At 54.2% G+C, this 250,625-nt stretch overlaps 29 protein-coding genes across 52 annotated transcripts; 12 read left to right on the top strand and 17 right to left on the bottom strand.

Annotated features, from left to right (window-relative positions):
- Positions 1-8,631: 8,631 nt before the first annotated feature.
- On the bottom strand, positions 8,632-11,994 carry SLC35G6 (solute carrier family 35 member G6). The gene is made up of 6 exons (XM_070357310.1): positions 11,943-11,994; positions 11,642-11,851; positions 11,315-11,528; positions 10,932-11,226; positions 10,131-10,313; positions 8,632-9,645 (listed from the first exon to the last, which is right to left on the bottom strand). Exons 1-6 carry the CDS (start codon positions 11,992-11,994, stop codon positions 8,632-8,634), a joined length of 1,968 nt encoding a protein of 655 aa, XP_070213411.1.
- Positions 11,163-26,742, top strand: ZBTB4 (zinc finger and BTB domain containing 4). Its single transcript, XM_070389396.1, is given in 5 exon segments — positions 11,163-11,342; positions 19,933-20,002; positions 20,427-21,508; positions 22,183-23,123; positions 23,126-26,742. Coding segments are annotated over 3 exon segments (3,027 nt in total). The 5' UTR covers positions 11,163-11,342; positions 19,933-20,002; positions 20,427-20,435; the 3' UTR covers positions 24,139-26,742.
- A 136-nt stretch (positions 26,743-26,878) lies between these two features.
- On the bottom strand, positions 26,879-36,606 carry CHRNB1 (cholinergic receptor nicotinic beta 1 subunit). Its single transcript, XM_005889936.3, has 11 exons — positions 36,499-36,606; positions 36,274-36,413; positions 35,654-35,698; positions 35,067-35,176; positions 34,855-34,963; positions 34,356-34,503; positions 33,693-33,902; positions 30,413-30,636; positions 29,742-29,923; positions 29,244-29,391; positions 26,879-28,493 (listed from the first exon to the last, which is right to left on the bottom strand). The coding sequence occupies exons 1-11, from the start codon at positions 36,557-36,559 to the stop codon at positions 28,353-28,355; spliced, it is 1,518 nt and encodes a 505-aa protein (XP_005889998.1). The 5' UTR covers positions 36,560-36,606; the 3' UTR covers positions 26,879-28,352.
- Positions 36,607-36,757: 151 nt separating this feature from the next.
- On the bottom strand, positions 36,758-43,135 carry FGF11 (fibroblast growth factor 11). 2 transcript variants are annotated; one of them, XM_005889938.3, is made up of 5 exons: positions 41,860-43,135; positions 40,087-40,197; positions 39,784-39,887; positions 38,960-39,158; positions 36,758-38,686 (listed from the first exon to the last, which is right to left on the bottom strand). In XM_005889938.3, exons 1-5 carry the CDS (start codon positions 42,050-42,052, stop codon positions 38,616-38,618), a joined length of 678 nt encoding a protein of 225 aa, XP_005890000.1. In that variant the 5' UTR covers positions 42,053-43,135; the 3' UTR covers positions 36,758-38,615. The 2 variants fall into 2 exon arrangements, with proteins under 2 accessions (XP_005890000.1, XP_070245496.1); XM_070389395.1 differs by having other exon boundaries at positions 38,960-39,074.
- A 997-nt stretch (positions 43,136-44,132) lies between these two features.
- Positions 44,133-46,269, bottom strand: TMEM102 (transmembrane protein 102). Of its 2 annotated transcripts, XM_005889939.2 has the most exons (3): positions 46,132-46,257; positions 45,583-45,816; positions 44,133-45,495 (listed from the first exon to the last, which is right to left on the bottom strand). In XM_005889939.2, exons 2-3 carry the CDS (start codon positions 45,794-45,796, stop codon positions 44,171-44,173), a joined length of 1,539 nt encoding a protein of 512 aa, XP_005890001.1. In that variant the 5' UTR covers positions 45,797-45,816; positions 46,132-46,257; the 3' UTR covers positions 44,133-44,170. The 2 variants fall into 2 exon arrangements, with proteins under 2 accessions (XP_005890001.1, XP_070245495.1); XM_070389394.1 differs by having other exon boundaries at positions 44,134-45,495; positions 45,583-46,269.
- Positions 46,270-46,980: 711 nt separating this feature from the next.
- Positions 46,981-52,693, bottom strand: SPEM3 (SPEM family member 3). The gene is made up of 7 exons (XM_070357309.1): positions 52,556-52,693; positions 52,350-52,407; positions 51,551-52,231; positions 51,327-51,373; positions 50,276-51,278; positions 48,454-49,807; positions 46,981-47,026 (listed from the first exon to the last, which is right to left on the bottom strand). The coding sequence occupies exons 1-7, from the start codon at positions 52,691-52,693 to the stop codon at positions 46,981-46,983; spliced, it is 3,327 nt and encodes a 1,108-aa protein (XP_070213410.1).
- A 737-nt stretch (positions 52,694-53,430) lies between these two features.
- SPEM2 (SPEM family member 2) lies at positions 53,431-55,225 on the bottom strand. Its single transcript, XM_005889940.1, has 3 exons — positions 55,088-55,225; positions 54,866-54,923; positions 53,431-54,728 (listed from the first exon to the last, which is right to left on the bottom strand). The coding sequence occupies exons 1-3, from the start codon at positions 55,223-55,225 to the stop codon at positions 53,431-53,433; spliced, it is 1,494 nt and encodes a 497-aa protein (XP_005890002.1).
- A 2,626-nt stretch (positions 55,226-57,851) lies between these two features.
- On the bottom strand, positions 57,852-59,505 carry SPEM1 (spermatid maturation 1). The gene is made up of 3 exons (XM_005889941.2): positions 58,970-59,505; positions 58,813-58,870; positions 57,852-58,614 (listed from the first exon to the last, which is right to left on the bottom strand). The coding sequence occupies exons 1-3, from the start codon at positions 59,111-59,113 to the stop codon at positions 57,875-57,877; spliced, it is 942 nt and encodes a 313-aa protein (XP_005890003.1). The 5' UTR covers positions 59,114-59,505; the 3' UTR covers positions 57,852-57,874.
- A 131-nt stretch (positions 59,506-59,636) lies between these two features.
- On the bottom strand, positions 59,637-74,849 carry NLGN2 (neuroligin 2). Of its 3 annotated transcripts, none has more exons than XM_070389391.1 (8): positions 73,994-74,845; positions 70,863-71,563; positions 67,145-67,195; positions 64,941-65,090; positions 64,582-64,767; positions 64,271-64,463; positions 63,320-63,916; positions 59,637-62,556 (listed from the first exon to the last, which is right to left on the bottom strand). In XM_070389391.1, exons 2-8 carry the CDS (start codon positions 71,317-71,319, stop codon positions 61,683-61,685), a joined length of 2,508 nt encoding a protein of 835 aa, XP_070245492.1. In that variant the 5' UTR covers positions 71,320-71,563; positions 73,994-74,845; the 3' UTR covers positions 59,637-61,682. The 3 variants fall into 3 exon arrangements, with proteins under 3 accessions (XP_070245492.1, XP_070245494.1, XP_070245493.1); XM_070389393.1 differs by having other exon boundaries at positions 70,863-70,995; positions 73,994-74,838; XM_070389392.1 differs by lacking the exon at positions 67,145-67,195 and having other exon boundaries at positions 73,994-74,849.
- A 627-nt stretch (positions 74,850-75,476) lies between these two features.
- Positions 75,477-76,631, top strand: TMEM256 (transmembrane protein 256). The gene is made up of 4 exons (XM_005889942.2): positions 75,477-75,617; positions 75,926-75,957; positions 76,211-76,291; positions 76,395-76,631. Exons 1-4 carry the CDS (start codon positions 75,533-75,535, stop codon positions 76,536-76,538), a joined length of 342 nt encoding a protein of 113 aa, XP_005890004.1. The 5' UTR covers positions 75,477-75,532; the 3' UTR covers positions 76,539-76,631.
- A 2,723-nt stretch (positions 76,632-79,354) lies between these two features.
- On the top strand, positions 79,355-85,023 carry PLSCR3 (phospholipid scramblase 3). 2 transcript variants are annotated; one of them, XM_014476435.2, is made up of 8 exons: positions 79,355-80,546; positions 80,759-80,935; positions 81,199-81,458; positions 81,565-81,607; positions 81,709-81,929; positions 82,204-82,365; positions 83,987-84,148; positions 84,343-85,023. In XM_014476435.2, exons 2-8 carry the CDS (start codon positions 80,929-80,931, stop codon positions 84,397-84,399), a joined length of 912 nt encoding a protein of 303 aa, XP_014331921.1. In that variant the 5' UTR covers positions 79,355-80,546; positions 80,759-80,928; the 3' UTR covers positions 84,400-85,023. The 2 variants fall into 2 exon arrangements, with proteins under 2 accessions (XP_014331921.1, XP_070245491.1); XM_070389390.1 differs by having other exon boundaries at positions 80,755-80,935.
- A 558-nt stretch (positions 85,024-85,581) lies between these two features.
- TNK1 (tyrosine kinase non receptor 1) lies at positions 85,582-93,284 on the bottom strand. Of its 3 annotated transcripts, XM_070389389.1 has the most exons (14): positions 93,190-93,253; positions 91,811-91,866; positions 90,733-90,897; positions 90,496-90,566; positions 90,177-90,368; positions 89,891-90,046; positions 89,491-89,774; positions 88,987-89,260; positions 87,507-87,601; positions 87,031-87,186; positions 86,613-86,692; positions 85,982-86,271; positions 85,804-85,899; positions 85,582-85,720 (listed from the first exon to the last, which is right to left on the bottom strand). In XM_070389389.1, the coding sequence occupies exons 3-14, from the start codon at positions 90,893-90,895 to the stop codon at positions 85,607-85,609; spliced, it is 1,971 nt and encodes a 656-aa protein (XP_070245490.1). In that variant the 5' UTR covers positions 90,896-90,897; positions 91,811-91,866; positions 93,190-93,253; the 3' UTR covers positions 85,582-85,606. The 3 variants fall into 3 exon arrangements, with proteins under 3 accessions (XP_070245490.1, XP_070245489.1, XP_005890007.1); XM_070389388.1 differs by lacking the exon at positions 91,811-91,866 and having other exon boundaries at positions 93,190-93,284; XM_005889945.3 differs by lacking the exons at positions 91,811-91,866; positions 93,190-93,253 and adding an exon at positions 92,416-92,527.
- An 8,181-nt stretch (positions 93,285-101,465) lies between these two features.
- TMEM95 (transmembrane protein 95) lies at positions 101,466-103,090 on the bottom strand. The gene is made up of 6 exons (XM_070389387.1): positions 102,642-103,090; positions 102,270-102,350; positions 102,148-102,168; positions 101,935-102,015; positions 101,732-101,819; positions 101,466-101,604 (listed from the first exon to the last, which is right to left on the bottom strand). Exons 1-6 carry the CDS (start codon positions 103,051-103,053, stop codon positions 101,577-101,579), a joined length of 711 nt encoding a protein of 236 aa, XP_070245488.1. The 5' UTR covers positions 103,054-103,090; the 3' UTR covers positions 101,466-101,576.
- Positions 103,091-103,295: 205 nt separating this feature from the next.
- Positions 103,296-106,487, bottom strand: KCTD11 (potassium channel tetramerization domain containing 11). The gene has a single exon (XM_005889946.3). It carries the CDS (start codon positions 105,294-105,296, stop codon positions 104,598-104,600), a length of 699 nt encoding a protein of 232 aa, XP_005890008.1. The 5' UTR covers positions 105,297-106,487; the 3' UTR covers positions 103,296-104,597.
- A 257-nt stretch (positions 106,488-106,744) lies between these two features.
- ACAP1 (ArfGAP with coiled-coil, ankyrin repeat and PH domains 1) lies at positions 106,745-118,994 on the bottom strand. The gene is made up of 22 exons (XM_005889947.3): positions 118,161-118,994; positions 117,569-117,626; positions 114,007-114,126; positions 113,789-113,842; positions 113,648-113,706; positions 113,231-113,414; positions 113,057-113,101; positions 112,858-112,953; positions 112,682-112,756; positions 112,480-112,589; positions 111,268-111,319; positions 111,082-111,182; positions 110,672-110,795; positions 110,370-110,581; positions 109,717-109,786; positions 109,499-109,593; positions 109,227-109,399; positions 108,479-108,651; positions 107,836-107,945; positions 107,643-107,753; positions 107,244-107,293; positions 106,745-106,933 (listed from the first exon to the last, which is right to left on the bottom strand). Exons 1-22 carry the CDS (start codon positions 118,211-118,213, stop codon positions 106,833-106,835), a joined length of 2,226 nt encoding a protein of 741 aa, XP_005890009.1. The 5' UTR covers positions 118,214-118,994; the 3' UTR covers positions 106,745-106,832.
- On the bottom strand, positions 118,219-122,192 carry LOC106700579 (uncharacterized). Its single transcript, XM_070357308.1, has 8 exons — positions 121,628-122,192; positions 121,228-121,335; positions 121,050-121,121; positions 120,735-120,820; positions 120,388-120,639; positions 119,825-120,025; positions 119,343-119,733; positions 118,219-118,339 (listed from the first exon to the last, which is right to left on the bottom strand). Exons 1-8 carry the CDS (start codon positions 122,119-122,121, stop codon positions 118,219-118,221), a joined length of 1,725 nt encoding a protein of 574 aa, XP_070213409.1. The 5' UTR covers positions 122,122-122,192.
- A 966-nt stretch (positions 122,193-123,158) lies between these two features.
- NEURL4 (neuralized E3 ubiquitin protein ligase 4) lies at positions 123,159-135,125 on the top strand. Of its 7 annotated transcripts, none has more exons than XM_070389379.1 (29): positions 123,159-123,539; positions 124,452-124,896; positions 125,092-125,157; positions 125,306-125,604; positions 125,777-125,888; positions 125,977-126,065; positions 126,814-126,886; positions 127,036-127,300; positions 127,519-127,700; positions 127,990-128,075; positions 128,182-128,356; positions 128,447-128,645; positions 128,736-128,812; positions 128,953-129,031; positions 129,343-129,518; positions 129,609-129,737; positions 130,168-130,313; positions 130,417-130,641; positions 130,739-130,837; positions 130,919-131,080; positions 131,276-131,440; positions 131,993-132,151; positions 132,502-132,681; positions 132,821-132,908; positions 133,001-133,108; positions 133,218-133,362; positions 133,513-133,625; positions 133,708-133,873; positions 134,433-135,125. In XM_070389379.1, the coding sequence occupies exons 1-29, from the start codon at positions 123,258-123,260 to the stop codon at positions 134,635-134,637; spliced, it is 4,695 nt and encodes a 1,564-aa protein (XP_070245480.1). In that variant the 5' UTR covers positions 123,159-123,257; the 3' UTR covers positions 134,638-135,125. The 7 variants fall into 7 exon arrangements, with proteins under 7 accessions (XP_070245480.1, XP_070245481.1, XP_070245479.1 ...); XM_070389380.1 differs by having other exon boundaries at positions 123,161-123,539; positions 129,343-129,512; positions 129,606-129,737; XM_070389378.1 differs by having other exon boundaries at positions 123,161-123,539; positions 129,606-129,737.
- Positions 135,126-135,265: 140 nt separating this feature from the next.
- On the top strand, positions 135,266-138,009 carry GPS2 (G protein pathway suppressor 2). 2 transcript variants are annotated; one of them, XM_070389384.1, is made up of 11 exons: positions 135,266-135,411; positions 135,603-135,765; positions 136,085-136,194; positions 136,266-136,378; positions 136,530-136,609; positions 136,689-136,771; positions 136,964-137,117; positions 137,210-137,299; positions 137,398-137,477; positions 137,562-137,657; positions 137,831-138,009. In XM_070389384.1, the coding sequence occupies exons 2-11, from the start codon at positions 135,672-135,674 to the stop codon at positions 137,912-137,914; spliced, it is 984 nt and encodes a 327-aa protein (XP_070245485.1). In that variant the 5' UTR covers positions 135,266-135,411; positions 135,603-135,671; the 3' UTR covers positions 137,915-138,009. The 2 variants fall into 2 exon arrangements, with proteins under 2 accessions (XP_070245485.1, XP_070245486.1); XM_070389385.1 differs by having other exon boundaries at positions 135,293-135,407.
- Positions 138,010-138,194: 185 nt separating this feature from the next.
- On the bottom strand, positions 138,195-143,006 carry EIF5A (eukaryotic translation initiation factor 5A). Its single transcript, XM_070389386.1, has 6 exons — positions 142,823-143,006; positions 140,778-140,963; positions 139,501-139,605; positions 139,146-139,277; positions 138,977-139,050; positions 138,195-138,819 (listed from the first exon to the last, which is right to left on the bottom strand). Exons 2-5 carry the CDS (start codon positions 140,940-140,942, stop codon positions 138,988-138,990), a joined length of 465 nt encoding a protein of 154 aa, XP_070245487.1. The 5' UTR covers positions 140,943-140,963; positions 142,823-143,006; the 3' UTR covers positions 138,195-138,819; positions 138,977-138,987.
- Positions 143,007-161,753: 18,747 nt separating this feature from the next.
- Positions 161,754-167,663, top strand: YBX2 (Y-box binding protein 2). Its single transcript, XM_070389377.1, is given in 10 exon segments — positions 161,754-162,015; positions 162,018-162,050; positions 162,707-162,770; positions 164,194-164,227; positions 165,068-165,157; positions 165,736-166,020; positions 166,191-166,294; positions 166,558-166,735; positions 167,158-167,242; positions 167,339-167,663. Coding segments are annotated over 9 exon segments (1,080 nt in total). The 5' UTR covers positions 161,754-161,774; the 3' UTR covers positions 167,209-167,242; positions 167,339-167,663.
- A 76-nt stretch (positions 167,664-167,739) lies between these two features.
- Positions 167,740-173,963, bottom strand: SLC2A4 (solute carrier family 2 member 4). The gene is made up of 11 exons (XM_005889951.3): positions 173,719-173,963; positions 172,328-172,444; positions 172,046-172,218; positions 171,833-171,957; positions 171,594-171,709; positions 171,336-171,498; positions 171,062-171,249; positions 170,770-170,874; positions 170,518-170,619; positions 169,844-170,047; positions 167,740-169,297 (listed from the first exon to the last, which is right to left on the bottom strand). The coding sequence occupies exons 1-11, from the start codon at positions 173,749-173,751 to the stop codon at positions 169,094-169,096; spliced, it is 1,530 nt and encodes a 509-aa protein (XP_005890013.1). The 5' UTR covers positions 173,752-173,963; the 3' UTR covers positions 167,740-169,093.
- Positions 173,964-185,628: 11,665 nt separating this feature from the next.
- Positions 185,629-187,886, top strand: CLDN7 (claudin 7). Its single transcript, XM_005889952.3, has 4 exons — positions 185,629-186,315; positions 187,127-187,291; positions 187,412-187,496; positions 187,583-187,886. The coding sequence occupies exons 1-4, from the start codon at positions 186,093-186,095 to the stop codon at positions 187,743-187,745; spliced, it is 636 nt and encodes a 211-aa protein (XP_005890014.2). The 5' UTR covers positions 185,629-186,092; the 3' UTR covers positions 187,746-187,886.
- A 207-nt stretch (positions 187,887-188,093) lies between these two features.
- ELP5 (elongator acetyltransferase complex subunit 5) lies at positions 188,094-193,824 on the bottom strand. 2 transcript variants are annotated; one of them, XM_070389374.1, is made up of 8 exons: positions 193,727-193,814; positions 193,510-193,570; positions 193,345-193,425; positions 191,138-191,358; positions 189,857-190,038; positions 189,354-189,449; positions 189,102-189,209; positions 188,094-188,467 (listed from the first exon to the last, which is right to left on the bottom strand). In XM_070389374.1, the coding sequence occupies exons 1-8, from the start codon at positions 193,770-193,772 to the stop codon at positions 188,360-188,362; spliced, it is 903 nt and encodes a 300-aa protein (XP_070245475.1). In that variant the 5' UTR covers positions 193,773-193,814; the 3' UTR covers positions 188,094-188,359. The 2 variants fall into 2 exon arrangements, with proteins under 2 accessions (XP_070245475.1, XP_070245474.1); XM_070389373.1 differs by lacking the exon at positions 189,102-189,209 and having other exon boundaries at positions 188,095-188,474; positions 193,727-193,824.
- A 485-nt stretch (positions 193,825-194,309) lies between these two features.
- CTDNEP1 (CTD nuclear envelope phosphatase 1) lies at positions 194,310-200,832 on the top strand. The gene is made up of 8 exons (XM_005889953.3): positions 194,310-195,117; positions 197,949-198,015; positions 198,110-198,228; positions 198,439-198,510; positions 198,948-199,064; positions 199,288-199,399; positions 199,811-199,895; positions 200,186-200,832. Exons 1-8 carry the CDS (start codon positions 195,016-195,018, stop codon positions 200,244-200,246), a joined length of 735 nt encoding a protein of 244 aa, XP_005890015.1. The 5' UTR covers positions 194,310-195,015; the 3' UTR covers positions 200,247-200,832.
- A 1,000-nt stretch (positions 200,833-201,832) lies between these two features.
- Positions 201,833-203,842, top strand: GABARAP (GABA type A receptor-associated protein). The gene is made up of 4 exons (XM_005889954.3): positions 201,833-202,043; positions 202,578-202,656; positions 202,795-202,913; positions 203,352-203,842. Exons 1-4 carry the CDS (start codon positions 201,954-201,956, stop codon positions 203,415-203,417), a joined length of 354 nt encoding a protein of 117 aa, XP_005890016.1. The 5' UTR covers positions 201,833-201,953; the 3' UTR covers positions 203,418-203,842.
- An 892-nt stretch (positions 203,843-204,734) lies between these two features.
- Positions 204,735-209,104, top strand: PHF23 (PHD finger protein 23). 2 transcript variants are annotated; one of them, XM_005889955.3, is made up of 5 exons: positions 204,735-204,963; positions 206,542-206,573; positions 206,756-206,848; positions 207,388-208,222; positions 208,323-209,104. In XM_005889955.3, the coding sequence occupies exons 1-5, from the start codon at positions 204,930-204,932 to the stop codon at positions 208,535-208,537; spliced, it is 1,209 nt and encodes a 402-aa protein (XP_005890017.2). In that variant the 5' UTR covers positions 204,735-204,929; the 3' UTR covers positions 208,538-209,104. The 2 variants fall into 2 exon arrangements, with proteins under 2 accessions (XP_005890017.2, XP_070245473.1); XM_070389372.1 differs by lacking the exon at positions 204,735-204,963 and adding an exon at positions 205,940-205,977.
- A 492-nt stretch (positions 209,105-209,596) lies between these two features.
- Positions 209,597-218,190, top strand: DVL2 (dishevelled segment polarity protein 2). Of its 4 annotated transcripts, none has more exons than XM_070389367.1 (15): positions 209,597-210,053; positions 212,515-212,584; positions 213,038-213,183; positions 213,314-213,423; positions 213,551-213,686; positions 213,771-213,864; positions 214,012-214,081; positions 214,171-214,310; positions 214,396-214,472; positions 215,084-215,151; positions 215,341-215,469; positions 215,580-215,711; positions 215,828-216,007; positions 216,425-216,643; positions 216,788-218,190. In XM_070389367.1, the coding sequence occupies exons 1-15, from the start codon at positions 209,860-209,862 to the stop codon at positions 217,234-217,236; spliced, it is 2,214 nt and encodes a 737-aa protein (XP_070245468.1). In that variant the 5' UTR covers positions 209,597-209,859; the 3' UTR covers positions 217,237-218,190. The 4 variants fall into 4 exon arrangements, with proteins under 4 accessions (XP_070245468.1, XP_070245470.1, XP_070245469.1 ...); XM_070389369.1 differs by having other exon boundaries at positions 209,598-210,053; positions 213,314-213,411; positions 213,774-213,864; XM_070389368.1 differs by having other exon boundaries at positions 209,598-210,053; positions 213,314-213,411.
- Positions 217,883-223,174, bottom strand: ACADVL (acyl-CoA dehydrogenase very long chain). Its single transcript, XM_070389371.1, has 20 exons — positions 223,014-223,174; positions 222,864-222,939; positions 222,558-222,623; positions 222,396-222,468; positions 222,228-222,292; positions 221,988-222,122; positions 221,455-221,599; positions 221,069-221,198; positions 220,850-220,975; positions 220,322-220,520; positions 219,962-220,066; positions 219,449-219,535; positions 219,304-219,366; positions 219,113-219,214; positions 218,939-219,036; positions 218,788-218,860; positions 218,618-218,690; positions 218,451-218,523; positions 218,275-218,350; positions 217,883-218,191 (listed from the first exon to the last, which is right to left on the bottom strand). Exons 1-20 carry the CDS (start codon positions 223,073-223,075, stop codon positions 218,051-218,053), a joined length of 1,968 nt encoding a protein of 655 aa, XP_070245472.1. The 5' UTR covers positions 223,076-223,174; the 3' UTR covers positions 217,883-218,050.
- A 2,370-nt stretch (positions 223,175-225,544) lies between these two features.
- DLG4 (discs large MAGUK scaffold protein 4) lies at positions 225,545-248,610 on the top strand. Of its 5 annotated transcripts, none has more exons than XM_070389365.1 (20): positions 225,545-225,985; positions 233,573-233,737; positions 237,058-237,112; positions 237,240-237,298; positions 237,502-237,626; positions 237,723-237,892; positions 237,981-238,117; positions 238,270-238,414; positions 242,110-242,405; positions 242,519-242,621; positions 242,948-243,062; positions 244,366-244,542; positions 244,811-244,847; positions 244,957-244,984; positions 245,116-245,163; positions 245,270-245,371; positions 245,690-245,862; positions 246,750-246,859; positions 247,527-247,618; positions 247,810-248,610. In XM_070389365.1, the coding sequence occupies exons 1-20, from the start codon at positions 225,956-225,958 to the stop codon at positions 247,914-247,916; spliced, it is 2,274 nt and encodes a 757-aa protein (XP_070245466.1). In that variant the 5' UTR covers positions 225,545-225,955; the 3' UTR covers positions 247,917-248,610. The 5 variants fall into 5 exon arrangements, 4 of the variants coding, with proteins under 4 accessions (XP_070245466.1, XP_005906093.1, XP_070245467.1 ...); XM_005906031.2 differs by having other exon boundaries at positions 225,547-225,985; positions 233,573-233,638; positions 237,058-237,111; positions 237,248-237,298; positions 247,810-248,608; XM_070389366.1 differs by having other exon boundaries at positions 225,547-225,985; positions 233,573-233,638; positions 247,810-248,608.
- The last annotated feature ends 2,015 nt before the right edge of the window (positions 248,611-250,625 follow it).

Genomic DNA, 250,625 nt, shown 5'->3' with positions numbered 1-250,625 from the left:
AATCAATGTCTTGTTTGTTTCCCAAAGCTGAAACCAAGGCCAGAATTGGGGTCCCTGGCAGGAACTTCCCCGTATGGCCACCACACCTTGACAGCTCAGGTGTGCTGCCCCAAGACATGCCTTGTCAACTCTAACCTCACCTCCTAAAGTTAGGCACTCTTTGCCTATATCCTTGTCACCTCCTCTTTCTCAAGGGCTTGGGCCAGCCTGAATCCCTTCTATGTTCAGACATTTTAGGATAAGACAGAAGGAGGGAGCACTAGAGCAAAGGGTTGGTGAAAATTGTCTGGAGCACAGAAAATTTTCAGGGTGAACCCTGGAGCCTCAGGAGATGGCTTGAGGGTTTTGGCCTTTGGTGAGAATCCTGGGGAAGGTACAGCCAGGACTCAATGGGATCAATTCAGTGGAGGAAGGGGAGAGAAGGCAGAGCTCAGAAACAGGTACAACCTCAAGAAGAGACTTTTGCTCTGAGCTGTTCAAGGAAACCCATGGCAACTTTTCACACACTGAACACCAGAAACTTTAAAATTAGTTAAGCTTTGGTCCACTAAACTTCCACAGAGAAGAACTCAAAAGAATTTAATAAAAGCTTCTAGTTTGAGTGTCAATTTCATGCCAGGCACTAAACATACCTAATGTACCTTGTTTGTCTAACCCTAACCACTAACCTGATGTAAGTGAATTCCTATCTCTTTGACATGAGAAACCTGAGGCTATATAGTGACTGCCCAAGGCCTCAATCTTAAGGAGCCAGCAGAAGTCAAATCCAGCTCTCTCTGATTCCAAACATATGCTCATCATCCTACGGTACTGCAGCGGAAACAATTAAACTCAAGGTCACCCGGAGCATGATTCACCACAGCCAAGACAACCTAAATGCTCATCATTCATTTAGATGAATGGCTAAAGATGATGTGATACATATATATAATGGAATATTACTAAGTTATGAAAAATGAAATAATGCCATTTGCAATAACCTGAATGGACCTAAAGATAATCATATCAAGTGAAGTCAAACACTGAAAAACAAATACCATATGATATCACGTATATGTGGAATCTAAAATATGATACAGGGACTTCCCTGGTACTCCAGTGGTTAAGAATTCACCTTCCAGTGCAGGGATCACGGGTTCAATCCCTGGTTGGGAGACTAAGATCCCACATGCTGCCGGGCAACTAAGCCCATGCACGCCAACAAAGACCAAAAAGTAATAATTAAAAAAATAAAAGACTCAGCTCAGGCACTACTTCTTCCAGAAAGCCTTTACACAGCCTCCCCAGGCAGACTGGTGCCCCTGCCATGCTTCCACACCCCTCCATCACTGCACATCTCATAACACAATGAAGTTATCTACTGGGGCTTGTCTTCCTCATAGATTCTAAGCATCTCTTGGGCAGGTAGCATTCCTCTATTATCCTGATCATGTGAAACTGATCTAAACTGCTTAGGACCCTCCACTGCAGGGAAGTGCCCTCAAAGAACTTGAAAAGAGAAAGGTTGTTCCCTTATAGTCAAACCAATGATCCTCTCATAATGAAATCTGATTAGCCACTGCTGGGTTGTGGTCTACAGATACAGGGCTAAGAGGTTCTGAACATCCACAATGCTCATCCAGATGACCTGATGAAATCTCAAGGAGATAGGTCCTGTGCTGACTAAATTCACGAAGCCAGACCCCATCAGCTGCATCGTGTCTCGTGAGAAACACAACAGAAGGGTTTGCTTGCCTTGAATCAAACACAACGAAGCAGGAGCAGGCCTGAATCTGGCTTCCAGAGGTCACTAGAGACAGGCCCAAAGGAAATCACACTCAAGGCTTTTCACGCCCCTCTGCTCCAAGTCCATGCTCACCAAGCCAGCCACCTTCTAAAGACTCCCTCTGCCTCCAGGCATTGAGAGTGGGCCAGGGGCTGTCCTGGAATGTTCTGGACTAACCCCTCTACCTAAGTTATATTTTGGATTACACACAAAATACTTCAGCCCCCAATCCTTCATCCATCGGTTCGCACTGCCCATATGGTAAAGGTTTGACTTCCAAGGGCTCAACACTTCTGCTCCAACTACAATAGAGTTCTCAAAGTTCCTTTTCTTCACATGCTCTCCTTCCAGCAAACTTATTCTCAAGGCCCAGTTCAAATGTCACCTCTTTAGAGAGCATTCTCAACTCTTCCTAGCCTTATCTACACCCCAGCAAAGTTCTCAGCCCAACGTTAATTACTTGTTTACACATCTGTCTCTCCCACTGGACTGTAATCCTTGAGGGCAAGGATCACGTTTCATTTGTTTGGTAAAGTAACCAGCACAGGGTAGGGGCTCAGTGAACACCTGCTGCATGTATAGGAAACCCCTCACTGAGTTATAAATAATCTGAGGACCAGGATAACCTTCTGATTCACCCTTGTAGCCCACACTCCACCTAAAAGAGTCTATTACTGTTTTAAATTCTTCCTGGAATAAGTTGGAGTATCAACAAATTGACTTATACTTTCCATGGTGGACAACTGCTTTTAATGAATGGGGACAACGCCTTCAAATGTAATCAGGAGCCCACTTCCCTGGACTCTGTACAAGCTTTGCATAAAGCCTCAGCAGCAACCCTCCTTGCTTCCTTCCCCTCACTTGGCAACAGCCAAGTGTCCCTCTGACCCCATGGCAACAGCCAAAACCTTCCTCAAACAGCAAAAGACTGAGTGTGCCATTTCTTCTCCAGGGCAGTCAGGCCTAATTGAGCCCTGTCTATTTCAACACATACACTACTGTCAAGATGTCTCAAACAGCAAAAAATAGTCAACCCAAGAGCCCTCTCTATTTCAACAAATACACTACTGTCAAGACGTCCCAAGAGGCTTTAATATTGTCTCCAGGCAGGCCTAGGTGGAACTTTGTTATTCCCTCTAAGACGAAGTATGATATAAATGGTAAGCCGGTAAGCCTTGCAAAACAAAATCAGTCTTGGAAAAGCCTACACACCAGAGATGATGCCTCGTGTGAAATTTTGTGAACAGCCTTCCATGCTTTTCAAAAAATACAAATATATTCCCATTCTTCCATAAACGGAGCTTCATTCTACATACTGTTGAGGAACCTTTTTCTTTTTCCAGATTCCTAAACTTTAGCAGTTCACAATGCCCTTACTGCCTCACTACCTCTCACAGCCAAAAGAGATCCACTTGTTAAATACCCAGATCCAAACAACCTAGTAATGATTTACATGAGACCAACTTAACAGCCCTTTGAAAAAACAACACACAAAAACTGAGACAAATTTTAATGTATTAAAATAAAAATAACATTTTTACTTATAAAATGACATTTTTACTTATCCCAGAATAATCACAATTACTTATGACACCTGTTGCACACCATGCTTCTAAAATCTTAGAATCAGACACCACTCTTTTCTCTGGTTCCACACTGATTCTTGCCCAGTATTTAGCCACTGCTAAAACCCCAGCTTCACAAAGATATGACGTCATCGAAAGGGATCTGGCGCCATCTAATGCTGAAAAGAAAGCTGCCCAATCCAGTGGTTCCCAAGGCATCAGGCAGATGAGCTCTGCTTCTCCTAAAATTTAAAAATCTCTCACTGGATCCCTGTGGGTGCTGCGGTGCCTCAGGAGTTTGCCAATAGGGAGTTAGGGGACTTAACCTATTAAAAAGTCTTATTCTAATAAAGCCTGTATTATTAAATAGAATTCCTTTTAGTAAATACGTGACTTATAATTTCAAACAGTATTGTTTAGAAACAATGTTGCAGTAAAAATCCTTCTATGTGTATTTTTATGTACCTGTCCAACTATTCGTTCACCCATTTATTCGAGTAACTTTTACTACATGCCTATTATGTGCCAGGCACTATTTGAGGCTGGAGGAAAGCCAGGAATAACAAAGTTCCAAAAGGCTGGCAAAGGAAGAGAAATTAAAAGGCTTACTCCTTGAATAACAAAGTCATATTCAAAAGCAGAGACAATTTGGCAACATTCTATTCAGGCTATGGTTTTTCCAGTGGTCATGTATGGATGTGAGAACTGTGAAGAAACAAAAAACTAATGAGAAGACTTTCAAGTCCCTTGGACTGAGCAGCAGTCCATTCTGAAGGAGATAGCCCCGGGATTTCTTTAAATGATCTGAAAAGACTTTGGGTTAGAGTTGAATGCAAAAAGATGCTACTTAAATAGGGAGAAGGGGACAGCAGAGGATGAGATCTGGTGGCATCACTGGATATGACATCCGAGTAGAACACATACTGACATAAAGGAACAGACCTAACTCACTGAAAGGTCTGGAAGTAAGAAACAAAAAATGTTCTTCTACTGACCAGCTATGAAGTAGAATAAACAAGTTGAATAATGCAAAAAATGCCTTAAATGTGGCAAGAATGAGCGACATCTAGTTCTGGATCAACCAGCAGGTCAGCAATGTTCTTCTAAGAGCAAAAAGTGAATTTAAAATGAGATGGAGTTCTGGTCACCAGGGGTCAGAAGTTAAAGAGCACAGGAGATTTGGAACAGAACAGAGTCAGCAGGGGAGTCTGGAGTCTGGATCCTTTGAAGAGAATTCCATGCAGGGGAGAGATACGATTAAAAGATCTCTCTAGCTGCTTTGCAAACTCTAACAGAAATAACTAGGGTCTGGGACTACCGTGGCACCCCGTGGGAAAGACGATGGTGGGGTGAACCATGGTGGCTGAGCCAGTCATGAATGATTGGATTCCACCACATTTTGAAAGGCAGAACAAACAGACTGGCAGACAGACTGAGCAGAGGCTGGGAGAAAGGGAAGAGTCAAAAAGATGGCTTTTGGGTTTAGGGCGGGAACCACTGGAGGCACTGTGGAGCCCTCCCTGCTTGCTGACCCAGGCAAGACTGGGGCAGGGGCATACTTGAGGAGAGACATTAATAGTCTTTTATTTAAGGATAAATGTTTAGAAGTGCAGCACTGGGCCAAATAATATGCATATTAAACAATCCATACTGTCAAGACTGTCCTCCAAGAAGGTTATACACCAATCTATCCCTACCAAAAATTGTGTAAGCATGCCTATTTCCCAGTGCTTTTGTCAACAGGGGAAAATCAGGTAAGAAAAAAAAGTTTGTGTTTAATTTGCATATTTCTATTAGTAAGTTGAATATTTCTATTGGCCATTTGTAGTACTTCTACGCACTGCCTATTCCTATCCCTGATCCTCTTATCTAGATTTGTGCCTTCCTGAGTTCTAAGTGTTCCTTATACATTAAGGAACCTAACCTTGTCCCTCACGTTGCAAATACGGTTTCCCAATCTGTTTTTCAGCTGTTCATGGTGTCGCTGACAAACAGAAGTGGCTCTTATTTTTAAGTTTGCCTTGCTCTTCTTTGTAGATAAAATGCTTAGCTGGGTGCCTATCACATAAGAGGCACTCAATAAAATTTACCCATAATTCACTCATTCCTTCTAAGGGTTTTTCCCTGGTATCATTCTCCAAAAGCTGTCTATACTTTTTGAGTGCTTTATAGTTTGGTTTTTAGACGTCAACCTCACTCCATCTGGAATTTATTCTGTGTGGTCTGAGTTCAGGACATTTTAATTCCTGACACAACTTTAGTATAGCTGGGCCCCTGCTTCTAGCAAAATTGTCTCCATCACAGAGCTATTCAATTCCTTTCTTTCCAGCTCTCTGGCTTCCTCCAGTTCATTCCACAAAGGAGTCGGATTCGCCCATAGCCCTCCCTCCTCCCTGGTCCCTCCTGCTTCCACTCTTAGTCCTCCCCAGTCAGTTCTTCATACAACAATCAAACTAGTCATTGTTTTTTAAATGTAAATTTGATATCCCTCTCCTACAAATTCTTCAATAGCTTCCCATTGAAAACAAAATGAAATCTGGATTCCTTACCATGATTTACAATATCCCACCTGGCCTGCCCCACCTCATGTGTCTTCAGTAATGGTTTAAAAATACTCTCTTTCTCACCATTAAACCCCAGCCACCCTGGTCACTTTTCAGCTTCCAGGGTACACCCTCCCTCAGGCCCTTTGCACTTATTCTTTCTTCTGCCTGAAAAGCTCTTGTCCGAGAACCTATGGCCTAGGAGACTGGCTGCTTCTCATTATTCGGGTAATGTCATCTCAGGCCTTTCCAGACCCTGACACCACCCCATCTAAAGAAGCCTCACCTCATTCATTATCCATCGCATAACACCATTTCACTTTATTCAAGGCACTTGCCCTTAACAGAATTATCTTGTTCGTTTATTCGTGTTTATTGTCTGTCTTCCCTGCCCCTTCTCAAAGAAAGTGCTCTAGATTCTAGAAGATAGGGTCCTCATCTTTTCAGTTCTGTATCCCCAGCGTCTGTTCTGCCTATTGCGTAGCAGGTACTCAGTTAATACTTGTAGCAGGGGGAGGGAAAAAATTGGGGGCCTGACTTCTCATCCAAACTTGTAAAGACCTCTTAGCATTCGTGTCATCTCATTTAACGTTGGTGACTGGGGTGTGGAGCCAATCACCCCCCTTCTCTCCCTCCTGCTCACCCTCCAGCCCCTCCTGTTGCCAGGCCCCCAGCTCGGACACAGCACTAAACTTGCTGACCCCCTAGGAAAATTTAACTCTGGCTAGCCGAGGCTGGACCCAGCACTGCCTTGGCGCCACTAACCCATCCGGTCCCCTTGGAAAGAAGTGCCAAGTTTCCACGGCTATCGTCAAGCCCCGCCCGCGACGCAGGAGGGAGGAGCAGTGGGAGGGCAGAGCCGCTTACCAGTTCATCCGGACTGAGGACTCCGAACTGCACTCTCTTGATGGTGCGCAGCGGGCATGCGCTGTCCCCGGAGGGGGGGCCACCCCCGTGCATCGCGGAGGCAGGCGCGCTGCGCAGGCGCAAACCTCAGTACAAAAAGCCTGCGCCGCCTCCACCTAGGCGCTCAGACCCCGTCCGGGCGGCCGCCGGGAAGGACCTCCCCGAGTTGGGAGGAAAAAGCCGGAGGAGGGAAAGGTGGGGGAGGGAAGGAGGCGGGGAAACGAAAAGGGGTGAAAGGAGCTCTCCTTCGCCTTTCCGGAGATTTTTTCCGTCTCCCAAAAAGAAAAAAAAGAGGAAGGGAAAGGAAAAGGTTTCGGGGGAAGAAGAAGAAAAAGGGAAACGAATAAATAAGTAACCGGGCTCCTGAACGGCAGAGGTTACGGCAGTTTGTCTCTCCCCCTTCCGGGAGCCGCCTTCTTCTCCAACCGTCCCGGCCGCGCTCTCGGCGCTTCTGAGGAGAGAACTGGCTGAATGACGCCTTTTATAGATTCGCCCCAGCTTCCCCCGCCCCTTCCTTTCCCGCCCTCCTTTGCGCTACGGGGCCGCCTGCGCCGGCGTGCACGGGGCGCGCGCTCGAGTCGTTTTAGTCGCTTCTCAGCTCCCTGGCTGGGTGACTTTTTGAAATGACGATGGGGAAGGGAACTTTATTACCCCACCGCCTCCCTTCGTTACTCCCTCCAGCACCGAGGTTTAAGGTTTACAGATTCGCGGATAAATATAGGCCAGTTTTATTCTAGTTTGGCTTGTGGTTTCATCTTTAGCTAAAGTTTCTTATTAATATAACCCCCCACGCTGGAAAATGGTCTGTTCTGAGAATCGGTAATGAAGGAGGCGGGGCCCGTCGGATCCTCCCAAGTGGCTTCCCGGAGTGGGGGAGTGCGGGGGCCATTCTTGGTCATGAATATGCAGTACACTCTGAATATGCAAGAACAGATCAAGATGGCGAGGCCTATTGCTGGTCCGGAAGTAGCCGATAGCTGTCGAGCGGCCTCCTGGGACGGGTGGGCATCTCCTGGCCTCTAGTGGGGCGCTGTATGGAGTTCTGGTTCTGGATCCCCGACCTGAGCCGCTCAGAGGCCTCAGCTCAGGGGCTTGCTCCGGAAGGACGTTGGCCACCGCCGTCCGGGAGAGATCACGGGACCGCGACAATCCAAGAAAAGCAGATTAACCACTGGGCGGGACACAGAAGTCCTGAGGGACTAGGGGTCAAGGCATCTGAACATTAGGAAATCCTCCCCCTTCTAGAACATTTCAAAAATAAGATGGGGCGGAGGGTGCGGGGATCCCAGGGGATTCTCCAAGCCGGGGAAAAGGGGGGAGTAGGACTTCCACTGTCCTTCCAAAGCAGAGATGACACCAACTGCACAGCCACATTCAGAGTGATCCTTGTTTGATGTCAGTATCACGTCACCACCCCAAGGTGGGGAGGCATAACCACGAGGAAGGGAAACCATCGCTCAGGGAAAGAAAAGCACACTCCCTTCCCCCAGCGCAGCTGCTTGCTCCGTTTGCCTGAAAGCCCCAAGCACTCCAGCCCCAAAGCTCTTCTCTCTGCTGCCCAGAGAAAAATCCTCTCCGTGGTTCATGGCCTGCCTGCCTCAGCCCCTTCCTTGGACCTGCTCCTCAGATCTCCCTTCAAGCCCCAGCCTAGACTACAAATATGTTGGTCTCCAGGCTTATTCCAAGACTTCTCAGCAGTCCCTCTTCACCAAGTCCCCAAGTCATCCTTGACTCGAAGGGATATCCCTCTCCCACACCAGTTCTTTCCCAGTCACTTGTTCTCCCATGTTTGTATTCCAGTTTTTCCTTCTATTTACCCAGCCCCCCCACCCCCAGGCTCTCAAGTTGGATCTCACTCCTCCACCTGCCCTTCCCTCTCACAGCTGAGGTTCTGGGCAGTGATAATGGCAATGCTGCCCAGAACGACCCCTGCCCCCATGATGTCAGAAGGTGCCACGGTCTCATAGAGCACATAGTACTGCAGCATCAAGGCCACCACCACCTCAGAGTGCAGGACGGCACACACCAGGGCGGGGTGGGCCTTAGTGACCGCATAACTCACACACACAAAGGAGACCAGGGCAAGGATCCCCACTGCCCCCACACAGCTCCAACTCAGAGGATCCTTGGGCAGCACGGGGGTCTGCAGCATAAAGAGGCCTGGCACAGAGCCCACCAGCCCCACCAAACCAAACAGGAAGGCCACTGTTGGTAGGCAGGAGGGAAAGTCCAGGGAGCGATATACCAGGAGCCCCAGTGACAGTGCCAGGCCACCTAGGAAAGCAAGCACATAGCCTAGGGCAGTGTAGAGGCCCGTGGTCCCCTCCTGCAGGGTCCCTAGTCCAGGTCCCACAATGATGATGAGTCCCAGAGTGCTGCCCAACAAGCCACACCAGTCATAGCCGCTGAGACGCTGGCTCTCGAGGCAGAGGGCGAGGAGAGCAGAGCAGACAGTGGAAGAACCTTTGCGGACGGTGGCAGCGTTGCCCGCAGGCACCACCTGAACTGCACTGTAGGCACATCCGATGCTGAGGACGTTGAGCAGGGCGTGAAGGCAGGCCCGGCCCCGGACATCGGGAGGTCCTAAGAGGGGGTCACCACGAAGTTTAAGTAGCAGGGCAATGGGGAGGTGGAAGAGGCATCGACAGATGAGCAGCTCCAGCGAGGGAAAGTGGGAAGCCTGGTAAGCCATACGGGAGAAGGGGCCCACGAAGCCAGCAGGTAGGCCCCCACCCAGCAGGGCCACGAGCAGGCCCTTGGTGGCATCGGAGGGCCGGCAGCGCTGGTGCGATGAGAGACTGGGCGGAGTGGAGGGCGGTGATGGCTGCGTGAAGTCAGGCAGGTTGAAGTAGGGGTGACTGCCAGCCTGTTAGGGAGAAAGGAGCTCGGGCATTAGGGCAGCCATAACCCAGGGGACATGGGGCAGGGCACATGCCAGGCTGAGCTCTGGGACCCTGTGGGACAGTAGAGGGGTAGGCTGTCTTGCTGAGGAACTCTTGGGAACTAGTCGGGGCCTAAAAGATGGATGAGGTGGTACAGTGTGGGCCTTGAGTCACTAAAGCAGGAAGCGGGGAGTGAGCAGTCCTGGAGCATCGTGTTTCTCGGGGTAAGTTGTTCCTGGTTGGAGAAAAAGAGGACCCAGGGATGCTCTGTCGGTTTGAGGAAGGGGAGGCAGCCTCAGGTGCTGTGTGTCTGTGTGATGTCACGGGTTCCAGGGACATCCAGGAACACCGTGATGAATTTCACTTGTGGGCATCTAGGAAAGCTGTGCAGTCTCAGAGAAAGAGGGGAAAGGAAGCAGCCAGGAGCTACAGGGAAGGGGGGCTCTGTTCCCCTGCCCCCAACACTCACCATCTTTCCTTGGACTTCCTCCTCTCCTCCTGACTCAGGGACCCTGGGCCCTTCAGAGCTCCAGCCATTGTGACCTGGTTGGAGGGGTTCTTCCCTAGAACCTTCCTGAGGTGGGGGTGGAGGTTCTTCCCTGGAACCTCCGTCAGGTGGGAGTGGGCCAATTTTCTTGTTTCCAATTCTGCTTTATTTCTCTGTGACTCTAAAGTCTGTCTGGTTCCTTTTTTCCTCTTTTCAACCATGTCTGTGATGAGACGTCTTTGGTTTTTAGTTAATTTGTCTTGCCCTGTTTCAGAAAGCTTTTATGGACAGCACCTCTGAGGGTCAGCTCCTGTCTCCTGAGTTTGGAATTTTTGAACAGCAGGGAGGAGTCTTCGGGACTGTCCCTCTGGAGTTTCAGGAATGTGTTTCTTCTCTGTGTGCTTCCACCTGGGGTTGTTGGTGCTGTCCTCGGGAGGTCCACACCAAGGCCCCTGCATTTACAGAGTACATGGATGTGGTGTTTCAGTCTCTGGGAACAAAATAGCAAGCGGGTGTGTTTGTCTGCACTGGTAGTCATTTAGGTGTACCTGTTCTGTAGGTCTGGCGGGGGTCCCTGGGCATTTCTGGAGAGGGAGCGGGTGTGGGTGTTTTTCCAGGGCTGTCCCTGTGAGTATGTTGAGCTGGGTCTGCGGGTCCCACTGGGCCTGATTGTGAGCCTGCCACGTTGTGTGCCTGCGGAGAGGGTGTGCATGTTCTAGGCTGTGTGCACCACTGAGTGAAGCGCCGCAGGGGGGCGGGAGGGGAGGGTAAGCCCCTTCCCACAGTATAGTCAGTCCCGCAGCCCGGTTTGGTGCCCACTAGTCCGGCGGCCTTGCGTGGCCCCGGTCCCTTCCCAGGATCGACCGGGCGCAGGCCGTCGGGCGTGCTGGCGCCCCAAGCCCGAGCCAGGAGCCTGGTGTCTGTGCCGGCTGCGCTGCGCCGGCCTCCTCTCAGCAGCAGCGGCGGCGGCGCTGGGGGGGTACTGTTTCCGGGGGTGGGGGTGGGGGTAGGACCGGGGCGGGGGGAGCCGATGATGTCAGCGGCGGCGGCGGCGGCGGGGACGGGCCGGGGCCGGGCGCTGGGGGGGGCCGGGGCCGGAGCCGGAGCCGGAGCTGGAGGCGGGCGAAACCGGAGCGGCCGGGGGCGGCCACGGTGATGAGCCGGGCCTGGCGGACACGGCGCCATCGCAGTCAGGTGGGCCCCAGGGCGAACCGGGCAGGGCCAGGGCGGACCGGAGCCAACAGCCGGGCCCCCTCCCCGCTGCCCGGTGCCGCGGGGGCCCGGGCCGCGCCCCGAGCCGCGACCGCTCCCCTTTGGGGTTGACCTGGGGGCTCAGGGGTCGGGGGCTGAGTCTGGCCCCGCCTCCAGGCGCGCAGGGCGCTGGGGGGCGACTAAGGGGGCCCGGGTACGGCGTCCGACTCGGCGGCGGTCGGGGTGGGAGGCTGGGGGTGCGATCGCCTGGGGCCGTGGAAAGGGCCGCGCTCACTCCTCACTTGAAGGGTTAATTCTGCAGCCCGGTGTCCCCCTCCCCCCGTGGGGCAGGTTGGGGGTGGGGTGGGGCTGGTGTGAGCCCGGGCCGGCGCTGCAAGCTGCTGGGAGGGCGATGGCGTAGAAGCCAGGCAGAAGGGGGGAGGGGTGGGCCGCCGAGCGCCCCAGAGTTGGGGTGTGCGGGGTGCGCAGGGCGAACAGGGGCCCGGGAGCCGCTGCGCCGTCGGGGCAGGGTTGTGGCTGCGAGTCCTGGAGCTTGTGTGTCTCCTGCTGTGTTGTGGGGCAAGGTAAACCTCTCCTGATCACCACTGTTTGCTGGTCTGGTAGCCAGGGGTCCAGCAGGGCCCTCCCAGGCCATGGGGACACAAAGCCAGATGGAAGGGTATCCAGTGTTGGGAGGCAGAATGACAAGATGTGGCCCTGTGGCTCTGGGTGACAGGTCCGCATTTGAAGCTGCGCACAATACCTGCGGAGTTTGTTAGGTGTGGGGTTTTAGGTATGTTTCATATCGGGGTGTGTTTTCTTGCACATATGTGTCTGGTCCTGCACACATGAACTATTTGTGAACTGTTGTTTTCTGCAGAGCTGGTGACGGGTAAGTGCTGTGGAGGGCACCCAAGTGCTGGGTGTGTGTGCTCAGTTGGAGGGGGCAGTTGTGTACCCTTGAGTCAGAAGGTGTTGGGTCCGGTCCGGTTTCTGCGGCCCTGCTGAGGTGTGGTCCAGTCTTGGCGAAGATGGCCTACTGGATGGGTTTGTGGGTCCGTGTGACGATCGGGTGGCATGGAAGGGGGGGGTGCATATCTAGAACTCGGGTCCTGCAGGCCCCATGGGAAATGAGAACCCCCAGGGTGTGTCTCAGGTACCCGTGGGGCAGCTGGTACTGGTGTCTGGGGTTCTGGGTGGAATGTGCAGGTTGTGTTTATGGGATCATGGGCAGCCGAGCGAGGGGAAGGTTGTGTGTTTGCAACATTCCCTACGGGATTCTTTTGTGACGTTGTTTGTGGGAGCCTTTCGTGCTGTTGGGCCGGGAGGCAAGCTGGTCAGAAAACAGTTGTGGGGAGGGAGGTGGCGTGACAAGGGCAATGTGGGCCTCAGACTCTGGAGATCAACCGCGAGCTGTGTGTGCGTGCCTGCTCCTGCGTGTTGAAGTGGCTGTGTGGGGCCGCTCTGGGTATGTGTTATGAAGAAGGCGGGGAGATAAATATGGGGCAGAGCAAGGGCAGCAGGCGGGAGGCCTGGGTGTTGTCGGGTGGCCCGGCTAGTCCGTGCAGGGTCTGCGTGCTTGCCCCTTGCCGGCCCGCCCAGCGTGTCAGGGTCACCAGGAGGAGAGGCCTGGCGGCTGCAAGGAAACTCAGTTTGGACAGAGTGGCTCCTTGGCCATGTTTACGTAAAGGCCGGGTGTGACTCTTGTCACTGAAATGGAAAAAAGAAACACGAAGTTTTCAGTCTCCTCCTCCTGCTTCACCCTCTCTCTGTCCCCCTTGCTGGTATCTCTGCTTTTCCATCTCTTCTGTGACGCACATTAGGCCACTCCTGCGACTGTGGAAGGGTCTGGAAACAGAATTTGCTCGCTAGGCAGATTCCTCAGAACAGGTTTTCCTCACCTTTGGGGCCCTGGCCCTTCTGTAGGGGCGTGTGTATGTGTGTCTGTTTGTTCCAAGTGTGCACACCCTGTGGTCTGGCCTGGCCTGGCTTGGAGGGGGCATGTGTGTAGGGGCTGGGTGGACGCTATGGCTAGGCCCCCTGCCCGGGGGCGTGCTGGCTGCTGTGTCAGGCCTGCACAACAGGTGCACCATGGCCTGGTGGAGAGGAAGGAGGCCTAGATGAGAACAGAGGAGTTCAGGCCCTACCACTTCCTCGCCAGCACTTTCCCTAAGTGACCCTCAGTTCCTCATCTGTAAAATGGGGCTAATCACCTTCCCTGTCTGTCTTCCAACAGGGCTGTAGGTACGTAGCACATTGGGAAGCATACCTGGAAAGTAGCTACACTTTGGGGACTATGCCCATGCCAGCCACTGTCAGCCCTCTGCCAGCACTGAGCCCCTTCTTGGGGCTTGGTTAATAATAACAGCAGGAAACACCTATTGAACACTTACTGTGTACTAGGCACTGTTCTTAATGCTTTTACATATGATCACTCATGTAGTTTTTCCAATGCTGGATGAAAGTGGGAGTTCTAATTACTTCCCTTTCTCAGATGAGACAGCCGAGGTCCAGAGAAGTCATATGCGCAAAGCCATTTAGCTAGTAAGAGGTAAAGCTGGATTTGAACCCAGGCAATCTGACTCCAGATCCTGGGCTCTTATATGCTGTCCCCTGCTGCTTGTGGTGGGCTTCTCCATGCATCCCCCTCCACATACATACACACACTTCTGCCCAATTTCTGCAGAACTTAACACCTGCAATAATTCATTTCAGAAGACTGGTATGTTTCAACAGTGATTCAGGGAGTCCCTGCCTGGGAGGGAGAACTTAGCATCTGCTGCTGGGTACTGGCCACACGGGCACAAAATGTTGATGAAGTGGGTGAAGGAGAGATTGTCCTTGTTCTGAGAGTCAGGGAGGACCAAGACAGAGGTGGCATTTGAGGTCAATTTCAACATTTTGGAGGTATTTGGAGAAGAGGCTGGGCAAAGTTTTTATTTCTGGCAGGAGAACCAGCATAGGCAGAAGCCTGGAGGTGTGGGAGTGCTGAGGCTGGAGAGCACACCAGAAACTGGAGGGGAGATTCACTCCAGGCAAGAGGAGAGAGGAAGATGGGGACTGGACACTTGAATGCCCAGCTGCTGAATTTGAGCTTTATTATGGAGTGGAGGCTAGAGAGGGGTTCAGAGCCCAGAAGTGACAATGCCTGAGCTGCTTCGGGGCTGTTGATTCTCAGTGAGAGGAAGCCTGGATGGTAGATGCTAAGACCGGAAGCAGGGGACTAGCTGCAAGCCCTGGCCTTGAACCATGAGACTGTTAACAAGGCCTTGAGCTAGTTTGGGGGCCAGAGGTAGGGTAGAGGGAAAGCTTCCAGAGCCATTCCCAAGCTAGGCCGCAGATCTGACCAGACTCAGTGACGGCTGGACATGGGGAGCAAGGGCAAGGGAGGAGTCAGACTTGACACAGTTAGCCTTTAGCACATGAGCTCCTGTGTGTGTGTGTGTGTGTGTGTGTGTGATGGTTCTGGCAGCCTGCTAGCTGGCCCTAGCCCCCTTAAGGCAGGACATGGTAGTGTGGCAGAGGGGAGGACCCAGCATCTGGGTTCACATGGGCCTGGATGTGAATTCTGACCCTGCTGTTCACAAGCTGTGTGACCTTGAGCAAGGTAAATCCCTCTATGAGCCTCAGTTTCCTCACATGTAAAACTGGGATAATGTAAATGCCAACTTGGAGTGGCTGAGGAAACCATTAAATGAGGCAATGCATGTAAAGCCCTGGGAGTAAAAAACATAGATAAATCAAAAATAAAGCCCTGGAGGTGTATTAGGCAGAACACGAGTGCCCCCGAAGCGGTCAAGTTACACTCGCCACCCCAGCTCCTGGCCAACTCAGTCCTGGCCTGAGGATGGTGTCCTTCCTAAAGGTGGGCACAGTCCAGGCAGGCTTTAAGAAAGCAGGTTCATTCATTTACCCTAAATGTTTTGAATCCTCCTACCATGTATCAGGCAATGTTCTAAGTACTGGACGGAGCAGCGGACAAAGCAGACAAAAATCCATCCATCCCCTGGAGCTTGCCTTCTAGAGATGAAAGAGCAGTAGTCTTAGTAAATGCCAAGAAGGAAAATAAAGTAGGGAAGGGGGATAGGAAGCTTGGGGAGGTACAGGGCAGCCAGGGAGGGCCTTGGGGGTGACTTTTGAGTCAAAGCTGAAAGGAGGTGGGATAGCAAGGCGTGAGGCTGCCTGAGGAGAGAATGTTCCAGGCACAGGTAACAGCTGGAGGTGGAAGGTATCTGGTGGTGGTGCTCACATCCCCACCTCAGTCACACCTCTAAGATCACACAACCAGTTAAGAGTAGAGAAACGGTAAAAACAAATAAAAAAACTAAAACCACAGAGCCATCAGACCTACCATGAAGCCTGATTTCTGCCCCTTTTCTTCACCACTTCCCCCCACCATTTTCCGGGACTGAGTTCCAAGATGATAATAAGAGCTAGCACTTCCTGAGCATCTGCTGCGTGCCCAGCACTCTTCTAGGTACAGCCGGTCATCAGCTTGTTTATTCTCTACAGCTCTACGTAATGGGCTTACTTCATTATCCCCAGCTTATAGACAAGGAAACCGACATACCGAGAGGTGAAATAATTTGCCCAGGGTCCCATAACCAGTGTCGTCTGTTCTACCTCGTATAACCCCGGCAGGGCAGCGGCCAGTGGTGGGGCAGTTGAACTCAGGAGAGCCAGATCCAGACCCCGTTTGGTTAGTAGAGAGTCCAGGGACAAGTCACCCCACCACTACATTCTCTCTGCCTGCAAGTGTGGCATCTAGAGTATTTAAAGCCTCCGTTTCCTCATATGTACAATGGGGTTGATACTAGCCCCTGCCTCCCTGTGGTCCTTTTGAGTGCTGAAATGAGATGATGCAGATAAAATGCTTAGTGCCAGATTTGACACAATGTTTATCTCAACGGCAGCTCCAAGTATCATGACGTTGATGGTTCTAGGTGATCTCCAAGGGCCAGGACAGCCTTGGACCGCTGTGGTTCTGAAAAAGCCTGGATAGGCCTTGTCCATATATCTTGGCAGTCAGCACACAGCCACGCCTGGGTAGAAACCAAGCCCATATGGTTGTGCAAGTGGCCAGGCCTGGCCAAAGGGTGAGTAGGAGCTGGAATCAAACCTTTTCTTTGCTCACCTGTGCAGAGCTGCTACCTGGAAGAGGCCTTTCCTCTATTTTTTCCCCTTCCTCTAATTTTTGCAAAGATCCTAGATGGGCTGGTGGGGAGTCCTAGTGGGTTCTGTTTCAAGAAAAACAGAACTGTTATCCCATACACTCTACTCACAACACTTCTGACACCAAACGTGTGGAGTTTCTTCCCCCACACTGGCCAATTCTCTGACACTAGCTGTGTGTCCTAAAATTCAATTCAATTCTGATATTATCTGCCTGGAGATAGCATCAGATTCCACAGGTTAAGGGCTCAGTCCCACAAGACTGCCCCCACTTCAGATAGCAGTTTGTAAGCCCAGACCTCCTGTACTTTTTTTTTTTTTTACAGCTTTTTAAAATTTTTATTAACTTTTTTTTGGCCACACCACGCTGTGTGTGGGATCTTAGTTTCCAGACCAGGGATTGAACCCATGTCCGCTGCAGTGGAAGCTCAGAGTCCTAACCACTGGACCACCAGGGAATTCCCCAAACCTCCTGTACTTCTGACTGACCAGCAAGAATCAGACTTTCTCACAGCCTGCCTCCTCAGCTTTGATAATTTGCTAGGATGGCTTATAGAACTGAGGGAAATACTTGTGTTTATTGGTTTATCATATAATAAAGGATATGATAATAGCCAGATGAAGAGGTCTGGATGAGTCCTGAGTGCAGGAGCTTCTGTCTCCACAAAGCTAGGCTGTGCCACCCTCTCACCATGGAGATGTGTTTAGGAACTGGAAGCTTTCTGAACCCCATAGTTGAGGGGTTTTTATGAAGGCCTCATCACATAGGCACGATCAGTCTCCAGGCCCTCTCCTCTCCCCAGAGGCAATGGGAGCTGGGGCTGAAAGTTCCAAACTTCTCATCATGGCTTGGCCTTTCCGGTGACCAGCCCCCATCCAGGACTCCATGGAGAGTCACCTCTTTAGAACAAGAGACACTCCTGTCACCCAGGAAATTCCAAGGGGTTTAGTTTAGGAGCTTGATGTTAGGAACTGAGGTCAAATGTTAGAATAAGATGCCCCTAGCACCCCCATCTGGAGAAGGAAATGGCAGTCTAGTATCCTTGCCTGGAAAATCCCATGAACAGAGGAGCCTGGCGGGCTACAGTTCATGGGGTCACAAAGAGATACAACTGAGCAACTAAACAACAATGCTCCTATCACTTGGGAAATTACACGAGTTTTAGGAGCTCTGTGTCAAGAATGGGAACAGAGGGGACTTCCTGGCGGTCCAGTGACTAAGATTTCACACTCTCAGTGCAGGGGACCCAGGTTTGATCCCTGGTCAGGGAACTAGATCCCACAAGCTGCACCTAAAAGATTCCAAATGCCGCAACTAAGACCCAGCAAAGCCAAATATATATATATTTTTTAATAAAAAGAATGGAGACCAGGACCAAATATATTATACCTGACCCTTAAACAATGTAGGGGTTAGGGGCACGGACACTCTACCCAGTGGAAAATCTAAGTATAGCCTTACAGTCAGCCTTCCATATCCAAGGTTCTTGTGCGTGCTCAGATTCAACCAATCTCAGATCTTGTAGTACTGTAGTATTTACTATTGAAAAAAAAATCCACATAGAAGTGGACCTACGCCGTTCAAACCCGTGTTGTTCGAGGGTCAACTTAATTTCTTTTTTTTTTTTTTTTTTTTTTTTTTTTTTAATTTTTTTAAAATTTCTTATTATATCACAGAATCACAGCCGTAAACATCTCTTTCATCCTGATGTGGTATAATCAAGAATGAAGGCTTTGGAGCCAAACAGATCCCAGCCCTGCGACTAACTGATCTCATATATCTCTAGTTGCGGCAAGCGGGGGCTACTTTTCCTTACGGTGCACGGGCTTCTCATTGCGGTGGCTTCTCTTGTAGAGCACAGGCTCTAGGGTGTTTGGGCTTAATTGCTCCTTGGCATGTGAGGTCTTCCCAAACCAGAGATTGAACGTGTGTCCCCTGTGTTGGCAGGCGGATTCCCATCCACTGCCCCACCAGGGAAATCCCTGCCTGTCACTTAAAGTGAAGCTAACTGCTACATTTTAGGGTGGTGATGAGGAGCAAATGAGGTAATACCAGTGAAGCACTGACTCTTGGGGGTCCCTGTTGGCTGGTGGTTGTCACAAAAGGGAGGAAGAGACCTTGTTCTCTTTCCCCATTTTGCAAACAGATGTGAACACCAGCCCAGGAATCCTTCCCCTGGATTCCTGACCCACCTGCAGTCCATCAACTGATGGGGTAGCACTCGACTTAGGTGTGTGCCTAGCACTCGGGGCTATTAGAAACTTTGATTCTCATCCCTGTTTACCTCCTCCTCCAGGAGAGGACTGAGGGCCGCCTTTTGGCTGAAGAGAGAAGGCGTCTTAGTCCAGACAGTATGAGTAATAAATAGGAAGAGAGCATTTTTGGGGGGTGGGGTGGGAATTGCATGAGAAACTCCTGACGCAGGACACCTTGGAGGTCATGTGTGACCCCGGGCGTGTGGAAGGGGAGGCCCCCCAGGCTTTGTGGAGGGTGGACAAGAGGGGCTGAGAGCTCTGCCCTCAGATCAGCAGGCCTGGCTCTGTGAACAGGCCCCACCTGTCATGACCAGCTCTGTGTGTCTTTGGCTAAGTTACTCTATGGCTCTGGAACTGAGATCTTCAACTGAAAATTGAGCCCCCAAAGCTGAGTCTGTGAGTTGCCTTGTGGGCAGTGACTGCCATGGCTCACATTTGGGTTACCTGCTATTCCTTTTGGATGAGACTCCCAGCAAAAGGTGAGGTAGGGGTTGTGTTCCCCGCTCCACCCCCACTTTTTTTTAAGCCAAAGGCCCAAAGCCGCCACCTCTCAGAGTAAGGAGGGGGACCCAAGCTTCCTCACTTCCAGTCTGGTGGCCTTTCCAGAGATTGGAGCAAGCTGGCGCGTGTGCTCGAGACGGTGGTCTTCAGTGGTCCCCTGGCACCTAGAAACCCTCTCTAAGATTTATGTGACGAAGTCCTCTGCTAATTTGAATATCTAGCAGCTTGGTCCAATGAAAAAGGTCAAACAAATCTATTTTGATATGTAAATAAGACTGTTATAATAAAGGACAACATGCAAATCTTTGATTTCCTTTTGAGTCCCAAAGATTAGGCTCAAGGGACTTGAGACTGATCAGCAGGCTTCCCTGGACCTACAGGATTGAACTGATGTTGCTGGATTGTTTTGAGGCAAATTGGGAATATGAAAATTATCTTATTCCTGTACTTCTGGGGGCCAGCAGAACAGGCTTTGCAATAATCTGTGACATCCTAGGTCCGATTAGAGGCCACTGAGCAAGTAACCTGATTGGTTCCCAGGAGGGTCAGGGTCTCTAGAGCTGCCCAGGCCTCTCTGACCCTGCATGCGGCACCACTCCCCATCTCCTGGGTCAGCCTCCCGCCCAGTTCCCTTCCCAAGGACACAGTTTCTGTTTCTCCACAGAGGGAAGAAGCACGGCAGAAGGGACTTGCTGAGCCACTTCCGCTCCACTCCATGTTGGCTGTGCTCTCAGGTGAGACGGGTGAGAGGTCTGCTGGGAGGGAGACTGGGCCTGAGGCTGCAGGCGAGCAAAGCAGCCATATCCTCCAGGCTGAGGAGGCCTGGGAAATGGCCATCAGCTGTGGGGGCTCCCACCCCCTCCCAGTGGGAGAGAGGTGTCCATTCCTCCCCCCGTTACTCTGTGACTTGGAAGTCTTGACCCCTGACCTTCATCAAGACCTGAGGAATCCCTGGCCTCTTTCAGCCCCAGATGTCTGACACTGGCCGGACGTGGGGTGGCTAAGGTTAACCCCTAACTTCCATGATCAGAAGTCAGTCAGCCTTCCACCAGCCTCTGGCCAACAGCCTCCAACCCCTGCCCAGCTCGCCTCTGACTTGAAAGCCCCCTGCCCTCCGCCCAGCCTCTGAGATCCTCCCCTGGCCTCTTCTTCATCTAGGCTGGCGCCATGCCACCCCCAGCAGAGGTGACAGACCCATCCCATGCGCCCGCCGTTCTGCGCCAGCTCAATGAACAGCGGCTTCGCGGCCTCTTCTGTGACGTCACCCTCATAGCCGGAGATACCAAGTTCCCTGCTCACCGCAGCGTTCTGGCTGCTTCTAGTCCCTTCTTCAGAGAGGCACTGCTGGCTTCAGCTCCACTGCCCCTCCCACCCATCACTGGGGGCTCAGCCCCCAACCCCACCACCACCACAGCGGCCTCCTCCTCCTCCTCTTCCTCCTCTTCCTCTTCCTCCTCCTCCTCCTCCTCTTCCTCCTCCTCTCCCTCTCCAGCCTCACCTTCAGCTTCATCCCCACCTCGGGTCCTGGAGCTGCCTGGGGTCCCAGCAGCTGCCTTCTCTGATGTCCTCAATTTCATCTACAGTGCCCGGCTGGCATTGCCTGGTGGTGGAGGGGACGGGGCAGCTGTGGCAGAGATCGGTGCTCTGGGACGGCGTCTGGGCATCTCCCGCCTGCAGGGCCTGGGGGAGGGGGGTGATGCCTGGGTCCCTCCTGCTCCAGTTCCCATGGCCACCTCACAGCCTGAGGAGGACAGCTTTGGGCCTGGGCCTAGGCCAGCTGGGGAGTGGGAGGGGGACAGGGCTGAGGCCCAGGGCCCTGACTCACAGCCTGCCTTGTCCCGGCGGCCCCTCCCCTGCCCCCGATGTGGGAAAAGCTTCATCCATCCCAAGCGGCTACAGACCCATGAGGCCCAGTGCCGGAGGGAGGCCAGCGCTCGGGGGTCCGCAGGGCTGGGAGCCAGGGGTTCTGTCCCCAGTGGCCCTGCAGGAGTGGACGCCTCAGCCCTGCCCCCAGCGGTAGGCTTCCGAGGTGGTCCTGAGCACGTGGTGAAGGTGGTGGGTGGCCACGTGCTCTATGTGTGCGCGGCCTGTGAGCGTTCCTACGTGACCCTGTCCAGCCTAAAGCGGCACAGCAACGTACACTCATGGCGGAGGAAGTACCCCTGCCGCTACTGCGAGAAGGTGTTCGCACTGGCTGAGTACCGAACCAAACACGAGGTGTGGCACACCGGGGAGCGCAGGTGAGTGCTCTGGACGGCCGGGGACTGGGGGTGGATGGGGGTGGAGAGGTCACATGGGACCTAGTCCACTTAGGGACCACATGGACAAGGGAGGGAATGGGCAGAGCATGGGGCCCAGAAAGCCATTCTCAGATGTCTGCTCACCCACTGGCCCCTGCTCATCTGTTTTCTGTCACTCACCCTTCTGCCTCCCTCCAGCCCCGTTTCCTCCCACTGATGTTTATTTCTTAGCACCGCCAGGTGTCACGTCCTGGCTTGGTGATGTGGAAAAGGCCAAGGAGGAAACAGAAAGTTGCCTCATGGGGCAGGACAATAGGAAGCACAGGCATGTCCATCTACAGTTCTAATGTACCCTTGTTGATAAGATACTTCCCCATCTGTCAGGTGAGCTTCAGAAGGCGGCTTTGGGAGTTAGGCAAGGTATGTGATTATTCCCAATTCACAGATGGAACAGCTGAGGCCTGGCATTGCACAGCCAGTGGGGGACACTGAATTAGGACTGGTGTCCCTTCTGAAGCTGGTGGGGTGAGACAAGCAACATGAGAGAAGGGTGAGCAGATGGCTGGGGCAGTTCAAGGTCTGAGCGGAGACAGGAGAGAAAATGGGAAGCTAAGGCCCTAGCCTCAGGGCCCCTGACTCAACTGGCTCTGTCCCTGCCCTGTTCCCTGGCCCAGGTACCAGTGCATCTTCTGCTGGGAGACCTTTGTCACTTACTATAACCTGAAGACCCACCAGCGAGCCTTCCACGGCATTAGCCCAAGCCTCCTGGCCAGCGAGAAGACGCCCAATGGAGGCTATAAGCCCAAGCTCAATACCCTCAAGCTGTACCGCCTGCTCCCCATGCGGGCGGCCAAGCGGCCCTACAAGACCTACAGCCAGGGAGCCCCCGAGGCCCCCCTCTCTCCAAGCCTCAACACAGCGGCCCCTGTGGCAATGCCAGCCAGCTCGCCACCCGGACCCGCACCTGCCCCAGAGCCTGGCCCCCCACCATCTGTCATCACTTTTGCCCACCCGGCTCCCTCAGTCATTGTGCATGGGGGCAGCAGCAGTGGTGGAGCAGGGAGTGGGCCGGCCAGCACAGGGGGGGCCCAAGCCGCCTCAGTCATCACTTACACTGCTCCCCCACGGCCCCCCAAGAAACGTGAGTACCCACCTCCTCCCCCCGAACCTGCAGCCGCACCAACCAGCCCAGCCACAGCAGGCAGCCCAGCCACAGCCGCAGGGCCCGCCACAGCCATGGAGGAGGCCAAGGGCCGGAACCCACGGGCCACGAGGACTCTGACCTACACGGCCAAGCCAGCTGGCGGGATTGGCGGGGGCGCGGGTCCCCCTGCAGGGCCTGGCCGGGGCCCCTCTCAGCTCCAGGCTCCACCGCCACTGTGTCAGATCACTGTGCGAATCGGTGAGGAGGCGATTGTCAAGCGCCGCATCTCAGAAACAGACCTGCGTCCCGGGGAGCTAAGCGGCGAGGAGATGGAGGAGAGCGAGGAGGAGGAGGAGGATGAGGAAGAGGAAGAGGAGGAGGAGGAGGAGGGGCAGGGGGAGTCCAAGGCTGGCGGGGAGGACCAGCTCTGGAGGCCTTACTACTCCTACAAGCCCAAGCGCAAGGCTGGAGCCGTGGCCCTGCTAGCAGCGGGGGCAGCGGGATGCCCAGAAGCCGCCGGCCACCTCGCTGGAGACAGAAGCTGGAACGGAGGAGCTGGGAGGAGACCCCAGCAGCCGACGGCCCCACGGGGCGTGCCCGTGGCGAGAGGAGACACCGCTGTGAGGACTGTGCCCAGACATTCGCCAGCCTGAGGAAGCTGCGCAAGCACCAGGAATCCCACAGCGGGGGCCCCCACAGCTCCCGGTCTGGACGGAAGCCCTCCACCCGCCTCACCTGCCCTCACTGCGCCAAGGTGTGCAAGACGGCCGCTGCCCTGAGCCGCCATGGGCAGAGGCACGCCGCCGAGCGACCCGGGGGCACCCCCACGCCTGTCATTGCCTACTCAAAGGGCAGCACTGGTGCCAGAGCTGGGGAGATTAAGGAGGAGGCCCCCCAAGAGATGCAGGTCTCTTCCTCCAGCGGGGAGGCAGGTGGTGGAGGCGGGAGTGCTCCTGCTGAGGAAGCTTCTGAGCCTGCCTCGCTCCAGGACCCTGTCATCTCAGGAGGGGAGGAGCCCTCTGTGGGGGCAGGAGGGGCCACCTATGCATACCCACCTGTGCAGGAATTTCCACTGGCTCTGATTGGGAGCGGCCGGGAATCAGGCAGTGGCAGGGGAAAAGGTGGGAGTGAGGGGCCAGGTGGGGCTGGCGGGGGAGACCGGATGGAGGCGATGGGGGCTGCCAAAGTCACCTTCTACCCTGAGCCCTACCCACTTGTCTATGGTCCCCAGCTCCTCGCCGCCTACCCTTACAACTTCAGCAACCTGGCCGCTCTCCCGGTCGCTCTTAACATGGTCCTACCTGATGAGAAGGGTGGGGGGGCCCTTCCCTTCCTACCAGGGGTCTTTGGCTACGCAGTCAATCCTCAAGCAGCAGCCCCTACCCCCCCAACCCCACCACCCCCAACTCTTCCTCCACCGGTTGCCCCCAAGGGAGAAGGGGAGAGGGCAGGGGTTGAAAGAACCCAGAAGGGAGATGTGGGGTGAGCTCTGGACCCGGATCCCCCCTTTCACCAGATGCCACCCTCCCTGAACCCCCGCCACTACCAGCTCCCCGGCCTCCCTGCCCCTTGGGAGCCCCTCCACACTCCTGTGCAGGGACCTGGGGGCCTCTGGAGCTCAGGGGTCAGGCTGCTTTGTGTGAGATTGTAGTTTTCCCACCACCTGGGAAGGGGTCTTCGGTGGTTCCCCTCTCAGTTCTCCTCCAGGGAATGGCCTCCGTGAGGGGCAGGGCCAGCTCATCCCTCCTCAAGCCCTTGGGGCAACTGAGCAATATACTTCCATGAATCTCTACTCACGGCCCCCACCAGCTCTGAATGTCTAACCCGCCCCCTGATTCCTAAACTTAGGGGGAAACCATCTTTCTCCCCGAATGTTCCCCACCCTGCATCTTGAAGCTTTCTCTAAGCCCTTGCCCAGATGCTTCCTAGCACATTCCATCCTTTTGTGGCCCAGGGCCTGGACCAGACCATTGTGATACCCAACACTTACCCACCTGGGAGTGGGCTTCAGATGCCATTCTTCCCAAGGGTGGGTTTCTGTGTCCCTGTTCCCTTCACGTTAAGACGCCATGCCTTCCTTGGCTTCTACGCCTTTGGATCTTCCATATTCCTCCTCCTACTCCAAGACTGTGGAGATGGCTCTCCCATCCTGGTCAAAGAGCGGGGTGGGAGGGAGGGCTACCTATCTGTTCCTTGGCTGAGTTCTTTCCCAGCCCAGGCAGCACCAATCTCAGCCCTGCTTTGACCCTCAAATCTAGTAAGCCCCAGACTCTTCACGGCGAAAGAGGTGAGCGGATTGCACCTCTTCCTGCCTCTGCATATGGCCTCATCTGGGCTAAGCCAGATTTGGGGGCCAGGAAGGAGAAGCTCTATATAGGATGGGGGAGGGGTCCTACTTCCTCCTTGTTTTTTTTCCCAATGGTTTCTCCCAGACTAGACCAAATAGCCAGAAAAATGATGGGGGTTGGATGGGTAGGTAAGCCCGAGATTTGCACACGACCTCCCATCCTTACCTTAGCCCTCTTTCCCCCCAGTATCACTTCCCTCACCAATTACTCCAGATGGTTTTTGGGGAACCATCCTACTCCCCTGGTGGGCTTTGGGGTATCCCCACCAACTTTCCCTCCAAAATAGCACCTTACACCCCATCTTTGACTCAGTTTCCCACACCCAAAGATCCCAACCTAGGGATGGGGTACAGGGACCTTGTAAGTCCCTAATCCCTAATTTGCACTAGTTAACCCTGGTCAGGGGTCCCTATGTTTCCTTCCAGTGGTGGAGTTGAATAAATGTTCACTCCTAATTCTGATAACTGGGCCTCCCCACTCTGTGATTGAATGAACACTTCCCATCCACCCACCTCCCCCACCACCCCCCCCACACACACACAAAAAGCTCACAAGGGGAGAGCCAGTTTGGGGGAGCAAATTTGATAAATGGGAATTAGAGGAGTGCAGTTTAAAAAGGGGAAAAGTTGCCATCATCAAAATGGCAGTCCTTTTCCCAGCTACTGTTTTTTGGGGCCGAGATGGCTGCCCTCTCAACTGATGCTGAAAGGGCAAGATCATGGCTTTTGGAGGGAGGTGGTTTGGCGGGAGGGACAGGAGCAGCCTCCTGCCTCCTCACACCCTCCCAGCAAACGGAAAGGGAGGTTTTCGACAGGCTCCCTGAATGTTAACCATGGAGGAGTGTCGCTCCTTCACTCCTCCTCCGTCTCTTTGCACTTTTCTTGGTCTTGGCCGCAGTCCGAGTGAAGAGTTTCCTACTGAATGTACTGAGTTCCAATTTTTAAGGGGGAGAAAAGTTTAAAACAGGGAAAAATGAAAAAAAAAAAAAATCACTAAAAAATTCCCACAAATCTTGTTTCTGGCACTTTAGAAAAACTGCGAAAAAAAAAAAGTACATAATAAAGAATACATATATATATATCTACACACAAATTATATATATAAAAATATATATATATACACAGCGGAACCACAAGAGAGACTGAGGAAGGCCTTGGAGGCAGGGGGCGGGTGCAACGGCAGTGCCCCTATAACCTTAACCTGCACTCCTCTGAGGCAGAACGGCACAGGAGATGGAAGGGGTTGAGGATGGACCAGGGAATTGAATTTCACAACAGGTCAAAATTCTAAAACCATGGACATTTTGGGAGAACTGAGACTGTAGACATTTTGTTTTTTTGTTTTTTTAATCTGATTTAGGAAAATAGTTTCCAGAATTTGGTGGTTCTGGGCAACAAAGGAGATTGTGGCGAAATGGAGATTAAAATACATGTATCTGAGCTGGGGAACTTGAACCTTGTGAATTTCAGATGTTGGAAATTTGGGATTTTGCAATTTCGTCTTTTGAAAATTATCAAGTCTTGTCAGTTTGTGCCCTCTTTCCCCATGTTCCCTGGGAAGAAGGGTGACGGTGGAGTGGGAAGGCCACTGGTTCTGTGCCACAGCACGCAAGATTTAGAATTCTACAGACTCTAGCTCTATATGTAGTGAGGACCCAGATTTAGAGAAACTGACCAATATTTATCTCCGCATTTGTGTGTGTGTCCAACTCTCTAGGCCAATAAACCAACAAGACAAACGAATCGTGCTCTGCAGTGGGATGCCAGGTGCAATTATTGGCGTGGCTGGTGGGTCTGGCTGGACAGGGACATGCTAACCTCATCTCACAGGGATCCCTACGAGGTTAGCCCTGTTTTCCCTCTTTAGGACAAGAACTTGCAGCAACTGAGTAGGTGTGAGTGCCTGTTGACCCTAGGTCCTTCACTGTAATTGCTGCAGCCACTGGGCTCAAACTGACTTTGCTCTGACCTCCAGGCAGAAACATTAACACAGTCCAGTTCACACAGCCTGCTGGGCACATGATCTTCATGTCCCAGAAGGGCCATGCCTCCAACCAGGTACAGCCTTTTCTCCAAACTGAAAGGAAACTGAGGCACAAAATGTGTGACGGCCATAAGCGACACTTTTCTTGTTCCACTCCTGGCCTTCCACGAGCTTCAACTCCTCATCCCCTGTCCTTCCGCTGTATTTTGTCTAGCGTTACTCAGGAATGAGCAAGGTAAAAGAATGGTTAGGTGGGTGGGGGCTTTGAGGAATTCTGATACAAATACCTTGACTGGAGTGGGCGGCCACAAATCGGCTCTAGCAGGTTGCTGCCAACAGGGGAATCAGATCTGGTGTTACTGTAGACCTTAAAAAATTTTCAAGAGAAGCCAGAAATCCAAATTTCTCTGTGAAATATCCACATTTTAATTTATTTATAATTTTTTTACAGCTCAGAGTTTTATTCGGTCAACAAAGGATAGTACACCCTTGAGGTGTGAAGGCAGGACGACCCCAAAGGAGAGTCTTTTTTTGTTTGTTTGTTTTACATTTTAAAAGTAGCAAACCAGATTTAAAATTTTGGCCAACAACATGAGCCAAACAAAACATATCAGTGTGTAACTCTGATGTATAATGTTTTTGTTTTCTTATATGATGCTCAGTCTAGGGGCCAGATTCTAAATACTGTTAATATTAGCTTCATTTTACAGATGGGGAAACTGAGGCATAGAGCAGTTTAGTAGCTTGTCCAAAGTTTGAGCACCAAAGCTGGAACTTGAAGTTTTAAAAGTGTGCTTTTTATCCTCTTTACAAATGCATCTTTTTAGAAATAACCTTTTCTTTTTTAATCCTAAAGATATTACATATTACAAAATATGATAAACTGCAGAAAGGCAAAAACAAAAAATGATCACTAGTACCAACATGCAAACTTCAGCACTACTACTTAGTGTATTTCCTCACAGAAAAAAAAAAAAATCCCTATTAATTCAACCAGAGGTAACTGCTATATAGGTTAGGATCTGTGCTAGGTGCCCGGGATATTACAGTGAACAAGACAGAGTTTCTGCCCTTAGAAGGCATACAGTCTAGTTCTTGTCGTTTGTTCCATTCATTGCCAGCATAGGTGTTAACATCCAACGGAGCTTCCTCAAGAAGCCAAAGAATAATAAACTGTCAGTGCATTTCAGGTGGGCCCAAGTCCCCCAAATGCCTAGTCCCATTTAGGCTCCCTCCTTAGAAATGAAATGATGAGAGAACTGGACTCCTAGTGATGGAGTTAAGATGCAGAAAGGTACAGGGCTTAAGAGCCCTGCCAAACTCTCAATTCACCTGGCCAAGGATCTGGATCTCCACCTTCGTCCCAGCCTCAAGGAAAAGGGTCGGCGGGGGGCAAGTGGTACGTGGCATCCAGAAAGATGACGAGGGTCCCAACGCTCGTGAAGATGATGAAGGTCCATAGGAAGAGGCGGTCCACTACCATGGCCACAAATTGCCAGTCCTCCTTCAGCTGGGGTTAGGCAGAGGAAACTGTTCCTGAGTCCGGACCCCCAGGAACGGCTGCCCCAGGGCCCTGTACCCCATCCAGGTCCTCCCACCACAGCTTTGAGACAAGGGCCGGCCTCAGTATAGCAGAGAGCCACCACAGGCGATGGATGTGAATCAAGAACAAGAAGGAAAGTAAAGACAGGACCCATTGAGGCAAACTTCCACTCAGAAATAAACCCAAGGGACTTCCCTGGTGGTCCAGTGGCTAGGACACCACGCTCCCAATGCAAGGGGCCCGGGTTCAAACCCTGGTCAGGGAACTAAATCCCACATGCCACAACCAAAGATCCCATATGCCACAACTGCTGCTAAGTCGCTTCAGTTGTGTCCGACTCTGTGCGAGTCCATAGACGGCAGCCCACCAGGCTCCCCCGTCCCTAGGATTCTCCAGGCAAGAACACTGGGGTGGGTTGCCATTTCCTTCTCCAATGCGGGAAAGTGAAAAGTGAAAGTGAAGTCACTCAGTCGTGTCCGACTCTTAGCAACCCCATGGACTGCAGCCTGCCAGGCTCCTCCGTCCATGCGATTTTCCAGGCAAGAGTACTGGAGTGGGTTGCCATTGCCTTCTCCGATATGCCACAACTAAGACCCGACGTAGCCAAATAAATAATTAAAAACATAAAAATAACACCGAGTGCTGGGGGAGGAGCCTGTTTGCGGGTGGAGCCAAGGCCCCCCAGGCCTTGCCCTGGTCCACCCTTGGTGGACATACCGCGTCATGGTCTTCCTGTTCCTGCAGCTGTCGAGCGATGTAGCTGATCGAAGAAACGACCTCCCGTAGCTCAGGAGGGAGACCCACAGCCCGGTTTGGACCATCGATAAATCGCCGCAGGTCTGGAGCAGACAGTTCAGGCTGGAACCTGGAAGAGGCGGGACTGTTTGGCCACGCCCAAGGCGCAAAGACAGCCTGGGCTGGTGCTCTAGCCCCTGCCCCAATTCCCTCCTCCAACGCAATTCCGTGTTTCAAAACCTGAGAGGGCCCCTCCGGTTCTCGCCGATGGCGGCGACCTCTCTAACCTTCTGCAATTTTTCCTAACCTCTTAAGCTTTTTAGTTCCCACCTCTCCACAAAGTGGGCAACAGATGGCATACTACAACTCCCATGATGCTCAACCACAACCTCCGGGAGCTTAGGCCGCCTGCACCGCACAGTCTTCTGGGAATTGTAGTTCTCCCTCCCTTTTATGTGGGCGATGGAGAGTAGGTATTACCTGTTGGGTTTGGGGAAGAGAAAATCATTTGGTGGCTTGCGGATGAAATATTCATCTGTTCCCCGACCCCAGCCACTTCCTGGAGAATCCCTGGGAGCTATGGAAGGTGGCTCCTGCATCTGGTCTCTCTCAGGTTTGGGCCTCTTCAGACCCAGGTACAGAGGGAGTTTGTGGATAAAGATCTGCAGAGTAGATGAACAGGCATGTTGGAGGGGGTTCTCAGGCCTTGAGACCAGAAGAGAAGCCACAACCCACCCCCCTGGTACGTGCCCACTCCTGCCAAGCGTGCCTGAGTCTCATAGGGCCCAGAGTTCTTAAGTGGGTTAGGAGACATCCTGACTGGAAAGAAAAGTTCTAAGGGCTCCCACCCTGATAGTAAGTACCTAGCCCTTGGAATGCTTCCATGGGACCCACCCCACAAAGGGCAGTATTGATGAAAAGAGTCTGGAATCCACACAGAGTTAATAATGTGAGGATAAAATTAATTGTGCAACATTTCAACACCCAAAGACCCTGGCACTCGGACACTCTACCAGGAGTTGAAGTTGTAGTCTCCCTTGGGTCTGTGAAAGGGAAGGTTGAAGCTGATGGGAGAGAGGAGCGAAGCCTGGACAAAAATCCAAATACTAGGATTGAGAGTTAACACAGGTTGAAGGAGGAGGTCTTCTTACCTGACGAACCCAAAGGGGCATTTGGTGGGTGTGGGGTGAGCGATGGTGCAAGTTGAGGACCACAACACTAAGGATGACTGAGAAGGTGACGAGGACCATGGTGAACATGAGGTACTTGATAATGATGGGGACAGACAGGGAGGTCTCAGGTACTTTGTCTGCCAGCAGCAGCAGGAACACAGTGAGGGTCAACAGGGCAAAGATGGAGAGCCCCATCTTCTCTCCTTGGGGGACAGAGGGGAAGATGGAAGAGTTAGGCTTTGTCAGAAGAAGATCTCCCTGGCATAATCAGTGACCATGTTTCCAGCCCACTCAGACAGGGTTTTGGAAGGGCCAACTGCAAGCAAATGACTCCTGCATTTAAACCTCCAACCTGGACTTATTCCCCTAAATTCCACGCTTGCCTTCCTAACTCCTCCATTTGGGTGTCCAACCAACATCTCAGACTTAACATGTCCAATACTTAATTCCCTCACTGCCGACTCTCCCCACAGTCTTCCACATTTCATAAATGACAACTCCATCTTTCCTGTGGCTCAAGCCAAATCCTTTGAGTCATTTTCTGCTCTTGTCCCTCTCATCCCATATCCAACCCATACCAAACCTTATTGGTACAAGCCACCATTACCTCAGGTCTGAGTTATTATAAAGGCCTCCTCTTTGCTTCATCCTTTGCCCCCTGCTGACTGTTCTCAACAGAGCATCCAGACGGATCCCTTAAAGATGTAAATCAGATCATAACACTCCAGTAGCTTCCCATCTCCTTTAGCATAAAAGCCAAAGTCTACTTTGCAGCAAGGTCTTCCCATGAACTCTCTGACTTCATCTGACTTCATCTCCTACTGTCTTCTCTCTTGCTAACTTGATTCAGTTACACTGGCTATTTCTTGAATATGCAAGGCATACTCCCACCTCAGAGTCTTCACATTCACTGTTAACTCCTCCTGGTAATTTCTTCCCTCAGATATCTACCGTGGTCATTCTCTCACTTCCTTCAAGTTTTTGTTCTAATATTGATCAGATATTCCCTTTTTAGTGAGACATTCACTGACCAGCCTATTTTTAAATTGCAACCCCTGTGATAAGCCATAATGAAAAGAATATGAAAAAGAATATACATATGTATAACTGAGTCACTTTGCTATACAACAGAAATTAAACACAACATTGTAAATCAACTATACTTCAATACAATTTTTTAAATAAATAACTTGCATCCCCTACTCCCATCCTCATCCTCCCCAAACCCTTCTCCTACTTCATTTTCCTTCTTAGGACTTGACCTCTTCTTCTTTCTTTTTTTTTAATATTTATTAATTTGGCTGCACTGGGTTTTAGTTGCAGCATGAAGGATCTTTGATCTTTGCTGCAGCATGTGGAAATTTTTAGTTGCACCATGAGGGATCTTTAGTTGTGGAATATGAACTCTTATTTGCAGCATGTGGGATCTAGTTCCCCAACCAAGTATCAAACCTGGGCCCCTACACTGGGACGTCAGAGTCTTAGCTTCTGGACCACCAGAGAAGTCCTTTGATCTCTTCCACTATACTGTTCAATGGATTTATTTATTATGCTTAGACTGTCTCTTCCACTAGAATGTAAACTCCATGAGAGTAGGGATTTTTGTCTGTTTTATTCACTGATGTATTCCCAGTGTCTTGCACATTATAGATGCTCCACAAATATTGTTGCATGAATTAATAAACCAACCCCTGTAGCACAAACTATATAGCAAATTGAAGGATCTAAAAATGAAACAAAGTATATAAAAATATGCCAGGTGGCTGGTTATTCTTGTGACATACAACAGGTACTGCGAACTTCAGGGAAGGTATTGAAATAAATAACATTTATGGTCTGTTCTAGTTTAGTTCTATAATATTGGTTTCCAAGATTTGCCTTGCTCCAAGAAGAAGAAGTTATATGTGAAAGTGTTTCTAGAGCTTCATCATTCTCCTTCCCTTAGACAGAGAGGACTTGATTCCAGAGAGAAGGAAAGCATGTGTTTTTTGTTTGTTTTGTTTTGGGGGCCACAGCAGTGAAAGCCCAGAATCTTAACCACTAGGCCACCAGGGAACTCCCGGGAAAAGCATGTTTTGAATACCAGAGTTTAGGACATCAGTCTCTGAATCAAACTGGTACTAACCAGGGTTGGAATAGCGATACCACCTCTCTCTCTATAAGGTCAGCTGAATGACAAACGCTCCTAGCCTCTTTATCCTCCTCTGTGAAACAGGAAGACAATTCAGCATCTACCTCACAGAGTTGCGAAGATTAGAATTGAGTTAGTATATGCATTCTGTGGATGGAGGAGCCTGGTGGGCTACAGTCCATAGGGTCGTAAAGAGTCAGACACAACTGAGGTGACTTCACATGCACGCACATATATAAAACATATTATTTGTATTATCTTATAGCAAGTGCTCAAAATTAGCAAATTACATACACTTACACAAAGTTTACAGAGTACCCTGCATAGTTCTCTCAACTCAGTTAATCCTCAAAATAGTCCTACATGACAGGGACAGTGGGTGTCCTAGTTCCAGATCAGGACACTAAGAGATTAAGGAATTTGCCCAAGGTTACTCTGTTAGCACTTTGTGCTGTATTACAGAGAACTGTTGGATATTATTTTCTAGGGAGATGGGAGGTTTAGGGACTAGTACTCTTGCCTGGAAAATCCCATGGATGGAGGAGCCTGGTGGGCTACAGTCCATGGGGTCGCTAAGGTCTGACACGACTGAGCGACTTCACTTTCACTTTTCACTTTCATGCATTGGAGAAGGAAATGGCAACCCATTCCAGTGTTCTTGCCTGGAGAATCCCAGGGACGGGGGAGCCTGGTGGGCTGCCGTCTATGGGGTCACAGAGAGTTGGACATGACTGAAGTGACTTAGCAGCAGCAGCAGGCATCTGACAAGTGAGGGGACAGAGGATGCCAAGAATGGGAAAAAGGAAAGGAACAGTTATCTAAGCCTGGGAGCTTGCAGGTCAGAGGAGTGGCAGTTCCAGGGATGAGATCCTAGGATTCTGAAGGGAAGAGTTCGGAAGTTACTAGATGCAGAGAAATGAGCAGCAGAGGGGAGATAGCACTTGAGGTTGGAGGGGAAACCTGAATGCAGATGCAAAGGCTCTTCTTGAAGGGAAAACCTAGGTAGGATTGCTGAAGCAAAACTCCTGATGGCCTGAGTTGGCAGGAAAAACTTCCCTGTATTATGGGTGAAGAGGAAGAAGCTGAGCTATTGCTAAGTAAGATAGCTGGGGCTCCTCCCCCCCTTACCTGCATCCGGTGGCAGGTAGAAGACAAAGATGGCCAGGAGAGTGATGAGGATGCATGGGGCAATGACGTTGACCAGGTAAAAGAGAGGCTTCCGGCGAATGATGAGGTAGAAGGTGACTTCTTCACGTCGTCCTTCCCCGCCTCCCCTAGGATCCACTGAAGGCTGAATTAGCCGAGAAGGCTTGTGGATAATCTCCCATTGGCCATTCTCTTGGTGGGGTGAGGGGGGAGAAGAGAAGGTGACAGATATGAGACATGTCTTTGTTGGTGCCAGATATGGCTTTTTTTTTTCTTTCTTTTTCTTTTGGCTGCTCCATGCTGCTTGTCATAGTTCCCCAGCCAGGGATTGAACCCAGGCCCTCAGCAGTGAAATAACAGAGTCCTAACTACTAGATTGCCAGGAAATTCCCAGATATGGCTTTCTCCACCACATCCTAGAGCAGAGGAGACCTATGTAATAAGGGGCAATAAGGGGCTAGCTATAGACCCTGGGCTGGACAGCCCATCTCTATTTGAACGAGTCTCAATTTCCATACCCACAAAATATAGATAGTTATATCTATCTTGCTGACCTCACAGGGACTTGTTGATGGACTATGTTTATCAGCCTGTTAGAAACTGGAAATCATAAAGCCCATGGATGTGGAAGTCATGCCCACTCACCAATAAAGGTCCCTTCATGAATATACACTTCCTGCCGCTCCTGCCCCTCAGGACTCAAGCCAGTTTGCAGGCTGACCTCTGAGCTATCATAGCTATAGGAACTGAACACCATGGTGCAGTTCTGCCAGTCAAAGGGGAAGTAGGTGACCTGGATGGAATGGAGAGTCACTAGAGCTGCCAGAGAGCTGGTTGGGGCTGGGGGAGTTGGGGAGGTCACAGGGCAGACAGGGGTCAGAGGATACAGCCCCTCAGGAGCTAGAGACCACCAAGGGAGATCACCTAGAAGTGGAGTCATAGAGAAATCAGAAGGTTGTTTGGGGAGGCCATGGACATTGGAAGAAAGGTCACTAAGGAAGACTGGAAGTCAATGAAAGTGGACAGAGAAGAGGAAACTCAACAGAGCGTAAGAGGGATGTGAAGGTCATGGGGATAATGGAGGAGTAGGTCTGAGGGAGGGTTTCTACGAGCGCCTTGAGCTTCCCAGGTGGAGCCCGGAGACCTGGATGCTGCAGCTGCTGCGATAGATGCCCGGGGGCTGCCAGCGCATGGAGCCGTCGGAGGACACCACGACGTTGATGTCCAGAGCAACATCAAAATTTCCATCGTTACTGTAGGAAAAGAATCAAATCAACTTGGATCAGGCCCAGTCCTCCGGAGGCCGCTCCCCTCCGGAGGCCCTGCCCCGTCTCCCAAACTTTGGGAACATCCTACTTGTTTAGGAGCACCACGTCGGGTAGCCACACGGATTCCGCTGAGATGCGGAGTGAATCGATGCCCTCGTGCTCCTCAGGGTCCCAGCTGAGCCTGTAGTCAGTCCATTCCTAGGGAGGCAGAGGCTGAGGGGCCGTCTGGGGTTGGAGGCTGGGAGGAGCCTTGGGATGTGCGCAGGAAGCCCGGGCAGGGAATGCAAGGGAGAGCCGCGCAGGCATGGAGTGTGGTTCTGGAGGCCTGGGCTCTGATTCCGGTTCCATGTGCACTCTTTGGGACCCCATTAACTAATTTTCCTTCCCTCGCATCGGGCCCCAGTTTTTCCATTTTGTAAAAACGAGGGGGTTGACGAGCTAGTCTCTAAAACAATGATTTTCAAACCGCAATTAGCGACTCTTTTAATGGGTCAGGAATCACATGAGTGGCCCCAAAGCAGGGTCTAAATTCTTTTCTGAAGCTTCTGTTTCAGTTACAAATGTGTTTTCTAAGGTCATGATGAAAAAAAAAATTCTTATTGGACGGGACATTCGAGGAAATTGTAAAGGCAGCAAGGTCGCCCGCCCTTTCCCACCCTGCGGGGGTCTCCGTACCAGGTCTAAGTAGACTTTTGTGCTCATCTCCTCATCCTTCTCGTTCTAGAAGGGAAAAGTTTTAAGGGTAGATATGATGTAAGTGTAGAGAAATAAGGGGCTCGGTAGGTCAAACTCCCCTTGGAAACTCCCTTCTTTTTCCGAGTCGCACTCTCTTGGGTTCAAGCCCCATCTCCTATAAGCTGCGTGGATTTAAACCCTATCTCGCAAATTTCCTGCGGTCCTTATGGCCAGCCAATTCATTTATCAGTCCCGACAGGGACCGGACTGAATCTCCATCTGCTGTTTATTAACTCTGTCCGGCACCAAGCTCCGCCCCAGCCTGTGACCCCGCCTCAAGACCCGCCCTCTGGCCAGTCCAGCGGCCTCCAGCTTCACTTCAAGATCCGCCTACAGGCCTGATCATCGTTTTACCCGGCTCTACCCGGGTCGGTCCAGCAGCCACGCCCACAGCTTGTCCATTGGTCCGATTTCGACCCAACCTGCTCTAATATCCCGTCAGTCTCCTAGTCTGGCTTCGCCCCGGACCCCTCCCCCAGTGGTCCCTGGGTCCCGCCCTGCCTAAAGCCACGCCCCTAGTCGCCTAGTGGCCGGACGCAACTCCCCGCGTGCGCCCTCACCAGGCTGATGAGTTGCGCCAGGGTGAGACCAATGCTGACCCAGACACGGTCTCCCACCTCCCGCGCCGGCCGCACCGTGCTATCATAGCCTGAGAAAAGTTTCTCGCGGAGTCGGCCCTCCGCCTCCGAGCCGCGGGCGCCTGGAGGAGGAAAGAACTGAGTGAAGCCTTGGTGCCCGGCCACGACCTCTGGCCCTGTCACTGCCCCTTTGAGGCCCACACTTACCCGGGGCGAGATGCGCCCCCAGCACCCCCAGCAGGAGCAGAAGCAGCGCCCCTGGGGTCATAGCCCGCCCGCGTCGCTCAGTGAGTCCGCTGGGTGAGTCGCCAGGACAGCCAGCGCAGGGGAAGTGACGAGGCGCCCAGGAATGTGCACCTGTTATTGGGGGGCAGCTGCCAGCCCACCCGCCCCGCCCCTGGGACTTGATCCCGCCCCGAGCAACTGCCAAAGCCTGCCACCCACAGATGACAGACAACACTTCAGTTGTATAAATCGTCTTTAATTGAGAAAGCGTGGAGTAGAGACCCGGTCCCCTGGGAGCAGATCCAGGAGATGGGTGGAGCCTGAGCGGGGTCTGTGTGGGTGAGGGGAGCATCCACCCCTCTTAGGACAAGCCAGAAGTAAAAAGAGCCTGAGGAAAGGCAACCTGCCTCTGAGCCCTAGCCCCTCCCTTTAGTGCCTCCTCAGTCTACTCTGCCCAAGTCTGCCTTTAATGCCTCTTCAGTCTACTCTTACCAAGTCTGCCACCACCCAGAGTATCCCTCCCAGTTCACTGATGGGCTTCTGATCTTTTTCAGGCCTGCCCTGAGCTCTCTGCATGTTTTCAGAAAAATCTAGTCAGGCCCTTTTTGGGTACTTAAAACCCAGCTGAAGTTATAAGCTCTTAGGTAAAGCAAATTTTATTCAGTTAGAAGCTTGTGGGGGTGTATGAGGTTTAGAACCCAAGAGGCCCTCACCCTCCTTAGCCTGATCTGTAGGTGAGAAGGGTGGGGCTTATTGCTGAACTGGGGTCTCTTCATTGTGGGTGGGTGGGAGTCACATTTGTCTTTTTTATTCCAGACCTATTACCCTAAAGACCTCAGCTTTAAAGGGGACCTGGAAGGAATTCCTGCTGAGGTAGCTACGTATTCATGTCCCTTCAACCCAGGCACAGGTCCAGTCACTCCATGGTTCTGGTCCCTTCCCCATCCTAGCTGCCCTACTATGAGCCAGGGATTCCTTCCGAAACTCCTTTGCCCTTCCTCAGACTGTTTCCCGACAGGACCCCAACTGAGCTGTAGGAACTAGAAACTGCATGTAAAAATAAGGTTAGCATTCTACAGGCAGACTAAGAGTTTTAGAAAATTATCTAGGAAAAACAAGAAGTGGTTCTTGATCCATCTAGAACTTAGTTTTTTGTGAATCATAGCTGGGTCCTTTCTAGAGCTCATGCTTAACAGGTATCACTAGAGAAGGTGGGAACGTGGGTCTAGAACTTACTCTAGAGCAATAATATGGCTACATAGCACCCCCGTTCCATCCTGAAGGAAAGGGCTGAGAGCCCTGGTCTATGTCATAGAGCTAAGATTCAGAAGGAAGTATGGCTCCATATGTGTCTAGAACACCATGCTCTAGAATTGGGTGTCTCTGGGATAAGAAAGTTCAAACTGTGGTGATCTGAGACAGGTCCCAGTTCAGGCCAAGGCCAAAAGCTGGACAGGGCTCAAATCCAGCCTCTCTCTATTTTGAAGTCAGGGGTCCATCTGGGTCAAGGACAGAAGCCTGATGGATCCAGAACAGAGCCTGGCAGCATGCCTGTGTTCCAGCACAGAGCCTGAGTGCAGAAGTAGCCCTGGCTGGGGTGCCTTGTGTTCTGGAACCTGTCTGGAACAAGGCAGAAGGTGGAGTAGAGAAAGAAGGAATGATCCTGAGCGCCAGTGGACCTACAGATCTATGGCTCAGTGGCAATGAAAAGGGAAAAGGGTTCCAGGAACTGGCTGAGACCAGGATGGGGAGGATTTATGCCCTGGTTCTATCAGTTTTGGAAGCCCCAGCATCATCTCAGAAAAAGGCTTTGGAGGGGTGAGCATGGAAGAAAAGAAGTGATCAGCCAGGACCATTTCCAGACATCTTCCTCTCTGACCCCCAACCCTGGGCCTAAGAGTCTGAGGGTCTCAGCAGGCCCAGAAGTCACAGTGGCCCCTAGGCTCCCTCAGGGCAGAGCACCTGGTGGGACCTGGCTGCACAGGGTATGAGTGTGGCAGCGGTGGTGAGAGCAGGGCCGGGAGCAGGGCTGGGAGACAGGCTGTGGTGGTGGCTGGCTCTGTGCGAGTGCAGGGAGCCTCCAGTCCGGGGATGACATTTCAGGGGGCAGGGGGACTGGAAGGGGAGGTCTCAGGGACACTGTGGAGAGAAGGCTCCCGGTACATGGCCACTGTGAAGTGGGGAGAGAGGAGCAGGAAGGAGAGTTAGGCACCCAGAGGGCTCTGAATAGGCTCCCTTCCCCTCCATGCAGCCTCTGGGAACCCCAACCCACAAAAGGAGATCTCCCCAAATCCCTCAAGGCCAAAGTCTTTCTGGCTTGGCCTGTCATAACAGGTATCTTCTTAAAACACTTATAACCCCTGAGCTGTATGTCATTAAATATCCATGTCAAGGTCAATACCCTCCCATGTGGCCTGTCTCTTCCCAGAGGGTCCATACTCACCCTCCAGGAGCTTGGGTACAAAGTGGGCAGCTGCCTTGGTCTTCTTGACTCGATTTCCCTTCATGACTCGGCCCTCCTTGTCCAGGCCCAGGTACCAGGCCCGTCCAGAACGGCGCTGGCGATAGAGAGCAGAGGCGTACAGGACATAGTAATTCTCAAAGACGCACTCCTTAAAGCGACACTCAGCTGTGAAATGCGGCTGAGGAGACAAAGACCCAGAAAGGCACACACAGACAGAGAGACAAAAAGACACATCACTGGACTAGAAGGGAGCCCTGGGAAGAACAAGGCAGGATGCAATCCATATATCTGAGGTGAGGAGAACCAACTTCTGAGTCCATGCAGGAACTGGGACAAAAGGAGGATGAAAAAGAGTCTGGTGGCCCCCAAAGGCCAGGAACTAGACTTCTGGGGGCCTGGAATAAGAAGATACATTCTCTCTAATCTACTCCATTCCCAACCTCTCACCATCCAGGGGACCTGGAGGGAATTCCTGCTTGGAGGAATTCCAGAATCCTTTCCCAATATCCCAAATGACTCTGGGATAGTGAGTAATAATGAAGTTTCGAGGAGGTAGGAGGAGACACAGGGATCCTAAAAGCCTGAAGGAGTTGGACATTCAAAAGCCTGGGGGTACACCGGGGGCTGTTCAAGGAGGAGAGATTAAAGGGAATCTAGAGTAGGTGCTCCTGAGTGGGCAGTGAGGACAGGGTGTTGGCAAGAGCTGGAGGGATAGGGAGCTCTGAGCTGCAAAATACTTGTAGTTGGGAAGTCTGTCCTAGAGGAGTCCCCAGACCCCAGGCCACTCCACCCCCTTGTCTCACCGAGCTGTAGAGCAGCCCCTCAGCGTTCATGGCCATGTAGTGACCCAGCTTGGCACTCTGGATGGTGACTACTCGCAGCCCCACAGGGATCAGGTTGAAGTGGGCTGGGGGTAGAGAGAGGGAGCCTCAGTACCCCAGACCTCCAACTCCTATCTGAGCACACACACACACACACACACACATTCCAGTTCCAGCTCTTCCCTTGGGAGTCAAAGAGCCAATGGATCCTGAAGCGGGAATAGTATTGTCATGGCCTGTGCCCACTCTCCCCCCTCCCACCAGGCAGCTGGCTTCCCCTCTCACTGAAAGAGCTGGTGTCCTCTGGGGTGCCCTGGATGCTCCCGTCGGGATTTGCCTGGAGGTAGAAACCCTGGCGGCAGAACAGTTTGGTGACGATGCCTTTGAGCTGAGGTTCTGGAGAGAGAGACATTCATCTTGGAACATCACATCTCTGTTCCCAGAAACATTCCTACACTTGGCGGGATCAGAGGAGAGAAAGAAAAAGAGAATGGAGGGAAGGAAGAGGGTCGGTCCCAGGGCCCTCCCAGCAAGCTCTTTCCCACCTCTCTCAGACGCCAGAGGAAGCTGGGGTGTGGGTCCCTTCTGCTGCCTCTAACCAGTTTTCAGTTTAATTTATTGAAATTTATTTAAACGCTTAATTCCTACCCTACAGCTCAACCATAAGGGGGGGAGGGGAGAAGAGGGAAGAGGAGGGCAGAGATGTATGGAAAGGTAGAGGACAGAGAGAGACTGGCAGGCCTGCTGAAAGGGCAGTGTGTGTGCGACTGTAGGGGCAGTAAGGTGACCACTGGGTAGGGGCGCCTCCTCAGGGATGGGGGTGGGACTGGGTCTGATGCTGACTCAGCACCTGCTGCTGCGGTTGCCGCTTGCTTGGCGCGGGCCTCTCCTTGGCCCAGCGCCGGCCTGTCTGACACTGACCCATCTGTCTGTCTGTCTGTCTGTCTGTCAGTCTACTGGCTCGCGGGGGCCCAGCCCTCCCTGAGCCTCAGCCTCTCCCCTTCAGCCAGGTAACCCGCCTGGGATGGGGGACATTCGGTACCACACCAAGGAAATGGGGGAGGGGGCCGGGGAGCTGGCGAGGCAGGCTGAATCACGTGGGGACCGGGTCCCACTCAAAGGGTGGGCTGCGGACCGTACCACTACGGAGGGCCGACGGCGGAGGGGGGAGAAGGACCGCGGAGGGGGGCAGTCTCTCCCTAGGGGAGCTGGGAGCGGGGGAAAGAGAGGCCAAAGGGATTCCCTGACTGTCGCACCTGGACGGGGACCACACGCCAACCCTCACAACTCTCGTCCCCCGAGGCTTGCTCCCGGCCGACTTCCCGGTACCCCCTCGTAGGTGGTACGACCCTCAGTCTCCGTGCGGGTCTCCCAGTGTACTGTGTCTGAGTCCCTCATAGCAGAGGGTCCCCTGAGCCCGTGAAGCCCGATTTTGGAGTCGCGTAGGGGGGGTCGCCGGGGGGGAGTTGCCCAGCTCCTTTCTTGGAGCGCAGGTCACGGGAGGAGGGCGCACAGAGGGGCGGGCTGGAGAGGTAGCTGCAAGGACACCCGGGGGAGAGCTGGGGAGATTGGCGCCGAGCCAGGCAAGCTCGGCCAGGAGGAACGGAGCCACAGCTCGGAGGAGCGGGAGCACCAGGGCGGGGGCGGGGCTGCCAGAGCCGCAGAAACCCTCGGGGTGACCCAGGCGTCCGGAACCCCCAGGCCCCTCCACTCGGGATTGAAAGAATCGCGAGAGCCGGCACGTAGGCGGAGGATGGTGGGGGTGGGGACTCGTGTTGGGTACGGGGGAGGCGGCGAGAAGGAGCTGCCAAGCTTCGGGGCACCCAGCTTAGCCCCTCGTGCCTTCCCCTTGCCCTCGAAAGCAAGGAGACTCGGGGTTACGGGCGAAAGAAAAGGGAAACTGAGGTATCGTCTGGCTGAGAGTTGGTGGCCCAGGCCCACCCCTTCATTTTCGGGGAGCTCCCCCACTTCGGTCAGGCCCCGCTCTTCGGGAGTTCCTGGCCTCAACCTCCCAGGCAGAGAGACCCCAGGCCTGGAGACCCCGCCCCAGCCACTCACCCGGGCCGCGGTCCGTCCGCGCGGGACGCCCCCCGCACAGTCGCACCTTGGACAGCAGGATGAGCAGCTGCTTCTGGCAAAGGGACTTGGTGCCGCGGGGACACACGCGCCGCTGCGCCGACACGGGCCGGCTGCCCCCGGGCTCGCGGACCTCCCGCTTCTGCCGAATCAGGCTACTGGCCAGTGCCGCCATGGCGCCCCGGGAGGAGACACCCCCAAACCGGCAGGCGCCCGGAGCGCGCTGGGCACCCCCTCCCCCAGAGAAGCCCGCTCGCTCACCAGGACATGCTCTGGACGCTCCGGTCCCGACTCACCGCCCTACCCGCAGGACCTGAGGATAAACCCTAGAGGACCCCCAGCCCAGGCGCCAGCCCCCACCCTTGGGCCTCCTACTAGCTTCGTGGGACCCAGCAGCCTATTTACCCCTCAATGGACCCCACCCTCGACTTTTGCCCCCTACAGAAAACTCTCCCCTTCTCTAGTCTCCTGTGTCCCTGTCCCCCACTAACCTTATCCCAAAGGCAAGACCCTCAGATTTTCCAAGACGTGGTTCCAATATCCCCAGGCACCTTTCCACCCTATTTCCAGGCCCCCTGTTCCTGACAAAGCCACTCTTATAATCTTAAGGGTGTGGGTCCTTAGCTTTGGAGATATTCGCTCACCCCACTCCTGCTGGGGTGCTGCCAATGTCAGCGAAGAACCCAACCTTGGTTCCTTTTCCTTTGCCACCCTCTAAGTGAAGAATCCCCCACTTTTTTCACTGAAATCCCCCCAAAACTATGTCTCGAGATATTCGGACTGTCCCCATTCAGCAAGCAGAGGTTCCCAGACCCTGTCTCTGGACAAAACCAGTATTTACCAAGTCACCCCCATTTCTAGTGGCAGAGGGTTCCAGGTGCTGAGCCCCTTTCCTCACCTTGTTACCCTCCACTCCTTTTGAAGTCACCTCCAAATCCGCCCTTCCTAGTGGTTACACCAGGTGGTTGTCTGGAGGGCCCTCTGCCACCTCGGAATAAGGAGCATAGGTTTTGGGGTTTTGGGTGTTTTTTTTTTTTTTTTTTCTGGCAGCCCTTTAATTTCCTCGGGGACAGCTGGTACTGTTTAGATCCCAGGCCCTCCAATCCAACCAGCCCCCCAGGAGAGGAGTGCACCCACGTTGTCACGGGTCCCCAAATGTGAACAGACCCCCTATAAATCAGAGCGCATCCCAGCTTTCTGCGACAGGGCTTCCTCTTCCTCCCGGGGACTGCCTACAGCACCCCCTCTTCCTTCCCCGACGCCCCTCAACCTGTCCTGTCTTGTCAATCCGGCGACGGCTGGCGCTGGCTCCGGTTCCAGGCTCCTCCCTCCCTGTACCCCGCAAACGGGGCTTCCCCCCACGCCCGGCTAGGCGTCCCAGACCCCAGGAAGGAGTGAGGGTGTCTCCGCAGAGCGCCCTGGTCCGGCGAAGTGAACACTGGGCCTGGCGGCTGGACAGAGTGCAGCGGCGGCAGCGGCGGCAGCAGTAGCGGCGGTGGGAAGCTCAGGCGGCGGCGGCGGCGACAGCAGCTCCCCCTCCTCCGAGAGCCGGCCCGGGGGCGGGGCAGGGGGCGGAGACGCCGGGAAAGGGCCGTGGGGGGTGGGGGGAGCTGGGCGGGTGAAACCCCGGGGTTCCTTGGAGCCAGAGAGTGGGGACGGTCTTAGAGGCAGCCGGAGCCGCCTGTTTCGGGGTTCAGTGGAGGAGGGACAAATAGGCGACTCCACAGAAGGCAAATCTGCACGAGGGGAGAGCTTGGGCTTAGGTAGATGGAATGGTGGACGCCTCGAGAATGGAGAAAGGTACCCTACTGCCCGGGATCGAGGACATCACTGGATGAGGAAAGTGGGGGATAGCGGTGGTGGCGAGGACTAGCCTGGGGTGAAATCCGGCCTCCTTAATATCTCTGCTTTTGTGTGAACCAAATTGGTCAGTCCCTGGTCTCCATACCTCTCTCCTTTTCACGTCTTTTTTCAGCAAATATATTACCTCTATTGACCCTTAAGAGAAAAGACCATAAGCACTGGGGGGAGATGGATGCAAGAGGTTGCACCGGGGCAAGAAGGGTGCTGGCCACAGATGTTGAAAGTGGAGAGGCCGGAATGGAACGACCTGTGCCAGGGATGGTGCTGGAGGAGGGTGGGAGGATGGCGAGGAACCAGACAGGAGGCCTTCTAGAACGCGGATTCTTCGGGCCCAAGGGGTTCAGCCTGTCTCCCAGGTGGAGGAAGAGCAGTCCCCTCCACACCCCATCGGCAAACAGAAGCAGTTTCCACGTTAGTACGAACAGCGTTTTTAATGGGACCCGGCTCCCACGCCGGCTAAGCCGCCCCCCTTCCGCGCAGCCTTGGCCTCCTCCACAGCTGCACGCAGGGCCCGGGCAGGGTCCCCGCGAAGCAGGGCCAACGCCCCGAGCAGCGAAGAGGCGCCGTCCCCCGCACGGAGCTTTTGGCCACTCAGAAAATAGTGGGGCAGCGTCCGCGCCTCGAGTACTCGGCCCAGCTCATCCAGCAGCCCGAGGCAGCAGGCGCCCGCATTCTCGGGCCGCGCCAGATAGAGCGCGGGCAGCCGCTCGCACGCCCAGTAGAGCAACGTCCGCAGGAGGTAGGGCGCCGCGGCCCGGGTCCCCGCCACCAGCGGGCGCAGCAGCGCCTGGGCCGCCGCGTGCGCTTGCAGCAGCGGAGTGGGTATGCGCGCCTTGAGCGCCAGCTCCTGGCGGGCAAAGCAGAGCTGCCAGCCGGAGGCTCCCGGCCGCTCCGTTTGGCCGCCGCCGCCGGGCACCAGGTAGAAGGAGGACGACTCCGAGGCCAGCGGGCCGGCCCACGAGTGGCTCCGAGCCCCCTGGGGCCAGCCGGCCACAGACACCACGGGGATCAGGTCGAAAAGCAGGAGGCGGCGCGGGGGCCCGGGCGTAGCCAGGAGGATGGTAGTGAACCCTGCGTGGCGGGCTGCGTGGACCAAGCGCGGGGCACCCGGGACGGGGAATAGGGACTCAGCGACCGCAGCCAGCGAAGCAAAGAACCAAGCAGCCACCTGGGCGGGGCACAATGTGGGCCATGCCTCCCGAGCCTCCGACGGCTGTGGCCCTGGGCTAACATCGGCTGCTTTGGTGACGTCATCATTCGTTTCTTCCGATGGTGAGGGAAAGCCAATATCGGTTAGGTTTTGCTGGGGTGACTCCGGCACTGAAACATTACTAGGTGATTTTTCCAAAGACTCGTGTGCCTCAGGCTCAATGATGTCACTGTGTGGCTGGTCCACGGAGCTTTGCGGGTCCCGGGGACCCTCTCTGCTATCAGTTGGGTGGATCCAATCACGTCCTCCTGGGACTGGGGGTCCTAGGCAATCCTGCCATGCTTCCCGGACCGAGGTTCCGCGTACCTGCTCTGGGAGGCAGAGCCATGCGTAACAGGATCTCATGTCCAGTTGCAGCTCCTGCCCAGTGCCATCTAAAGAAAACACGGGCACCAGGAGTGTGAAGCCAGCATCGTAGTGAGGTCCCCGAGTGTAGGGACCTAGAGGCGCAGGTCCCAAATCCAGGGAGCCCTCTCGAATCCCACCACGAAGCAGCAGGAGCTCTGTCTGGGGAGGAAAGCGAGGGTCCCTGCGATGAATGAGACCTAAGGGAAGAGTAGGGATCGTGAAGGCATGATCCAGAGCCCAGGATGGGATGGGGCGGAGCTGAGAGCAGCAAGAGGGTTACTTACTAAGCAAAGAGAACACAAAATCCTTGGCCTGGAGGAGATCTGGTCCTGGCTTGGGCCCATCATTCCAACTCTCCTGCACACCCAGCTCCTGGATCAGCTGGGTTAGTTCTTGCAGCTGCGCTCCAGAGCAGAAGTCGATGTCTGTGAGCGGCCGGGCTGGGGCTGGGGGCGGTGGGCTCCACCAGGGAGCGTTCCCCCAGACTGCAGAAGCCATATGGCTCTATCGTTTGGGGGCTAGGAAATACACGTACAGGGGAAAGCCCAGAAACGTTGTTCCTTCTGCTGTGGAAAACTCGCCCCTCCGTTATTTTCTCTTCCCGAGATCGAGAGGGTGCCCAAGACACAATCTACCAATGGGTCTGCAGATGAAGGGCTCTAAATTTAGTCTTGAAAGCAAACAAATACCTCCTCCGTCCTTGCCCTTTTCTCATATGCTAGTCCCCACCCCCATGGACCGATTCACCTGACTCAGCGGGTTAAAGTGGCTGTTTGGCCCCTCCTACAGAATGCAATAGCCTCCTTCGCCGCCCCCTGTCTACCTCCCCTTACCTCTTTTTCGGAAGAGGCTAGTGGTCTGCAGCTTCCCTCTTAGGGGTAGCTGCAAGGTCTGAAAAGAAAATGGGTAGGAAGATTCAACAGGTAACTTCTTCCTGCTGCTCACAAGGCTACGCCCCTACATTACAACCACGCCCCTTTCTGGAGGTGGTTCCGGACCAGCCCGGCCTCCAGTCAATCTCTCCTTTGGCTTTGCAGAGATCTCCTGGCTATCTTGGGAGTTGTAGTTTGTCTTCCAAGCTACCAGGGCATTAGAGCCACGCCCCCAGATCCTTTCCTGTTCCGTTGAAATAGTGCCTGATGGAAGTTGTAGTTTCTATGGAAATAAACTATAGTGTGTCTTTCCAAGGCCAGGTCAATCGCAAACATTCCTTGGGCTTAGAACAGAGACATAATAGGATGGATCCAAATAGCAAATGATAATGAGGCACATAGCCTAGGGCCTGAGAGAGTAGAGGTGCCCTGGTAACTTAAATCTAGAAGAGTCCTTGCATACAATTACTGCTAGCCTAGGAAGGTGCCACATGACTTGTCCAAGGTCAGCGCGGAGCAAGAGAGGTGTTGGAAAGGGGTTTCCCAACTGGGATGAATATCTTTGGAATCAGTGGTGGTAATGTTAAACAAGAATACGTAGGTAGTGATGACCCAGGGATTGACATCCAAAGGAACATAGTAGTGATGGCCACCTCAGACACACAAATGGTATCAGGGCAAACACTTTGGAATCTCGCAGCTCAGGTGCGTATACAGAAGAGTTACCAGGGCTGAAAATCAAGTCCAGAGGAAACTCCCAGGTGGGCTGGGGCAGGGCAATGAGAAAGTATCAGGGGAAGAAAATTGCTTTCAGCGACCAGTGCTATCATGGACACAGCTTAAGTCCAGGATGAAACTAGGAGCCAGAATAATAGGGCAGAAAGATAGGTAACCAGAGACAAGCTCACGGATTAGACCAGTGCATGCTGGACCAGGAATTCTTATAGTCCTTTTTCCCAGGGGTCTGTCTCCACAGTAAACTAGGGCTAAGTCCATGGGCAAGAAAATGGGCAAGTGGAGACACTTATAACAAATCAAAGGCCTGTTCAACAACTCAACGGACATGAATTTGAGCCAACTCTGGGAGATAGTGAAGGACAAAGAAGCCTGGCATGATGCAGTCCATGGGGTCACAAAGAGTCAGATATGACTTTAGCGACTGAACAACAAAAGGAGGGGACCCTCAGAATCCAGGGCCCAATTTGGGGAGCCTAAAATTCAGGGGTTCCTAATCACTGACAAAGAGAGGTCTTCTCCCCCTGTTGCCAAGAGCCCCAAACACAGCCCAGAACCAGGAAGGCAAATTTCCATACAACAGGTTGTGACCCAAGAGACCAGATCAGGAAAACTGAAGCCTGGGCTCTTTCTCACAGTCTGGGGAAATCAGGCATTGGGCATCCATTTCTACATCTTAACCTCCTCCCTAGATGGTGGCTTCTGAACCAGCCTAAAAAGAACTAAGTTCTCTGGGCCTCTTAAAGCTCCCTGAAAGTGAAAGTGACAGTTGCTCAGTTGTGTCTGACTCTTTGCGACCCCATGGACTATACAGTCCATGGAATTCTCCAGGCCAGAATACTGGAGTGGGTAGCCTTTCCCTTATCCAGGCGATCTTCCCAACTCAGGATCAAACCCAGGTCTCCCACACTGCAAGTGGATTCTTTACTACCTGAGCCACAAGGAAAGCCCATCTTAAAGCAGCTATGCTTTGGATGGCTGACAGGGAAAGTAAAGTTGCCCTGAACTCTAAAGTATTGCTCTCCAGTAGCATTTTCTGTGATGACGGAAATGTTCTAAATCTGTGCCGTCCAATACAGTAGCCAGTAGCTCCATGTGGCTATTGAGCACTTAGATCATGAGACTGAGGAACAAATTTTTTTTTTTTGGCTGTGCCTTGCAGCTTGCAGGATCTTAGTACTCCTGACCAGGGATTGAAGCCCAGCCATGTCTGTGAAAGTGCTGAATCCTAACCACTGGACCTCCAGAGAACTCCCTGAGAACACTTTTAAACTTTACTTAATTTAAACTCATTTACATTCTAATAGGCATATTTGGCTAGTAGCTACTGTAATGGAGAATGCAGCTCTAGGGCCTTGGGGATAAAAGCTTAAGGTAAGACAGCGACAGCAGGAAAGCTGGGAGTTTCATTCCTTATCCCCCACCTGAGGGGTGGGGTTGGGGTGGATGGCCTTAAATAACCACAGAACACTTCTCTTGCCTTTTTATTCTTTATGCACATTGGTCCCCTCTTTTTCTAAGTTTCTCATCACACACTGATATCCCCACGCCTTGGCCATCTCTGGTGAGTTGTTGGATATCTCTTGGTGAATGCGCCTGGGAGACAACGCTTCGCACTTGTCCCTGCCTGCTCCCAACTGTCTCTGGCGGGCATCAAAGACCACGTGCCCTACCCGGGTGCCTGACCCTGGGCAGTGGGGCTTCCAGTTGGTTTGGGGAGGCATAGACATCTGGCGATAGTTCTGGGAGGCTGCAGGAGCTGTGTCCACGGGGCGGTACACCCAGTCTTGGCTGCCTGCTCGCCGGGAGGGTGGTTGCAGCTCTATCAGCACAGGCACCTCTGAGAAGGTTTGTCGATTATTGTAGACCTCCTGGGCCTTGGCGGGGGAGGAGGGCTGGCTAGGTGGGACAGAAGCCCCTGGAACATGCTGCCCGGCATCATGCCTTTGAGGAATCTTCTGAGATATAAATGACTTTGGGGTCTGAAGTGGGCCCAAAACTTGGACACAGTCAGTTCCCAGAGGGTTCTTGTGGAGGACAGGATTGGGGACAAAGTGCGAGTCCTCTTGGAGGCTTGATCCCTTGATAAAGTCCTGAGTCTTGGAGAAGCCAGAGTCTTGAGTAAGGGCTGGACCCTTCTGGGGGCCAGGATGTTGAATAACTCCTGGGTACTTGTGGAGGTTAGGGTTGTAGCAATGTTCTGGGCTCCTGTGAAGTTTAGCATCTTGGGGAACATCACATCTTTTGACTTCGGTGACATGGGTAAGGCCCAGATTCTTATGGAGGTCAGAATCTTGAGTAAGGTCTTGGCTCTTGTAAACTCCAGAATCTTGAGTAAGGCCTGGATTGTTGTAGTCTCCTGAGTCCTTATAGAGGCCAGGGGTTTGCACAAAGCCTGGGTTCTTATGGGGACCAGATTCCTGGGTAAGGCCTGAGTTCTGGTTGACTCCAGGGTCTTGGACAAAGCATGGACTCTTCTGTGGTTCAGAATCTTGGGTAAAGCCTAGACTCCTGGACACTCCTGGATCTTGGGCATTACCTCTACTCTTGTAACATCCAGAATCTTGAGAAGGGTGTGGGATACTATGGAGGCCAGTTTTTTGGGAGAGCTCTTGACTTCTATAGAAGTTTTGTTCTAGATTTCTACAGACTCCAGAGTCATGCCTAAAGCCTGAGCTCCTCTGAATGTCAGAAGTTTGAAGAAATGGTGTGATCTTGTGGAGACCAGAAGGTTGGGTGAGATATGGGCTTCTAAAGAAACTTCCCTCTTGAGTAGAACTTAAACTCTGGGAGCAAGAATCTTGTGTAATGACTGAATCCTTGTGAAAGTCAGAGTCTTGGGAAAGGCTTGGATTCTTGCAGAGATAAGGATCTTGGGTAAAGCCTGGGCTCTTGTGGAGGCCTGGGTCTTGAGCAAGGCCTGGGCTCTTGTGGAGGCCTGGGTCTTGAGTAAAGCCTGGGCTCTTGTGGAGGCCTGGGTCTTGAGTAAAGCCTGGGCTCTTGTGGAGGCCTGGGTCTTGGGTAAAGCCTGGGCTCTTGTGGAGGCCTGGGTCTTGGGTAAAGCCTGGGCTCTTGTGGAGGCCTGGGTCTTGGGTAAAGCCTGGGCTCTTGTGGAGGCCTGGGTCTTGGGTAAAGCCTGGGCTCTTGTGGAGGCCTGGGTCTTGGGTAAAGCCTGGGCTCTTGTGGAGGCCTGGGTCTTGGGTAAAGCCTGGGCTCTTGTGGAGGCCTGGGTCTTGGGTAAAGCCTGGGCTCTTGTGGAGGCCTGAGTCTTGGGTAAAGACTGGACACTTGTGGAGGCCTGGATTTTGAGCAAGGCCTGGGCTCTTGTGGAGGCCTGAGTCTTGGGTAAAGACTGGACACTTGTGGAGGCCTGGATTTTGAGCAAGGCCTGGGCTCTTGTGGAAGCCTGGGTCTTGAGTAAAGCCTGGGTTCATGTGGAGGTTTGGATTCGGGGTAAGCTCTGGCTTTCTGGGAACTCTAGTGTCTTCTGAAGGGCCTGGGATCTTCTGGAGACCATGGTCTTGGTTGAGGCCTAGATTCTCATGAAGTTCAGGGGGCTGGGGCTGGTTTTGGGTTTGGGAAGTAGTGGAGAACTGGGGAGGGATGGGACCCTGGGAAGAGAGGACAGACTGAGGAGACTTGGAGGTTGGGGGAAATTTGGGGGTCTGTACTAAGGTGGAGGGCTTCTGGTGGTTGCTGTGTTGATGAACAACAAAGGATCTGGGAGAAATGAGAGGCAGAGAAAGAGTGCAGGGTGGAGGCACAGTACTCATTGAGTTCTGGGTACTGGTTGGAACATGGAAGCAAGGTTGATAAGGGGTAGCATCTTTGGAGTACACCAGGAATTTGGGGTAGACTGGAGTCTGGGAGTCCGTGTTTTGCTTCTCAGAGCTGTAAGGGTGGAAACTGCAGTAAGGGAAGGTCTTGGGCTGCACAGATTCATCCTTGACATCATTTGAAAGCTTCCATTCCATGTTCCCCAACTCCAGGTAACCCAATATGGATCCTGTGAAGGGCTTGGCACTGTCCTCACTACTTTGCTTCAATGTTTGCTCAGCTGTACCAGAGCTTACCAGGCCATGCCCCTCTTGGAGCCTGGAGAGTGTACCTAAGTCCTTTATGGAATACCCAGAGTTCTGAGGGGCACGTACATGGAATAAGTTCTGCTTTACCCTGCGAGCATCATAAACCACATGGCCAGTGGAGAGGCCTTGGCTGAAGGCAGACAAAGTAGAGGGAATAGAAGTTAGGATGGAGGAAGTGGGTGTGGAAGGGACTGGAGTGGTCGGCAGGGCCATGACCAGTGCAGGGACAGCGGTTGTGGCAGACATGGGGACAGGGGCTGGTGTAGGGGCTGGAGCAGAAGTAGCAGCCTGGGCAGAAGCTGGGGGAGGGATTGGAGCAGAAGATGGGGGAGGGGCTGGAGCAGAAGTTGGGGGAGGGGCTGGGGCAGAAGTTGGGGGAGGGACTGGAACAGAAGCTGGGGGAGGGGCTGGGGGAGGGACTGGGGCAGAAGCTGGGGGAGGGACTGGGGCAGAAGCTGAGGGAGGGACTGGGGCAGAAGCTGGGGGAGGGATCAGAGTTTGGGCATGGGTATAGGTTAGATGAGCATGGGTCAGCGTGTGGGTAAGCGTGTGGCCCTCGCACTGGGCTGGGCCCTGTGAGGGGGCCAGGTCCAGGGTATAGGCTGAGGTGTGCTCCGGACCACAGACCTGGGCAGAGTTGTGCTCAGGGCCAAGGACTAGGGAGTCAGTCTCGGCCTGAGGTGGGGCATGCTCAGGGGGATAAATGGGGGTGTGGGTCTGGGTCTGGGCTGGGCTGGGCTCAGGGGGGTGGGCTGGGGAGAAGGTCTGGGCCTTGGTAGGAGCATGCCCAGGAGACTGGACCGGGGAGTGGGTCTGGGCCTGGGCTGGGTCATGGTCTGGGGTCTTAGTCTTGCTCTCTTGGGGCAGGCGCAGTGGAACCATGTCCACCTTGCTCATCCTACGGAACTTGGAAGATGTCTCCGGCTTAGAGTAGAAGGTGGCTTGGGCCTTTAAGGCTGTGATCTGAGGGTCCTCCCCAGCTCCCATCAGCCCCTCCTTCCACAGTCCCCATGGCACCTCCACGGGAGCTCCGACATGTCCACACTGAGGCGACATCCAGCAGCACTTAGAAGCCTTCTCATCGTTCGTGTCTGGTATCCAGGAGTCCAGGTGGTTAGGGTGCCCGAGCAGGAAGCTTGGGCGGCGGTGGAAGCGGGGCGGAACTCTTGAGCACGGGTTCTTGGGATCCACGGAGCAACGCACGCACATGGGATGGCCGCCTGCATAGCTGGATTGCTTGTCTGCAGGGAGAGGCGAGATGTGACCAAGCCTGGGTCCCTGAGGGGCTAAGGGTGGGGACGGGGATAGAAGAAAGGGAACAGGTCCATGTCCCCGGAGCCCACGCCGGGGCCCACTCACCTCTGGGGAAAAAATGACGGAAAAGAGTCCGCAAGGAGTTCTTCAGGTGTTTCCAGAGCTGAGGGAAGCAGAGGAGGGGAGAGTCCGGGAGCAGGGTGAGCCCTGAAGTCCAATCCTTGTCTGGCCACACCCCAACAGCCCTCCCACCTAAGCCCCTTTGAGACCCCAAGGCTCCCCCAACACTGCTGCCCAGATCCTGCCCTGACCAGAGTCACCACATTGATCCCCACGTTGAGCAAGATGAAGCTGCCCAGGATCAGAAGAATTGAGTCTCCTAGGTCCTGGCACTTTCTGGGGTTGGTGCCAGAGCACGCTTGGGCTCCGTGGTAGCTTCGCTCACCCATGGCTGGGGGTCCCAGGGCTACCTGGGCCCCCTGGCCCCCACATACTCACTAGGAGCCAGACTCCTCTGGTGGGGGAGGGGGAGAAGGACTGCGTCATAATGGGGAGGTGGGTGGGGTCACAATGAGGGAGGAGGAGAATAAAGAGGGCCAAGAGTGGCATTCCCTGGTAACTGGGGTCAGGCAGGGCCCCAGAGGCCAGCACACCTCTCCTCAAGCCATCAATCCTTCCCTCACAGCCCACTGAGTCACTCATTCAAACCACACATTCCATCTCCTTGGCCTCTCCTGAGACAAGGAAGACCCCTGGCATCAGAACCCTGGGGAAGGCCTGGCTGGAGTCCAGAGCCTTGGCCTTCTTCATGCTCTTCACTGGGTGTGGACTTGGATCTGTTCAGATGGGGACCCTCCCACTTCGGAAGCAGCTTCTTATATGAGCTTTGGGGACAGGGACAGCTGAGAACACAGTAGGTGCCCAGAGACCAGTGGTTTGGAGTCTGCACCTGCAAATCTACTTCGTTCATAATATAAGCCTAGGAGGGGCCTGCTGGCAGGACTGTGGCCACTAAGCCAAAGGCACCCTCAGGCCAAGAAGGAGACACTGGCTTCAGGAAGCCAAGGGCAGGGACCCAGGCTGAAGGAGCGGTGCTTCCAAGCCACAGACCACCAGCGTTTCCTGGACTCTTGATCTTTATTCCCTTCTCCATGCCCTGCCCCCCACTGCCCCCACTGGCTGCCGGTCAATGAATTTTCCCAGTCCGGCTTCTATGCAGAGAGGGCCTGGAGGCCGAGTTGGAAGGTGGCAGCGAGTTGGCTCGCGCCCTGCTCTCCTGCACCTGCCGCTTCAGCTCCAGGCTGTCGTACACCTGGTAGCTGGCATTGCCCCCTGGGTTCCGGCTGAGTGGCATAAAGGTGGGCTGGGGCGGCTCTGTAGCCTGGACTTCGGGCAGGGGCTGGGAGGAGCGGAGGAGCAGAGCTGAGCTGGGAGCCGGGGCCCGCTGGTACGAGGCCTCGCCCAGCACAGTGAGGGAGGTGGAGGTGGTCAGAGGGTGCCTAGTGGGCAGTGTCTCAGTCCACTCGGCTGCCCGGCGCCGGACCTCATGCGGATCCCGGGAGTAGTTCAAGTGTCCCGTGGAGGGGTTGGGGCTGCGGTTGGGCTGGCCGTGAGCATGGCCGATGAGGCTCCGTCGGTGGACCTGTGGGGAGTAGTGCTCTCGGGCTTCGGGCCGGGAGCCCCGGGTCAACAGGGCAGAGGGAGGCTCAGAAGCCTCCAGACCACGTCGCCGCTGATCCCAGTTGTCATACAGGAGCTGGCCCCTTGAGGGGTAAGGGCTGTGCCCTGCAGGGACCCATGAGGGGTTGGGGGGCAGCCGTCGGGGGGGCGGTGGAGACGAGGTCCACTGGTCAACCTCCACATTGCCCCAGGTGTGGGATGGTGAGCAGAGGGGCCCGAAGGACTGCAGCCTGAGCTCAGACTTGGCCTCCACACGCTTGGGCAGGCGGCGCAGCTCAGGTGACAGGTAGAGAGAAGGTGGCGGCAGGCTGGCCAGGATCCCACCCTGGCGGCCCCAGAGCCCCACGCTGGAGGGCAGGCCCATCCGTTGGTAGAGCCCTCCCCAGCCCCCCCTCGGGTACTTGGGGAGTGGGAAGGCAAGGTCTTCGTCCTCCTCCAGGTAGGAGTCCAGGTCCTCCCGATCAAAGGAGGGCCTCGCCCGCAGCTGTGACATCTTGTGGCTGTGACGTGGCCTACCGAAGACCGAGCAACTGTAGGGGAATTGTTTGCGGTTCTTCGACCTCCGCTGGTGGCTGCAGGGGCGGCTTCGGCTGCGGCCCTGGCAGCGAGGTTGGTGGCGGTGAGGGTGGCGGCTGCGGCTTCGGCTGCGGCTTCGGCTGTGGGGGCGGCGGTAGGAGGAAGAGGAGCAGTGAGTGGGCCTGGCCATCTTCACTTCTACAGGGTCCAGGGTACAGTGGACGTGGACGTCTTTGGCCTTGGCTGGAGGATATTTGGGGGAACTTTCACAAGCCTGCAAGATTTCATCTAGGAGAGGCAAGAGAGTCTGTGAGGGCCTGGCAACTGTCAGAAGATTTCAGGGTCAGGGAACGATTGGGACCTGGGTTTCTGGTGTCTTGGGAGTGGCAGGGGCCAGATGCCCCCTACCTGTCTTCCATACTTACTTTTCTGATTAATCCAACAGATGCTGTTGTCTAAGACATTCTGGAGCCTGTGCCACATCTAGGGGTGGAGTGGGATGGGTGGAGTGGGAATGAAGGCCAGGCTCTCCCTACTCACCATTCCAAGCCCACCCCAGCCAAGACCATTTCTGCAGGCGCAAGTGCCAGCTGCTGGCTCCCACCCTCAGCCCTCTTCACCCCCAGGTGTCCCCAACCATCACTGACCATAGTTGCTACGTTGATCCCGATGTTGACAAGAATGACAAGCCCCAGCAGCAGGAGCAGGAAGTCCTCCACATCCTGGGTACTTTCTTGGTGTTGATGGCAGCACCCCAGGTTGTCAGACCAGAGCTGATTTTCCATGGTGGGGGGGTCCTAGGGCCACCTGGGCCACCCGCCCCCCCCCCACCAGCCCTGACCCACACTGCACTCATGGTGGGACCTGGGATACCTACCAGCAGGTGAGGGAGCTCGGTCACAATGAGGCATGTTGCAGGGAGTCACAATGCAGAGGTGGCACGTCTTTCATCCACTCAGCTGGCTCTTGATGTGGCTATCTTTGCCCTTGGCTCCCACTAATGGAGCCCAGCCCCCAGAGTTCAGTGTGACCTTCTGTCTTTGTAGGGGCTGGCTTAACTCGATTTGAAAATGTAACTACAGTGCGCAGACAGTCTTCATAGGGACTGAGCCATGCATAAAGGATTTCCTCCATTTCATTGAGATATGGCAATTTATAGCCCACTGGGACTCCCTACCCACACCTGCTTGCAGCGTGCAGCTAGGGTGTTTAGATGGATGGGTGACAGTAAGAGTCCACTCTGGGGTCACCCCACTGCACCATTCCCTCCCAGTTCTGCCAATTTCCCTGTCATAAGCCCTCTAGCACCCACCATGGCCATCCCTTCCTGGCCAGGGATTGCAGTCTTTGCTGTTGGTGATCACTGAGCCAACCGGCCCCTTTACTTCAGAGCATGAGGTTGCTGCCTTTGCTAGAGACCACCCCTCAACCATGGTTTCTCTCCTTCCTAACCAATTGCTCTCCCACTGAGTCACCCCTCCAACTTGAAAAAGGATTAGTTGCTATCTTAAGAAAACCACATGAAATTCACAAAACACAAACTTTGGATGTACTTGTTGATATGACAAAAGGAATCTATGATTTAAACTGGGTTCATTGCTGTGATCTAAGAAAGTGGTGGAGAAGGTGATGGCACCCCACTCCAGTACTCTTGCCTGGAAAATCCCATGGACAGAGGAGCCTGGTAGGCTGCAGTCCATGGGGTCGCTAGGAGTTGGACATGACTGAGCGACTTCACTTTCACTTTTCACTTCATGCATTGGAGAAGGAAATGGCAACCCACTCTAGTGTTCTTGCCTGGAGAATCCTAGGGACAGCGGAGCCTGGTGGGCTGCCGTCTCTGGGGTCGTACAGAGTCGGACACAACTGAAGCGACTTAGCAGCAGCAGCAAGAAAGTGGTACTGAGGGGACCTCAGGTCATTCTGTTTGTACAATGAACAACTTAGCAGAAAGAGAGGAACAAGGAAGTCCCTGGAGGTCCAATGGTTAGGACTCTGCACTTTCATTGCCAAGGGCCTGGGTTCAGTCCCTGATCAGGGAACTGCTGCTGCTGCTGCTGCTAAGCCACTTCAGTTGTGTCCTACTCTGTGCGACCCTATAGATGGCAGCCCACCAGGTTCCCCTGTCCCTGGGATTCTCCAGGTAAGAATACTGGAGTGGGTTGCCATTTCCTTTTCCAATGCACGAAAGTGAAAAGTGAAAGTGAAGTCGCTCAGTTGTGTCCGACTCCTAGGGACCCCATGGACTGCAGCCTACCAGGCTCCTCCATCCATGGGATTTTCCAGGCAAGAGTACTGGAGTGGGTTGCCATTGCCTTCTCTAGGTCAGGGAACTAAGATCCCACAAACTGCACTGTGTGGTCAAAAAGAGAGGGGAAAAGATAGAGGAACACCCAGCTGGCATTTCCCATCCAGCCTCCAAACATATAGTAGGTGTTCAAAATAGATCCACTTAGTGGAGTCAGTTTAAAATGATCAATAATGTTGGTCAAAGGAAAATGGCAGAGAAGCGAGGTGATTCATAAAAGGCCTATCTGCTCACATTCCAGGAACCCATCTGGTATGGAAGGTGAGGTCTAGTCCTTCAGCCTGGTTCCTTGTTCACAAGTTGAGCATGTGTTGGTGATCCTAACTGTCTAGAAGTAGGTAGGGCCTGGGTTTCTCAGATGTCCAGTGGATGGAATATTCTGATGAGTTTCCATGGGTAACTGAAGAAGATGGGAGACTCTGATGGGCCAAGCTGACTCAGAAGCAAAGGGGATCTACCTGTGGGAGCAGAGGCTGGAGGATCTGAGGCCATGAAGTTGATCCTTATAGTCGATATGACCGTAAGTCACGTGATCTCTCTGAGCCCGTCTCATTTGTGACATGGAGATGCTGAGCAGAGGCATGAGGTCACAGAGGGCCACAGCGTCCTCAGTATTTTATCACTGCTCCAAGCCTGCTCGAGGGTACAGGAGCTTTGGGTTCTGACAGGGGAACTGTGAGGGCCGGGGTATCCTCACTCTCAGCCATCCCTCCCCAAAGAGTCCAGGGCTTAAGAGGGACGACGCCTCACCTGTAGCTGCAGCCTGAACCTGGGCTCTGGCAAGAGCCAGACCTCTTGAGGAGGTGGAGCCATGGAATGAGGGTCTCCCCTCAAGTGCAGTACTGCTGGGGATAGGGAGTGGGATTTGGGGGGTGCTTCCCCGAACACTAAAGAAAATGGAGCAGAGGCAGGCAGGAGCCTGGGAACCAAGAAAGGCCTGGGAAAAGGCTGAGGACAGGGCCTGGGGCCAAGAGGTTGATGAGGGGCCTCAGGGCTCTCTAGGCCCTGTTGCCAGGGAGATCATTTCCTTAGTAACCAAGCTTCTGGGTGCTGTGTGGGCCCTGGCACCACCCTCCACACACACCACCACAATCCACCTCCTCTCTTTTTTTTATTCTTCTCCCAGTCACCTCTCTGTCAGGGAACGGTATACCCAGTCCTTTCTCGTCCCCTCAGCTGTGCTGGATCCAGAGGCCAGAGGGTAACAGTGAGACAGGGCCTCCACCTCCCTGGTCAGCTCCCGCAGCCGCCGCCTCACATCCCTGGCATCGTAGGCGACGCGCCCTGAGGAGCGGCGCCGGGGGATGTCCGGGACATTGGCCGGGCCCAGGATGGGTGGCTCGGCTGGTGCGCACTGCTCCTGTTCTGCCTGGGCCCCTGCCCCTGCCCCCCCTCCACTGTTCTTGTGGCTCAGGATCTGAGGGCTGGGGAGTGGGGGATTCACAGGGTACACGTAGGCCTCTAGGCCCAGATCAGACTGCATCTCTCTCTTGAGGGGCCTTCCCTCTATAGTCTGCTGGAAGCGGATGGTCTGGGTCGGAGGCTCCAACGTGTCCTGGGCCCAGGGAGTCCAGAACCTCTGGGCAGTCTGTAAACCCTCCCAATCCTCAGGGTAGTCCCAGTTGTGGGAGCAGGCCGCTGTGTGCTGATGTGGGGGCTTCTCGTCATCATCGTCGTCAGTGTCAGGGGCCCAGGCCACCGGGCGGCGGGCACGGCGCGATGAAGAGCCTCGACGGTGACGGCGGCGAGTGGGTGGGGGGGTCACCGTCATCTTCACAGCGTCCATGGTGCATCGTAGGTGGACTGCTGGAGAGCTATGCTTTGAGGGCTGGGTCTGCTTCCCAGGTGAGCGTAACTTAGAAGCTTCTGTGGATCGAGGAGAGGTGAGAGGCTGGTGGGGAGCCTGGCTCCTACAGGGATGGAGAGGCAGGGTGCAGGAAGAGAAGCTGCGTAGTTATGGAGTCTGAGAGGGAGAGCGGGAGGGAAGGGGCCAGCTTAAGGACAGGGACAGAATACTCGATTTCTGCCCTTCCCATGCCCCCCCCGTCCCCATCCTCCACTTACCTTTCTCACAAATAACACGGAACACTTGGTGTAAGAAGCCACGGAGTCTGCGCCAGAGCTAGGTGAGGAAGGACACAGTGACCCCAGATAGGCCCTGGCCATCGGGCCTGCCCCCCAGCCGTCCTGCCAGCACCCTCCCGCCCGGGCCCACCCTGACCAGCGTCACCATGTTGATGCCAATGTTAATGCAAATGATAAGGCCCAGCAGCAGCAGGATGGAGTTGCCTAGGTCCTGGCAGCTGTTGGTGTTAGGGTTGTGATACGAGGCCCACCCGGGCCGTGGCCGCTCAGCCATGGCCATGGGGGTCCCTAGGGCCACCAGGGCCCCTAGGCCCCCAGCCCACTGTGCCCACAGTATCCACCAGCCCACCTTCCTGTCCCCTGGGGTAAACGGGTCACAATGGTGTGGGGCTATCCCTCACAATGTGCCAAGAGAGTCCTGGGCCCAGGTTTGAGCCTCCAGCCTGGGCCAGGTCTTAGCAGAGACCAAACCCTACACCTTGCATGCCTCTCCTAGAGTCAGCCACAGGCAGCATCCTGTGGGCTCTCTGGCCTGCCTGGTGTCTGCCCCCATCAGTCCCCTCCTGGTCCTCTATGCCAGGCTCTGACCCCTCCATAGACACTGGTTCTGATCTTAACTCCCCAAACAACCCCACTGCCATGACAACCACACCCCAGCACCCACTGCCCATTTCTCTCAGACCTCCTCACTGAAAAGGGTTGGACCCTCTTCTCCTACCCCTTCACAGGCCGAGTCACTTCTCCAAAGTTTGTTTCTTTGAAGCCCCCCAGCCCCACCTTCTAACATAACAGCAGGCAAAACCAACAGTTAAACTTTTGTATTTACAATATTCTCTTCATCTTTTGCCAGGTTTAAAAATGTGTACAGAGCCGCAAAGGGTTGGGATAGGGACATGGGATTGTCAGGGAATTGTTCTGGGGAGAGGGGCTGGGCATTGGAGTCCGTGGCTGAATCATGGGGTCCCCCAGCCCCCCTCCCATGCCCCAACTTGGGGGGCATCTGTCTACAGGGTTCAGGGCCCAGGTCCCTAGCATTTAGAGGGCATGGCTGTTTGGAAAGGAGCTAGCCCAGGCAGGGGAAGGGGAGGGAAAAGAACCAAGTTTCCATGGGTGAAGGTGGGGGCAGAAGGGACAGTCAGGAGGCAAAGTTCTGGGGAGCCAAGATGAGGGATTCTGAAACTGGGTGTCAGTGGAAGACAGCACTCCACCCCTGACTCACATTTGGCACTAACGAACCCACGAAATGCCAGCAGACAAGGATTTACTCTTCTCCGCTGGCGTCCCTTGAAACCCTTCCCGACACGGTTCTCTTCCCCAGAGGCCCAAACCCTTTCTCTTTGGGCAGTCACCTTACACGCGTCCTTTCAAAATCAAATTCTTCCTGCTGGTGTCTGCCTAAGCCCCGTCCCCCACTGCCCCCTCCATCTGTTCCTCAGTACAGCTGACCCCATTCTCTCCCCAACCTGTCCCAGGAAGCCTTTCTCTCCTGCTCTCCTCCTCTCTCCTCTGTTCCTTTCCTTCAGCCCAGGGGAGCAAGGCGGGAGTGGGGGGGGCGGTGCAGGTCAAAGGAAGGGGTGGGCAGCTGCAGGAAGGAGCTGGTTGGACACCAGGAAGGGATGGCTTCCTGGGGGGACAGCGATGCGGGGAGGCAGAAGAGAGGCCGAGAGGGAGGGATGACACGTGGCAAGAAGAGGGACACAGGCGGGACCCCTTAGGCTGCCACCTTCCCCCTCCTGTATCCCACCTGCCCAGGTTTACTTGGCTGGGCCCAGGACTGGGGGGTCCTTGCCACACTTTGGGGGTATTCCCCCCTCAAACCCACCTCACTGGTTTGGCACAGATGAGCAATGGCCTGAGGGAAGGGCTGTCCTCAGATTGCAGTGAGGGCTTTGGTCAAACCATGCACAGCCTCTGTGGGTGGCAGGTGCCACACTCACCCTCCGCCCCCCAGCTTCCCTCCAAGGAAGGGAGGGAGGGAGGGGCAGAGGGACCCCCGCCCCAGGGCTTGTCCATCCCCCTCAGTTTCTGTCAGTCTGAAGTCTGTTCCCACCTGCTGTGTGAGAAGTGCTGGGCCTGAGGTCGGGAAGACGCAGGGAAATGCTGGAGAGAAAGGGGCTGTCTGCATGGGAAAACATACATCCACATGCAAGAACATGATTCCACTCAGAAATGCGACCTGGGCCCATGGGAAGACACAGTCCCAGGCAGCACAAGATTGCAGGGTCTCCTCCCTGCCCCCCACAGCAGGGACTCTGTGTCTGGTGGAAGGCAAGGCCTGCCTGGGAAGACCTGCTTCACCTCATTTGTGCCAAGGAGGGATACACATGCTTCGCTGGGGGTGGGAGGGGATGGGGGTGGGGCGGGAGGGGGAGCTGTGATTTATTTCTTCGGTACTTCCCGGGCACCACCCTGTGTCATCTGGTGGCCAGGGGTCTCTGTTTGTCAACACACCACTTCCAGGGTCTCCAGGGGGTGGGAGGAAGGAGCAGTGGGGAGAAGGCATGAGGGAACAGAATTCTGGGGTACAAATCCCCGCAGGAATTCTCTGAGGGAGCCAACATGTGTCCAGGGTGGCCAAAAAAAACTTCACCCTGCACATGGGAAAACACACCCCCTCGTGAGAAAGCACACCTCCGTGTGGGGGTCCCAACAGAGGGGAGAAAACACCCGCCCCCAGTTGTTCAAAGGCCCAGGTCCGGAGAAGATAAAGGGCCTCTCTGCTCGGGAGAGACGCATTGCCGTGAGAAAACCCATGTCCACCTAATGCTCGTCCACGTGTGAAAGCTCCACACGAGAAAAGCCTGTTGCATCTGGGAGGGCAGGGGAGGGGTTCCTCCCCGAGCCGCCCCCTATACCCGAGTGGTGGAATGGGGGTGGGGGAGCGTGTTGTTGTGGCTGGTAGCTGTGGGGGGCGGCGGGGGGAAGGGCCCGAAGGGATGGAGGGAGGGGGGCGGCGGGGGAGGGGGTGGCCCCAGGCCGCTGGGCAGCAGGGTCAGGGCCCCGGGGGCCAAGAGAGGCACGTCGTCCGGCGCCCGGCGCAGGGCCAGAGTGTAGTCGGGTGGGCAGGCGGGGCGCAGGGCCTCTGCAGGGTCCGCCCCAACGCCCCCGCCCCGCTTCAGCTGAAGTGACACCAGCTCCTCCTCGGGTGGCAGCTCGCGGCCGGCAGCGGGGAGCAGGGGGCCCCCGCCGGGCACCCCAGAGCCCGAGCCACCGGGGGGACTGAGCCGCCGGCACCGCAGCTCCTGCCGCCGGTCCCTCTTGTAGTAGAGGGCGGCAAAGGCGAGGATGTTGAGGAAGAGGAGCGAGGCACCCACGGCCACGGTGACGCTGAGCTCCGTGGAGTAGTCTCGGGAGTCCCCGGGGAAACGGTCGTAGGCCCGGGGGCCCGGCTCGGGCTCGGGCTCGGGCGGCAGGGTGGCGGGGGGCGGCGGGCGGCGCGTGCCCGGGGCGCCGGGGGGCGGGCGAGGCGGCCAGCGCGTGGCGTAGGGCGGCAGGCGCGTGGTGGTGGTGAAGAGCTCCGTGTGCAGATTGTGCAGGTGCGGCACGAGCTCCAGCCAGAAGGCCACCTTGTTGGCCCGGTAGTTGTCGCGCACGCGCGGCTTCAGACCGATGTGCAGGTACTGCTTCTCTTTGCTGTTGAACTTGCTCCACACCACCTCCTCGAAGCGGTTGGGCTTGGTGTGGATGAACTTGGTGTCCTGTGGCACCGGCTGGTTGGGGTCGCTGTGGACACAGGTGGGCAGGGAAAGGAGTGAGGATGAGGTCCTGATGAGAAGCGGGGAGGCTGTGGGACCCACGGGAAGTGGGATGGGCAGAGATGCAGAGAGCTGGGGAGACAGGAAGAGAGGCAGAGAGAGACAGACACGAAGAGACAGAGACACTGCCAGAGACGGAGATAGGTAGACAAATAGGGATGAAGCCAGACTGCCAGAGAGACGGCCTGAGATGACGCCAGAGGGACAGAGAGGACAGACGGACAGACCGCCAGTGACACAGGCAGAGTGAATGAGATAGAGACATATGGAAACAGAGAGACAAAAGCCCATGAGAGGCAGCTGGGGGTGGGGGGAAGCAGTGAGCAAAGAGTAAGCAGATCAAAAAGAGCAGAGATATTGATGGACTTCAGGAGAGAGAGCTAGAGACAGCAATAGAGAGAGAGAGATACAAACTCTTATACACATACTCAGAAACACAGACGGGAGAACTCAGAGGAGAAAGAGAGTGGTGTATGGGTATGCAAAGGCAGACACAGAGCCAAAGCCATCAAGTTGAGCCCACCCGCCGGAATGACCTCTTGGTCCAACATTTCTGAATCTCCAACACGCACAGAGGAGCTGTCCGGCAGGTGCCTGAGTCGAGAAGGTGAGAGCGCCTTGATGGAGAAATGATGGCCGTGTGATGAAGAGGGAGAGAAGGGGCTGAGGATGGAGGGTGCGTGTGTGCCCTGACCTGCAGGGGTGCCCCACCCAGCCCCTCTGGCCCTCACCCAGTCTTGGCGAAGTTGGTCCAGTAGGTCATGACCACGGCACTGAGCATGACGTCATTCTTGGAGAAGTTGCAGGGGAAGAGGTCGGTGGCACCCACCATGGGCACACCAAAGACATAGGGTAGCTCATCCCCATGCGCTGCATCCGCCCACTCGGGCCGGCCCTCAGCCTGGCAGTGGTGGTAGAAGGTGTAAAAGTAGACAGGGGACTGGTAGTCAGCGTGCAGCTTGGCGGTGGCCACAGCCGGTGCCACCCACTGGTGGTCGGTAAAGAGTGCCAGCAGGGTCTTGCGCCGCATCTCGCCGTTGTCCCGGTCGGCCCAGTCCGTGTACATGAACTTGATGGTCTCCCGTAGCACATCCTTGCCCTCTGGGTAGCCGTACAGGTTGTCCACGAAGTTGGAGACCGTGAAGTCGAAGGCGCTGGCGGACACGCCATCCTCGCTCTCTGCCGAGTCCTCCACGAACTTGAGGCCCTCTCCCTGGTTGACCCCAATGAGCATGTCGTAGTTGAGGAATTCTCCCTGCTGCATGAGGATCTCAGGGTCGTCAGGGACGACATCACCGTCCACCACAGGCCCAAAGGCAATGTGGTAGCTGGGGAGAAGACGTCAAGGTCATGTCACCTGTTGGCTGGCCTCCTCTCCACCCACAGCCTGCTGAGCCCTCTGCTTGGAAGACCTTTTCCCCTAGTTAAAATCTTCAGGGCCCTTTCAGGGCACCTGGCCTCTCAGGAAGTCCTCCCTGAAGCACTTCCTGGCGTCTGGTGCACCCAGGCTCTGTTTAGGCACCTCTGCTTTGGAAAAGCTTCCGGGGGAAGGTAGGTCCATGGGAGAGGCCTGAAGTCCACCTCCCCTGGCTAAATGGACAGCCTGTGACCCGCAGGCACCTTCCACCCTCAACCTCCTTGGACCCAGCAAGGAGAGTGGGGGCCTGGACCCAGCCCCATACCGGGCAGGCTGCACGTCCTGGTCCACCAGCTCCCGAGAGGGCTTCCGGCGCAGACACTCCACAGCCTCGGCGCTGTCCTCCCGGTCACAGCCCACCTTGGCAGCCAGCAGTCGTGTGTATTTGAGTGGCTGGTAGTTGACAGACCAGCTAGAAATGGCAGTGCCGCTCTGGGCAATGGCCTTCTGGAACAGCCCTGTCAGGACAAGCAGGCTTTAGGCTGGGCTGTATCAGCCCGAGGGAGAAGGGGGACCTGGTAGGGCCAGAGGTTGGGGAAGGGGACAGAAGGGACAGGCTGGGGAGGTGGCTCGTACCTTCCGAGTGGTGGGAGAGGATCAGGAGGTTGACACAGGAGGCTCCTGCCCCAGATCCGAAGATGGTGATGCGTTCAGGGTCCCCCCCGAAGTGGGCGATGTTCTCACTGAGCCAGCGCAGGGCCTGGATCTGGTCTAGGAGCCCATAGTTGCCTTTTGCAGCCTGGTCCCCAGTGCTGAGAAAACCTGGGAGCAGAGGAAGAGAGGGGGCTTCCTGGAGGTGTCATGGCACCCTTGCTCTCTTTCTGGGCATCTCAATCCAGCCCAGAAGCCATTCTGCTTCAGCTGGGTTTAGTGTAATCCTGCCAGCAGGCCCTCCTCCCAGGACTCCAGCCCTAGAATTGGCTGCCCACCCTCACCGAGCACCCCAAGCCGGTAGTTGAGCGTGGCTACAATGACATTGCCGTAGGCGGCCAAGACGGAGCCATCGAACATGTTCCCCGTGCCCTCCATGTAGGAGCCACCATGCAGAAACAGCATCACTGGCTTCTTCCCGGAGTCCCGGATATCTGTGTGGGGAGGGGGTGGGGGGGATGGGCCAGGGGGTGGGGGACAAGGACACAGTCAGACCAGAAGCAGCACCTCCCAGCTCCCAGGCCTGCTGAGTTCCAGCCGGGAGCTCAGGGGACATGTCACTCCCATCCCTGGGGGGCAAGACCGGATTCCCCTCCCTCCCTCCCCAGCTAGCCCTGGCAGAAGTTCCCTCCCCACCTCCTGCCAGCCTGCCCCACAGCACTTCTCCAAATGCCTGGCAGAGCTTTCTAGAAGCCTAACAGAGGCAGGGGTGGGGGGTGGCCCTCCTCAGGGCACCTGCTGGATCCGGGGGAACCCCTCCCCACACACACACAGCAAATCTCCTTCCTGCTCCTAGGAAGCATGAGCTCCCAAGGCTGGCACTAGAGCTAGAGATGCTGGGAGGGTCCTGGCGTTTCCTCAGACTCAGGCCTTGGGCCTCAGCTCCACATGGTAGCCTGGTCTGTGGGTGAGGGGGTGCCAGGCCCTAGGGTCCCTGGGGGCTTGGTCTCCTCCCCGCCCTAATTCCTTTCTAGGTCACCTCCCAAGTTACCATGGCAACCCCCAGCCTAATTACTGTGGCAGGAGGAGGCAGGGTGGGAAAGAGCCTAGTTAATGAAGCCAGGGTACAGCTCACTAGTCTGGGCCCCCGAAACCAGCCTGAGCCCTGAGTTCTGGACCCCTCTCTTGCCCGGTCCCCAAAGGATCCCATGATCACTGCCATATGGAGTAGGCCCTTGGGGCACTTCAGACTGGACTGGAGGGTAACTAATTCCAGAAGAGGGTGGGAGTCTGAGAGGGCTTGTCAGGGTCCCTGCCCCTGCAGCTCCTCCAGATGGAGCCACAATACTTCCAGGCCGTCCTCTCTCGACACTTGCCATCTCTGACCAGCCTAGGCAATCGGCAAACAAGAGCCAAGCCTGGGCCTCCACAGCTGGTCCCTAGCACCTCTGCCTGTCTCCCTCATTCCACTGGAAACTTCCCTCCTGGCAGAAGGTCAACCAACAGGTCACTAAGAGACTCCCCTCTACCCTGGATCTCTTCGGACCCTCTCTGCCACCTCCTTCCACCTGACTTTGGCCAGAAGCTCCTAGGTGGGCGGTGCCCTCCCCCAATCCTGTTTTTCCCTCAGTTCCTGAACCTCCAGTGGCCTTCCAGGTTCAGGCTGGTCTCCTTCCCTCCGAGGTCCTGTCCTAAATGTCCTCAGTCCGTCCCCTTCTCCCCACCCAGCACCTCCACTTCCAGTGTGGGGGGAGGGGGAGTCGGAAAGGGAAGGAGCAGGAAGAGGGGCTGGGGCAACAAGAATTCAAAACCAACAACAAAAAAACAGGATCAAGAAAGAACAAAGAAAAAAAACAACAACCAAAAAGCAAGAAGCTCTGGGGCAGATTCAACAAGAAAAGAAAAACAAAAAACAAAAAACAAAAAAGATCCATTTTTGGAAAAAAAGGAAAAAAGAAAAAAGTTCTTTGCACTTTTTCAAAATTTTGTGGTGAAACTTCAAGATATTGGGCCCTGTTTTCAAAAATTTCCAAATTCTTTAATTTGCTTCAAATATGTGTTTCTGCATCGGACAGGCTTTTTTTTTTTTTTTTTTGGAAATCGTAGCGATGTTTCAATTGTGTCATCAATTTGCCAACTTGAAATTTTTTTTTTGACTGGTGTTTTGTTCCAAATTAAAATTGTCTTTTCAAATGTTACATTTCACAAGTTTCAGAACAGTTCAAATTTCTGTCAAACTAAACATTTTATCCAATTCTTTGTTTTTTTGTTTTTTTTTCCCTGACATTCCAATTTCTTTTTTCACTTTATTTTCGCCATGTTTAAGCTTTTCTTGCTGGTTTTCTAGTGGGTCCAACATTGTTCAAATTTCGTTTGAAGTTTTCATAATTCTTTTTTCCAATTATTACAAATTTTTCTTTTCTTTTTCGTTTTTAGTTGGGAAAACAACTGAGGGGCCTTGAGAGCTGTGGGGGCATTTAGTTAGGGGCAGGGCCGAGAACGTCCTCGTATCAGCAACCACATGCAGCAGCGGGATTTTTAAATCTACCTGTGTCTGGCGGATTGAGCGTCGCCTCGTCACGTTTTTTTGTGAGCGGACCTAAGACCGGGAACACAAAACAGAGAAAAAAGGACAATTTTGTGGGGAAAGATGGGAGTCGGGGGGAGGTGGTGGATGGGGAGGGGAGGAGAGAAAGCAGAAAAGGGGAGGGTGAGGGGCAGAAAAAATAAGCCAAAAAAAGCAAAATTTGTTTGCAAGAAAAAGAAACCAAGAAAAGAGAAAAACGTTTCTACAACCCAAATTTTGTTCCCCTCCCCGGAAAAAGTCATGCCCCAAAGAAAAGGCTGGTTTTGTGGGGGGGGTGGGGTGCCTGAGTGGGCTGAGGCCTGTCTTAAGATATATTGACTTGGCTGGAAAGGATTTGGCTTGTCCAAGTGTTTGCTAATTGCTGGAAATGAAACGGTGTTAGAGGTGGGGGTGGGTGGGAGGGGAGGGGAAACCAACCCAGGAGCCTGGGAGCCCAAGGCCAGCTGTGCTCCCCCCAAAAGGGGGTGGCCACCACTCAGGCAGGCCCTCTTCAGGACCAGCCAAGCACCTGCCTGCTCCCCCAGGCTGTAGACAGGAGGGGTTGCAGCAGAAAGAACTCTGCCTCTCTCTGGACCAATCTGGAGGGCAGAGGGTAGTTTGGAATTGGGGCAGCCCAAACCCACAGCTCATGGCCCCTGAAAGCCCTTAGCTTTCCACTGGCAGGCAGGGAGGGGAGGTCAGTGAGCACTGCCTGCCCACCTTCCCAGCCTCTCACCAGCCAGCATTTCACTTCCATCCACACAGACGAGCCTGACTCTCATCCCATATCCCCAGTGTGGGGCGAAGCAGGGAAAGGGGTCATCAGGTCTTGCCCTCCACTCCACCGCTTCCCTCTGACCCCCCTCCCCAACCTCATCCCTTACCCAGGTCTGCTGTCCTCCCCCCGACAGATGGTAAACTTCCCACCAGGGGCACCAGCCCCCCACCCCGCCACCAATTCCTGCTCTAATGCCAAAAGCCCCCCACCCCAATGGAGGATTCAATCCACAAATAGGGACTAGGAAACACACTGCCCTGACACATAAGGTGCCAGGAGGTGCTGGGAGGCACAAAATGTGTCCCCAGTGGAGGAAAGGCCCCAGACTGGGCTCAGAGTTTGGCTCTAGGCTCCTTGAAGACTGGGGGATCAGTCAAGGGAGAGCTGGAACCCAGAGGTCTGAGGGGTTCCCCCAGGCTGGTCGATTTCTCCCCAGCAGCATGGGGATCAGCATGGGGAGAGATGGGTCAGCAAGGCCAAAGTCAGCCTCTGAAAAGCTCCCCCAAACTGGTGATGATGGCCCCATGAGGACCCATTAGGATCAGGGCCTGTTCTCTGACAAGCTGGGGATGGGGATGAAGTCAGTAGGGCATGTGTGCACGTGAGAATATATTAATATTAAGTGTGCGGGTGTGTGTGTGCCTGAGTCAACCTCTTCCTCCCAGAGCTGGTGTGAAGATTTAGTGAGATCACCTGAATGTGTCAGGCCCCAAGCAGGTCTGCAATAAGCGATGGTTAAAAATACAGAAGGTGTGGGCTTGGGTGGTATGGGGGCAGGGTGGGCAATTTGTGTGGAGGTATTGGGGTGGACAGTAACTCGGTGAGAAGTGCTGGGTGGATGTTTCACATGAGGGGTGATGAGACAATAGCCCACTGAGCAGGGCACTGGTGAAGGGATGGGGGACAGCTTTCTACATGAAGATGTGGGTGGTGAGTCCACAAGTGGAGAGCATTGTGATGGGCGGTCTGTTGGAGGCATGGGGGTGAATGATTCACTGGTAGCAGGGCATTGGGGTAGGTGGTCCATGAGAAGGCAGGGGAAGGTGGAGTGGACAATTCTCATGCTTGCGGTGCTGGGGAATTAGAGAGGATGTCTGGAGTGTATTGGGGTCGTCTATTAGAGTGGCTGGAATCTGAATAGCATTGGAGTAGGAATTTCTGTGCATTGTGTATATGGGTTGCTTGGAGGCGTGGCTCATATGGGGAGGGGTAGTGACAGTGTTGAGGTGCATGAGTGTTCTGTGATTGGCAGGTCCTCTGGGTTCAGGGAGCAAGGCATTGGAGAACCTGACCTGTGAGTAGGGTGCAAGACTGTCACCTGTGTTGTCACAGCCTGAGGTACGAAACTGATGACCTCCGGGCAGGAGTTGGGGTAAGCAATGTCTGAGAGGTGTTGAGAATGCAGGGGACTGTGGTGTGAATGACTGGGTGGAGCATATGGTGCAGGTGCAGAGTTAGTGGGGTGATGGTTTGTGTATGAGTGTTACAAGGCCACAAGATCTATACACCCAGAGATCCTGGGGAGCACAGGTCTATGTGGGTGACAAGGCGCACAACTCCTGAGAAGTGTCGGCATGTGTGCTGTGTGAAGGTGCTGGGAATTTTGATATGTGGGATGCTAGAGCACAAAGTTGGGCTTCCCAGGTGGCTCAGTGGTAAAGAATCCGCCTGCCAACGCAGGAGACGCAGGAGACACGGGATCAATCCCTGAGTTGGGAAGATACCCTGGAGGAGGAAATCGCAACTCACTCCAGTCTTCCTGCCTGGAAAATACCATGGACAGAGGCACCTGGTGGGCTATAGCCCAAGGGGTTGCAAAGAGTCGGACACGACTGAGCAACTGAGCACAGAGCAAAAGGCGAGTGTGCTGGTCGGTTGGATACATGGCCTGAGTGATGAATAGTTGAACTGTCTGGTCTGTAGAGGGACCTGAGTTCATGATGTGGGAGTTTTGGGTGTACAGTGGGGTTCCTGGGTACGAAACCTATTTTTACACTCATTGGAAGACGGCCCATGGGGGAACTTTATGGGAGTGGATGTTCTCTGTGGGTGTCGGGGTGTTTTGGAGCGGTAAATAGGGTGTTAGACGGATAACGTGTTTGTGAGATGGTCTGTGGGGTGGCTGCGGGCCTGCCAGTTGCCCTCTGCTGTGGGCTGCTGGAAAGTGTTGACACTCTGGATGGTCTTGGTGTGCTGAAGGCTGGCTGGCAGGGAACTGTCTGGGGGAGAGTCCTGGGGACTACCAGCAGCTAGTGAACTGGAGAGTTCATTCAAGAACAGCCAGCTCAGAACGCTGGGGAAGGTGTTCTGTTGGGGATGGGTGGGCAGTGCTGTGAGTGGAGGGGCCCTTGGCAAGGAGATTCCCTGATCCTTTGGGAGTGCATAGGGATCAGGGGACAGAGCCTCCTGGGGAAGATGTATTCACCTCAGGTGAGGGGCCCTGTATGTGACAGGACCTCTGCCCATGCTGGCCTGGGGAGAAGGAGTCTTTGCTGTCCTCCAGTGGAGGTGTAGGTAAAGTGCGTACTTGCTGGGGACAAACCCAGGCCTAGGGGGCAGGAGTCAGGGCAGAGCTGGAGTGGCTGTCCTGGCAGCAGATGGATGACTCCACCACCTGATCGCTGCCCCCGCTCCCCCCCTCCCCCGCCCGTGTCCCCTCTGGTTGTGCTTCCGCGGGGAGTGGGTGGGTAAGCCCAGCTTAGTGCCTGCAGCCCTCCCCATGGGCTTTCTAGGCGCACAAAGAGCTTCTGGACTGCCTAGCAGGGACCCGTACCATCCTGGGAGCCCGCAGGGATAAACCGCCCCTCATGGCCCCCCGCGAAGGGCCAGCTCCCTCCCCGGGGCGTGCTGGCGCCAGAGGGTCTGCGTGGACATTTGTGGGCTGTGTCCACCGGGGGCCCGGCCCGGTGCCCGCGCCCTTACCGTCCTCGGTGGGCACGTAGAGGTTGAGGTACAGGCAGTCCTCGCTCTGGTTCTGCACGTAGGTGGCGGCCGCCTCCAGGTTGTCGGTGAACCACACGGGCAGCATGATGGCCGGCAGCGCCCCGTGCAGGTTCTGCGGGCAGGCGGGCGGCAGGGTCGTGGCGTTGCGCACGCCGGGCCACGAGGCGGGGGCCTCGGGCGGCTGAAAGCGGCGGGCGCCCAGGGGGGGCGTGGCGTAGGGCACGCCCAGGAACTGCACGACCGGGCCCAGGATCTCGTTGTTGAGCTCGCGCCGCACGCCGCGCACTCGCCCGTAGGCCGTGTTCACCACTGGGAAGCGCTCCTCCCCGAGGCCGCTGAGACCCAGGCCCGGGCCGCCCGGGGCGCCGCCGCCGGGACCCCCTCCCCCCCGTTGAGCCCCCGCCAGCCCCACCAGACACAGCGCCAGGAGCCACATGCTGATCGGGGGACCCCCCCTCCCTCCCCGGGACCCCCCCCCTCGGAGAGAGAGAGAAGGGGGGGGAGAGGGAGGGAGGCCCCCCTCGCCCCAGGAGGGAGGAGGGGGCGGGGGAAAGGAGGGAGGAGGGGGTTGGGGAGGGACCTGGGTTAGACTGGACAGAGAAGGGGTCTGTTCCTCTCCATGGAGGGGGCGAGGGGTGGGGAAGGGGAAAGAAGTGGGAGAAGGCGAAGGCAGGCCCGACCTGCGGGGAGGAGGGATGGACAGACGGACGGACAGAAAAAGACAGAGGAGAAGTGCAAGAAGGGAAGGGAAATTGGATGGGGCAGACAGGTGGGAATGGGGAAACAGAAGAGATAGGTGGTTAGTGACTCGGAATTCAGACCAAATTGCCCCCCTCCTTCCATCCCCCTGCCCCTTTGGCATCTCCCCCCCACCCCAACCACCCCCCTCCCCTCTGCAGGGACCCATGTAGAAAAGTCTGAGGCTGAGGTGAGGTCAAGAGGTGTTAAATGTCTAGGATAGCCAGAGGGGAAGGAGGGCCAGTTTCCCAGACCACCCAACACACCCCCTTCCAGCAGGGGTCGATCCCTCCCAGGCAGGCTCTCCTCTGGGGACTCAGGAGTCCCACTTCTCACCTCCCTGGGAGGGATGAGATAGACAAGGAAGAGAAAATAAAAATACCAAGTCATTAATTAGCAGGAAGTGGCGGGTTTGTTTATATGTGTTAATTACTCCCGAGCTGTAATTTCATGGCACTGAACCCCCACCCTAGGCCAGACTTGGGCCTTTCTTGGGACTGCACAACCCCAGCACTTTCCCTTTCCTTCAACATCGCATTCTTGAAGGGTCTGTGTAGTGGGGGAGACCCCTCTACTCCAGGCCCTCTTCATTTCTCTCCTCAGAAGTTAAGGTGTCTTGAGGCAGGGTCTAGACAGGGAGGAGATGCTGGAGGGGCAAATCTGGGGACAGAAGTGTGATCCTGCAGCCGGTTGCTGGGCGACGGGATGCTGCCCCGTAATGTTACCTCGGCAACGGGCTGCAGCTTTAACCCCAGAGGGGGAGGGGTCTGGAGGAAGAGGGGAAGGGGCTGGATGGGTTATGGGGTCCATTCAGGGCATGAAGAGGAGAGCAGAGGCGTGAGTCAGAACGCTGGAGTTTCCCCCAGTCTTAGCATAAAGGAAGAAGTATACATGTTGGGGGGAGCTGGAGACTGGGGGCAGAGAACCCTAAAATAACCACCTCTTGCCCCTTGTTGGCCAGTCAGAACCTAGCCCTAGTGACCAGGCCTCTGGCTGGAGAGAAGGGGTGCTGGGGTGGGTTTGAGGGCAATCAGATGCACCCATCAACAGTTACCCTTCCACAGTCTTGAACAGCCTTGAGCCCCAGACACCTCTTCCTCCATGCCTGGCATTTTGACCCATAGGGGTAAACCGTTTTGCCCTAGGGGCAAACTATGGCTTCTTTACATCCCCTTCCAGCTCTTCACCTCCTCTTCCCCTTGCCAGCCCCCCACAGTTGCTGTTCTGATGCCTGGGTGCTCAGGGCAGCAGGGGCAGGACACAGGAACAGGTCAGACTAAAGGGGCAGACACCCAGGTCATCTCAACAAGCCCCCGCCCCCCCTCCCCCCCAACAGCCGCCAGAGCTGTTTGCTGACGCGGGGTTTTCAGAGCCAGGCGCCAGCCCGCGGGTGGCTCTCTGCAGGTGTCAATGTATTCCAGAGATGAGGACATGGGAATCCTTACCACACACACCCAGTCATGCCCTCCCTTTCTTCAGGTTCTCTCAAGCTCCTGTTCCCCCGACACCTGGAGGGGGCTTGGAGCTGGCTTCCCAGGTTCTCCTCTGCCTGTGCCAGGCTAGGCTCTGCTTCCATGGCCTTGCTGCCCCCTCCCCCTCCCATGAATAAGGTCTGCCTCTGACCCCCCCTCCTTTAAGGTACTTTAGGCCCCTGGCCTCCTCCCTGCCAGCCTCTCTGCCTTCCTCCCTCCCACTGGAGCCCTCCCCCAGCTCCTCTCCATAGCGCTCACTCAGAGCATCTTTCCCGAGGCCTCTTCCAGCTTGCTCCAGCTCTTGCCTTCAGTCTCTCTCGGCCCTTTTTTCGTCTCTATCTTCTACACCTCCCTTTTGGTGTTTCTCATCTTTCTCTCTCCTTCAAATCCCTTTCCCAAATTTCTCCCTCAAGCCCCTTCTATTTCTCTCTCTCTTTCCCTATATCTGTCTCCCCCATTTTCTCTTCCCTGCTCTCCCCATCTCTGTCTGCCACCTATTCCGCCCCCCCCCACCCCTGGCATCCCTCTGCCTTGCTCGCTCCATTCCTGCCCAGGCCTGACTCCCCCAGCCGGGAGAGTTGAGGGACGGGGGCTCAGGCCGCAGGCACCCCCCTTCTTCCTGCAGTGGGGAAAATGGCTTGGCCGGGAAGGGGAGAAGGAGGGGGAGGGGGAGATGGGAACACACGGGGTCTGTGGGCCCATTCAAAGGATCATTCATGGGCTGGAGAGAGGCAGAGACAAAGAGACCGAGACGCAGAGACACGGCGAGAGCATCCCTAGGCGGAGACACGCAGACAGAGCAGGCTGGGGGAAATGAGGCGCAGGGAGAGAGAGCGGGAGAAGAGAGACCCCACTGGACCGCCACGCAGCCCCCTACACCCGGCCCGGCTTAGCTCCTACCTGGCTCAGCCCTGGGGCCGTGGTGCCTCCATCCAGGGCTCCGAGTAGGGGGCGGACGGGCTTCGGGAGGGGGGCGGCGGCCTGTGAGCCCCCGCGGCCCCGCAGGCCCAGCCCCCGCCCGCAGCGCCTCACCCGGCGGGGGAGGGGGTTCGCCCCAGCCCCGGGGGGCGGGGCCGGGATCCAGTCGATCCCCGGGGAAAGGAAAGGTAGGGGATGGGGTCAGGAGGAGCCCAAGAACAGGGAACCCCGCAGTGGGGACGGGGACGGCGGAGGGAGGAGGGAGCAACGGGACAGGACTGGATTGGGGATCCACTGGCTCCGTGGGCTGGCTTCGAGGGGCTAGAAGGCGGTACAGGCGGAGGATCCTACGGGATCGGGTGCGGGAGGAGGAGTCCACGGCAATCCCCAGGGGCCCAAAGCCCGGGAGCGCAGGATCCGCGGTGCAGGGGCAGGGATCCAGCCGGAATCCTCAGGGAGGGGGAGGGATCTAGTCGATCCCGAGGGCGGGCAGGAGGGGGAGGTCCAGGGAGTCGGAGGAGGGCGGGAGCCGAGTCTGGAGCCCCGGGGCGGGGGTCGGCGCGAATCCTAGGAGGGAAATTGGGGGCAAGAGAGAGGCTTCGGGGAACGCTCAGCAGCCGGGAGGCCCGGACTCCTGGCCCCGCGCGCCAGGGCCCTCCCGCCCCGCGTCCATCCCAGCCCGAGAGTGATGATCCGCCGGCGGAGCAGCCGCAGCAGCCCCGCGCGTCACCGCGCGGCCGCCTCCCCCGCCCCCTGCCGAGAGAGCGGCGCACACCCCTTGCTAGCACCCGCCTGCCCGCCCGCCCTCCAGAGTGTGGGGGGGACTGGAGAAGGTGGAAGGGGCGGGAGTGGACAGACCGACGGATGGACGAAGCAGGCCAGGGCAGGGTGGAGACACCCCCCCCCACCCATCCCGTGATCTCCCAGCCTCGGGGGTTCTGGCTATTAGTTGGGGGGCGGGGGTGGTGAACTCTAAGGGGCGGGGCATCACACGAAGAAGGCGGAGCCTTCTGGTCCGGAGGAGGGGCTTTGGTTAATGGGCGTGGTTTAACGATGATGGGTGGGGCTTCGTTATCCGTGGGCCCGCCTCTTTTGGGGAGTGGGTCTGGTTTAAAGCTGAAGAGGAGGAGCTTGTGGGGAAAGGGGCGGAACTTTGCCTAGGGACCGGGATCTTTGGAAATTGACCGGTGGTTGAGGGGGGGAAAGGTGTTAGGAGAGGCTATCAACTTGGAAAGTGGGCCAATCCGTGACGCAAATCCTCTAGTCCCGCCCCCCCACAACCCCGCCTACACTCCTCAGCTCCTTCGCTTTTAATTGGTTCTGGTTTCTCCGCCCGCCAGACGTTTTCGCCACTCAACAGAGGTTTTACAAAGGTCCAAGTACCCGGGTGAGGACCTGGACGCTAAAATGAACACAGCCCGGATTGGGCACCCGTAGACCTTATTTGCATGGGAAATCGGGATTGGCTGGCTTCTTAGGGGGCCCGGGCGGTGTTCGTTCGGCGCGTGACCGTCGACAGCCATGGCGGGTCCTGGGGCTGCTTTCCGCCGCCTGGGTGCCTTCTCCGGAGCTGGGGCCTTAGGCTTGGCCTCCTACGGGGCGCACGGTCAGGGGGCTGGGGATGGAACTGGGATTGTGCTGGGGGAGATCTTTAGGATCTGGTGCAGAGGCAGAGTCCAAAGGAAATGTCGGCCCTCCCATCGACCAGACTGCCCGTGGAACCCTGAACCTTTTAAAAAACCAATCAGCCGGGTCCACTGGGTTCCCAGAACTGTCCGTGCGTGTCTCCACCAATCAGAAGCCTCCTGGGGCTCCCTTTCTCGTCGGCGTCCACCCGGGTCCACCACCACCACAGGAGTGGGGACTGCCTGGGTTGGCGCTAGGACTGGTAACCTTTGCTTCTCCTTTCCACAGGAGCCCAGTTTCCGGATGCCTACGGGAAGGAGGTGAAGTAACCGTGCTGGGGCTCCTCGACTTTGAGACCTCGGAGGGCGCAAAGTCTGGGGTCCCTGAGAGGAGGGGAGGGACGAAGGGTCTTTGGAGTGGCAAGGAATGGAAGTCTGAGGCCTGGGTGCCTCAGAGAAGGGCAAGCTGGGGCTTGAGAGATCGAGTTGGACATTCCTGTCCACTGTGACTCTGTCTCAGCCTCCGGTGTCTTGTGTTGCTTAGGAAGTACCCCCATTTCTTTTTTTCTTACAGCTCTTTGACAAGACCAACAAACACCACTTCTTACACAGCCTGGCCCTGTTAGCGGTACCCCTGTGCAGAAAGCCCCTCTGGGTAATTTCCCCCATCCCCACCCCTAACCCTGACCAAGCCCCACCCATTCCCTCTAACCCGCCGGGTTCTTACTGGCTTGAATTCTGCCTTGTATCTCCTTCAGGCTGGGTTACTGCTAGCTTCTGGAACTACCTTATTCTGCACCACCTTTTACTACCAGGCTCTGAGTGGAGACCCCAGCTTCCAGAATTTGGCTCCTGTGGGAGGGAGCTTGCTACTCTTGGGCTGGCTTGCCTTGGCTCTTTGAGCTTTCTTGTGTTTAATTTCTGGGTTTTGTTTTTGTTTTTTTTTTTAAGAATTGGAGCAGGGAAGGAATTAAAAGAGAAAGGCAAATAAAGAACTTTGGAGTTTTTGTTCATCTAACTTCCTAAAAGAGAAAGGGCAAAAATTGCCAACCTTTGAACTCCTTCCCTTTCCCAAGACCGAATCAGCGAGGCTTGGGTTTGGGTGGAGAGTCACTGTTCACTTCAGGTTAACTTGTTATGAGGTTTTTAAACTGGTGGGCATTAGAGTCATAAAGAACGCTTGAACTAACTCAGATTCTTACCAAAGCCCTCTTCAGGGCCTGGGAATCTATTCTAACAAGCTCATCTTGTGGTACTGATGCTCACTAGCATTAAGACTAGATTTTGGTAGGGTAGTGGTTTTCTGGGGCACCCACTTACTCTAGAAGTCAAGGTTAAGGCAAGGTGGGATGGGAAGTGTGTCATTACTTACAAAATACTTTGGGGTTCAAAGCTGAGACCGAACATCATGTGTTGGGAGTCAGAAAATGCTTCACAGTGCTTGAGATGATTCTTAAAAAGAGCTCTGTTGTGTGGCTGAAACACAGGAAACAAAGAGAAGGAGATAGGAAGGGAGGGGCATGGGGCCACCTGAGTCCTCAGTGTGGGCTGAGTTTCTTAAGGCAGAAAAGGAGTGAGAAAAGGTGGCCAAGCAGGCTGGAGTAGCACCCATGGCAGAGGACTGGATGGTATCTAGGGGACTAATTTTTATTAAAGTGTTCATCAAATGTTGGGTCATGTGTCAGACAAATGTTACAAGGAAATTGAACCAAATGGTTGGACAAGACAGATATTATTTTTCCCTAGTGGGGTTTTCATCTAGTACTGGAAACAGACATTCAACAACTGAACACAAATCTATCACTATGAGATGTGCTATGTGCTTGAAGGAAAAGAATAGGGAGGCCAGAACAGTGGGCAGGGTGTGTCCATTGGGTGTGTCCCTTGAGTTAGGAAGGCCTCACAGAGCAGGGCCCCTTAAGGCTGGAATCAACCATGCACAGAGTGGTGGGGATATGTGGTTTTTGGCAGAAAGAATACCTGGTAAACAGGCTGAGATGGAGCAGTTTGAAATCCTTGAGGCTGGAGAGAATTGAGCAGATTGGAGAAGGAGCAAAAGCAGCTTGGCTGACATATAGTGATTAGAGGGTCTCCCATGGCCAGCGCAGGCCTTGCAGGCAGTGGTGGTGAAGCACTCAGAATTTATTTGCAGCCCGACAGTAAATCATTGAAAGGTTTAAAGTGAGAGAGTGCTAAAGTCTGATTTACATGTTTAAAAGATTTGGAGAACCAATCAGAGGACAGCGAGGATACCAACAGAGACCAGCCCAGAAGCCACTGGGCTCAAATACAGAACTTGAAACTGACCATTTCTCACCACCTCCATTGCTACTAACCTGACAGCTGGTCCAAGCCACCATCAAATCTCATCTAGCTTTTTGCAAGAACTTCCCTTGGGTTCCCTGTTGAATTCTCAAAAGGTTCCTATGTCTGTACCTCACTTCAGATGTGTGCTTGTGCTTAGCCACTCAGTCATGTCTGACTCTTTGTGACCCCATGGACTGTAGCCCATGGGGCTACAGAGGACCAGGCTCCTCTGTCCATGAGGTTCTCCAGGCAAGAATACTGGAGTGGGTTGCCATGCGCTTCTCCAGGGGATTTTCCCAACCCAGGAATCGAACCCTGGTCTCCCACATTGCAGGTGGATTCTTTACTGTTTGAGCCACCAGGGAAGCCCTTACTTCAGATATTCTAATGTAATTGAAATGAAGTAGGACCCAGCCAGAGGTTTTTTTAGTTTTGTTGTTTAGTTGCTCAGTCGTGTCTGACTACGACTCCATGGACTGTAGCTCGCCAGGCTCCTCTGTCCATGGGATTTGTTTAGATTTAATATGTATTTAGCCATGATACGTCTTAGTTGCAGCACCTGGGATCATCTATCTTTGTAGCAGCATGTGGGATCTTAAGTTGTGGCATTTGAACTGTTAGTTGAGTCACGTGAGATCTAGTTTCCTGACCAGGAATGAAACCTGGGCCCTCTGCTTTGGGAGCGCAGAGTCTTAGCCACTGGACCACCACGGAAGTCCCAGAGGTACTTTTTAAAGCACCCCAGATGATTTGAACTTGTGGCTAGGGTTGAGGACCACTCTTTCAATATGTGAATCTCATGTCTCCTCTCTGGCCAAATCCTCCAACACTTTGCCTTTCATTCAGTAGAAGCCAGTGGACTACAGGGCCATATGTGATCTGGCCTCCTGTGACCTCTTTCCTCCTCATTCTTTTAATTGCAGCCACACTGGCCTTTGGTTAATTGAACAAACAAGGTACACTTCTACCTCTGGGCCTTTGCCCTTGTCCCCTCTACCTGAAAAACTCTTCATCTAGCAATCTGCATGGCTTAATCCTCAACCTTCTTTAGGTCTGTGCTCAACCATCACCTTGGTGATGCCTTTCTAGTTCACCCTCTTTAAAATTGCAACTCCTGCTCACCATTCTCCTTTCCCTGCTCTATTTTTCCTTACAGCACTTGTCACCCTCTGACTTCTGATGTATTTTATGTACATTGTTTCTTCCTGGGGAGATTAGGAATTTTGTTACTTTTAAAAAAATGCTACATACTTTTTTTTATTGCCTGTCTGAAATACAGTAGGGGCTCATTAAATCTCCGCTGAATAACTGAATTTCTGTATGTGTTTTGGTGGAGGTTGGCGCATGGTTTGGGCCAGGTAGAATCTGAGGCACTAAGGGATACCAGGAGAGAGGTCTGGCACTTGGGTTTGAAGCAGATGATGACTGAAGCTGTAGGACCAGCCCAGAGGAACATGGACACAGGGACAGAGGAGCCGGCAAACCTGCTTCTCCCTATGTTCATCTTGCTGGGTGAGACCCCCATCTGCCTGGTCACCAGACAGGCAACAGAAGTCATCCTGGACTCCTCACCTCCGCATCTCACCTCTCAAGCAAGTTCTCTTATTATTGTCTAAATATAGCCAAAGTCTGCCGCTTCCCGTCTGTCTACACTATCACAGCTATCCCCTCCCCCAGACTACTGGCAACAACCCAGTCTTAGGTGCCTCTGTTCTCTACCACGAAGTTTAAATGGTTTTCTAAAATAGCTGACTTCCCTCCGTAGTCGGAAAATCAGTGGGCTCCTGCTGCCCTGGGGGGCCAAAGCCCAGCTCCCACAAGGCCTTCTGCGCACGTGGCCCCGATTCTTATCTAAAAGGGCATTTCTTGCCACTAAGCCTTTAGGCCCCCAAGGCGCAGGACCCCCTCACACCTCCTGGCCTGGGCTCAGGACTCCAAGCCGAGGAAATGGTGCCTGTTGGGCAAGGCCTGCCTGCGTCCGGGCTGCCTACTCAGCCTCCTGAGCCTCGCCTCTCACACGCTCGTTACTGACACTGTCTGGCGGCCTGTCGCGTGGCTGGGGGCGCCTGAAGGAAGTATTGTAATAGCAAAGTGTCCGTGTGGGTCACTGCTGCGTCAGGTAGAGAAGACGGGCAAGGTAGCCCCAAGGAGGCAGAAGGGGAGCCAGTAGCCAGTCGGAAAAGCCAATGGGTGAGAGTATAGGGTGCTCGGCTGCGTCAGCGAGGACCGAACCGCCCTCAGGAGGAGGAGCCTGGGGTCCAGCGCCGCGCGAGCGGCCCTCGCTCCCACTAAGGGTCACTGGTCACTCTCCGCCCGCAGAACTGGCGGGGGTCGCAGGTCTAGGTCTCACCCGGCTGCCCTCCCAGGCGAGCTTCAGCATCCGAGCGGAAAGGGCGGGGACGCCCGCCAAGCCACGGAGTGGGTGGCCTGAGCTCTGCGGCCCCACAGGAAAGCAAGCAGGCATTCTTTCTGCGCAGGCGCGCCGCTCTGGCCGGGAGGGGCGGGGCCTGGACGGGTCGGGGGCGGAGTCACCTCTGGGCCCGCCTCCACTAGCTCCTTGGGCCGCCGAGTGCTGGGCACCCGGGCTATTCTAGGGGCTTCAGGTGAGCAGGGGGAACAGAGGGGTCAGGAGACCTCTTTCGAGGTCGGGTCGTCGGTCTGACTGCAGGCCCATCTGTCCTGCCGTCTGCCAATAGCCGCCTACGCGGAGAATGGGAGAACAAAGGGAGGGGGCGGTACTGGGGCCCCTGCGGGAATCCAGGGTCCCAGCGCCCCCGCCTTGCCCGCTGACACTTTCGGTTTCTCCCCGAGTCAGACGCGCCGCCCTAGAGACCCTGGGCCGGCGCTGGGCGCAGCTGCCTCTCCGCGTTTGCCTGTCGGTCTTTGTGTCTGTCTTTGTGTCTGTCTGCTGTCTTCGAGCTTGCCTCCACTTCTAGAACTAAACCTCTGGGACACAGACATCCCGCGAATCCTCGCCCCTCTCCCATGGCAGGTAAGTGGGCGCAAGGTCGAGGGTCTCCGTTATCCCCCCACGGACTTGGTAGCTCGGTGTCAGACGCATCCTCCGGGAATGTGCTCGGACTGGCTGTGTGGGGCCCCTCCCTTCCTCCCCGAGAAGCCGCCGCCCTGCTCCCCCGCCCCATCTTTCTCATTCTCTTCTCATCACATTTTCCCCGCAGCCTCGCGGCCTGTGGGCCAAGGGGTAAAGGGATGAAGTCAGGGACCCCTTCTAACCTACTCTTGTCCCCCCCACAGGCTACTTGCCCCCCAAAGGCTATGCCCCTTCGCCCCCACCTCCCTACCCTGTGACTGCTGGATACCCGGAGCCGGCACTGCATCCTGGGCCTGGGCCCAGCCAGGTGTCCGGGCCCGGGCAGGCACCAGTGCCTGTCCACGTGCCTGCCCCTGCGCCGGGCTTTGCTCTCTTCCCCTCGCCTGGCCCTGGGGCCCCGGGACCAGCTGCCCCCTTCTTGCCATTGCCAGGGGTGCCTTCTGGCCTCGAATTCCTGGTGCAGGTGAGTGGGAGGGAGGGAGGGAGGAAGGAAGGGAGGAGTGGCAGGGAGGGGCCCAGGCGACTAGGCCGGCCAGCTGATGTCCGCCTGGCCCCCACTGTCTTTCCAGATTGATCAGATCTTGATTCACCAGAAGGCTGAGCCAGTGGAAAGTGAGTGGAAGGAGGAATAGGTTGGGCCTCATCACGGGGGCAAATAGTGGGCTCTGGGGCAGGCGCTGGTGTCGGAGCCTCAGCATGTCACCCCTTGGCAGCGGTCTTGGGCTGGGAGACCTGTAACCGCTACGAACTGCGCTCCGGGGCTGGACAACCCCTGGGTCAGGCGGCGGAGGAGAGCAACTGCTGTGCCCGGCTGTGCTGTGGTGCCCGCCGGCCCCTGCGGGTTCGCCTGGTGGACCCCGGGGACAGAGAGGTGCTGCGCCTGCTCCGCCCCCTCCACTGTGGCTGCAGCTGCTGTCCGTGTGGCCTCCAGGAGGTGAGTGGAGAAGGCTGAGCCCAGAGAGAAACTTGGATAAGGGGCTGGCCAGTGATGGCGGCAGAACTTAGGTGAGGCATGGGATGAGATCGTCTTCTGATTGGAGTTGGCCAGCAGCAGGTGGGATGGGAGGCCTAGTGAGAGGGAAGACAGGTGGTCTAGTGAATGGGGATGGGAGGTCTCATGAGGGGAAACAGATGATAGAGCTAGACTGCTGAGAGTTTGGGGGCCAGGGTACCTGGCTGGCAGTGATTCTGTCTGTTTCCCACTCCAGATGGAAGTCCAGGCTCCACCGGGCACCACCATTGGCCATGTTCTACAGACCTGGCATCCTTTCATCCCCAAGTTCTCCATTCAGGACGCTGACCGCCAGACCCTCCTGAGAGTGGTGGGGCCCTGCTGGACGTGTGGCTGTGGCACAGACACCAACTTTGAGGTATCAGGAATAAGGGGAGATTCCTGGGACCTTCATAAACCAAGGCATTCATGAGGCAGGATAGTCAAGAGCTCATTAATCCAAACCTGCTGTGATGCCTACCACATTGCTGGCTTTCCTCTACTCAAAAATAAGATGGACCAGGGTCTTATGAAAACATGGCTGAGAGGATTTCATCTTAAGGGCCAATGCTGATTGCAATCTGCAACCTTATGTTGAGGGAGAGAAAAATAATCTTAGGCCAGGCTGGATTTAGGGTGAAGGATGATTATTGAGTGTGCCTTGGGCTGGGCCCACATGGCTGCTGTGTGTGTGAGTTCGTGAGCCCAGGCCCTGGAACAAGCACTGATTTCACTTGTTAACATCCTGTGGCTTGCCTTGCCAAATGTCCACCCATTCACCCCTAGTCTGAAATCCAGGTGATGTCCTTCTTACCATACATTCTGGTCACCAACCTGGAGCCTAGAGAATCCAAGTGGTGACCATTTAAGAGTAAAGCCTGGGAAGCACCTCCTTTTCTAGAAGATAAAGGCACTTGAATACTTTAAGAGATAATTATATGTGTAGATAAGGTAGGAAACGACAGGTATAGTCTGGTAGACTTTCCAAGGCTTCTGATAAGGTGCTCTGCCTAAGGTTACTTTTTGAAACTGAGTCACCTTGGTACCTGGGGAAAGCTTCTTTGATAGGAACTCATTGGCAAAGAGATAATTTGGTGATCTCTGGATGGGAGTATGTAGACTGCATGGTTCTCATCAGGTCAGTCTTCCTCTTATGCAATATGAATGGTCCACATTTGGGGTTGTGCCCTTGGGACCACAGGGCTGGCTGGGAGAGGCCCTGCCCAACCTGGGACTGGTCTGCAGGAAGTGCCCCAGGGCTGTAGGATCTTTGGGGAAGGGGATGGGCAGGACATCACTCCAGTTCTAGCCACAGGAGAATGAGCGGAGGATAAAGTCCAGGTGGCCACTGTGAATTACCACCCAGATTGGCAGGGCCTGTTGCTGCTGGGCTCAGAGAGGCCAGTGAAGACCCTGGTCCTCAGAGGCCACTTTCTACTGCCCCCTCCTCCCACTGGATGGACTTGTATCCACCCAGGATGAGGCTTGCATGCTGCACTAGACAGAGCCCTCACTACCTTGCAGATGAGAGGACACCCCTCTGGGCCATCTAGGAGCCTGGTTGGCTGAGCACAATCAGGCATTTAGCAGCCTCTTTTAGCCCCTCTGGCCAGGCTACTCTGTACAGGGCACAAACTGCACCAACCGTTGGTGGCAAGGACTTTGGTAACCAAAACAAACCTAGCAACTGGCCATCCGCTAAGGAGATTAGATTGTATTGTGCTTCTGTTTCTCCCAACACTGATGTTTAGTAATCATGGGTGGCCTTTCAAGAGCCACAGATCCAAGTTGCCATCCCGATTTTTCTTGTGGACTCACAAGGTAACTTCGGGTGGCTCAGTGTCCCGATGTCACATGGAACCCAAAGGCTTTGGGAGGATTCACTATGTGTACAGCCTGCACAGTTCATAACCAGGGACTGTGGAAGTGGGACTGGAGACAGATGAGATCAGGCACACCCCTTCCACGTGGGATCTCCCTTCCTCCCTCTTTCCTGCCAGGTGAAGACCCCAGACGAATCCCGCAGTGTGGGCCGCATCAGCAAACAGTGGGGGGGCCTGCTCCGAGAAGCCCTCACTGACACAGATGACTTCGGCCTGCAGTTCCCGCTGGACCTGGACGTGAGGGTGAAGGCTGTGCTGCTCGGAGCCACGTTCCTCATTGTGAGTCGGCGGCCCTTGCTCCTCCCCCAACTACCCCTTCTGCTCTCACTCAGAGGTTCTGAGTGCTTCTTGGCCTCCTGCTAGGAGAGGTTCAGGGACAGAGTCTTTAAGGGTTTGGGGTTCCAGACCTGGGTTGTAATAGCTGAGCCAGGGTGGCCCAGCCAGATATCCTGCTGACCATGCCCTCCCCTCAGGACTACATGTTCTTCGAGAAGCGAGGAGGCGCTGGACCCTCTGCCATCACCAGTTAGAGGCCTTCTCTGGGTGAGGAGACCATCAACTCAACCAGAATTCAGGATGGTCACTCGCCCTGGCCCCTGCTCAGAGGCAGCCCCTTTCCTCCGTGTACACTGCAGGCGAGAGACAGGGAAGCCTGAGAGGCTGGGGGCTTGGTGCCCCATCCCTCCCCTGCTCCCCTGGCCTCCTTCACCCGTGGCCCCTACAGAAGGGTATGTATGAGAGCCCTTCTCCTGCTACTTCCCACATCTCCAGTGGTCCCTCAGCATGCAGGCATATCGGCTTTCAAATGTTCCCTACCCACTTCTTCCCAATCCCTTCCAGGGTCTCTGCTCCAAATGAGGCCTTAGAATGCAGGACTCGGGTTTTCTGACAGGGCTGGAGGTGGGAAAGGCACCAAAGATGGCAGACCTGGCCACCCTTTCCCTGCATCAGCTTGGCCAATTCATTCAGCCTCAGACGATGGCACTCTGAGGGCATCCTACCTCCCCACTAGGGCCAGGACCCCAGTGCCAACTTCCTCTCCCTCAGCTGGTGCTTGCTGCAACTTCCTGTGCCTTAACCACCTGTTCCTTCCCTTGTCCCAGGAAGGAAGCTGTATCTTTTTATGTTACATTCATATAAACTTTGTAACTTTTTGCACAGTGGAAGATGTATGTGATAGGAGAGGGCAGGAGAGAGAGTTGGGTGTGGGAAGAGACAAAGGGAAATATGACAGCTGGGATGGGCAGGGTCTGGCCCATCTCATAATCCACACTGCCAAGATCATGTGTCCTTGAGTCTAAGAGAGCCCCTTTCATCACCCATGATGGCCCCAGACCACGCCAAGGCAGCTGAGGCTATATTCCCCAAGTCATCCAAGATGGCTGCCCCCACAGAGCCCAGTGTGGTAGCTGATGGCAGTTCAGGATGGCTTCTCCCGTGACCCAGAATGGCCTTGTGCTCATTTTCTGTAGTGACAGAAGCTTCCTGTGGGTATGATGTGGCACAGCTCCGCTCTTCCAAGTATGCCCTCTTGTTGGGCAGAGTGGACTAGATCCTCCTATGGCCAAGGGAGTTTGTGCCCTCAGAGGCCAAGGGGCAGGTGAGGAGACACCAGTGCCCGATGCTGGGCTCCTCCTGTACCTATCACAGGCCTGTTGGGACCTTGTTCTGCTTCTGCCTGGTCTCATGTGGCCAGGCCCTTGGTCTGTCTGGTGTCTGTGCCCAAAGGAACAAAGCTCAGGGCCGGGCCAGGACATAGCGGCTGGCGGCCGAGAGGTCCCACTGGTAACGCTCCAGGATGCGCCGGCAGTCCGCTCTGGACCAGCTACTGAGGTAGAAAAGCTGCTCTACCTGTGGGGGTGGGAGGATAGGCAGTTGACTGCCAGACAGCAGGGCCAGGAAGGGCGGGAACCAGGGGAAGGGTCGGACTTTACCTTGAGGTTCCGTATGGCAGAAACCACATCTCCCCCGGTGGCTCTTAGAGCAGCCTGGCACTCCTGGTGGGTGACTCCGTGCACACTCAGCTCCACCTGCCGGGGACGAAGCCTCACTTAGGCCCCTTCCCCAGTCTGTAGCCCCTCTGGACACCGGGCCACTTCAGGGAGACCTCACCTCCATAACCCTCCTCTGCAGCTCAGGGTCAGACAAGGGTCCTCCGGAGGGGATGGCGGCTTTGCTGGCTCCAGGTGCTCCTACGGGGTGACTCTGGGGGGATTCTCTTTTGGGCCAGGGAGGCCGCTCCCTGGAAGGCTGGGAAGAGCTGGTGGCCATGGGAAGGCGGGGTGACCGGCTTGGGGGTCCCTGGGGCCCAGTTCTGGCATGTCGAAGTTCAGGGGGGCTCGACCCGCCTCCTGTGGGGCGGGGACCCAGGGAAAGAACCGACTCCAGACTCTTGGAAATGCCTGCATATTTGAGAAAGAAACCACAACTTGAGAGGAAGCCCAGCTGCCTTCTTTCTCTGGCTATCTGTGCTGTCCTCGGGGTGGTCCTCTGTCCAGGCGGACCAGAACCCAGATGTGCAGGATGGATGCCCATATCCAGGCAGCCAGGGGGCCCAGAGAGCGGCCCAGGGCTGCAGGGGGGAGATGCTGCCCAAAGTCCAGCCAGCATGTCAGCAGGCAGAGGAAGGGCAGGACACGATAGGTGGGGAGATCACAGATACAATCAGAGCAAGGGGCACTGTTGGAGGGTGATTCCAGACCTCCTGGGAGACACCGCAGGCTGTCCCCACCGCCATGCCCACCTTTAGTCCTCTGCATAGCCACATTCCTTCTCTGGCCCCGAGCCTGAGGGGCATCCTGAAGCTTTGCCTTCCCTCTGTCCCTGTTGGAGAGTGTTCCAGTTCATTCTCCACCCCCACCCCAGAGAGCAGTGCCCTCCCCCAAAGAATCTCTGGGGCCTCCAAGCAGGCTGAGACCTGAGGCACGTCCAACCTCCCCTCCACCTTTACCGCTTCCCCTCCACCTTCCCCTCTCTGGGGCCTCCAGGCAGGCTGAGACCTGAGGCACGTCCAGCCTCCCCTCCATCTTTACCCACCTCCCTCCAACTTCACCCTTCTCCCCTCCACCTTCACCTCCCCCACAGGCTCCCCTTCCAGAAAAGTTGCTGGGCTTGGTTGGTTCCCTAGCCTAGCTCTGGCCCCAACTCTTTCATGTCCTTACCCATCTGCGTTTCTCTGGTGTCGCTCTACCCGGGCAGGGGTGCCTCTGAGGATGGGGCGGGTGGCTGGTGGGTCTACCAGTGTCACCGCTGAGGCTGGAAAGCTGCCCACTTTGAACGTGCGACCGTTCTGGCCCTTCCAGGTTGTGGAGTCAGGGCTGTGGGAAGAGGTGAAAGGGCTGGGAGCCAGGGGACAGTGGGGGCTGGGCCCCAGTCCACATTCAGCTCACAAGCTGTGCGCTACGGAGCCACATCTGCCTGGAGGAAGGGATGCTTTTTTCTCTTTAATACAAAAGGGCTCTATAGGCCAGCGGTGGCTCTAGGGGGGGAGGCCAGGACTGTGGTAGAGCGCTTGGGGCGGGGAGAGGAGGCACAGGCCTGGGGTTCAAGGAACTGGGGGGAAGCTGAGCTGGGACCAGCATCAGGAGGGTTGGAAGAGTGTCCTCCTGGGGCTGGGTGGGAGGCATGAGACCCTCACCTGCCCTCAATGATAGTGATGGGGTCACCAGGCTCCATCCTCAGAGCACCGGCCTCCATGACCTCCCTCACACAACGTCCCTCAGGAGGCCAGGCCTGTAGAGACAGGAAGAAAGGGTGGGTGGGCTTATGGCATGAGTCACAAGGGTAATGTCATGGGAACAGAGGAGAGACTGTTCATGCACCCATCAAGCAAACCCCTACCAGGTGTGTCCTGGGCCCAGGGGGGAATGGTCCCTGTCTCTTGGTTGTAATCCAGTGGAGGCAGACCTGGATTCCATGCCAAGCTGGACACAGCCCAGGGGTCAGGAAGCAACAAAAGGGGACCCTGCCTCTATCTAGGGGGCCAAGGGGAGAGTCACCCTGTACACTTTCACTCCATACCCAGGCCCATCAGATCTGCCTCCCAAGCACCTCTGGGAATTCTCCACTTCTCTGTAGCACCACTGCCTCCACCTTCATCCAGACCTCTTCCTCTCACTTCTGCTTCACAGTCACTGCAGTCTACTGGTCTTCCCATCTTCAGTCTCATCCTTCTAATCCATTCTTGCACCACACCTCAGTATGTGCTATGCTAAGTCGTTTCAGTTGTATTCAACTCTTTGCAACCCCACGGACTGTAGCCCACCAGGCTCCTCTGTCCATGGGGTTCTCCAGGCAAGAATACTGGAGTGGGTTGCCATGCCCTCCTCCAGGGATTTCCCCAACCCAGGGATAGAACCCATGTCTCTTACGTCACCTGCATGGCAGGCGGGTTCTTTACCACTAACACTACCAAGGAAACCAGAGTGACATATATATATAAGGATGGCTTGTAACTTTCCTGCTCACAACCCTTACGTGGCCCCCAGATGTCCTCAGAGTTAAGGACTAAACTCCTTTAATGTTAGAGTATATAGTGATTTAGGGCACAGCTCTGCAGTCAGTGACTGGTGCAGCTCTCCATTCCTCCACTTCCTGTGTGACCTTAGGCAAATCACTTAAACTGTCAGTGTCTTAACTGCCCCCTCCCTAAGATCGAGCTGGGTTGTTGTGAGGGCTGAATGAGTGAAGATGCATCAGGATACATGGAGAGCACTTAGTACAGTATCTTACACATACCAAGCGCTCTCAGTGCTAGCACCGGTTATTTACCCTGTCTTATAAGTCCCTCCTTGGTGCGCCCCCAAAGTGCCTCTGCCACCTTGGTCACTGTACTTCCCCCTCCCACGCTGAACCTTTCCTCTGCCTGTCAAACACCCACTGCATCCTGCCGCTCTGGGCTCCCCTCTCTCTTCCCCAGCCCCCAGCCAGCAGAAACTAGACCCCAGCTGTCTCCCTGGGGCTCTGAGGACCCTAAAGGTGGGGAATGAATCTGCTCTGTAGAGTCAGGTCCCAGACCCCAAACTGGGAGTCAGTATACATCCATCTTGTGCATGGGACCCTGGGAAAGGAAGCAGACGCAAGAGAGACGGGGTTTCCGGGGAGGCAGGAGCTCCCACCTCTTGAAGCAGCCCCTCTAGGTCGGAAAAGGTGGGCCGGTCAGCAGGGTGGGAGGCCCAGCAGCGCAAGGCCAGGGTGTAGAGGGCCCTGGAGCAGAGAGGAGGCTTGGGCAGGCGGGCTCGGTCCTTCTCCAGCCGTTGCAGGATGAGGTATGGCGGGACCCCGGCCCAGGGCTCCTCGCCCCCAGCGAACATCTCCCACAGCGTCACCCCATACATCCACACGTCCGAGGCAGACGAGAAAGCCCCGTGGCGCAGGCTCTCGGGCGCACACCTGCGGAAGCGGAGCTGAAGGGGGCCGGACGTGTGCGCAGGGTGTGCGCCTGGAGCGCCCACCTGCCACTGGGCACGCCCCCTTAATGCGGCCTGCCGTCCTGCGTTCCTTCCAAAGTCCTCCTTTCTCGGCCCTTCCAGACCGGAAGACTCCTCTAGTCCCCGCCTCCCTCAGAGGACCACCCCCTCGGCTCCTGCCCCGAGATCCTGCCCCTCCGCCCAGGTTCTCACCAGGCGAAGGGGATGCGTCGGGGCCCGCCCATGATGTAGCGGCCCCGGGCGCCGCCCAGCGGTCGCACCAGCCCGAAGTCAGCCACCTTGATGGTGCGCGGTGAAGCCAGCAGCAGGTTGCGCGTGGCCAGGTCTCGGTGGACCAGCCCACGGGCCCCCAGGTACGCCATGGCCCCCGCCACCTGCCGCAGGAAGAGGCAGAGCAAGGCCAGGGCCAGCGGGGGCGTGGGGGCTGGGGCCGTCAGACGCGCGTGCAGGGAGCCCAGGGGCGCCAGCTCCATCACCTGCAGGAACATGTCGGTGTGAGCGGTGGTCTGGCCCCATGAGACCCTAGCGCTCATTCTCCTGTAGCCCATCGGCCCGGGGACTGTCCCAGGTACCAGCGTCGGGGTTTGCTCACCATCTGCAGAGGCTGACCCAGTACAAGGCCGTGCAGACGCAGCACGTGTGGATGCTCCAAGTTCATCATGACAGACACTTCTCTCAGGAAGTCCTCTAGCTCAGTGCCCTCGGGACCTTCGGGACCCACCCGGAGGGACTTGACAGCCACTGGGACCTGGGCGTGGGGGGAAGCACCGTCAGGCACGGGAGCAAACAGTTAAGCCAAGGCCAGAGCAGAGAGGGCCCTCAGAGAGGGGGCAGCTGGCCCAAGATCCCAGAATGAAGTAGGCTCCCTGGACACTCACAGTCTGGCCGCTGGGTAGTGTCCACAGCCCTCGGTGCACCATGCCAAAGCAACCGGAGCCCAAAAGCTCCCCTCGGCACACAGCCTGGTTTGGGATCAGACACTTGAGTCTCCCATCTGGCTCAGGGAGGGATGGAAGGCTATCTGAGGGTGGGGTGGTCTCCTTTTGCCCAGAGGCAAAGCCCCCAAGGATCTGAAACAAGGATGGGAAATCAGGTGTGTGGAACCCTGTTTACACTCTTCTCTGCCACTCAGCCTGCCCCTTACCCAGGCCTGAGCTGGCCCTGAAAAGCCTCTTGCCCCCACCCCAAAACACACACCTTGTAGACCCAATTCTTAGACTTGAGCCCCGAACGGTGCCTCTTCAGAGCTTCAGCCAGTCTACGTTGGGCTGAGGGAGGCCAGAATCAGAGGGATGGGGTAATGGGGGCGGCAGGGAGCAGGATGCAAGGGATTTACAAGCAAGAAGAAGGCTGGGGTGTGTGGTGGTTGGAGGAGAGTCGCAACTAACAGGCTGGGGAAGGAAACAGTAGGGCCTAGTGGCAGGGGACTCTCACCAGGCCGGCCCATGCCAATGCCATCCAGATCTTCAGCTCTTACAAAGTCGAAGTGCTCCGGCCGAGTCACGTTAAGCTCCTCCAGGATGGGCCGGTAAAACTGGGCCAGCTGGAGGTCTCGGAGCAGCCGCAGCAGCCACAGGGAACCCGCCTCGGGGAGCATGTCTAGAGGAGGGACCCCTGTGAGGCCCCGTCCTCCAGTCACATGGTCCAGGGTAGTCACCTGAGACACTCAGGCACCAGAGACATGGTTGCCAGTTCCACCCGCAAACCCTCAGAAACACTCAGGTACAGAGGGAGGGAATCTCAGGATCAGCCAGGAATCCTGCCCCTCATACACACAAACCCCACCCAGGAAGAACGTTCTCCTCACACCTAAGATTTTAGCACCTAGCAGACTTCAGGTGTGTGGCCCCGCTCTGAGATATGGCACACTGCCTGTACCCCCGTGCATGCTAAGTCGCTTCAGTCATGTCCAACTCTTTGCAACCCTATGGACTGTAACCCACCAGGCTCCTCTGTCCTTGGAATTCTCCAGGCAAGAATACAAGAGTGGGTTGCCATGCCCTCCTCCAGGGAATCTTCCCGACCCAGGGATGGAACCCGCATCTCTTATGTCTTCTGCATTGGCAGGTGGGTTCTTTACCTCTAGTGCCACCTGGGAAGCCCTGCCTGTACCCCTAGGCCACCCAGATATACTGCCTCTTAGACTTGGGGTGCACCCTTGTACACACCCACTCAGGTACACCGGAGACATTCTGATCCACCACATACACTCCAGAGATGCCCAGATACACTAACCACACTTCAGACACAGAGGTACAACAGACACACACATCACACCTATAGATCCCCTAGAGATATGATGCAAAAGACACCAGAGACACATGATACATGTCCACTCCCAGCTGAGGCATATATTAGCTGCCGCAAGACACCAGGCTTCCTGCCACGTACCCCTCACACACCCCCTTGAGACATGTTGAGTTTACTGCCTTCAAGATTCACCGGCCCTCACGTGTGAGACACCTAGGTCCACACAACACACAAGACATCAAGCTTTGGTGTCCACATGTACCTGAGATATGCCGGTAGGCTGCCCCCTCTGCCCAGAGTCATTGCCTCTTCCACACCCTAGGCAGCAACATGTGAAATCAAATCGGGCATTTGTGACGGGCGGTAAACCTCAGGTACTGCTCAGAGACACCCAGGCTGCCAGGTACACAGTCCCCTCCCCACCCACCTGAGCTCAGATCCCGAGACAGAGCCCGGCTGGCACACGGGAGTCCCAGGCAACTCCACCAGTCTTTATTCAATAAGGCTCTCGGTGCCGGCTGTCTGCGCACACTCTCCCTCACACACACCTGCCCCCCTCCCACCCCTACTTAGTTAAGCCCGGAGGAAGCGAAGGGCCCCAGGCTGGGTCCCGAGGGACGCTCGGAAGTGGCGAGGAACCGCGGGCCACAGCAGGGGCGGGGGGAGGAGAAAGTTCAGGGTGCTAAGCACATCCGGACCAGTGGCCAGGTGAGAAGTGGACGGACAGCACGAGATGGGGGACAGGAGGAGACGTGGCCGCGGAAGAGAAGGACCGGGGAGGGGAGGCTCGCACCCCCGGACGCGCCCCCAAACGAAGGCCGCCCCGCCAGCCCGGCCCCCAGAGCCCCTGCCTCTTCGGACCCTCACCTGGCGAAGGCGGAAGCAGCGGCTGGGGAGCCGCCCAGGCTGCCGGGACTAAATCCCGGGGAGGGCAGGACCGAAGCCGCGGGGCGGGGCCTGGCGGCTTGGCCCGGGTTCCCCGAGGGATGAGGTGGTGGCGGGGGGCGGGTGAGGGGGTGGATGAGGTGGGGGTTGGTGCTGGCGGCCGGCCAGCCAGGCCAGACCCTGGGGGGTCTCCCTTCGCAGGTCCTTTGCTCGCCCCCTTCCCACCCTCTCTCCACCTTCCCGCCCTCTTTTCAGACTTCTCCAAAGAACTTCTCACCCCTTCCCAGACTTCCTCATCGGTGTCTCGTTCCCCCTTCACCCCTGCCCCGTGCCCACTTCAACCGAATCCTCCACCTCCCTCAACCAGCGCCCCACCCACGAAATGAATAACCCCTGGTAGAGAGACCCGCCCAGGGCCCGGGGATAAAGCTAAACAGGACAGAGTCCCTGAGAGGGCTTCATGGCACTCTGATGCAGAAAGCCGGCCTGGAGCAGCTTTCTGGGCTGTGAAATGGCGCCACGACCGAGGTGTTGATGGTCGCGCAGGTAGTCAGCTCCAGACCGACCGCACGGAGTCTCTAAGATTAAAGCCCTTGGCCTTTCCCCCTGCTCTGAGTGTCCTTTCCCGGTCTCATGTGCTGCCCCCGAAATGGACCTTTTGGGGAGCTCCCCAAGGTGGAACATGTAGGGGGCTCTGGAGCAAGTGGGGTGGAGACAGCTTCTGAGTGGCTCCTCAGCCCAATTCCAGCTTGGTACCTGGTCTTGGTGATCCAGGGCAGCGCTCCATACCTCAGGGCACAACTTCCCATCTCTGGCACTTCCTGGCCTCCTTCTGGCCCCTCCCACCTGTTACCTCTGCTGACACCAGGGTTCTGTACACTTCTGCTTGCCCTGTGGGGCGGAGACATAGTCTGGCTCCAAGAAGGCTCTGAGAAGGAGTATGCCCTCTCCCTTTCCCTCACGGGTCTCAGGACCAGTCTTAGGCCATCTGGCCTACGTCCTTCTGTCCCAGGGATAGATGTGTGAGCATAGCAAATGTAGTCTGCAGAGTTCCGTGAGGGGCAAAGCCCCCTCACCTTGGTAATCATGGAAAATTCCAGCATCGATGGGAAAATCGTAGTTCACAGTTCTGTGGTTTTCTTGCCAGCTCTCTTGCCCTCCCACCAGGGCAGATAACAGATGTGATTGTTCCCTGCACATGTCTCATCTCTGATTTATTATGGACTGGCTCCACACGGGAGGGGCTGGATCTGTCAGGTGTCCTAAGGTACCTGGGACAATGTAGGCCTATAATAGGTACAGTGCATATTGTCTATGAAGAAGTCTGCTCAGTCTAACTGCCAAGCCCTGGGCGGTGAAAAGTGTGGAGTCCTGACTGCTAGATCTCCAGGGAATTCCCCAGCTATTACTATTCCCATTTCTAAAACCCAGAGATGGTTTCTGCCTGCTCTTGACCTTTCAGTCAACAGAATCACACACTTTACTGTTTGCATTTGGTTTCTTTCACTCAACATTTTTTTGTTTGGTTGGGGTTTTTCTTTTTTCCCAAATTTTCATTTATTTTTAGCTGTACTGGGTCTTTGTTGCTGCGGGAGGGCTTTCTCTAGTTGCTGAGAGAGGGGGCTACTCTCTAGTTGTGGTGGTTGGGCTTCTCATTGCAGTGACTTCTCATTGCAGAGCATGGGCTCTAAGTCTCGCAAATTATAGAGCACAGGCTCAGTAGTTGTGGCCAGTGGGCTTAGTTACCCTGTGGCATGTGGGATCTTCCCGGCACAGAGATCGAACCTGTGTCCCCTCCATCGGCAAGCAGATTCGTAACCACTGGACCACCAGGGAAGTCCCTTTTCCAATTTCTTGATGGGAGAAACAGCAGTTCCATGAGCATCTTCAGGAAAGAGCAGGTGAAACCTGATTTTCCTCTGGATGTCCAGTGTCCTCACAGATCTGGGTGCACTGGAAGTCCTCTGGGTATTGAATGAATTAATATATGCATGTAGAGCACATGGTGGGATATGAAGGCCGATGCAGCCGGAGAGGCTGGCAGAAGCCAAACTAGGTGTCAGATCATCCTTCCAGCAGGCTTTCACTGTGCCAGGTTCTGGGGACCCAAGTGAACAAGCTGGCACGATCCCTGACCTAGTTGGGTTCAGTCTGCAGGGCCTTGCAGAATGCGGTCAGCTCAGGCCTTTCCTTAGGGCTTTGGTACCCCCTGAAAAGTTTTAACAGGGGAGTGACAGAACCAACCCGAGGTGTAAAGAGGCTGGGAAAAGGTGAGAGAGAAAAAAGAGGGAACTCAAGGAAGAGACTCTGACCATTGGCTCAGGGGAGAGAGGCTGCCCTGCCATCCTTGGCGTGGGATGGAAAGGAGACTGAGGAGGGGGCGCTCCTGACTGAACTCTTGGCCTGGTTCGCTCTGTGCTCCAGCAGGAAACCAGAGGCAGAGGCTCCACCCACCTTTGTCTTTGACTTGGAAAAACCCCAGGAAATCAGAGGCCTCTTTATCCCCCTTTGTTTCTTATTTTTGGAGTTAAGCGTCTCTCCTCCCCAACCTTTGCCAATAAAGATGATGCGGTTTGGAGGAGCAGAGCCTGATGATTCTCACTCTGCCTCTGGAGGCCTGCCTCCAGGCTGAGATGGGGCATCCAGCTAACACTTAAACTTGGAGGCCCAGAGCACCACCCCCTCCACCCTCTCCATCTGCCTTTCCCCAACTTCTGCCTGGCCCTGCAGGCTCTGCATCCGAGAAAGATGAGCACATTCACACCACCAGAGCCAAGTTTTTCCCCAAAGGGCAGAGAACCAGGAGGACAAGCAGAGAGGGCGGCCCGGTGGCCAACCTCCCCTCCCCCACCTTGGGTTTGGCAGACAGGTAGGACCCATCCTTCTGCAGGAACCATCCTGGTGCCTCTGCCTTCTCCCTTTCTGCCCTGATCCCTGAGATCACTGAGCTTTTCCCCTTCTCCCTGACCACATCAACCTCTCAGCAGAGGAAAGCCCCCCAACATTCTGGTTCTCTCTCTCCTCTGAGCCTTTGCATGACTATTCACTCTTCTTGAAAGTCTTCCCACCCTTCTCCAAATCTGGCCTTGCTAAGTGCAGGCAGCCTACCCCTAATCTGGTCTGGACTCTTCCCCTACACCCTAAGATCCTTGTGCTTTCTTCTCATTGTACTCATTGCTCTGATAGAATTTGCCAGTAACTTGTCTATCTCTCCTGTTAGATTCCAAGCTCCAGGTAGAAAATGACTTCATCTTGTCTGGGCATTGCTATGTCCCCCATGCCCAGTATGGTTCTGACTCATATGATAAGTGCTCAATAACCTTTGTTGAACAAATGGACGAGACAGAGTGATCTGGATAGAGTAAAGCAAAGGAGATTTTTGACATCAGGAGCTCCTTTGGTGAGAGTGATGGGGATGGGAGTTTCTAGAGTTAATCCATAAGTGTTCTCCTGGTGAACCCAACCCTGCCCCTCCCCCCGTGACACTCCCTGGCCCCACATAGTTAGCTCTCCCCAGACCCTTGAGTAACACCCTCTTGTTCCATCACCCCATCTCCATCTCCCAGGACCCTGAGGTCCTATTCTTTTCCAGTTTGCATTTGCTCACTAGTTAACGGAGTCACCAGCCCACCACCTTGTATCTGTCTGACGGTTTTCTTTCCAAAGTGGAAGCAGTCTTAAATCTTCCATATTCCAACAGGCTCATAATGGAGCTGAGGGCCTTTACAGAACAGTAGCTCTGGGACATCCCAGGTGGTCCACTGGCTAAGACTCTAAGCTCCCAATGCAGGGGGCTCGGGTTCCGTCCCTGGTCCGGGAACTAAATCCCACATATCGAAACTAAGAGTTTGCATGCTGCAACTAAAGATCCCATGTCCTGCAACTAAGATCTATTGCAGCCTAATTATTATTATTTTTGAAACCAGCTGAGAGCTCACTTTCGGAGTCTGACTACCTGAGTTTGGATCCCAGCTTGATCACTTACCATCCTATAAATCTGGGCAAGTTACTTCATGTTTGTACACCTCTGTTTCCTCATCTTCAAGATGAGATTATTAGGAGTATCTACCTTGTGGGGTTATTGAAGAATTAACTGTGCCCATGTGTGTGGTAGCCGGTCTCCAAATCAGCTCCCAGTGAACCTCCCCAGCTGGTATCACAGTGTCATGCCTTTCCACAATGATCTGTGTAATTGATGGGGCTCCCAGGTGTCGCAGTAGTAAAGAACCTGCCTGCCAATGCAGGAGATGCAAGAGACACAAGTTTGATCCATGGGTCAGGAAGATCCCTGGAGAAGGGAATGGCAACCCACTCCAGTATTATTGCTTGGAGAATCCCATGGACATGGAGCCTGGCATGCTATAGTCCATGGGTTCACAATGAGTGTAATCAATGGGCTATTGTGAGGATGGTGTGTGACCTCAGAGCTAGGTAGTAAAAGGCAGTGTGGCTTCCACCTCCCTCTCTTGGATCACTCACTCTGGAGGAGGCCAGCCACCATGTCCTGACAGTCAAGTAGCCCAGTGGAGAAGCTCCACTTGTCGAGAAGTTGAGGGCTCCTGCCGTCGGCTGACACCAACCAACCAGACAGACATTCGAGTGAGCCATCTTGGAATCTTGAAGGCTGATCCACTAGCCCTTAGATGTCTGCAACCCTGACCTACATCTGGACAACATCCTTACCAGAAACTCTGAGCCAGAAACACCCATTTTAGCTGCTTCTGAATTTCTGATTCACAGAAACCATGAGATAACAAGGGTTTACTGTTTCAGACAATTGAGTTTTAGAATAATTTGTTACACAGCTATACATAAATAACACATAGTCTGACACATAGTCTCCATACCTGTTAACCATCATTAACTCCATCTTACAGATAGGAAGACTGAAGCTCAGGCTGGTGAACTGATGTTTTTCATGTACATATACAGCTATTAATAGGAAGTGGCAGTGCCAGCCATATCCTCAAACCAGGGCCTTTTTTTGTTGTTTTTTGTTATTACTTTTGGCCACACCACCATGGCATGCAGTATCTTAGTTCCCTGACCAGGGATCATTGAACCCAAGGTCCCTGCAGTAGAAGCACCAAGTCTTAACCACTGGGCCCCAAGGAAAGTCCCAACCCAGGGCTTTTAGTGCCAGGTTCTAAGCTCTTCTTTCTGCCCCACCATCCAGTTACCCATTGTTGAGTAACAATACGTAGTAGCATTAAATAACTATTTTATTATGCTCTGGACTTTGTGTCTGGAACCCCAACAGGACACTGTGGGAATGGTTTATCTCTGCTCTACTATGTCTGCGGCCTTGGGTGGAAAACCTGACAATCTGGGGATGATGATCTGAGAGCGGAGGGCTGCGTTACTTACACATCTGGCAGCAGATACTGGCTTTTGGCCAAACCCCTCCATGGGGACCCTTAAAATAGGCCGGGCATCCTCATAGCATGACGACTGAGTTCCAGAGTGAATGTCCCAAAAGGCAGAAGGTGACAGATTCTTAAGGCCTGGGCTCAGAAAGTGGCTCAGTGTCGCTTCTGCCACATTCAGTGAGCCAGCTAGCCATGGAACCCAGGTTCAAGGGAAGGATACATAGCACCTACCTCTAGGTAGGCAGCATATCAGAGAGTACGGGGCCATTGTTTAAAACTGCCACACCCACAGAAGCCTCCTGATTGGTGAGGGGCTCTGAAAAACCGTCCCTGCCCTGACAGGCCACACTCTGGTACGTTGGCCTCATGTGCACAAAACAAACACTAACTCTGCCAGCCTCCTGTGCGAAGTGTTCATGAAGGGCTTACCCAGGGAAGACATATCACAAGGGTTCAGAGAAGGCGCTGCAGTCATCAGTGACACTTCCTGGCATCTACCATGTGCCAGGCTCTGAGGAAACAGACCCAGAACCTTAAGCAGTGGCTTTAGAGAGTAGTGTGTGGTACAGCAGGAAGATGTGTAAAGAAACACCACCACCCGAGGTAAACAGGTGCCACACAAGAGAAGCCTGGAGCAGACTCACTCCACTTAGCCTTGGGGGCTCACAGAAGTTTTCTCAGAAGAGGGGATATCTGAGCCAAAGGAGAAAGTCTTTCCAGGTAGAGGAACAAGCCTGGGCAAAGGAAGGAGATATGAGATAACAGTATTTGGGCAACTAGAAGTGACTCAGAGTGGCTGTGGGGTGGGCAGAGCTGAGGTGAAGCCCCAGGAGACACCAGGGGGTCAGATTCCAAGAAGCATTACCTACCGAGGTAGACCACTTACTGGTAAGAAGTGGGCGCATGGCATGAGGGGAGGAGGATGACTGTGACCCTGTCGGCCATGCCATTAAACCTGAGAAATCCCGGGAGTGGGAGGAAGATAGGTCTAGAAAGGTGGACATGTGGAGTCTGAGATGCCTGTGGGGTGTTCAAGCAGGATTCCAGGTCTGTGTCCGGACAGTTCTGGCCTGAGGACTAAAGAAGATGAGGGGAGCTGCAGGTAGAGAGTCTTGAATGTCAGGATCAAGGGCCAACTCTATATTCTATAGGCAAAGACAAGCTAGGGAAGATTTTAAGTAAGAGATTATAATGGCTAATACTTCATGAGGGCCCATTACATGTTGGGCAAAGTCCCAAGCATTTTATATGAACTGATTTGGACCTCACAGTCATTCTGTAAGGAAAGTGCCACTGCATTGAATTTAAGATATTTTCAATTGTAATATATACCATTATGCTATGACATGTCTTCAATTTAAAATGGGTTCTTCAGAGATGTTAAAATGTAGATCGAAGGAAAAAAGGCCAAGGAATCAAAGAAATACATGATCCGCATTTAAAACAGGAGGAAACAGGAACAGAAAAATAACTTTCCCAAGGTTTGGTATGTGCCAGAGCCAGGATTTGAAATCGGGCAGCCCAACTCCAGAGCCTAAGTTTTCAAGCATCATTTGATGCTGGACAGGAGGGTCGAGTGATGTGGAGTTTTAAGAAGACCAGTGTGGGGACTTCGCTGGTGGGCCAGTGGTTAAGAATCTGCCTTCCAATGCAGAGGGCACAGGTTCGAGCCCTGGTCGGGGGACTAAGATCCCACAAGCAGCAGGCAAACTAAGCCCATGCACGATAACTAGAGAGTCCCCACCCCACAATTAAGATCCAACACAGCCAGGAAAATAAAGTCAATATTTAAAAAAACAAAACAAAACCAGTGTGGCTGCTAAGGGTACAGAGTGGGCTTTAGGGGAGTTAGCAGAGTCAGATGCACATTTGGGAGACTGGGCTCCACAGGGAGAAAGAGGGTTCCAGAGAGGGCTGGGATCCATAGAGCAGGAGGAGGGGCAGAGAGGAGCAAGGTCCTTCAGAGATGGGCAAAGCTGTTGACCCACTGCATGTTGGGTGTGAGAAGGAGGACAGCTAAAATGCTGAGCCTGGAAACAGGGCACATTCTTGGGGGCTTGAGACAGCTCCCAGAGACAAAGGAGAGCTGCTGTGGCTGGGACGTGAGCAGGGTGCTTCTCACCCCAGTGTGGGCGGCAGCGTTGTCCGGTGCCTGGCTGGCAATCACTTAGTATTTATCAAATGAGTGAATGTTTCAATTGTTGTATGAGCTTGGGCATGCCATATGATCTCTGGGTTCCATTTTTCGGTATAAAATGAAAGCATTGGACTAGAATGTGTAAAACAAAATGGAAGATATTTCCCCAGAAGGGATAAATTACTCCTTTCTCTCTATCCCCAGTACCTTTACAGATTCCCCCAAACAGTGGTTCTAACCCTGGCTGGCTGTAAATTAGATTAACTGAGGCCCCATATGAGACCACTAAACTCCAAATCTCTGGAGACAAGACCCAGCAACAGGTAGTTTTTTAAGATGACCAGATGACTCTACATGCGGTCTCCCACGTGGCACTAGTGGTAAAGAACCCATCTGCCAATGCAGGAGGCCCAAGAGACGCAGGTTCCATCCCTGGGTAGGGAAGATCCCCTGGAAGAGGGCATGGTAACCCACTCCGGTATTCTTGCCTGGAGAATCCCACAGACAGAAGAGCCTGGTGGGCTACAGTCCATAGGGTTGTGGAGTCGGACACGACTGAAGTGACTTAGCACACACACACGCAGCTGGTTGAGAACTGGGAGCTTCGGTTCCAGTTTGAACTTCAGTATCCACTTTGAACTTCAGTATCCAGTTTGAAAACCATGGGGCTGTGTGAAGGCAAGGATCCCTCCTAGGCCTAGGCCCTTGGACTGTGACTTATAGTTGGAGATAGGCCTCTTCTTTATATGTCCCATCTCCCATCCCCCAAATCCAAACTCCTGATAACCAAGGGACCAGACACCAGGGTTTCTCAACCACACACTGCTGACTGTTCAGACCGGATCATTCTTTGTCCTGGAGGACATTCCCATGCATTTTCAGATGTTTACCAGCATCCCTGGTCTCTAACAATTAGATGCCAGTACTACATTCCCCCCCACCCCCATCAAAACAATCAGAAACATCTCCTCTGGTGCAAAATCCCCACCTCCCTAAGTTGAGAACCACTGTGCTACATGAGCCTCCCTCTCCCCCTGCCCTCCCTAGTTGCAGACAGAGGCCAGGCAGAGGTGGAGGCCATTTGACAGCACGTTTAGTTGGGCCTGGCAGGAGGGAGGCCTCTCTCTGTGGGAGGCTTCACAATGTTAAATGGAAGGGGAGCATGCCAGCAGGCTGACTGCTGTGGTCTCATTCTAGGGGGAGGGACTTTTCCAGAACACTCATTCCCGGATTCCCAATCAGTCACAGGAGGGCCAAGAGGAGTTTCTGGGGCCTGGCAGCCCCCACGTTCCGGGAACAGGCAGAAGGAGATGTGGGAGTGGTGGTGAGCAGAGGGGATTCTTTCCTTCTGTAGATATTTTCCTGGCACGGGGACTGCCCCTGTCTGATTGGTTGAGGGATGAAGGGGAGGAGCTTTCCAGCTGTGGGTGCCTGGGTCCCTGGACCATCTGACACTGGGACTATGGGGTATATCTAAGTATCAGGGTCTGGAAGATTGAACCACTTGGGGCTGGAACTAAGGGTCTGGCTGTCCCCCGCCCTCCCCACCCCACCCCCAACCCCAAGAGAGAAGTGGATGTTGTGGGCACACGAGCTCCTTAGAACTGGAGGCTAGGCTCTGTCCTCGTTTTCACAAGTCAACTTTTTGCTTGGAAGTAGTTGTACCTGAGGGAAAACAGAGGGTGGGAGGCCTGGGAAGGGAGGAGGGAAGGGCCACGAGGGCAGGAGGAAGGATGAGGGGGTACTCGTGGGAAGTGGTGAGGCTGTCTCCCGCCCTGATCCCCCAACTCACTCCACCGCGAGGCTCGGGACACCCAGGAGCAGGGCAGTTCCGCACACAAAGAGGAGCAGGATCCGAGCTTCCCAAAGATCGTGACTTCCTATAGGGGACCCAGGAAGCAGTGAGTGATCCCGGGGACCATACCCATCGATGCTGGGGAAGCCTCAGAGCTCAGAGATCTGGGTGGGGGTGAGGCAGAGGTGGGGAGTAAGGACCTGGGAAGCAGCGCTTTCGGGGCCAACAGTACACCTCGAAGCCCTGGCAGGTTGAACAGTTGTACAGGATGGTGCTGCCCCCTGCAGGAGACAGTAGGGCCGGCAGTGCGGCGGGAAGCCTCCGTTCCTCTCTGCTCCCACCGCCCTCCGTGGCTGCTCTCCTCAAGTGCCCCAAGCCCCCGGCTTTCGCTACCCCTTCCCTTTCTTACTCACGGCAGGAGGGAGGGCAGAGAGCTGAAATGAAAGACAAGGCAGGGTGGGGGGCGGATGAGCTCAGCCATACACCCCTTTGCCCAAGGACCTAGGCACCCCTTGGTCCTTCCCCTCATCCGTACCTTCTCTGTTGTACTCCTGGAGCTTGGTCTTTCGAAGCCATTGCCAATATGAAGGGAGTGAGTAGAGAGACCCTTTGATCTCTGGGGAGGCAGAAAGCAGCTAGAGTGCCCAGGGCCTCAGCAGGGATGGTTCACCTCCACCCCTTCACCCAGCACCACCCCATCACACTCTCCTGTCTCCATCTGCCCTCCACCCGTCCCTACTCCACCTCCCCAGCCCCCTCCTTGGTTGTGCCTTCCAAGCCCCTAGGTTGTGCCTTCCCCCTTGACTTCACCCATGACTCTCAGGACTCTGTGAGTCTTCTCTGTGATTTTGTTCAAGGATGCATCATCTGTGGAGATGGGTAAGGACCGGGTGATTCCCTCACTGACCTGGAAGAAGGTTCTGGGCCCTTTCCCAGGGTCCAAAGAAGCTCTCCCAGAGGGAGCAGAAAGTGTGTCCAGAGAGGGCTGTGGACTGAGGAGATGGCTGAGAGGCAGAGCTGTGAGGCCACTTGCAGGCCCCTTGGGGCACAGGGGTGATTGTTGTTAGGCCCATCCCTGGATGTCTGATTTTACCTAAGGCAAAGGCCGAGAATGTCCAGGAGACCTCACAGTCCTTCCACTGGACCTCCATCTGGCTGCAAAGCCGGGCCAGGCGGCCCGACAACTCACGGTCTGGGAAGCGGCAGAAGACACAGGCCTCAACGGCTGCCAGGAAGATCCCACCTAGTGCCAGTGTCCACATGAGGCCTGCTGGGGGCTGCTGGAGGGAGGGCTGGCCCCACCTAGGCTGGGAAGGCATTGGAATGCTCTGTGATCCTGGTTCCAGCCTTTTGTCTGGAGGTTCTAGAGCATTCTAGCACAGCGACACTGCCCCATCTCTGGCTGGGGTAAACTTGGGGCCCAGTGAATTGAGGACTGGAAGAAGATTCTTCTAGTGGGAGATGGATAGAGAAAGCAGGGCTTCTGCTATACCCCCAACCTAGCCCTCAGCAGCTTTCATGAGTTGGTGATTCCAAAAGCAATTTTATTTTTCTTCCTGTAAATCATGACCAGTGATAAATAGTAAGTGACTCCCCAGTGAAGAAGCTGTTTGTGAGTATTCCGTACCCCCAGGGACTCAGAAACCCATGCCTGTCCACATCCTCCCCCACTCTTTCAAACTCTTCTGTTCATCTCTTCTTCGCCCTGAGCAGCCTTGGGCCTTCCCCAGCTATCTCCTAGCAACAGGCTCATGGTTGCCTTAGCAACAGAGTGTTCTATACAGGCCTCCAAGGCCTAGCTGAGCCCAGTTGACTTCTCTTACCTCTCATTAGAAGATCCTAGTGACTCAAAGCTCAGCAGGCCCCTCCTGCCTACGTGGATGTGTGAAGCACATGTGCACACACACCCCTTGTGATTAAACTAATTGTCAGTCTACTCATACCCATACCACAGACACACCTGGTACCAAAACAGTTGCTGGGCAACCCCAAACAGGCCTGAACATGCAGAGGCCACAGAAAGACCAGCACACAGACACCACCTCCAGCAACATGGCTGAGAGCCAGGATGCAGGGATCCACGCATCAGTCAGAGCCACTGGCTGACAGGCACGTACACATGAAGGAAGGAAGGCCAGGACCCAAGAAGATGCCCCACTCCTCCCTGTAGCCAGCCCCACCTTCAACATGGGATTATTTAAAACACCTGGAACTCCAGAGGGACGCTCCAGCCCCACAGTTAATGGGGATTCTCCTAGCTCCCTTATGCCAACCTAAGGTGGGGCGTAGCCCTCCCTGTCTCCCTCAGTGGTGGCTTAGGGCACAGCAAAGAACCTCCCTTCCCATATTTCACAGTGTTCTGACCTCTCATTTGTCAGGCCAGGCGAGGCCACCATCTCCAGGAGAAGTCACAGTCCAGGAGACCACATTAGAGCAATCCAAAGCTCCTCTTTCCCTCAGACCTCATCATCCTTCCATAGTCCTGCTAAGTTGAGCCTGGGCAGAGAAGCATACCTGCTTTTCCTGACTCTGAATACTGAGCTCCAAGCAAGGAAACACCGAAGGTCCCCAGACTCAGGCAGGACCAGCCAGGGAAGCCTCCCCAGCCCTCCTAGGATCGGCTCCAGTCCAGACCCACTGATCCTGTGGGCTCTTGGTGGGCTCCCTCCAGTGTGGGGATTCCTGTCCATACTTGGGCTCTCCAGTCAGGTGCAGTGGGGCCTCTGACTCTCACAGCTCCCGGAGCAGAGCTAGGAAAAGGCCTCAGGAGAATCTTCAACCCCTTTAATGACCCGTTCTTTCTCCCCCCTCCCCCGCCCCTCCATGAAGTCAAACTGAGGGCAGCGTTCCCAGGTCTCAGTTCCTAGTGCCGAACAAAGCGTAGAGATCGGGAGTTGAGCAGGTCTTCAGGATCAGGGAAGACAGAGTCGAGACGGAAGCCATGCTCCAGAGCCACCCGCAGCACCTCCTCCAGGAAGCTGGGTGTGCCCACCACCTCCCGTGGCTCTCCTGGTGCCCCGGTCCACAGTGGCTGCAGCCCTAGTCTGCGGTACTCCACTTCGGGGAGTTCCGCGGGGCGGGGAGCCCATTCCAGACGGAAATGTGGGCCTCCCTCTGCCCTGTCCTCATTGGTCACACCAAATCGGGCCCGCAGGGCACCCAGACACTCAGGGTCGGTGCAGAAGAGATTGGCCCGGAAGGTGTCCACCTGGACAGAACTCAGCTCATAGTGGTGTGGGCCTCGACGAGCAGAGAAGTGCACCAGGCGGGGGCTGCTATCTACATCTGCATGGAGCAGGGCGGCTGTGGGAGCTGGGGTCCCCCGAGAGGCCTCCAGTTCCCGCAGGGCATCCAGGAGGGGTCGGATCTGGTAAAAGTCCGCCTCTGCCCTGAGAAGCGCTGTCTCCCCATATCCAAGGGGCAGGTCTAGGCGGCCCAGCCGGAGGAAATTGAGGATGTGCCGGAAGGCCTTGCCATCTCGATCGATGAAGTAGTGGCCACCTCCCTCGGGATTGAGGTTGGGAGTCATGGGGGTACCAGCCCTAAACATGGCCCCCAGCATGGAGTCTGGGAATCGAGTCAAGGTCTCCAACGTGGTGGAATATAGCGTTCCCCCGACATTCAGGGTCACGGGGCCCCCGAAGGAGGGGGGCGAAGAGGGCACAGGAGGAGGAGAAATTTTGAGGAGTATAGAAGACACCGAAAGAGAAGAAAAGGTAGAACTTCCTGGGTGTGTGCAGAACTGGGTGGTAAGGTTCAGACTGTCTCTGAGTGGGAGGCACAGGTTGGAGTACAAGGCAGCAAGATTTGGGGCTCACCCTAGCTGCCTTGGTGGTGGGGGATGGTTTCTGGGCACAGAGACGCCGGAAAGGTCGAGAGAACGGATGAAAAGAGCTGAGGGAAGTCAGGTACGGGAGATATAGATCCGATTCTGGGTGGTCAGCGATTCCTTTCTGTGGTCTTCAGACAGTGGCTTTCCAGAATCCAACCAGCAGGTGACGGTGGCGAGCACAAGGCCGACTCTGAAGGGTCCAGCTTCTCGGGCAGATCGCTGTCACCGTGGGCAAGTCCACGCAGGGCTCCGGGGGCCAGTTTGAGGCCTTGCCTTGCCTGACTCTGGCGCGGGTCCCAGGAGATGGAGGCGAGGCTGATCGGAGCCGATGGCGAGGGGTGCCTCTGTATCGGCTGGAGACCGCAGATGCACGTTCAGTACAAGCTGGGAGTGTCTGAGGACTCCGATGGAAGCAGCCGGGAGTCTCGGACCGGGCGCCGACGCCTTCCTCTGGTTTCTGCAACCGCTTAAGTCCTCTCCGCCCCCAGGAAGTGGCCTAAGGGCAGCGGCCGGGGGCCCTTTAAGAGGCAGCCCCGCCCCCTGGGCGCCCCGCCCCTCGCCCCCGCCCCCGCCCCGCCGGCCTAGCGCTGCTAGGGTGGTGGTGGAAGCCGAAAGGCGAACCAGAGAGACGGGGCCGACAGGCTGGACCAGCGCACGCTAGCGGGGGTGGGGTCCTGAGGGTGACTCAGTCACGTCGTTCCGGGTGTACCCGCGACGGCCCCACGGGCCCCCAGGTGTGCCCGACCTCACGTCTGCAATTCAGTGGACGCCGGCATCTCCTATCCCGCCGCTCAAGAAACTGAGGGCCGGACGGCAGGGGTTGAGGACCTGTTCCTTTTCTGTCACTCCCCGGGGGAATTCCCGAGGGGGCGGGTGCTGAGCATCCACATTCCAGGGATGCCTCCGGGCCAGGGTGGCCTGAGCCCGGATGCCAGCCGCCCCCCCTTCCCAAGGCTAGACCCAACCCACGCCACGCAAGCGGCCTCTGCTTAGCCGGACGGGTCGGGCCACGTCGCCTGAGCTCGCGAGCCCCCGCCCTAGAGGCCGAAGCTCCCACTTCACTCCCAGGAGTTGCCCCTCCATTGACTCCAGTTCAAAAACTCCCAATCGCTCCTGCACCCCAAGAGTCGCAGTGCCCTATATCTCACCAGCCGAAAGGAGGTGGCCAATAAATGAACTTTGAAGAGCAAAGCACAAAGGCTTTAATGGAAAGGGCGGGTGGTAGGGAGGGAAGGGATGGGGGTCCCAGCCCTTGAAGGCCTGGGATCAAAGCGTGTGGAGGTCATGACTACGCCGGCTCAGCTTCTCCGGGTCGTCGGATGCCATGAGGGAGAAATCACGGAAGATGTCAAGATATGTCTCGTCTCCTGAGGGGAGGGAGAAAGGGCTGAGAGGCTGGGTCCTAGCACGAATAGCACAATAGGGACAGCCCGGCCTGGTAAGAGCACGCGCTTCCAACGTGGGTGGAGGAGATGTCTGTACTGTCAGGGCAGCGCCCTCGCCTATTCTTTGCTTTGTTTCAAGGACCTGGAGCGTAGGATGCACCCAATACGTATTTGTTGAATAAATAATGTAATTGATCAATGAAGCTGAGGACAGGGCGTTGGGGACAGGTCACCAGGGGCCAGAAGCCCACAGTTACAATGTTGTGCAGGGCGGAGGGGAGGTGTACTTTACCAGCCTGGCCCTGGGCTGCGTCGGCCTCCCGCATTTTTGCCAATCGTAGCCTGAAGGGGGAGAGAATTAAGGAATGAATGACATTCTCACCCCACCCCCACCCTCACCTTCCCATCCTTTGAGCTGGGTTGTTTCATTCACCTGTTTCCTCAGGGTCTAGTACTTTAAAGATGCCCGACAATTAATGAATAATGCCTCTCTCAGAATAAATCCACCAAGGAAGGTGAGTTTACCCTTCCTACTCCAAGCCTCAGTCAACACCTGGAGGAGCCTTTCTCAGTCTGGTCCAGGAGCTGGCCCCGCCCCTCCCCAGGCCCCGCCTGGCAAGCTGGGGTCTGGCGTAAGCCCCGCCCAAGTGGATAGTGTAAGCGCGAGCCCCGCCTCCCCAGGCACCCTCACAGAGTGACGATGTCAGCGTTGGCTGTTTCCACGGCGATGGTCAGGGGGTCTCTGCCTTCAGAGTCTCGAACTCCTAGATCGGCTCCCCGTTTCAGAAACAGGCAGGCCAGCCTGGACAAGATAGCCAAGTTCAGCCAGCCCCTCACCCCGTCTGGAGCTTTCCTCCCGAGGCCATCATCCCTGTTGTCCCTACCCCGTGTGGCCAAGAATTGTCGCGTGGTGGAGCGGGCCCCGGCCTTGGTTGTCCACCTGGTTCACGTTTGCCCCGTTCTGGAGGAGAAACTCACAGGCCAGAAGAGAATTCTGCATGGAGAAATAGAGAAGGGGGAGAGATGTGGCAAATTAGAGACAAATTAAAAGATATTTTGGAGTCGGGTCAGTTCAGTGGTATGGGATGGCAGGCTCTGCTTTTTTTTTTTTTTTAAGCTTTATTTATTGGCCACACCACGGGACACGTGGGATCTGTTTTCTGATAAGGGATTGAACCTGCAGCCCCTGCCTTGGAAGCACAGAATCTTAACCACTGGACCACCACCAGGGAAGTCCCTCTGCTCTGGCTCTTTACATGTATTACATCCATAGTACAACCTAATAAGGCATGTTATCCCTATTTTACAGATGAGGAAACTGAGGCACAAGGAGGTTCACAGCTGTAAGTGGTGAGGGTCTGGATCCAAACCAGGTTTCTCAGCCTCCAAATCTCACCCTCTTAGCAATCAGGCTCTACTGGTTATCACTCCCTAGGGGCTGGGGAGAGGGTTAAGAGCTGGGACCAAGGTCAGGAGAGGGAAGAGAGGAGACCGAAGGTGGTGTAGGGAGGTCACCAAGACTCTCACAGCAGCTGTGGCCTGGATCAGCGGTGTGGCATTCTCCTGACCCCCGTTGACCCAGTTGACATCGGCTCCATGGGCAAGGGCATCAGCCATGGTGGGAAGGGATGGAGGGTGCCCAGCAGCTCGAAAGAGCAGGGCCCCAGGGTGCAGGCTCTGCAGGTCCTCAGAGGGGGGCTCTGTGAAGGGGAACCAGCTATGAATCTGAGAAGAAAACCCTCAGTACAGACCCCTGACATTGTGACGGGATAGGTCACTTCTCAATTGTGGGAAGGACTCCAAGACCAGGAATTGTGGTGGGGGGTGATGGAAGGTGTGAGAGGATATGGCCAGGTGCCTAGGCATATAGAATAGTCACATCTTTCACTTCTTCCTGTCTGACCACCTCAACTGGCGGGGATGTTGAGAGTGAGCTGATAGTCAACCTCAGCTCTCTTGATTCCCTCTCTTCCAGCCAAGCTCTCACCCTCATCCACAGGCCTCTGGAGACCTTCACTCATTCTCCTGACTCATCTTAGGTTGTTGGCACCCTCACACAGCCCTTCCTGCTTCCTCCCAGCCCCATGGTCCTTCCCATCCTTCACTTTAATCCCCGAAACTCTTGCCTTATAAAACCAGTGCTGGTACAGTCTGGCCCCCTGAACATTCTCAAGGGGAAGACCTAGACCCGGGACTCTGTGCCTCCCCACTGGGCTTGGCACTGTGCTGAGTGCCCAGCAGGCGCTCACAGATGCCCAACCAACCAACTGTATACCTGGCTTGGATCTGAAGCTCCCCGGCTTGGGCCTGATAAGCCCTGGCTTTGGGGGCACAGGAGGATGTCCCCTGGGGGGCCCCCGGCCACCTCTTCGCCCTCGAATCTCAGGAAGCTTGGTCAGGAACTTCTTCTCCACGTATTTAGCATGAATCCAGGCCTCCTTCTCTTGCCTGGCGGGGGAGTGTTGCAGGGGAAGGAGACAGTCTTTCCTCCTCTCGTCCTGGGCCCTCCTCCCTCCCTCCCCACATGGAGGGTGGCCCCAGCCTCACCGGGAGCAGCTGGGTCCTGGCTTCTTCACAGCCATGGCCTCCACTCGGGCTTCATAGATCTGGTTTATGACGACATTTCCCAGCTCACACATGAGCTGCAGACAGCCCAGGTAGAGGCAGAGACAGACAGGTAGGGTGTGGGTGAGTGTCTGAGCCCTCAGGACTCTGAAGCCCTGCCCTTACCCCACCCCCACACACTCAACAGCATCCCAAGTCACCTTCACGAGTTCTGGCTCCCATGAGTCAAGGGTCAGAGACCGGACTTTGGAGAAATGAACTCCAAGGCTCCTGGAGAGCAAGGGGAGATATGTCAGGCCCTCTGTGGGGGCAGCTGCTACTCCTGAAAAGACTTAGGGGCAAGGTCCTGCGTGCAGGGGCCCAGGCGGAGGCGCTGGGCCAGGAGGCAGAGGGCAGCCAGGGCCACGTGGTCTTGACCTGGATGGAGCTGGATTCCGCCTGTTCACCATTCCCTCTCCTCCCTTCTCCTCATCCTCTCCAGCCACCTCCCCTCTCTCCAGGTATTTTGGCCTGGACAACTCTTGCCATGCCACTCCCCTCCCCTCTCCCCCCCTGAGGGCTGTATAGACCTGCTAAGGCCTCATAACATCATCTCTCTCTGCTTTTCATCAGCTCCCCAACCCTCAGCAGTCCTGACCCCACCCCTCCTCCAGACAAGTCGATCAACTCCCCTGGGTGTCCTCCTGCCCTGGCCAGACCAGGATACCGAGGGGCTGGGCCCACCTGGGTCCACCTTGGGCCCCACAGGCTCAGCCCAGGTAACAGGCAGAGTGTGAGAGGAAACCCAGGCAAGTCTCCCGCCCCCAACCCAGGAGGAGCAGGGGCCCACGCTTGGGACCCTGTGGGGAGAGACCTGTGAATGCCAGAGCACTGAATGCAGAGGGTGACGCCGAGGTTGATGCTGGCCCACTCGGGGGCAGGCTCCCGGCAGTCACAGCACTGGGCGTTGCCGTCTACGCTCTGCACCTGGGCTGCCACGTGCCCTACTCCCCCAGGCTCCCTTCCCCTGGTCAACCCACCAGGGCCCAGGGTGGCAGCGGAGCTTATGGCCAGGTGTCCTGAGCCCTGGGGGGACAGGGGAAGAAAGAGTGACTCTGAGGGAAGGGATGTCCTAGCTCGCTGGGCAGCCCAGCCCTGCACCGCCAGTTAAGGTACCTGGCCTAGACCCCGGGGGCTGTCATCAAGGCGAGCCTGGCTGAAGGCTGTGGCGATGCTGCTCTGCACGGCGCTGACCCACAGCTGCATGAGGCGCTCTGAGTCAGCCTGCAGGAGGCAAGACCTGGACCAGAGGGGAATGGAGAGCAGGGAGAGAACTGAGGCTTGGGGAGTCAAGTGGCAGGATGAGCAAGCTGACATTCAGCAAGTGTGCGGCTGGTGCCAGTCATATGGAAATACCTCTGCACCAATTGGTAATACCCTTCTAGATATGCCCCTTTGCCCTATACTCTCCTCCCCAGTCAACCACCAAAGGGTTAACATCTGGGGCAGCATGAGGGGCCTCCAAGACCCTTGCCAGCCAGTAAGATTGAGACACACAGGCCATCAGCCCTGGGCACTGTACTCACTTGCTGGGGGACACAACCTCAAAGCAGAACCGTCTTTCTGAGTCAGGACAGAGCTTCACTGTGCAGAGACGAAGGTCATCCACCACCACGGTCACAGGGTCCTGGCGGGGGGAGGGCAGATGTCCAGGCAGCCACAGCAGGGCTGAGTCCTCCTGGGGCCCAGTACCCAGGACCCAGCCTACTCACCTTGTACCTCTTCTGATAGACCAGTTGGTTGCTCTGAATAGTGAACCAGCGTCTGGAAGAGGTGGAAATAGCATTTGTGATGTGGGGGTAATGGCTCAGGAGAGGGACAGGAGGAATATGGTGCTCTCAGCTTCATAGAATCTCACTGAGAAGAGAGAGCCCTGGGCTGCCCGTCCCAGGAGATGCTGCAGAGGAGGGGCAGCCGGGGACCTGTGAGGGGTGCTGATCACATCTCAGCACCCAGTTGTGATAGACTCACAAAGACAAGTTTCCAGCAGATGGCAGCAAAAATGCTTTGTCTAATAAAATAGTTACTACAACGTTTTGGCAAATATAAGTATCTTGGAGAAGGGGCTCTGTTTCTTAATTTGCACAAAGATCCCTCAGGGGCCGGCAGTGGCCCTGGAAGGGGAAGGGGTCACGTCAGAGCAGGTCACCACCCTGCTCCACACCCTCCCATGGCGCCCCACTTCCCTCAGAGCACAGCCAACGAGGCCATCATGATTCACACCCTGTTAGCTCCACCTGCATCTTCTACCACTTCCTCCTCCCTCCCTCTGTCCACACCCAGGGCCTCCCCTCTGTTCCTGGAACCCTCCAGGTTCCTCAGGGCCTTGGAAGGGCTCCTCCTTCAGCCTAGAACATTCTCCCCCTAGATATCCTTCCAGTCCTCACTCAGCAGTCACCTTTCCAGGAGGTCTAGACTGACCACCCTACTCAAAGTCACAGCTCCTTTCCGGCTGTGTCCACATTGCTTCTTTGTTGTTTTTTGCCTATGGTATTCTTACCGTCTAAGATAACACGTAATTCACTTAATTACCATATCACTGTGTATCTTTGCTGATGGAATATAAAGTCTCTGAAGGAAGCAGTGGGGTGGGGGTAGGGGCAGTCTGTCTGTTTTTCCTGGCTGCATTTAACACATGGTGTGTGCATGCATGCATGCTCAGTTGCTTCAGTCATGTCCGACTCTTTGTGACCCTATGGACTATAGCCCACCAGGCTCCTCTCTCGATGGGATTCTCAAGGCAAGAATACTGGACTGGGTTGTCATGCCCTCCTCAGGGGGATCTTCCCAACCCAGGGATTGAACCCAGGTCTCCTCTACTGCAGGAGGATTCTTTACCCAGTGAACCACCTGGGAAGACCCATTTAACACACTATAACCACTCAAAAAAACCCCCAAAACCGACTGGGATGTTCACTCCTCACCTGCTCCAGGTCTTAAATGCATTGCTGGCCCTTTTGAAGAGATGTCCTTCCATGACCAAGCCACCAGGCCCCTCCTTTAGGCTTGGCTCTGGCTCCTCCCCACCCAGCTCCTGGGGGCACAAAAGTGTCAAAGGGCAACTGAAGTGAGCAGAGACCAAGGCCCCAGGGTCGTCCGCCTCCTGTCTGCAGCCCCAGTCCTCACCTTCTGTTTTAGCAGCACATGTCTCTGCTCCATGTCCCTCTTCTCGCGGGCTGAATTCAGGACCAGCTGGTGTAACTAAGCACAGGAAGGGTATCTCAGATGGCCCCACCCTCACCCAGAGTCATCTCAAAGCGCCTTCCCTCCCTCTTCCACCTTCCTGCTCCCTGGGGCTCTACCTGGCCACCCAGCTCCTTGCGATACTGGGCCAGCTGGCTCAGCTCCTCGTGGCCCTGCTGGAAATGGGTAGCCTGGGCCTCCACCAAACGCAGCACCTGGGGACAAGGTGGGCAGGAGGCAGACCCTTCTCTTTCCCCGGTCCCTCATGCTATCAGCAGGCTCCTCCCCACCCCCACCCCCACCCCCACCTCGACTCACAAACTCCATGATGTCAAACTTCCTCTTGTCCTCAATCACATTGATCTGAGAGCCCAAAAGATCTCAGGTCAGTCTTGAAGACACAGACCCCACCCCTCCCACTGCACACCAGTGACTCCAGACTCAAGGTGATTGAGGCCCTGGTACCCCAGGAGGACAGGTAGGGGCAGGCACCTGCAGGGCATAGTCCAGGGCCCGGCCCCGGTACCCAGCTCGAGCAACCTTCAAAGCAGCTCCAGCCTCTTCTGCCTCCTGGGCCCGGCGCCTGGGAACCTCTGCATTGTGGGTAAGAGCAGCCTCCAGGCTCTCGGCCCCCCGCCAGAAATCCCGGCCAGCCTCTCGGAAGCTCCGGAGACCTCTGGAGGTGTAGGAATAACACAGAATTACCCATACACTCACTGACCCCAGCAGAGAAATCCCTAAGGTGCATTCACAGCCTTGTAGCTATGGACACTCAGGACTTTGAGGGGATCCTTGAGATAGGGGATAATGATCAGGCCACCAGAAGCCTCCAATCTCACAACTCCTTTATTCAGGGAGGCCCCCATGGCAGTGGGAGAGGCCAGAAGACTGGTTTCCTTCCCAACTCACTCCTTGACCAAGGTCTGAATTTGCCGCTGCAGTGTGTGCTGGGTGGCGTCGAGAAGCTCCTGAGGGAAGCAGAAGTTGGCAGGTGGGGGGTCAGGACCACAGACTTCCTTGCTCCCCCCACCAGGCCACCCCCCAACTTACAGCATGGCTGTCCAGCTTATGGCTCAGGCTCTGAGTGAATTTGTCCAGACACTCCTAGGCAAGAAGATGCAGAAAGAGAGTACCAGACAAGGGCAGTCGGGTCCTCCCACCCCTAGACCCGGGACCGGCAGACCCCAGACCGACTCTTCCCTCGCCTTCCCCAGGGTCTCTTCCACATCCCAGACCCCACCACAGCCTGGTCTAGACCCTCCACATACCGCCATCATGGGCTCTGGTGGTCCCAGGTGGGCAAGATCACAAATGCCCACGATGAAGGCCCGGCTGGCAGCAAGGTAGTGCCGCCCACTTTCCAGGAGGCCATTCCCCAGTTTGAGGAGCTGGGAAACAACAGAGCAACAGGGAGTCGTGCCGGTACTGCTCCTCTCCTGTCTGACTTGTCTCCCCTTTCCCAGGGCTGTGCCCCTCCCTCCCCAACCTACACTTCTCTGTGGCCCAGTCTGGTTTCTAATACACACAGCTGCTTTCTCATCTTGGTTTCTTTCCTCCCACTGCTCTGGGCCTGGATCAAAATTCCTCCCAGTCTGACAGTGGAGCCAGTCGGTTTCACCTCCTGGACATCTCTCCTGCCCTGCAACATCTGCTTGGGTCCAGAGTTCCCAGAAACGCCATCCTCAAACACTGTCTGGCCCTCAGGATGAAACCTGAGCTTTATCTGCTCAGTATTAAATTCTACAGAAATGGGGGATACCCTGGCTGTCCAGTGGTTAGGACTCTGAGCTCTCACTGCCAAGCGCGCAGGTATGATCTCTGGTTGGGGAATTAAGACCCACATGCCTTGCAAAAAAAAAAAAAATTCTATACAGTATTTACTGTCTGGAGGTGTCCATTCTGTGCTTAGTGAACATTTCCTCATAAATAGTAATCAGTCAGCCAGGCCATAGGGTCAGAGACGGTGCTCTTAGGGCCTATTCTGTCTGGCCCTAAATTACAAACAAGGAGGCTTAAAAAAAAAAATATTGGAGTACAGTTGCTTTATAATGTTAGTTTCTGCTGCACAGCAAAGTGAATCAGCTGTTTATATACATAAATCCCCTGTTTTTTAGATTTCCTTTCCATTTAGGGCACCAAAGACCACAGAATAGAGTTCTCTGAGCTATGCAGTAGGTTCTCATGAATTATCTATTTTATACACAGTGTTAATAGTTTAAATATATATGTCAATCCCAATCTCCCAGTTCATTCCACCTGCCTAGGAGGCTTCATAAACAAAGGACGAGTGATTGGCCTGAGGAGGGTCTCTGGGAGGCCCCTGTGGCAGTAGGAATAGCCTGAAGACTGGTTTCCCTCCCAACTCACTCCTTGAGGTGCCCGACTGAGAAGCCAGAGCTAGGTTTTCTGACCCCTGGTTCTTTTCACCTGCAGAAACTGCATGGCTCCTAGAGATGACACCATTGATTCCACCCTGAGTCACTGTATCTGGGAAGGGCAAGAGTTGATGGAGCCTGTCATTTCAGCCTGGGGATCTAGAGACCACCAGGGCAGTTCTATGAGGAAATCTTGGGTAGCAGGGGCTCAGAAAACATGGGCTACAGAGGTTTGCTCACGGAACTTTTGTTGAACTGAAAAACACTTTTTCAGGCTAGTGAAGGCTTCAGGGAACTATAGCTTGACTTGAAGATGGCTGGCAGGGTCAGTAACAGTCAGGAAACAGACCACGATCAAATTTTATCAGATGTCACTCTTGGGTGTCCATAATAAGGGACAAGGACCCAGAGGATCACAACTCCCCTGGGAGACTGAGTGTCCAGTTTTTCCTTCTTCACCCTGCCTGCCCAAATAGTTGAATAAGGAACTTTCAGAAGACTGAACTAGTGACAAACTGGTACATCCATACAATAGCACGGGCTCAGCAATGTAAAAGGCATGAGCTCCTCATCAACTATTAATGAACTGCTGATAACTACTGATAAGCCACAACTTGAATAAACCTAAAGACATTATTTTGAGAGGAAAAAAAAGGCCAATCTTGAAAGGTCACATTCTGTATGATTCCACCTAGATAACCTAGAAATGAGAAGTCTAGAGATAGAAAAGAGATGAGTGGTTGTCATGGATAAGGAAGGGGGTGGGGAGGGAGGGTACCATTACAAAAAAACGGCTCAAAAGAGTTTCTTTGTGATGATAGGAGTTTTGTATCTTGAGTGTGATGCTGGTTATAAGAATCTATACATGTGATAAAGTGCCACAGAATTATACACAAAGATTTTTTTTTAAGAGAGTATATTCAGGGATTTCCCTGGGGGAGTCCAGTGGCTAACACTCTGTCCTCCCAGTGTTAGGGGGCCCAGGGTCCATCCCTGGTCAGAAACTGGATCCCACATGCCGCAACTAAAGATCCCATGTGCAGCAACTAAGACACAGCACAGCTAAGTAAAGAAATGATTTTTTTTTTTTTTTAAAGGGTATATGCAAAGCAGGTAGAATCCAAGTGAAGTCTTTAGACAGCTTACTGTATCATGCCAGAAGCAATTTCCTGGTTTGAGCAGTAGACTACAGTTATGGAAGATGCTACCATTGGGGGAAGCTGGGAGATGGGTACCTGTGCTTCTCTGTGCTATTTTTGCAACTTCCTGTGATCTGCAATTAGTTAAAAATAAAAAGTTTAACTTAAAAATATATGTATATATTCATGTGTACAACTGAATCACTTTTCTGTACACCAGAAACTAACAATGTTGTAAATCAGCTATACACCAATTTAAATGTATCTATTTCATTAATAAATGTATCTATTAGTTGGTTACTTACTAACTTTCAGGTCATGGCAAAGGCCCTGGGGATTGAGGCGGGGCGGGGGAGGGGGAAATGTAAAAGTCCCTCATGATACTTTCAGTCCAGTAGGGAAAAGTACACACGAAACAAACTTGGCAAGTGGGACAGACACAGGCTAAGGGAAGCCCTGTGACTCCCACCTTTGCGTAATCCTCACTCCTTGTGTGTGGGTGAGTGAGGATTATGCTTCTCACCACATGGCAAGAGCAATAGGATGGCGCCCCCAAATGACAGAGGTGACGGATTTGCCCCATGATCACATTCTGATATAAACTGATGGCATCTTGTCAGCACACACTTGGGAAAGCCTACTACTGGCCTTGAAGAAGACACAAGCTGTTATGAAATAAACTGCCTATGGACAGGGCCCCGGGCCAGGGAACTGTGGGTGGCCTCTGGGAGATGAGGGCCTCAATCCCACAACAGCAAGGACTGGAACTCTGCTTTGAGCAGAGCAGAGCACAGTTAAGCTGTGCTGACCCACGACTATGCTAATACCTGTGCACTATTTGAAGTCACGGAATGCATAGTCATTTGTTATACAATAGAAAACTAATACAGCAAGTAAACGCATAACATAGTTGAGATAAATGCTGTAGAGGGGAAAAAAAAAGCCAAATAAGGGGGATGGGAGCCTGCTGCTTTTGTAAAGAGCAGCCAGGAAGGCCTGACTGCATCATGTCAGTGTTTTACGGATTTGTTGCCCACAGTCTGAGAGCTCCCTGAGGGCAGAAACTTCTGGGGGCTCAGGGTCCCGCATAACTCAAGTCTTCAGAAGCAAGTTCACAGATGAGTCTTGTTTTCCAAGATTCCGAGCTCCTTAAGGATACAGAACCACCTTTTGGTTTCTCTGTAGCCCCCAGTATCTACCCAACCTGGTTAACATTCAGTAATCTCCAGAACTTATACTTGGTCTCTACTTTTCTCCCTGGCCCTACCCCTCTCGTCTCACTCCCACCCCAGGTCACCCCTCCACATTCGGATCACCTTTTCCAGCCGGGTCTCCAATTCTGACACTTCGGCTTCCACCAGCTCGACAGAGGCTCTGGGAAAGGAGGGACAGTGTCACGGGAACAGAGCTTGGGCCTATCTGGTCTGTCCAGTTGGCAGGGTTAGGGGCTGGGGTTGGGGGCCAAGGGTACGGACATAAAAAGCTGATGGGTTAAGAACTTCCCACCCACCCGCTCTGGCTCACTCACTCTGCACAGTGTGGGAGCTACTAAGGCCCAGGCCAGAGCAGGAAGGTAGAAAGAGGGTGGATGTGGCGAGGGCAGGAAGTTGCTAACCGCCCAGAGCAGGTGCTGGGGGAGGGGAGGGGTCCCCAAGAGAGGGAGGAGGGAGTGCCAGCTCTGGGGTTGAGAGAGGCTGGAGGGACCCCCTCCACACTGGCAGAGGGTGGCGAGCATCAGAGCACGGGATTTGATACCAGAGGTACGGCTTTGACTTCTAAGCTGGATCTCGCCCCTCTGAGACCTACGCCCTGGAAAGACATCCTCCGTCGGACATGGGGAAGGTTGTGTATGTTAGGGACTGTCGGACCTCCCCACCTCTGCCCCTGGACACCTGTGTATACACTTACCGGAAGCGGGGTGAGTCCTTAAGACACTCCTCAAAATCCAGCTTGACCGTCATCTCAGCTAGACCGCTCCGGGGCCAGTGGGCCCTCGGGCCTGGAGGGTGGAGCTGCAAGTACAGGCACTCCCCTGGCCTGGGGACGTGCTGATGAGGGAGGAGGGAAAGTCCTCCCCTGGGTAGAGCCTGGGGGTGGGGGAAAGGATTCTTTCCCTAGGTGCAAGGGGTGTCCTAGGAGGAGCTCTCACCCCTCACTTTCAGGCAGTGCTGGGAGGGGTGGAGGCGGGGCCCAGGGGTGGAGAAGGGCCTGAGATCAGAGAAGCCACAGCCCCGCCCTCGGAGACTATCTACAGTCACCTTCCTAGGGCCCTGGTCTCTCTCCGCTTGGTCTCCTTCAGTGGTTGAGTCGTGGAGGCCTGAGAGATACAGGTTCGAATCCTGATTGCCTAACCCTGGGCAAGCTGATTCCTCAGTTTCCTCATCTGAAAGATGGGGACGATAACTCCTACCTCCAGGGTGGTTTTTTAAAGACAATACTGGTAAGTGTGTGGTTGAATCACACAAGTCATTGTCAGCCCACTGCAGGTGGGTCTTCCTGGGCTCCTGGGTGCCTGTTGAGTCCAGTCCCCCTGGCTATGCCAAGCTTTTTGCTCTGTTCTGCCTGTGGTTTCCTGCACGTGAACTTTCATCTCTGCCCCCGCTCTCCTCAACGACAGCTCAGGATCAGCCTGGGACCCCAATTCACAGCACCTAGACTCCTGCTCTTCTCTTTATTGTCTACCCCGATTGACCGAGGGTGGTGAGGGCAGGGAAAGTTGGCTCCCACCCCATCCCCAGCTGGCTACAGTTTCCATTGTTTGGTTTCCTCCTCCTGAGTCCACTGGAGCTGCAGGGTTTCATCTGGAAGAGGAGGGGCTGGGTTAGTGGCTTTCTTGCCACAGGCAGAAGATGTGGCCACGATCCCCAGACTCCCTAGAACCTACCCACTCAGCCCCTCGCGCTCCCCGGCCACCCCCTTGCCCCTGCTCAGGCTCACGTCTGTGCTGGTTTTGGTTTGGGAAGTTTGGGTGACTTCCAGGTTCCCTCTCTGAGCCTTCCATGCTTTGCCAGTTCAGCCCTTTGGATACCAGCCACTGACACCAGTCAGACATTGCTTGGGACCCACTATCTTTGGAGCACTGGGCAGTACCTGGAGCAGGGTAGGTGGCAGAGAGGAATCAGGGAGGAGGCATGGGGGCAGCGGTGGTACCAAGCTGGGGGGCTGGTACCCATCCCTCTGAGCCTCCCTGGGTCCTCTCCATAAAATCCACATTGCACACAAGAATGTGGAAGGCCTCTCTCATCACCTTTACCGATCCGCTGGCCTGAAGGGAGTCGGGGGTTGGGAAGATGGGAGCTTGCCAAGAGCCAGGCCTGGTGAGATGGTGGCCTGGTGCCCTCACCAGGCTTCGATGATGTCACTATCACTTTCTGGGAGCTCTCGGTGGCCTGGAAATCCTGGGAGGAGCCTCCTGTGTGGTCCACCAGACGGACCTCAGTGCCCATGGGACTCTCAGTCACCCAGTTCAAGTTTGTGGAGCCTGCAAGCATCAGAGGACCAGGGTTGGCACACCCATCAGTCTATTGGTTCTTAGCCCTCCCGCTCCTGGGCTGACCCGGCTGAACTCTCACTGCTTTGCTGCTCATCTTCTGTGTCCTCCTCAAGCTCGGGGTGGGGCCAGCACCTTAGGTATCTTCCTTTGCTGTAATACTCCTTGCGCTGCAGACCAATTTCCTTCTCCAACACCACAGTGGTGGATGAAGTTGGGGACAGATTTATGAAGGCAGGGGAAGCTGAGGAATCACCCAAATCAGTCTGAGTCATAAGGACACCTAGAGAATACAGGGCACCAGCTTCATTGTGACCCCTGAGCAGCCATGAGAAGGTCAAGCCTCAGGTTCTCATCTCACTTCTATCCCCTCCTCCCATTTTAGAAAAACATCAGTGACCTTTCCACCCCCTCAGAGTTCTGTTGGGCTTTCTGTTCCTCCTTCCCAGCCAGCCTTCCTTGGGGCCTACCCTGATGGGGACCCTACCCCAGCTGCCCTCTGTCTACCTTGGGGACACCAGCCAGCAAGACTTCCCTCTTAGGCAGCAGGGCCCTGGGCTGACACCCACTGAGGAAGACAAGCTATGGTGGAGAAGGTTCTGGACTACAATTCCCTTGGGTGTCTGGGGCCCCACCATAGCTAACCTTTGGCTTCTAGGATGTGGTTTCTGGCCACCAGGCCAATCTGGTCCTTGACTCCTCCAGTCATTCTTCCTGCCCCACCTCTTTCCACAGGCCTGGGCTCTGAGTCCAGCATTGCACCTCGACTGCCACTGCTCATACTCACGCTACCCACACTGCTGTTCTCGCTATTATCCAAGGGAGGGTTTTTCTGAGGTTTCAGGAACTTTCCTTCATTGTAGTGTGCCTTGCGGCGCTTTTCAAAATCATCGGATTCTGTGGGCCAGTGTCAGAGCATGGCTTTCCTGCCAGGCTCTCCACTGAGCTCTCACTCCACCTCCCCTTCCACTTAACCCCACCCCTCATCTCACGTGTCTTGGAAAAGCTGTCTGAAGACCCCGAGCTTCTGTTATCGCTGTACAGGACCTTGGGGCAGAAACTGTCCATTGCTGCAAACCTGAAGGGGAGGGAGACCAGTTAGGGGCACAGAGAGAACAAAAAATGGGAGTATGTGGTAGCTGGGGCCAAGCTGGCTGACTCCCCCACCTTGGCCTGAGTGAGTCCTGATCCAAATTGTAGTACCTCCCATTTGGAGAGCCAAAAAGCAGAGCTAGCTCAGACCCTAGTTCAGGGGTGGAGGGGGCAGGAGGCCACAGGTCCCTACTGACCTCTGGCAGGACTCTCACCTTTCTGCTAACTTCTCAGGAGTCATTGCATGAGAGGTCCCGGCAAGCAGGTCTTCATCGCTGTCTTGGAGCCTGCAAGAGAGGGAGGAAGCAATGCCTCAGAGCAGGCAGCAGGCACTCCCCTCCTCTGAGTAGAGAAAAGAGTAGGAGCTGAAGGGCTAGAGCTGCAGACTCGCACCTGTGGAAGGGCGTGCTGGGCTCATCCACCTTCATAAAGCCATAGTTCTTGTCAGCAGGGTGGTAGGTCGCCAGGATATTCATTTCATCCCAGTGCTGAGACTTTCTCCTTCGGGTGAGGAAAGGATACAAAAGAAGGGCAGAGTACTCCCTCTTTCAGTTATTCAAAACCTTTTCCGACCTGTAGGAGGCTGGGGTGGGGTCACACCTGACGATAATCACGTGCTAAGTAATCAAGGATTTATCCTGTACCAGCCGCTCTCTCAAAGGCTAGGAACCTCGGATTTCCCACCCAATTACCCCCACTTACTCTCACTTTTAGTTCTTGAGACTCCACCCCCTTCCCCTGCCTTGGCTTCCTCCAGTGTCTGGAATCCCTTTCTTCCTCCCCGGCTCCTTACTTCTCCGCCCCGGGGGATTTGTGCACCATGATGGAGCTGCTGTTTTTTAGGATGCTCCGGGGACGGTCCTCACAGGGTCTGTCTTGGCGCGTGCAAGTTGACTCGGATAGCGTAATGTTTGCCGAGTTGTACACCCCAGACGCCCCGGACCCCGGGTTGAACGTCCCGGATACACTGGTTCCAGGGAAGTGGGGATTAAACCCGACAGGTTGTGTACGGGACCCAAAGCTGTGGCCCGCGACTTCCCCAGGATGCTGGTTGAGCCCGGAACCGAGGACTGCTGTCCCTCCGGAGGGCTGGCTAGAGTCAAGACTGCGAATTATAGTTCCCCCATTGTGCGTGGGAGGCCCAGAACCGTGAAACATGGTTACTCCGGAGAGCAACCCGGCGCCTGACTCGACTCCTCCGATGCCTCCTGGCACCCCGCTGATACCCCCACCAGGGGATTCTCCATTGAGGCCGCCAGCAGCCCCCAGACTTTCCTGCTTCTCCATGGCCCCACTAGGGGGCCACTCTCAGCTACCTCGCCCCGCCTCCCTGCTCCACATAGCCCCGCCCCAGGCCCCGCCCCCACCGCGGCGGGAGGGGGACACTTGGGCGAGGTCTGGGTCCCCTCCCCCACCGCTCCCTGGAGCCGTGGGGGGCGGAATCAAAACTGTTTAGGGACCTCTGGAAGCCTCTCAGGTTGCCCCTCCCTTTCTGTCCCACCCTAAAACCCTTCTTTGTCTCTGGGATTTGTTCCCGCCCTTCTCCCCCATCTCCACTCTCATCCGAATTATCCAATCATAGTCAGGTGTCCCGGACGCCTTGCCAGAAACTTAATTGTGACGTCACACACAGTCCAGTTGAAGCGTAGCGTCTGGGGAGTCTTGCTGGGGGGTTGTTGATAGCTCTGGGGGTGGCGGTCTTTGAGGACTGACAGCGTCGTTACCTGAAACTACCTGCCAGGGCTCCTTTGGACTCTTTATTCGTGGCTTTAAAACCTAAGTTTGGTTGAACTAGAGTTCAAGATGGGCTTGTCTAGAAACATCCGCGAACTCTTTTCGCCCCAAAAGCCAGCCCGTTCTGTTTCGGAGAAGTGGAGGGATTGCGACACTGTCGAAAGACATATCCGGTCTCAAGTGGTACGGAGTGTGACCCTCTTTATTTACAAAGCTACCTCTATGTGCTCAGGGCCCGCTCACACCGCTTCGCGGCGCGTGGAGCGAAGGAAAGACCCCGCCTCCTCTTGCCGTAAAGCGAATATTTCAAAGTGTTGCCTGTCCTCAACGAAGGCAGGGTCGTCGGTGTCGCAAAGTTGAAAGTGTTTGGGCACCACCCCCAAGTCGTAAAAGTGCCTGCGGCAGTCGTTTCTTTTACTGTCGCAAAAGCTCCCGGCCCGTTTTCGCCCCTCTGGAGCCACTCCGTCACCTCGCCCGTGCCGTAAAGCAAACCTGCCCGACTCTGTCGTCCTTTCTCTTCCCCCTGTAGTAGTCCTTAGTTCCCTACTCCGGGATGCTTTATTGCCCGGCACTGCCGTAAAGCATATCTGGCCCCAGCCCCCGAGTCCTATTCCCCCAGGGCGTCCGTGCACCGCGGTTGCCACGGTGCCGCCAAGCGCGGCTGTCGCGCGGCCCCGGTGTCAGCGGCGATGGCGGCGGGGTCGGGTGGGAATGGGGGCTCCGGGGGAGGCCCCGGGCCGGGGCCGGGTGGGGGTGGTGGCCCCGGCGGGAGCGGCCCAGGGCCGGGGTCCGGCGGGAGTCTGGGCAGCAGCGGGGAGCTGCATCCGCGCACCGGGCGCTTGGTGAGCTTGTCGGCCTGTGGGCGTACGGCGCGGCGGCAGCAGCCAGGCCAGGAGTTTAACCACGGGCTGGTGTTGAGTCGGGAACCCTTGCGCGATGGACGCGTCTTCACCGTCCGCATCGACCGCAAGGTGCGGAGCTGGGGCCGCGGAAGCGAGATGTGAAGGGTGGTGGGAGGGGACCAGAAGGCGATGCGGGAGGACAGCTAGGGTAGCCCACTACCGAGAGGGAACTGCTAGCCAGAACACTAGGTGATGAGCAGGAAGGGAGCATGAAGCGGAAACATTGTCACAAAGAGAAGGAGACAAGGAGAGCTTAAGTTTTGTCAAGATCTAGGAGCAGGGAAGGGACACGGGGCCCCACCCACTATAATGATTAGAGAACAATGCTCCTGGGATAATTTCTGGGAGACGGAGGATGGAGAGATGTCAGATATGTGATGGAAGAAGAGAGATAACCAAGAAAAGAACAACCATTGAAGAACAAAAGCACACCGAAGGGGACAGAAAGATGGGTGAGAAGAGATACTCAAAGCAAGAGATGTGTGTGCCTGTGCGGTGATGCGGCGGAAATGCCAGATGCACAGAGGTAGAATTTGGGAGGAGAGTGAGTTTGAGTGCAGCCATAGCCTAGGAGAGAGGCCCAGAGAGAGAGAGCGAGCAATATACCAGCAAGTATGGAGAGCTGTGAATTTGGTTGAGGAGCCACAGAGACCAGAGCAGTTAGAGATGGCAGGAGCCTGGAGCCAGGGAATTTAGCCAGCTTGGTGAGCCAGCGTGGGAAGAGCATGGAATCATAGACAGCGTGCACCCAGAGTACAGAAGAGAGTTACTAAAGGAGAGCAAGTCTAATCATTCCCTGAGACCAGAGTCCAGAAAATACTTTGTGGGACTGGATCTCTGGATTGGGGATGCCTCGTATTTCAAGAGAGCAAAGCCCGGTTAGCTGTCTGAGAGGTGGGAAGAGGGGGACACAGTGGCCTGTGAAATGCGGGAGACCCATTCGTAGCCCACCCTGAGCCACTGTCCACCGCCCCATCACAGGTCAACTCCTGGAGTGGCTCCATTGAGATTGGGGTGACGGCACTGGACCCCAATGTGCTGGACTTCCCAAGCAGCGCTACAGGGCTGAAGGGGGGCTCGTGGGTAGTGTCGGGCTGCTCGGTGCTGAGGGATGGACGGTCTGTGCTGGAGGAGTATGGGCAGGACCTTGACCAGCTTGGCGAAGGGGACCGTGTGGGCGTGGAGCGCACGGCTGCCGGGGAGCTGCGGCTCTGGGTGAATGGGCGGGATTGCGGCGTGGCTGCCACGGGCCTTCCGGCTCGTGTCTGGGCCGTCGTGGACCTTTACGGCAAGTGCACCCAGATCACTGTGCTCCCCCCTGAGCCGGGCTTCAGCCCCCCTACTCCCAGCCCCACGCCTCCCCTTGAGCCTTCCGCCCCCGCTGAAGATTCTGCCTTGGCTGAACAAGGGACCTCTGGGGATGAAGGTGAGAATGCAGCTAGGGCAGTGGTGGGGGGACAGGGCAGAGGGAATGGCTGAAGGGACTGGGGCGGGGCAGGGCAATGACAAGTGAGGCTGGATGTGGGCTGGGAGAGCAGGGGCTAGTGGAGGGGTCTCTTGGCTGTGGTCCCTGCAGCAGGGGCTGAACCCTTATTCCCCTCCCATTCCACCTGGTCCCCAGCCTTCATGGTATCCCCAGCGCAGGCCCGACCGGAGACGTTTCCTAACAGCCTTGAGTCGCATAATGGTGAGGGTTCCTGGGAGGCCTGGGAAGGGGAGCGGGACATGAGGTGGACGGGGTGGGGGGGGACCTCAGGAGAGGGGTAGGGAGAGCATGGTGAGCCTGAGACTGAGAAGACTCATTTCCGCTTCCTTCCTGTGTCCCGCTGTTGCAGACTTTGCCGGCATGGAGCTCTCCGAGGTGGTGAGCAATGCCATCCTGTCTGCGTACAACGGGGGGCTCCTGAATGTGAACCTGAGCTCCCCCCCAGCAGGGGAAGCACCGGGGTCTAGCGGTGCTGCCACCTCGCCCATTGTCACCTCCAACGATGCTCTCCTTTTCCATGAGAAGTGTGGAACCCTCATCAAGCTCAGCAACAATAATAAGACAGCTGAGCGCCGCCGGCCCCTGGATGAATTCAACAACGGGGTTGTCATGACCAATCGCCCGCTCCGGGACAATGAGATGTTTGAGGTGTGCAAGGTGTTGGGGCCTGGCCAGCGTCTCACCCTCTGGGAACTAGAGATGGGGCTCGATCCCCAATGCTAGCAGAGGGTGGAGGTGGCCTAGGGAACTCAAAGGGTGGAGAGATTTTTTTCTCTGCATTTATATTTCCCCTCTCCCTTCCACTGTCATTCCACCCAAGATCCGCATCGATAAGCTCGTAGATAAGTGGTCAGGCTCCATTGAGATTGGTGTCACCACCCACAACCCCAACAATCTGGAGTACCCAGCCACCATGACCAACCTGCAGTCAGGTACCAGCCCCTGGCATGGTGGGGGCGTGGCCTGTGGTCACCAAGCTGCAGGGAGCCCATACCCTAACCAAGGTGTCTGCTTTCCCAGGTACCATCATGATGAGCGGCTGTGGTATCCTGACCAATGGCAAGGGCACCCGCCGGGAGTACTGTGAATTCAGCCTGGATGAGCTGCAGGTGAGGGTGGACACAGCGCCGGCCTCTCTCCAGGGGCACCCCAGTATATACCGAGCAGTCCTGCCTGGGCCCCATACTCTCTGATGTGGAGGAAGGCCCTTTATGTTTTGTCTGAAGGTTCCTTCTGAGAAGGGCTTCCCTGGTGGGCTCAGATGGTAAAGAGTCTGCCTGCAAAGCAGGAGACCTGGGTTTGATCCCTGGTTTGGGAAGATCCCCTGGAGATGGAAATGGCTACCTGCTCCAGTATTCTGGCCTGGAGAATTCCATGAAGAGAGGAGCCTGGCAGGCTACAGTCCATGGGGTCACAAAGAATTGGACACAAATGATTGACTTTCACTTTTCCTTCTGAGAAGGCAGGGCTGCCCAACTGTTAAGCACTCAGATTTTGCAGTCAGATGGGTTCCATTCTTCTTTCAGTTTGGCCTTTGGTGGTGGTGACCTGCGGCCAGAAGCTCATCTTTTTGGGTAGTTTTTTTTTTTTTTATTAATGTCTGAAAATGAGCCTGTTAGTATTATTGGATAGAGTGCCATGAAGGTTGAGTTGGTGTTGATAAGATAGTTTAACATAGTGCCTGACTTGCCTCGAACATTCGGAGTGGTCTGAGATGCATGGGAACCAGTTGGAGCTGTTCCCCTGTCGCATTGGTTGATGGGAAGGCTGGAGGACTACTCTGTTCTCAGTGTCCAAGACAAGTCTGGAGCCTAGCTGTCGAAAGATTCCAGGTTTTTATTTTTCTGCTTTGAATAGGAGGGTGATCACATTGGTCTCACGAGGAAGTCCAACTCTGCCCTACACTTCTTCATTAATGGCATTGATCAGGGTAAGGAGAAGCTCAGAGAGGGCGGCTGGGCCAGGGCTTTCACTGAGGGGGGTCTATCTCATTCTCCCTTTATTGATTCTTCTCCCCTCGTCCCATGCACAATGAGACGGCCGTCATTCCTCCATTCCCTGTGCCTTCCACCCCTGCAGGTGTGGCGACCCCCTTGACACCCCCAGTGGTGTACGGTGTGGTGGACTTGTATGGGATGGCCGTGAAGGTGACCATCGTCCACAATAACAACCACAGTGACCGCCTTCGCCGGAACAATGCCATCCTGCGGGCTCTGTCCCCTGAGGGTGCTCTCCGCCGGGCTGCTCCTACAACCCAGGCAGAACCTGAGCGCCTGCTCTTCCACCCCAACTGTGGGCAGAAGGCAGCCATCACCCACGAGGGACGCACTGCCCTGAGGCCCCAGTATGGCCCATGGGGTGGGGAGAAGCCTGCGGAGGGGCTATGAGGGGATTGGGGGAGGGGTGGGCAAATGGGAGGCCGTGGGAGTCTGGTCGGGGGGCCTCCTGGAGTGTGGACCGTGGGTGCTTGACCTGGGCAGTGGGTGTCACTGAGCGTTGCAGGGCTGAGCTTTGGGGCACTGTGTGTGGCGGGATCTGAGTCCCCACTTGCCATCCCCTCAGTGCCACCGACGACTTCAATCATGGTGTGGTGCTGAGCAGCAGAGCCCTGCGGGATGGAGAGGTGTTCCAGGTGCGCATCGACAAGATGGTGGACAAGTGGGCTGGCTCCATTGAGATTGGCGTCACCACCCACAACCCTGCCTACCTCCAGTTGCCCTCCACCATGACCAACTTGCGCTCTGGTGAGCTCCCAGGAAGGGCAGGGCCAGGATAAGATGCTAGGGGGGAAACCATCCCTGTTTTCCAGACCCTCTTTCACTTGTCACGTTTGTGATGACACATTCGGTGCCTGAGGCATGCCACGTGGATAGGGCCTGTGGTTGGTGTGAGAACTGCAGAATTTTCTTGCTCTGCCCTGAGAAGAAAAGGCAGGCTGGACTGGTAGCTTCCGGAAGTAACTGGGGGACTACTGTGTAAAGGAAAGAAGTCTTGGCTTCCTCTTCATGGCTTTTACCACTCGTTGTCCACTAGGGACCTGGATGATGACAGGGAATGGGGTGATGCACAACGGGACGACCATCTTGGACGAATACGGGCACAACCTGGACCGACTCAAGGTGGGAGACTGGGGGGACTGGCACCTGTCGGTAGCGGGGAGGCAGGCCAGGTGGAGCTGCTGAAGGACCAGCCCAGGCAGGAACTCGGCCTGACTCCTCACTCCAGCCCCCCTTCTTCCAAGGCAGGGGACACGGTGGGCGTTGTGCGGCGGGAGGACGGGACTCTCCACTTCTTCGTCAATGGCATGACTCAGGGTCCCGCTGCCTGGAATGTGCCCCCAGGAGTCTATGCTGTAGTGGATCTCTATGGCCAGGCGGCCCAGGCCACCATTGTGGACGACGTGGGTGAGGGCCGAGCTGGGCAGGGCCTGGGGTGGCCTTGGGAGGCCTCAGAGATGATTGTAGGCCTAAAGGGTGATGTCCATTTGCAGAGGTGCCCCAAGTCCCTGAACCACTCCCTGAGGGGAACAACCAGGTGTCTCCAAGCTCCCCATCGTCTGGGGCTGGGGGCTCGGACCTCCGCTTCCACCAGCTGCATGGCAGCAATGCGGTCATCACCAACGGGGGCCGTACTGCGCTCCGCCACAATTGCCGCAGCGAGTTCAACGATGCCATTGTCATCTCCAACCGGTCAGTGTCTGGACTTTTATGTCCCTACTTCCCTACTGCTCAGCATCAGCCACCCAAGTGGGGCCTGTCTGACGGCCATTCTCCTGGCAGAGCCCTGAGAGATGGCGAGCTGTTTGAAATCGTCATTCAGAAGATGGTGGACCGCTGGTCAGGCTCCATTGAGGCTGGTGAGGGGCGTGTGTGTGTGTGTGTGTGTGTGTGTGTGTGTGTGTGTGTGTGTGTGTGTGTGTACGTATACATGTGCTGGGGAGGTGCTGGCTGCCAGAGGCTGGGGACTCGGCTCTGACCCACCCCTGCCTCCTTCTAGGAGTGACCGCTATTCGGCCGGAGGACCTTGAATTCCCCAACACTATGACAGACATTGACTATGACACATGGATGCTGAGGTTGGGCTGTCTGCTTTGGCAGCCAGCTTGGTGGAGCTGGCCGGGATGAGGGAAGCAGGGTTTGGGGCCTATGGTAGGTGTAGACCATGACAGACCTAGGTGGTCTGGCTGTTCCCTCCCCGTAGACCCTTAGGGTAGCTTCTGCTTTTGCCTGGGGGGTTTCCAGGGTGCAGGAGACAAGATTGAGTCTCACACCCCAGGTTAACATCACAGTCCAAGGCCCTGGACGATTCCGACAAGCAGAGATGGGGCAGAGGCCTGTGTGGGGAGGAAGCTGGGAGGCCGATCTACCCGTTCTGTTATCCCTGCAGCGGCACAGCCATCATGCAAGATGGGAACACCATGCGCAACAACTACGGGTGTGATCTTGACGCGCTGGGCACTGGAGCCCGCATCGGTATGATGCGCACGGCCAAGGGCGACCTGCACTACTTCATCAATGGCCAGGACCAAGGCGCTGCGTGCTCAGGCTTGCCTCCCGGTAAAGGTGACTATTCTGTGGCTTTCGACCTGCCACCTTCGGCCCAGTCCATCCCAGGCTACTGGGCTGCTGACGCCTTCTGTTCTTACTCAGAAGTGTATGCAGTAGTGGATCTGTACGGCCAGTGCGTCCAAGTGTCCATCACCAATGCCACCGGCCCCATGGACAACAGCCTGGCGACCAGCAACTCCGCCACTGAGAAGTCGTTCCCCCTGCATTCCCCAGGTTTAGCTGGCAGAGAGGGAGGATGGCAGGGAGGGAGCGGGGAAGGGCTCTGTCTGCCTGTGGTGGGTCTGAGGGGTGCAGCCTCCAGGTCAGGCAAGCTGTTTAGACAGGCTGGCTGCAGCAGTGGTAGACCAAGGGGAAGGGGGAGGGCTCAGCCCCTGGTGGGGAGCAGCCAAGAAGAGGGGAGGAAGTTCCACCTGGACACAGGGCCTGGATGCTTCCCTGCCACCAAAGGGCTGGGACACCATCGCTGGGCATGGCAGGTTTGGGACTGAGTCCTGCTGTGGTGAAAGAGGTATCAAAGTTCTTGAGGGAAGACCGGAGGTGGGACCATCATGTCGACTTCCTGCTGCATCTGAAAGCCTCGCCCTGTCCTCTCTGAAGCTTGCTGCCCCAATCCTCCCCCTCCTCTGGTCCTGTCTTCCCACAGTGGCTGGCGTGGCCCACCGATTCCACAGCATCTGTGGCAAGAACATCGCTCTGGAGGAAGATGGCACGAGGGCAGTGCGAGCAGCCGGCTACGCCCATGGCCTCGTCTTCAGCACCAAGGAGCTCAAGAGTGAGGAAATCTTCGAGGTGGGCTGTGGCGATGTAACCCAGGGGGCCACCAAACCTCCATGGAAGGGCCAGCCTGCTTCCCATCCTCCTGCAGTGCGCTGAGGGTTCCTCTGTCTCCCAGGTGAAGGTGGAGGAGCTGGATGAGAAGTGGGCCGGCTCCCTCCGCCTAGGGCTGACCACGCTAGCGCCTGGGGACATGGGGCCCGGCGCAGGTGGGGGCCCGGGACTGCCTCCCTCCCTGCCAGAGCTCCGGACAAAGACCACCTGGATGGTGTCCAGCTGTGAAGTGAGGCGCGACGGGCAACTCCAGAGGATGAACTATGGCCGGAACCTGGAGAGGCTGGGGGTGAGGCAGCTGACCCCGGGGCCGCAGGTGGGCCTGGGAGTGGGGGCAGCGGGGAGAGGTGGGCTGAGCCCTTGTCCTTGCCATGCCTTGGCCCTAGGTGGGAAGCCGTGTGGGCATTCGCCGAGGGGCAGACGACACAATGCACATCCTGGTAGATGGAGAGGATATGGGTCCTGCAGCCACCGGCATTGCCAAGGTAGACCCCAGACCTTCCATGGACCTGGAGGAGGATCAAGGTCCTCTGCTAATTTCTAACTTCTGGTCTGTGTGCCCACAGAGTGTGTGGGCTGTGTTGGATCTATATGGGCCAGTGCGGAGTGTCTCTATTGTCAGTTCCACCCGTCTGGATGAGCCAGAAGGCACTCAGCCTCCTTCCCCCAGCTCAGACACCGGCAGTGAGGGTGAGGAGGACGACGAAGGCGAGGAGCATGGCCTGGAAGTAAGAGGTGGCAGCAGGAACCACTGGGCTCAGGGATGGACTGTTGGTGGGCCATCAGCCACCAGGTCATTTTCGGATTCCCTGATCTAGTCCTGGATGGCCAGAGGCTTATTGGCAGGCTCTATGTCCATCCTGGTGGGGTGGCTTCGGTTTTGAGTCGGCACTCCCAGCAGCTCAGTCTCTCCTCCTTACCAGGGCCAGAACCAAGTGGCCATTATGCCCACAGCCCTTGAGTTCCTGGAGAACCATGGGAAGAATATTCTCTTGTCCAATGGGAACCGTACAGCCACACGAGTGGCCAGCTACAACCAGGGCATAGTTGTCATCAACCAGCCCCTGGTGCCCCAGCTGCTGGTCCAGGTGAGCTACACCTCCTTATCCCCAGCTCCTCTTGCTCCAGGTGACCCAGGGCCAACTCTCCTGTAGAAAGGCTTTTTTTCCCCAAGTGGAGGGTGAAGTGGAAGGCATGCATGCCCCTTAGCTTTCTGGGTGTTTGCTCATATCCTGTGGTGGGAGTTGTAGATCAGTTTCCAGGAAGTACCCACCTGAGGGCTGTGATGAGGGAAACAGTGTGGAGGGGCTTGGGGAGGCCAGGAAGGCTCCTGATCCTGTATGTGGGAATGGGGCATGCTTTCCAGGGGAGGGGGCATTATGCTGCGAAGATGTCAGTTAGGCAGGTGAAGGAAATCCCCAGGGACAAGAATCCTTTATAGCAAGACCAAGGCTGAAACAGGGAAGGACACAAACAAATTGGCCATTTCGGGTCTCTCCAGGTATCAGAACGGGCTGCATCCCAGGCTGCACTCTGGGGTGCCGTCTTCTCTCCCTGGCAGGGGTGAGGAGCCCGGTCCTGCTGGATGGGGGACCTCTTCGCAGGAGGCTATGATTGTGAAGCAGTTGCCTTCTCCCCAGGTGCGGATAGACTTCCTGAACCGGCAGTGGACATCTTCCCTTGTCCTGGGAGTCATCACCTGCCCACCGGAGAGGCTCAACTTCCCTGCTTCTGCCTGTGCCCTCAAACGGGCAGCCTGGCTGTTGCGGGGCCGAGGGGTCTTCCACAATGGCCTCAAGGTGGGTGGGGAGCAGGGAGAGGGCGCTGCCTCTCAGAGGGAGTGGCTGGCTGAGGGAGAAGAGGGGCCCCGAGCCCTGGAGGTAGGAGCACAGGTGTATAGTGGCCCTGTAGCAGGTGGGCAGAGCTGTGAGTGCCATTACCTGGACAGTCTCAGGCTCACTGCCTCCTCTGACATCCCTGCCATTGAGAATGTCACAAGGGGGAAAGGGAAGGTGGACTTTAGGTAACTGAAGCAGTGGGCAAGGGTAGAGGCAAAACCCAGGGACTTGCAAAGCTTAGTGAAGGGCGGCGGTGGCTGCTGCCAGTGGGGAGTTTGATCTCCCTGAAGACAATAGATCTTTCCTCCTAGATCTGTGAGAAATTTGGGCCGAATCTGGACACATGTCCAGAAGGCACCATCCTGGGACTGCGGCTGGACAGCTCTGGGGGGCTGCACCTCCATATCAACGGGATGGACCAGGGGGTGGCTGTGCCAGATGTCCCCCAGCCATGCCATGCGCTCGTGGACCTCTATGGGCAGTGTGAGCAGGTGAGTGGCCGTGGGAGGAGAGGAGTGGTACCTGGGAGGCTGGGCGGTCCCAGGAAAGGGGAAGCCAGTAGTTCATGGAAGGGATCAGCAGGCCCTGGGGGCTGGTCACACCCTGACTGACCACCCCTCTTCTCTGCAGGTGACAATCGTGAGCCCTGAACCAGGGGCTGCCAGTGGGAAAAGTGCTGGAACCCAAGGGGACATGGAGAAAGCTGACATGGTGGATGGTGAGCCAGCCCAAGGGGCCAGGGCCCACCTCACCCTGACTTTGTACTTCTGGCTCCAGCCCCTGTGACATGGGCCCACTCTGCTCCCTCAGGTATCAAGGAGAGTGTGTGCTGGGGCCCACCGCCCACCACTAGCCCCCTCAAAAGCTGCGAGTATCACGCCCTTTGCTCCCGTTTCCAGGAACTGCTGCTGCTTCCTGGTGAGTCCCCAGTCCCCCAGAACCTCCCTTATTCCCGGCCCAGCTCTGGGCTGTGGCTGAGCCCCAGGGTGGGGGCCATGCCACAAAGTCTGCTGCTCACTCTCCACAGAGGACTATTTCATGCCTCCGCCGAAGCGTAGCCTGTGCTACTGTGAGTCTTGCCGAAAACTTCGAGGAGATGAGGCCCACAGGCGCCGAGGGGAGCCCCCCCGTGAATATGCTCTGCCCTTTGGTTGGTGCAGGTTCAACCTCAGGTATGTAGAAGGAAGGATTATGCGCCTCCCGCACTATCCTTTACCCACCCTGAGAAAAGGTCCTGAGAGGGTGTGTAGAAAACAAAACTTCTTGTCTGGGGAATGACCTTGGGGAGCCAGTAACCTTTGTCCTGTCTGTCCACCTGCTAGGGTGAACCCCCGCCTGGAGGCTGGGACACTAACCAAGAAGTGGCACATGGCCTACCATGGAAGCAATGTGGCGGCTGTCCGGAGGGTGCTGGACCGAGGGGAGCTGGGGGCAGGTACGTAGCGCCAGCGGACACAGGGCAGGTGGGCCTGTGGGTGGTAGGAGGGCCACCCTGACCCAGCTCTTCTCCCTCGCAGGCACTGCTTCCATCCTGAGCTGCCGGCCCTTGAAGGGAGAGCCTGGGACAGGGTTTGAGGAGCCTGGAGAGAACTGTGCGCCTCCCCGGGAGGAGCAGCCCCCTCCAGTGCTGCTTTCCCCCTCCCTCCAATATGCTGGGGCTGAGACCCTGGCATCCAAAGTGCAGTGAGTACACGGGAGGGGCCCCAGGGCCACATGGGTCTCCATGATTCCCTCCTGTCCACCTTGTCTCCCTAGTGCCTCAGTCTCCAGCCAGCCCTTCATTCACAGTCTTTGTACAAGTGCCATTTATTTTGTTCTATCACAAAGAACAAAGAAGGGAACCCTGGTCACGTGGAACTTATGTCCTCTCTTGCTCTACAATGTTTATCCATAGTTATTTAGTATTTTTAAAGGTGACAAGTAAGTACTATGGAAGCGAAAAGTAGAGCAGAGTGAAGTGGATCAGGAGTGTGGTTGGAGCACACAAGATAGGGTAGTCCAGGTAGATATCCCTAAGAAGGTGAATCTGAGCAAAGACTTGGGCAGGATGGAGTCAGTCAAGCAGGCATTGGGAGGAATACCATTTCAGGTAGAGATGAGGCTGCAGCCAAGCCCCTATAAGGAAGGAGTGACTACCAGGAACAGCAGGGCCTGTTGCTAATTGAGGTGGTTGCAGGTGCCAAGGGGCAGAGGTACTGGGGCCAGAGGCCTCACTGCCCTATTTCTGCTTGTTACGTGACAGATTCCGGGACCCCAAATCCCAGCGGACGCACCAGGCCCAGGTGGCGTTCCAGGTGTGTGTGCGCCCTGGCTCCTACACCCCGGGACCCCCTTCTGCGGCCCTCAGAGAGCCTCCCGATCCTCACTTCAGCCCAGCCGAACTTGAGTGGGTGACCAAGGAGAAAGGGGCCACGCTCCTCTATGCCCTGCTGGTACGGGTGGAGTGAGGGGCGAGGCCGCACCACTACAAGCACAGTTGGGCCTCGGCCCGTGGACTCGGAATGATGACTGCCTCCAGGTCATTCCAGCGCCCCGCGACATGCATGGTGCTCAGCCTGGCAGATGCACAGGAGCGTGTGGGCAGGCTCTCAGACTAGCTGGGAAGCGGAGCTTGGCTCCGTGCCCCGGCTGGAAGGGGACGTCCCTCCCTCCGAGGTGAGGGCGCAGCGGGGAGCCTGGCCGCAGACCCCGGGAAACCCTCTCCATGCACTGATCTGGGGAGCATGACTCCCCGCGACTCCTCCCCCATACACTTAATTTATTTCCGTTTCTGTTCCCTGGTTACTGTGAATCCCAGAGGCGTCTCCCCGTGCCCCAACGAAGCTGCTGTTCCGGCCCGGGCGGGAGTGGGGAAGGCGGGGGCCGGGGCTCGGGCCTCTGTACAGTTGTTACTGACTCTGATTTCTAAGGAGCCAATAAACGCAGTCGAAGAGCAGCCGCCTCGGCCCCTCTTTCGCGTGCCTCTCGCCCGCAGGAGGAGCCCCGGCCCCGCCAACTTCAGGGGCTCCGCCCGCTGGGCAGGCCGGGTTGGGGAGTCTCGTGGGGCATATAGGGGGGGTTTGGACGCCACGGGCACCCGTCACCGGCACTTCCGTCTGCGCCGCTCCGCCCAACCAGCGAGCTCGCGGCGGCCCGACTCCGGAAGGATTCGGCCCAGCGGCCGGATGTGACGCCGCGGCCCTGCCGCTCGGGAGGCCACAGAGAAAGCGACGATAAGGCGGGTAGGGTGGGGCGGGAGCCCGGGTGGCGGGCAGGGGCGGGAGCGCGGATACCGAGACCCAGGCCCGCGCACGCGAAAGTGCCGCGCTGCGGGCCCGGCCGGGCGGCCGACACGTGACCGGGGCGGCGGGCGGCTGGCGGCGGCTTCCGCCTGGACCCGGCGCGCTCCCACTGAGCTGCCGCCTCCCCGCAGGCCCGGCCGGAGGTCTGGCAGCCAGCGACAGAGCCGGGCGCTCACGGCCCGAGCGTCCCCAGCAGCACCATGCCTGCGCTTCTGGAGCGTCCGAAGCTGTCCAACGCCATGGCCAGGGCGTTGCACCGACACATCATGATGGAGCGAGAGCGCAAGCGGCAGGGTGAGCCGGGCCCAAAACGGGAGGACGCACGGTTCGGGCGCACCGCGGTCCACGGTGACCCCCACCCGTGAGCAGACCAGTGCATGGCGGCCGAAGCCAGAGGGACAGCTAGCCCCGTGGTGATGGTGGTGGGAATTAAACAGCCCACGCCCGGAGCTGGGAAGGACCTTGGAGAGCACCTAATAAACCTCCCCGTTCCAGCCCCCAACAGTGATGAAGCCTGTTCCAGAGCACTGGAATAACCAGTTTTTGCTGGTCTTCAGTTCTTAATGTTCTAATATTTTAACACCCTGCTTGCCCATTCTGCCTCTTATTCCAGAGGAGGAAGAAGTGGACAAGATGATGGAACAGAAGATGAAGGAAGAGCAAGAGAGAAGGAAGAAAAAGGAGATGGAAGAAAGAATGTCACTAGAGGAGACCAAGGAACAAGTAAGCAGTTCCTCCATCTCTCCCTTCTTTCGTCTCTTGGCTCTCCTTTCATCTTCTCTCCCCCTCCCCAGATCTTGAAGTTGCAGGAGAAGCTTTTAGCTCTACAGGAAGAGAAGCATCAGCTTTTCCTGCAGCTCAAGAAAGTTTTACATGAGGAAGAAAAACGGAGGCGAAAAGAGCAGAGGTGAGATTAAAGAGCTAAAAATAAAATCGAGGCCAAAGTGTAACAGGGATCAGATAACAAAAGACCAGTGTTTAATGGCATATGGGAAGGGGAGTGTGTGGGGGTGGGGACACGACAGACTTGTCTTTGACCTGCTTTCCTTTCGCTCCAGTGACCTGACCACTCTGACATCAGCAGCATACCAGCAAGGCCTGACAGTTCACACCGGAACTCACCTCCTTAGCATGCAGGGTGAGGGTTAAGAAACTACTGGTCAGAATGGGCCCTCCTGGGAGTTGCAACATCATGAAGCACCCCTCTCCCTTTCTAGGGAGCCCTGGAGGACACAATCGCCCAGGCACCCTCATGGCAGCTGACAGAGCCAAACAGATGTTTGGACCCCAGGTGCTTACGGTAAGAGCAGGAAGATTGGGTGTCTAGGCTGAATTTTTTTTTCCTACTTCCACCCAGACCCTAGCATCTTCACCAGCCAGCACTCAAGTTTTGAGTGTGTCTACATCCTGAATAGGGGGAATGGGGGTGCAGTCACTTGAATTTCTGCTTCATGGAGTTTACAGGCAGTGAGTTCTCATCCTTCCTTCTTAGACCCGGCACTACGTCGGCTCAGCAGCTGCTTTCGCAGGGACCCCGGAACATGGGCAATTCCAAGGTAGCCCAGGTGGTGCCTATGGGACTGCTCAACCCCCACCTCACTATGGACCCACGCAGCCTGCCTACAGTCCTAGTCAGCAGCTCAGAGGTGAGGTGGGAAGAGGAATTTTCCTCAAGACCCAAAGCGAGGAGTGTTGAACAGGCTACAAGGAGGTTCTAATGGTCTCCTGCCTTCCTCAGCACCTTCCGCGTTTCCTGCAGTGCAGTACCTGTCTCAGCCACAGCCACAGCCCTACGCCGTGCACAGCCACTTTCAGCCCACCCAGACAGGTGATGGGAACACCCCGTGCTGGGGCCCAGTTCCATGCGTCCTGCCTTTCTCCTTTCCCCATTCTCTACTCACTTCACACTCCTCCTTCCCCACCTAGGGTTTCTCCAGCCTGGTGGTGCCCTGTCCTTACAAAAGCAGATGGAACATGCTAACCAGCAGACTGGCTTCTCTGACTCAGTGAGTAGAGCCTTGAAAAGTCAAGGGCTGCCTATGCTAAGGGGAGCCTCAGGCTGCCTCAGTTGCTGACACTGTTCTCTGCAGTCCTCCCTGCGTCCCATGCATCCCCAAGCTCTGCATCCCGCCCCTGGACTCCTGGCCTCACCCCAGCTCCCTGTGCAGATGCAACCAGCAGGAAAGGTAAGGGTGGTGATCAAGCCCCTCAGAATCCCTGCATTGCAGGGAAACAGCATTGGGTGGGATAGACGACCCCCACCCTGTTTTCCCTTCCCCTCCCTGGGGTGGCTCTCTGGTGTGGAGTAGACAGGAGGGTGTGCACACTGACAAAGCCCTCCTTTCATCACTGCTGCCAGTCGGGCTTTGCAACCACCAGCCAGCCTGGCCCTCGGCTCCCCTTCATCCAGCACAGCCAGAACCCACGATTCTACCACAAGTGACCATCAAATTTATCTTCAGCCTTGGCCCCAACCTCTGCCCTTGGGGAGGATCCCCTGTGTCCCAGTACCAGGCCAATAAAATCTACCTGCCACTGCCCCTGGCTGCTGTCTGTGTTGCCTCCCACTGGACTGTTTAGAGGGTGGGCAGTGGCTGGCAGGAATCACAGAGTGACAGCAGGGTTGGTTGTAATGAACTCAGCAGCAGAGTTCATTCAACCTGTACTCTTCAGATTTCCAAATAAATACCCATTTAATTAGAAAAAGCAGCTGAGTTGGGGACTTCATATTAAACTTGTAGTTTTATTCAGGTTTGATTTTAACAAATGTGTCGGGGAGAGAGCCCGCAGGAAAGGATGAAGCCCATGGGAGCAGGGCCCTCCCAGATGCCTGAGGAGGGGGCATGTCCCCTCCCCTCTCCTCCTCTTCCCTCCCCATCTTTAGATGGGGAGAGACATAGGCAGGGGAGGGGGCTGGTCCCCAGTCTGTGGGGGTGGTGCTTGGGATAGAGGGCTATGGAGGAAATAAGGGGTCAGATTAGGTAAGAATTGGGGAAGGGCACAAGGACCATTTGCCAGAATCCACAGCTTTCTGATTCCAGATTGAATTAAAAAAAAAAAAAAAAAAACTAAACCACAAGCAGCACCCACCCCGTCTCCCCCACCAGGGTTGTAGTGTGAGGGGAGAAGAGGAGGGCAGCTTCACCAAGGCCATGGTGCACTCACTCCTGGCCAAGGGAGCAGGGTGAAGGGCAGGGGCTCCCCGACAGATTGAAGGGGTAGGGGAAACCAAAATAAAACGTCAAATAAATCGTGTAGGGGGAGTCCAGCCAAGGGCCAGGCCAGAGCTGGGCCAGGCTGGTGGGGGCCTCTGCAGGCTGGAGGATCACTGCTGCCACCACAGCCACCCTGGGTAAGAGAGAGAAACCAGGTAAGACAGGGTAAACCTTCACAGGGGAAAAGGGTGAGGGGGCAGGACCATGCTAGGAGGCAGAAAATAAGCCATTAAGGCTAATCTAGCTCTTTGATGGAGATAAAGTATGTGAAAGGGGGGAGTCACACTCACCTGGGAGCCAGTTATTTTGCCATGGCCTTGATTGCAACAGCCGCCTCCTCTGTCATGGCGGACAGCACCGTGATCTGGGAAAGCACAGGGAAGGGGAGTCATGTCTGAGTGCAAAGCAGGGGAAGAAGCACAAAGAACAAAGCTGGGTACAAACTTGGGAGCACCATACCAGAATCTCTTCTCCACAGTCGTATTTCTGCTCAATCTCCTTGCCAAGGTCTCCCTCAGGCAGACGGAGGTCCTCTCGCACCTCCCCACTGTCTTGGAGGAGTGATAGGTATCCATCCTGGATGCCAATCAGCTAGGGGCAGACAGAGAAGAAAGCTGAAGATAGGCCCAAGTAGCCTGAGGATGAAGGGTGTGATGGGCAAACTAGGGTGGCAAACAGCTAACACCGAATACCCTCTCTTGCCCATCTCCCTTCTCTCAGCACAAGGTCTTTGGTCAGTATCAACTTCTACTGCCCGCCCCCACCCCTGCCAACTGCTACTACTAACCCACCTACAATCATGTCACCTACATACCTGAAAATCGTTCCTTTTGATGTTGGGGACATCCATATTATGAGTTGACGGGCAGATATCTTCGTATTTCTTCCCAGTGAAGATGTCAATACCAACCAGATGGACCTACATCACATCAAATAGAAATCCAATTATACTCTAGGATGGAGGAGATCCCTGGCTGGGTGGGGGGAAGTCACACTAGGTTGTCAGGACAAAGAAGAGTTGGAATTGAACCAATCAACTCAAAAAGGAAAACACTAAAAGGCTCACTAAAGGGCTCTAAAAAGAGCCTGAGGCCAAAAGACCACCACTGAAATTGCAGCTGACCACACAGGTGAGGTTGTAGGGCAGCCTTGGAGCAGTCAGTTACCTCAAGCTATCAAAACGTTAACAAGAGACCAAGATTCTAGGGGAGTAGGAGGAACCTAGGTAAAAGTTTACAAGACCTTTTATTGACATCAGCATAAAAGGCCGAGAACTTGGAAGGTAGGAAGAAAAGAGTTCAAAAACAGGAAGGAATAAGAGCTGAAAATAAAAAGGAGTTGGGAGAGAGCAGAATTACACATATAGGAAATAAGGAAACCAGAAAGAATGATCTAGACATTTGGAGGTAACCCATGACAAATGCCAAGTCAATAGAAAACAGAAAAAATGATTAAGGAACAAAAGCAGAGGAAATTCAAAGATGAATCAGGTTGAAGTTTTGGGTGGGGGGGAGGTGGGGAGTCTGAAGTTACAAGGAAAGCTGTAAGGAAAATGCTGACCAAGTAAGCAAGCGGGCTCCAAGAAGAGGGGGCAGGTAGAGGCACTCTGACCTTGCATCAGAGATGTGATGGGAAAGCTGGACCTGGAGAGTGGAGCAGTGATGTACAGAGGTGCAGAGATGTGCACTGGTGCCCTGCCAGGGGAGGGGTGCATTTTATGTTAGGACTGGAGAAAACATGGACAAACTAATGGAAACAAGAGGACCTACAAAGACTCAGAGAGACAAATACAAAAAGCAAAGGCCAGGAAAAAGAACAGAGCAACTGAACAGCCAGAGCATAGAGGACCACGAAGAAAAATTGGAGACACACAAAAATGGAGAAAGGAAGGGGCTCCAAGGATGTTGGGGCACAGGAGGGTAACCGAGGAGGAAGCTGAAGGCTGGTGCAATAGTTGAAAAAGGTGTCCAAGGCTGAGTACTGACCACCAGGAGCCAGATGGTAATAAGTAATACAAGAGCTAAATAAGATAGAGAGCTAGCACTGACGACAGCAGGTGGGGAAAGCAAGGTACAGAAATGAAATTCTAACCTTGGCATGGCCGTGCTTGCCGGTCTTAGAAGTTGACATCTCCACAATCTTACATGGCCGGCCTTTGAGCACCACGAAGCCATTCTTACGTAATGCTGAGCACTGCATCGGGAAGGTGGCTGAGGCCCCTGCATCTCCTGTCTCGAAGTCCAAATCATCTGCCATTTTAAGAGGCTACGATTCCAACTAGAGTCAAGAAGAGAACTAGGGTCAGTGAGGAAAGAATTAATACGGTCTCCAATCCATCCCACTCCACTCTAGAAACATTGCTTCATTTTTTCCCCCAGCACTTTATCCCTTTACCCACGTAAAATAGCTTCTAGACTAAATGCTGATTAGATCAAAAATACGAAGAACTGGTGTGTATGGCAGTGGAGATAAGCTGGATCCCCACCCCATATGAAAGCTAAAAGAGTGGCTTGAAATACCAAAAGCTCCAGGAATTTAGGATCCCAAATCTCTGATATGGGCAAAGGCCTAATTCTTGGTCGAGGGAGGACTCAGGTGTTACTTGCCACTGAAACCAACCACCCCTGTTCCCCACACATAACCAGGGCTATAATTAGGTGAGCAGCTATGAGCCAGCAAAAAGGCGGGGCTAATGTAGGGGGGGAGGGGGTGGAGACCGGAGGACTGGGAGCCCCACCCGTCTCTGTTACACCCCCCCCACTCTATCCACACAAGAGCCCGTCATTGGTACAGGAAACCACAAGGCCGCTTTGGGGGATTCCCGCCTCTCCAACATGCATTTGCAGATGCAGCCGAGAGGGAGAAAGCAAAGTTGTTTTCTAACTGATCTCCCTGCCAAACACCTCTGGTTTCCCAAAGGGAACCCAGGAACCCAGCCTCTCAAGGGCCCTCCCACTTTTCCCAGGATGCATCAGTCCTGTCGGCTTTTCAGGCCCGGCCTGTACAGTCAGTACAAAGTGGGGGAGTGGGGAGTGGTGAATGACAATAAAATGAAAGCAAAAGGCTGGTAGTAGTGAGTAGTATGAATTATACTAGGCTAGCAGAGTTAAAGACCCTAAAACCAGGCACTCTCAGGTCAGACACCACGACAGAACAGTGACAAGGTGAAGAGCACCTATCACAGCGGGTAACTCATCTGCCTGGGACTTTAAGGCGCCGTCGGCACGTCCGAGAAGAGTTGGGCTCCCGTCCAATCGCCCTCCGTTTCCCCATTTCTCTGGCCTCCCAGCACGGACGAGCGCCACTTACACCTGGCTGGCCGCCTCACTTCACAGGAGGGCTAGGGGGAAAGCTCCAAAGATCCATGAGGTGGGGGGAGCCGTAACATATGCCCACAGCGGGCTCTCCGAGGTGATCCTGATCCGGGCCTCCGGCCTCTCCCACTCCTCAAAATTCCAAGCTCCCTTAGGCGCCTGCGAAGACCAGCTCTCTCCGCGCCGTGGGTTGCCGGCTCCCGCCCACCATGTGGCCGCCCGGGGCTTCCGGTGGCCGGGACCTGGGGGGAGGGGTCCCCGCGCTGCCATGCGGCCCCCGTCCACCTTCGGCCATGCGGCCTCCGACCCCGAGGACAGCCTCCCGTAGGGGGCATTTCCGGTACTGCAGCCTGCCCCCTCCTCAAAGGCCGCGCCAGGCCGGAGCCACGCCGCCTCCCCTCCCCCCCGCCAGCCGCCAACCCCCCCCATGCCCTCTCACCGAACAGCCCCCTCCCCCACCTCACGTGGCCTCACGGCTCCCGGTTCACAACGGCGCAGGTACCCTTACCCCGGCGGGCCGATTTGGCCCCCGGCTCTCGCCCTGGCGTGGCCGCCCGGCGGCCTCTCCCGCGTGGCGGCCTCGCGGCTCGCCGTCCCCCGCCCTGCGTCGCTCCAACGTCACCCGACCAGCCCCAACCGTCACCTCGCGCGCCAACCGGGTCGCGCGCCTAAGTATCTCCGTACCTCGCGCGGCTCGCAGACGGAACCCCGTGCGGCGGAGCCGCAGCTCCCCTCTGCCCCCTCCCCGACCCTCGCGCAGTTCCATCTCTACTCCCAGGCCCAAGTCAAGGTTCCGCGCACGCGCGCGCTGCCCGCTCTCACCTCGCGCGAACGCACTGACTCGACCCCGTCCGCTCGCCGCGAGCCCAACCGCTGCCTCCGAGCCCACTGCCGCTGCCGCCGCCGCCGCCGCCGCCTCTACCGCCGCCGCCGCTGCTGCACACGGGTCTTAGTACGCAGGCGCCGACTCCCCACTGACCAACCAAGCAGCCCTGTGACAGCCGCGCAAGCGTGCTATCTATCTCCTCCGCCCTCCACCCCCGCACTGCGCAAGCGCACAGATACTCCCTGCTCTCCACCCTCCCTCCCACCTACCCATCCAATGACGCGCATACGTGAACCCGCCCCTCACAAATCCTAAGTTCGTCCCACCAGTAGGCAACGCGCAGGCGCATCCGGTTTTTTAATCCCTTCTACCTCCTCTGCCCTCCCCGTGTTAGACCACCAGCCCTACCGGACAATCGTTGCGCCTGCGCGATAAAGAGTCCTACGCTCCACACCCTCTGAAGGAAACGCCCCGTCCTCAAGGCGCATGCGTGTTGGGAATGCTGAACGCCCCTTCCACCTCAGACGTCGTCTGTACGCCAGGCGTTGAAAAGACCACGCCACTGTATCGCTGGTCTTGTCTAGAACGCATGCGTCTTAGGAAACGCCCCACCTCGACTTTAGCTGGACTTGAAAGACTCACACGTTTCAGAAAACTTGTACTGTGGGGTGGGCCCCTTGTCGCAAAACCCATCCCTCTCCCCCTACTCCCCCGTTCCAGACATGCGCGAGAGAGCTCTTTCCGCTTCACTCTTCCCCGCGCGCTAGTGTGGTCGAGTTACCACCCATCTCAGCTTCACTTCTCTAAAACTGTGCGCCTCTACTCTGCCATAGAGTTTCACCCGGAAAGATAGAGCGGCCCCGTCCCAGCCACCATCTTGTTAAAATTCTTAGACCGTATTGGTCCCTTTGGCTTCCATAGAGGCAATTCTCCTGAATCCTGGAGTAAGATTTACATGGCATTTCTCTTTTCCCTTAGCTGTCCTTTGCGGTCTCCAAACAATTGTCTACGAGCACCCTAAGAAAATGGAGAAAGAAATGGTAACCCACTCCAGTATTGTTGCCTGGAGAATTCCATGGACAGAGGAGCCTGGCAGGCTATAGTCCATGGGGTCGCAAAGAGTCGGACACGACTGAGCGACTCTCACACGCACGCACGCACACACCCTTAGAAAAGAATTCTCTATAAAGTGTGGTATATCGAATTCCACTGATGTTCCCTTTCATAAGAGGTGACCATGAAACCAGAAACTCGCAATGAATTTCTCTGGTCTTCGTTCTAGGGAAGAAAGCTGCTGCTTTTCCCGAAAATTTGTAGTCGTCTACCTCTAGTTTCTAGGTTTTCAGCACTACCTTCGTGGCTACCTTGCTTGCTTCCGTAGACTGGTGGACAATATTGTGGAACAAGACAAGCAACTAAATAGCTGGGCTTGGAATCCAAAATCCTGAATCTGGTTCTTATTTAAGATGTGACACGGTAGATGTGCACTACGAACACTGCTGCTGCTGCTGCGTCGCTTCAGTCGTGTCCGACTCTGTGCGACCCCACAAACGGCAGCCCACCAGGCTCCCCCGTCCCTGGGATTCTCCAGACAAGAACAACTGGAGTGAGTTGCCATTTCCTTCTTCAATGCATGAAAGTGAAGTCGCTCAGTCGTGTCTCTTAGCGACCCCATGGACTGCAGCCCACCAGGCTTCTCTGTCCATGCGATTTTCCAGGCAAGAGTACTGGAGTGGGGTGCCATTGCGTTCTCCACTACGAACACTAGCTTGAATTAATACATTTACGTAGCACATTGTACTATCACCCCCAAATCCTCCCACTCAATTTTCTGAAATTTCTGCCATTTCCTTTGGGGAAAAAAAACAAATTTCCTGGAGGCATTGTTTAAAAGTCCAATTCCTGCTCTTCTCAAAGATGTCCATATGACCCAAGAATTCCACTCCTAGGTATATTACCCCCAAATTAAGAACAGGTACTCAAATCATTGCAGGAAAGTACTTAGCGCTATTCAGTAGTAGTAAAAAGGTGGAAACAACGCAAATATCCGTCAACAGATGAATGAATAAACAAACTGTGGTGCATACATGTAATAGAATATTAATCACACAAAAGAATGAAGTATAAATGTATGCTATAACCACATGAATTTTGAAGATGTTAACAAGTAAAAGAAGCCAAACAAAAGCATCACATATGATTCCACTGATGTGAGATATGCAGAATAGGTAAATTCAAAGAAACAAAAAGCAGACTGGTGGTCAGTAACTGCTTAATGGTCATGGGGTTTTAGAATGATGAAGTGCTTTGGAATTAGATAGAGGTGGTGGTTGTACAACCCGTGAATTTGAATGCAGTGAACACCACTGAGCTGTTTATTTAAAAATGTGAATTCACCTCAGTTTTAAAACTCTTGTACACAGATGTTCATAATAGCCAAAAAGTAGAAACTACTCAAAGTCCATTAACTGATGAAGGAATGAATAAAATATGGTATGTCCATACAATGAAATATTATTCAACAATAAAAAAGAATGAAGGACTTCCATGGTAATACAATGGATAAGAATCCACTTGCGAATGCATGGGACACAGGTTTGTTCTTGGTCCAGGAAGATTCCACATACTGAGGAGCAAATAAAGCCTGTACACCTCAACTACTGAGCCTGCCTGCTGCAACTACTGAAGTCCACTTGCCTAGAGCCTGTGCTCCACAGGAAGCAGCCAATGCAAAGAGAAGCTCACAGGCCACCATGAAGAGTAGCCCCTGCTCACCACAACTAGAGAAAGCCTGTGTGCAACAACGAAGACCCAGAGTAATCAAAAATAAAATAATTTTTTTTTTAAAGAGAGGGAAAAAGAAAAGGAATGATGTACTGGGTACACACTACACCATGGCATAACTATGAAACATATGCTAAATAAAAGTCACAAAAGACCACATACAGTAATGTATTATTCTGTTTACATGAAATGTCCAGAATAGGCAAATCCATAGAGACAAAATTTGATAGACTGTGGTTGCCTGGTGCCTAGGGGGAAATGAAGACATGGAGAGAGATTACTAATGACTATAAGGAAAGGAGCAGAGGGTGTCTTTTGGTGTGATGAAAACGTTCTAAAATTGAAGTGATGCTTGCCCTCCAGATATTGAAAAAAATTGAATTGTACATTTTAAATAATTAAATTGTATGGTATGTGAATTACATCTTGATAAAGCTGTTACTTTAAAAATGTATTGTTCAGGGGCTTCCCTGGTGGCTTAGTGGTTAAGAACATGCCTGCCAATATAGGAGACATGGGTTTGATCCCTGGTCCAGGAAGATCCCACATGCTGTGGGACAGCTAAGCCGGGGCACCACAACTACTGAGCCAGTGTGCTGCAATTACTGAAGCCTCCCCGCTCTAGAGCCTGTGCTCCACCATAAGGGAGGACACTGCAATAAGCCCACACACCACAGCAAAAAATAGTCCCCGCTCACTGCAACTAGAGAAAGCCCCAGGAGCAATGAAGACCCAACACCACCAAAAATAAATACTTGAAATAAATATACAAAATTATTTTTAAAAAATAAAAATGTACTGTTGGGAATTCCCTGGCTATTCAGGTTTGATCCCTGGTCAGGAAACTAAGATTCCCACAAGCTGCACAGGGTGGCCAAAAAAAATGTAATATCATCTTTGTTCTTAATTGGTTTACTTCTCTGAGACGTTGGTGAAGAGTCCTAGATGACCTAAGTCACAAGCTCCATGATTTTAAAGGGGGCTGAGTGATGACAGCTCTCAAGAATTCCCATTCAAAATAGAAGGGGCACAAATAATTTTTATGGAAGGCTAAGACATACACACTCAGAGAAAGAGAAGGGCAGAATATTGCACAGTATTGTAGAGTGATGAGACAATCTGTATCTGGGAGACCACACTGGCATTGCATCTATGGAATTACCACAGCCCAGGGTACAGTCCTCTGCTTTGTAAGCCCCAGAATTTTATTTTGCCAATCAAGTCACTTCTTTAGGGAGCACTTTCCTGACCTACCAGACTAAGCCAACTTCCTGTGTTATATATTCACAGAGCAAACATTATAGCATTTACCCCAGATTGTTGGTTCCCACAAATCCATTTATTTGTGTGATTACTTTATTAATGCCTGGTCTTCTCCATTAGAATATAACATATATAAGGACAGGGGTCTGGCTGATTTTGTTTACCATTGTGCCCCCAGCTCCTAGAACTGTGCCTGGCAAATATTTGGTACATTGTAAATTTAACATTGAGTGAAGGTATACCTGACTGAAACCAAGTGGACTCACAAAAAATTGACAAAGAAACGGCATATCAACTTCTTTCTAAATGAATTGAATTGGTCAAGGACAACAGAACATCTGTGTTGGCTGATCCATCTGTTCATCCTCTCTGTAAGAAAATATAAGTGGAAAGAAAAAACCTAGTCAAGGAATCTTGAAATCAAAGTAAAGGAATTAACTGCATTTACTTCATGACAGCTCGAAGACCATAGTGCTTTTGTCTTCAGTGTAGAAGAGGCCTACCTGTCTCACCTTTGGAAAGAATCCTGGAACAGTAATAATCTAGGATTGAAACTGCCCTGAAAATTATTAGACAATCTTTCTGGCCTTTTTTTTTTTTTCCTGATTTGCACACTGAGTATTGTCTTCAGTCCACACAGAAGACAAGAACTGATTTTGAGAACTGATTCAAAATACAGTTGGTCAGATTCTATCTTGTCTTAATGACATTCACATTCCTTTCCCACTGTCTTATGATTACACCCACTAACCGAGTTTAGAATTCAAATATTCTTGAAAAACTCTCCAGTTACCCTTATATAGACTTTTTTTTTTTTTTTTGCCTCACTACATGGCTTGTGGAATTTTAGTTCCCTACCAGGGATTGAACCCAGGGTCCTCGGCAGTGAGAGGGCAGAGTCCTAACCACTTGACTGCAAAGGAATTCCCTCTATAGACTTTCATTGGCTTTGGAGGATGTCTTGGCAATTAATTGCATTCATTATTCCCTCATTCCTTTCTCAGAGGGTAACAGTTTAGAGAGTACCCACATTTTGCTGAGAAAGAAGTTTGTCAAATGAGTCTAAATCTGTTGTGGTAGACATTTTTGGTAGGCTTTTTTAAAGTTCTATTTCGAAATAATTTTAGGTTTACGAAGAGCTGCAAGTATAGTACAAAGAGTATTTTAAAGAATGTCAATGAAGAGTTGTAAATGGGAACCAGTGGTGTGGTGAAGATTGATTATATAGGCATGTGTCTTTAGTCACCAAGTCGTGGCCAATTCTTTTGCAACACCATGGACTGTAGCCCACCGGGCTCCTCCGTCCCTGGAATTTTCCCAGCAAGAATACTGGAGTGGGTTGCTGTTTCCTTCTCCAGGGGATCTTCCTGATCCAAGGATTGAATCCATGTCTCCCGCACTGGCAGGTGGATTCTTTACCACTGGGCCAGCAGGGAAACTGTTATATAGGTATATGAGAACCAACTGTGCACATCTCCTACTAACTCTTGAGTTCAATAAAATCTTATTAGTAACTTAAAGTTGGCACCACAGAAGTATTTATACCATGGAAGTTGGCAGATATTGCAAATCAGGGTCCCTTTACCCTGAGCTGGCTGTTAAACATTTAGCAGCACACCACACATAAGGAAAATATAGGGAAGGCAGCTCTGACGTATTCAAATAGTGTTAGATCAAGATAGTCCAGCAACGGTGTAAGAGGTGGGTTGAAAGGGTGAGAGACTGGAGGTAATAAGGCCCTTGGAAAGTTGTCATGTAGTTCAGATCACAAGCAATGAGAGTTTGGATTAGGAATTCCTGGGGTAAGAAGTGTTTAAATAATTGGACTTTGAAAAATGGGTGGAATTTGGGGGAAAGGTAGAAATAAAGGAAAAGTGCATTCCAAACAATGGGAACAGTGAGAGCAAGAGTGTGGAGGAAGACATGCAGGGTGAAGAGAGAGAGTTGTGTCAGTGGTTGGGCATGGAGGGCAGAGATGGTAAATGAAAGGTAGACGGGGAAGGGAAACCTGGACAAGATCATGGAGTCTTGCATCTGTACAAAAGAGCACACTCTTTTTTGGTATGTATTGGAGAGACAGTGCCAGTCACTGATGCCGCTGTGCTCTAGGAAACTCGTCTCAGCCATGGGTGACAGAAGATCAAGATGAAAAGGCAGTACACACAGAATTTTTAGGGCAATGAAACTACTTTGTATGATACTACTGTGGTAGATACAATCATAAATTCACCCAAACTCACAGAATTTATGACACCAAGAGTGAACCTAGTGGAAATTATGGACTTGGTGATAATGATGTATCAATGTAGGTTCTTCAATCACGACAAGTGTGCCTCTCTAATGGGAGATATTGATAATGTGGGAGGCGATGCATGTGTATATGTGAAATCTCTATACGTGCCTCTCAGTTTTGATGTGAACCTTATAACTGCTCTGAAAAATTAAAGTTACTATGTTTGAGGGGAAACAATGGAGCTGGACTGGAAGCAAGGGACCAGTGAAGGGCCTCTGGCAGTAGCCCAAGCGGACAAGAATAAAGGTCTGGATCAAGGCATTGGTGGTGAGGCTGAGAGGAAAAGATGAGCACCAGAGACCTTTTGGAGATCTAATAGATGGAATTTGGTGGATAGTTGAATGAGGAAGATGAGGTCAAAAGGTTGGTCAAAGAGGTCTTCAATCTGTGTATTTGGAGGACATAATGCATTAATCAAGTCATTCCTAAGGATAAATGTAGTAAAACAGGAATGGGGAAATCCACTAAAGGTTCTTGGATTCTAAGATTCTTGGGGAGAATTCTTGCTCAGAGCCAGATGGTGCACGCTCATTAGTCTCACAGCAAAGCTAGGCTTAGAAAGGTGGGTAGGACTGGGGTTGATGACAAACCTTTTTTTTTTCAATATTTATTTATCTATTTGGCTGCCCTGGGTCTCAGTTGTGACATATGAGATCTTTGGTCTTTAATTGTGGCACATGGGAGCTATTTCCCTGTCCAGGGATCAAACCCAGGCCCCCTGTAGTGGGAATTCGAAGTCTTAGCCACTGGAGCACCATGCAAGTCCCAAAATCAGCTATGCCTTGTAACACATTTCCTTTACCTGGAAGGAAAAGGTCTCCAGTTGTATCAAGAGGAATGGTTTTACATGGTTAAAAAGACTGTTAAGTTTCCTTTATTATAAAAATACAAATCTATTGCGGAAAAAATTTTGGAAACTATAGAAAAGAATAAGAAAAAAACTAACCCCAAACCCAACACCAGAGGCAACTGCTATGAATCATGTATTCCATCATCCTTTGTTTTATGCCCTTTAAAAAATACATCTCAGGTCCTAGTGAACAGATTCTGTGTTGCATGTGAAGATAAATTGTCGGCTGATGGAAGGAATTTCCAGATGCAAAGAAAAGCCAGGCCAGAACTGGCGGGGGAGTGGTGGGGGTTTTCTGTGGTACAAATGTTTCACAGTGAGAATTTATCCTTATCAGAGGACCTTGGCAGGGACTATTGTCCCTTCTACCTTCAAGGGTTGCATGAAAGTCATACACACCAAATGAAGCTTTGGATGTGTGCTAAGTCACTTCAGTTGTGTCCAACTCTGTGTGACCCCATGGACTGTAGCCTGCCAGGCTCCTCTGTCCATGGGGTTCTCCAGGCAAGAATATTGGAGTAGGTTGCCATTTCCTTTTCCAGGGAATCTTCCCAACCCAGGATCCAACTGCATCTCTTATGTCTTCTACATTGGCAGGTGGATTCTTTACCACTAGTACCATCTGGAATGACAAATGAAGCTTGAGGATGAGCAAATGGGTAATGCTACTGTGAGGGTGTGTGGTGGGGGGTCCTTGGACCCACTTTTGTAGCACTCAGCTGCTGGGATCAGAGCAGAAACCTTGACTGCATTTGCTCACTCATCCATTCATTCAGTTAACATTTACTGAGTCCATTAATGAGCTTCCCTGGTGGCTCAGATGGTAAAGTGTCTGCCCACAATGCGGGAGACCCGGGTTTGATCCCTGGGTTGGGAAGATCTCCTGGAGAAGGAAATGGCAACCCACTCCAGTATTCTTGCCTGGAGAATCCCACGGACGGAGGAGCATGGTAGGCTACAGTCCATGGGGTCGCAAAGAGTCAGACATGACTGAACGACTTCACGAGTCCATTAAGTGCCAGATACTCCTGATACAAGGGTAGTGAGTTTAGCAGTGTGGTCCCTGCCCCATAGTTTGGAGGAGGAGATTAACAGATACATAACCTTGGCTCAGTTCAGTATCAGTGACTGATGGGTTTATGAGTGGCAGTTGGTATGAGATAAGAAGAGCACTCTGAGAAGATGCCTAAGGGATATTTTGTGATTTTTGACCTTGCTTCTTTGGAAGCTAAGAGGGTGGAGATGGAGAAGAATGAAACTGGAGTGGTTCTGGGCCTGAAAGAAAAGCCCAGAAATTCTCCCCACCCTTCTTTCCCAGAGGTCTTGCAGAACCCAGGTGCTAGGGAGAGAAGTCCGAAAGTTTCTTAAAAACTGGACCAAGGGAGTAGGGAATCAGGCTGGAGATGGAATAGGGACCCAGCTCATAGAGGAAGGAAACTCAGTGAGATGATCACAAATGATTCTAGAGCATTAGCTGTGATCATTCATTTGCTCAGTCATTCACTCTCCAGGTGGAAACTGAGGCCCACTTTGTGGCCAGGGTGAAGCAGTAGCCAGGCAGCTGCAGAGCAGAGCAGTGCTGCCGATGGCAGGGCACATGGGGGCTGAGAGAGTACCAAGATGGGAACAAACCTAGTCTGGAAGCCTGGCAGTTCTTTTGGTGGGGAGACACTGGAGCTAAGGAGAAAGACTGGAGAAAGATTGATCTTCAACAGGGTGAGGGAGGGCCTGGGAGCTCAGGAGAGGGAAAAAAGCAAAATTGACTGCGTGTGAGCCCTTCTTGAAGGATTTAGACCCAAGAAAATAATACCTCAAGGTTGGGGGGCGGGAGGAAGAGGGGTGGAATGAATCGGGAGATTGGGATTGACGTAAATACACTACTACGTATTTTATCTTCTTGGGCTCCGAAGTCACTGCAGATGGTGACCGCAGGCATGAAATTAAAAGACGCTTGCTCCCTGGAAAGAAAGTTAGAAACCTAGACAGCATATTAAAAAGCAGAAACACCACTTTGCCAACAAAGGTCAGTACAGTCAAAGCGATGGTTTTTCCAGTAGTCACATACGGTTGTGAGAGTTGGACCATAAAGAAGGCTGAGCACCAAAGAATTGATGCTAGAGAAGACTCTTGAGTTCCTTGGGCAGCAAGAAGATCAAACTAGTCAATCCTAAAGGAAATCAACCCTGAATATTCATTGGAAGGACTGATGCTGAAGCTGAAGCTCTAGTACTTTGGCCAACTGAAACAAAGAGCTAACTCACTGGAAAAGACCCTGATGCTGGGAAAGAATGAGGGCAGGAGGAAAAAGGGGCGACAGACATGAATTTGAGGAAACTCCAGGAGATACTGTAGGACAGGGAAGCCTGGTGTGCTGCAGTACATGGGGTTTCAAAGAGTCGGACACAACTTAACAACTGAACAACAACGAGAACCTACTATATAGCACAGGGAACGTTACTCAGTGCTCTGTGGTGACCTGAATGGGAAGGAAATCCAAAAGAGATGGGATATATGTGTATGTATAGCTGATTCACTTTGCTCGACAAGCAGAAACTAACATGACATTGTAAAGCAACTATACTCCAATAAAAATTAATTTAGGAACTTGCCTGGTAGTCCAGTGGTTAAGAATTTACCTTCCAATGCAGGGGACATAGGCTCTATCCCTGATCGGGAAGCTAAGATCCCACATATCTTGCAGCCAAAAAACCCAAACACATAAAACAGAAACAGTATTGTAACAAATTCAACAAACACTTTAAAAGTGGTCCACATTAAAAAAAAAAAAAGATTAGGAGACCAAGGACTTCCAGGTGGTCTAATGGTTAATACTCCATGTTTCCACTGCTGGGGGGTGTGGGTTCAATCCCTGGTTGGAGAACTAAGATCCCAGACCAAAAAGAAAAAAAAAGATTAAGAGACCACCTGAGAGAGGATTAAAGCAATCCAGGCGTGCACACACACCCATATCTTACCCTTGAACCACTGCCATAAAAACTCTTCATTAATTCCTCCTGGGGTCTGGATACACAATTTTGAGAGGCATGAGTCTAGTGTGCCTCTCTTTGCCTGGCAAAGCAATAAAGCAATTCTTTTCTATTTCACCCAAAACTCTTGTCTGTCTCTGAGACTCGATTTGGCGCTGGTACATAGAAGTTGTTTTCAGCACCACTTTGGTCCAGTCACTTAGCTTCTCTGAGACCAGCTCCTCACCTGTGAGTTTAGGGAGCTCAACACTTACTTCATAGGGAGCTCAGCCTGACCTGTGCCTGTAATTCCTATCCATGTGCAGGGCTCCAAATGCCTGACTTCAGCCCCAACTTTCTCCTGAGCCGCAGACCCATCCCTCTAAATGCCTGCTTGAGCTCTCTTCTTGGAAGTTTCAAAGAAGCTCCAAACCAAACTCCTGACTATGTTCCTCTTCCAGGGTTTTTCATGGAAATAAATAGCATCATCATCCACCGACATTCAAGCTAAAAACCTAGATTCCTGGATTCCTTTTCTCTCACTCCCGCGTCCAGTCCACCACCAAACCCTGCAGACACTATTTTCAAAACATACTTCAAACTGGTCACTTCTCTCCATCCTCATTCATCCACGCCATATCACCTCTGCCTCCCTCCAATTTTTTTTCCCCCAAAGCAACCAGCCAAGTGGTATTTTTTAAACATAAATCAAGTAAGGGAGGTTGTATGTGCCTGGGGACAGAGGGTATATGAGAAATCTCTGTGTTGTCTCTTTAATTTTGCTGTAAACCTAACATTGTTTATATATATAGGCTTCCCTGATGTCCCAGTAGTAAAAGAATTCCCTTATGATGCAGGAGATGTGGGTTAGATCCCTGGGTCAGGAAGATCCCCCGGAGAAGGAAATGGCAACCATTCCAGTATTCTTGCCTTGAAAATCCCATGGGCAGAGGAGCCTGGCGGGCTATAGTTCAAGGGGTCGAATAGAGTCAGACATAACTGAGCTACTGAGCACACAAATATATGTATATATAATTACATATTTATTTATTTTTGGTCACACTGCTAAGCATGTGGAATTTTTAGTTCTGCATCCCCTGCATGGGAAGTCCCTAAAACTGCTTTGAAAGAAACCATTTATTGGGGATTTCCCTGGTGGTCTTCAGTAGTTAGGACTCCATGCTTTAACTGCTGAGGGTATGGGTTCAATCCTGGTCAGGTAACTAAGATCCCACAAGCCAGGAGGAGCAGCCTCCCCAAAAAATGCTTATTAAAAAAATAAAACAGACCATATCACTCACTTCCCCTTTTAAAACCCTTCAAAGACTTCCTATCATTCTTAGGATAAAATCCAGATTCCAAAGCTTTGGCTGGTCTGGCCCTGCTTATGTCATTCTTCTTGTTCGTATTTTCTTCCAGTCTTTTCTGCCTCAGGGCCTTTGCACTAATTTTTTTCATGTGCCTGGAGCTCTCTTCCCTAATCCCAACATTTGGTTGCCTTCTTCTCATCCTTCAGGTCACAGCATAAACTTCGACACACCTCCTAGCAGTGTCTTCCTGAGAGCCTAATTCTAGATTATTCCCCTAAATCCTCCTCTCCTCCATCACATCAGTCTGTGCATTTCCTTCATGGCTTTTATTATATCTGTTATTATCATGTATCTCTGTTGACATTACCTCCTTTACTAGACTGTAAGTTGTGTGAGGGCAGGGAGGATCTTGTTGTTCAGTCGCTCAGTCATATCCAACTCTTTTTGACCCCATGGACTACAGCCTGCCAGGTTTCCCTGTCCTTCACTGTCTCCCAGGGTTTGCTCAAACTCATGTTCATCAAGTTGGTGATGCCATCCAACCATCTCATCCTCTGTCGTTCCCTTCTCCTCCTGCCCTCATTCTTTCCCAGCATCAGGGTCTTTTCCAATGAGTCAGCTCTTTGCATCAGGTGGCGAAAGTACTGGAGCTTTAGCTGCAGCATCAGTCTTTCCAATTCACCACTATTTCCTCAGCACTTTTTTTTTGCCACACCTCAAGGCACGTGAATCCTAGTTACCTGACCAGGGGTCGAGTATGAATATGCATATTTTATTGCAAACCACTGGAACTATTTTTGGTTATTTATTGGCCAATCTGTGCAGCTTGTGGGATCTTAGTTCCCCCACCAGGGATTGAACCCAGGCCCTCAGCAGTGAAAACATGGAGTCGGAACCACTGGACCACCAGAACTATTTTTAGTCCCACCTGAACTATTTATAGAAGATGCACAGGGTTGCTAAGGAGCACTGTTATGATCCCACCCTTGTCTTCCCCATCCCATGGTCAGAGGAAGGTACTCAGTAAATGTCAGTGAAGTTAATTCAAACAGGGAATCCCTGGAACTTTGAGAATAGGTTTAGTATTGTGGAAGCTGAGGAAGAGGGTGGTCTGGGTAGGAGGCATCTGTGTTTGGGTTGTCTGTTGGTTTCCTAGGGTTTCTATAACAAAGTGTCACAGACTTGGTGCTGAAAACAACAGAAACATATTCTCAAAGTTCCATAGGACAGAAGTCTGAAGTCAAGATGCTGGCCAGGCCACGCTCTCTTCCAAGTCTTGAAAAGAGGATCCTTCCTGGCCTCTTTCAGCTTCTAGTAGCTCCAGGGGCTCCTTGACTTGCAGCTGCTGCATTTCCGCTTCTGCTCCATCATCACACGGCAATGTCCCTATACATCTGTCTTTACATGGTGCTTTCCTCTTAGAAGGACACCAGTCATATTGGATTAGGGCGCAGCCCAAGACCCCATCTTAATTTGGGTTCATCTGCAAAGACCTTATTTATAAATAAGGTCACATTCACAGGTACGAGAGGTTGGGGCTCCTACCTATTTTCTAGGGGAACACAGTTCTACCCATAACAGGTCATCGCTGAAGCAGTGTGAGCGGACAAGCTCTCCAAAGGTTATAGAGCCAGGACAGAAGAACTGGGGACTCTGGCCTTTAGGAAGGGGCAAATAAAAGACTGAGGAGCCCACGAAGAAGCCTGAGAAGGGGATGGTCTCCAGTCACATCTGTCACACAGACAGAGGTGAAAAAACAAAGGCAAAAAAGTACCCCTTGAACTAAGTAACTGGGCAGATGTCAGTATCTTTCCTCATGTAAACCCGCCCCTCCAAGGGAGGAAGCAGTGCCTGGGTAATACAAACAGTCTTTTAAGAAATTTAGTTTGAAGGCTGGAATATATAGAATGGATAAACAACAAAGTCCTACTGTAAAAGCACATATTCAATATTCTGTGATAAACCATAATGGTAAAGAATATGAAAAATAATGTGTATATATGTATAACTGAGTCATTTTGCTGGGCAGTAGTAATTAACACAACATTGTAATTCAACTGTGTTGTTGCTGTTGATTAGTTGCTTCAGTCATGTCCAACGCTTTGCAACCCTATGGACCGTAGTCCACCAGGTTCCTCTGTCCATGGGATTTTCCAGGCAAGGATACTGGAGTGGGTTGCCATTTCCTTCTCCAAGGGATCTTTTCAACCCAGGGATGGAACCCTTGTCTCTTGCTTGGCAGGTGGATTCTTTACCACTGAGCTACCTGTAAAGCCCTAATTCAACTATAGTTCAATTAAAAAAAATAAATCAAAAAAATTTGTTTTGAAGGAAAAGTCTGACATATGGAAAGGACTAGAGGGAAAGTGGGGCCAAGGGATTGTTAGGGAAGATGTGAAAATGGAGTCCCAGCACAGTTTGAAGGAGGTTGACGGCTTAGAAGCTGGGCTCTAGAGGTGGGCTACTCTGCACTGGATTCTCAGCTTGGCTTGTTCCACAACTGTGTGATTTTAGGCTGACTGCTTAACTTCACCACACCTCTGTTTCCTTATCTGGAAAATGGGCATAATTATACTAGTATCCACTTTCCAGGGCTGTTGTAAGGAGTAAGTGAATGAGGACATTGAACATGCTTAACATAGCATGTGACACATACTAAATGCTCAATAGATATTAACTCTTACTGCAATTAGGTTTAAAAAAAAAAGCAAGACAAGGAGGAGGTTTCAAGAAGGAGGCAGGAAGTAATATCAGATATAGTAGCTAGGACAGGAGGTAGAGAGAGGGTAGAGAAAAGGTCAAGGATTTGGCAAGGTGCTAGCAAAACCTGGAAAAGGAGAGGGCAGAGCTAACACTAGCTAAAGAGCAAAAGGGGGAAGAGAGAAGGAGCTGTAGGTATGAAACACTTGGTAGCGTCTGAGAAATAAGAAACCAAGTAAGTGTTAGAAGAGAGAAGCAGCAGCAGACCTTGTTTTGCGCTGCATGGAGAAAGTCAGAGGGGAAAGTTGCTGAGTGTTTGGTTCTAGGAGCCAGACAGAGGCAACGGTATCTTGTAAATCATTCAAATATTTCAATTTGGTACCATAAATCTTCACCTTTGCTGTGCTGAGCCTGGGCATCCAGGGGAAACTGTTCTACAAAGAATGAATGGCTACCAAGGAATGATTGTGGATAAACCAGTATGGGAGTGGGGAAAGAGGAACCTGGATGAGGACTTAGGTTTCAGAAGCCTGAGGTGCAATTGGCTAGAGGATGCCTGGCTCAGAGTCTGCTAAGAAGGTGGGAAAGACTCAGGGCTGGAGACACAGGGTTTAAGAACCATCAGTAGCAGAGTCATCAAAATCAGGGGAAAGGATAAAATGTCCTATAGAAGGTAGGGAGCAGAAGACAGGCCAGGAAAGATTGAGGCTGGTGGAGAACAAGGCACAGGAGGACAGGTATGAAGGCATGGGGGGAAGGTTAGGCTGTGGAAGCTTTGGCAGGAACGCTTCTGTGGTTGGAGTTGAAAGAGAACCCCAAACCAGGTCCCGAATGTCTCAGGAAGAGGTTGTGGACCATTGCCAAGCCATTTCAGTGGAGTGCTGGGGACAGAAACCAGGTTTGGGTTGGTGGGGTATGAAAGAAGGATGGGGAAGTAGAAACAGTAAAGACTTGTTTCTCAGGAAGTTTGCTGTTAAGTTGATGGAGAGATGCAGAACAAGAGTTGAGCAGGCAGGGGTTTTTATTTATTTATTAATAGTGAACAAGATTGGCCAGATTGCAGGTGGGCAGAAAATGACAGAAAGAGAGGGATAGAAAGAGGAGGAAACCTGGAGCCCTTGTTCACTACAGCAGTTAAAAATAATGAAATAACAGAAAAACTACATGCACAAACCCTTCAACTGAACAGGAATCAGATCAGATCAGATCAGTCGCTCAGTCGTGTCCGACTCTTTGCGACCCCATGAATCGCAGCACGCCAGGCCTCCCTGTCCATCACCAACTCCCGGAGTTCACTGAGACTCACGTCCATCGAGTCAGTGACGCCATCCAGCCATCTCATCCTCTGGCGTCCCCTTCTCCTCCTGCCCCCAATCCCTCCCAGCATCAGAGTCTTTTCCAATGAGTCAACTCTTCACATGAGGTGGCCAAAGTACTGGAGTTTCAGCCTTAACATCATTCCTTCCAAAGAAATCCTAGGGCTGATCTCCTTCAGAATGGACTGGTTGGATCTCCTTGCAGTCCAAGGGACTCTCAAGAGTCTTCTCCAACACCACAGTTCAAAAGCATCAATTCTTCAGCACTCAGCCTTCTTCACAGTCCAACTCTCACATCCATACATGACCACAGGAAAAACCATAGCCTTGACTAGACGGACCTTTGTTGGCAAAGTAATGTCTCTGCTTTTGAATATGCTATCTAGGTTGGTCATAACTTTCCTTCCAAGGAGTAAGCGTCTTTTAATTTTATGGCTGCAGTCACCATCTGCAGTGATTTTGGAGCCCAGAAAAATAAAGTCTGACACTGTTTCCACTGTTTCCCCATCTATTTGCCATGAAGTGGTGGGACCGGATGCCATGATCTTCGTTTTCTGAATGTTGAGCTTTAAGCCAACTTTTTCACTCTCCACTTTCACTTTCATCAAGAGGCTTTTGAGTTCCTCTTCACTTTCTGCCATAAGGGTGGTGCCATCTGCATATCTGAGGTTATTGAGATTTCTCCCGGCAATCTTGATTCCAGCTTGTGCTTCTTCCAGTCCAGCGTTTCTCATGATGTACTCTGCATATAAGTTAAATAAACAGGGTGACAATATACAGCCTTGACGAACTCCTTTTCCTATTTGGAACCAGTCTGTTGTTCCATGAACAGGGATAGTAATTTGCAAATCTCTGTGGCACCTGCTACTTCTTATCCAAGGGGAAGGAGAGTTTATAACTGCTGCATGTCTACGTATTGTTTCATGCCTCGTCTGCCAAAAGTCTTTTTCCTGTAGCACCATCCCACCCTTGGTCTCCTGACGTTTTCAATTTTACTACCAACAGGGCTCACCCTTCCTGTGAGCTTCCTCTCTCTCACCACCTAACCTTAGTTAACCAGTCACACCTGAGCTCCCTCTGTACCTTCCCCACGTTTCTGTGGATTTTCTTTTGTTGCCTGGGTCACACTGTGAGTTACCTTGCTTGCCTCCCCTAGGCTTGCTCTTCTGCTTCTCCTGTTTCTGGAGCTCGGGGAGTGCATTCTAAGTTGCTTCAGTCTTTGAGACTGAAGTGGACTGTAGTCCACCAGGCTCCTCTGTCCATGGAATTCTCTAGGCAAGAATACTGGAATGGGTTGACATTCCCTTCTTCAGGAGATCTTCCCAACTCAGGTATTGAACCCTCGTCTCTTGCTTCTCTTGCATTGGCAGGCAGGTTCTTTACCACTACCTCCACCAGGGAAGCCAGGGAGGACACAGGTAAGTCGGTCCTTAATAATCTAAAAGAGGGTGGTCATTTCTGTATCCTTTACATCCTGGACTTGATTTAGTTGTTTTCGCATCTTGTCTGTTTTTCGGGACCCGACGCCCTGGCAAATAGCATCTTCAACTACGAGAGGTCTGGAGCGGTGGGGCGGGCTAGGTAGCAGTTGGAAGGACAGAGAGGAAGCCAGGGCACGCTGCCTACCGAAGCGACAGGCAGAGGGCGCGCCGGTACCGGGATTAGCAGCGGCCGCAGCTGGAAAGCGGACGCCTGCCTGGCGGGGGCGGGGTGGGGTGGTATTCCGGGACTGAGGAAGCACACGTGGGGCCGGGCAGCGCATGGCTGCACGTGTGGTGCCCCAGGGCTTGCTGTCCCGGCTAAAAATACGCGTCCTGCTGGGGTCGGGAGACTGCCCTCGGCGGGAGAGACCTCTGGAGCCGCATCTTTCTGGGTGGGAGATTGTGGCTCCGAGGCCTGACACCAGGGCTCCCAAGAAACCCGGGGCAAACCTCGCACCGGGCCTTTTCTCATCTGTGGAATGAAAGTGAAAGTCTCTCAGTTGTGTCCGACTCTTTGTGACCCCCATGAACTATACAGTCCAAGGAATTCTCCAGGCTAGAATACCGGAGTGGGGAGCCTTTCCCTTCAGGGGATCTTCCCGACCTAGGAATCGAAAAGGAGTCTCCTGCATTGCAGGCGGATTCTTTACCAACTGAGCTATGAGGGAAGCCCCACCTGTGGAATGGGGACTATTTATCTGCTCAAGAAATATTGAGCGCCTATGTTGTGCCAGACTCTGTTCCAGGCGTCAAACATAACTACACAGTTCTTGCCAAGGAGTTCACTGGTCTAGAGTTTCGGAGGGGGCAGGAATAATGTAAATAAGCAATTTCTATTTCCAAAAATGTCATGAGAAAAGTAAAGGATGAAGTGATAGTGAGGAGTGATATATAAGATGGTACTTGAAGAAGTCACCTATAGAGACATCTATGTCACTTCGGCTTGAGTCTGAAGAGTCTGGCTAGTTGGATAAAAGAAAGAAGGTAAAGGGAGCTGCCAAGGAAAGGGCAGGGAGATGGAGAGCGAGGCCCAGCCGGAGACCAAAGCACCCAGTACTGCGGATCTTGAAACTGATCTCCGGTGGAAAAGATGGTTTGTGAGGAGTCTAGGCCTGCCCGGAAAGGGTTCAAGAGCAAGGGAAAAACATCTTGATGAGGGTGTTGATTGCATAGATGAACGCGTTTATCAAAACTCAGAGAATTGTGCATTTTGCTGTATGTAAATCATACGTCAAAAACAACCCAACAAGTGTGAGAGTGCTCGGCTTGAGAGCAACCGTCACCTGGGAAAGTCTGGTTGGCCCCGCGGGCTGATCCCACAGACCAGGGTACAGGGCATCCTCTAGGGAGACGGTCGGGCAGGCTGGGAGAAAGCAACCACACCCGGCAGTGTGCGGGCAAAGGTGGTCTCTAGCGTGGAAGTGAGCCGTGCCGCCCACAGCCAGGACCAAGGTTACGGGCTCAGGCCCCCGCCCGGGTTGTCAGGGGCAACCTTGGAGCTGCGCCCTCGCCCCGCCCTTCACGTAGAGGCCAGGTGGCGGTTGGGGCGCGACCAGCCCGTTTGATTTCCCGCGGCCGGTGGAAAGGGGCGGAGGGGGGGAGGGGAAAGCGGCCGTCGGCCAATGGGTTGGGTTGGGGCTGTCACGTGATGGCCTCGGGGCGGGGCCCAGGTGTACTTACTAAGCTGCGGGCGGGGGCCTCAGCCTCCGCGCGAAGTCTGGGAGGCGGGGCTGGCGTGCGGGCCCTGGGGTTGCTCCGCTAGGATTGGCCTGTGGCCGGGAGGCGGGGCCTGCACGCGCCGCGGCTGCGGGCTACGATTGGCCTCGGTTCAGGGCCGGCTGCCGGCGTGCAGGCTAGGCTCGGGGCGCGAGGACCGAGCGGGGCGGTGGGTTCGCGAGCCAGGGGGAGGGGCCGGGGCGGTGGCGGCGGCGGCGGCGGAGGAGGTGGTGGTGGTGGCGGCGGGGGCCGGTACTGGACCCGGCGGGATGAGCGAGGCGGAGGCGGCAGTGGTGGCGACAGCTGCCCCCGCGGCGACGGTGCCCGCGACGGCGGCAGGGGTGGTAGCGGTGGTGGTCCCGGTGCCCGCAGGGGAGCCACAGAAAGCAGGCGGCGGGGCGGGCAGCGGCGGGGTCGGAACGGCCTCGGGCCCAGCTGTTGGGACCCCCTCGGCGCCAGGCCCCCGCACCCCTGGCAACCCGGCGACGGCGGCCTCGGGAACCCCGCGCCCCTGGCCCGGAGTCAGGCGGACAAGCCGGTGCTGGGTGAGGGGCGGGGCGCGTGCCAGGGCGGCTCTAAGGGGGAGGCGGGGGGGGGGGGTCGACGGGCTGGGGGAGGGGCATCGTGGAGCCCGGCGGGGTCCGGAAAGCCGAAGGCCGGTACGGCTCGAGGCTCAAAGGACCAGCGGACCGTAGTGAGTTTCCCTGGTGGGAAATTCTGCAGTGTCTTCCTGGGTGAGAAGGAGTGGCTGGCCGGTCCAGCTAGGGTCTGACCACGCCCCCGGGGCGGGAGACTTGATCTTGTTGATTTGGGCTAGTATTAGGTAAATATCTGAGCCCGGGACGCAAGTGCACTAGTGACCCTTACAATAGGAGGGCTAGAGAGACCCCAGTTATGACCTGAGGGCTGAACTTCGTGGACCAAGTAAGTACCCGCTTCTAGGTTAAGGGCCTAAATTTGTAGGATGTGAGAAGCATGCCTTAGAATTGGAAGAGGTTTGAAACCCTGAGCCCCGCTGTAGGGGCGGTTGCATTTAGTGTAATTGGGTAAGAATGCCTTGGAGCTACTGGGTAAAACCTGGTTGGCATGAAGTTTAGCTTAATAGATAATAGGTTGGTTAGATTTTGGAGTGTCCCAAAACTGAGTCCAACTCCATCTCTTCCCCCTATCTTACTGCCCCCACTGCATCTCTGCCTGGCAGCAATCCAAGTCCTGGGCACTGTCAAATGGTTCAACGTGCGGAATGGTTACGGATTCATCAACAGGTATCTGAGGAACCCAGGGAGGGGGTGGAATGGGTGTCTTCCAAACTGATCTATGGGACTGGACACCTTCCCAGCCTCATCTCTACCCCTACCAAGGCACATGGTTGCAATGTCCAGCTGATGCTGATTGAAAGTCTTTAACCACAGCACAGATGTGGGCATGAAGAAGCCTTCTCCACATCTTCAAGGGCAGCAGAGGGTTAATGATCTAGGAAGTTGGCAAATCTGGCTCTGATCCTCGCAGCTGGTGTGTGTCACCTTCTGGTTTAGTTTGCCGCCGCCTTTGGGGCAGAATGTACCTGCTCTCTGTGCCTCCGGCGAATCCTCACTCTCCTCACTCATTTCCTGTTTCGAGCAGCACACATAGCACTCTCATAACTCATCTCCCTTAGAGAGCTGTTAGCTCATTGAATGCCCCATCTGACGGGACTGAGTCTGGTGGGGGTTGGGGAAAGAAGGCACCAGCCCAGCCTGAAGCTGCTGCTTTCCTTCTACAGCACCCCCGCACCCCCAAACTGGGAGGGCCCACAGTGTCAGATTCTGAGCGGAGTCAGGTCTCCCCCAGTGGGCCCTTCCCCAGTCCAGGCACCCTGCCCAGCTCAGCCCTCCTGGGAGGCCTCAGTTCCCTCTTAGCAGGCTGACCTTTGTGCAGATCCAAGTGCTTTAAAGCCAGAACACTTGTTCTAGGGAAGGGTCCTTCTCTAATTCTGGAAACTGAGGACTCCTGGGAGGTTCTGAGGGAATACCTCTTCACACCCACCCCCCTACTGGGGTGCTAGGGTAAACTAGGGTGATGGGCAAGGTAGTGACAGAGAATGATCTAATATCTTTTCTCACCCTTGATCTCTTGGTGTGCTGAGAGGGGGCCTGACCCTGGGGTTCACCTCCAGGCTGAGAATAAAGTTTTGTGGGCTGTTTGGAGCCAGTTCTTGACACATTTTCCCCTCCTCAAAGGTGTTCTGCACCTCTGCTCCTGTCCCTACTCACTCCCTCCTTGACTGCAGAAGGAAGGAGACTGAGAGGAATTCTCCACCCGTGGATTGGGGAGCAGGGGTTGTTGGCTGGGGACAGTGACACCCAGCACTACCAGGTTCTAAGGTGCCCTGGGGTAGAGGGTGGAGAGGGTGGAGAGCTCCACAGGTAAAGGCTGAACCAGCTCCTTCAAGGTGCCTTTGCTGACCCTGCAGCCCTTTCCTCATGAAGCCCAGGTTTTTCATGGAGGTTTTAGGGATCTGCTCTTCATACCCGCTTCAGGGGGCCCTATTGGCTCTTGTCTCACTCTCTGGGCCCTGTTTAACCCCAAGCAGCAATGGAAGGTAGAGAGGATGGGGCCACAGGTCTTGGGAATTGGCAGCTAGGGAGGCCTCAGCAGAGGTGAGTGCCTTACCAAAATCATCACCTAACACCCCATCCTGTCCTGCAGGAATGACACCAAGGAGGATGTTTTTGTTCACCAGGTAAGAGCTGGGATGGCTTTGTGAGGGGAGGAACCCGCCCTCCCTGTCCTCTTAGCCACTGTCCTCTTAGCAGCACAAGTCCTGGCTCTCCGGCTTTCACCTCCCACCAGGAAATAGTTTCCTATCCATCCCACAGGTGCTGTACTAACTACATTGGCCCCACTTGTGTTGGGTTGTCTCTGTAAGAAATGTGCTTGTTGCCCTCTGGGCACGGCACGGCTCACTCCCTTCTGGGACCTGTGAACATCCCAGGAACGAATCACAGGCGGTGTCCGAGGGAAAGGACACAGGCTAGCGCTACTTGGGCGCAGTGGTTCTCAAAGTGTGGTCCCCGCACCAGCAGCATCTCCTGACATCTGGATTCTCAGGCCCACCCCAGACCTAGCCAATCAGTCAGGCTTGGGGGCGGGGCCAGCTGCCTGTTTTAACTAGCTCTCCAGGTGATTGTGATGCCGGCACAGTTTGAGAACCACTGCTTTGGTGGAATGCGCGCTCAGTGGGACTGAGGTAAGAAACATAGTACGTGTTACCCACTTTGCAACTTAAGACTATCGGCTTTTTGTTTGGCTTTTGAGTTCATGTTTCTTGCTTCCCTTCTGGAAATCCCTGAGGGGTCAGGGGAAGAGGGAGTGAGTCCTGGGGACCGTGGTAACTACACAGTTGTTCCAAGGCCCCTAGTCTGTGGCTTTTCCCCTGCTGAACTTTGCCTTCTCTTTGCTTCACACTCCAGCCCCAGCTCACAAGTAAAATTTTGAAAACAATGGAAGTGGGTGGTGGGCCCCACAGGGGTGCGAGAGATCCCGGCCATTCTCACCTTTCTCCTGGCCTTTCCTTAACCAGACAGCTATTAAGAGAAACAACCCCAGGAAGTTTCTGCGCAGCGTTGGGGATGGGGAGACCGTGGAGTTCGATGTCGTGGAAGGAGAGAAGGTTCGGGGGCTGTGGTTGGAGAGCCCGCCAAACCAGGGGAGGGTGCCCTGGAGGTTCCCCCCACAGGCTCTGCCCGGGCAGCACAGGCTGTGGGACTAGGACCGTGTTCTCAAGCAGAACTGTCGTCCTTAAGGCTCTGGCTGCTTCAAGGGGTGTCCTAAAGAAGGTGCCCCCGTCACAGGGCTCTCTCTGCAGTTCAACAGGCCCATGTCTGTTCTCCATGGGGCACCTGTGCCCATGTTCTCCTCTCAGAATCAGCCCTCCAGGAGATGCTCCCCTGCTGCCAGCCCTCTTTCTCCATCCCCACCACACCTCCAGGCTAAGCCTCATGAGGGTCCAGTGGCAGTTATTTCAAAAGGACCAGTTGCAGATGAGGCCCCTTCCAGAAGGGTCCAAACACCACTGGCCCCTGCTTCTCTGGGGAGGTGGAAAGAACCAGAAGTTAGAGGAGCTGGAGAAGGGGCAGTTACCTGGAAGGATGGAAGACAGTGATTCAAGCCAGACTGGGAGGTTGTGCATCTGTTGTGGGAGCTGGTTCTCACCAGTTCCTCCCCACCTCCTCCCCACCTCCTCCCCAGGGCGCAGAAGCTGCTAACGTAACTGGGCCTGGGGGAGTGCCAGTGAAGGGCAGCCGCTATGCCCCCAACCGACGCAGGTTCCGCCGATTCATCCCCCGGCCCCGCCCAGCTGCCCCGCCACCCATGGTGGCAGAGGCTCCATCGGGTGGAACAGAGCCAGGCAGCGAAGGGGAGCGTGCCGAAGACTCCGGGCAGCGGCCCAGACGACGGCGCCCACCACCCTTCTTCTACCGACGGCGCTTCGTGCGAGGCCCTCGGCCCCCCAACCAGCAGCAGCCTATAGAGGTGAGGGGGACTGACAACATGGGAACCAGATGCCCACATCCTGGAAAAGGAGCGGGAGTTAATGAGGCTGGATCCCAGAGGAAGTGGGGTGGAAGGTGGGCTGGGAAGAGCTGTGGACACCAAAGCAGCTGGTGCCACCCGGCTCCCCCCCGGCCTTTGCACGTCCCCAGGGCACAGACGGGGTAGAACCCAAAGAGACAGCCCCGTTGGAGGGAGACCAGCAGCAGGGGGATGAGCGGATACCCCCACCCAGATTCCGGCCCAGGTACCGAAGGTAAGACTCCCATTCCTGGGCCCTGGCTTCCCCTTCACCAGCCAGTGTGGGGACCCAGGGATGGGAAGGGAAGGGGCCTGAAGCCAGAGGTCAGGAGGGCCGGGCCACTGAGCCATTACTGCCCAGGTGCCCAGGGTTAGCAGGCACCCCTGGGATGGGAAAGGAAGGCAGGCTAGTCTGCCCCTGCTGGGGGGATCCTAGGAGGGAGGGACGTGGTCTGCACTGGGCTCCTGTCCCTTCAGGGTCCTCGCTTCTTGCCCCAGGCCTTTCCGCCCCAGGCCACCCCAGCAACCCACCACAGAAGGTGGGGATGGCGAGACCAAGCCCAGCCAAGGCCCCACTGATGGCTCCCGACCTGAGCCCCAGCGTCCACGAAACCGCCCCTACTTCCAGCGGAGACGGCAGCAGCCCCCGGGACCCAGGCAGTCCACAGCCCCAGAGGTGAGGACCTGGGACTGTCCGTGTGGGGGTCCAGAGAAGGAAAGAAAAGCCTGGAGCCAACTTTCCCCTGTCCCTTCTTTCCCCACTCCTGTCTTCCTTTCCCTTTCCTTCCCACTCTCTTTGTTCCCACTTCTCCTGGCCCTGTCCCCACTCATCCTGGCTTCAAGGCAGCCTGACACCCAAGAGCCAGGACTGCCAGGTCCATCCCTGGCAGCCACCCCCCAACCCACCCACCAGGAAAGCCCAGCAGAGGTGTTGGAGCCCACATCGCCCCCTGTAGACTCCCTTGGCTCTGCTGGAGCCCCAGCACCAGCCTGTGGATGGGAATTGAGGGAGGAATGGGAAGAGAAAAGGTGCAAGAGGTTGAAGCTGGGGGCCCTGAAGAACAAGAGGGTCTCAGCCGACCACCTTGTTCTCTCTAGACCTCAGCCCCCATCAACAGTGGGGACCCCCCAACCACCATACTGGAGTGATTCCAACTCAAAGGACACCCAGAGCCACCGTCTGGTGAGTGGCAGGCCCCGGGCTGGGTACTCAGAGGTGGGGGTGGGGCTGGGTGGTGGTAAGTTGCTGGTGTGACTTTTCCATCTCTCTTCCTCTCAGGTATCTGCCAGTTTTTCCAACTGACCTGTATTCTACCCAACACCTCCCTCCCCTCTTTCCCATAATTTGTGACATCAAAACACCGGCTTTTCCCCCCATTCCTTGAGACTCAGGAGGGCCAAAGCAACAGCCTTTTGCTTTTTTTTTTTTTTTTTTCCTTTCTCCCTTACCAAGGGTTGAAGGAAGGGATCCATCCTTATTGTTCAGAGGCATCAACTCCCTCCCCTAAATCAGGCTGAGAAGGAACCAGCCAGCTCTTCCCTCCTCCTGGTTGTTTTTCTTTCCCACCCCAGTTTATTTTTTGTTTCCCTGCTCCCCCTACCTCTGAAGCCATTTTATGAACTGTCATGTGCCACCTGAGCCTCCAGTAAAAACAAAAACGGGCTTTCCTGTTGTCTTGGTCTCTGCCTCTTTTCTGTTCAGAGCCTTGTTGGTAATGCACTGTTGAGGGTGGCAGGAGGGAGAGGGGTTCGTAGGCAGGGCCTACTCTCGGATCCTTGTTCCCACGGTTCTAGCTGTGCAGCTCTGCAGAAGTGCCTTCATCCCTGGGACACTGACTTTTCCCATCTGTGAAATGGGACTGTTGCCTCCCTGGTAGAATGAGTGATTCCTGAACTGCCAAGAGCAGGGTCTAGCACCTGCAGCGTCAACTTACTGAGGCTTTACTACTGTTAACAAAGGCAATGATTCCAGATCTTAAGTGGAGGCATGAGTGACAGCGTCCAGTCCAGAGGATTCTGTGGCCTGGAACTGAGGCAGGATGGAGAAGAGGCGGGGGTGGGGAGGCTGTGGTCTGGGTCTCAGCCCGTCTTGGAGTGCCTCCACACAACAGCATGCATATCTCATACAGTAACTTTATATACGGATCTCTCTATATATACATTTAGTACAACAGACCTTCAGTTTCTTCTCCCTGCCCCTGCTTTTTCAAACATATACAAAAATATCTGAAGGCTCCTCCCAGCCCAGTGTTTACAGGCAGCCTTTCAAATCCCTCTTGCCCTTAGTTGGTCAAAAGCCTGTGGGTATAATACCCTCCCAGGATGGGAGAGGAGGGAAGAGCTGGGGCCCCCACCTGGCAGCCTTGGGGAGCAGCGGGGGTGGAGCTCAGAACCCTGAGTCTAGAGGAGAGCCCACTGTCCCTTCCTCTCGCCATGGATGGACGCGTGTTCCTCTCGCCCTGGAAGGCTGAGCAAGAGGACTGAGCCTGCCCTGTGAGAAGTGAGATTAGATCTTGGGAAGGGGGGTGTGTCCTTTGCCCTGGAGGGGACAGACGGACCCCCTCCCCTTTCACCCAGAGTCTGTGGCAAGAATTCCGAGGAAGTGCCAGAGGGGGAGGAGTCCAAGGTGGCAGGAACTGGATCTGTCTTCTGTCCTGCTCTCGGCTTTGGTTCACCCCCACTGGAAAGTCAGTCCTAGAGTCTCTCCTCCCTGTAAACCCCCTTCACTAGCCAGGGCACAAGTATTCTGGAGCTGAGGTGGGGTGGGGATGGCTACTGAAGAAGGAGGGGATGGAGGGGAGACCCACCCCCACAGCCACTGCCTAACCACAACACAAATAATCCAAGAGGTCACACGAGGGGAATGAGGGGGTGCTCAGACCACCGTTCCCTCCAGCTTCCCAATCCCACCAGGCTGCAGGGGTTTTCTCTGCCCTGGAAGTAATGGGGAAGAGAGGGTTAAAGTGCTGCAGAGAAAAGGAGGGGGGTCTCTGGGCAAGTGGAGAGAACTGGCTCTCCCACCCCTCTGTGGCCCTCAGTCATGCTCATCTGGCCCTAAGTACTCCAGTTCTGTGCTGGGTTTCACTTCCTGCTCCAGAAGAGAAGGTGTCCGGTGGAAAACGGCTGAGATCTGGTCAAACGTCCTGCCACGGGTTTCAGGCACTTTTAAGAAGGTGAAGATGAAGAAGCCAAGCAGGAGGACCGCGAATAGAAGAAAGACGTAGGGACCCATAGCATCCTGGGACAAGTGGAGAAAGAGGTGTTGACAGAGGGGAGGGAACGGGTGGCCTTGGGCAAGCCAGGACTAAAGGACTGGCTTGGGGCCAAAGATCCTCACAGGGAACTGGGACACTGCACGAAGCAGGTGGCTCCTTGGTGGGCAATGGAAATTGCCAGGAGAATTTAGTGAAAAGAGAATTTTATGAACCCCATCTCTCCTGGTTTTTCCCTCTCTTTCCATCCTGAGTTACTGCACTCAGTGGATTCCTAGCCATTTGCACTATTAATACGAAGTTTGTAATTTTACTCCTAAGTAAGTTATGCCAGTAGTTGGCTTTGAAGACAGCTCTGTTGTTTTCCATCTAGCTCAGTTCCCTTCTTTGCTTTGATTCTGGTGGAGCAGGCGGTCTTCAGGACCCATGTGGTCCACTAAAGTGAGCCCCCAACCAGCAGTCTATGGGCGAGGCGGGGTGGGGGGATGCTGAGTGGAAAGCATCTGGGCCAGTGATGCGTTGCCCTCCTCTGGCTGATGGTGTGGGAGATGGGGCGGGGGCAGGGGACCTACCGCCACATACTGGAAACCCATGCCGATGATGAAGTTGCATGTCCAGTTGGAGAACCCAGCCACTGCCATGGCCGCTGGGCGGGGTCCCTGGCTGAAGAGCTCGGCCACGATGAACCAGGGGATGGGGCCAGGGCCAATTTCAAAGAAGGCCACGAAGCCAAAGATGGCCACAATGGAGACATAGCTCATGGCTGGAACCCGCTCCTGGGGGCCGGGTAGGGAGGGTGGACAACTCAGGTCAGGTCTTTCAGGATCTTCCTTTGCCCTCCACCCAGGAAACTGGCATTGACCCTACCAGCCATTCACAGGCAGGGGACTGCCACCTAGGTTAGAACATGCCTTCAAGCATTTGACATTCAGCTGGCTACCCTGTGCTGATTCAGGATCTTATGTCGATTCCCCCATGATTCTAGAGCTGGGTTCTTAGGAATTACTGTTCTTGAGGTTTGACAGGGGCTCTCCCCACTGGCTGCCAGGCTAATGCTACAGTGTCCTTCTAGAGCAGGAGGAAGTGCATGCAGCCTGGGTCCCTCAGGGGCATGGTCTTGGCACACGGCCTGGGCCCAAAGTCAAAGGCATGTATGTTGAGGAATGACCCTGGCTGTCCACAGAGCCCCCTGGGGCAGTTCCCCAGGATTGGGAGGCTGGTCCCCTTCCCTCTTCTCAGGCCTCACCAGCAGAAGCAGAGCCACAGTCATCAAGATGGCGCAGCCACACATGCCTGCCAGGCCCAGGAGATGGAGGGTCCGGCGCCCAGCCCGTTCCACCAAGAACACCTGCAGAGAGAGTCAGGGCTTGCCAGGGGCCTTCAGGGCTTGGGACGTGGGAGGGATTGGGTGGTTGGGGTCAACCAAGGGTTGGACCTTTAGGACACCCAGTTATGTCCAGAAGCCAACGGTGGGACCCTTCCAGAGGCCAGCAGTTACCGAGACTAAGGTGAAGACTGTGTTGACCACGCCAGCTCCAATGGTGGCATAGGCTGGTTTCTCTACCCCCGCTGACTCAAAGATGCTGGTGGAATAATAGAAAACCTAGAGGTGGGCCAGAAGAAAAGGTGATGACAAGGATGTTCCTTCCTCCCTTGAAGCCACACCAAGCTGGACTGACTCTGAATTTTAACGAAGCAGGGGCTTGCTCCCTTCTTCATTCCTCTGGGGCTATTCCCTAACCCTGCCCCTCTTGGAGGTGGCTGCGTCCACACCACATTGATGCCCGTACCGCATTGATGCCTGAGAGCTGCTGGCTCAGCTGCAGCACAATGGCGATGACGAGGGGCTGCCGATGGGTGTGGCTGCCCAGGAGCTGGAGCAAGGACAGGGGCCGCTCACGTTCCAGCTTCCGCTTCTCCTCCTTCAGCTCAGCCAACACCTCAGACACGTCGGCCCAGCCCGTCAGGCGCTTCAGACCTGGAGGTGAGGGGGGTCAAGCCTGAGAGGGCAGGCAGAGGGCCTGGGAGAGGCACAGGTTCCCGCAGGATGGCACGGGAGCTCACTCTTTCTGGCGGGCCCCTCCAGGTTCCGGATGATGTAGAGGTAGCGGGGGCTTTCCGGGCAGAGGGGCAGCAGGACCATCTGCAGGAGGGCAGGCAGCACGGTGATGCCCAGGAGGAGTGGCCATAAGGTGGCTGTGCCCAGCATGGACTCCAAACCTAGCACCTGTGGGAGAAGGCAGGGAAGGAGGGCAGGATGTTCAGCCTGTACCCAGAGCCCCAACCCCCTGCCCAACCTCCCAGGAGGCCAGGCCCAGTCACCTGGGCGATTAGGATGCCAGTGACGATGGCTAGTTGATTGAGTGTCCCCAGGGCGCCCCGCAGGTGAGTAGGGGCAATCTCCCCCACGTACATGGGTACCAGCCCCGACGTCAGCCCTGAGCAGAGGGAAGAAGAGAGCTTCTCAGGGCAGCTGCCCACCGCCCCCCGCCCCCATCCCCAAGGCCAGGGTTAGTGAAGGACAGCAAGGCCCTGCACAGGGCCACAGTGCCCGTGGGTACCTGAGTAGGCGCCAATGAAGAACCGTCCAAGAATGAGCATCTCATAGGAGGCAGCTGCCTTGGCCAGGCCCATGAGGGTGCCCCCCAGCACTGCCAGGGCGTTGTTGAACAGCATGGCCCTCTTCCTGGCAGACAGAGTGGGGCTGTGAGAGTCCAGGAACCCATGCTCTGGCTCCCTTCCTGTCCCTCCACCCTCACCCTCCAGCCCCATACCTTCCCAGCCACTGAGAGATGATGCCAATCAGGAAGGATGAGATCATGCCACCCACAGAGAAGATGGCCACGGAGAGAGCCCAGAGGGTGGTGAGTGTGCCTGGTGGGATGGAGCCGGGTCCCTCAGGCCCCTGTCTCCCCAGCCAGGTCTCATTGTAGCTCTGTTCAATCACCTAGGGGCACAGCAAAGGAGTGATTAGCTGCTAGACTCTTCCCTCTCTGCTCACTACCCACCCCCCCACCTTGTCTGGGCACCCCACTCTGCCAACTGTAGCCCCTCACCTTCTGGGGGGCATTGATGACCCCAATGTTGTAGCCAAACTGCAGGGAGCCAAGAACAGCGGAGAATACGGCAAGGACCAAGGTCCCAGTGACTCGCTGCCGAGGGGGCTCCCCATCCTGGGCAGGCAGAAGCAGAGAGGAGACATGTCACATGGAACTGTGCCATCTTTCCTTCCTCCAGGGGCCCAGGCCCAGTAGGAGTCTAAAGATGCTGGGTTTCATCCAACGTGTGGGATGAGGGAAAGTGGACCCATATTAGGAATCAATCGAAGATCTCAGTGTAAACAAGAGCAGGAAGAACCCAAGAGTACCAGGGCATGAAGGAGAAACTGATGTTTGAGTCCAGCAAGCAGAGAAACATTTGAGAACCTGGGTCTCACAATTCCTCTCTAACCTTGGGACAGGCTTGGCATTAAGAGACCCCCATTCAGATTTGTGCAACCTTAGGTAAGTCACTTCCTCACTTTGAACTGAAGAGATAGAGTGATGTTCCTTGTCAAGTTAAAGTGTGAAAATCAAAACTGAATGTTGAGTGGCCCCAACAGTGCTGCTTTTATAAAGTAACAAGTGTGCTAGCATCATCAGTCTCTGTCCTCTTCTCTTCCATCTGCGGGTTCTCTCCGCGGGCTCCTGGAAGCCTCCAATAGGCTCAAGAAGGACAATTCCAAAAAGGACATCGCGGTCATTCCTCCTGGCTTATGGCCTTCTCTGTCTCCGCCCCGGCCTCCTCCCTTCCCCCTCCAAGCTGCGACAAAGGGCAGGGGGCCATGCTGGCTTTTGCCTGAGCGAGCCTCGAGCAGGGGATGGGGGCGGGAAGGTGGTGTGAGGGGCGGTAGCCTTGGTGGCTGACCGCTGGCGGCACAGACTGTCTCCAAAAGGAAACCTGAGCTGGGGGAGGGAGGGCTGACACTCCCCTCTACCCCTCCACCAACCGTAGGGCCGAGGGAAAGTTCAGCGTCCTGGAGGACTGCCAAGAGTGGGGGTTGGGGTGGACCTACGGAGCATCTCCGGTCTTCGAAAAACTGCGGGCGGGAGAGCCGGGACAGACGGACAGCTCCTGGAGGGCAAGACTAGCCTGAATTTGCTTTCTTGAGGGCAGGAAGTCCTCGATCCCGGCGCAAAGCGCCGCGAACTATAGAAAAGGGCGAACCCAGGACGCGCAGAATCCAGCTGTGGTTCTTGCCCACAATGATCCCCCAGACTCATTCTTCCTCTTGGAGTGACTGGAATCTGACAGTCACGGGTTGTCCCGCTCGGGTATAAATAGCCAGTCCCCCACCCCACCCCCTGCGCCTGCGCAAGGACCGCCCCCTAGCTGACCCCAATCGCGACCCCAGCCCGAGAAAAGCGAGACCCTTGTCCCCGTCCCGCCCCCTCATGCTAAACCCTACTTCAGAGCCGATCTGTTGGAAGCCCGACGGCATCTTGTCTTAGGAACTGGAGACGCAGGAGCTGCAGTAGACGAGGGGGAGGCGACTGGGGGGTCTGCGACCCCAGCCTGGTGGGCGGAGGACGCGGGGGTGATGGGGGTCCCGGAGCTTCGTGAGGAGTGCGAGTCTGGCGAGATCCGCAGCCACAAGCCCAGGAGCCAGACAGCAGCTCCCGGGAATCTGGCGAAGCTTGGCTGGGGGGAAAAGACCCGAATAGCAGCCCCCGCAGCCCCTAGGGCCACGCCTTTCACGGCACCCATTGGCCAGGAGCCCGCACACCCCAGCAGGCCACGCCCCTCCCTGAGCCTGGGGCTGAGAGTTTGGCACCGGCTGTGGGGTAGGCCAGCGAGGCCACGCCCCTCAGCGTGCCCGGTGAGACACGCCCCTCGGGTTTCCGCCAGCCTGCTGCCGCGAAGTTTTGAGAACAGGGTCCTGGGAAACCTGGAGGCCCTGTTCCCCTTCATGTGAAGTCTCCGCCCACCAGCCGAGGTTCGGGGCTAAAGAAGCGACTTCCACAGGATGGGAGGGGACGGGCCAGGTACACTTGCCCGGGAGAGAACTCGGGCGGCCCGCGACCGAGCGCTAGCCGGCGCGCGGGGTGGGTGCAGAGCAATGGCCTGGAGTAACCCACAGTGGTTATTTTTAGCTCCCACGTTGGGAGACGCCAAATGTCAGGTCCCGGGTGTCCCAGCCTGTCCTGGGCGGGGGAGGACAGGGAGATGGAGCCTTAAAGGATCCGCGACAGGCTTCCCACGCGGAGATGACCCGGGGCACAGGAAATTCCGTTCCTAGCGGCTCAGGTGTCTGGCCTCGGGGGTCGTCTTTCTATGCATCCGTGCTCGGAGCACTGCCTCTCTGGCCCTTCCCCTACACTCATTCCCCACGTTGGTTCCTGGAGGTGGCCGGAGGGACAGGTGGTCACACGAACCACGTCACCAGCCCTGAGGTGCCTGAGCCGCCAAGAATGTGCTGGCCGCGTGGACGAGTTGGACACGCTCTCTGGAGGTCGCTCCAGGTTTGAATGCCCAGCGAGGAGGGCGTGACCTAGAGTTGGCAAGTCCCCGGAGCAGCCTCGGAACGCTCTGAGCACCGACAGCGCGCGCTGTGAAGAACCGGACTCAGAAGCACGGGGCTCTAGTGCCACCTGGAGGGAGAGCGCGGATCCGCAGCGGATCTGGCCGGGGTGGTCTGCGGCCCACTGTCCCCTCCCCGCTCGTTCCACATCTTTAAGGCTTTCATTGCTTCCAGCCCGGGCCTCTCTCTGGAGCTTCAGATCCGAGTGTTCAGCTGCCGCCTGGGTGGGCAGTTCACATAATCAGCATGTTCAAACCTGCTTCTGCTAACTTCCTCATCCCAGTGAACGGTCCTGTTAGCCAGCCTGTCACTCCTATCAGAAAGAGGAAGTCATGCTTGATTCCTCCTCTCCTGCACCCCCCACTTTTATCCAGTTTCCAGCATTGGTGTTTTAACTCCTAAATCCTCATATTCATCTGATTTTTTCCACCTGTACTGTGGCCAGTTTGGTTCAGACAGCCATCACCCTGCCTGGTCTTCCTGCTCCTCTTCCTAAAGGAGGGCTGAGTACAATTCAAAAAGAGTTCAACCTCCTCACTCTCCCCTCAGAAGTCTCTGTTGCCAATTGTCAAGTTCTAACCCCCTTTCAGAGTGAACAAAACCTTTTGCCTTTCCTCCTATCTCTGCCTCACATTCTATCCCCTCCCCTCAAGTTTTAGTCAATTCCTAACTATTTCTTGTATCCAGAACACACTGCGCTGTTTCACTCCTTGGTGGCTACTAATAATCCCTTAGTCTGGAATACCAGAGGACTCCCATTCATCCTCTGAAAAACTACCCCCGCCCCCATCCCCGCCCCTGTCCCTGTGATACCTTCCTTGGCTTTGCTCCAGAAAACCATGTGTCCCCATGTAGTACATTGTCATGATTTCTTCTCTGCACATTAACCCCGAGGACAGATAATCATCTTGTTTACCTCTGTATCCTCAACACCCAGCTCACCCAGGATGAGCACTCAATATTTATTTGTTGAATGAATGAAATGAGGGTCTGCTCCTGATGGTCAGGAATATGGACTGGGGAACGGTCATGAATGGGGGAACGCTTTGGTAAATGGTTCCACATACCTGACCAAGGGGAACTAAAGTAGAAGAACTAAAGTCTGTTAGTTGAGGGGAACAAATTGTTTATGAATAAAAAGGAGCAGAAGTGATTGTTGGAAGCAGAGAAGGAAGGTAATTGGGAAGGTAGAAGGAAAACCAGGGATGCTGGAATGCCATGAAAGGAAGAGGGCAGGGAGAGAGGGAAAGCTGAGAAAGCTGCCAAGAGGTAAAAAGGGAGCTGGAGGGAGGCACAGGTTGGAGGCAGATGATAAGTCAGGGTAGCAGATAGAGTGCAGGCCTTGGAGTGTCTCCTGGCACTCGGGTCAAGGAACTTTCCCAGTCTCATTCAGATGCTTTGTTCAGATGCTTCTAGGAGTTTAAGCCCCAGGGAAAGTAGAATCAAGGAAAGCAAGTCAGATCTAGATAAAGAAGATAAAAGAAAGGAGAAGGTGGTGGGGAGTAGAAGAAACAATGGGAATAAGGAGAGTCAGGAGGGAGGGAGAAAAATGTCTGGGAAGGTGGGAGAAAGAGACTAATTGCGAGAGGATGGGAAGGGAAGAAATGAGACACAGGACACAGTGGGCATTTAGCATTGGAGCGTGTGTGCGTTCATCTTGCTTAGAAATTAATCCTTGGCTCATTTGATCTCAGAACCAGTTGTAGCCCTTTCTAAGCTCTGCCCTAGGACATGGGGAGCTGATCCTTCCAGGCTTTTGTTTTCAAAGTCCCATATTCACTGTCTTCTGACTGGATATAGCCCATAGGAGGTGAGAGATTGGAGGGCAGGAGAAAGCCAGGATGTTTCTTCACTCTCTCTGCCTCCAGCTCCTACTCTTTAGGCCCACTTCACTTTCAGCTTCTAGAGGGAAACACTGGACCCCTGAGCTCCAGCAATGCCATCTCCTCCCTTTGTCCCATCATTGTTTTTGTCAATATATGAGGATCTCAGGTACAGAGGATTGAATTAATGGCACAGTTCTTGGTACATGATACTCACTGATCAATGTCTTATATTTATTTAAAAAATTATCCTTTATTTCCATATCCATTTCTCATTTGTCTTCTCTCAAAAACCCACCATCCCAATGCATTTAAGGCTCCCTTTTGTTGTACTCTTGCAAAACATGAATTGTTTTATGTGCAGGTGGCTCAGTGGTAAAGAATCTGCCTACCAGTATAGGAGATGCAAGAGATGCGAGTAGGATCCCAGGGTCGGGAAGATCCCCTGGAGAAGGTAATGGCAACCCACTCCAGTATTCTTGCCTGGGAAATCCCAGGGACAGAGGAGCCTGGAGGGCTACAGTCCATGGGGTTATAAAGAGTTGGACACAACTGAGCACAACCCAGTACACAGCATCTGTTTATATCTTTCAATCTAATCTTACTTATTTTCAGTGAGCACTATGTTTTGAGAACCCATTCATGTTCTGTGATTATCCAAGTGATGGTTTCATAATTATTTCATTGCATAATTTATTGATTCATTGCATAATGTACCATTGCCTAATGCTCCACAATGTCAGTCATCCCACTGATAGGCACCCATATCACCTCCACTTCCCAACCACAACAAATAATGTGGCAGTGAACATGGAGCTATGTCTCTGCCTCTGCCTATGTCTTTGTCTTTATTTATATCTATCTCCATGAGCAGAATTGCTGAGTCATAGGGTATACTTCTACCTAATTTGACTAAAAACTACCGGCTTGCTTTTGAGAATGACTATCACAGTCTCCACTTCTATCAGGAGTTCCGGAGAGTTCTGCTACTACCGCACCACCCTCTCAGGCAGCATCCACCCAGAAGCAGCCGAGTGAAGAGTATGGACTCTGGGCCTGAATTGCCCGAGTTTGAGTCCCAGCTCTGATACTTAATAACTTTGCGCCCTTGGGAAAGTTACCTAAGCTCTTTGTGCCTTATTTACCTCATCTGTAAAATGAGAAGGGAGATAATAATAGTATCCACATCTTAGGGTTTTAATGAAGGTGAATACTGTAATACTCATATAGTGCTTAGAAAAGACAGAAATAGATACAGTTTATTGTTTTTGTTTGGTTTTTGAAAAGCTCTATTGAGACAGAATCGACAAACAATAAACTGTACATACTTAAAATGTACAGTTTGATAAAGCAAAAGATTTTTTCTTGGGACTCCCTTGGTGGTCCAGTGGCTAAGACTCCCTGCTCCCAATGCAGGGGGCCCAGGTTCCATCCCTGGTTGGGGAACTAGATCCCACATGCTGCAACTGAGACCTGATGCAGCCAAATAAATAAATGAAGATTTTATCTTGAGGTGTTATTGACATGTAACTTTAATTTCAGGTGTACAACACAGTGATATATGTATATATTACAAAATGATTACCACAATACATCTAGTTAACAGCTAATTTGATGTTTTGACATATGTATACTCCTCTGAAACTGTCCCCAGAATCAAGATAATGAACACACCCATCACCCTCTGTGTTTCCTTGTACCTCTTTGTAATTCCTCCTGTCAGCCCCTAGGCAACCACTGATCTGATTTCAGTCACGAGGGACTAGTTTGCATTTTTTAGAATTTTATGCAAATAGAATCACACAGATTCTACTCCTTTTGTTTGGACTTCTTTACTTCCCATAACTATTTTGAGATTCATGTATGTTGTTGTGCGTATTGTGAGTTTATTTTTTTATTGTGAAATATTATTGATTTGATTAGCAATAGTAATCAGTTAGATTGTCCATCACCTGTTGATGGATATTTGCATTATTTCCAGTTTGTGGCTGTTACAAATAAAGCTGCCATGAACATTTAAGTACAGGTCTTCATATGGGCATGTACTTTCATTTCTCTTGGAAAATACCTAAGAGTAGGATGAGTGGATTATATGATAGGTATGTGTGCGCAACTTTTTTTTTTTTTTTTTCCAATAAATCAGGTTTTACTGCTCACAGGGTCATTTCTGAGTTGCAAACAATCTGTCCCTGTATTCCCCTATTGAATCTGGGCTGCCACCATCAGACAGACAAAATGTGCCAGGACACTGTTTTTCTTGCATCTTTGGGAAACTTTAGCAACAGACAGTAGTGTGTGACTTTTTATGAATTGGCTAAATTGTTTTCTAAAGTGGTTGTCCCACTTTACTTGCCCACCCACAATATCTAAAAGTTCCAGTTCCTCCACACACCAGCACTTCAGATGATCAGTCTTTTAAAATCCAGAATTGGACTATGAAGTGAGTGAAAGTTGCTCAGTCGTGTCCAACTCTTTGCGACCCCATGGACTATACAGTCCATGGAATTCTCCAGGCCAGAATACTGGAGTGGGTAGCCATTCCCTTCTCCAGGGGATCCATCAGAATGGACTATATGAGATTTTAAATAAATGAGAATTTGTCAATTTTTGTCAGTTCAGTAGGTGAAAGATGATATTGTATTTCAGTTTTCTCTGATTACTTATGGCTTGGAGCATCCCTTTAAACTCTTGTTAGCATTTTGGCTTTCTATTTTTTTGGCAAATCCCTTCCACGTATTCTTCGCCCATTTTTCTCTTGGAATATTTTTACTGTTGATTGGCAAGAGACTTAAACAAATAATGTTAGTTTGTTATCATATTTAGATATTGTACATATTTTCTCTTCTTCTATCGTCTGCCTGTTAATTTTTCTTTGGTGAATTTATTTAGCAGAAATTTTAAATTTAGTATCATCAAAATGACCAATTTTCCCCTTAGGATTTGTGATTTTGAAATTTTGCATGTATTCTTTTCCATTTTTGCATCAAAATTTACCTTTTCTTCTAAGAACTATAGTTTTTAGATTTACATTTTTGTTTGTTTGGTTGTACCATGGCAGCTGGGATCTTAGCTACCTGACCAGGGATCAAACCTGCCCCTCCTGCACTGGGATCACAGAGTCTTAACCAATGGACCACCAGGGAAGTCCCCACATTTAGGTCTTTTTTTTTTTTTTTTTAGTTCTACCAGTTTATTGCTACCAATCCATCTCCTTCTACCCTCCTCACACATGTGTGCTCAGTCATGTAACCCAGTGGACTGCAGCCTGCCAGGCTCCTCTGTCCATGGACTTTTCCAGGCAAGAATATTGGAGTGGGTTGGCGTTTTCTTCTCCATGTTTAGGTCTTTTTAATCCATCTAGAGTTCATCCACTTCTGATATGGGCTTCCCAGGTGGCATTAATGGTAAAGAACCCATCTGCCAATGCAGGAGACATAAGAGATGCGGGTTCGATCCCTGGGTTGGGAAGATCCCCTGGAGAAGGAAATGGCAGAGAGAATTGCCTGGACAATTCCCTGCAATTCTTGCCTGGAGAATTCCATGGACAGAGGAGCCTGGTAGGCTGCAGTCCACAGGGTCAAAATGAGTCAGACACCACTTAAGTGACTCACCATACAGCACGCGCTTTTGATACATATGTAAGTACCTATGGATGTGAGAGTTGGACTGTGAAGAAGGCTGAGCGCCGAAGAATTGATGCTTTTAAACTGTGGTGTTGAAGAAGACTCTTGAAAGTCCTTTGGACTGCAAGGAGATCCAACCAGTCCATTCTGAAGGAGATCAGCCCTGGGATTTCTTTGGAAGGAATGATGCTAAAGCTGAAACTCCAGTACTTTGGCCACCTCATGCAAAGAGTTGACTCATTGGAAAAGACTCTGATGCTGGGAGGGATTGGGGGCAGGAGGAGAAGGGGACGACAGAGGATGAGATGGCTGGATGGCATCACTGACCCGATGGACGTGAGTCTGAGTGAACTCTGGGAGTTGGTGATGGACAGGGAAGCCTGGCGTGCTGCGATTCATGGGGTCGCAGAGTCGACACGACTGAGCGACTGAACTGAACTGAACTGACCTCTGTCTCTAGTATTGTGTTCCATTGGTGTATCTCTCTGTTCTTGCACTAATACTATATGGTTACTGTTGCTGAATGCTTTGTAGCAAATTTAAATTTCTGGAAGAGCAAGACCCCTCTTGTCACTCTTCTCAGTGAAGACCTAACTATTTGTGTGTGTGTGTTTTAATTACTTCAAAAAATCTGAAGGTAAACATTAATATCTTTAAAAAAAAGCACCAATTGAATTTTTTTTTGGTAATATATCAAATTGTATGTTATTCTGGGGACAACTGATATCTTTATAATGTTAAGTCATCCCATTTAAGAGCATGGACTATTTTTGTATTCATTCATCTTCTATATTCTTTCAGTTCAATGCAGTCGTTTAGTCATGTCCAACTCTTTGTGACCTTATGGACTGCAGCACGTCAGGCTTCCTCGTCCATCACCAACTCCTGGAGCTTACTCAAACTCATGTCCATCGTGTTGGTGACACCATCCAACCATCTCATCCTCTGTCTTCCCCTTATCCTGCCTTCAATCTTTCCCATCATCAGAGTCTTTTCCAATGAGTCAGTTCTTCACATCAGGTGGCCAAAGTATTGGAGTTTCAGCTTCAGCATCAGTCCTTCCAATGAATATTTAGGACTGATTTCCTTTAGAATGGACTGGTTTTATCTCCTTGCAGCCCAAGGGACTCTCAAGAGTCTTCTCCAACACCACAGTTCAAAAGCATCAGCTCTTTGGCGCTCAGCTTTCTTTATAGTCCAACTGTCACATCCGTACATGACTACTGGAAAAACCATAACTTTGACTAGACAGATCTAGTAGAATTAAAATTTTTCTTCCATTGAGGTCTTATGAATACTTGGTTAGTTCCAAGATGCTCTATAATTTTTGCCGTGATGCAAATTGAGTGTTATTTTTAAAATTATATTTTCTAATTAGTTTTTGCTGGTGTAGTAAAATACTAGTGACTCTCTTTGTGGGTGGATCTCGTGTACAGCAAACTTGCTGAACAACATGGATAGTTCTGACAGATTCTCTGTTGCTTTTATCTGATTTTCTAGTAGGTGATTATATCGTTTGCAAATCAATTTTATTTTGACCCTTTCAATCTTTGCACAATCTATTTATTTCTCTTCCTTGTGGTATTGATCAAGCTCATTGTCGTCTTCTTTATACCTATGTTCTCATCATCATTGTTGTTGACTTCAGAACCCACCAGGACACTCCATTTACTCATGGCCTCTCAGCCCTCAGTCTCATCTCCAACCATGTTTTCAATCCATCTTCAGGCCCCTACCCAAGGCTTTATCTCTAAAAACACCCTTCTCCAGTTTAGTGAATTCAAGCCTGCCACCTCTGATGATCACCTCCTAGGCTTCTAGATCATCCATTCATGTATCCCCAGTTCTCTCACTTTACAGAGACTTCAAAACCATTAACTGGATGAGTTTTTCACTATCCACTGACTCCTTTTTATGTTTGCTCTCCTTAATACCCAATTTATAGCAACAATCTAGCACATAATCACTCTCTTGCAAATTAGAATTCCTTCTCTATTCTCTGTCTCTTTCTTTCTTTCTTTTGGCAACACTGCTTGGCTTTTAGGATTTTCAGTTCCTTGACCAGGGGTTGCACCCAGGCCACAGTAGTGAAAACCTGGAGTCCAAATCACTAGGCTACCAGGGAACTCCCCCTTTTCTCTCTTTTTAGCAAAATCCCAACCCTGGCTAATTCCAACCATCCATCTACTTTCTCCTCACACCCAGCTCTTTACTTAAAGGTTTCTAGAGCAAGAAATTCACAGTGATGCTGACTGGTGATACTTTAAATCAGTGGTTCTAGGCTGGGACCAGTTATGCTCATCTCATCACTGGGACATCTGGCAATCTCTGGAGACAATGATTTTTTAAAAATTTATTTTATTGAAGCATAGTTGATTTACAATGTTGTGTTAATTTCTGCTGTACAGCAGTGACTATATATATATATATATTCTTTTCCATTATGGTTTATGACAGGATATTGAATATGGTTTCCTGTGCTATACAATAGGACCTTGTTTATTCTGGAGACATTTTTGATTGTCACACTAGGGTGTGGGAGAGGATACTGGCATCAAATCAGTGGGGAAGTTCAGGGTGCTTTTAAATATCCTATAATGCACAGAACCATCCCATAACAAAGACTTATCTGGCCCCAAACACAATAGTGCTGAGGTGGAGCAATTCTACTTTAAGTTAATACAAATCTCAAAGGGACAATAGAAACAGGGTCATAGCACTTTTTGTTCCCTATGCCTATAATATGCCTTTCTGGGTGGCTCATTATTTAAGTCCCTTCCTAGGTAGGTCTCCCTGACCTTACTCTGGAATGGACCCAACCTCATCACATTACCCTATTTTATTGCCTTGAAAACATGGTCCATTTTATGTCTTTATTGCCTGCTTCCTCCCTCTAGAATCTAAGTTACCTGAATGAAGCGTCCTCTTTTTCTTTTTCGACGGCACAGAATGCCATGCAGAACTTCCTCAACCAGGGATTGAACCTGTGCCCCCTGCATTGGAAGCACTGAATCTTAACCACTGGCCCACCAGAAATTCTGCAGTGTCCTCTAGTTTACAGCTGTAGCCCCAGTGTCAAGCATGGTGCTTGGTACATTGTACAGGGTCTCAGAAAATATTTGTCAAATCAGTAGATGAAAATCATGTTAATTTGCAATTTAGTCATTTATTCATCAACTATTTATTAGGGATAAAATCCAGACACATCTCTTGGAACTTATAGTATAGTGGGGAGACTGACGTTGACTAAATAATCACACAAAGTGAATAGCTTTCAGTCATGATAAGAACCTTGAAAGTACAGTACAGGTAGCAGTGAGAATATTCAGCAAGGTGCTCTGACTCAGTCCGGGGTGGGGTGCTCAGGCCAGGCCTCCCAGAAGTCATATTTGAGCTGATAGTTAAGGATGAGTCGGTTAGCTGGGTAGAAGGAAGGTTGAGTGGGGGTAGATGAGAAGAGCACCCAGGCAGAGAACAGAGAGCAGAGGCACTTTGGTGGAAAGGAACACAGTATAGTTCAGGAAGTGTGGCTGAAGCATGGAGTCTCATAAACCATAGTGTAACATTTATTTTCAAATCCACTGGAGCAATAGGAGCCAAAGAATGCCATTGGAAGTTTTAAGGATTTTAAACAGGAAGCGATAAGATAAAAGTTTATTAATGAAACAAATTTGTTTCTAGAAAATAGATTTTAGAAGGACAAGCAAGGAAGCAAAGAGATTGGTTTGGAGGAGGTTGCAGTGTCCAGGCAAGAGGTGATGGTGGCTTGGCCTGAGATGGTCTCACTGAGCTTGGAGAGGAGCTGGATATATTTAACTAACAAGAAATGTGGATTATTAGAGCTGGAAATCACCTTAACAAAATACAAAACTCATCATTAATCAAAGGTAGAAAAATAAAATGCATAATAAAGACTTCCTTAAAGTCTGCATTTTACAGAAAATGCAGAAAAACAGGTTAATTAGGACTATGAAGGGCCCATGAATATTTTTATTGAATAAAAGAAAGACCAAGAAATATTTGAGAAGGAGGAGCAAAGATGGGAAATATGAGAGACATGAGGTTAAAAAATTAAATGAAAGAGACAGAGTAAGAAAGGTGTGTGAGCCTGAGAGTTGTCAGGTTGGAGAGGGAAAGATTGGAAGGAAACCGGACCATGAGGGAGCAGGGATGTGCTCTCGGGTAGATGCAAAGAAAGGCTACTGGGTGATGCTGGGCTCCAAGGGGGCTGGAGATGGGGTACAAAGGTAGACTAAAAGGTGAGGAGTAAAATAGGAAGCGGAAAGGACAGGAAAGGGAGATGATAACAGAGGAGGGAGGGAGGAATGGGTAAGTGGGGGATGCTTGGTGGGATGGGGCAGAACTCAGGGAGAGTGACAGAAGAAACCTGAGGGTGAGGTGGAGGTCTGAGGACTGAATCAAAGGCCACATTAGAGCCAGATGTTCCGGAGGACTGCACGGTGAGAAGGCGGGAGAGGGCACACAGACAGGCAGGTCCAGGCTCCGGATGAGGGTGAGAAACTAGTGCAGGGCTGGGGGAGGAGGAAGAGGGAAAGGTGGAGGGCCGGCTGGAAAAACTCCAAGGGAAGAGAATGGTGGGTGTGGCCAAGACTCTGACCCAGGCCTTACCCTGCTCCCTCCCTTCGCTCGTTTCTGGCCTCAGTGGTTTCTTCTTTCTGCAGCAAGGACACTTGAGGCGGGATGGGACAGTGACAGCGGGGCGGGGGGGGGGGGGTGCCAAGGGCCCCGCCATTAAGTCACGTCCAGCGGAGATCGGAATAGGGGGCGGAGAAGATGGGTGCTGGGGTACCGCTCCTGGAAGCCAGGTGTCTGGTGAAGGCGACAGCGGTGAGGCGGGGTTGGGCCCTAGGCGGTGGCTCTGGCGGTGGAGACTCTAATTAGGCGGCTGAAGTGGGCAGTTCTGAGGGGTCCCCGGAAGGTGGGGTCGGCGACGAAAGGAAACTGAAGAGAAAAAGAGTAGAACAGAGGGTGGGGGCGAAAGTAGGGCGGGATAAAGAGCGAGCGCACGGAGTAGAAGCCGAGAGTCTCTGCGGGAGGGAAGGCGAAGCCAGGGCTAGCCTGGGGCATCTCTCCCGCTCAGCCTCCGCCGCGTTCCTGGCGCACCTATCTGGGAGCGGGGATGGGACGTCCTTGCGCCCGAGGGACCTCCAGTCCTAGGGGCTTCCGCAGAACTCGGGACTCCCGAGAAGACTCCACCTCCCCCCTCCAGCGGTCCAAGCCCAGCAAGTGAAGAGGCGTGACATGGGGCTCAGGTTTCTTCCTCCTCACCTGAGCCAGGAGGGGTGGGGGCAAGGACTTCCGGCTCAGGTGAGTGTCCCTTCGGTGACGTCAGGTCACCCTCGGCCGCCCCTCGGTCCCTCCCCGCCTCGCGCTCCCGGTGCCTGCGGGGGCGCGCCCCCCGACGCCCTACTTATACTCAGGTGCGCAGCACCTGTCCGCCCGCACCTGCCCGATCACCGCTGAGCGACCTCTAGTTCGCACAGCAGCCTCGGGCCGACAGCCCAGGATACTCTGGGGACTTCCAGCACCCGGAGGCCGCGCCCGTACGGCCCCTCCACCTTTTGTTTGGGAACAGTCGCCGAGCGCCCGAGGGAACCGCCAGGCCTTCGCGGATCGCTTTTGTCGGTCACCAGTCCTGTTCCCTCTGCGGTGAGACTCTCGCCTCGCCGGAGGGGTCGGTTTGTGTTTACTCCGGGGACCAGATTTGCAAGCAGTCGACCAACTTCTTTTTCGCCTCTTTGGGTAACTTAAAAACTCGCCCTCCCGGCGCCCCCCGTCTATTCTGAGGGCGGAAATGGCCAATTCGGGCCTGCAGCTGCTGGGCTTTTCCATGGCTCTGCTGGGCTGGGTGGGCCTGGTGGCATGCACCGCCATCCCGCAGTGGCAGATGAGCTCGTACGCTGGCGACAATATCATCACCGCCCAGGCCATGTACAAGGGGCTGTGGATGGACTGCGTCACGCAGAGCACCGGCATGATGAGCTGCAAAATGTACGACTCGGTGCTCTCCCTGCCGGGTAAGACCGCGGGACCGACGGGGCGGACGCTCCAGAGCCGGGGTCGCGGCGGGGGCTGGGGGCGCGCCTCGAGGCCCCAGGGCCCGACGCGCTGGGTTGCCCTGGGTTGCCGGGTAGCGCGGCTGGAGAGGAGTAAGCGGTAGGGCCGAGGTCCTGGGACTGCACGTGAGCGGGTCCGGCTGAGCCCCTTTTCGCCCGCGGACGGGCCTAGTCTCCTGGCCGAGCGGCCAGCGGCCCAAGCCGCTCCCGGTAAGCTGAATCCTGGGGCGCGGCCTTCCCCTCCCCCTACCCCGTGGAGGCCAAGGTCTTCGCCATCTCCCGCCCTTTTCTCGGACAAAAGGCGGCGCGGGCTGGAGGCCGCGGGGTCGGGTTAGGGGCCGCTGGGTCGAACCAAGGGCCGAGGAGCCGCGTCCCCTGGGCCGCCGCCTGCGGCTTCTAATCTTATCGGCGATTAGCCGAAGCCACAAACCGTGGCCTCGATAGTGGGGTCAGAGCTGAGAAGAGAGCCGGGGCTGCGGGCGGCGCCGGGGCCGCAGCCACCGCTACCGGGCTCAGGTCACCACCTCTGTTTTCCTTCGACGTCCCCTTTCACCCTTCCCCCTCCGCGGGGGCAGTTTCATCGAAACCCTGGCGCCCCGGGCGGGCGGATCCTAGAGCCGAGAGGGCGGGGCAGAGCGGGAAGGCCACGGAGTCGGGAGGGGGCGGGATCCACCAGCTCCGGCCCGGGACTCGGGGACTCGGGGTCTGAAGCCGTCCGAGGGCCGCCCCCGTCATTTCCAACAAGGATGGCATCCTTATCCCTTTTTCGCAGCGGCCTTGCAGGCCACTCGAGCCCTAATGGTGGCCTCCCTGGTGCTGGGCTTCCTGGCCACATTCGTGGCCACGATGGGAATGAAGTGTACAAACTGTGGAGGAGACGACAAAGTGAAGAAGGCCCGGATAGCCATGACGGGAGGCATCATTTTCATCTTGGCAGGTGAGCCACAGGTCCAAGGTGGGGACAAGGGCTCTCTTAACCATCCTGAAGGGGTAAGTGTGGACACAGTGCGGGTTTGGGGGGTGGCTCACAGTACCTGAATCCTCATATTTTCTCCAGGTCTTGCTGCCTTGATAGCTTGCTCCTGGTACGGCCATCAGATTGTCTCAGATTTCTATAACCCATTGGTCCCCATGAATGTTAAGTAAGTATGAGAGCCCTATCTCCTAAGGGGTCTGGGGTTGGGAGAGGCAGGCCAGGGTTCGTGACTGCAATTCCTTCTCTCCACAGGTATGAATTTGGTCCTGCCATCTTCATTGGCTGGGCAGGGTCTGCTCTGGTCCTCCTGGGAGGTGCGCTGCTCTCTTGCTCCTGTCCTGGGAGTGAGAGCAAAGCTGGATACCGTGCGCCTCGCTCCTACCCTAAGCCCAACTCTGCCAAAGAGTATGTGTGAGTTGGGACGCCCCTGCCCCAACCTGGCAGCCTACAGGCGCCTCCTTATCAAAGGACCTGGGGCAGAGAGCTCAGCTTGTGGGCAGGGTGCCAAGCAAAAGCCTTCGGTCACTCTAGCCCAGCACACCGTGTACAGTCTCCTGGGGGGGGTTGGGCGGGGTGGGGGGGACAAAAAGGGGAGGGTGTGCTTTTTGTACAGTAATAAAAATATGTTTTGGAAAGCAGGCTTTTTTTCCATCTCCTTCAGGGCATCTGCAACGACTCAGGTGCTTGGCTTCCCTCATCCACTCCCAACCTCCAGTCCTGTCCACTTGCGACTCTTGCTTAAATAGCAACCAAAGAACTTTTGCTTTTAATAAAATATAAAAGATTTTATTAGGCTTGGGGGGAGGTGGTGTTCCTATCCTGTCACTTTCTCTTATGCCTCCAGCTCACTTTCTTCTCACTGGAAGATGCTCCCTGGCTCATGGGTCACAGGGCAGGGCCTCCATAGAAACAGGGAACAAAGATGGAGCAGAGACAGGCTAATGCCAACACACACAATTGAAGGACGGTTACGGGCCCATAGTCTTCCTCTTCCCCTCCTACTGCAGTCTAGTCAAATCTCCTAGACAGTCAAACATCTAGGTCATCGTCTGGGTCTTCTTGATCCAGGTCATCATAAGCATCTGGCTCATAGAAGATGTGGCTGGTAGCCTGGCCCAGCCCAGGGCGCAGTAGAGCCTGCTGTCTGAGGAGAGATAAGGGGAGAATTGGTGCTGGGGAGGGTGGGTAATGGGTCATGTCTGGACACCCTCTTTCTGAGTGACAGTCACTCCCTCTCTGGCTTCCATGTCTTCTTGGTCTAAATCCCTTTGTCTGACCTTGTGTAGCACCAACTGGTATAGGGATGGATACTCTTAGACAGCTCTTGCAACACCCTAAGTTCTTAGCAGCTTTAGGGCAAGGATACTGTGTAGTCTTGCTTCACCCACCCACATGCTGGGCACAGAACAAGTGTCTACCAAGCCCTTACTAACCTGCCTCTGGCATACCATCTAGCTTCCTGCCCTCCCACTGCTGCTACCTGGAGATAGGGCCACTTCCCTGGGGTCTGGTCTGGCTCAGCCCAGGTCCAGATTACTTTGGGGACATCAGTGGAGCTGGGACCCAAGGCTCCAATGGAGAGAAAAGAGACATCAAGGCCCTTTGACACTGCTGGGGTTTGAGTGGGTAAAGAGCCACTCCCCAGACTTGACTCTGGAGGTGGACTTCAGCCCCTATAAAGTTGAAAAAGTTAATCAACAACCTGCTGTTGCCCGACCTCTTAGGCCCAATGCTGGGCTCAACTCAGGGACCTGGGCACTGAGGCCCCAACCTTACTTTTTTCTGAGCTGAACTGGAAGGGCAGAGTCAGGCTGTCTTTGGCTTCTCTCTCCTTCTTGGACAGATGAAGGTTAAAAGTCAAATGAGTAGTGGGGTCCACCTGTAGGTACAGAAGAAGCTGCTGCTCTGTGCCATCCCTGGAATCCCTGACCCCACGCCCCCAATGTCTGCAGTTTTTATCCCCTTCTCCTTTATCCAGACCCCAAATTCCATCCCCTGTTCCCGCCCTGCCTCTCTTAGGTACCGAGGGAGTATGAAGATCTGAGGGGGGCTGGGATTCCAGCAGTGGCTCCACTTGGAGCTCCAAGCTGAAGTCAGGAAGGATGGAGAACCACTGAGTCTGGGGAGAAATAAGAAGAGGGTTAACGAAGTTTTTTCTATCTTACTGAGCAAACCAGAGAACCACGAGCTGCCACTCCAGCTCCTAGCCACCTATCTGGCTTCTTCCAGCTCGTGCGTTCCACCTCTCAGCCCCTCAAACCTCTCCACAGGGACCACTTTTTGCTTTTTCTCCTCTTCCATTTCCTGGAAGGCAGTGTCTTTTGTTGGTTAAACTTACAGGATGTGAGCTTTCCAGGCTACAAAATAGGGATAATAAAACAATCTACCTCACAAGGCCTCTCACAAAGAAGATAAAATGGGGGAAATGCTACGATGAGGGCCCAGGGAAGTGCTCCAACACATCATCTGTTTTACTGCTCTCCCTCTCTGTCTGACCCCAACCTCCAGTCCCCTGCTTCTCCTAACCTGGAGGGTGGGGCGCTGTCTTGGCCTCCGATAGAGGATGTGAGCCGATGCCTGGCCCATTGTACCGCTCAGGGTCACCTCTGTCTGAGCAAGGCTGCTCAATGCTCCCAAGGGGCCTGGGCCGTGAAGCTCTTCATGCAGCAGGCCCAGCACACGCACCTGCTCACCTGGGAGGGTATCACCTGTAGAGGGACAAGAAATGTGGTGTACGAAGGGCAGTAGGGAGCATTCCAGGGATGCTTGGGATCAAACAGTGAAGAGGAAAAAAAAGGCCCACATCAGAGGCCCACATCTTCTCAGAACTCTGCCCAGATCCTGACTGACCTCAGTCAGTTTCACCACCCTGCTCTGACTTCTGTCAGGCCTCACCTTAATACACATTCTTATTCCAGCATATATCGAACCAAGGCACTGCTCTGACCTCAATCCTCAGGAGCGCCCCAAGGCCTCCAGGAAGGAACTCAACACTTTCAATGTTTGTTCTCCACTTGCTTTCAGCCTCATCTCTTGTACACTGAACTACCTGCAGTGTCTGGAACTTGCCAAAAATCCCAGTCGGTGCCTTAGATCCCCTCCCATCTTCCCTCTCTTTTTAGCTGCGTTTAGTGTAACGCACTACACTAAAGACTTGCATTTTTAGGTTGAACTGTATGAAATTGCTAACATCTGATCATATCTGACCTATAAAAACAACAATAAGTGGTTCAACCTAATACTATAACTCCATCCTCCCTTGACTTTTACAGAGGAAACTGAAGCACTGTCAGACCAAACACCTGTGTACTGAGCTGGGTATCTGACTCTAAAGCCCATCCTGGGACCCACTGTACTTTAGGGCTACTCCCAGAGCTATCAGCTGGACAAATTGGCCTGGCTGACCCTTTGCTCTTCAAGACATTCCTTCCTTAAGGTACTCTGTGCACGTTCCTTTATCATCACAGTCCTTATCAGACTATTCAGTAAATTGCTTGTTTACTAGTCTGTACCCTTTATGGGACTTTGAGCTCCTGGAAGGCAAGGACCCAACACAGTGTATGTATATATTTAACATTTGTTGAATGAATGAATGAGTGAGAGGAAAAAAAAAAAAAAACCCACAAACTTGGAAAAGAAAAAAAGAGTGATTGATAGCATTATGAAACAATCAAGAAATAGAATAAAGATGAAGTGATGGAAGAAGTCCCAACTGGAGATCCCTGATATGTTTCTTGTTAGGGTGGAAAGGGGCACATGGTTGGCAGGGTGAATATATGAGGGGAAGAAACAAATGAGGAGCCTCACCAGGGCAGGAGTCCTGACGGCTCAGAGCATGCAGGGTCTGGCAGAGTATGGGGCAGGGAAGGTGATGCAGCAACCAGCTGAGGGAATCAAGAGCAATGGTGGCAGGGCCAGAACCTGTCCTCTTGTCCAGGGCCCTTAAGGCTTCCAGGGGCCCGCCAGGAAGGGCTTTCCCAGGTTTTGACCAGCTGAGAGGGTCTCTAAAGAGATCATGGTAAACCAGCCTATAAACAGAAAATAAAAGGCATGATTATACTGCTCCCCTGCCCCCGCCATCTCCAACTTTGGCTTCTGATCTTTGTGGTTCTGTTTCCTTGATTTTCACTAATATTTTAAACATCAATGAAAAGGTGTTTTTTTAAAAACTGAAAAGTAGAATATAGTGATTGACAGCACAGACTTTGGTGTCAAACAGTCCTGAGCTCCAAGCTTGGTTCTACTTGCCCAAAGTCACCTAATACATTACTTCATCTAAGACTCAGTTTCTTCACTTACAAAACAGGAATACCAACCTTCTGACATTTAGCACAGTGCTTGACAAGTAGTAAACACTTGATAAATGTTAACTATCATCATTATCAAATATTTCCTGAGTGGTGGCTAAAATTTATCATTCTCTGAATGGATAAAGAGGAAGGCGAGGACCTGAGACATGGTTCCTGTCTGTGGAACAGCTTAGAGAAGATCAAGAACCAAGTCTTGTCATACTAACTACAGACAGAATAACAATTCAGGAAAAGAAACTGGCATGGACTAGAAATCCTGGGAAAGCTTCACAGTGGCAGAACTTGTTCCCAGACACCTCCTTTGTATCTTCTGCCTCTCTTATGAATGTCATCTTTACAGCATCATGTCTACTCTAACATTTGATACAAAACTTGGGCAGGTGTAAACTACCATTATCCAGCTAACTATGCAGACCAGGAAATAATTTTTCTTAACCAGCCAACATAGGTTCAGGGACCTCCTGATCTGGATACTTTCCTCTGCCCCACATCAGTCTGTAAGTCCTGGAAGGTGTACCTGCTAACATCCTTTTACATTTGTCCCAAACTCTCCACCCTGCCTTAAGCCAGGACTGTCTCCTTCTACCATTCTCTGAGATTTCATTGGAATACAAATCCTGTCTACTTCAATCACTGCGCTAATCTAGCACAGTTCCTGGTTCACAACTAGCTCTTAACCAGCACTTCTACATCTGAGAGAACCTGCATTTTTGCAAAACCCTTCCCACTTGGTCTCCCTAAGTCCAGGCCCCACCCCCCCCGGCCCCGCCTCCAGCCCAACCCATTCTCCACAGTGTGGTCTTTCTAACAGGTATGATGTTATCACTCTCGCATCTCCCATGAACAGGTATGGCTTCCATGTTGTTGTTTAGTCACTAAGTGGTGTCCGACTCCTTTGTGACTCCATGGACTGTAGCCCACCATGCTCCTCTGTCCACAGGATTTCCAGGCAGGAGTACTAGAGTGGGCTGCCATTTCCTTCTCCAGGGGATCTTCCCGACCGAGGGATTGGACCACGGCTTCTGCCACATCTCCTGGACAGTAGGCAGAGTCGTTACCTCTGAGCCACCAGGGAAGCCGAATGGCTTCCATATCTCCCCAATTATGCATAAATTGTTCCTTCTGCTCTTGGGGAAAATCCCTATGTAGCCTGCAGTTAGTGCTGACGTACGTTGATCACTAGACTCTGATTAACTCAAAAGGCAGAACGTGTTTATTCTTATTCTCCAGGGCAGTCTCTAATGCTAGCCTGTACTGTCGGCCTTTTATTACTCTATTCCTTTCATCTTCTGTAGTCCCTGTTTTGGATTCTCCAGATACTACTCTTCATCATTCCACGTACTAATTCCTACCTTCTTTGAAAGACCCATTTCCATTCAATGAATTGTCGACTAGGCTTTAAGCTTCTCTGGTGGCTCAGATGGTAAAGAATTGACCTGAAAGCAGGAGACCTGGGTTCGATCCCTGGGTGGGGAAGATCCTCTGGAGACGTGAATGGCAACCCACTCCAGTATTCTTGTCTGGGAAAATCCCATGGACAGAGGAGCTTGGGCTACAGTCCACGGGGTCGCAAAGGGTCGGACACGACTGGGCAACTGACACTTTCACACTACTACATATCAGGTTTTTTCCCTGTTGCTGGAACGGAAATTCCTCAGCAACATTAGTCGCAATCCAATTAAATTTTTTCCAATTTGTACTTACCGGCTGTTGATACTGGAGTCAAAACCTTCACGAAACTCTTCTTCGCTCACTTCACAGCCCAGGACGTGGACTTGCTCCCCACTGAGGCAGAGATGAGGGGGACTGTCAGAGTGGGACCCAGGCTCCCTTATCGGATGGAACGGCGAGACGCTGCGGGATACTCACCACAACGCAGATTTCTTGACAAGCGCCTTCAGGAGACTACGCCCCTCCCACTCCACGGAGTCTGGAAAGAGCGAATAACAAACAGCCTGAGAATACTGAGGTTTTCGCATTCACGAAGTAGTCGAGACCTCCATCCCTGGCTTGTGACCTATGGCCCCTCCTCTCCACTTCCGTCCCTTGAACCCTGTTCCGAAGCGCCTGTGCCTTCGACCCTCACCCCGAAGCAGCACCAGGCCACCAAGAGCCAACAGCGACTCCAACATTCCCAAAATGCGTCCCGTCCCTCTTCGGACGCCCTCTGATGGCGTCACTGCCTATTGCCCCGCCCCCTCCACATGAACGGGGCGGGGCATCCACGATCCCTCCCACCAATAAGACCTGGTATAGTCTGGAGTGAGAGATGATTAGGTTCACTACCCCAGGAAGGCTCACGGGGAATAGTGCCTCTTGAGTGCTGGTACACACACGTAGGGACGACGCCCCTCTCTACAATTTTACCGTGACTGGGGCGGAAAGAGCCGTTGGGGCAGTTGTCCGTGGGAGGGGGAGGTGGCCGCGCGAGCCCTTCCGACGGTGTGAGCCTCGGGGACAAGTGACGTCACTCCGCTCAGCCCGTGCAATTCAAGGCGGGCCTGCTTTGCTCCAGGCCCCGCCCCCGCGCACGCGCAATATTGGGGCCTGGTTCGGAACACGCCCCACCTTCCTTATCCCCACCCCCATAGACTGAGTAGGGGGAACTTTAGTCCAGGTGAAGCGAATACACGTCACCACCGGAAGTAGTGTCAGAGGGGAAGAGGAGGGGGGAAGAAAGGAGGAGGGAGCCCTTTGGGCGGTAAAATGGCGCCTGTCAGAGTGGGAAATCCGGCTGCAGAGGCTGCAGCCCCGCTCCCCAGCGGTTGAGGCGCCCCTGACCTCGGGGAGGGGGAGGCCACTCTGGTCCAGCCATCCGCGTCCTTCGGCTCCCCCTCCCCTTCTTCCTGGGTCCTCGGCTCACCCGGCCCGTTCGCCACCGCCTCCGCGGCCCTTCGCGCGCCGCTGCCCCCGCCCGCCCCTTTCCCGCGGGCAGCCCCCTAGCGCGCCTGCGCAGCGGGCCACCCTCCGCTTCCCTCCTTCCCCTCCCCCTCCCTTCTCCCTCCCTCCCTTCTCCCTAGCCCCCTCCCCCACAGCCCCCTCCCCCAATTCTCCATCCCCTTCCCTCCTGGTCTCGGAGGACCCCGCTGTAGCCCGACCTGCCTCGGCCCGCAACCTCGGCGAAGCCGTCAGTGCCACTCCCCGCCCATGTGGGCCCCCGCGGGCTGCCCACGCCTGTCCCCCAGCTCCCCGTTCCGCTGGGCTTTCCCCTCGTCGTGGGTGGCTTTGTGAGCCGCCCGCTCCGTGCCCCTCTCTGCAGCCTCTTCTGCCACTCGGGGCCCCCGTTCCCCCTCCCGGTGGCGGGGGGCTGCCCCCGGGGGGCTGGCGGAGCTGGGCCGCGGGGGCCCCGGGGCCGGCGGTGCCGGGGTCATCGGGATGATGAGGACGCAGTGTCTGCTGGGGCTGCGCACGTTCGTGGCCTTCGCCGCCAAGCTCTGGAGCTTCTTCATTTACCTTTTGAGGAGGCAGATCCGCACGGTGAGCCTTGGGTGGGCGCTGGTGGTGGTGGGGACCTCTGTCAGCGGTGATCAAGGGTTTTCGGTAAGTGTCGGGCCTCTGTTTGGGCCTAGGAACCGAGTCTTGGCGGCAGCTTCTACCGCTAGAGAATTAGAGCACCAGTAGCTGGGCATGAGGTGGGATGGGAAAAAGGAAGACCCTTGCGGTAGAACCGAGATGGTGGAGGGGCTAGACGGTAAAAGGATTTGGCAGTTCTTGGGGGCCAGGGTGGTGGGTGGGGCGCTCTTTAAGAAAGCTGAAGTTGTTGCTAAAGAAACCAAGAGGCGGGGAACACCTGTTTGATGGCAGCAGATCCATCGATGTGGGTTAGTCAAAGACCCTCCTATTATTTGGAATCCCCGTGTGTATTTGGTCTTAAGACAAGGAATATACCGGCTCCTGTGCCAAGGGTGGGGGTGGATGGGAGGGCGTATGTGACAAACAAGAATGGGAACTTATGAAAAGCCCTGGGTGTGCAGGAGAAGCCCCTGCGGTTCATATTAAGGGAACTCTTCCCAAAAGGTCCTGAAAACCTAGTTCATAGTGTGAGTGAATATTTAGGCTTATCAAGACTCTGGGATTGAAAAACGCATAAAAATGCGTTTATGATGGTCATCTTTAGTTGCAGAAGGGAGCACATTAAAGTTTGAGTGTCCTCATCAGAAGACGGTGCTTGTCAGTTGTAAAGACTTCAATCTGAGGGCATGCTTGTTTTTTCCAGGAGACCCCAGCGTTGTGAGGGATATTCTGGGGAGTGTATCTCTGGGTTCCCTCGCCCATAGCTTTTCTCCAAGGTCAAAGCTCCTTAGGCTAACATAATTTAATAAATGTGCTGTGTATTCTCATCCCCATGGGGGAGAATTCACTGAAGGAGGCTGGGGAGGACTCAGGGAGTTGGGGTGTCGAGACTCTCCAGTCTGTACTCTGGAATAACTCAGTAAAACTGGAAGAAATGAAATCTGGTAGGGGCTGCCTAGGTCAAATTTCCAGACAGCCCTGAGTGGTAGTGTGGAATGGGCCTGGCCTTGGCTTCAGTGTCTCCTTTATCAGTCTACTTTCACTTTTTGATTTAGGTTGAGGATTGTTTCTGGGTGGTCATGGTTGTAGGCAGGGCTATTTCCCTAAGACAAGGGTTAGGAACTACGAAGAATCTGAGGTCAGAGATGCTGAGATGTGTGTGTGGCTAGCTCCTGGGGTTTTCCTTCCTTGTTAGGTACTGTTTTCTCTTCCTGGCCTTGCAGAGAGCATCCCCCTTGCTTCCCCTTCTTTTAGGGGAGAAAATAGCAGTTTTACGGGTGCAGACATGTGCACCAGCCCACCTAGAGACAGGTTCCTTGACCCCACAGCCTTTTGTCTTCCTTTCCTTCCTTCCATTCTGGTTTCTGCCCCCGCCCCCTTTCTGGCAGATGCTTAGAGCATTCCCTACATGCCCAGCATGTGCAACCCGAGATAGCAGGACAGGACACCCGAGCTGTTGTGGCCCTCATCGGCAGCCCTTCGAGAAAAGAAGGGCAGATGCCTTGGGATTAGGGGGAGAGGGCCCTTTGGTCTGCAAGTGGGGAGCCTGGTTCTGGTGAGGTTTGGAGCCTAGGGATGGACTGTGCTTAGAAGAAAAGGGCAGAGGAGGGAATCACCAAGCTGTGCATGCGAGAGACCTGAGTGTTGGAAACAGGAGCCTCTAGAGAGACGGAGAAGCTGGAAGGCCAGGCTGGTGACATCCTTGTCCCTTCCTCACCTCCCACTCACAGCCCTTCACTCTGGCCTTCTCGATGCTCTATCAGTCTGCGTGGTGAGTGGGGCTTTCCAGTATTCTCTGCCTTGCCCTGGGTACCAGGATAAGGAGGCTGTTCAGAGGGCTGAGGTTCTCTGCAGCTTGTGACTTGGCTAGTAGAGACAGAAATGGACAGGTGGCTGGTTAAAATAGGCCTGGTGGCCCCCAGCCAGAGGAACTTAGCTGACCTGACAACCCCTGGATTCCCTCATCCTCTCTTCCCCTTAGTGACCCAAGAACCTCCCCTCCTGATACCTACCCTCTGTCCACTAAGGATTCTGAGGCGCTCAGCTCCCAACATGAGGTGATGGGAGTTGTGACAAAGAATTTTTGAGGTGGAGGTAGGCAGGGCCATGCCTTTCCACGTAGCAGGATAATATCGTGGATAACAGGACAGATTCTTGGGTCAGACTGCAAGGGTACAATCGTGGCTCCACCATTTCATTGATTCTAGTGTTGAGTGACCACCCTTGCAATAGTGTTCTAGGAATACAGCCATTATCAAGACAAAATCCATGCTTTCATGGTCTTCATTCTTACTGGAGGGGCAAACCACTAATTCCTAGCTGTGTGGTCTTAGGTTATTTAACTTCTCTCAGCCTTGGTTTCTGCATCCTTAAAACATGGGTGATATTGTTATAATTATTATTACGGTTGTTTTGAGGATTTCATCAGTCAGTTCAGTTCAGTTGCTCAGTCGTGTCCGACTCTTTGTGACCCAAATAACCCTAAATTATACCATGCCCAATTTATAGGGGCTTTCCTTGTGGCTCAGCTGGTAAAGAATCCGCCTGCAACACTGGAGACCTGGGTTCAATCCCTGGGTTGGGAAGATCCCCTGGAGAAATGAAAGGCTATCCACTCCAGTATTCTGGCCTAGAGAATTTCATGGACTATACCCATGGGGTCGCAAAGAGTTGGATACAATTGAGTGACTTTTCACTTCACTTCAATTTTTAGTAAATGTTTAGCATGTGCTTCCTATGGTTAGTGGGGAAGATTTCCTTGTCTAGGGTTTAACCCTCTTTCTTACTCTTCCCAGGTAATTCAGTACCAAACTGTTCGATATGACATCCTTCCCTTATCTCCTGTGTCCCGGAATCGGCTAAGTGAGTATGCTGGCTGGGAGGAACCCTAGGTGAGGTTGGGTTCAAGGTCTTGGCTGGAGGTAGGTTGATGTTACCCCTTCCCCTTGTGGTTCAGGCCAGGTGAAGAGGAAGATCCTGGTGCTGGATCTGGATGAGACACTTATTCACTCCCATCATGATGGGGTCCTGAGGCCCACAGTCCGGCCTGGAACGCCTCCTGACTTCATTCTCAAGGTATGTGGGAGTGGGAAGTGATGGAATAACTTGTGTCTGTAATTCTGCTCAGATTCTTTTCCAATCCCAGAATATCTCGTCCCTGGCCTCGTCCTTGGGCCCTGGGGCAGCCTGCAAAAGGGGAGCAAGCAGTGGGAGGGTAGGGGGTGTCCTTGAGGCCTGGGTGGAGGTGCTTAGGATTTCTCCCAGCCCTGCTATGTTCCTCCACAGGTGGTAATAGACAAACATCCCGTCCGGTTTTTTGTACATAAGAGGCCCCATGTGGATTTCTTCTTGGAAGTGGTGAGTGTGCAGAAGCGGTGAGTGTGCAGAAGCTGAAGGCAGTTCTGGGATGAAGGAATAGTTTTAGGGCTCTGGGAATGTAGAGGATTTGGAGGAATTAAGGAATCAGGAGAAATGGGCAGGGGCAGTTTTGGAGAGGGGAGGTTGTTGGATGGTCGGAGAATGGCTTTCCATAGTTAGGGTTCATTTATTGTGCTGATGCAATTCTATTTTTTCATGGCCTTCCTGCTCTCTTGTTCTTGCGTCTCTGAATCTTAAGTGGGTATGATGCCTAAAACTTGGAGTCTGAGGACAGTTTCAAAATTTTGTGTCCTCAGAGACATTCAGTGTAGCTGAAAAGCCTGAAGGTCTACACTGGAATCTTAGTAAAAGGGAAGTATATGTCCAAATGAACAATCACCTCTTCTGACAGCTTCCTCTTCTCCAATCTATTTCAGGTGAGCCAGTGGTACGAGTTGGTGGTGTTCACAGCAAGCATGGAGATTTATGGCTCTGCTGTGGCAGATAAACTGGATAACAGCAGAAGCATTCTCAAGAGGAGATACTACAGACAAGTAAGGGACTAGAATCTAAGCCTAAGAATGAGGCTGGGGAGGCAGGCCATCAAGGAGGGACTTCAGTTTGAGGCAACTGCCCAGGAATGGGACCTTAAGGGTGTGTGTGGGGGTACTACATAATCCCCTTTTGTGGGAACTGGCTGCCTGTGGGCATTGTTGGGATTGGGGGAGCAATCACAGAGGGCGAGTCTTTTGATGCCCAGACCACCCTGCCTTCCAGCACTGCACTTTGGAATTGGGCAGCTACATCAAGGACCTCTCTGTGGTCCACAGTGACCTCTCCAGCATTGTGATCCTGGATAACTCCCCAGGGGCTTACAGGAGCCATCCAGGTAAGGGAGAAGGCAGTGAGTCTGGCAGGACTAGAAAGTGGTTCTAAGGAGGTATTTTGAATGCATGGGGCTGGGATTCCCTGGTTTACAGTAGGTCAGGATGCAAGCTGTTTTTCTTTCATGAGAGTGTTCCCTGCCTCCCCCCCAGTATCTGTTTCATAAATCAGATTTTTCACATCAAATTTGATTTAGGTAAGACACAAGGTGGAAATTTGACTAGAAGCCTTACCCTAGTATGAGAAATGGGGATTAAAATTTAATTTTGTTTTGGAAGATAAATACAGATTTTACTTAGCTCATTGAGTTTGGGAGGGAGGTTATGTATTTTAAAGTAACCATCCCCAAATAAAAGGGAATACACCCTTTCTCTCTTGAACCCTTTATTCTCATGTGCCTTTTCACCCACCCTAGACAATGCCATCCCCATCAAATCCTGGTTCAGTGATCCCAGTGATACCGCCCTTCTCAACCTGCTTCCAATGCTGGATGCCCTCAGGTAAGGGAAGCTAGACACTTAGATTTCTGAGAAGAGTGGTAGGGGATCCCAAGAAGGAATAAAAGTTTGTCCTGTTTTACTTCCTTATCTCTTTTCCCTAAGAATATAATTTTTGAACCTAGGTCTTAAGAAAACTCACCTTTAGCATTGGGTTTTGGGCAAACTGAACCTCAGTCTCATGAGAAAATGGTGGTTCTTTCTGTCCCACGTCTTCGGTGAGGCTGCTTTACACTAGTGTGAGGAGGCTGTCCCCATGAGGACTCTACCAATGCAAGTTATTGTCGTCCCAGGTTCACCGCTGATGTTCGTTCTGTGCTGAGCCGAAACCTTCACCAACATAGGCTCTGGTGACAGCTGCTCCCCCTCCACCTGAGTTGGGGTGGGGGGGAAGGGGAGGGTGAGCCCTCGGGATGCCGTCTGATGCCCTGTCCAACGGTGAGGACTGCCTGGGCAGGGTCTGCCCCTCCCACCCCTCTGCCCTGGGAGCCTTGCACTCCCTACGGAGTCTGGATGGACACAAGGGCCAGATTCTGAAGCAGCCTCACTCTAACTTCGTGTTCGCACTCCTGGAAACCCCAGACTGGGACATAAGCGGAGACCTAGGAGAGCCGCAACAGTGTCTGGTGGAGAGATATGACTGGCCAGAGTGAGAGAGACATTCGGTAATCCGGGAGGCTCAAAAGAGAAGCCAAGCCAGCTTTGTTGTGATTTGATTTTTTAAAAACTCTTGTACAAAACTGATCTAATTCTTCACTCCAAGGGCTGGGCTGTGGGTGGGAAACTGGGATTTTGGGCCACTGGACTTCCCCAGACTTGTCCCCTCCCTTACTTTCCCTCTATTTGCCCTTCCTCCTAGATTCCCTCAGATCTGTAACCAGCTTTCTCTCTTTTTTCCTTTCCTCTCTTTTAAACCATGCATTATAACTTTGAAACCAAAGCTGCCCTAGGTCCTTCTCTGGGGTTTGGGAAAATGAGGGAGGGGTTTTTGTTCACATCCACCCTGTCCACTAGGCAGAGAGAGAAGAGCCTGCTGTAGACCCTAAGGGTAGGGGGAAGGGTCTTAGTGACAGGATGGGCACCCTGTGTCCCGAGAGAACCTGAGCGTCAGTGCAGTAGGACGAAATATTAAAGGAGTAGAAACCTCGACGACAAGAAAGGCTGGGCTTCGTCTGGAAGACTGCCATGTACTAGCTAAGCAGGCGCTCCCTTCGAGCGGCGGGCTCCCCAGCCCCTGGCTGGACCGGCCCCACGTCCCCGCCTCCCCGGGGCCCTCCTCCCCAAGCCCAAGCCGGCTCTACTTCCTCGCGCCCGCCACGTGACGCTCCGCCCTTTGAGATCACATGATTTTCACGGACACACAGCAGCAGTGTTCTTCCGCGCTGACGTAGTCCTTACCTTTCAGACCTCCTCTCCAGTCCCTTTGGTCCACTCATTACTGGAACTTAAGCGCCCAGTGCGTCTCTCTAAACACAGGTTTTGGTTTTGCCCTCCTTTATTTCCGGAGACCTCTTCCTCCACTTGGGTACTACTTTGTTTTGGTGTCAACGGCCGCCTTCAGCGTACCAACAGATTTCGTGAATAGCTATCCATGTAATTATCTGCTTTTCCTCTGCATTACTTCCGAAAAGAGCTTTCGGAGAGGCAAGTCTCAAACTACGATTACCATCTTTTAAGCCCTTTTCATCGTTACCTCCCTGAGGGGAAAGTCGGGAAATGGATTTTCAGTTATTTCCGACGATAGCAAAAGGCAACCATCTTTCCTACGCCGCCTGCGTAATTTACAAATTGATTCCAAAGCGATTACGCTGACGGCGTGAGAGAGGAGGTCAGTAGGTGGCGCTACGCTACTGGCGTTAGGGCAGTTACGCCAGTGGCGTAACATAGCAGCCTGGGAGGCCCCTGTTGGCCGGGGGCGGGGTTGGTGAATAGGGAAGTGGCGCAAGTCCGGGGATCGCTCCGCTGAATCCGCCCGCGCGTTGCTGCCGTCGCCGCCGCCCCCTGTCCCGGCCCCCCCCGGGTTCCCTCAGCCCAGCCCGGTCCAGCCCGGTTCCCGGGAGGATGAAGTTCGTGTATAAAGAGGAGCATCCGTTCGAGAAGCGTCGCTCTGAGGGCGAAAAGATCCGAAAGAAATACCCGGACCGGGTCCCGGTGAGGACAGTAGCCAGGGCCGAGGGCGCGGGGCGCTGGCGCTGACGCCACAGCTTGGGCTTGAGTTCGGGACCTACAGCGCAGGCATCAGTCTGCCGGTTGTGGCGGCGTTGGGAACGAGCCCCAAACCGCTGTTTCTGGGACCGGAGGTGAAAGGAATGGGGTACCAACAGAGCTGAAAGTGAGGAGATGTAGACTCGAGAGACCTTGGGGTTCGTGTGGGAGGCTGTGGGGCGTTTGACAGTTTGAGCTTCACAGAGGGTTTTTGAAACTGAAGCTCTGGTTGGCCCGAATAAGTCATTCTCGTCTGATTAACATAATTGTTTTTATGACTCCGTATTCAGGGATCCTGGATGTTTAGGTGAATTAGAGTCAGTGGGGTCAGAATTCTTATTCAGGGCTGCGCCGCATGTTAAGAGACAAAGAGAAATGAGTCTGGGGTACGTGTGGGTGCTAGGAATGTTGAGTTCTTGACAGGTGGAGCTGTGTGTCTGTGTACCTAGTGTCTGCTAATTTTTATCTTCTCTTTAACAGGTAATAGTAGAAAAGGCTCCTAAAGCTCGGATAGGAGACCTGGACAAAAAGAAATACCTGGTGCCTTCTGATCTTACAGGTGGGAACCTGACACAGTACCCAGATTTGTTTCCTGGGGGCGGGAGTGCAGTCTCTGATGGAGGAGACTCCACATAGCAGGTGTTCTTTTGAGGGTATTTGTTATCTCTGACTTTATCAGGCCTTGTATCTTTGGCAGTTGGTCAGTTCTACTTCTTAATCCGGAAGCGAATTCATCTCCGAGCAGAGGATGCCTTGTTTTTCTTCGTCAACAACGTCATTCCGCCCACCAGTGCCACGATGGGTCAGCTGTACCAGGTATGGTGCCTGGGAAGTAGAGGAGGCTTTGGGGAGGAGTTGGAAGAGCTTGAGAGGCAGAAAGTTTGAAGTCAGCAGTTCTTGGACCAGCTGGCTTACTTAGTTCTCAATTTTATATTTACCCTTAAGATTTCTGCATCGTTCTGGGTTAGGGATTTGGACAGGGCAGTGAGCCAGAGTAACTGCTGTGGTCCAGACTCCCCTCCAGCCACTCCGTGTTCCAAGGCAGTAGAGAACAGTTTGAGATCTTATTGTCCAAGACTGTGGATAGGATAATACTGCCCAGCACTTATGGTCTGGAGCAAGTGAGAGAGTCAAAGTACTGGTATTTGGGGTCTTCAAAAAGAATGGTTGTGGAAGAAAATGTCCCAGTGGTGGGTGGTTCAAGTAACTAAAGCTCAGATGCCTGAATGCTGTTATTTTCTATTTTTATCCCAGGAACACCATGAAGAAGACTTCTTTCTATACATTGCCTACAGTGATGAAAGTGTCTACGGTCTGTGAAGCTGCTGCCCCTAAAGTGGGGGGTCCCATTCTACAAAGAGAGAGGTGGCCCCCCTTCCTTGACCTACTCCTCCTTGAGGTTCAAACACCACCTCCCTTCTTCAGGACCTGCACTTCCTAATGTTTGAGACTCTCCTATAGACCCTCTTAACACAAGGGTTAATGGGGGAGATGGCCTCTAATACCTCCCCTTTCTTTCTTCCCCTTTCTTTACCACCTTTCCCATTCTGCTTTAGACTTCTTGATTGTCAATCTCTGTCACATCTGGTAATTGTTTTGGTTTCTGTTCCCTTTCTAACTGCCCAAGGGGCTCAGAGCCCCAACAATCCTTTCTTTTCACTACCTTCTTTTTGGGGGTAGATGGAAGGGACTGAAATTGTGGGGGAAGGTAGGAGGCACATCAATAAAGAGGAAACCACCACCAAGCTGAACTGGATTTTTTCTTTGTGTTGTTCCCTCCCCCTTTTGTTCTCCTCTTCAAGTGGTGGGGAAAGAGTAGGTTAGAGGTAATAGTATATTTTGGTTTGTTCTGCGTATGTTGGGCTTTTCCTTGTGTATATAAAGAGAGTGCTTTTGTTGTGATGGATGGAATACTGAATATCATTTCATGAAAGTTCAGTTGTATATACGTGTATATGGATTGGGTCCTGAGGTTATTAAAGTTTTTTACAGTGGGTTCCTGTGGATAAAGTTTGAAAGCACCTGCTTCAGATAAAATATCCAACTGTGTCGTAACTTTTTGGATTAAGGAAGAGATTTTGGAGTATGGGAGCTAGTGAAAGGACTCCGTCCTCAGATGTATGTCGCTTTGCCAGGCTTTGTGCCGGCGTGAGGGATCCAGTGGAGTAGAATCCAAGGGAGGGAGACAACTGGGAGGAGGGAGCCATTATCACCAGGAGAACTTCATCTCCCAGCAGCCTTCCTCGGTCTGGCCGGAAGTGGGGTGGTCCCCGCGGGGATATAAAGCCGCAGAATTGAGGCAGTATGGTGGCCGAGAGTTCTAATCCCTTCTTCCCGTTCTTTCTTAGCTCCGCCTAGCCTACATTTCCCAGGAGCCTGCGCGCACTCTTCCTCCCTCCCCTCTGCTCCCAATCTCCCCGCCACTCCCCGGGGGAGGAGAGCAGTTTAGTGCGCCTGCGCTAGTCCGTGGTTTGCTGGGAAATGAAGTTCCGGATGCTTATACAGACCCCGTCACGCTCACCGCGGACTGACTACAATCCCCTTGATGCATTGCGCGTTAGCGCCCGCGAAGGGAGGGGGAGAGAGGAGGAGGGAGGGTGGAGAGGAGGAGGGAGCAGGCGGCCGGCGGCGCGGGGGGAGGGGGCCCGGTCCGGGAGTGCGGGAGGCTGTGGTAGAGGGAGGTGGCGGCAGCGGCTAGCGGACTCGAGTCACAACCGAGCCGAAACAGACACCTCTGTGGAGCGAGGCAGTAGGAGCACCGAGCACCGGAGGCGGCACCGGGATCCCCGGCTCAGGGGAGGGGGCGCCGAACCGGGAGGAGGGTAGGGGGCGATGCTGGAAGCCATGGCGGAGCCCAGTCCCGAAGGTGAGCTCTCGACCGGCACAGGGCGCTGAGCCGGCGGGGGGCGGGCGAGGAATCTATTGGCAAACTTGGAGGTCGAGCCCCGGAGCCCAGCAGGGGAGCGCGGGGAGGGGGTCGGGGGCCTGCCCCTGAAGGTGGGAGAGTGACGAGTTGAGAGACCTTGGAGGAAAGAGGAGTGCGAGACTGGGCCGGGGATAGTTGGAGATTAGACGCTGTGTGTGTGTAGAGGGGGTGGGGTGGGATGGGGAGTGGGAGCTGGAAACCAGAGCTTCGAGGGTTAGGGGCCGAAAGGGCCTCCGGCAGGTTGGGGCCCTAGAACCGAGAGGTTAGGGGAATCTGGGAGCCGGAGAGTTGTTGAGGAGGGAGGATGTAGGAGAGGATTGAGTGAGGAGCTCGGTAGTTCGCCGAGGTGGGGGAGTTTGTGGCGGTGGTGCCGGAGCTCCCGGTAGTTGCCGCCGGAGGTAGCCCGGTGATTGTTGGAGGGGTGGGCAGATAGTTGTGGGGAGACGAGGGGCCTGGGCATTGTCTGCGGTAGAGGGACTTATGCCGGTGGTAGCTGTGGGGAGAGGGAGCCGGGGAGCGACGAGAACAGGGTAGTTTTGGGGGCGGTGGGGCGGGGTGGGGGTTTAAGGCCGGCGAGTTGCGCCGGAGGGGGGGTTTGGTCGGCGAGGGTTAGAGCCTGGGAGTTGCGATGGGTGAGGGGGGCAACGGCGGCGGCAGCTGGGGTTGCTGGGCAGGCAGAGTAGCTGGGGTGGGGGCTAGAGTTTAGGGGTCCGTAGTCTAGTGACTTGGTGGCGAGTCCGGGGGCGGAGGGGGGGCGGCGGCCGAAGAGAGCTCGGAACTGGGCCCGGGGGCCCGGCGGGGAGCCCGAGGAGCTTGAGACGGGGAGGGGCCAAAGCCCCGGATGGGGGCGGAGGGACGCCGAAATTGTGGGGAGCGCGGCATGGGGGGGCAGGTGGGGCCGCGTCCGGGTGAGAGCTCTCTGGTCTGTCCCGGCCGCGAAGTGGCGTTGGATGTGTGAGCCCGTGTGTGTTTGGGGGTGGAGGGGGGGTGAGGGGCGCGCCGGGCCTCGTGCTCGAGTAGAAGGGGCCGGAGGGCGGGGAGCGGTTCGGCGTGGTCATCCTGGACCCTGGGGGCCGGCGGGCGGCGTGTGCGGGCGCGGAGGGCCTGGGGCGGTAGAGCGCGGCGGGGTGGGAACTCGGGGCACTGAGCGCGTGTGAAGGACAGGGGCAGGCGGCAGCCCGGGCTCGGTCCAGGGAGCGGTATGGCGGGGTGGGGCGCGGAGAGAGCCGAGGAGCTCGGAGTGTAGAGAAACCGTGAGTTGGGGGGGGGGGGCGGGGCGCTAGGCCTCCGGTGTGGGGGGGGAGGGGAGCGCTATAGCGAGGCCTGAGAGGGCGCCGCGCCCAGGCTCCGCCCCTCGTGGGGCGGAAGGGGGAGCAGGGGCGGGCCCAGCGCTGCTGGGGGCTTGCTCGCCTGGCTGAAGGACCTGGGAGTGGAGGGGGTTCACTTGGGACCGCGAAGGTTGAGAGGTGAGGTTTCACACCGACTCTTGCCTTGACTCAGCTTTTATTGCTTTTACAGATCCACCTCCGACCCTTAAACCAGAGACTCAGGTGAGGGTTTCCCATTCCTTTGTAGCCCAATATTACTGCAGCAACCCCCCCGCCACCACACACTGCGCCCCCCAGCCCCGGCCTCTCCTCTCTCCCTCCACCTTTTCCTGATTCCTCACTACTCTGGGGACTGTGCCTTTGGAGATGTCCCTCTTAAACTCTGTGTGATTTTCTTTTTTCAGCCACCGGAGAAACGTCGGAGAACAATTGAGGATTTCAACAAATTTTGCAGTTTTGTTTTGGCCTATGCAGGTTACATCCCCCCTAGCAAGGAGGTAGGGACAGAAGGACAACTGACTGGAGGGTGGTGTCCTAGGACTGTAGAGGAGCTCTTGAGCTTATGAGACTTTGTTACTTTATATACAAAGCCTCGAAATTACATGTGAAAGACTTAAGGAAATGGAAATTCTGGTGGGAGAACTAGTATCTGGGGTGGGAGTGGGATTAATAGATAGGTGGCTTGAGTGCAGTGAATGGTTTTGGGGTGTTCTTAATGGAAGGTTCTCTGGGATAAGTGTTAGGAAGCTGGAGATAGTAACAAGTGAAGCACAGAAACAGCTGAAGAAATACTGCTCTAGTCTAAGGGACGCAGTGTTGTGAAGGCAGTGGGTGTTGGGGAGATGGTGAGAATTTGAGGGCAGAGGTAACATGGATGTGTTCAAGAGGAGATGCTGCGGAGAATTGGGATGGTGATAAGTTTTCTGAATACAGTGAGATTTGGTGGTTTTGGAAGGATATTTTCGTCTGTTTGGTATGTTGAGGGGCCAAAATAAGGCTGGGCCCCCTCTGACCCTGGTCTTTTCTGTCCTTTAAGGAAAGTGACTGGCCAGCCTCTGGCTCCAGCTCTCCATTGCGAGGTGAGAGTGCGGCAGATAGCGATGGCTGGGACTCAGCCCCCTCAGATCTCAGAACCATCCAGACCTTTGTTAAGAAAGCAAAGTCATCCAAGAGAAGGGCGGCTCAAGCAGGTCCCACCCAGCCAGGACCCCCAAGGTCCACTTTCCCTCGTCTGCAGGCCCCTGACAGTGCCACTCTGCTGGAGAAGATGAAACTCAAGGACTCTCTCTTTGATATAGATGGGCCCAAAATGGCATCTTCACTGTCCCCCACGTCCCTGACACATGCCTCCCGGCCCCCTGCTGCTCTCACCCCAGTGCCCCTTTCCCAGGGGGACCTCTCCCAGCCTCCTCGAAAGAAGGACCGAAAGAACCGAAAGTTGGGGCCAGGAGGGGCAACAGGCTTTGGGGTACTCCGGAGGCCCCGCCCAGCCCCTGGGGATGGGGAAAAGAGGTCTCGAATCAAGAAGAGCAAGAAGCGGAAGTTGAAAAAAGCAGAGCGAGGGGATAGGCTCCCACCTCCTGGGCCTCCCCGGGCACCCCCCAGCGATACAGACTCTGAAGAGGAGGAGGAGGAAGAGGAGGAGGAGGAGGAGGAAGAGATGGCAGCGATGGTAGGAGGGGAAGCCCCAGCCCCTGTGCTACCAACACCTGAGGCTCCTAGACCCCCTGCCACAGTGCACCCCGAAGGAGCCCCTCCCACTGACGGTGAAAGCAAGGAGGTGGGCAGCACTGAAACAAGCCAAGATGGAGATGCCAGCTCCAGTGAAGGCGAGATGCGGGTCATGGATGAGGACATCATGGTAGAATCAGGTGAGAAATTTGGGGCTGCCCAGGGGCAGCTGGGTTGATGGGTCTTGGGGTAGTGTGGATCCAAGAACTCAGAACACCAAACATACCTTCTTTTTCCCAGGTGATGATTCATGGGATCTGATCACGTGTTACTGCCGAAAGCCCTTTGCAGGCCGGCCCATGATTGAGTGCAGCCTGTGTGGGACGTGGATCCACCTCTCCTGTGCTAAGATTAAGAAGACCAATGTCCCTGATTTCTTTTACTGCCAGAAATGCAAGGAACTGCGGCCAGAGGCCCGGCGATTAGGGGGGCCTCCGAAATCTGGAGAGCCCTGACACATGCCATCTCCAGGCTGGAACTTCAAATGGAAATGTGACTTGGGAACTGAGCCTCAGGGTCATCATGTCCCCTGAAGCTGGGATGTTGTCCCATTTCGAGGCAGAAATTCCCAAGGGAAACTGGTTTGGAAATGAGTGGTTTTCCTACCCAACCTTTCCTTCCCACCTTGTGGACTTGAACTTGGACCCATTGCAGTTGCGGGTGGGAGGCTCTCTGGGTCCCTAGACACTTAAACTGTCCCTGCCACTGCTCAGTTTCTGGGCCAGGGTTAGAACTGGGATGGAGTGGGACAGTTGTCTATAAAACTCTAGTGTAAATATAGCAGTCCCCTCCCTCATCTTTTCTTCTATCTCACTCCCCATTTATTCTACACCGGTTGTATTTTTAATTTAGGACTTCCCCTTTTGAGCGTGGCAGCTCAGAGGTGGAGTGCCAACCAGAGCTTGGCCAAGGGAGGAAGGAAAACAGAAAGGTGACGATTCCTCACCTCTTTTGTTTTTAATACTGGCCAGCTGTTTGTACAGACAGCCTGCGTGTTGTAAATAAAGCAGAGTGGGCTCTTCTGTGTTTATAGCCCTCACTGACTGCCGTGATGGGGAGGGAGGTTTTGGAAAAGCTGGCTGGAGGTGGAGCTGAAACCCACCTCTCTACTAAAAATGACCTGACTGCGCCTTTCCCACCAACACTATGACCTCAATTCAATTGGCTTTGCCCCGCCTCATCCCCAGTCCAGGACCACCCCCCTCCCCCAATTCCCACCCACACCTCCCACACGCGCGCTCCAACGCATAAAAGTTGCTTGGAGCTCCCTGCCGCAGCAGATAAAGTGGGCAGGCATTGCTTGCTTGCCCCCTGAGGGCAGAGCCCAGGCTGGTCAGAGTAGTCGGAGGACGCGGGTGGGGACACACATGGAGGAGGAGGTTGGAAGACCGTTGCTGAACGCAGCAATCATGTGGCGGGGGTACTAGGCGGAGCCGAGGGTTCACGTGACCACGAGAGGGTCACGTGGTGGAGGCGTTTCGAAGGGGTGGGGTCGGTTCTGATCACGTGATGTGAGGAGAGGTGGGCGGGGCGCTGGAGGGCACTCACGAAGGCGGTGGCGGCGGCGGCGGAGCCCTCGGCTTTGGGTAGCACCCCACGGCCCGCCCCCCTCTCGCCGCCGCCACCCTGCTGACCCCCGCCTTCCTCCCTTTCGCACCTCTCTGGCGCTGTGTCGGTCCTGGTGCTGGTGCGTCGGTTCGCGGGAGTGCGCAGGCGCGGCGGGGGCGAACAGCCCCTTTGGGTGGGCGGCGGAGCCCGGGAGCGCGCGGGCGAGACCATGGCGGGCAGCGGCGCGGGGGGCGGTGGTGTTGGGGAGACGAAGGTAATTTACCACCTGGATGAAGAAGAGACTCCCTATCTGGTGAAGATCCCCGTCCCCGCCGAGCGCATCACCCTTGGCGATTTCAAGAGCGTCTTGCAGCGGCCCGCGGGCGCCAAGTACTTTTTCAAGTCTATGGATCAGGATTTCGGGTGAGCGCGAGGCCTAGACCGGGATGGATGGGGGCTGTGCTTTTGTGGAGTGGGTGATATTGAGGGGCACCGGGCTACTATGGGATATGCTGGGATTTTCTGGGCACTAGTGGAGCGGATTTTACTGTGCTGGTGTAGATTGGTTATCACAGGACGGACAACGTTATGCTTGGATAGATTGAGGCGCACGGAGCTGTAGGAGGACAGACTGGGCAATGCTAAACCAGATTAGAGAAGATTAGGCTATACTGGAGTAGACTGGGATACACTGGTTTATTTTCGGGTGTTCTGGACAGCGATGAGGTAGGTTGATGTATCCTCTGGTAGCTGCATCGTGAGCAGTCCTGTGCCACACAGGTTGTGGAGGGATATTGGGAAACCTGCTGATGTCAATTGATGGGCCAATTTGGGATGTTCTCTCTGATACTGAGGCAGACAGGATTGTTTGGGGGATATTCTAGTCTGTACTAAGGCAGTGTGCTGTATTGGGCTGCAGAACCCAGGTCTGGACTGGGTTCTGTTGATCTTTGTTGATCTTTGTTTCTTTGGGGGCCTAGTTTTTTGGGGGGATACTCAATCTAGGGGTACACAGGGCTGACCATGTCTATGTTAGTACAGACAGCTCTATTGGGATATTCTAGTCTATGTTGGTGTAGACAGCTGCGTGTGGGGACATTCTAGCCTATACTAGAATAGTTTGGGGCTATCCTGGATAATTTGGGATAGTCTGGAACCTTAAATAATTCAGGGTAGGCCTTTTTGTGTTTTATACCTTTAGGACTGTACTCTCTGTCCTCAATCTCAGCTCTTGAAGGGAGGCTGGCTTAGGCTGGGATAGCCTGGATTCTAGGAAAGCTGAACAGACTGGACTTTACCTAGAAAGACTGGATGTTGGGATGGTACCTTGTATTGAAATTCAAAGTTCGGTTTGTCAGCACTATATAACCTGGGGCATTTAACTTTGTTCATTGATTTCATCTGTGAAACAGTTAACCAGAGTAAAATGCTTAGCACAAATGCATGGTATGTATGTTCTTGGTGAATGGTCATTGTCTTTATTAGCACGGAGTCCACTTCAACTAGGCTACAATGATACAGGATAAAATCACTTGGCAGGCTGGACTATGTTGAGATTGGATTATGTTGTGAAGAATACAACTGTTATGCTGAGACAGATTGGTATGACACGCTGGGCTGTGTCATCACATTAATAATAGATGGGATTGAGTTGACATATATCCAGGGTCCTAGAATCATATTAGGCTAAAGGGTTAATTAGACAGGAGGTCCTAATTTTGGGGGTGAATGTCTCGTGATCAGTATGTTTATTAGTTTAGCCAACAGGTGTTTGTTAGCGCTTAGGCAGCATCAGGTACTTTGCTGTGTGGTCAGGGACTTGGGGTTGAACTTGGTGTTGAACAAAATCGGCACTGATGATTTCGTGTGGTGGTTGAAAAGAAGGAGCAAGTTCGGTCCATTGAAGGAACCCATGGGTGAGATTGCCCTCAGGGCTGGGCTTTGGGGTCTGTCTGCTGCAGCTGCTGCTAAGTCACTTCAGTCGTGTCCGACTCTGTGCAACCCCATAGACGGCAGCCCACCAGGCTCCCCCGTCACTGAGATTCTCCAGGCAAGAATACTGGAGTCGGTTGCCATTTCCTTCTCCCATGCATGAAAGTGAAAAGTGAAAGTGAAGTTGCTCCCTCGTGTCCGAGTCCTAGGGACCCCATGGACTGCAGCCCACCAGGCTCCTCCATCCATGGGATCCTCCACGCAAGAGTACTGGAGTGGGGTCTGTCAGGAGGAGCAAATTGCTTAATGCAGAGTTTGTGCCAGGTGAGGCACAGAGGAACGGGGATCTGGGCTTCACCACTCCTTAGGAGCTCAGTCTGCTAAGTACTGTTCTTTGATTTAATGAGTGTTTTTACTAGATGACAGTGCATTTGAACATCCATCTGGAAGTGAGTTAGAGAAAACTAAGGAAAACATAAGATTAGAGACATAGACAAGGACCACAAAGCCTTTGTGGGGCAATTGTGTGTGGAATGGGGTGGCTGCCCGTGAGGCATTTAAGGTTAGATATTTGGGGCAGCTAGGGCAGCCGTCTATGGGGTTGCACAGAGTCGGACATGACTGAAGTGACTTAGCAGCAGTAGCAGGGCAGCCTTAGGGGAAGGCCTTTGACATTGGGCTGAGAGGTTTGAATTAGACTCTTGGAAAGCTCTGGAACAATGCTGAGCCCAAGGATGAACTGGGGATAGAAAGAGAAATAAGGAAAGGGAATTCGGTTTGGTGATTTCTTGGGTGTAAGAGTGAAGTGTCTCAATGTCAGAGAAGAGGATTTGCTGTGGTGGGAGGAAATCAACATCCTTGAGCTGGATGAAGATTGGGAGAAACTTCGAATGCAGGTGGGAGTGGGGAAAGCCGCTCCAGTTTCACTGACCTTTATCTTATCTCTCGGCAGGGTGGTGAAGGAAGAGATTTCAGATGACAATGCCCGCCTTCCCTGCTTCAATGGAAGGGTAGTATCCTGGGTAAGCGGCCTGGCTTTGAGGACCAGTCCCTCTGGCACTTCCCAGCTCCTCCAAGCCTCAGCCTGTGCCCACCCCATCTCAGCTGCTGGAATCTCTGACTGTTTGCTTCCTTACCTGTTTGTTTCTTTGTGTTTGGCCATGCACCATGTGGCTCTCCCAACTGGGGATTGAACCCGGCTTTGAGAGTGAAAGCGCCAAGTCCTAACCACTGGACAGCTGGGAAGTTTCCATCCTCCTTAGCTGTTTGGAGAGCCAGCCAGTTGGAGCCTCTTAGCCTTCTCTTTCTGGAGCCTTTAACACTTGCTGCTGCCTTTTTTCTGTGTGCTTTTCTCCAGGTTCTCTCAGGCCCTGTTGCCTTTTCTAGTTCTTTCTCTTACTCCTACCTCATAGGCCTTCACTTCCCTGTTGAGCTGTGTTGGCTTTTTTTTTTTTTAATCACTTGTACCCTTCTAGCTAGTGTCATCAGATAACCCCCAACCTGAGATGGCGCCCCCAGCCCACGAGCCTCGGTCAGACCTGGCGCCTCCACCCCCACCTCTGCCCCCTCTGCCCCCAGAGAGGACCAGTGGCATTGGGGACTCCAGGCCTCCATCTTTCCAGTGAGTCCTTGAGATTCTTGCGTCTGGGGGAGGGAGATGAGGAGGGAATCCAAGTCCCATGGGAGGGGAAGCCGAGGGTTTGGGGCCCTGTCCCACTGATGGAGGTCGGGAACCCTCTCTGCCCATCTAGCCCTAACGTGTCCAGCAGCCGGGAAAACCTGGAGCCCGAGACAGAAACAGAGTCAGTGGTGTCTCTGAGGCGGGAGCGGCCTCGCAGGCGAGACAGCAGTGAGCATGGCGGTGAGGGGGACCGGGCCTGGAGGCCGGCTAGAGCAGGAGCTGGGGAGGGGTTGGCTCCCACTGAACAGAAGCATCTGGGTCAGATGCCATGAGGAGCCTGATTCCTGAGGTGCCTCTTCCTCCTCAGCGGGAGGCCACAGGCCCAGTGGCCCCTCCAGGCTGGAGCGCCACCTGGCGGGGTACGAGAGCTCCTCCACCCTCATGACCAGTGAGCTGGAGAGCACCAGCCTGGGGGACTCGGACGAGGACGACACCATGAGCAGGTGAGGCTCCTCGGACCTCCCCAGGGCACTAGCCCCCCTTCCCGTCCTTTCCTTTGGCCCCATGACCACTGCCCAACCTCCCAGCAGGTTCAGCAGCTCCACAGAGCAGAGCAGCGCCTCCCGCCTCCTCAAGCGCCACCGGCGGCGAAGGAAACAGCGGCCACCCCGCCTGGAGAGGGTAAGGGGCTTCTTGTGGGTCAGCTGGACCTCCCTTGGGGAAGTTGGGGGTTCAGGCCTTGACCTAGACAGTCCGAGGCCCGGGAATCCCTTGGCTTGTCCCGGGGTGTTAGAGGCAGTCCTGCTCCTTCCCCTTTGCCCACCACAGGCCTCATCCTTCAGCAGTGTCACAGATTCCACCATGTCTCTCAACATCATCACAGTCACGCTCAACATGGGTATGGAGGGGCCGGGAGGATCTGGTCTCCAGGGTCCCTGGGGGGCATGCAGCTAGCGCTTCCCCTCATCACCTGGCTTCCCTCCACAGAAAAGTACAATTTCCTGGGCATCTCTATTGTGGGCCAGAGCAATGAGAGGGGAGACGGTGGCATCTACATTGGCTCCATCATGAAAGGTGGGGCTGTGGCGGCTGATGGGCGCATCGAACCTGGGGACATGCTTTTGCAGGTGAGCTGGAGCAGGCCCATGCACTGACTTGGCCAGCGCTCTCAGCCCCTCCCTCTCGCCTTTGACCCATTGTCCCTCCTGCCAGGTGAACGACATGAACTTTGAGAATATGAGCAACGATGATGCGGTGCGGGTGCTGAGGGACATCGTGCACAAGCCAGGGTGAGCCTGTGAGCTGGTCCAAGTCCTCAGTCCTCTTTCTTTGCCTTTTCACTTTTTTTTTTTTTTGGTTTTGTCATAATACAGAGTCGGGAAACATAGAGCTGGTCAAAAAGTTCATAAAACAAAAATGTGTAATGAGTCTGGGGTGAACAGGTGGCCATTATCCCCACTACTTATGTCATGACCTAGAAGTTTGCTGACCCACAAAGGGTCCCTCCAATGTCCCTTCCTGGTCCCTCCCATCTCATTCTCCCAGAGGTAACCAGTCTCTTGATTCTTTGTTCATCACCACAATAGTTTGTTTGGCTCTCATTTGAGTGGCCATGTACATGTCTTTGAACAACGCACTTTAGTTTTACCTGTTTTTAGACTTTCTGAGTGGAATCGTGCAGTGTCTTCTCTCTTAAATTACTCAGCAGTATGTTTTTAAGAGTGGCCTGTGTTAGTCATCCTTATTGTGGAGCCTTTCACCATCACTTTCTCAGCCCCAGTTGTGCCTGTGGTCTCTCCTCTTTCCCTCTTTCTGTCTTTCACTCACTCTCATTCCAGGCCTCCCCTCTCCTCAGACCTCTGCCCTTACCCCCACTTGACTGACCTTCTCTTCCCTACAGCCCCATTGTGCTGACGGTGGCCAAGTGCTGGGATCCCTCTCCCCAGGCCTACTTCACTCTCCCCCGAAGTGAGTGATGCTCAGGGGTCCTACAGCTAGGAGGACAGGGCAGGAGTGGGTACTCTTGGCCTCCATGCTACAGGGAATGGAGCGATAGGGGGGTACGGCGAAGCTGGAACAGGAGTCTGAGTCGGGGAGGGATGGGGGTGGCTCTCTGTGGTTGAGAGGTGACCATCCTGGTGGCCTTCGCTGTTGCAGATGAGCCCATCCAGCCGATCGACCCTGCTGCCTGGGTCTCACACTCTGCTGCCCTGACTGGCACCTTCCCAGCTTATCCAGGCTCCTCATCCATGAGTACCATCACCTCTGGATCCTCTCTTCCTGATGGTGAGCCCGCCGGCCCATCCTCGCTCCCTGGAAAGCCACCTGCTGTGGTGTGACTCCACTGCTCCATGGGCCTTGGTCCTAACTCTGACTCCCTGATTGTCCTCCATCAGGCTGTGAGGGCCGGGGTCTCTCTATCCACACAGACATGGCGTCTGTGACCAAGGCCATGGCCGCTCCAGAATCGGGACTGGAAGTTCGGGACCGCATGTGGCTCAAGATCACCATCCCTAACGCCTTCCTGGGTGTGGCTGGGCTCTGGGCAGGTGGTGGGGGAGGAAGAGGAGGAGGCCAAAACTGGGAAGGGGGGTGGAAGCTAGAGAGAAGAACTTGAGGCCTTTCTCTGTCTTCCACAATCCAGGCTCGGATGTGGTGGACTGGCTGTACCATCACGTGGAGGGCTTTCCGGAGCGGCGGGAGGCCCGGAAGTACGCCAGTGGGCTACTCAAGGCGGGCCTCATCCGGCACACTGTGAACAAGATCACCTTCTCTGAGCAGTGCTATTACGTCTTCGGAGACCTCAGTGGTGGCTGTGAGAGCTGTGAGTGCCCCTGTCCCGGCCCAGGTAGAGCGGCCCTGGCAGCCTTGTCCTGCGTCTCCAGCCCCAGCCCAGAAACCAACCGGGGCTGCTGTGGACGCTGAGCAGCATGCGTCCTTCAGTGGTCCCTGCATTGGCTGATGACGGGCATGGGGGTTGACATACACCCCTGTTGTGCTGGATGAGCTGTGCGCAGGTTCAGGGTTGTGTCTGCTGGGGAGGGGAGACATGGGACTAAGGGTGGCTCTGGCCGTGTTCCTGCCCTGACGGCTGTGGCAGGTGGGACATTCCCTATCAGAGGCCCTCTTGTTAACCCCTGCCACGGATGGTTGTGGGGAAACCGTTCCCAGTTCCTCATTCGATGTCTTGGCATCCTGGCTTCTCAACGCAGTGATCCTTGATCTCTTCTTTGCCTTCCAGACTTAGTCAACTTATCTCTTAATGACAACGATGGCTCCAGTGGTGCTTCGGACCAGGATACTTTGGCTCCTCTGCCTGGGGCCACCCCCTGGCCCCTATTGCCCACTTTCTCATACCAGTACCCAGCCCCACACCCATACAGTCCTCAGCCCCCACCCTACCACGAGCTCTCGTCCTACACCTATGGCGGAGGCAGTGCCAGCAGCCAGCACAGCGAGGGTAAGTTGCCGACAGATCCCCACATAGTTGGGTCTGGATGTGGGGGCCAAGGCGAAGCCAAGGAGCAGAGGCTGGAGCAGGGACTGGGGAGGCCAAAGGACCTGGGCTGTGGCTCAGTTGCTCCTATCCTCTCTCTCCCCACAGGGAGCCGGAGCAGTGGGTCCACGCGGAGCGATGGGGGGGCGGGGCGCACGGGGAGGCCTGAGGATCGGGCCCCTGAGTCCAAGTCCGGCAGTGGCAGTGAGTCTGAGCCTTCCAGCCGGGGCGGCAGCCTTCGACGGGGTGGGGAACCTGGTGGGACTGGTGATGGGGGCCCTCCCCCATCCAGGGGCTCATCAGGGGGTGCTCCCAATCTCCGAGCCCACCCGGGGCTGCATCCCTATGGCCCACCTCCTGGTATGGCCCTCCCTTATAACCCCATGATGGTGGTCATGATGCCGCCGCCCCCACCCCCTGTCCCTCCAGCAGTGCAGCCTCCAGGGGCCCCTCCAGTCCGAGACCTGGGCTCTGTGCCCCCAGAGTTGACCGCCAGCCGCCAAAGTTTCCACATGGCCATGGGCAACCCCAGTGAGTTCTTTGTGGATGTCATGTAGAGCCCATGGTGGGGCCACGTTGGATCGGCTGTCAGTGTTTGGTGCTCCTGTCCTGTGATTGGATGTCTTGTCAATCATGTGCTCATCACTCCTCTGGTGCTTGGACTCAGCCTGTCCTGTGGGCTGCTGTCTGCTGTGAGGTTGTTGCCACTGTGACTTTCCAGCAGTGCCTGGTTCCTCCCTTTTTCTTTGGGGTTCAACAAGGGACCTTTGGTTATTTTTAGCTTTATTTTTTTTATAAGCCTTTTGGGGGGTTAAAATAGATGTTCTTACATTTTGGGGACTATTTTTTTAGTAGATAATTTTTCTTTTATATGAAGAATGCTTGTCTCCTGGGCCCCTCCTTCTAACCCCTCAATGTGACCTCCTTATCCATTCGCCCAGTCAGCTCCGTCCTGAGCAGGGTGGGAGGGTGGTCAGTGGTACCCTGGGATGTGGAAGGGGGTTGGTTCCCCTAGACAGCCGTCAAAGGAAGCTGGGGTAGTTGGTACTGGGGGCCATGTAGCTGCTTTTGTTACTCTATTTATTTTAGTCATCTGTATAAAACACTAAATAAAGCAATAGGGGCAAACTCCCTGCGCCTCTGGCTCCTTTCTTTGGGAGGGAGGCAGGCAGCAAGGGAAAGAACAGAGATACAGTCGCAGAGTGTGACTTGTTAGAAACTTTATTTGTGAGGCAGTAAGTGCTCCCTCTGAGAGCAGGCACAGTCATGGGCCGGGGCCCCCTTCAAGGTAGAACCAGGATGGGCAGGAAAGGGGTCTGGGCTTTGGCTTGAGAAAAGGCACATTTTGGGCCAGGCTGTAATTGAGAGTACTCAGAAACCAAGGGGATTGCTGGTGACCACGCCGCCCCGCTCCACCAGGGCCTTGGAGATGCTTTTGAAGTTACGAAAAAGCTCCTGCTGCTGGGGGTCAGACTGCAGAGCAGTCATGTTCTCCCGGATCCGGGCTGCAGCCTGGGGAGGGAGGGGGAAGGAGGGGGTTCAGACCTGTCCCTTGATTCCCTCCAGCCCCTGTACTTAGTAACTCTGGATCTCACCTCGATACACCAGCTGTCACAGAGCATTTTCTCATGCTGGGCTGTGGGGTGGCCTTCACTCAGGGATCTTGAGGCCCTAGTGGGAAGCAGGAGAAAAACACATCTGGGCTGTGACCCTAGCCCAGGGACCCCCCCACCCCCTACTGAGACTCAGGTCTCCCCCACTGCCTCCTCACCTGGACAGAACCACCACCATGGCATAGAGGTCAATGGCACTGTCCGCCAGACGCTGCAGCAGAAACTGTTCATCTGCCAGGTAGATGGGTTGGCAGGGGGGGCGGTGAGTGGGTTAGGGGGAGGGAGAGGGAAAGGGGGGGGTGGGAACGAGGTTGTGCTCACTCACTGATGATATCCTTCTTGTGCTTTATCAGCTTGGCCTCCACCACGGTGGCAAACTGCTCCAGAGCCTGCACCGCCTGAGGAGATGGGATGGTGCCTGGGGTGAGATGAGGCCCGGTCTTGGCCCCTCAGCTTCTGATGCAGGCTACCCCTCCACCTTGACTGCTTACGTACCAGCTCACCACTCCGACTCAGTTCCTGGTGGACGATGCCACTGAGACTCAGGCCACTGCCCAGCCCTGCCCGCCTTAAGAGGAAGCCAGAGGGTGACTGGTTAGTTGCCATGCACCGCCCCTCCCCACCACGCCCTGGTCTCTAAGCTTACCGCCTCAGCTGTTTGCCTGCCTCTCCTAGCAGGAGGCCAGCATTCCCAAAAGGGTTCTTTAGAGCATTGCCAAGCCCAGAGAGTTCCTTTCCTTTGTCCTGTGGGGGAGGAGAGCCCCATAGTCAGGAGTCAGTGTCCTCCCCACCAACGCCCCCTGATTCTCCTCCCTCTTACCATGCAGCCCTGCAGAGCCACAAACAGCCGGAGAATGTCATTTGTCCCCTCGAAGATCCGGAAGATGCGAAGATCTCGGAGCACACGCTCTACCCCAGGCTCCTACCGCAGGGGAAGACAGATCACACGTCCCTGCTGGGATGCGCCTGCCTCCTGGCTCTGCAGCCACCCCGGCAGAGAAGCGTCTGTACCTTCATGAAGCCCATGCCCCCCATGATTTGGATGCACTCATCTGTCACTTTCCAGGCTGCCTCCTAGGAACAGAAACACCCCAGGTTGCTTTTGGAGCCAAGCTCCCAAACCTGGCTCTCCCTCCCAACAGGCCTAGGACCTCACCGAGCCAAAGATTTTGCTGATGGCGGCCTCTATCTGGAAGTCCGTGGATCCCTGGTCCATGTTGGCACTCACCATGTACGCCATGGACTGAGGTTGGGACATAGGAAGAGAAATGGAAAAAGGCTGCATCAGACTTGATCTGGTCACCCAGATCTCACAAGACCAGGTCTGCCTTGGCCTTTGGCCCTTCCCTTCACCTTCCAATGCCATGGGTTAGGCACGTCCGAGTATTTGGTCCCCTGGTCAGTTCATCAGGGGCTTGCAGGCATTTGACTTCTTGGAAGGGGTGAGGAGGTGAGGGTGGGGTGAGAGACTACACTTCAGGGACCTCTGGAAGCACCTCGGTGGAACAGCATGGCTCTCCCCATCCTGCAGAAGCTGAACTGGCTATGCCTCCCCGCATCCCCTAGGGCATTGGTGTAAAGCTGGAGACCCACTGCCCCAGGTGCTGCTGGGGGTTGTAGTCTGACCCATCTGGGAAGAAGGGCTCTGGGGACAGGGGGTGGCCCTCACCTCAGTCACATACTGCAGCATAGCCATCCGGGCCAGCTTCTCCTGGATCAGCCCAAAGTTGTGAATTTTCTCCCCAAACTGGGTACGGTTAGCAGCATGATCCACCTGGAAGAGGACACATGTGTCCCACTGTGGTTCTCTAGTCTCCTCTTTCTGGGAGGGGAGCTGGGCTGCACTGGGAGGGATGGGCTTTGGCCACAGTCAAGAGCCAGTCCAGGATGGATGGAGACCTAAGCAATCTGCTGGTGGGGAGGGGTCTCTTGTGGAGGGAGGGCCTGCAGGGGACAGGGGCACATGGAAAGGGAGACAATATGACTTAGACTTAGATTCAGGCTGGCCTGGGACAGGCAGGGTACTCACCGCCTTAGCAATGATGCCTTTCATGGTGCCTGCCAGAGCTGCAGCCATGCCAAACCTTCCATTGTTGAGAATATGCATGGCGACCTTGAAGCCGCCCCCTACCTCCCCCAGTACGTTCTCTGCTGGCACCCGTACTCCGTCAAAGTACACCTCTGCTGTGTTTGAGGCTTTGATGCCCATCTTCTTCTCAGGGGGCCCACTGTGACAGGATGGAGAAATTGCCATTGGGGTGGGGGGATTTAGTCCCTCATTCCTTATGAGCCAGCCCGAAAGAGGTGCAGGCAGCATTCCCCAGCATACCCAGAGGGCTGAGGAGGCCTGGCTTTATCCTGCTGCTGTGCTCTGAGCTCAATGGTTGGTGGAGCCAAACTTGAGGTCGGTTTCCTACATACTAGGCCCAGAGGGAACATGCTGTCCAGATGCTCTGGGTTTTGCACACATCCCCAGGGTGACCCATGGCAGCCATCTGCCCTGGAACTCAGTACCACCGGCTCCCTGGCTCCCCCTCTTCCACCCCAGCCCACTCACTGGGTGACGCCGCCAAAGCTCCTCTCCACCACAAAAGCTGTGATCTTCTCCTTCACAGCGCCGGTAGCTGTGTCTGTAACCGGTGTCTTGGCAAAGACCGTGAAGATGTCTGCCAGGCCCCCGTTACTGTGGAAAAAAGAGGCGGTCAGGGCACAGAGGATGGAGCAGTGGGGCCTGGATTGGGCAGAGGGTGGAGAGGAGGGAGAAATGGAAGAGTGCCTGATCCAAATCTTGCTTCCGTTGAGGGTATAGTATTTTCCACAGGGGCTGGGCACAGCTGAGGATCGGATGGACGCTGCATCTGATCCACTGGAGGGCTCCGTTAGACAGAAAGCAGCTATAGTCTCCCCTGTTGAGAGCGCTCCTTTACTCTGGGTTCTGATGGGCACAGAAGGCACTTTGGTGCCACCACCCATCCCTGGAGCACCCATCCCCCTTTAAGGCCTCTGGCGATATTCAGTGACTTCTGAATGTCTTTCCCAGAATCCTTCTGACCACCCCCCCCCCTCCCCGCCCCAGCCAACACACCTAGCTATGCAGTGATCTAAGTTCGGCCAGCCTAATCTGCCAAGCCCCGATCTCTGGCTCTACTAGGGCTGCCTCACCAGATGCCAGTTTGGGGAGATATTTTTCTTTCTGGGCCTTTGTGCCGAAGAGCAGGATGCCTTTGAAACCGATGCTCTGATGGGCCCCCAGGACGATGCCCACGCCAAGGTCATACATGCCCACGATCTCCACCAATCGGGCATACTGGAGGGGAAAGAGGCATTGGGGGCTGTAATTGGCTAAATGGGGACCCGCCCTTAACAGGGAAGCATGGGCAGCAGGAAAGAACCGAACTTGGGTGTCCCTGCAAAGTGAGTAGACAGAGCATGTGGGCCAATGGCAGAGGACACTGGCGGGTCTATTCTAGGTCTTGGTGGGAGGCAAGTACCCTACCATATCCTCAGACAATCCCCACATTCGAGATCCGTTAGGACTTGGGAACCTGGGTGAGGTCCACGACCTTTGGGGAACTGCAAGTTTCGTATTAAGAAACATCCCACAGGCGCCCAGGGCAGTTCATGGCAGAGACCTTTGCCCCAGAGGTAAGAAAATAGAAGACGGAGGCAGGAGGTGACTGGGGGGATTCCCTCACCTGGGTGTTGCAGAGGCCCACGCCACCCAGTTCATTGGGTACTTGCAGACCAAAGGCCCCCAACTCCTTGAGACCTTGCATGGTGGTCTCCTCCACTCTTTCCAGCATGTCATTCTTGGCAGCATCGTTCACCTCCTGGGGAAGGCACAGGATCTCACCTCTAGGCTCCTTTTAATAAGGCTCCTTAACCTCTCTCCATCAGGAACCACGCCCTCTATTACTCAGGCTGGCATTGCTTACCTCAAAGAATCGGGTCACGGGCCCCACCAGCTCTTTGAGAAACTGTGTTTGGTCCTCGTTGAGCACTGCGGTGGTTGGAGTGGTGAGAAGGCAGGACAGGTCAGGCCAGGCCAGGCGGTCAGGGGAAGCTGCCCACCCCCGCCCGGCTCTGCCTACTCATTTCCTTACCAGACGGGTATGGAAACACCTGATCGGTGGTGAGCTGGCCCTTGAACGTGCCCACAGCAAAGGACTTAGATACCTGCGTAGGGAGAAGGGAGGGGGTATCAGGGAACAGTGTGAGGTGGGTCTGCCCCTGGTTTAAACCCTCCACAGCTCGGAGCCACGTACCGAGTTGGCCCGTTTTTCCCTGGTCGAAGCCTCAGAAGGCTGGGAATCAGACTGGTCCACAGCCGCCTGGGGAAAGGGATTTCGAAGTGCCAAAAACAGCAAAGCGGAAGACGGGAGGGCGCATCCGACACCTTTCCCCTAGTTTCATCCTCAGGGCACCCGGGTTTGCCCTTTCCCCTACTTTGGGCGCCAGGCGACTGGCAGGTGACTAGGAGGGACCAAGAGGGAGACCCCTGCCGGCGGCGGGGAGGTGGGAGCCGAAGCGGACTCCGGCTCTCACACCCCTTAAAGTTCGCTGTCACTTACCTGGGCGACCCCACTGGCATAGGGTCGCCGGGCAGGGCCGGGCCGGGGCTGCCCCAAGAGCTCACCGGGCCACGAGCTGTGGGGAATAGGTGTTCAGTCCTGGCTCAGTGCCCCGGCTTCCTGTCCCCCTCCCCTCTGTCACACACACACCTTACGCCCCGCAGCCTCAGCAGCTGCCGCCCCGTACTCTGAGCCATTCTCGCTGCCCGCATCTCTGAACCGCTTCGGTCGCCGGTGCCCTAAACGCTGACCTAGAGCTGTCGAGGGTCTGCCAAAGTCTAGTTCCCCGTCCCTGACTCATCCTCCACAATGCACCGGGTCACGGCGGGCGGGGCTTTCCGGCCACCGGAGCATGCTGGGAGTTGTAGTTCCGGAGCGCCACATAGCCCCTGCAATCTGGTTGACCTAGGGGTCATCTCCAAACGAATGTTGTCTTCTCCCAAACAGCTTCATCCGAACTAGATGAACTAATTTGTACGAACCAGAGCGTAGCCAGCAGAAGGGGTGATGAGATAGGCTGAGACGGAAGAGGGAGGAACTTAGGCATCTGCCCCCAGAGGGGTGGAGGGTAGACTGAAGAGAGGACTTCCCAGCTGGAGTTAGAAGGGAGAGATGGAAAGAGAGAAGTGTAAGAAAGATACCAGAGGCAGGGGAATGGAAAGAGTACTCTGAGATACCGCTGAAATCCGTCTCCGCCAACACAAAAGGGAGGGAATAAAGGAGTGGGTGACTCCAGGTGGGTGTGAATTGCCCAGGCATATTATATTGAGACCTAGGAGTTGTCACTAAATCTGGAAACATCTAAATTTTCACAGTAGAGAGGACCCCCCAGGTTTGCTGCCTTTCCCTTAGGGTCTCTGACACCTTCCTGAACATCTCTGTGCCCTCTTGTTCTTCCCTGAGACCATGTGCTAGGCCAGACCTCTGGACCTCTGGGCAGATGGATTCTTCCCAAGCCTGAGAGGAACTGTAGGAGTTCTCATGTCCTGTCCCCTACACACACGCACACACACTCATACACACACACACACACACAAACATGTCTAGCTTTGGGTCAGGAAATTCTAGGTAATGTATGACCATCTTGTTACCATTCTGACTGAGGACAAACCCAGGAGACAGTGACAATTTCCTTTCTTTTAGGGCTTCCAAAGCAGAGCACTTTGGGGCTAATCCTCTTTCCTGGCCCTCAGGAAAATGTAGTGGTCATGCCTGGCTTTGGGGAGAGGGGCCAAGGGTATAAGGAGGAAGGTGGTGGTGGTGATAGTAACTGGGGACCCCGGAAGAATGGGACGGTGGGTGGGTCAGAGACTGCCTACTTTACCTGACAGCTCACACTGGGTGGGGAGAAGACAGCTCAACTCTAACCCTGGTGGATTAGAGAGATTAAAGTGAGAAGAGAGAGAGATGTCTGAGGGACCAGGACCAAGAGGTGAAAAACAGGCGTCCTTGTGAAGGGGAGGCCTGGGGGTGGGTGGGGCCTGGGACCCAGGGATCCCTCTCCCTGGACCTTTCTAGAGAGTTTGGGGTGAGAAGGCAAAGGCTGGGAAAGAGGAGGTGAGTGTGTGTGAGTGTGTTGGTCCCTCTGTCTCTTCCTTGGCCCAACCCCTCCCCCTCACTTGCATTTCACCAGCTCCCAAGTCGGCCCTCTGGCTCCTAGCACCCCCACTATTGCGATGGGCACCCCCTCTCCTTACGGTGCTGCACAGTGACCTCTTCCAAGCCTTGCTGGGTAAGTAGCCCCAGTTTTCTGAGGGGCAGCAGTGACAAGGGCTGGCCTGTGCTTGCGAGGGCGATTACTGAACTTGGGGGCTGGTTGGGAACCTGGAAATCAGGGGTCAGTGTCCACCAGTGTTGACTGGAGGAGTTCCTCTTTTACCTGATGGGGATGGAGGTGAGGTGATGGCAGGGGTGGCCAGGGAGGCCTGGGGTGGGAGGGGTAACTCAAGCTCTGTTCCTGTGACAGACATCCTGGACTATTATGAGGCTTCCATCTCAGAGAGTCAGGTAAGGGAGTTGGGGGGTGGGCTCTGAATTCCTGAGGGTGCAGCAGGGCTGGAGGGGTGAGCAAACTACTGCTAATAAGAACCTGAGACTTGAGGGTCCCCGGGGACGGCCTCCTGAGTCAGAGGCAAGGGGAGTGCTCTCTTTCCAGTCCTGTAGTCCATTTGCTCTCCTGCTTCCCCCTCTTCTTTACCTGCCCCAGTTTCAGGCACTTAAGAGTCGAGGACACAATCAATTTTCAGGTTTCTTCCTATAAATCCTGAGGGAGCCCTAGGCCCCCAGGGATTCCATCCTGCCAGCCCCTCCCTCACTCCCTACCCCCTACCATGGCCTCTTTCCAGTATCTCAACCACCCTGGGTGCTCCCAGTCTTTGAGAGGCTGGGTGGGTGCTTCCTTCTCTGAGAAATAAACTCCCTCCTCGCTGCCTCTCTGCTGTCCTCGCTAGTGGCTGGCCGGGACTCCATGTTTGCCTCAGGGCCTCTGGGCTCCTGTCTCCATCTCCTTTCCCATTATCCGGGTTCCTGCCAGCGCGGAAGGAGTTAACTCTACCGAGGCACCCCCCCATTCTCGCTCTTCGCTACCTCCCTCCCTCCCCCTGCTTCCTCTCTCCTCCTCTCTCCCCTTCCCTCCTCGGCTCCACGGCTCCCTCGGCCGCTGCCGCCTCCGACCCCCCCACCCTACTCCCCCGCCACGGCCCCTAGCCCCTGGCCGTTAGGCAAGACCTTCCCCTACCCCGGGGCTCCCCGACATCCAGTTCCCCTCCCCCACCTTAGCTCATGCCCCAGCCCCCGAACCCCGGGGCTGCCAGCCCCCGGTGCCCCCGCCCCTCCTGAGAATCGGGGTGTACTCCCTAAGCCCCCTCCCCTCCACTGGGGACCCCTTTTAGGGCCCCCTTCCCCTCCCTCCCACGCTCCCCTACCCTTCCCTTCTCCAACCCCCTCTTTCCCCTCTCACCCCTCCCCCCATCCTGGCCCCCCCTGCAAAAGTGGGGTGCGGAGGGGGGAGGGGTGAGAACCCACGGAGGGGAGGAACGAAATTCCGATGAAGTCAGAGCCCCTTACCCGCCGCCGCGGCCAGGCCCCCCAACATGGACTGTCTCTGTATAGTGACAACCAAGGTAAGCATGATAGGGGAGCCTGTAAACTGGGGGGAGGGTATGAGTTCGTGGGGAGGGGTTAGTCAGGCCTAATCTGCGGCTGGGGGCCCTGGAATGAGAGCATCAGCAGATGGGAGGGGGGGGTCATAATTTAGTTTGGGGTTCACATCTGAGATAATGCTGGGTTTGGCCACAGGTGCCCCCTGGAGTGATCCCTTTGTACCTGTAGAGAAATGGAAAATTGGGGGGTATTCTGTGACTTGGGGATCTGGTGGATTTTGAGGTTCATCAATGATGTTGAGGGAGACTTATTTAAGGAGAAGCCTGGCTCACATGGGAGCCCTGCTTGGTGTATGTTAGAAGGTGGACTATGTGAGGGGGGGTTCCTCTTCCCTCCTGGGGGACAAGCTGGCTTCCAGTTGCCTTGTCCAATTTCAGGGGGCTCCTGGGTTGAAGGTAGAAGGTTACTGGTTGTGAGTACCTGACTGGTCTGGGGGTGTCAGCTGGCAGGGAAGGAGTGGGCCTTCAGATTATAAAAGAAGCATCTTATATGCATTTGGGGGTGCTCTTAATTTGAGGGGACTGTTAATTTCAGGGTCAGTCGTATGGAATAGGGATAGTTGGGAGTTGTCAGGGAACTGGAACCTGAGAGAATCACCTGAGGGATTGGACCAGGTGAGGTTAGGGTTGGGGTACTCCCTGGGGAGATAGGAGGCTGCAGCAGCTGAGGTTGCCAGCTTCTTTGGAAGAGGATGAGAGGCTTGGGGAGAGGGGATTTGAGGAGGGGTACCAGGTGCGTGGTGAAAATTTTTGGGGTGGCCCAGGCAGGTGTCCAGCATCCTCACTTCCTCCCACACTGTATCTACCCTGGTTGGGAAACAGGGAGACGAGCAGATGGAAGGGAATGTTCCTGTTACCCCTGACCCTTGGGATCAAGGTGGGGGAGGACACCTGGATTTAAAATTACTGGGGTGAAAAGGTGTAGGAGGAGGGCCAGGCAGGCAGCAGTGAAGATCTGTACAAGGGTGTCCCTGTGAGCCTGCCAAGTGCAGGAACTCCGGGATGGGGAACACTGGCAAGCTTCTGGTGGGCTGCAGAATACCTGGGTCTTGGCTCTAAGACTCTGGGACTGGAAAGCTGGAAGCCTGGAGGCTTGGGCGAGTGGCAGGCAGCTGGGGGTTGGGGGGTGGGACAGGAAGTGGGGGCCGGGGAGGCGGGGTCTGGGTGAGTCACAGGCTGGGGAGGGGGTTATATTTAGTGGGAACTGCAGATTCTCAGGGCAGGGAGCTGAGGACACACATGTTCCCTGCCACAAACTCACATACATGTATACACATGCATCTACACATGTGTTGTGCATGTGTGAGCATGGTTGGAGGAGACTGAAGGCTGAGGACCTCTAGGTCCAAGTCCCTACCCTCTCTTGAGGGCTACTTGCTTATCCTCCATTCTGTGGGCTTGGGCTTTCTCCCATATTCCTTCTTCTTCCCATGCAGTGGATTTTTGTGCCTCAGTTTCTCTGGCCTTCTCTCCTTTAAGGTCTGTCTGAGCCTCAGTTCCTCTTGACTCCTGCCCTTAGTCTGCCCCTTAGCCTTAGGCTTCCTGGCTATGGTCCCTTATGTGCAGGTGTACACAGAAAGCCAGTTGCAATGTGTGGGCTCTGCTTCCAACACGTGAACGCACATATGAGAGGGGGGGTGAGGGCCTTGTCTGCATTGGTAGCTATTCTGGGAGGGTGGGTTTATTCATCTCCCTTCAAGAATCCTGCTTCTTCGATGGAGCTCAGGGTTGAGCATCCCCGAAGGAAAGAGTCTTGCGCAGAGAGGATCATGCATTTTGGGGTTTTACAGAGGCGTGGAGACCCAGGCTTGCCACATTCCTTGGCCGGAAAACTTGTCAGTCTCGGATGGCGGGGACTCCAAGTCCCATAAGGCTTTGAGGCAGGAGAACCGTCAATGTTAGAGGGTTGCTGCCCCTCGGGCTGTTGGGAGTTGTGGTTCATCTCTATCCAGGGCAGCGGAGGGTTAGCTTTGGAAGAGCCAGCAGGGGGGGCACATGGCATTTGTTCCCCCAGAATGCTGGGTGGGGTAGAGGGTGCTCATGCTTTGCGGTCGTTGAGCTTCCCAGCTACATCTGATTCCTCCATCGTTCATCGCTTATATTTAGATTTCTGCCGCAGTAATTTAAGGAATATTTATTTAATGCCCACTATGTGCCAGGCCCTGTGCCTTGCGCTAACTCTGCCTTATAGCTATCACTTAATCTTACTCTGTGCCTCGCTCTCTGCCGGTGTTTCTGAGCATCTCTTTCTCCCACTCCGCCCCCGTCCCTCCCCCTACTCCCCGCGCTGCTGCCGCCGTTGCCATGGTAACCGGCGACGACTGAAGTTGCGTGGCGGACTTGAGGGCCGGGCGAGGGTGGCGGAGGGCGGAGCAGAACAAGTGGGGGAGGGAGGAAAGTGGGGAAAGACTGGGGGTATTTGGCTAGAGTCCCGGAGGCGAAGCGGTTAAACCCTCCGGGTGGTCCTTATTGGGCAAAGCTAAGGTGTCGGGGGCGGGGCAGTGTGGCCTACGGCCTCATTCATTGGTCGACTGGGGCGTGGCGGAGGGGGCAGTGTGGGCGAGGCCGGGGGAGCGAATGGGCGGGAAGTGGACGCAGGCGTGGTCTCCTGTAGGCAGGTGGGCGGGGTCTGGCTTACTCTACCAAGGGAGGCGGGCAAACAACCTCAGAAAGGGGTGGGGCCTTAGGACTGGGTAAATGAGGGCGGGGCTGACCCGGCAGGGGCGTGGCGTGGTCCCATGTGCAAAGAGGAGACAGGGTTTGAGGGGCCTGTTGTCTAAGAAACTGCGGGGAGCAGGGGTCTTTGGAAAGGAGAATCCGGGGGTTGGGAGATCTGACGTCTCAGTTTTCCTAAGATGGAGGACTGTTAAGATTTCATCAGAGCACAACCTCCTACCTCAACGCTATGTTCCAGGGAGACGGTTGCTAGGCGACGGCAAAGTCCTTGATTGCTGTGTTGCCAGGCAACGGGGAAACGGAAAATGGAGGGAAAAAGGAAATGGGGGATGGGGGAGGGTCTTAATGGCCATAGCGCCCACTGGTGGAGAACTAGGGCCTGTGCATTTTCTTTTCTGTAAGGAATTTCCAGTTCAACCCCTTCTGCACTGGCTCCCTCTGAGGATACAAGCATTCTATCCAGATATGAAACTAGGACCTTGGGGGTCATCGTGGGGGCGTATCTAACAGATTTCAGTCAACGGGAAGAGAGGGGGCATGTGTCAGGTTCTAGGGAAATCCCTCCTCTCTACCATTTGTAGGCATTTTAGAAAAGCCAGAGAAGCAGATTTTAGGAGATTGCTCGCTGGACTTTAAGAGTTGAAAAGGTGGGAGTTCAATGTGAGAATATTTAGAAGAGATGCTTTCGGGTTCAGTTTGGGACAAAATGGAAGAAATCAGAGGCAGTCATTTTGGGGTGTTACGGGAGATTTGTGGGCCACTGGAAATTGCAGGTCAGATCTTATTTTGGTAAATATTTTTTTGAGACGTAGGTGTGGGGGAGATAGATATATTTGGGAGTAATCTTCCAACAAAGTTGAAATTCAGAGTCATGGCGGGTGGGGGGGTAGAAATGTTGAGATGTAGGGGAGGGCAGCCAGAAAAGGGAATAATGTATACATTTAAAGAGTACAGAAAAGGAATAGAGAAATATCTCTTAGTCTAGAAGTCTGGTAATAAACTGAAGAGGTTGCAACTGAATTCAGAAGGTCAACTTTAAGGTCCCTTAAGTATTCCCTGAAATGGGATCTGGTGGTACTGGGGCATGGTATGTTAGAAAAGTCATGAGTATCTCATTAGGTTCAAGGATTTGGAGAGGGGACCCCAAATGAATTTGAGGACTGGTTATTTGGATGTTTACATTAGAACAAGGGTAATAGCTGCACTAATTTCAAGGTCTCTGTTAGCAGACTGGGGGAACAGATATAATTTTAAAAGGGATGATTTAAAGGGTAGATTAGTTTGAGGGCACAACAGGATCTGTGGTCCTTCAACTCTTGGAAAACGTTGTCTGGCTATCCTGTGGGGCTATACCGATGGTTAAAATAGGAGGCGTCTTGACATCTGTGGGGATGTTGTCTACATTAACAGTCATTGGGGAGGTTGGGTGCAGGGGATTGTGGGAGGCAGTTTAGACCCCTTGGGGGTCCTTCTGCGGGAGAAGTGCTGCTTGCTTCCCTGCCCCCTGAGAGTCCAGGGAGCTTTCGTAATAGGGGCTTGGTGATTTTAGGGGTGGGAGATTAGCTAGCATAAGGGATCCCAGAGAACCAGAGCGTTACATTGGTAATTTTAGGAATGTCTGTATTTGTGAATGAATAGGAGTATACTGTGCACGGTGGAGTTCACAGAGAAACAGCTGGAACCGGGGAAGTTGATGGCTAAGAGGGTCTCCCCGCACCCCTTCTCTCCCATCGTGACGCTCTCCCGCACTGCGCAGGCGCCGTCACCCCCCCACCTCCGGCCGCAGCCTCCAGTTGCCGCGGCCGCCGCAGCCCCCGCCCCTCTGCCCCTCCCCCTCCCCAACCCCGGGACCCTTGCTCTCCCACCCATCCCCTCCCCTCAGTCCCCCTCCCCTTCTCCATGTCGACTCGGAACAGATTCGCCTCCATGTGTCTCTGCGTGGTACGTGCCGCGGTACGGGCTCCGGCCCCGCTCCCCTCTTTCCGGACCCCCCAAATCTCGGGGTGCAACCTTCAAGTGCTGTCGCTCTTCCTTCTGCTTGGCGGGGTCTTTGGGTGGCAGTGTCTCGCGGACAGGCGCAGTGGGTCGCCCCTCCTATGATCATTCACTTTCACTCACAACCCTCTATTCTGGGGGTGCAAGCCTCCGTTCCAGGTCATTCTCGCAACTGGGGCGGTGAAGAGAGGGCCAAAGGGAAAAGCAACAGCGACCCCAGGCCTTTGGCTTATCCTATGCCTGTACCTTAATAATATTACCTGTGCCTTAATATATTGGGGGTTCAGACTTGGTCCCAATTGCACTGGAGCTGTCGCTGGTCACGGCCCTGAGCCCCAGTAGCGTAAAGAGGGGACCCTCCTTCCTAGCCTGCCTTGCGTTAGTAGTCCTTTAGTCTGGGATGAGAGGTGCTGACCTCAACCCCCACCTCCCAGTTTGTAGTTTCCTAATGACTCTCCCACCCCCACCTCTCCAGAGGTTTTTCCTTACTACATTTACTTTAAAAATTTCCAGGGACTGAACATAGGCCCTAACCTCTTTCAGCCACATTCTGGGAACTCTGGTATCCTTTCCTTGTTCCCCATCTCCCTGACTTTGTCACTAGATCAGGAGGAGCCTTTTTCTCAGTCCCAGACACCCCACTCCCCACGGGGGTAGGGAAGGGAGAGGTGTCTGCAGTCTCAGTGTGCTACAAATTTTCTTTCATCTCCTCTTTAGAATAAACAATGAAATGTCCTTTTCCACGCTTCCATTTTCATTGTGTGCATCCTGACATTTCTTCATCGGGATTCAGGAATTTTCTCTGTGAGGTGGGGCGAAGATGGAGGGGCTTTGGGCTCAAACCCTCCCTGCTGCGTCCCAAACTCCAAAAACTTGAAGCTGCAACCCTTGGTCCTGCCTCAGTTGTCACGCAGGGAATTGGGGGCTTTGTGAAGAGAGAAGAGAGCAATCTCCTTGTCTCCTTCTTCCCTCCCTGGTCCCTCCAGTTTTGGGGCTCTGTCCCTCAGCTCTTGCACTATCCAGGCTGAAGACCACCTTTTCAGAATGTGGCACAACAACCTCTTTCAGTTCATCAAATTCTGTTACCCAAGAGGGCCCAGCTTGGAGGAGGATTATTTAATTTCTACTTCCCCTAACTTCCCTTTTCCACTTTTTGTGTTCTTCGTATGGAAACCTGGAGGGAGCTAGGAGTTTTTCCTCCAAGTCTGTCTCCAAGGCCAGAAAACAAAGTGTACCTTGATGAGCCCCTTTTCTTTCTTTAAGACTTCAAACATATCAAGGTGGGACTTCCCTGGTAGGGTCCAGTGGTTATGACTCCACACTTCCACTGCAGGGGGCGTGGATTTGATTCCTGGTCAGGGAACTAAGATCCTGCATGCTTAATGGTGCAGCCTTAAAACAAAGTGTATCAAGGTGCTCCTTGATCTCAGCTGTCTCTGTGTTCTGGATTGGAGACTCTTAATGGACCATTTTCCTCTTCCTATCCTCTTACTTTGTCCTTAACCATGGCCAAAGTGGACTACATCCTCAGCCTTGGTTCCTCATCCTCAGAATTTTCAGAATCATACTCTGTGTCAGGCATTGACCTTGATAAGCTTCCTCCAGTTTGATTTTGTAACTGTTGTCCTCCGAATGTTGGGGTCCTCTCAGCTTTTCAGATACTTTTTTTGAGAGGGAAATCTTGCCTTCTCTTTTTACCCATGTGTACTGGGGAGCGTATTCTGTCTTCTGCAGTCTCTGAGAGAGCCCTACACATGGTAACCTCCCCTTCCTCCACAGAACCTGGCCTTGGGGAGGGTTTGCTTCTGTGAGGGGCAGAGGCGCTACCCTTCATTACTGTTTCCAGCTGCCCTCCTCTCTGGTCCCTCCGTTAATCTCATTTACTGGAGTCTGTATTAAGCTAGTAAGGGAGGCCCTTGAGATGGCATGCAGTGAGTTAGGAAGGGGAATCAGGGGTCAGGTTGGGTCTTTCACTCGTAAAGGCCAAAGGGAGACCAGGAATTTACTCTGAGGTTCTACCCACTTCCGCAGTCACTGAACCTGGAAGCTGGCATCCATTCTTGCCCCCTTTCTGAGCCCTACCATCTCTGTTCCTCCCCCACCCTCCCCCTTCTTCTAGTATATCCGATTAGCTGGCTGGCCTCTGGGCATTTGTAGAGGTGGGGGAGTCCTGGGGCCCCCTTGCCGAAGACTTGGGAACCAGCAAGGCCAGCTGGACCGGTTTAACTTTGTCCTGCCAGGGGGGCTGGTGCCAAGTACCTGCTAGTTGAAGGGCTTGACTGCGGTCCCTGCCCGGGGCATGCAAAGTGTTGGGGAGTGATTTCTTCCTGGGGCAGAGGCTGCAGTAGGGAGACTGAGGCAAGGAGGCTGGAGTGGGGTGGGATGGAGTACCGAATGGGAGAAGCAACTCGAAGGAGGGAGGTTACAACACGGGGAATGGGCTTAAGGTATAGAGGAAGCTGGGGGTGGGGGGAAGCTGATGAGGTAAGCAAAGATGCTGGGGATGGAGGTAGAGAAGGGGAGGGGTGCACGTGGCCGAGGGGCTGGAGCTCTGGGGAAGGGATGAAGAAACGGACTTCAGAAGAGGGGTGTGCTGGGGAGAAGGCTGGGGTCCTAGGCTGGGAGTTGGAAGAGTTGCGGGGAGGGTGCGGATTTGGGAAGAGAGGAGAGGTGCCAAGGACCTGGCGGGAGAGGGGGCTGTGGGGAGGGTGGAGAGAGGGGAGCCAATGGGCTGGAGGACAGGGAGGGGGAGGAGCTGGTCAGGCCCCAGGGCCTTCCGCACTGCACAGGCTGGGGAGCGGAGGCGCGGCCGGGGCGGGCCGCCTGGAGCCCGAGGCGCTGGGCCGGCCCCCGTGACGCCTCCGTCCCCGTCCCCAGAAATACCGCTACCAAGATGAAGACACGCCCCCTCTGGAGCACAGCCCGGCCCACCTCCCCAACCAGGTAAACGCCCCCGAGCTGGTGCACGTGGCGGAGAGGAACTTGTCCCACCTCGAGGCCGTCCAAGGGGTCGTGGGCCACGCCCACTTCTCCCCCATCAAGGTAGGAGACTCAGGCGGCCCCCTCCCCAGTGCAGCCCTCGGAGCCTCGGAGCTACAACTATCCCCAAGGCCCGGTAGGGCGAGAGCCAGAGGTGGGGGGTGGCTGGGACTGGAGGGCTGGGCTTGGGCTCCTGGGGCCAGGGGAGGGGGCATTGGGGGCGTTGGAAACACCTGGTTCCCAAAGAGGAGAAACAGAGGCTAGGCAAGTGGCAGAGGGTGTAGAGTTTACAGCCGTTGTGTGTGTGCGTGTGTGTCTGCGTGTGTGCGCGCGCACGTGCGTTGAGATGTGTGCGTTCCCCAGGATGCTCCCCGCGCCCGGGCCCTCTTCATTCCTTCACACACCCCCACCTCCGTTTCCATTTTCTGTGTCCTGAGCTCTGTTCAGAACTCCTGCTGCCCTCATTTGCTCTTGGCCCTTCGCTGCCTCCTCCCCCCGCTTCCGGCCTCTGGGCCTGGCTCTCCAGCCTTTTCCATCTGCCTGGCCTGAGATTTCTGGTTGCCCGGCGTTTCTGCCTCTGTCCCCTGCCTCGGCCTTTGCACCCTCCTGTGCCCTCCCTCCTCGCTGCCTTTTCCTCTCTGCTGGCTGGTGCTGGATGCTGTCTCTCTCTTCCTCCCACGCACTCTCCTTCTTCCTCTCCCCGATCCCCAGCTCAGGCTCTGGCCAGGATGAGTCCTCTGCCTGGGTCAGCCGGCTCCCTTTCTCCCTACTCATCACTTCTGTCCTTTCCTCCTATGCCTTCTCTCTCTCCTCCTCTTGGATTCTACCTCCATGCAGATTTCTTTCTGTGCTCCTCCCCGGGCATTATTATTCACCACCACCTGTTTCCCCTTCTTTTCTGTGCCTACAGTATGTTTTCCCTTCTCCAGTCCTGGGGAGGCCCTGTTTTTGAGATTTTCCATTCTCCAGGCCACTTCCCATCTTCTTCCCCCTCAGTCTCCTCTTCTGGGGGTGTAGGCTGGGAGGAATGAAGTGTACCAGGCTGGCTGTGAGATTCAGAGGAACACTGGGGTCAGGGGTGAGATTCTAGGATCTTGTGGGATGTCCCGGCAAGGGGGAAGTTGTCGACGTTTCACCAAGAAGATGGAGAGGAGGTTCCTGAGTTCCTGAGCCTGGGAATAAGGAGGCAGAGGCTGGGCTGCAGTAGGTTCTGGGGTGAGAAGGAGGTGGTAGGAGAGTAGTTGGAGAGGGAAATACAATTTTCCTGCAGGTAGAAAAGTGGAGAGACGAGAGGAAGCCTAGAGGTCCTAGGACAGGAGACAGGCAAGGATGAGATGTGGTATCAGGGAGGAGGTTGAGCTGATCGAGAGCAAGGAGAGGAAGAGATGAGTGCAGAGGATTCCTGTGGATGGCTGAGGGCTGCAAGGACTAAGGAAAGAAGACTAGAGATGCTTTTTTTTCCTCAAGATGGGGCCATTCAGTCCCCAGGGGAGGAGAAGAGGAGCGAAAGTGGTCGTACAGAGGTAGGGAGACTTGGAATCTGCATCCAGGAAGCAGAGGGAAGTGAGTGCTGGAGGCCCTGGGTGTAGGAGGGAGGACCCACAACAAGGCCTGAGCCGGGGGACAGGAGAAGCCTCAGTTTTCAGAGGGTTGAGAATGAAGGATTGTGATTTGGGTATAGAATCTTGAGGGTCAGAGAATGAAGTAAGAGAGAGTGGTGGTGATCTCTCTGAGGAATCATAAGTTAGGATGGAGGATAAGAGCAGGAGACTGATGCCGAATGGGCCTGGACAGGGGCACAGGGCGGGGAAGAGGATGGAGAATGGAGGCTGGGGTTGGAAGATATATCGTGTCGGGTGGAGAGAGGGGTGTTTTATCTACAGCTACGCAGATGAGATGAGATGAAGGTAGTTGGGGATAAAAGATGGAGCCTGGGGCAGGAACGTCTAGGGTAAGGATGGGGATGGCAATTGAGGACAGGCTGTGGGACAGAGGAGGGACACGCGGATGGGATGTTGGCAGTCAGTGGCTATTGGCTGGACAGTAGCATTTGCTGAGATTTGAAGGGTCAGAGAATGGATTTAATATATTTATGGGTATGAAATCTATTACGGAGCTTGAAAATATGTAGTACTGAGATATCGCAGTAGGAGAGAAGAAAGACCCCTTGGGAAGGAGAGAGCGAGGAGTCTGGGGAATCCTTGATGAGTGCCTTGCGCTTGGTAGGCTCCAAATAAATATTTGTTTAAGGAGGAGACAGGTTGGGGACCCCGGAAGGAGGCTTTTGGCTGCCTTCCCCCATTGCTATGGAAACATGGCTTCGGTTGCCCTGGCAACTGGGGAAGCCCCTAGGACCGGCCTAAAGCGGCCCTGCCCTAGAATCTAGAGACCCTGCTGTGTCGAGGCGACTGACGTCAGGGAACTGGGCACACCCCACTTTAACCCTTTCCCGGATGAAATAGGCCAGGGGTGGGGGTAAGAGTAATGAGAGACTAGGACCCGGATGTCTTTCACCACTCCCCTTTCCTGACGTTCTTTCCACTGCGTAGGGTGAGGGGCTTAAGGGAGGGTGGAAGGAAGGTTATTCAGGAGGCGCTGCGCCCTCAAACCTCTTCAGCCAGGACTTCTTTCGGCCGGGCTACCTGGGGCGGGAGGGGGGGCGGGGCCTTTGGGAATCTGGTCGCTCTTAGGCCACGCCCCATCTCCTCCTCCCGTTGTCCTGGCGACAGGCCTCCAGGAGGTGGGTCTCCCCAGGCCTTGGCTGGGCTTAGATACCGTTGCTTGGCAACAGAATCCCAAGAGGAAGGAGTAGATTGAATGGTGGGTGAGCGAGAAGGAGGGTGGGGCCTGCATCTTGGGGAACCCCGGATTCCAGGGGCCCAGGGTTTAGGGCACATGTGTGTGAAAATGAGGGGCAAGTCTGAGGGAGGGTTATGAAAAGATCTGGGTGTTGATGGGTAGATAGGGACAGGGATGGGGTAGGACCTAATGGACAGGAGCCCTGTGGTATGTGTGTGTAGTACATAAGGCATGTAGCACTCTGTGGTGTTACATCCGGTGAGAAGCTCCCCCCCCCTAGCCGGCCCCCCCCACTCCCGGCTCTATACCATCTGCTGCTCCCCCATCTGGCTGTCTCTCTCTTCCTGCTTCTCAGACACCTCCTTCCACATGCAGGGGGCCTGGGCTGGGCAGAGTTGGGGCCAGCACGTGTACCTGTGTGTTTGTAACGTGGATCAAGGCTGGGTCCTTCAGAGAGTTGAGGGGAACAGAGCGGGCCAGGTTAAGAGGCTGAGAGGGTAGCCATGGTGGGGGGGTCTCTTGGTTACGGGCTCCCTCTTGAGCCAAGGCTCAGGCAGCTTTTCATCTCCTTTTTTCCCTCACAGGCCAATTCTCCCCCTGTGATTGTCAACACAGATACCCTAGAAGCCCCAGGATATGTGAGTTGTTTAGATTTTGGGGCTTTTACAGAAGGGAGGAGGGAAGGCCAAGTCCCAGCAGCAGGGTAAGGTCAGGTGCTCAGGCAGGAAGTCTGTCTCATGGCTTTTGTGTTTCTGGCCCGTGCTGGAGTTGCAGGTGAACGGGACAGAGGGGGAAATGGAATACGAGGAGATCACATTGGAAAGGGTGAGCAGGCTCATGCAGCCCAGGTCCTCCCCCCTTGCCCCCTGTCTGTGCTTCTCTCTGTGCCCGTGTTTTCTCAGTGGCCAGCCTCTTAACCCTGTCCCTTCCTGCTCCGGTCACAGCTCCCCAACCCTCTCCCCTCCCCTCTCACCCAGTCTAGAGTAGGCGGTGAGGGGAGCTGACCCTCTTCCCCTCCTTCTGCCCAGGGTAACTCAGGTCTGGGCTTCAGCATCGCAGGTGGCACTGATAACCCCCACATCGGCGATGACCCTTCCATCTTCATCACCAAGATCATTCCCGGTGGGGCTGCAGCCCAGGACGGCCGTCTCAGGTGGGGAGAGGAGACGGGTTAGGATGCTGGCTCCCTTGAAAGGGAGGACCAGGGCGGCAGGAAGCTCCTGGCTCAGGCCCACCTTGCTGCCCTCAGGGTCAACGATAGCATCTTGTTTGTCAATGAAGTGGACGTGCGGGAGGTGACCCACTCAGCGGCGGTGGAGGCCCTCAAAGAGGCAGGCTCTATTGTCCGCCTCTACGTCATGCGCCGGAAGCCTCCGGCTGAGAAGCTCATGGAGATCAAGCTCATCAAGGGGCCTAAAGGTAGCGACCCAATTAGGTTGCCACCCCCCTCCCGCTATCCTCTGCCCCAGGGGACCTGGGGACCCACCTCTGCCCTCCCTCCACCCAGGTCTTGGCTTCAGCATCGCTGGAGGTGTCGGGAACCAACATATCCCTGGAGATAACAGCATCTATGTGACCAAGATTATCGAAGGGGGTGCTGCCCACAAGGACGGGAGGTTACAGATCGGAGACAAGATCCTAGCGGTGAGTGGGGGCCCCCATCACTCTTCTAGCCCACACCTGGGTCTTGCCTGCTGGCCTGGTGCCTGCTCAACCTTCCTGATGGGCTCGCCCTCAGCACGTCCATCTTGAGGTTGTTTCCGGTTCTGTCTGAGCTCTGCTTCCCTTGGCCCCAGGTCAACAGCGTGGGGCTGGAGGACGTCATGCATGAGGATGCCGTGGCAGCCCTGAAGAACACGTACGATGTGGTCTACCTAAAGGTGGCCAAGCCCAGCAATGCCTACCTGAGTGACAGCTATGCTCCCCCAGACATCACGACCTGTGAGAGCCCTCCAAACCCTGGAGCTCCCCATGCCCCCCACCAGTCACCCCATGACATCCCCATTGACCCTGCCTCTTCAGATCCTTCCCCTGAACTGGCCAGAACCTCTATCACTTCCTTTAGTTGGAGAATAGATGGAAAATTGGTCACCGTCAAAGAACTAGAAAAGATTGTCAATAGTCCCTCCCCCCGAAGGCACTAGATGGTTTTATGGCTAATTTTATCAAATCCTCATGGACTAGGTAATTCTTATGCTTTTTCTGAGCATAGGGGAAGATAAAACGTTTCATATTTCATTTTATAAGGGCATCTGAAAATGGTCACAAGGATAATGTAAGAAAGTAGGGAGCTCCCTGGTGACCTAGTGGTTAGGATTCAGGGCTTTCATTGCTGTGGCCTGAATTCAGTCCCTGTCAGGGAACTAAGATCCTGCAACCCCATGGTTCAGCCAAAAAAAAAAGAGGAAAGTATAGGTTAATTTTGCTTCTGAACAGAGATGTAAAAGTTTCTAATGACATAGTTGCAAAACAAACACAGGGGCATATTAAGGGAGTAACGTTGTCACAAAGTTGGGTTCATTTCAGGGAATTAAAGGTGTTTCCATATTATGAAACCTCTAAGTATGAGTCATTGTATTTAAAAAGTTAAGGGAGGGAAGGACTTCTTTGGCAGTCCAGCAGTTAAGACTCCATGCTTCCACTCCAGGGGCCACCAGTTCGATCCCTGATCCCTGGTCTTTGGGGAGCTAAGATCCCATCTGCCACGTGGCTTGGCAAAAAAAAAAAGGTAGAAAAAACAGTAAGTTCATTTCACACAGATGTGGGAAAGGCATTTGATGAAATTCAACGTCATATTCTGAAAGGGAAACTTAGTATACTAGGAACAGAGGAGTTTTCCTTAACATGATTGAAAAGTGTTATCAGAAATCAACAGTGAACACATTGTAATGATAAAATCCTATCTGTGTGTCCATTAAGTTAGGAACTAGGCAAGGAAGCCTCTTCCTGCTACTGTTAGTCCACATTGCTTTAGAGCAGGGTTTCTCAACGTTGGGGCTATTCACATTTTTGTACTTGGCAATTCTTTGTTGTGGGGGGCGTTGTTCTGTGCACTATAGTATGTTTAACAGCAGCCTTGGCCTCTACCAGATGACAGTGGTACCCTTCCCCTCCAGTCAGAACAACCAAAAGTGTCTTTCAGTTCAGTTCAGTTCAGTCGCTCAGTCGTATCCGACTCTTTGCAACCCCATGAATCACAGCACGCCAGGCCTCCCTGTCCATCACCAACTCCGGGAGTTCACTCAAACTCAAGTCCATTGAGTCGGTGATGCCATCCAGCCATCTCATCCTCTGTCGTCCCCTTTTCCAAATGTCCCCTGGGGGTGAGGGGGGCTGCAAAATTACCCTGCTGCGAATCACTGCTGTAAAGATTTCAGGCAGGGTAGCAAGAGAAAAAAGAATAAATGTTACATTTCAGTGGGGAGAATCAAACTTATTGTTATTTATAAGTTATACTTATGTCCATCTAGATTAAAATTTAAGTAAATTAAATGAAAACCTTAAAAATAATAGGTAGGGTTAAGAATGTGGCTATATGTAAGATAAAAAGCATGAACTAGTGACTTCCTAGCAATAAGAAAATATAATGGGTAAAAAGATCCTTTTTGCTATAGGAAAAAAGCTATAAAATTTTTAGAGGACTTCCCTGGTGGCTCAGTGGTTAAGACTTCACCTTCCAGTGCAGAGGGTATGAGTTCAATCCCTGGTCAGGGATCTATGATTCCATATGCTTCTCAGCCAAAAAACCAAAACATGAAGCAGAAGCAATATTGTAACAAATTCAATAAAGACTTTAAAAATGGTTCACATTAAAAACATCTCTAAAAAAATTCTTAGAAAGATAAGCTTGATCAGAGGGCAGATTTATATCAGTAAATGACCTGTGTCAGATTTATATCAGGTAAATGATGAAACTTTACTGAAGGGCATAAAAGAACACTAAAGAACTGGAAAGTCACAGCATGTTTCCTGATGCAAAAAACATAATATGCTAAAGATCTCAACCCTCTCCAAGTTTTTCTCTAATTTTATGCAATCCTCATCAGAATGTTAATGTTCACCACCCCCCACCCCCAACTGGAAAATTACATTTGGGAGAAGAGCTAAGAAATTTTTGGAAAAGAATGAGATGTGACTACTTCATCCAAATCTGAAATCATACTGTAAGACCATATTAAAATCACATGGCCTTGTTTCTAGACACTATAACCTATCAGAGGGAACCTTGGCTCCTTGGAGAAAGGGCCAGATCTAAGACTTGAGCAAGGAATGTGTAAGATGAACTTGTAACATCTTTCATATTAGCAAAACTCTTTGTGACCCCATGGACTGTGGCCCATTGGGCTCCTCTGTCCGTGGAAGTCTCCAGGCTAAACTGGAGTGGGTTGCCATGCCCTACTCCGGGGGATCTTCCTGACCCAGGGATCGGACCCAGGTCTCCTGTATTGCAGGTGCATTCTTTACCATCTGAACCACCAAGTTTTCACTTGAGAACTTTCCCATTTTCTAGCAAAAGCATTAAAAGAACAAGTTATCTTTTAAACCTTTAAAAAAAGAAGAAAGCAAGGAAGATATTCAAGGGTTGTGTCAAAGGCAGGAGCCAAGTTGAAACTGGCCATTCAACCAAAACTCAGTAAATATTTAAAAATCTACAGGATTATAAGGATACTTCAAAACAACTAGGTACCTTTGGAAGATGCTAGGGAACTTGTACATTCTGAATACTGGCAAGCAAAGGGTAAGAGTCAAGCATTTATTCTCTTTTCCTATGCATATTGCACCGTAGAGTGACCAGTGGTTGACCGGGGAACATTCTTTTTTACAGACAAATTCTGACTAATAAATGTTCCTTCCTCAAAAAAAAAAAAAAAAAAAATATACATGGGCACTATTTGCCATCCTCAGTGAACTGTCAAGTCCAGGCAGTGATGGTCAGTGGCTGCTAAAACTCTTAGGTGAGAGGCTAATGGCGAGCTTTATAATGAATGGATCAGGCTGACAACACCCCAACCTATGGATTTGTATCTCAAAAAACGCAACCTGACATCGCATCATGTCGTGATGCAGAAAGTATGCAGCAGCATCTAGGAAATAATTCTGTCAAAAATTGAACTTGAGTCTCTACACAGGTGACCACTTGACAGGAGATGCAGGGCAGGGATGTAAGCAGTGATCTACTTGTTAGGGTTTCCCACTATTTCCTAAAAGAAGGTGGGAAATTCTGCTAGACAAATGACCTAGTTTTCTCACCAAGTGAATGACCAGGAAGTGGGGGAAACAGGGAGAGGAATTTTATAGATGATATGAGAGATGGTTCAACTGAACTAAAAGCCCCAAAGCCTGGTATTAATATTCCCCTTGGCTCCATACCCCTGGCATACCTAGGTCATGTACCCTTCAGATCCACTCGCCCCTAGGAGAACCCACCCCTACCATGCCCTTTGAATTCCTGCTCCCTGACATTGCTGTGACCATCATGTTCCCTTACACCCCAGCCTTGTTTCTCTGGCATAGTGACGTGCCCTTCCCCTGAGCCTGGTTCTGCTGCTTTCCTCGGGAGGAGGTGGAGTGGTGGGCGTTGTCTCCCTCCGTGCATTTTCCATTGCATCCGTCCTTCCGCCCATGTCTTCCCTCAGCTTATTCCCAGCACCTGGACAATGAGATCAGTCACAGCAGCTACCTGGGCACTGACTACCCCACCGCCATGACCCCCACCTCCCCTCGGCGCTACTCCCCCGTGGCCAAGGACCTGCTGGGGGAGGAAGACGTCCCCCGAGAACCGAGGCGGATTGTGATCCACCGGGGCTCCACGGGCCTGGGCTTCAACATCGTGGGTGGCGAGGACGGTGAAGGCATCTTCATCTCCTTCATCCTGGCCGGCGGCCCCGCAGACCTCAGTGGGGAGCTGCGGAAGGGGGACCAGATCCTCTCGGTAAGGGAAGACCAGCCCCTGCCCGGACCACCCCCTCCCCTCCAGCCAGGGCTCATGTAGGCTGGAGCCCGGCCCCCATCTCCAGTGACTCAAGCTCTCCCCGCTCTCTCTAGGTCAATGGCGTTGACCTCCGCAATGCCAGCCACGAGCAGGCTGCCATTGCCCTGAAGAATGCGGGTCAGACAGTCACGATCATCGCTCAGTATAAACCCGAAGGTACTGGGCCCGAGACATGGGTTCAATCCCTGGGTCAGGAAGATTCCCCTGGAGAAGGAAATGGCTACCCATTCCAGGATTCTTGCCTGGGAAATCCCATGGACAGAGGAGCCTGGCGGGCTACAGTTCATGAGTTTGCAAAGAGTTAGACACAGCTGAGTAACTAAACAGAAATAACCAAGCCTGAAGCTCCGCCTCTCAGATGGTGCTCAGAACTCTGTCTCCTGGCTTCTGCAGAGTTCGGGGGAGGGGGAGGGGAGAGGCTGACAGTAGGGAGGGAGACAGTAGGGAGGCCAGAGCTCAGGAACCTTCTTGTCCTTCCTCAGAGTACAGCCGGTTCGAGGCCAAGATCCATGACCTTCGGGAACAGCTCATGAACAGCAGCCTGGGTTCAGGGACTGCCTCCTTGCGGAGCAACCCCAAAAGGGGTTTCTATATCAGGTCGGATGCTTCCTGGCTGGGCCCCTCTTCATTTCATGGCCCCTCATCCCCCAGCCAGCTCTCCCTCCTCAGTCTTGCCTGGCTCTTGTCCTACCTCCCACTCCAGGGCTGGAGACGCATAGGTTAGCATTGAGAAACACTCCCTAGCGACTAGAAAACAGCCTCAGCCTCAGTGATCCCTACTGCTTCCTAGCCCCTAGTCACCCTGGCAACTCCCCCAGGACCCCCAGCTGCCACACAGTCTGGTAACTCAAAGGTTAATGCCTGGCAGAGCAGGGGGCCTCTCAACTTTTGGAATATTGCCCAGCCCCATGGGATAACACATTCCAGGGGAAGTGGACCACCGCTCTCTCCAAGCTGACCCTGTCTCCCAGGTGGCATTTTGCTACCTTCTTAGGGCTCCTCCCACTGGCTCCTCTTTCTTGTCTGCCCAGGTGTAGGCGATTTGTCTGAGCTTCTTCCCCTCCCTCCCTCTGGGCTCCCGGTCTGCTCACATGGCCTCCCCTTCTGCTCGCTCTGCCAGTGTCTCTCAGAGCATTCAGCCCAGGCCTGACCTCTTCCCCATGGTCCAGACCTGCAGCTCCAGCCATCTGCTTTCTGGACACATCCCTGGGTTGTCCCACAGGTGTTCATACTCAGCATGCCCCAGAGCTAGCTCACCTCTTCTCCTGTGCGCTCGTGCTCTCTGTCCTGCCCGGTCGGTGTCTCTTTTCCTGAATGGCACCACTGTCTGCCGAGACACCTGGCTCAAACCGGAGCCTCGCTCGGCCCTTCTCTCTTTGTCGGGTCCAGTTAGCTCCCGGGGCTGGTCAGTTCTGACTCCCAGATGATGCTGATGATCCTGGAGTCCCTTCCCATCTTTCTAGCCCTGGTGCTTTGCTTGGCATCTCTGGTGTCTCTGCAGTCATTCCTTCCCTTGTCCTGACCCTGGAGTTGTCACTTACAGGTTGTCACTTAAGGCTACTCTACTGCTGAGGGTAGCTGGACTTGGGTCCGTGTTACCCCTGTGACTGGCGTGCATGCATGTGGCAGCTGCTTTCTTAGGAGGGTGCTGTTCTCAATCTTACTCTCAAAATCGCCCCCGATCCGTAGGCTGTCTGATCCCTGACACAGCGAGGATTGAATGGCTGTTCATAGTTGTAGAGCTTTAGGTTCCCACACAGTTCTGGGGTTCATCAGAATCCACAGCATCTCTGGGAAAGCCACCAGTGGCCATGCGGGTCTGTAGACCCCTAGGCAGAACCTCTGGGCTCTCAGGGGCCTTGGCCCTCACCAGACTGACTGGAGGCTACCTGCCCTCCAGGGCCCTGTTTGACTATGACAAGACCAAGGACTGCGGCTTCCTGAGCCAGGCCCTGAGCTTCCGCTTCGGGGACGTGCTTCATGTCATTGATGCCAGCGATGAGGAGTGGTGGCAGGCACGGCGGGTCCACTCCGACAGCGAGACTGATGACATCGGCTTTATCCCCAGCAAGCGGCGGTGAGCCTTCTTGCCCCTGAAGCTCCCAAGGGCCCCAGGGTGGGCAGCCAGCAGGGAGGGTGTGGGTCCACCCCCAACTTCTTGGGGATCTGTCTGCTGACCCTTTGTGGGCACCACGACTCACATGAGCCCTTGGGACAAACACCGCATTTAGGAGCGTGGGGCCAGGGGCTGCTGGGAGACGGAGTTCTCGGCTGCCCTGGGGGTAGGGGCAAGAGGGCCCTTCACTGGGCATTTCTCTACCCCCATCCCTCCATGTATTCCTCAGGGTTGAGCGACGGGAGTGGTCACGGTTAAAGGCCAAGGTAAGTGGAGAAGGCCGGGAGCTCTGGTGCAAGAGCGGAGGTGGGCAGGGCGGTGGAGCTCGTGGGTCTGAACTCCTGACCAACTGCATGGCCTCCTCTGTCTCCCTAGGATTGGGGCTCCAGCTCTGGATCACAGGGTAGGTTGGGTCAGTTTGGGAAGACCTGCGGGGAGAGGGGCCCTGGGCTTCTCTTGAGTCCTCGGGAAGGCCGGTGGGGGCCCTGTATCCCCTGCCTCCAAGGCACTTGTAGATGCCCTGCCTCCTGTTAGGTCGAGAAGACTCGGTTCTGAGCTACGAGACGGTGACACAGATGGAAGGTGAGCCCTGGCAGCGCGCCCTGGCCCAGCCCCCTGCCCCGGCTCTGCCCCTCCCCCCTGCCTGACCCTGATCTCTGCCACTGCCTGACCACCACGCTCTCCTCAGTGCACTATGCTCGCCCCATCATTATCCTCGGGCCCACCAAGGACCGCGCCAACGATGATCTCCTCTCCGAGTTCCCCGACAAGTTCGGATCCTGTGTTCCCCGTAAGTGCAGGGCCTTGGGGGGCGGTGGGGGGTGGGGCCCAAGGGGTCACAGGCAGAGTCACTTCCGAACACAGGGGTTCTCAGACAAGGGTGCTGCTCAGCCACCCTCACGTCCACCGGGACCGTCCCAGGCCGGAGACTCGGACGACCCAGAGGTGCTGGGGGAGGCAGCTCCACCCCTCTCTCCTGGCCTCGGTCTCCCCAGCAGCCCCCTTCCCTGGAGGACCAGCTGGGCTCTCCTGGGGGGTCGCTGTAGGCAAGGTTGAAGCTGGAGGGATGGTGGTTAGATCTTTGGTGGGTGGGGTGACTTCCTGGCAGATACGACGCGGCCCAAGCGGGAATACGAGATAGATGGCCGGGATTACCACTTTGTGTCGTCCCGGGAGAAAATGGAGAAGGACATTCAGGCCCACAAGTTCATCGAGGCCGGCCAGTACAATAGCCACCTGTATGGAACCAGCGTCCAGTCCGTGCGAGAGGTGGCAGAGCAGGTAGGAGCCACGGCCCGTCCTCCTCCTCCTTCCCCCCATGGCCTTCCTCAGCTCTCTAACTCTCTTTCTCTCTCTGTCTCTCTCCCTGCTGGGTCTCCACTCCACCTCCTCCTCCTCTTGGGCAACTCTGTCTGACTGCCTGCTCTCTGGTGCCCTGCTCCCCCACCCCTCCTCCCTTGGTCCCTGACCCCAAACTCCATGCTGCCATCTGTCCCCTCTTCCCTCTCCTTGCCCCGTTTCACCTCTCTTCCTGTGGCCTTGTCCTTGGTGGCTTGGCCCCCCACAACTCGGGCCCTCCCTCCTGCTGGCTTCCCTTTGGCCCTCTCCCCTCTCCCCTCACCTTTCCTGGGGTCTCCACTTGCCTCTCCCACTCCTCTGCCCTCACCTTCTCCCTGCTGCCGCCACCCTGCCCTCTTCCCTCCACGGCCCCTTTCTCCATCTGCCTCTCCTCCCTCCCATCTGTCTCTCCTTGTTCCTTCCATCTGTCTGTCCTCTGTCCGTCCTCCCTGCCCTCCCCTCTATCCTACTTCCTTTCTCCTTCCTTTTCTTGCCCCACCTGCCTGGCTCCGCCCCCTTGGCCTTGCTCTGCGCCATCTTTTGGGTCCCCTCCCTGCCTGTCCTCCCTGTTCCCTCCATCCCCTCCCTCCTGTGCGGGCCCCTCCCTTGCTCTCCGTCTGTCCCTATCCTTTTTTCACTCTGTCTGTCTATACCCTTCCTGCCTCCACTGTCTTTGCCCACGCGTCTTTTGATATCCATCTCATTTCCCTTTTGGCCAATCTCATGTCTTCCACTTTTCCACGTCCTGTGTGTGGGTCCTGTCCTGCCACCTCTGTCTGTCCTTCCCCACCACCTGCTGGTCCCCCTCCACCCACCCTGCCTGCCCCCAGGGGAAGCACTGCATCCTCGATGTCTCGGCCAATGCCGTGCGGCGGCTGCAGGCGGCCCACCTGCACCCTATCGCCATCTTCATCCGCCCCCGCTCCCTGGAGAATGTTCTGTGAGTATGGTCTCAGGGGGTTTCCCCTCGGCTCTCCCACACCAAGCCCCGAGCCTTAGATGGCCTCTGTGTTGAGCTCTTCCGTCAGAACTCTGGACAGCAGCTCCAGCAGCCTTTGAAGGGAATTGGAGTTAGAACCCAGAGGGCCCAGGGAAGCCCAGGCCTCTTCCCTCCTCTTCTGCCCTGGGCTAGGCGGGACTACAACTCCCAGCAACCCCTGGGGCACACACCTGCTAGGCATTGGGGCTCTTGGGAGTTAGAGTCAATCCCTTCACTGGGCTGCTGGCTGGAAGGATGAGGTTCTGGAGAGGTCCCTGAAGTGGCCACACCTGGCTGGGGTGGGTCGTGGGGAGGGGGCCCATCTGTGGCCCCAGAGGGTATTGGGAATTGTATTTTTTGCTTCATGCTCTAAATAAGAAAATAGTGGGGACATCCTTGGTGGTCAAGTGACTAAGATTCTGTACTTTCAATGCATGGGGCCCAGGTTCATTCCCTGGTCAGGAAACTAGATCCCACATGCCCCATCTAAGACCTGGTGCAGTCAAATAAATATTTTTAAAAAAATTAAAAAAAGAAAATAGTGGTTGCAACTTAACATCCCTGGACAGAGGAGATCAAGGCAGGGCAGGACCCACCCTCAGGTCTGTGTCTCTCTCACTCTCCACAGAGAGATTAATAAGCGGATCACAGAGGAGCAAGCCCGCAAAGCCTTCGACAGAGCCACCAAGCTGGAGCAGGAATTCACAGAGTGCTTCTCAGGTGAGGCTGTGGCTAGCCCGTGGCCAGCACAGGAGGTGCCTTTGGCACAGATTCAAAAGCGGGGCCCCCACAGGGTGGGTGGTTTAGAAGGAGGTATCCCCTTTGGGTGGGTGCATCCCATGGCTCATGGACTGGAGAATTAGGAGAAGGTGCCCTTTGCCCTGGGCCTGACTCCCTGCCCCCGCCCCCAGCCATCGTGGAGGGCGACAGCTTTGAGGAGATCTACCACAAGGTGAAGCGAGTCATCGAGGACCTCTCAGGCCCCTACATCTGGGTCCCTGCCCGAGAGAGACTCTGATTCCTGCCCTGGCTTGGCCTGGACTCGCCCTGCCTCTACCGCCTGGGCCCTTGGTCTGGACTGAATTGCCCAAGCCCTTCCAACCCCCAGCCTCCCTCCCACCCCTTCTTATTTATTTCCTTTCTAACTGGATCCAGCCCATTGGAGGGGGGACACTCCTCTGCATGTATCCCTGCACCCCAGAACTGGGCTGCGGAACCCCAGGAACCCGGGGTCTGAGGGGGAGCCCCGGGCTCCTGATCCCGAGCCCTGGTTCCTTAGGACCCCTTGCTCCTGCCCCTGCCCGCCCCCAACGCACACACAGACCCACTGGGGGGCCACCTGCTCTCCCCCATCTCCTCCCACACACTTTCCGAAAGTCAGGGCCCCCCTCCAGGAGCACCCATTGCAGGGCTGCAGGCCTCCGCGCTCCCCCCGAGGCAGGGTCTGGGGTCACTCCTGACCCCATCATAACTCCCCAGGTCCCTTGATTTCTCATTTTTTTTTCCATTTTTTTCTTCTCAAAGGTGGTTTTGGGGGGATTAGTGGGGGGATTCCACCATGGGCCCCCTGCCTTCCACATGCCCCCTACCTTTTTTCTTTGCCGGTTTGCATGAGTGGAAGGTCTAACTGTGGCTTTTTTTTTTTTCCTGGGATTTTTTTCTTTTTTTTTTTTCCCTTTTTTCTTTTGGGAACGGGGAGGGATGGGTCTAGGGAGTGGGAATGTTGGGGGGGAGGGTAGGGGGGGCAGGGTTGGGGGTCGGGTGTCTGGGAGCCAGGGGAAGACTGGAAATGCTGCCGCCTTCTGCAATTTATTTATTTTTTCTTTCGAGAGAGTGAAAGGAAGAGACGGATACTTGAAACCCAGTGTGTGGCCTGGTTATTTGGGACCCGGGTGAGGAGGGAGACCCGGGTGGGAGTATAGGGATGGGTCTGGTAAAGTCAGATCCTTCTCCCCCCACACCCATCACCTCCCCGGAGACACAACAGAATGGCCTGAAGGGGGCCTTGGAGGAATCTGCAGATCAAGGCTCCAGCAAAGAATGGGCCTGGGGTGGGGGCGGGGCTGGAGTTCCATCCTAGGTCCCTGATAGAGCCAGGAAGAGGAACTGCAAACGTAGCCCAGCCCTGACCCCTCTTCTGAGCCGTCTCAGCCTTGTCGGGCAGCCTAGAGTCTGCTGTCAGTCTCTAAAGAAAAACAGAAGACAGTTCATTCATGTTCATGGAGCTCTGTGGACAGAGCTGGGCTCTGGCAATGACCTTCACAGAAGTGTGCCCATAAGAAATGCTGCATAATTATTCATTGGATTTCTTTTTTTTTTTTAATTTGATTTCTCTATGTCTGCCCCCTCTCTGTAGGAGATATTTGAAGCAATTTTGCAGATAATAAGGGTGGGGAAATAGAATGCGATACCAAAGATAAAAATAGAAACAGATGTGTTAGCTATGAGGATGAATATGATTTCTGAACTCCCTGGTACACAAGGCAAAAAGGGAAATGCTGCTGCTGCTAAGTCGCTTCAGTCGTGTCCAACTCTGTGCGACCCCATAGACGGCGGCCCACCAGGCTCCCCCGTCCCTGGGATTCTCCAGGCAAGAACACTGGAGTGGGTTGCCATTTCCTTCTCCAAAAGGGAAAAGTGAAAGTGAAGTCGCTCAGTCATGTCTGACTCTTCTCGACCCCATGGTCTGCAGCCTACCAGGCTCCTCCATCCATGGGATTTTCCAGGCAAGAGTACTGGAGTGGGGTGCCATTGCCTTCTCCAAAAGGGGGCAATGGTCCATTATATATATGTATATGTGCATATGTGTATGTATGTGCGCTTCCCTCTTGGTGCAGATGGTAAAGACTGCCTGCAATGCAGGAGACCCTGGTTTGATCCCTGGGTCAGGGAAGATCCTCTGGAAAAGGTAATGGCAACCCACTCCAATATTCTTGCCTGGAGAATCCCATGGACTGAGGAGCTGGCAGACTACATCCATGGGGTCCCAAAGAGTCCAACATGACTAAGCGACTAAGAATGCATACGTGCATATATGTATATGCATACATATAAAATATATTACGAAGGAGAAAATGTGGTTCTTTCAGGGAGTCAGATGTTCCTGGCTTTTGGTCCTAACTGAAGCTTCTCAGGTGCTCTGTTGGATACTGTTCCCAGCTTCCCTTCTGCCACAGTTCATATGCTTGACAGGCTCCTCTTACTCCAGCCTCAACTACAGCATAAATGAGCCATTGCTGGCACCTCTGGGGGGATCCCACCTACCCATTTCTCTCTCATTCAGGGACCCCAGAAAGGAAGGCTGAGGTGGGGTGGTTAAGTCCTGAACTGTGCAGAAGGGCAGTTTTTGTAGCCATTCCTGACAAAGTTAAGCGTTGGATGGAAAAGACTAACCCTCAGGGGCAGTGTGCAGGTGATGGGGGTGAGGAGGTAGGTATGGAAGGGGGTTGGGAGGATGGGGGGCTGCCCTAGCTTGACTGGATCCAAGGCTAGAGGCACAGGTCCCCAGAGGTGTGACCCTTAAACCAAGGGTCCTCTCTGGACTGCCCCATGGTTTTCTGAGCAGCACTGGATCCAGTAGAGGCCAGTCCTGGGGGCCGGGCCCAGCCGTCTGCCTTTCAAGAAACTTCCTAGGTGATTCTGAGGTCTTGCTTGGATGGAAAGCACCACTTTCCCAATAACGCTTCTTTTAGCATGGTTCTGTGTAGGAGCAAATGGTTTGAGGCTG

The sequence above is a fragment of the Bos mutus genome, chromosome 19 (assembly GCF_027580195.1).
Source record: "Bos mutus isolate GX-2022 chromosome 19, NWIPB_WYAK_1.1, whole genome shotgun sequence".
NCBI lineage: Eukaryota > Metazoa > Chordata > Mammalia > Artiodactyla > Bovidae > Bos > Bos mutus.
Note: the sequence above shows the minus strand (reverse complement) of the source record. Positions and strands in the feature narration are given on the sequence as shown.

Excerpts from the sequence above, each read along its gene's own strand:
- SLC35G6 (XM_070357310.1), bottom strand. The coding sequence starts at position 11,994 with ATGGCCTGGGAGGGCCCTGCTGGACCCCTGGCTACCAGACCAGCAAAC. Across the intron at positions 11,852-11,942 it reads TACCAGACCAGCAAACAGTG|CGGCTCCCGGGCCCCTGTTC; the intron begins GTGATCAGGAGA and ends CCGACGGCGCAG. Across the intron at positions 11,529-11,641 it reads CTGCAGAATTAACCCTTCAA|CGCCCTGCGCGCCTGGAGGC; the intron begins GTGAGGAGTGAG and ends GTCGCCCCCCAG.
- CHRNB1 (XM_005889936.3), bottom strand. The coding sequence starts at position 36,559 with ATGACCCCAGGGGCGCTGCTTCTGCTCCTGCTGGGGGTGCTGGGGGCG. Across the intron at positions 34,964-35,066 it reads GACGTGGTGCTCCTAAACAA|TAACGATGGAAATTTTGATG; the intron begins GTAGGATGTTCC and ends CTTTTCCTACAG. Across the intron at positions 34,504-34,854 it reads GCAGCAGCTGCAGCATCCAG|GTCACCTACTTCCCCTTTGA; the intron begins GTCTCCGGGCTC and ends CATTCCATCCAG.
- FGF11 (XM_005889938.3), bottom strand. The coding sequence starts at position 42,052 with ATGGCGGCACTGGCCAGTAGCCTGATTCGGCAGAAGCGGGAGGTCCGC. Across the intron at positions 40,198-41,859 it reads GCGGACGGACCGCGGCCCGG|AACCTCAGCTCAAAGGCATC; the intron begins GTGAGTGGCTGG and ends CTCTCTCTCCAG. Across the intron at positions 39,888-40,086 it reads AGAGGACACCAGCTCTTTCA|CCCACTTCAACCTGATCCCT; the intron begins GTGAGAGGGGAA and ends CTCTACCCCCAG.
- TMEM102 (XM_070389394.1), bottom strand. The coding sequence starts at position 45,796 with ATGGCTTCTGCAGTCTGGGGGAACGCTCCCTGGTGGAGCCCACCGCCC. Across the intron at positions 45,496-45,582 it reads TTTTGTGTTCTCTTTGCTTA|GTCTCATTCATCGCAGGGAC; the intron begins GTAAGTAACCCT and ends CTCTTCCCTTAG.
- SPEM3 (XM_070357309.1), bottom strand. The coding sequence starts at position 52,693 with ATGGGTGAGCGAAGCTACCACGGAGCCCAAGCGTGCTCTGGCACCAAC. Across the intron at positions 52,408-52,555 it reads GGATCAATGTGGTGACTCTG|CTCTGGAAACACCTGAAGAA; the intron begins GTCAGGGCAGGA and ends TGCTTCCCTCAG. Across the intron at positions 52,232-52,349 it reads CCGTCATTTTTTCCCCAGAG|ACAAGCAATCCAGCTATGCA; the intron begins GTGAGTGGGCCC and ends CTCTCCCTGCAG.
- SPEM2 (XM_005889940.1), bottom strand. The coding sequence starts at position 55,225 with ATGGAAAATCAGCTCTGGTCTGACAACCTGGGGTGCTGCCATCAACAC. Across the intron at positions 54,924-55,087 it reads GGATCAACGTAGCAACTATG|ATGTGGCACAGGCTCCAGAA; the intron begins GTCAGTGATGGT and ends CTCCACCCCTAG. Across the intron at positions 54,729-54,865 it reads CTGTTGGATTAATCAGAAAA|ATGAAATCTTGCAGGCTTGT; the intron begins GTAAGTATGGAA and ends TGCCTCTCCTAG.
- SPEM1 (XM_005889941.2), bottom strand. The coding sequence starts at position 59,113 with ATGGCCATGGCTGAGCGGCCACGGCCCGGGTGGGCCTCGTATCACAAC. Across the intron at positions 58,871-58,969 it reads GCATCAACATGGTGACGCTG|CTCTGGCGCAGACTCCGTGG; the intron begins GTCAGGGTGGGC and ends TTCCTCACCTAG. Across the intron at positions 58,615-58,812 it reads CCGTGTTATTTGTGAGAAAG|AAGCTTCTAAGTTACGCTCA; the intron begins GTAAGTGGAGGA and ends CTCGATCCACAG.
- NLGN2 (XM_070389391.1), bottom strand. The coding sequence starts at position 71,319 with ATGTGGCTCCTGGCGCTGTGTCTGGTGGGGCTGGCGGGGGCTCAACGG. Across the intron at positions 65,091-67,144 it reads GCTCAATCCGCCAGACACAG|ATATCCGGGACTCCGGGAAG; the intron begins GTAGATTTAAAA and ends CTCCCCACACAG. Across the intron at positions 62,557-63,319 it reads ACCAACTTCGCCAAGACTGG|CGACCCCAACCAGCCGGTGC; the intron begins GTGAGGGCCAGA and ends CTGTGTCCACAG.
- TMEM256 (XM_005889942.2), top strand. The coding sequence starts at position 75,533 with ATGGCGGGTCCTGGGGCTGCTTTCCGCCGCCTGGGTGCCTTCTCCGGA. Across the intron at positions 75,618-75,925 it reads GGCCTCCTACGGGGCGCACG|GAGCCCAGTTTCCGGATGCC; the intron begins GTCAGGGGGCTG and ends TCCTTTCCACAG. Across the intron at positions 76,292-76,394 it reads TGTGCAGAAAGCCCCTCTGG|GCTGGGTTACTGCTAGCTTC; the intron begins GTAATTTCCCCC and ends TATCTCCTTCAG.
- PLSCR3 (XM_014476435.2), top strand. Across the intron at positions 81,608-81,708 it reads GAAGGCTGAGCCAGTGGAAA|CGGTCTTGGGCTGGGAGACC; the intron begins GTGAGTGGAAGG and ends ACCCCTTGGCAG. Across the intron at positions 84,149-84,342 it reads TCGGAGCCACGTTCCTCATT|GACTACATGTTCTTCGAGAA; the intron begins GTGAGTCGGCGG and ends CCCTCCCCTCAG.
- TNK1 (XM_070389388.1), bottom strand. The coding sequence starts at position 93,220 with ATGGAGCGCTGCCCTGGATCACCAAGACCAG. Across the intron at positions 89,775-89,890 it reads TGGGTCAGCCTCTGCAGATG|GTGATGGAGCTGGCGCCCCT; the intron begins GTGAGCAAACCC and ends ATGTTCCTGCAG. Across the intron at positions 87,602-88,986 it reads TAGAGGGGCTGCTTCAAGAG|GCCTGGCCTCCTGAGGGACG; the intron begins GTGGGAGCTCCT and ends CTGTCTCTACAG.
- TMEM95 (XM_070389387.1), bottom strand. The coding sequence starts at position 103,053 with ATGCCTTCCCAGCCTAGGTGGGGCCAGCCCTCCCTCCAGCAGCCCCCA. Across the intron at positions 102,351-102,641 it reads GGCCCAGAACCTTCTTCCAG|AGATCAAAGGGTCTCTCTAC; the intron begins GTCAGTGAGGGA and ends CTGCCTCCCCAG. Across the intron at positions 101,605-101,731 it reads GTCCCGAGCCTCGCGGTGGA|GTACAACTACTTCCAAGCAA; the intron begins GTGAGTTGGGGG and ends GTTTTCCCTCAG.
- KCTD11 (XM_005889946.3), bottom strand. The coding sequence starts at position 105,296 with ATGCTGGGGGCCATGTTTAGGGCTGGTACCCCCATGACTCCCAACCTC.
- ACAP1 (XM_005889947.3), bottom strand. The coding sequence starts at position 118,213 with ATGACGGTCAAGCTGGATTTTGAGGAGTGTCTTAAGGACTCACCCCGC. Across the intron at positions 112,590-112,681 it reads ATGTGCTGCTAAAACAGAAG|GAGCTGGGTGGGGAGGAGCC; the intron begins GTGAGGACTGGG and ends TTGTGCCCCCAG. Across the intron at positions 109,594-109,716 it reads GGGAGCCAGAACTCGTGAAG|CTCATGTGTGAGCTGGGAAA; the intron begins GTGACTTGGGAT and ends GGCTGTCTGCAG.
- LOC106700579 (XM_070357308.1), bottom strand. The coding sequence starts at position 122,121 with ATGGAGAAGCAGGAAAGTCTGGGGGCTGCTGGCGGCCTCAATGGAGAA. Across the intron at positions 120,026-120,387 it reads CCACATCCTAGAAGCCAAAG|GTGTCCTTATGACTCAGACT; the intron begins GTTAGCTATGGT and ends TGTATTCTCTAG. Across the intron at positions 118,340-119,342 it reads TGCCACCTACCCTGCTCCAG|GCTCTACCCAGGGGAGGACT; the intron begins GTACTGCCCAGT and ends CCCCACCCCCAG.
- NEURL4 (XM_070389378.1), top strand. The coding sequence starts at position 123,258 with ATGGCGGCGGGGTCGGGTGGGAATGGGGGCTCCGGGGGAGGCCCCGGG. Across the intron at positions 126,066-126,813 it reads TCAGCCTGGATGAGCTGCAG|GAGGGTGATCACATTGGTCT; the intron begins GTGAGGGTGGAC and ends TGCTTTGAATAG. Across the intron at positions 132,909-133,000 it reads GAAAGCTGACATGGTGGATG|GTATCAAGGAGAGTGTGTGC; the intron begins GTGAGCCAGCCC and ends CTGCTCCCTCAG.
- GPS2 (XM_070389384.1), top strand. The coding sequence starts at position 135,672 with ATGCCTGCGCTTCTGGAGCGTCCGAAGCTGTCCAACGCCATGGCCAGG. Across the intron at positions 135,766-136,084 it reads GCGAGAGCGCAAGCGGCAGG|AGGAGGAAGAAGTGGACAAG; the intron begins GTGAGCCGGGCC and ends CTCTTATTCCAG. Across the intron at positions 136,379-136,529 it reads CGGAGGCGAAAAGAGCAGAG|TGACCTGACCACTCTGACAT; the intron begins GTGAGATTAAAG and ends CTTTCGCTCCAG.
- EIF5A (XM_070389386.1), bottom strand. The coding sequence starts at position 140,942 with ATGGCAGATGATTTGGACTTCGAGACAGGAGATGCAGGGGCCTCAGCC. Across the intron at positions 139,278-139,500 it reads TCAAAAGGAACGATTTTCAG|CTGATTGGCATCCAGGATGG; the intron begins GTATGTAGGTGA and ends GTCTGCCCCTAG. Across the intron at positions 139,051-139,145 it reads ACTGTGGAGAAGAGATTCTG|ATCACGGTGCTGTCCGCCAT; the intron begins GTATGGTGCTCC and ends GTGCTTTCCCAG.
- SLC2A4 (XM_005889951.3), bottom strand. The coding sequence starts at position 173,751 with ATGCCGTCGGGCTTCCAACAGATCGGCTCTGAA. Across the intron at positions 172,445-173,718 it reads TCCAACAGATCGGCTCTGAA|GATGGGGAGCCCCCTCGGCA; the intron begins GTAGGGTTTAGC and ends CTGCCTGCCCAG. Across the intron at positions 171,250-171,335 it reads GGAGGGGCCCGCCAGAAAGA|GTCTGAAGCGCCTGACGGGC; the intron begins GTGAGCTCCCGT and ends CCTCACCTCCAG.
- CLDN7 (XM_005889952.3), top strand. The coding sequence starts at position 186,093 with ATGGCCAATTCGGGCCTGCAGCTGCTGGGCTTTTCCATGGCTCTGCTG. Across the intron at positions 186,316-187,126 it reads CTCGGTGCTCTCCCTGCCGG|CGGCCTTGCAGGCCACTCGA; the intron begins GTAAGACCGCGG and ends CCTTTTTCGCAG. Across the intron at positions 187,497-187,582 it reads TTGGTCCCCATGAATGTTAA|GTATGAATTTGGTCCTGCCA; the intron begins GTAAGTATGAGA and ends TTCTCTCCACAG.
- ELP5 (XM_070389374.1), bottom strand. The coding sequence starts at position 193,772 with ATGTTGGAGTCGCTGTTGGCTCTTGGTGGCCTGGTGCTGCTTCGGG. Across the intron at positions 193,426-193,509 it reads GTCAAGAAATCTGCGTTGTG|TGGGGAGCAAGTCCACGTCC; the intron begins GTGAGTATCCCG and ends TCTCTGCCTCAG. Across the intron at positions 189,450-189,856 it reads GACAGCGCCCCACCCTCCAG|ACTCAGTGGTTCTCCATCCT; the intron begins GTTAGGAGAAGC and ends ATTTCTCCCCAG.
- CTDNEP1 (XM_005889953.3), top strand. The coding sequence starts at position 195,016 with ATGATGAGGACGCAGTGTCTGCTGGGGCTGCGCACGTTCGTGGCCTTC. Across the intron at positions 198,016-198,109 it reads TGTGTCCCGGAATCGGCTAA|GCCAGGTGAAGAGGAAGATC; the intron begins GTGAGTATGCTG and ends CTTGTGGTTCAG. Across the intron at positions 199,400-199,810 it reads GGCTTACAGGAGCCATCCAG|ACAATGCCATCCCCATCAAA; the intron begins GTAAGGGAGAAG and ends CACCCACCCTAG.
- GABARAP (XM_005889954.3), top strand. The coding sequence starts at position 201,954 with ATGAAGTTCGTGTATAAAGAGGAGCATCCGTTCGAGAAGCGTCGCTCT. Across the intron at positions 202,044-202,577 it reads AATACCCGGACCGGGTCCCG|GTAATAGTAGAAAAGGCTCC; the intron begins GTGAGGACAGTA and ends TCTCTTTAACAG. Across the intron at positions 202,914-203,351 it reads CGATGGGTCAGCTGTACCAG|GAACACCATGAAGAAGACTT; the intron begins GTATGGTGCCTG and ends TTTTTATCCCAG.
- PHF23 (XM_005889955.3), top strand. The coding sequence starts at position 204,930 with ATGCTGGAAGCCATGGCGGAGCCCAGTCCCGAAG. Across the intron at positions 206,574-206,755 it reads CCCTTAAACCAGAGACTCAG|CCACCGGAGAAACGTCGGAG; the intron begins GTGAGGGTTTCC and ends TTCTTTTTTCAG. Across the intron at positions 206,849-207,387 it reads ACATCCCCCCTAGCAAGGAG|GAAAGTGACTGGCCAGCCTC; the intron begins GTAGGGACAGAA and ends CTGTCCTTTAAG.
- DVL2 (XM_070389367.1), top strand. The coding sequence starts at position 209,860 with ATGGCGGGCAGCGGCGCGGGGGGCGGTGGTGTTGGGGAGACGAAGGTA. Across the intron at positions 210,054-212,514 it reads TCTATGGATCAGGATTTCGG|GGTGGTGAAGGAAGAGATTT; the intron begins GTGAGCGCGAGG and ends ATCTCTCGGCAG. Across the intron at positions 215,712-215,827 it reads CATCCCTAACGCCTTCCTGG|GCTCGGATGTGGTGGACTGG; the intron begins GTGTGGCTGGGC and ends TCCACAATCCAG.
- ACADVL (XM_070389371.1), bottom strand. The coding sequence starts at position 223,075 with ATGCGGGCAGCGAGAATGGCTCAGAGTACGGGGCGGCAGCTGCTGAGG. Across the intron at positions 219,367-219,448 it reads TCAGCAAAATCTTTGGCTCG|GAGGCAGCCTGGAAAGTGAC; the intron begins GTGAGGTCCTAG and ends TTCTGTTCCTAG. Across the intron at positions 218,524-218,617 it reads GCACAAGAAGGATATCATCA|ATGAACAGTTTCTGCTGCAG; the intron begins GTGAGTGAGCAC and ends TCTACCTGGCAG.
- DLG4 (XM_070389365.1), top strand. The coding sequence starts at position 225,956 with ATGGACTGTCTCTGTATAGTGACAACCAAG. Across the intron at positions 242,406-242,518 it reads AGGGGGACCAGATCCTCTCG|GTCAATGGCGTTGACCTCCG; the intron begins GTAAGGGAAGAC and ends CGCTCTCTCTAG. Across the intron at positions 245,863-246,749 it reads TGCGAGAGGTGGCAGAGCAG|GGGAAGCACTGCATCCTCGA; the intron begins GTAGGAGCCACG and ends GCCTGCCCCCAG.